General features: G+C 43.2%; 6 protein-coding genes and 1 long non-coding RNA gene across 10 annotated transcripts; 4 read left to right on the plus strand and 3 right to left on the minus strand.

Moving 5' to 3' along the window:
• Nucleotides 1-6770: 6770 nt before the first annotated feature.
• On the plus strand, nucleotides 6771-12236 carry EEF1E1 (eukaryotic translation elongation factor 1 epsilon 1). The gene is made up of 4 exons (XM_083519771.1): nucleotides 6771-6927; nucleotides 9162-9362; nucleotides 10819-10914; nucleotides 11621-12236. Exons 1-4 carry the CDS (start codon nucleotides 6817-6819, stop codon nucleotides 11756-11758), a joined length of 546 nt encoding a protein of 181 aa, XP_083375897.1. The 5' UTR covers nucleotides 6771-6816; the 3' UTR covers nucleotides 11759-12236.
• A 5606-nt stretch (nucleotides 12237-17842) lies between these two features.
• Nucleotides 17843-53976, plus strand: BLOC1S5 (biogenesis of lysosomal organelles complex 1 subunit 5). 2 transcript variants are annotated; one of them, XR_014529641.1, is made up of 7 exons: nucleotides 17843-18064; nucleotides 21424-21506; nucleotides 23776-23905; nucleotides 25056-25114; nucleotides 29223-29415; nucleotides 45730-45907; nucleotides 52562-53976. XR_014529641.1 is itself a non-coding variant. In XM_083519764.1 (6 exons), exons 1-5 carry the CDS (start codon nucleotides 17944-17946, stop codon nucleotides 29397-29399), a joined length of 570 nt encoding a protein of 189 aa, XP_083375890.1. In that variant the 5' UTR covers nucleotides 17844-17943; the 3' UTR covers nucleotides 29400-29415; nucleotides 30047-33813. The 2 variants fall into 2 exon arrangements, 1 of the variants encoding a protein (XP_083375890.1); XM_083519764.1 differs by lacking the exons at nucleotides 45730-45907; nucleotides 52562-53976 and adding an exon at nucleotides 30047-33813 and having other exon boundaries at nucleotides 17844-18064.
• Nucleotides 53977-57692: 3716 nt separating this feature from the next.
• On the plus strand, nucleotides 57693-84724 carry TXNDC5 (thioredoxin domain containing 5). The gene is made up of 10 exons (XM_083519500.1): nucleotides 57693-58141; nucleotides 62406-62555; nucleotides 65063-65168; nucleotides 66072-66168; nucleotides 67930-68045; nucleotides 72908-72994; nucleotides 74307-74450; nucleotides 75691-75773; nucleotides 79971-80100; nucleotides 83134-84724. Exons 1-10 carry the CDS (start codon nucleotides 57933-57935, stop codon nucleotides 83254-83256), a joined length of 1245 nt encoding a protein of 414 aa, XP_083375626.1. The 5' UTR covers nucleotides 57693-57932; the 3' UTR covers nucleotides 83257-84724.
• BMP6 (bone morphogenetic protein 6) lies at nucleotides 83944-171126 on the minus strand. Its single transcript, XM_083519441.1, has 7 exons — nucleotides 169280-171126; nucleotides 106748-106940; nucleotides 94546-94694; nucleotides 92695-92892; nucleotides 88614-88690; nucleotides 87366-87476; nucleotides 83944-85985 (listed from the first exon to the last, which is right to left on the minus strand). The coding sequence occupies exons 1-7, from the start codon at nucleotides 169950-169952 to the stop codon at nucleotides 85836-85838; spliced, it is 1551 nt and encodes a 516-aa protein (XP_083375567.1). The 5' UTR covers nucleotides 169953-171126; the 3' UTR covers nucleotides 83944-85835.
• Nucleotides 171127-171314: 188 nt separating this feature from the next.
• Nucleotides 171315-173309, plus strand: LOC310714534. The gene is made up of 2 exons (XR_014529877.1): nucleotides 171315-171734; nucleotides 172200-173309. It is a non-coding gene; the product is annotated as an uncharacterized lncRNA (long non-coding RNA).
• A 4838-nt stretch (nucleotides 173310-178147) lies between these two features.
• Nucleotides 178148-203287, minus strand: LOC310714302 (enoyl-CoA hydratase EchA19-like). The gene is made up of 6 exons (XM_083519674.1): nucleotides 202742-203287; nucleotides 198530-198697; nucleotides 194494-194591; nucleotides 192335-192479; nucleotides 189545-189694; nucleotides 178148-179172 (listed from the first exon to the last, which is right to left on the minus strand). The coding sequence occupies exons 1-6, from the start codon at nucleotides 202872-202874 to the stop codon at nucleotides 178949-178951; spliced, it is 918 nt and encodes a 305-aa protein (XP_083375800.1). The 5' UTR covers nucleotides 202875-203287; the 3' UTR covers nucleotides 178148-178948.
• Nucleotides 203288-209114: 5827 nt separating this feature from the next.
• DSP (desmoplakin) lies at nucleotides 209115-257131 on the minus strand. 3 transcript variants are annotated; one of them, XM_083518914.1, is made up of 24 exons: nucleotides 256143-257131; nucleotides 240441-240543; nucleotides 238359-238507; nucleotides 237390-237561; nucleotides 234892-235020; nucleotides 233630-233680; nucleotides 232738-232899; nucleotides 232089-232193; nucleotides 231535-231630; nucleotides 230680-230805; nucleotides 229935-230087; nucleotides 229054-229208; nucleotides 228002-228128; nucleotides 227358-227574; nucleotides 225826-226037; nucleotides 224811-224977; nucleotides 224041-224179; nucleotides 223487-223680; nucleotides 222277-222439; nucleotides 221847-221930; nucleotides 220367-220474; nucleotides 219058-219156; nucleotides 215077-217371; nucleotides 209115-213013 (listed from the first exon to the last, which is right to left on the minus strand). In XM_083518914.1, the coding sequence occupies exons 1-24, from the start codon at nucleotides 256358-256360 to the stop codon at nucleotides 209807-209809; spliced, it is 8631 nt and encodes a 2876-aa protein (XP_083375040.1). In that variant the 5' UTR covers nucleotides 256361-257131; the 3' UTR covers nucleotides 209115-209806. The 3 variants fall into 3 exon arrangements, with proteins under 3 accessions (XP_083375040.1, XP_083375042.1, XP_083375041.1); XM_083518916.1 differs by having other exon boundaries at nucleotides 216874-217371; nucleotides 256143-257122; XM_083518915.1 differs by having other exon boundaries at nucleotides 216406-217371; nucleotides 256143-257122.
• Between the last annotated feature and the right edge of the window lie 16586 nt (nucleotides 257132-273717).

Raw genomic sequence — 273717 nt, forward strand, 5'->3', positions numbered from 1 at the left:
TGCTCACTAGTAAGCATATTTAGGACTGCATTGGAAGCTGACTTGCACCAAGTCAAACCATTTGTCTATCCAGCTCACTACTGTACTACTGGCAGCAGTTTTCTGGGTATTCAGGCAAGTTTTCGGACTGCACCCTTAAGCTCTGAATTCATAACCTTTGTGGACCTCCTTGTTCATAAGCCATTGTTTGCATAATCTGCCGAACCACCATTTCATGGCAAAAGAAAGGAAATAGTAGCAAAGGAACAAACTGCTATATACTTCCCTTCAGTTGATCCTCAAATAAGCCATTCTGCGCAATGCAAGGCTCTCAAGAAATAAAGGATTTTCTTCGCCTTGTGCTTCCCTTTTCAGTTTGCCATGCAGTATCACATTCTGTCCCCAAAATGCATCATACTGTATGCATATGCTGATGTCAATAGAGATGTTTTCCTTGGCTGCGGTTAATGTCAGCTTGGAAAAAGAGCTCTGACAAGCAGACACAGTCTTAAATTCATAGAGAGAGACACAAATTCAGTTGTCCTTATGCAAGCTGATAGATTAAATATAGATTTGCACATAGCGATCATGTCCACTATGATGTTTTTCGGTTTGAGAGAGTTGTTGTGCTAGGAGGTTATATAACAACTAGCATGGGCCAAAATCTTGAGCTTTTTTTTTTAAAACCGTCCTGTCTCTGTGGAAAAATAAAATTACTTTGATAATCCAAACTGCTCTTTAGCAATTTACAAAAACTCCTGTTGTATCCTGCAACTGTAAATTACGAAAAGCAACATCGTAAATAGAGCTCCCATGAGACTGCGTTGGACTTGGGCCTGGGAGATGAGGGCTGAAAGCCATATATTGCAGCTCAATCTGGAAACTAATCAAAAGACGACAGACATTTTTTACCCCAGTTTGGTATGATGGTATCGTTCATACAAATATACAATACCTTTCCAGATCCTCACCACCATTGACAATTATGGCTGGTGTAGATAGACAACATACCCTCCAATATCCCACTGATCAAAACTGGGAAGCTCATTTTTTGGTCCTGAGCTTTTGCGGGCAAACCAATATGGAACTCATTCTTCAAGTGTTATTTTTCTAGAAAAGAAGGTGCTGGAACTCTCCATGAACACCTCCCTTGTTCTCATATAATGGAAGTGGCACCCACCTAAGAGATGTCAAAACTGAGTTCCAGTGAGTTCTGGCTGGGGGGGGGGAGGCCCTGGCTACAGCCTATATGGTTGTGAAGTGAACCAAGGGAGAAACCAGCCAACACAGGTTGACGACCTGGTTCATTCTACACATGGATCGGATGCAATGATAATAGTGTGTCTTTCTGATCCCCTAAAATCTAGGGCTATAAAGAGGTCGCTTAAATGGATTTTGAAGCAGAACGAATCACTTGGGCAAACAAAACTAAGGCAAAACTTAAGGCAGAACCTAATCACTCTGCTGGTATCCTGAAAGCCATCCTCAAGCAGTCCTCACTGTAGTGGTCACATGAAGCCTATCACATGAAGAAAACTGGCACACTTTAGGGTTAGAGCATGAGCTGTGAGGGGACACGGGTGGCGCTGTGGGTTAAACCACAGAGCCTAGGGCTTGCCGATCAGACGGTCGGCGGTTCGAATCTCCGCGATGGGGTGTGCTCCCGTTGCTCGGTCCCTGCTCCTGCCAACCTAGCAGTTCGAAAGCACATCAAAGTGCAAGTAGATAAATAGGGACCGCTCCGGCGGGAAAGTAAATGGCGTTTCCGTGTGCTGCTCTGGTTCGCCAGAAGTGGCTTAGTCATGCTGGCCACATGACCCGGAAGCTGTACGCCGGCTCCCTCAGCCAATAAAGCGAGATGAGCACCGCAACCCCAGAGTCGGTCATGACTGGACCTAATGGTCAGGGGTCCCTTTACCTTTACCTATGAGCAGGAAGTCCACGCCCATGCGCTCAGTGGCCTTGGGCAGGTCCCTTTCCTTCCCTCTACCCTGCTGCGGCGGTGGCCCTACTTACAAGGATGCTATAAGGAAAACTTAAATATCGAGCACCTCTGAATTCTATGTAACACTTATAAATTATTGTTATTAAATTAAAGCCTAATGGGGGCAGGGAGACCAGTGTATTAGAGAATGGGTGCTAGTATTGCATGTCCAGGCAACCCCCCATTTTAAGGGGCAGCGTTGAGGTCACCCCTCTTCCTGGGGCGAATTCTGAACATTGGAAAGACATTCTGTTGCAAAAATTTCACGACAAGCTGCCATCATCTCCCGTGGGGCAAATCCAGGAGCCTCCTTGCTGCTGAAGATGTGCCAATGGACCCTGCCTCAGGTGCTGACAGCACTTCTTTAACACATCCTTGTCTCTAGCACAAGTCTCGTTCACAACAACAGCTGCTACTGATCGAGCTGCTTGCTGGTTAGAAGTCTCTCCCTCCCTCTCTCTTGGCTAAAAGGCTTTCGGAAGCTTCATAGACTGGTTTCCTATGTGGACCGTTTGCTAGTATGCAGTGCACATTCAAGATGCCTTGATCTCAGGATAAGGATCTCAGGTAAGACAAAACTGGAAGTGAAAGACGTCTTGTCATCTGGCAGGCCCTTCCTTTCAACATTGCGGATTAGATTGGGCTTGAATTTATTTGCTGCCTTTCCACAAAGGGAATCATGTTGAAGGTGGCTCACAAGGTAAACAAGGGGCAATAAAAGCAATTTTAAAAAAGCAGTAAGCATGTATGTATATCAGCAATATACATAAAAATCAAATAATTTATTAAAATAAATAATCATTAAACAAAAATGTTGTTCTAGAACGGCAGGTCCTTAGGAACCTCAATGATTCAGTCAGTTCAAGCAAAAACTGCAGTCTTTTTCACACACACACCCAAGTTTGAAGTCCACATGAAAGTGAGCAACAGCAATATCTCTGTGTTTAATTGTATGGAGGTTGAGGCTGCAATAACACAGATTTAACCTAACACAAGCCTCATCCACAATGAAAAGCTTGAGTAAATATGCAGAGGGGAACAACCACAACATTGTTTTTAAAACGTGGAGGTTTGTTGGCTGGAGAGCAGAAGCGAGAGATGCAAATTATTCTGGGTGGGCATTATAAACATTGGGATTGTGGAAAAAATAAATTAATAATAACAAATAAAAGGGAGGATGGAATGGGACTGTGTGTATCCAACTGCTACGGGCCCTTTATTAAGCTGATTTCTAGCCCCTTCTGTGCAAACTTGAATTCACCTTTAACTATAGTAATAGAGATTAAATATGGTACAAATTCAGCATGAACATGGGAGAATCAGCCTGGGCTATAATGTCTGGAAGTCGGCACCAGCTGTTAATTACATTTTTATTCCCCACTTCCATCTTATCCTGTGAGGTGGGTTAGGCTGAGAGTGTACAATTCATGCTCTTTCCCACTGCCAAATCCAGCATTTTATTTATATATCTGGTTGCTTTGGCTCCCTGCAAAGACTGAAATGCTGGTTATAAATCACTACTAAGATGCTTTTTAGGAATCTCTGATCCAGAAATAAATTGCATTCTCCATGCACACCTCTCTGTGGAAAATACAACACAGAGTAGAATGCACAATCACAGCAAGATAAAATGAAGATTTCCTTCTATAGGGGGACTTGAACTCATCCCAATGGCAAAGGTTCAAGGGTTGTATTAGCAACAGGAAAAAGATTTGCCCTAATGTATTAGTTTCGAAAGACTTTCCTTTCATATGCCATCCAACTTTGTATTCTTGATTTATAATTAAATCTCCAATACCCAGTGCAAACCGAAAGCGCATGCAGGCAATATCTAGCTGCATTGTTTAGCTTTGGCCTTAATTGGCGAAGGCTTCTGCAATGTTTGAGACTCAAAGCTACATTGACAAAAAATTATGGTACAGCTAACAGCAAGATGACACACTCAAAAATTCGCTGGCAAGCAAGGCTCATTTTAACAGATCCTACAGTGACATCCATAAAGCTGTCAGGCTTTCTCCGAAGGACAGTCATATCCGCTTCATGTTTCATGCGCCAAATTAATTGTTTCTGACGTTTAATTTATAACCTAAGGTACTTTCAAGTTAAAACTTGACTATGATAACAGTGGATTAGAGTTGCGCTCTGTTTGACAGAATAGATATTTCAAGTTCTTTCCACTGAGACTGTGGGTCCTGACATGGGTGTGTGTTGCACGCGCATGAACCCATATAGCAAGCATGCTCACAGAACACGGATCCCTCTAAGCAAAGTGGAACTGCACCATCGCCCTCCCTCTCCAAGGCATGTTGCCATCGCCATGCTTTAATCATGAAGCTCCATCTACTGGAACAAAGGAGAAATGCACACCAGAAAAAGCTCAGGTGCATGCCTGCATTGTTTTGCAGTCCAAAGAGAGCATGCTTTTAACATGAATAGGTGGAAATCCAAGAAATAAGTCGTCTACATTGCAATATACATCATGCTGAGCAAAATGTCAAATGCACTATTTACTGGGGGACTGCATGATACTGACATGACAAGCAGGATTATTCACAAAAGATAGCTACATGGCAGTCAGTGGAGAATTTGACACTGACTTCAGGAGCACTGGCATTTAGATACAGATATAGATATATAGATATAGATGATATAGATATAGAGATAGAGATAGAGATAGAGATAGATGAGATAGATATCGATATAGATATTTCCACTTATAAAGATTTCCTATGTAAACAGCAAAAAAAAAAAAGGGCCCTAGAAATATTAGGTGTATTTAAATGACTAATCAGCAGGTCTGTTAGATGCTAAGCTCCAAATATTTTTGAAATTCAAAAGAAAGATCTGCTACACAATATATGATCATGTTTTGATGGTGGCAGAATAGCAGGAAATTGTGCTGGACTGCAATGTTCTTTTGGCATTTGGTACCAGAATATGGGGTCATGGGGCATTCATGTAAAAACTCACATTATCAGTCAAGGCTGCAAAAGAATTTGATTAAACTGGATTGCACATGGTTTTTGTGTACTTCAATGATGATGATGATGATAAATGATGATAATAATAATAATAATAATTTATTCCCCATGAGGTTCTAGGGTGTATTACAGTGTAAAAATAGTGTTAAAATCATCTAAAATAATTTATATTAACAAACCTACAATATAACCAATAGCTCATCATGTCTTTTTGGAAGACAAGTTGGGATTGTTGCATCTGAACAGGGTCAGCACTCACTCCTTGACCTAGGTGGAATCTACACACATATAAAAAACGCTGTGAAAATGCTTTTTTAAAAAAACATTTTGAAAAATAAATTGAATTTTGCACAGCTCACTGTCGCCATCTAGTTTCACATTTGTGTATTGCATTTTACAACACATTTAAAGCATTTTATTTGCAGCTGTGTAGCTGAGTCCCTAGTTCACATCATCACAGTAAACCCCAGCCCAAGTGAGAGCAGCAAGCCACAATCACTGTCCTAGTGTTACATCTGAACCAGGGATCATGGTTTGTTTTGCTCAAGCAAACGCCAATTGATATTGAGCAATTGAACAATGAGTAAACCTTGGCTTCACATTGTAGTCTGTTTGGATCAAAAAGGACATTTACAAGGGAGAAGCATAGGCGTAGTTGGTATTTATGTTAGGAGGGCAGGATTTATGTTGGGTGGGGGGCAGAACTGAGCTATTTGTGAGGCGATTGGTCAGTTGGTATTTTTTCTTTTTACTTACTTGGTGGGGGGGGGGCAGCTGCCTCCCTGGCTACACCCATGGTCCAGAGGGTATGCAAATTTAATAAAACAGAACAAAGCACTCCGTGATCCTCGGATGGAGGTATAGAAACTTAACAAACAAACAAACAAACAAACAATAAACAGTCTATAAGTTGAAGAATCATTAATACACATGTGGTGGCTATGCAAGCTTGCAAAGAAATTTTGGGGAATGGTTTACAAGGAATTTTTAAAAAAGAAGTTTAGATTCACCTTCCGTAAGATGCTAGAAGCCTTCCTATTAGCAAAAATAGGGGAAGATTCCAAAGAAAGTTGAAAATCTCTTCCTTTATGCAACAGCGGCCACAAAGAGTAGCCTATACAAAGTATTGGAAGGAGGAGGCAACTCTGACCAAAGAACAATGGTTACATAAACTAATAGAATTTGCAGAACTGGTAAGCTTAACGGCCAAAATAATAAATGGACAAAAAATAAGGAGCGGGAGAGTATTTAAGAAGAGACGGTATCATGATTCATTTCCAGGAGGGATGAACTTGACTACTTACTAGCAGTGGACAAGACAAATGAATAGAGAGGAAGGGGTGGAAATTTATTTGGGGATGCAGCGATCCAAAGAATATGAAACAGAATGTCAGTGAAAGAGAAGATTGGGACAGTCTACTCACTGACTGGGCACGTAAATCCATGCCTATAAATGTGTGCAACTTTAAAAACGAAAACAAGCAAGCAATCTTCTGAGGACGAGGAGGAGAAAGGTCTTATGGCATAATCCAGTCCCTTCGTGCATCTCCTTCCATTGAAGGAGATCTGGCAGCCTCTCGCTGGAGAGATGCAGGCTGCGTTTGCTGCCCCGGCACCACGCGACTGCGATGGATCCTGCTTGGAACCCTTGCAGGCTGGGCTATCAAGGGGCGCGCGCGTGCCCTCTCGCGCATGCGCGCCAACGCGCCGGCCACCTTGCCCACGTCAGTCCTTCCCAGGCGTCTTCTCCGATTCGGCCGGGAAGGGAGACACGCCTCGCGAGGGGCGGGACTAAACAAGCCTCCCCCAATCGCGGCGCAGGCCGCTCGGCTGAGAGCGCCCCGCCCCCTTCTTCTTCCCTTTCGCCGAAAGATGGCGGCCGCCGTCGTGGGGCCTGGCCCGGCCGCCGAGGAGCTGAGCCTGCTGGAGAAGTCCCTGGGCTTGAAGAAGGGGAACAAGTACAGCGGGCAAGGAGAGCGGAAGGTGAAGAGGGACTGGGGGTGCCGGGGAGGGGAAAGGGGGCTGGCGGTTAATGGAGGGAGGGAGGAGCTGGCTGCCTTCGCCAGGCAGACCGACCGAGGCGCGTTTGAATGGAGATTCTCCTCAGAATTGGCTTGGAAGGGGGATCCCCAAAGCTCATCTAGTCCAGCCCCCTCTGACAGATAGTACTATGAACTGGGCTGGTGCCAGGATGTTTTGCAGCTCTCTAGGCAAAGCTAACTGCTTGCACAAAATAATAATAATTGCTAACTTCGCAGGTGTCTCGTGGGGGGGGGCACGGACGACGACCCGAAAAGTATAACGCTTGAAACCGCTAAATTAGCAAGAATAAATAACCCGACGATACACACACACACACACACACAATTTTTATTTATTTTTCCATTTAATAATATAAATTCACATCGTTCTTATCCACTTTACCTCCCTGGCTCTTTAAATCTTACTGACTTCCTTCCCTCCCGGCTCATGGCTTTCAAAATTAACCTTTACTGTATATATCATTGCAATTTGCACGTTTTCCAATTCTAATTACACTCATTACAAAATGGCTCAAATTTTAAATAAATATAGAAAGGTAGAAAATTTCTCATTACAAGTCTTCAGGCAATCCTGCTGATGATGTTAATTGCTTACAATAATCTTTCAGATATCGTATAAATTTACTCCAGTCCTTTTGGGAATACTTGATCATGCTGATTTCAGATTTTTCCTGTCAGCTTTGCCTGTTCTGCAAAGTTAACCCGACAATATTTGATTGCCTTTCTCAAATGCGAAAAAAACGCTAAGGCACACAAATCCTTTTGAATAATCTGTGAGCCTCTAAGGTCCCTCTGGGGGCTGCGCCCTAGCTAGTCTCATGATAACACAGGCGCTGTTTATTAGCAGTTTATTTTGGGGCTGTGATTTGCACTCACCCCACTGAGCGTGATGGCACTTGCTTTCTGCCCGGACGTGCACGAGGTTGCGCTGGAAATGTTGTCAGAGGCTCTGCCCGCTCTCCCGTTGCCATTCATTTTAAATAAAAACTAATCTATACGATCTTAAATCTATGCATGAGCACCAATGGATGACTTCTCATGCACCTTACTCTTAACTGCTTCCTTCTCTTCACTGGGGCATAAAAAAACAACAACATATGTTTCTGTTGTATGGCTAGGCCTTAAGAAAACGTCTCAGCTTCTGATGTTACAACTTTGGAAATGAAACATTGGTTTTGGGCTGTGTCTGTGGATTGATGCTCTCCAGGTTGGCTTCTTTGGAAAAGGGAGTGAACGGGTGTGGGTTATTGATACACATTCATCAGAACTGAGTACTGCAGTTAACAATTCCATTGAAGGGGGTGTGTTTAAAATGTCAGAACACTCTTCTTATATTGGATAAAATGTGGTCTTTTGTGAACCCTTCTCCAAAATATGTTAGGTTGTTTTTAATAGATTATTTCAAACTTTCATGTGCATACTGAAATGGTTCTTTCTGGGCAACCCTTAACCATGTGGTGGTGCTGGATGTATATGAACTTGAACATGGTTCTTGCTGATAACCCATGGATGCTCCTAAAACTATAATAAGTAACAATAATAATTTTATTATTTATACACTGCCCATCTGGCTGGGTTTCCCCAGCCACTCTGGGTGGCTCCCAACAGAATATTACAAACACGATAAAACATCAAACATTAAAAACTTCCCTAAACAGGGCTGCCTTCAGAAGTCTTCTGAAAGTCAGATACAGTAGTTGTTTATTTCCTTGACATCTGATGGGAGGGCGTTCCACAGGGCAGGTGCCACTACCAAGAAGGCTCTCTGCCTGGTTCCCTATTACTTATTTTGTAGGGAATCCATAGCTGAAATACTCCATATTGGACCCACTTGTATTTGAAATATTATGAAGCAAGGCTTTGGTTCCCCTTGGTGTTATTTCTCTGTTCAGTTTTTCAGCTTTCTTTGTGTGGGTGTGTTCTGCTCAAAATCATAAAAACAAAAACCATGTGTAGAGCCTTATAAAACTGCATTTCTTCCTGTAATCACTTGAGTCTACTCTTAATTCATTTATTTTTAAATGGGATTAATTTCCAAGAAATTTAGTTGGATTTTGATTTCACACAAGGTAGCTTTTCTTTTATAAAATGGAGTTTGACAAGATGCCTTGTAGCAGAAGTTCAGATATTGTTCTACATCTGAATAACTGAATTGGCTTGAATTCCTTCTCTTAGACTCCTGTACTACAGATGAACAATGGCCCCAGTCTGACAGGACTGACAACTATAGCCATCCATCTAGTAAAACAAGCAAAGAAGGAACAGCTGCTTGGGAGCACCACAGAAGAGAAAGCAATAGTTCAGCAGTGGTTAGAATACAGAGTAACGCAAGTAGATAAACAGTCCAGTAAAGAAGATATTCGACTAATTTTGAAGGTAAGAGTAACAATTTCTCACACTGTAAGTTTGGATCTCAAGGTAGCATAATTGCTGGGCTGTTTCCAATTAAGTTTTACTCAGAGTAGACCCACTGAAATTAGCCGTGTGCTTTTTTTTTGCAATATGAACTGAATTTAACAAGTGGCAGTTCATATATAATATCTCTTAAGGTATTCATGGTAGTTGACTATCCCATTGAAATCAATGGGATTTAAATGTGCGTAGCTTCGGCTGCACAATGCTCTGTGCTTAGTACCAAATTTTCAGTCTGATTTTACAGTTGTTCTAATTTTTAGTTATTGGATTGTGTGACTTTCCTCTTGAAAAGAGCTGTCATTCCCTGGTAACCAGTGGAGGCTGCCCAGTGGAACCAGGAGACAGACCAACAATAGGTAGGGCCAGAGTCAATAGCAGCCGGAGCCAACTAGTTCTGGTTGTGTCCCCATCCTCCTCTTTGCTGAATTCTGCAAAGGTAGCACTGAGACGAGAAGGAAGCTGACAGCCAAGGCCACCACCTGAACTCATTGTAAAGAAGGAAGGAGGCAGGTGGGGACTGGTGGAGAGCAGTCTGAACTTGTTGAGGCAGTGCCCCATTAGCCCTTATGGATCATCCTCCACTACTTTTCTTCTATCCTTAGTTCACAGCAACTACCGTATTTTTAATCCTATAGGACGCACTTTTTCCCCTCCAAAAATGAAGGGGAAATGTGTGTGCGTCCTATGGGGCGAATGCAGGCTTCAGGAAGCTATCCGCAAGCCCGGTGGGAGTTCCTGCGGGCTCGCAAGGCTTGCGGGCAGCAGCCCAAAGCACGGGGTGCGCTGCACAGCGCGCCCCGGGCTTCGGTTCCCTGACCTGTTTTGGAGGCTGGCGGTGGGGAGAAGCGCGCTTCTCTCCACCGCCAGCTCCACAAGCTTGGGGGACAGTGGGGAGGCGAAATGCCGCCTTCCCGCTGTCCCCCAACCTGGTCTGAAGGCTGGCGGCAGGGAGAAGCGCACTTCTCCCCACCGCCAGCTGCACAAGCTCCGGGGACAGCGGGGAGGCGCGGCGTGCCTTCCCGCTGTCCCCCGACCTGGTCTGAAGAGAGACATTTCCTGGGGGGGAAATATTTTTTTTTCTTTATCCCCCCCCCCCAAAAAAACTACGTGCGTCCTATGGGTATTCTGAGTAAGGATACATTATTCCTATATATTATAAGGAACTGTTGGGAGAGGAATGGAACAACAATTTTCACTCTGTATTTTCAGTCCCAATCTGCTTTAGCACCCTGAGTCAGCACTGAGCAGAGTGGAAGAACTGGTTGAGGAATTGGGAGGCTTGCCCAGACTGCATATTCAATTACTCTGTAGTGATTATGCATACATATAAGCCTATCAGTCGTGGTGACAGTATGTGGAAGAGTGTATTTTAAGTATTTCTTTTTTTCTGAAGTGCATTCATTTTGTTTCTTTCTAGGACCTGAATTCATACCTTGAAGACAAAGTCTATATTACAGGACACAATTTTACTTTAGCAGATATTTTGCTGTACTATGGACTGCACCACATCATAGTGAGTACAAGCTTGTTACAGCTTTGGTTGGGAGATGCCTTTCTCTTTTCAAAATTTGATTTCCGTTCCTCTGTCAATAGTAACTTCAGAAGAAAAGGGTCATAACATTTCAAGGGATTTTCCATTATGTTAGTGTAGAATAGAAAAACGTTTGGTGTTTTCCAGACTGTATTTCCATAATATCAAGGTTATCTGTATCTTATACATCTGGAGCATGAAAGCACGAATTGGGGTTCTTCCCTCCATCTCTAATACTTCAGGGTGGAATGGGGGCAAAGGACCAGTCCAAAGTCATCCATCTGGAAGTTTGCTCCCGCCCCCCTTAACCTTTGAAAATGCTGTTTCCATATTTTGCAGCTATTACATCAGCAAATAGAACAATAAGCACAGAATAAATTGTATTATTTGAATATTGGGGGTGGCAAAGTTAACGTAACTAACATATCTTGGGTTAGGCCAAGTTTATGTGATAGCAGAACAGATGAAACCAGAACAATAAAAGAACTCATGGTTGTTTTTTTGTTGCATAGGACAGAGGATTGGATCATGATGGTAAACTAGTGAAGAATCTTGTTTAGTATGAAATCAAATGAATAAGCCATACTTCCACAATTCAAATTTTGAGACCTGATTTAACAGGTTAATGGACACTATATATTGCTGTTAATCATAATATGTGAAACTTACTTTTTCTTCCATTATTTAGGCCGACCTTACAGTGCAGGAGAAGGAGAAATACCTTAACGTCTCTCGTTGGTTTAATCATATTCAGCATTATCCAGGTATCCGGCAACATCTGTCTAGCATAGTCTTCATCAAGAACAGACTCTATAATACACATTAAGTGCTGTGTTAGGATTTCCTAGGAAGTGAAAAACATCCTTGAATGGCTAATGTTCAAGCCTTGGTTTCTGCCATTTCCATATGTGAAGCTGAACAGTTGGTGCCTAAGGTAATAAAGTTGCATTGAGTAGCTGTCTAGAAGTACGGACTTCATTAACACAGTTGTTTTGGCAAATTTCAACAAGTGAAATGTGAATCAAGCTCCTTAAAGTAGAACATTTATTTTAACCATACAGATACATAGGAACTTAGCTTTTATCGTATGGAAAAGTATAGAACTTTTACTGCAATATGTCAGCTGTGCTATTGGTCTGAATTGTATCATGCATAGTACTCCCTTGTATTTTTCTCCTATGAATGTTTACACTTGTTTTGTAAAAAGTTAACTATGAAAAAATATATTGTGCCAATAATTTTGAAGCAGAAGCCAAATGTATTGGTAGCAAATCATATTTATGTGATAAATTATTTTAAAAGCCCTTGTTTTTATTATTTATTTCTAAGGGTTGGGGAAGATAGAAATTGATACAAAATATTAAAGTATCAAGGGTGAATGGAATAAGAAACTAATCTTTTAAAAAGAAAACTCATACTATCTTAGTTCCACAGAAACTTCTTAATTATATTTCCTGCTATTTTCAGGCTCCTGCCTTTTGCGCCTTATTATTTTCAGGCAGCAACTTATGCCCAGTGCAAACAAATGTCGGTGGTCCTCTCTCTAGTTTAGGCACATTCTGTGTTCAGTAAGAGGAGCTGGTGTTTATATATTACAGAATATTTAGGAATTTTTGACCTGCAGAATGGTTTGCAGGCATTTGTTAATAAACACATCTCTGTTGGTAACCTGACTGGTACCGGAATAGGAAGGTACCCAGAAACTCCATGTGCATCATTCCTGACCTCCTCAAGAAGGGTAATATACACAGTGGGTTGCATCAAACTGCTTGAATGGAACAGACTTTATCTCCTGCCATTCTAACAGGTGGAGGCCAACTGTATCATTTTGCAGAAGCTGCTACATACATAGTGTCCATCATTATATAGTAGATAGTGTGAGACCCACCACTCTATCCCTTTCTTAGCTGCTATTATTGTTTTATTTAGAAGCATTGCATTGGCCGCCCCATTTTAAGTAACAACAAATATTCTGCTTTGCTTTTATGAGAGAGCACCCCCCCCCATAGTTGGATAGAATAAAGAGCATTAACCTAACCTGGGGCTTTAAATCACTGTTCATGTTTGATGAGAAATGTATTTATTTATTCCTCAATGTTATCCTTGCTATGCACACCGGGATGAAATGATTTTCAATCCATTGTCAGGTGATTTCCCACACCAGTAATTTCCCACACCTTGTAATGGGTTCAGACATGTGGCAATCTGTCTTGGTTCCGTCTGGTATGAAACGCTTTGTTTTAAAGTGGCAGAAGAATAAGAATCTTCCTATGCACAGCAAGGGATATGGCAGTGCCATGGAAAAGTACAAAATTCAAAGAGTGATCTCGAGGTGTCCTATGAAAGTACCATTTATATATTTACGTACTGTTGGGTAAATCACTGCCTTTCAGCCTAACCTAACTCTCAGAGTTGTTCTGGAGATTAAATGAGGGAGAGAACTATGTGACCATCTTGAGCTCCTTTGGGGGAAAAGGTGTGTGTGGGGGGGAAATATAATAAACTTAAATATGCATTTATAGCCATGCAGTCTCAAAACAGGTTAGCTACTATTACCGTTAGTAAGATAATACTATTTCTTTGACTTAAGCAGTACGGATACAACTTTGCCCTAGACCATCACTCATAAGAGTTAAGTCATCAGAAAACAAAAGATTGGGAAGAAAAGTTTTAAAAGGTTTTTGCCTGCAGGTAGGAAAGCTGCTATCTCTTATCTTTTCTAGTGATAGTTTCCATTAAATTTATAGGGATCTATTATCCTGCTTTAAACTGTCCTTACTCTGGACTGGCCATATTTCACTTTTTATCTTTTTTTGTCATAGAATTAAATACATATTCAATCCTATCTCATTTACATTTTTAAAAATAAAAGAAAAACTGCCTCCCCTGTTTTTATGGACTTTTAACCATCAATCTAAAACTTGTAGAAATGTGGCAGTTTAATAGATTGGTGGCTTTTTAACTTTTGCCCTTTGGAGAGCAATATTTCTTCTCGGCATCCATAATTAGACAAGCCTGCTGTTCTCCATTATCAGAACACTCCATTTCATATATCCTCCCTACACTTTAAACACTTTTCTGTGCATTAGGAACCATAGTGCTATACTTCTGATGTAGTGAAATGAAATTATGTCCTTTCGCTTTCAAATAAATCTGTTGTATGCTTTTTGAATATACAGATTCTTTCACACACTCTCACGTACACAACCTTCGCATTCTAGCATTCCGTGTCATGTGTGGTGGATTTATATCATTAGCTATAGCCCCCAAGCTTTAGAGAAATGTAGAAAGAAGTTAAAGATTGGAGAGGGAGCTTGATTTTGTAGTGATTGCTTGTTACCGCTTTGCCTAGCGTTTCTTCAGGCGTAACTTTTATTTCCTGTATGGGTAGTGACTGTAATCATTTCAGCTGCTGCTGAAGAGAGCCTGGCTCAATCCTTCACTCCCCATAAAAAAAAGGGGGAGGTTGGTAATTTTTTATTGTGGTTGCATCTTAAGGATTCCCCCTTTTCCATTCCTGTGTTACCTTGGCCCCCTTTAGGAAGATATGGAACCATTAAACTTTCCATTTTATTGGATGAACTAAATCTCTTTCAGCTTTTTCCAGTCTCATGATCTAAGGTGACAGCTCGTCGGTGATGTCTATTCCACTTCAAAGAGGCAGGTAGCCTAGGGCCAGCCAGCTGTATTGTGGATTCCGTGGATTTGGCTTGCTGTTCCTGCTGGGTGTCATCTGTCTTCTTAGTCTTGCAGTGGATAATTTTTGTGCTCCCCCTAACATCATCTGCCTGAGCAGTTCCTGCCTGGCAGGCCTGTCTGTCCAGGTTGAGCATCAAATATGGTAACCGTATGACTAATCTGACAAGGCAACTACTCCAAAGAGTGCAGCCCCAGGCCTGCTCTGACCAGGATCATCATCACAGCCCACAAACTTCCAACAATCACGACCACGGTCTCAGTCTTCCATCACAGATGCTGCCCATGGACTTATTCTGCTCACGCAATCTATGTCTCCCTTTCTGCTCACCCCCCCCAACCCCTCTCTTAAAGGCTGTCATTCCAAATCTTTGTGTGTCGTGAGAAGTCTGCCTCAACAGGTTTGGGTTTCCCTGCCTGTTGCCAGCATTTGACTCAAACACCGCCACTTGGATGAAACAATCCTTTAGTGGATTATCATTGCTAGACAGCCTGTGGGAAAAATGACAGGACTCGGCATGTTAATCCGAAGATTTTACAATCCAGAAAGCCGTTAACACTAATCATAAATGGCAAGATGATCCCTAAAAGAGAAAGCGGGTTCCCTAGCAAGGCAAAAGTGACACAATTTGTTTAGTAAATCTTCCCCAAAACTCTATATGATGACTACATATGTTGATTTTCATGCTCAGAGCCATAAATATTCCCAGAGCTTTATGACTTGATGACTCTATCGTATGAACTGACAGGTACAGGATCTGCAAACGCTGCCTTTTTATAACTACTGCCTGCTTTCCTTTCCATTAGAAAGAAAAAACCGCTTCAGTGACTAAACTGTGACAAAATTATGTGAGCATACAATGCAAAAAAGCAACAACCTGAATTGTGCACCTGTGCACCAGACCCTATTTTATGAAAGCAAAATTTGTGGCTTTGAAGGCCACCTGTTACAAAACTGGCTGCCATTCAGCTCAGTTCTGTAATTCATACATTGCATTTCCCCCCACTGCATAGAAATATCTCTATAGAACAAGGCATTTAGACTATCGTGTATGAAATGTAGCCTGCATGTTTGGCTGTATGACTGCAGGAGTCATACACTTGTGCCAAAATAGCTGTTTCGCTATCAGAAACATGTGCTCTTTCCTGTAGGAAAAATTATCTCTGTGCAAGGGGTAGGGAAACAGATATGAGACACCTCGACATCTGACAATTGGTTGCAAGGTGAAAGTCCTGTCTTTGGATATGAACTGGTGCTAAAGTCTTATTTGGTGACTGGAGCAGATAGGAAGGAAATTCTCAAAGCAACACCTGGAAAATTATTGACACTATATTATTGATCAACAACATTATGAATAACCCAGTGGATAGTGCTGTGACAAAAGCACACTACAGAATAGCCGTAGTTGTGGGCAAGTAGCCAATACCACCTGCCTACCACTCCCCTCCAAAGCCTGTTTTTGCTAAATCACTTCACAGCTGACTCTAGTGTACCTTTCTGACAGCTGCCTTTACACCTTGGTGCTCCCTCTATGGAGGGATAAACATGGGTATAATACAGCTTACAGGGGCCTTCTGTGCAGTTCATGCAAGTGTCCAAGACAACACCAGCCCCAGATTTCCTTGCTTCCTATTGCACTGCCCTCACCATCAGAATTTCACTACCCACAACCTAAAGAGATGCTATCTACATAAACCATGCTTCCTCTGTACAGCTCATTGGGTTAGGTGAAAGGGAAGTTGGTGCAATATTGGTGTTTGTGTGTACAGTGGAGGCTCGGGTTGCGAACGTGATCCATGCGGGAGGCACGTTCGCAACCCACAGTGCTGCGTCTGCACACACGCGGGTTGCGATTTGGTGCTTCTGCGCTGTAACCCATTCCGGTACGTCCGGGTTCGGCGCGGTGCACAACCTGAAAACGCACAACCTGAAGCGTCTGTAACCCGAGGTATGGCTGTACAGTATTTGGCTTTTTCTACAGCTGTTCTTGATGCTTTCTCTTTATGGTTCTGGTTTCCCGGTGTGCCTGAGGAAAGATGGAGAAGGAGGTGGCTAGGCAATCAGTCTACACCTTAAATGTTTTGAGCGACAATCAAAACAATCAACAATACTTTTTATTTTATGACATGTTTTTACCATCTATCGAGGGCAGATTCACACCATACATTCAGAGGGCACTCAGAGCACATTTAAAGCACATGAATTACCACAAATCATTCTAGAACCCTATAGTTTTCCCCACACAGACCTACAATTTCCAGTACTCCTAATAAACTACAGTTCCCAGGGTTCTCTGGGAGAAGTTGCACATTGTAAATGGGCAATGTGCATTGAGTTTAAAACCCTCTTAAAACACTTTCAAACCGCTTTAAAAAAAACTGGTAAAAATTTAAAATACAAAAACAAGCCACGTGCACTATCACCCATCAACAAAGGCTGGGACCCCTGACCATTAGGTCCAGTCGTGGCCGACTCTGGGGTTGCGGCGCTCATCTCACTTTATTGGCTGAGGGAGCCAGCGTACAGCTTCCGGGTCATGTGGCCAGCAGGACTAAGCCGCTTCTGGCGAACCAGAGCAGCGCACGGAAACGCTGTTTACCTTCCCGCCAGAGCGGTACCTATTTATCTACTTGCACTTTGACATGCTTTCGAACTGCTAGGTTGGCAGGAGCAGGGACCGAGCAATGGGAGCTCACCCCGTTACAGGGATTCAAACCGCCAAACTTCTGATCGGCAAGTCCTAGGCTCTGTGGTTTAACCCACAGCGCCACCCGCGTCCTAAGGATTACCAGGGGGTATATCGCATTGAGGTCAGTGCCACTTCTGAGTAGACAGGGTTAGGATTGCACTGTCAGGCATCCAAACAGTTAGAAAACTTGCATTTAAAAAATGAAAAATAGAGCTCCTCCAAATTAAAAGCAGCATTTTTACATTATAAAGTTGGGGAGGAGATAAATTAGTACAAGAATGTAAAAGTAAAAAAATAAGAACACGCTCACACACAAACACAAAGGGATCTAGCTATCTTATTCCAGCTGGAGGCTGCTTTCTTCTTAACTCTTTAACACTAACCATCATGACAGCATTGAACGAGCATATAGGCTTGGGTGACGTCATAGCGATCGACCCCCCCCCTTCCCGCACTCGGGCTGCGAACTTCCCCGCAAAACGAAAGCGCCTCCTTGCGCATGCGCTGAACTCGCAAGGCTTCCCCGCCCTGCTCTCACACACACTACGGCAGCTGCGCATGCGCTGTCCAAGCATTGAGCCCAAAGTCATCCCCGCCGCGGCGGTTGCTCGCAGTAAGGAACGAGATGAACGGTGGGGGTCCCGTGACCCTCAGCCCAAGTAAAACTGGAGAGCCGCCCCTGTCCGGCGGCGCTAGTAAGAAGCGAGGCTCGCTGGGGGCGTCGTCCTCACATCCTATATTAAAGGGTAAGAAGGGCTCGGATTTTTAACCCTCACTGAGAGAATAACAAACGCGGGTGGTGCGCATGCGCAGCATCGGTTTCTCAGTCTCAAAAGAAGTTTCCTAGGGCGCATGCGCGACATAGGTTCTCAAGTGGGAAAGGCGCCTCCTGGAGCGCATGCGTGAAAGTGTCCTGTTTGAATGGGCTTCTCTAGTTCAGGCGGTTGTTGCAAAGGTAACATTTACAAACGTGCCCGGAATGGAAAGGGGCGCTAGAGCTGGGGAAATTGGATAACTCGTGAGGAACTCGTGAAACCGAGTTCCGCGGTGCTTTTTAAAGAAGTGTGTAAATGGGATTGCAGACTCCAAAAAAATGGCCATGGGCGTGTAACTTGCATAACATTTGATAATTTGGATCCTAGGTAAGGTATGCATCTCACTGTGAAAAAATTCTGTGGAAGAGTTTTATTTGAAGAGGAGATCTACTCTGTTAGTATGAAGAGTGGAAACAAATAAGAGCATATTCATAAGAAACTCCTTATCTGCTCTCTTCCAGATAATCATTGAGAGAATATACTTTTAAATGGGTTGCTGCCCACCCTTTTTGAAAAGGTTACCAAAAGTTGAGTATAAAATAAGAGTGATATACCAGGGATGGGAATCTCATTCAGCCTGAGAGGAGATTTTAACGTGGACAGTTTTCCAAGGGCCACATTCCGGGGGTGGGTGGAACAAATGACAAAACAAATGAAACAAAACAGGCCAGCATACATGGTGGCAAGCCAGCAGAGATTCATCTGCCTGACTTTTAAGAGTAACTAGCAAGTCATGGCCGTGTATTTTCTAAATTCTTCCAGTTCTAACAGTGTTAAGCACCTAACAGCAACAATAGCCAACCATTGTGCCTCGTTCTTAGGTTGCAATACTATGCCTGAGAGTAAGTCCCATTGAACTTCCTTTTGAGTATCCAGCGGTATTTGTACTGCAAGGTATTCCATTTTCTTTAAACGTTTAAAAGTTGCCAAGTGTTTGACTCTCCATGGATTTGGAAGGCCTTGCTGCAAAGCCAGACCTGGAACAGCTCACTGCCCTGGAACCTCCAGCACTTTTCTGGCCTGAGAACAGGGCATACTTTGGTAATATGGCGCTCTGAGCGAGGACAAAATTTGGCAACACCCCCTGCCCGGATAAATATAGGTTTTATTGATAATTTTGTTGGCATCTGTCTGCCTCGGGAGACAATAGAGGAGTGCAGCTTTGGGGGGGGGGGTCAAACTGTTGGAAGGTTGCAGCACCTGCTGTGACTGATATGGGAAAGACATGCTTTGTTGCAGCTGGGGCAGATGCATAGCTGTCAACGTTTCCCTTTTTTAAAGGGAAATTCCCTTATTCCGAATAGGATCCCTCGCAAGAAAAGGAGAAAGTTGACAGCTATGGGCAGATGAAGGCGTCTGGTTGTGCTGCTGCAGATGCACCACGGCATTTCTTCTCTCTGCACTGCTCCCAGAGGTCATTCCTGGAGGTGGCAAAGGAAAGGGAATGAAACTTAGACAGGTGGGATACCTTTCAAATGCCATGCAGATCATTCCACTTTTTACTGTGCTTCCCAGTGCTGTGTAATGCAGACTCATATTATTAACAAGGGACTTTTGGCATGGTATTCTATACAGTGTGCTGCTTGAGCAGCAATTGAGTGGTGGGGGTAGGATTAGTATAGTGCTGCCTTGCAAATAAGGAGCTGTAATGTGGATTCAGCCATAGTCAGAACAATGTTTGGGTACAATATTCCCTGCAAATCTTTCCTTAAGATTTTGCATGTAAAAGTCCACAAAAATTGTTACTCCTTGTTACATGCCTGATTTCAGATCTTTGGAAATTGCTTAGAGATTAGCGCTGGGATCCTCTAATTGCTCTGAAAAATTCCTAACAATCCAGTCCTATGCTAGGTTATACATGGGTTTAAAGGTAAAGGGACTCCTGACCATTAGGTCCAGTTGTGACCGACTCTGGGGTTGCGGCACTCATCTCACTTTATTGGCCAAGGGAGCCGGCGTACAGCTTCCGGGTCATGTGGCCAGCATGACTAAGCCGCTTCCGGCGAACCAGAGCAGCGCATAGAAACGCCGTTTACCTTCCCGCCAGAGCAATACCTATTTATCTACTTGCACTTTGACGTGCTTTTGAACTGCTAGGTTGGCAGGAGCAAGGACCGAGCAACGGGAGCTCACCCCGTCATGGGGATTCAAACTGCCAACCTTCTGATCGGCAAGTCCTAGGCTCTGTGGTTTAACCCACAGCGCCACCTGCGTCCCTATACATGGGTTTAGGTACAACTAATTCTACATAGATCAGGTTTTTAAAATCCCAAAAGTTATGATTGAACTGCAAGACCTTTCAGCTTGGAGAGTGGTGGCAAATGTTGAGAGGCTTGACAATGTCAATGATGGAAAGGGTACAGACTGAGCATAAAAACCCCAATGAGCTGAATAATAATGAAGTTAGTAAAGCCTCTTTTATTTCTTTAAAAATGTGCTACTCCAACTATTTTATAAAACATTAGAAAAATTTTCATTAATCTCTGTGTACAAGCTTTAAAATGCTCAGTTATTTCTGTTGGATATTATTCTGTCTACAGTTCTAATTGCCTTTTTTTTTCTTTAGGAAGCAAAGTACAACAATGTTGCAAAGTTATGTGCCTATCCTTTCATAATTAAAAGGCCCTTTACATGTATGGCTGCCTCCTCTGTTAGCCAAGGGGACGGCATTTTAAGGGTGATACAGCCCAGGCTTCGTATACAGTGGTACCTCGGGTTAAGTACTTAATTCGTTCCAGAGGTCCGTTCTTAACCTGAAACTGTTCTTAACCTGAAGTACCACTTTAGCTAATGGGGCCTCCTGCTGCTGCCGTGCCGCCGGAGCACGATTTCTGTTCTCATCCTGAAGCAAAGTTCTTAACCTGAGGTACTATTTCTGGGTTAGCGAAGTCTGTAACCTGAAGCGTATGTAACCCGAGGTACCACTGTAATTCATTGGCTGTTTTACTGCATTCAAACTTGGAACTAGACCTGGGCGATATATCCATAGATCACCCAGGACTGATATTAGGGGCAGACCGTGATGATGAATATTATTTCACTATAAGGCAGCAAGTCTAGCAAAACTATTTCATCATCATCCTGAAGGCTGTTCCCTCCATGTAGCTAATGGAAAAAGAGTGAAAAAGATAAAGTACAATAGAAAGGAAGAAGTGGCCTGCCAAAAGAGGAGATGGAATTTGGGGGTTGGAAGAGAGGGAATATCGGAGAGACCATGATTTCTTGCAGGTCCCTGATAATGCATACATGTTTTTATTTATCATGAACATGTCTCGTTACTTTTCTTATAGATGTTGGAGAAATATATTCCAGACTTTTGGATCACAGACCGGTTATTCAAGGAGAAATTCGTTATTTCATTAAAGAATTTGAAGTAGGTTTGATATTCTATATTTTGAAATAATGTACCGGTATCTTGTAAATGGGGGAGGGATAGTTCTAAAGTACAGTCATCTTAAGATTTCAGAGAAATGTTTCATGAATGGCTGTTAATCTTTTTTATAAATAATATACTCATCATTCTGACAAGTAAATATTTTTATAAATTACAACAGTTATTCAATCATCATGTTAACATTTCATACTCCCGACTCCTTCCCCCTCTTTCTGTGGTTCTTTACATTTCTTTCCATCTTCTTGCATGCTCCAAATTATCTCAACATATTCTGTTATATATTCTTGTATATATCTCATATGTATATTGAAACTGCAGGTTTTTACATTCATCCTGTCAGTGTCTTAATCTGTTTACAGTTTGTTTGTAAATACTCAATAAACCATTGCAATTCCTTAAAAAAATATTGTTATCTTGATTTCTTGTTCTTCCAGTAAGTTTTGCCATTTCTGCATAGTCCTTAACTTCTGTATCCATTCCTCTCTCATCAGGACCTCTTCTTTTTTTCCATTTTTGGGCAAATAACATTCTTGCAGCTGTGGTTGCATACATAAATAAATTTCTATACTGTTTAGGTAGTTCTGATCCTATAATTCCTGAAAGAAAAGCTTCTGGTTTTTTAAATAAATGTTAGCTTAAACATCTTTTTAAGTAAACTTTAACCTTATTACAAGACCACCACAAAAGAAATAAGGTACTGTACCTTCTTTCTCTTTCTCCAACACATATTTGATTTGGATTTATACATTACTGCCAATCTACTAGGTGTTAGGTACTATCTATATAGCATTTTCATATAGCTTTCTCTTAAACTATAACCTGCTGTAAATTTTATATCCACATTCCATAAATATTCCCATCCATTTCTATATTATTACCAATATCTCTTGCCCAATATACCATTGAAGATTTCTTATTTCTTTCAGATTTTCCACAACTCTGCCTCCTACATTTATTCCATTAATGCAGGGTTTTTCTTGTTTCTTCTTTATTTTCCAAGCCAATAATTTCCCTGACTTGTTCAAATTGTTTCTGCTTTAAATATTTAATTTCCCACTCTATTTTCTGGTTTATTATCATTGAAGATTGTATTTGCAACATCTTGATATCCTGTTTCATTATCTCTTTTCGAGGGGAATTTATTCATTCTTTTCCTTTCCTTTTTATTTCTTGTAAATTTTCTTGTTTTTTCTGCCCTCTTATCTTTCTTTCATATGCACTTTTTTGACAAGTAAATATGGAACAGATTATCTGCAGCTTTTGGATGTTTGCATTGCTCATGACTCTGTCTCTTGAAAATGCCAGCTGTTGACATTTGGGGACCAGATCTTTAAAACCATGAAAATCATAATTTGGCAGTGTTTCAAAGCATCTAAAACTTGTAGTTTCATTTACCACCACAAAGACTATTGGTGTGATTTTTCTTTGTTTTTTTACTTTTTAATAAAATATCAGATTGTACGGCTTCTGGCCTTACTGTTTATCTGCCCTTTAAGATCCACCCAGAAGGAAAGACACACCTCTCCTTGTCTCTTGCCACTGTCTTTAATACTGTCACTGCTGCTGTTTCTAATAGAAGAAACTACCACATTAGTTTTCTCTCTCCATGTTTTCATGAAGGAACAAATGATAGCAGTAGCAGGAAAAGGCCAGCAGGGGAGGAGAAGGAACTGGTACAAATAAATAGGCATTTGAGAGCATTCATGGGGAATCTCCTTCCCATACCTGCAACATTTAAAATTATCCCAAGGAAATAATACTAAGTTCTTGATTTTCATAACCTGTCTGAAAAATGAAAGCATCTTTTAAAATTACCTATAATGTAATCAAACCTATATTTTCCCATATTAACTAGATACCTTTGGGGTTTTCTTGTTTTTAAATGTTGAATATATTTTCCACAAGATGGCAGCAAAACTTCAAGCTGAATGGCCAGAGTAGAGGTGTGTGTGGACCCTGAATTTAGTGATAGCTTCCAGTTGGTTTCTGTTAAGAATTGTTGATGAAATGAGCAAAAGCAAAACTTTGGGTATATTTTTCGTTTTTGAAAAATAAGGTGTGTTAATAATGAGGTTGTGCTCCATAAACGTTTAGAAGCATTAAGTGAGAAAGTTCTAGATATTCTGTACTGTTTAAAAACATTTTTAAAGGGGGGGGTCCATTTACTAACTTCAAGGTAGCATCTAAATAACAGCAAATGAACCTTGTGGAATATATAGAATTTCCCTCTTTTTAACTTTCTCAATAGGAAAAGCGTGGTTTCCGAGAAGTGCGGGTTCTTGAAAACTTGAAGAACACAACTTTTGAGACAAATGACCAAACTCTGCCAAAGTGTGAACAAATGATGCAGGGGAACCTAAATGAAGCTCTCGGGAGATGTAAGCTAGAAATTATTGGTTTTCTTCTACGCCTTTTACAAAGTGCTTGGATTCTTAGACAGACACTAAACAGCTCCACATAAAGTTGGAGTCTTTATGTAAAGTAGCCATCAGGTGGCCCTTTTATTCGCACCATTATGGGCTATATTCAAAAGGAGATAAAGACGTGAGTATTTTCATCCTGAGCTTTCCCTGATGTTTTAATTGTAGAGGGAAACTGCTATTTAGTTTTATAAGCACTTTGCCTTTTCAGCAGTAGGAGATACTACCATGAAAAGAAGTCTCTGACTTTACAAATTGTCCTCCCTATCCCCTCCTTGTTATGGCTGTTAACACTTCCATTTCCTGTAAAAACAACAACAACATCCCATTCTGAGCAAGGCTAGCAATGGGTGGGCATGTCAAATGATGCATGAATTCGGTGCATCATAGTTAGGCCTGCATGGCTCTAAAGCAGCAAGATGGGATCTGGGAGGAACCATCCAACACACGCACACACACACACACACACACACACACACACACACACATCCCATGGTATGGTTGAAAGGTACACTACCTTACTGAAGCTAAGCAGTCTGGATCTGGTTAGTGTTTGGATGGGTGACCACCTGGGAACCATGTGTATGCCACCCTGGGTCCCATAATGGAAAGAAAGCAGGATATAAATGTAGGAAAATAAAAACCACTGTATGAAGTTGCAAGAGTAAGAGGGCTGGAGATATACACAGGCAGCAAAACTTGGGAGATAATTCTATTCCTCTTTAGCCATCTATTTATAAGTTATCATGTTTAAAGCAGAAAATAGTTGCGGATATTACAGTTTTACATAGTGTTTTTCAGCATCCTGCATAGATCTAAATGTCTCAATGACTAGCAGAAAAAGTGTTATGCAACTTAAGTGAATATTTAAATTAATAGAATATGTGTAGGCACAGAATTTAGACTACCTTGATTCAAAAATCTCAGTGGCTTTTAAAGTTTACCCATGTCAAAAGGCATCCTGACAAGGGCATCCTGACTGGAACTAGATCACAGTATGGTTAAGATCCACAGCTTCTCTGTGCAGTGAGATTAAATAACTCTTGTCAGAAATGTGTCTCTTAAGATGAGAATGGCCAATGAAACAATTGTAACCTATACATTTCAGTACAGGTAGCCAATGAAATGATCAACAGACTCCAGGGGAGAGAGCAGGAAGAAAGAAAGGTAAGGATTGATAAACTAGTTAAGAACTAATGCCGGGTCTAACCTGCAAGGTATTCTGGTGATAGTCTACGTAGTTTTTATGTAGTTTTTTCCTTGCACCAAAACACTGTATGGTTTCAGAATAATTGTTCTGCGCCTTCAATCTTTCCTTCTCTACTTTTTCCTTCCCTACACCTACAGCAAGTTAGGTTTTGCTATGGTAAATGGGATTTTGTGGTTTCTTTTGTTCATTTGTTTGTTTGTTCTTACTATCTCAACAGCAAGTGTTCCGCTGCTGAGTCTTTACTTTATATTATAATACTGCATTCAACACAGCATATAAGCCAGCGAGGAAACAACTAGCTGTGAACCAATTAATGAATGCTTTAGCATATGCTTAGTAGTGGATGCCTTACGGTTAAATACAATATTTTTGTCCAGGTACATACCGGCTTTCTTGTCACTGAAAAAGCATGCTAACACACAAGGGGAGCTATGCTACCTCTGCCCCAACCACCATTCTGCCTTTCAGCTTGTTAAGGGCTACTCAGTGAAGAAAAGGAACCTCTTGTATTTGTGGAGGCTCCCCCCACCCTCGCATTCTGGACCTTGAGGTTTTCTTGGGCTCCAAAAGTTTCAGAGAGCCTCCGTGACCACAAGAGACTCACTTTTTCTCTAGGTCACCCTATCTAAGGTGGAAGGAGACAGCAATGGGGGGAGCTAGCACCCTAGTCCCCACATCCTCCTCGCACGTGTAACACACTTTCCAGATGACTGAAGGGTGCTACTATTAATCCATAAACTTCAGCAACATGTTGACTTCGCCACTTTGTAACGGCTATTTAGGAGTACAGTGGTACCTCTGGTTGCAAACGGGATCCGTTCCGGAGGCCTGTTCACAACGTGAAAAGAGCACAACCCACAGTGGCGCGTCTGCACATGTGTGGGTTGCGATTCACCACTTCTGCGCATGCGCATGGTGTCACTTTGCGCGTCTGCGCGAGAGGCAAAACCCAGAAGTAACCCTTTCCGGTACTTCCGGGTCGCCGCAGGACGTAACCTGAAAGAACGTAACATGAAGCAGACGTAACATGAGGTATGACTGTAATGCCAATCCATAGTTTGCATTCTGCAGACTTCTGATATGTTGCATGTGTTGAAACTGATGATCCCTGAGACTGCCTGTGGCGTTCGTATGGAGCCCCCGGTTGTTTCACGGACTATTGACCCGTAAACCACTAATCTGCCACCAACCAGGTTCTGTCCGATAAAACACTTAGTCTCAGTCGGGTTCTCAAGTTAACAACAAAGATTTTAGTTTATTGCAAACACAACTAAACTTTAAATGCATTTGAAACACTGTTACCCTTTACCCTCTTAGTCTTATTGTATCCTGTCTCTAACTCACTCTAACTCTTCTACCTCCCCTCACACAAGAACCAATTGCACTAACTGTCTCTCTATTTTCAACTGCATTTTCCCAACTGTCTAAACCTCTGGCTAAGCCTTTTAAAAACAGGTAGGCTCCGCCTCTGGGCTTTTCTATTGGTCTACCTATTAACCCTTTCTCTCCCCCTGTACAGACATTTCCAAAAGAACGGGCAAACGCCACACTGCCAAACGGTAATGTGCAAGAAATTTGCAGATTCCTGCAGTGCCTTCAGTAAAACAAAAGTTGGTTCTAGAAGCTCACTTTCCTTCAGAATAGCTGCAAAAAATGTAGAAAGAGGTTGAGGAGAGCCGCCATTAGTAAGTCTTCAAGAAGCACTATAAAAATAACGGAGTTACTAGATCCTCTTCCACTTTCTCGGTATGTGGAAAGTTTTTCTTAGAATTTCCTTCACAGCTTGAGAAAGGGGAAAGAGATGGTTAAAGAAACCCAAATCCCTATTTTTCGTGGAACAAAAAATATCCAACAGAATGGAAATGTAAATCTTTCCTGCTTAGTTGAAAACACTGAACATATTATGAATACAGCTTATTGAAATGGAAGTGTTTCATACTTGTGGATGTTATTTAATGAAAGGCCATATTATAAGAACATGTGACTCACTGGAATCTCTCACATGGCTGCACATTGCTTGTTTGTAATACAGATATTCTAAAACCTCAGGATTAGGAAAAACTGTGCAAGAAGTTAATTCTCCATGTTAGTTCTGTACTTCACTATTATAGGCAACCTGTTCAGCTCTTTAGGCTGTAATAGAGCTGCATTGTAAGATGGCTGCAGCTACAGTCAATGTTTCTATTTGTATATGAAAATGATGGATAACAGTTAAATGATATCAGACGTAATATGGAGGTAAAATTCTCAATTTATTCAACTTGGCTAAAATATTGGGAGTCTACCACAGGTACACACATTCCCTCCCCTTCGCTTACACACAAATTCTTTCCTTTAGCCATGATGCATCTGCACCAATGTATACCTTTACCCACTTCAAGCGCTGGCATCAGCCACTAGTTTGAACCTAACCACAGTTATTAAAGTTAATATTGGTGCAGATATAATACAGTACCATGGTAAGAAAGCTCCAAAGAGGTGGTTTCAGGTAGGGCTAGGCAATGTATTGATATGTAATCTCGGTTGGAAGTCCATGTGGTGATATCAATTTCATAGTTTTTGACCTGGCAATATATCGCAAATCATGATGTGCATGTGTGTGCTATGCAAAAACCACAATGTGGGGGGAAACGAGAAGCCAGCCAATGCCTCTACATAGCCCCATCCTTATTTCAGACATGATTGCAGACACTTTCTGTCAATACATGTGGTAGCAATTTATTCATATATCTGTTAGATTTAGCATGGTGACGGCTGTGTGAAGACTATAGGAGATCCGCAGCCAGGAAGATTTATAATGTTTGTGTATAATGTTCAGAAATAGTGCAATAGTGAGGCGTTAGTATTGGCTGGGGTAAATGTATGTTGAACATAATGCCCCAAACCATAGAATTGACCATATTCTTATGCCAGTCTTATCTTGTATCACTTTATGCCTTAATTGGAAAGGACTGCTGAAAAATTCTTTAGAACCAGCTTTAGTTTGCTCACCAGATTTCCCTTCCAGCCTTTGCACCATCCTGGGAAAGCTGAAAATTATTATTTTTTAACTGATGGCTTTCCCCAGTTTATGTGCGTCATTGGGCAGCTTAATTCTACATGAACAAGACAGTCCTGTGTCCTGGCTACACTTCACATTTCTTAAGATGGAGGGCGACAAATACTAAATACAAGGTTCCTGTGATAGAGGGTCACTTTTTATTTTTTAAAGGAGCATATCAAAATCAGTGGTTCATACATTTTGCTGAAGTTAGCTATCAGAACTGGATAAGAGAGGTTATTAAATGGAGTTTGCACTGCTTATTAAACTTTCAAGTTAAATATTGAGTGTTGCCAGTCCAGAGTATAGCCAAGCACTTACTGTGTCTGGGTATTTATGTTAAAACAAAAACAAAGTGTCTGATAGAATGATTTTAAAAAGACAGATTTTGCTTTGTTCATTTACTTAAATTTTCCTTGTTCTGCAACCGTACCCAATGCAATTTGTCCGCAGCACTGTAGAATAGGCAACAACCATTTTGCACAGGGGTTACGTTCCTGACCCTCCCATGTGTTGGCAGAGTACGTGGAAGCCCCTTTCACCCCCTGCCCCCTTTTCCAACCACTTCTGGGTTACGGCGATGTGTGCATGCACAGTCACACATTAGTTAGTTGTTGCCTGTACACAATTGCACATACTACAGGGAAAGCGCTAGAAACAGTACCATCCAATTTACAAATAGCAGCAGTGTAAGAAAAAAGGCAATAACGAAGGGGAAGCCACAAATTAGATTTAGCAGATAGCAAATAGCAATTGCGGTGAGGAGGGGATAAATCAGAATGAAAGCAAGCCGCAGCAGGGAGAAACTGAAGCAAAAGCATGGTTGGGCAGTTGTTTTCTCACCCATGATGGTGGCAAAGTATAAGGGCCCCTGTTATAGTGAAAGCTGGTTTCCATTCTTGCCTTGTTAACAGTGACACCAGGTCTGCCCTGTAAACTACTTGTCATCTTTTTTGTTATATTTTTGTACCACCAAACCTAAACTGCATGGATGTTTTCTTTTGTAACGTCCTTTTCCTTCTCAGCTTCAGACTGAGAAGCTAATGGCTGGTGAAACACGACGCAGAGCTCTGTGGGAGGAGTTTGTGAAGGAGCAGCAGAACGCAAAAGCAGTCGTGGACGAAGAGCACATCAAAGCAATGGAGCGCCTCAGAGAGCAATATGACACAATGGAAAAAGACCTCGCCAAACACACTCTCTAAGAAACTCGCGTGCTCAGTAAGACTCCTCCTCATTTGCAGTATTGCTTTTCTTCTTATTCCAGCATCTTCCAATTTCAGGGTTACCAAGGAAGTACCAGAATTCAAATAGCATAGCAGGAATAACAAGGAATTGGGGAGGGAGGGGCTCTATAACGACTGTAATTATTATTTGGCACTGATACTGGTGGCATTCAGATGATCAAGCCTTTGCTTAATAAGCCAGGATATTCACAAGCTCAGTGCCTTCACACACACTCCCTTTGCTCCCCATTTCCTTTCAGTGGAGAAACAAACCAGGAAGCCACAGTTAAGCATAACTTCCTGTTGTGTCTGAACTGGGAAACCATGCTTAATAGCTCCCAAATAAGTGAGAATTTGTAAGCCAACTTTAACTCCATGGACATGGTTTATTGTGGCCTGGCTTCCTTGGAAGCCATTAACCATAGTTTCCTGGTCCAGACATAGCTGGAAGTTTATGGTTAACTGAAATTTCCTGGCTTGTTTCCCAACTCATGAAGGGAGGAGTGAAGGGGCGCTATACAGGTACATGGAACATAAACTGGAGTTACTAAACTAAGATAGGATTTGATTGTCTGAGGCAGGTATTTATGTTAAGTGTTATTTTTTTAAAAAAATTCTTCATACAGGGAATTCAAATGAGCTCTTTCACAATTATACCTTGGCTTTCAGAACAAGGAAGATGGTGAAAATTTAATCTGAGAAATCATCCAAAGCTACAAAGTTATGGAAGTACAATGCCCTGAGTTTTATGGACAGACTTTTTGCTAGAAAGCTCACCACAAAGAAATCTGAAAGATCTCTCAGAAGAACTGAGATTCATTTTTTAAAAAAATGAATAGAATAGCAAGAATGGGTGACAACCTGAGATTTTCAAAAGTATTATTCCTCCTGTTATCCAGCATTATAGGGGACAACTACTACTTTTTTGAGCACTGCATGTGAGCAACTTTTGCTCGAGATGAACAACCTCACATATCAGTTTGTGTTCTTACAAGGAGATGGCATTATGGAGCATGATGAGCTCCTGTCTTCACTGTGATTAATCTGCATTAAGTATTAGAATAATGGAGGGAAAGCTCCTTGATTAGTCCTTTGTAACCTAACTTTCAAAGAATTCATTAATAACAGGATGAAAGCCAAGGCAGGCTAAGTGAGGAACAGGAAGATCAAGTGTTATTTTAACAGCTAGGCAGTGCATAAAATAGGAACATGTAAAACAAAATTACTCATTATCTGTGTTGCAACTGCAGATGGCCAACAATGGTTGCCTGTGTGAATGTATGGCTTAGTGTCAAGGCTCCATCCTGGCAGCCTGTTGATAATGTGATTAAAGTGAGCAGAGGAGATGGAATAAGTATTTGTGATTTCTTTCAATAACACTGAACTTCTGCCAAGCTGCTCTATCCACTACCGTAGGGCTGACAGCTTCATCAATCATCATCAGGTACCTGGGCTGAAAAGAGCACTTGCCAGCAACTGAGGCATGCTGGAATGTTGTGAATTCTCTTGTGGATTGGGGGTGGGGGCAAGAGGGGAAATGGATGACTTTAAAGCATTTCACACGCTGCGAAGGGGGCAGGGAGAACCTCTAACAAAATTGATGCAAAGCAGTTTTTCAGATGTCTGTGAACTCACTGATGTGGTGAAGTAAATTAAGAATCTGCATGGCTTTATTATAGAATTGAATTTGAGGCAGTTCAGAAGGTCGCTCTTGGTTTTTAACTCTGTGTTGGTCTTCAGAGCAAATGCCAAGTTTTTGTAACTCGGATATTGGTATGGTTTTTTAAAATAATAATTTCTTCTGTTGAAGTTAACTTAAGGTATGACACCACCTGTGTGACCCTTTCATGGGTTTTATAGCTCTGAGGCAGGGATCAAAGGAAATGCCTAGCGCTGTGCACATCTGGGCTGCTAGTCTCTCATTGCTGCTAGTCTCTCATTGTCTGGAAATGGCTGCCTTACATCTCGGCTTTACAATTCTCTAACCCCCAGAGCCTCCTTTTCCTTCCACTCCTTGTCTGCTAAAAGCTCACAGCCCCTCTTGTGCCTAATTTGAGTGTTTCCCTTCTCCTACTTTCCTCTTGACCCCTTCCACTGCTCATTGCTTTTCACCAGGGGTCAGCAAACTTTTTCAGCAGGGAGGGCTGGTCCACTGTGTCCCACAAACCTTGTGGGGGGCCAGACTATATTTTGAAAAATAATAATGAATGAATTCCTATGCCCCACAAATAACCCTGAGGTGCATTTTAAATAAAAGCACACATTCTATTCATGTAAAAACGCCAGCAGGCCTCACAAATAACCCAGAGATTCATTTTAAATAAAAGGGCACATGTAAAAACACGCTGATTCCTGGACCATCCACGGGCCGGATTTAGAAGGCAATTGGGCCGGATCCGGTCCCCGGTCCTTAGTTTGCTTATCCATGCTTTTCATTGTTGATTTCACCCCTTTGCCTTCTCCATCCTGCCTCCTTCAGCCACTCTAATTATTAACCATCCAGTTTCCTTACCTGCATAGTACTTTCATATTTCGTGTCAGTAATATACACCAGGGGTTGGAGGACAGTGAGTTCAAATCTTGAGTTTCCCCCTCACTCCTGCCCTGGGCACTTTGACAGGTAGGTGTGGTTGCCCACCCATCAATATCCTGACATTACCATGACATCAGATGACCTCCCCCCCCCCCTTTGCATGCCCAAGTTGGATTCAAATCACACCTGCAAAAAAACTCAGCTGAACCTACTTTTTGGCATGGATCAGTTGTACTTTAGAGTTCCTGGGTAGATGAAGGTCACATTTTAAAAGCGCCATATAAAAGCCCTGCTTTCAAGGAACAACTGGAGGGCACTTTAATGCTCCCTATTGTTCCTTGGCAGCTGCAAATTTACCTGACATCATATATAAAAGCAGGTATATATGGTGTGCCCAAGGTGTGCCCAATTAGGACCCCTTCCAAGCATAATTTATTCCACGGATTGGAGGGTCTCCATGCCTGATACATGCATTTTCCCAACCTAAATCAATGATATATGCATTTTTTTCTACCTACGTCATATTCCTGCTTCTTGCAAGAAAAAAAAAAGTTACTCCATCCATGGTTGTTCTTTAGGAACCTCGTTCATTTCATTAGTCATTTGTTACAATCGTGTTTGCTATTAATTTGCTGTTTCATTTGTTTCCTTCCCTCCCCCTGTTACTCTCAATGGGAGTCCAAGCTGCTTTTCTTCTGCCTGTAAGTGCTGTGTTCTCTGTCCAATTGGCATTGAATTTTCAGACATTCTGCTACCCCTCCAAGGGATCAGACCTGCCAAATTGCAGACAAATAGGAAAAAGGGCCCCCATTGTTAGGCTATGTCTATGTCTGTCTAAAGTGGCATTTATTTTTAGTCCAGGTCCTGGACACTTAATAGCTGCTCACATACAGCAAACTAATTCCTCCACTCCCAGTGAATATTAAGGCTCTAGGAACCAATGAACAAGCCTAGGGACACTCCATGTACTCCAGGAAATAAGCTGTACAGTTTGGGGCTTGTGATGAGATTTTAGTTTGCTTTATGTGAGCAACAATTGACTTTGACTGAAAACAGATTTAACTAAGAGCTGCTCATTTGCTTTTTTCACCCTTCCCTCCTTAGGTAACCTCCACCAGCATGTATTCCGAGTTTAGAGAAAAACAAAAATAAATGAGCAACAAATTAATATGTGCCAATTTGGAATTCATTTGGCATTTATCTTGTATTTCAATTTTTAATCAGTTGCCAAAATGAGTCCGTTTTTTCTAGCTTATGCTGCCTTGGCCTTTGTGCTCCCTGCTTCATGTCTTTCAAACTTCCTAGAACCTCTTCTCATCATTCCCCTTAGTCTGCCCATACCAGAAATAAAGTTCATCCTGTCTCTAAAGGCATTTTGTCCAAGAATAGCCAAAACAGTCTTTCACTTCCCTCGCAAAAGCCAGACAGTTTTTGAAAATTCTGTTGTCTGCATTTTCGTCCCCTCAGTACTTAAAATGGTTGTGGACATTCAGCGGCAGCACAGCAGCTCAGCCAACCATTGGCAGAGATTTTAACTGCCATGAGATCTCACAGCACATTACAATATGTATGTGCAAACTGGCAAGAGTTCTTATGCCGGCAACATCTTTGGTAGCAGCAGTCATGTTAAAATGTTAGGATGAAGAGGCCAATGTTATGTATTGAAGTTCTCACCCTGGGCCACCAGTTTTCACTCAGGTCCATATATGCAAATAAGGGATTGAAACTGATGTTCAGGGATTGGATAGTTACAGAAAGTGTTATAGTTGTGTTCTAGTGGAGCTCTATATAAGCAGGCTGGCTGAACCCTTCAGTTCAGTTCTGTCTTGGCCTGTGAATAAACAAGAGCTGTTTGAAGAATCGCTTTGTCGTCTGATATGTTCACCCACAACTTAACAGCCATCATTTAAAATGGGTCAAAATTGACCACCCATGGTTGGTAGAATTTTCAAAGGAACCTAACAGACAAGGTTCTCTGTCCTCATTTCTTAGTGTTAACACAGGTTCTTTGAACTCAGTACCTGATATAACTTCAAAGAGTGTTTGATACTGCACCCTAAAATATACATAGCAGGGTTGATTTGATTTAAATCAAATCGATTTAAATCACGATTTAAATCACTAGTCAGTAAGACTTGATTTAATTTTTTATTTTATTTTTACAGAAAGACATTCTTGCTGGTATAATCTTAGTATTTACAACCATATGAAGGTTTCGTTTTTGGAATAATCAATTTTCAGAGTAGTTTTTACAGTTATATCAAAAATTTCTGATTTGGTTATACTATTAGAAATACATTGACAGATAATTATGAAATCATTGTGAGGTTTAATAGGTTAACTGTTTATATTTGGACAACTTTTCTGCTGTACTTTATTGGAAGGAGAAAAATAATCATTTCCTTAATAACAATTTAAACAATTTATTTAACTAAACCAATAACATTGTAGCATATGTATCCATGTTTGTTAACTGATGTGGTTAAACAATATTTTTTTAAAAAAACCCAACAACCTTAGACTGAGTTTTTAGCACACATGAAATACTTAAAGCAAATCCTTATTTCCTGATGAAAAGCCTTTGGACTATAATGTAACTTAAATAGAAAACTATCTTCATAATGATTTTTCCTCCAAAAGCATTTTATTTAAAAAATCCAATTTATATAAAAACAATCCAATTCACATTTAAAAAACTGATTTTTTTAATTTAAAAAATCATTGATTTCTATCCACCCTGATACATAGTTTGATTCCTAAAATCATTTAGACACAAGTAGGCAATATTAACACTTGCAAAACAGATTCATTCATAGGACTTGTGTTGGCTGCTTCTGCTTTAATTACAACTAGTACAGATATGTAACCTATTTTGGTGATAGGTATTTTGATCTTATATTTTGTTTTCAAGGAAAGAGACTTTAAACATTGCTGGGATTTATCCCTGCTCCACCACAGATTTGCTATTAGGCTTTGGGCACATCTCTGTCTCAGCTTTAGTTTCTTATCCAAAATTTATAGAGGTGACAGGTCTACCTATCTTTCAAGATTATTGTAAAGGCAAACAAGTTTTTTTTGTTTGTTTTAATAAACTAGTATCATTCTTTTTTACATAATATTTACCTTATGTAGGCGTTTAAAAAACGCAAATAGAATACACATGCTGACATTTTTAAAACTCAGCTGTACAGATCTTTGATAAATAAGTATTAAGCATTTTATATAAATGATCTCTTGCCTTTATTGAAGTATTGGTATACTACAAATATAAAAGTGTATGTGAGTTGCGTGAAAGCTCACAGAAGCTGATAAACATTCATAACAACCTTTTATACTGGTTCCAGGGTTATTGCAAAATTCATGCTTAACTAAAGTCCTCAAGAAGGTTGGATGAAACACTGTATCGTAGCTTATATGGAAGTTACTGCCCCTGAATGCCGTGAATTGTCTGCTCACATGTTACACTGTTTAGATAAGTAGACTGTTAACATTTACTGAAAAAAGAGAAATGAAAGAGGAGAAAATATGTGAATGAGCTCTTCTGCCAGCAAATATGAATCAAGGGCAATAAGCATTATATGTTATACACATCATTCTTCATTTGTGCTCTATTTGCTGTCGATACAGATACTTTGTGCTAGACAAATACAGAATACAACAATTTGGGATATGGATTGGCACACAGTTATAATTCAGTGTTATAGCTAACAAGTGGAACCTGTAGCAAAATAGAGTGCTGCTCTGTTTTGTCCAACCAGCCATGCCACAATATTCCATTTCTTCTCCCCTGGTTTTAAGTTTTCCACCCCTTGAAACTCAGCATTCAGTGGTCAAAACTCTCAAAGTTTTGTCCCATCCCCCTATTATTATTCATAAGATGTTGGGATTTCCCAGGACCATGTTTGTTTTTCAGTGGTCCTGTTTCACCATCACTCCCCTCTGCATTTGCTGTGGGAGGGAGTGATGCGTCTACTGGGCAAATGACCCTAGATGAACCATGTCCTTGTATTCTGTCAATAAAATCTGGTATTTCATTGTGACTTTTACTGGCAATGTAAAGGAAGCTGTTTCTTGTTTTCTTATTGTTTGCTCAACACTTTTATGCAAAAACAGGAAAAATTATGAAGAAAACAGACTGTGATCAGTCTGCTTGTGAAAACCTCTCAGCCTGCTGACATACCGTATTTTTCGCTCTATAACACGCACCCCACCATAGCACGCACGTAGTTTTTAGAGGAGGAAAATCCGTAGGCATGCCACCTGTAGGCATTTCCTCCATAACACACACAGACATTTCCCCTTACTTTCTAGGAGGAAAAAAGTGAGTGTTATGGTGCAAAAAATACGGTAGTAGTCAGTCACTTGATATCATTGTTATATGATTTGTTGCTCACCAGCAGGTGTCAGTATGAGCATTGAAGCTACTATGCACATCTGAGATGTACTTATCTGCATTCACACCAGTTCTAACATCCCAGCCTTCAAACATTACTTAGAAGCAGTGCTTCTCTTCTAGGAAATGAAAAAGGTGTAGGTACCCCAGGAAAAAAGCACTGCTTAGAAGGAAGTCCCATTTCAGCTTCCTTTTAAGGACATCTTTATACCATTTTTTGGTGTTTTTTTGTCTTGAAGTAGAATCATAGAGTTGGAAGAGACCACAAGGGCCATCGAGTCCAACCCCCTGCCAAGCAGGAAACACCATCAGAGCACTCCTGACATATGGTTGTCAAGCCTCTGCTTAAAGACCTCCAAAGAAGGAGACTCCACCACACTCCTTGGCAGCAAATTCCACTGTCAAACAGCTCTTACTGTCAGGAAGTTCTTCCTAATGTTTAGGTGGAATCTTCTTTCTTGTAGTTTGGATCCATTGCTCCGTGTCCGCGTCTCTGGAGCAGCAGAAAACAACCTTTCTCCCTCCTCTATATGACATCCTTTTATATATTTGAACATGGCTATCATATAACCCCTTAAAAGTAATCTAGGATAAGGTTAAGTTTGCCTGTTGTTGCTAACTTTAGTCTTCAGTTATTTGGGGATATTGTGCAGCCTGCTTTCTTGACCTTGAATGAGAGACCCTAGAGAAGCAACATGTGAAGAAAGAAGGGATTCTGCTTACTAAAACCAGCATAAAGAACCAGAACTCAAGTGTCTTTGATGGTATGGATTGGTAGCCTCTGGCCAGTGAAGAATGTCACTGAGAGGGGATTTGCTTGTTTGTACATCTGACTGTTACTCTACATAGAGCAATCACTCACCTACAGTCTGAAGTGGTAAAGTCTGTGGACTTTGCCAACTGGCTCCTCCTCCTTACTCTACATGAGCTGTTCTCAAATAATTGTTTTCCTTGTCCCTTTCCTACAATATCTGTTTTCATTCCTACATTGTTTGCAATGGAAGGCTCGGTAAAATATGTGTTCCCCATCTTTCAATATCTGTTTTTCAGTCAGGGATCTGTGAGCATCCTTAAGGGCTCTGGGAAAAAAAAACCCAAAAAATTGCAGTTGCGGAGAAGCTGCAATTCTCTGCCAACTTATTTGGGAGTGGGTCTTAGTGAAACCAATGGGACTTCCTTCTGGATAAAAATGTATAGGAGCAGGATGTTAAGTGGTCATCATTTGTTCACAGGACCACAGGAGACTAGGGTTAGACACATCACACAGTCTATTTCACTTTAACCCACATTTAAGATTCTACCAATTCATCACTAAAGAATGCTGCTTGCTTCTTGAGGGGGATTCACTGATCGCTTAGACCTGCTTCTGCAACATTGAGAAAATAATGCAGGAGTTTGGTTACTATTCCTCTTTGACATGCGCCGCATATTCATGCACTGTTCTCGCAATGACTCCTGTCACAGGGCCAGATCATCCAGTTTCTAATCTGGAAAAAAAAAACTTTGGGTTGTATTCAGTCAAGTTATCCCATTAGCAGAAGGATTTCCACTTGTGCAGCAGACATTCCCCTACTTCTATCCCACCCCTCAAGTATGTTCTGAGAGTTCCCCCAACCCTCCAAAGCAGTTGGGGGGGCAACAGGTAGAGGAGAAGAAGGGGAAGTTCTATTGCACTAGCAGAAGTTCTTGGATTGATGGGAAGACTTTATTGGATACAGTCCTACATATACAGTGGAACCTCAGGTTACATACGCTTCAGGTTACATACACTTAAGGTTACAGACTCTGCTAACCCAGAAATAGTACCTCGGGTTAAGAACTTTGCTTCAGGATGAGAACAGAAATCACACGGTGGCAGCGGGAGGCCCCATTAGCTAAAGTGGTGCTTCAGTGTTAAGAACACTTTCAGGTTAAGAACGGACTTCCAGAATGAATTAAGTACTTAACCCGAGGTACCACTGTAGTGGATCAATAAGCTTCACTGAGTGCATGGCATAATGATTTATGTGTGGAATGGAGAAATGGAGCTGGGTGTTAGCACCGCAGTATCATACTGTACCAGAAAGTAAGGCAATGCTGGCATGGCAAAGAGCTGCAGTGTGGGCTCTTTCCATGTGACTTGGGGCTCCTCACATTATCTGGTACAGGAAGAATTCAGTAGCCCCTGTACCACAAGAATAACATCACAAGACTGAGCGAAATCAGTTTTCTGATTTAGATGACCAGCTGGCATGCCATACAAAGTTACCCAGCTAGAATTGAGTTGTTGAACTATAATGGTCCTAATGTCCCTACTGAAATTATTTTCCTTTGAACTACCCATGAAAACGATTTTGCACAATTGTCATTCTTATTACTCATAATGTCTTGTTTGTTAGGATCACATAGAAAAGTTCTGATTTGTCCCAGAGGCACGTTCTGGTTGTAGCTGATATCCCATTGTATAAACGACCTTTTTTAGTTTAATATAATAGGTTTTGTTTTTGGGGTGCTTTTTCTTTTCTTTTTTTTCCTGTTGCTTGCATGCCGTCTGAAATACTTTCAGCCGCATGAACAATTTGTCTGGGACAAAGTCTTATCTACAGAAAGTCTGATTCAGCTTCAGAGACTTAAGACTACATGGTCTTGTTGTGTTTGTTTCTTTTTTAAAAAAGAATACATATATGTATGTGCGCCTTGTTAAAAAACATTGCTGCCCCCATCTAGGAACAATACAACACTCACATCATTTCCTGAAAAACGTGTAGAGTTGGAAGGCAATTATCTACTTACCAAACAAGCTAAAACAACAGTTCCTGATATTCTTCTGAAATATTTCAACTTCCCAAGAATCCGGAAAAAATAGTTCCATGAGATGGTGCTATGAACGAAGGTATGACATTTCAGTTTCCTTCGCTTGGAATTTGACATCTCAGGGCAATAGATTACTGTGTATTTGGCACTGGTGAGGGAGGAGATATCAAGTGAGGTGTGGGCAGAGTGACTGTAAATGACACGTTATTTTTCTTCTGTACAGGAACAATGAACCGTTTGTATATGTTTCTCTCTTACAGTCACAGGCATATAGCTTCTTTCTTGGTGGCCTTTGAGCAACATCATCTGAACTGCCAGCAAGAGAAACAGGAACCACATGATGAAATAGTTCAGTAGCAATAGACACCCATCTTTTGTTTGTATCTCCACAAAGTAAGGGACACGGGTGGCGCTGTGGGTTAAACCACAGAGCCTAGGACTTGCCGATCAGAAGGTCAGCAGTTTGAATCCCCGCGACGGGGTGAGCTCCCGTTGCTCGGTCCCTGCTCCTGCCAACCTAGTAGTTCAAAAGCACGTCAAGTGCAAGTAGATAAATAGGTACCGCTCCGGCGGGAAGGTAAACAGTGTTTCCGTGCGCTGCTCTGGTTTGCCAGAAGCGGCTTGGTCATACTGGCCACATGACCCGGAAGCTGTACGCCAGCTCCCTCTGCCAATAAAGCAAGATGAGCACCGCAACCCCAGAGTCGGCCAAGACTGGACCTAATGGTCAGGGGTCCCTTTACTTTTACTTTACCATAAAGTAAAATTACTAAATAAACTGTAAACTGAATATAGTGGGAAATAATTTGGGGAGACAACATTAAGAAGACAGATGGTTTTCTTTATGTTTCCTTTCAAGCAGTTCAACAGCATTCCCTTTGTGATATTATAAATGTGGCCCTCCATCAGTGGTTGGGGTGGTCATGGGTGATGGGAATTGTGACAGGCCCAAAATTGTTGGATTACAAGTTCCTCAGCCTTGTTACAAAGTAAAATAGGACAGCATGGTATAAATACTGCTTTTACAGTCTCACATATGGCGTGTATTCTCAGTCTTTAGAAATCATTAGCTATTAATTGAAACTGCAATAGTATTTTGAGTGACGCTCTTCTACAATGGACATTCAAAGGGCATGCAAGGGTGATTTGCAAAGACGTCTGCTTCAAGCTCAGCTTCTCTGTTTCCTTATTAACAACTTCCTTTTTGTATCTGTGGAACATGCCCTTGCTAGACTGACATCCAAGAAAATGAGAAGGTCAGATTAGTTTACTGGTTACAGTATTTGGTTTTTGTGGGTTGCGTTGCTGAGTTTTGCTTAACGCTTTGTTTGCAGGCCATGTGCAGCTCTAGAACTTGCCACTGTAGTTGGCACCACTTGGTCCTTTTGGCTGGCAGATTCCTGGTAGAGAGTTAGGCAAATGAAGTCTGAAAGAGTGAACACCTTGTTTGCTGCAGATGGTTTTTTAAGGTCATGTTTGACTCATTAGCGTTGCTTCAAACCTTTTGCTTTTCCTACATGGAAAGCACTTCAATATGGGACATGGGTGGCCAGTCTTTGGCACGGGCGCCCCCACAAGTAGCAATAATTTAAAATATTCAGAGTATTTATTAATAGAGCAGTCTTTTTATTGAACAGTACTGTTCCTCACCCTTTTATTAATACCAACTTCCTGGTTAGCTCGGGTGGAGAAGTTTCCATTGAATTATTTACAATGGCTTTAAAAAAAACCATTTACAGTTACGTTATCTACACACTAGATAATAATCTTGGTAATAAAATAATTGCTTTCCACTATTCTGCACTTCAACCATGATAGTCTTCTTTTCCAAATTTTTGCAGTGCCCTCCAATCCTCATAAACCCTTTTGCAAACTAACGAAATATTTTTGTTGTTGTTTATCCAAATATTTAAGCACTCCCACCAGTCTAACCTCATGCAAAATCCATTAGTAAACATTGGAGACACTACCAGCCTTACTGCAGGCCAGCAACTGCAAACTTTCTAGCTTCAATGAACCCTTTCCACACTGATTTCTTTGCCAAGGAAAAACTACACATTGGTCATATTATCTATCTATAACTATATAACATGCATCATTTTGCCATAGGCACTTTGCATGTTGCAGAGGATTCAGAGGCGTATTTGGGGATGCACAATCAGTTCATACTCCGCCTCACCATTGCTCCACTTTGGACTGCACCCAATATTGTTCTGTGGCTGCATGTTTTGGGGGTGTGACTGCTAATGGTGGGCTGTTTCACAGAAGCCTTTCCATCATTACTGGTCTCCTCAATGAAGGACCCTTGACAAGCTTCCAAGAGCCCTAGGACACAGGTTGAGAACTACTGCTATAAACATTTGAGAGGCGAGGAATACTCCTTAATTAACTGTGTTTAAACCCAATTAACTTCCACTTTTCCTCTGCCTAGAAAGCAGGGGTCCAAGTGGTTTTCTGTTTGTCCCCATGCTTTCAAGGCATGGGCCCAAGCAGTTTTGTCTTTGCCCCGCTGCTTTGACCTAGAAAACCCACTCTTTAGTGCTAAATGGGAGCAAATGTCAATCCAGAGAAAACTCAGTTGACATTTGCTCCAATTCAGCAGTAAATGGCAGGAAGGCGGTGAGGCAAGTCAAAGAATACTCCATTTCCAGCCTTCCCCTTTAGAGTCTTCCATTATCATGCAAAAGAAGTGAACAGATCTTTTTCATTTCCTTTAAAAGAACTCAGCTGTTCAAGCTCTGATTTAGGACATGCTGAAAGAAAACACAGGCGGAGGCAGTCAGAGTAAATGAGGAATGTCAGGACTCAGAAGGCTACGTTGTTTAGCCTGAAGGGCAGTTGGAAACTGAAGTGAATGAAGCCAGGTTAAAGGCCTGGATCAATAAGCGCTTACGGTAAGATGTCCCAAGAGTGAGCACACAAAGACGGCTGTAGTACTCTCAGCCATTTTCTTGCCCATACCAATATCATGCCTTCTGGCGAAATAGGAAGCCAACCACAGTCATGAACCAAAGGTGTCCTAAAGGAGGTTTCATATTCTCCCAGGGCAGAGGCTGCAGTTGTAGCCCCTGCCAACGGCTTGCGTTCAAACCCAGCCGTAAAGGCAGAAAAAGGAAAGGCTCAAGAACACCCCAGCCCACCTAGGTGCAATTAAACTAAATAACTGAAACAAGTTGGCTGCTGCTGGCACTTTTGGTGCCCTGGGGAGTTTTCTGTTTTGGAGCCTCAATTGCGGTAACGTGTAGGACGCACAAGACAGAGGAACCAGCCAACCGGATGGGCCTGCTGTCCGCTAATTGGGCTCAGTCTGCTCCCATGTCCGGCCACCGGACGACAGGCGCAGCAGCCCCCGTCGAGCAGAGCCTCCTTGAAATTGTCGCCACCAAATGAACCACTGACCTTAACTGAAGGAGCCACATATATCTTGGGCAAGGGAGAAACTAAAATTAAAAGGGTATTTTTTGTTTTTCCACCCCTGCCTTCCTTCTCCCCCATCGTTCCAGAGTTTGTCATCCTATCACACCTATCAACAGTGCCAGCCTCGAGACATTTTAGCACCTTGCGTTGAGTGCCAAAACCCCCCTGAAATGACATGCTATCCCCCTGCATACTTGAAAAGCTGCCATTCTTTCCCCCTACCCTCAATAAAACTCACAGAATCTGAGCTGAATTGATTCAATTCAGGGTAGAGGAGAAGCTAGAAAAAAAGAGCCCACAGCAATATTGTAATTGAGGTGATATTAGACTTACTTTGCGCTCCCCCTCCACACGCCCTCTTTAGGTGGTGATGGGTATTACTTCACTTATTTCAAAACATGGCGGCAAGCCAACCTTGCCCCTCTTGCTCCTGAGTTGGGGCCCTGGACTTTTGCCCCAGAATACTACTCTGATGGGACTACTGGCCCATGGTCATCCCCTCCACACTTCCAAATTAATGAAGAATAGAGTCCCATAGTTAGCACAGAAGAAACAGACTGTATGTCTGTGTAAATTGCTGTGAGTATGAGGCTCAGCAGTTTAGCAGCAGGTTTGCCACCACCTTTTATTGCTTGGGGTGTGTGGGGTATGTTGGTGGCATTTCTTTATAAAGACAGGAGGTGGCAGGGGTTGATTAAAAAACTTAGATGAAAATGATGCATCTGGCCGATCAAGCAACTTTGTTTTTTTAAAAAAGTATTGTTAATTGTTTTTTATGCAAGAGCATGCAGAAGCATAGAGTGGCAAGCATCATCTTGGAGGAGGGCAAATGCCAAGTCTCTCATGCACGAGGGAATGCCTCTTCTAAAATGGTGCCTGCTGTCACTGGCATGTGCACAATGTATAATCTATAAACAACGAATCATTTTGTCTCCAGGCGGACTATTTTATCCGAATGCATCTTGTTTGCAGGTTCTGTGGGTAGATCTGTTCATTGACTGGAATTAATTCACAATCGACCTATTAGTATTTCCTTAGTTGAGTGACGACGGTCCTGCCACTTGTGAGGAGTGTTTAAAGAGCACTACAAGATAATAAAGTAAGGAGGACATTTACAGCCCTATAAATTCAGAGAATGGGCGTGGATCCAAAGAATCATAAACTAGTTCTGTGAGCCCAAGGAGGTTTTAGTCTTGTTTTTCTTGAACATCAGCCCACTCACCTCTGCTGCATGGCAAACCTAAGACACACATCATGCAGTTCTTCATTTTTCTTCTAATTTTTTTTGGGGGGGGGTAAATAAGTGGATGGTGCGTGTATCTCTGTTTGCCCACATGAAAATCCAGATTCCTTTAAAAAGCAAAAAATGTTATCAGGGTTGCATAAGCCCCACAGCAACACCCTTCATTTCAAGAAGGTGGGTCTTTGTAAAATCATCATCATCTTCTTCTTCCCTATTCTGGACCTCATAGCTCAGGACTTGCTACTCCCTTAAAAGGGCAAAGAGAAGATCATGAAACACTGTAAGACAGCATGGCCATTCTCATCCCAATTTGTATCATGATCATGGCAGAACCACATTCCACACAGCAGTTGTAATATGTTTGCAGCATCTAAGTGAAGAATAGTGGACTGCTGAGAAAAATAGATATCCCCGCAATGGAAGCACTACCGTAAAAGAAAGATATTTTGAGATTGTACAACGAATGAGCAACAGCTGTGCATTTGTTGCATGGAAAAATGGGTTTGTGGAAAGGCCTTAAGATTGTATAGAAGATCCTTCTCAAGAAATGAATGCAAAAACAGTTCAGAATCTTAACTCAGAAGGACTGAGTATTTTTATACCCATTATCTAACTACACAAAAATACTCTCCCACCAGGCGTCCTAAACTTGGTCCTGAATGCTAACAGGTCTCTGAGCAAAGAAATGAGATCAGAGCCATCTATCTGAGGTAGGGTTCAGAGAGGTTTTGCCTTGCTGGGCAAAAAGCATAGGCTTTTGAAGCAGTTGGGATTTTGACTACAGGCTGCCAATTTGGGGTTTTGAGGTGCTGGTGTTACTTTTGGGATCAGCACTGCCCATTTGTATTACTGTTTCTATACTCCTCTAGGACCTGTTTTGCCTGTAAATGAATTATGGAAACAGCACACATTTCCAATGTTCTGTCCTTGAAAGGAAGCTTACAATTAACCACTTCTCGGGCAAATGGGGAAATAACCAATCACACAGCAGTTTCTCAGTTTGGCCTATTCAGTAGTTGGTATATTTAAAAAAGTAAAGTGATTTTTAAAATGAAATATTTGCTTGATCTACATGGGTTGTTATATATGCATTGGCTGCTGTTTCTACAACAGCATGCTGTCAGAATAGCAAAAGTCAACCAAATACCACATGCTAGCACACAGTCACTGGTTGGCATCCTCAGTTTTCTATTTCAGCATATGAAAAAAATTTGAATTATGTTGAATATGCATACAACATAAACCTCATGGTTAACAGCCCCCAATGTATCTGTTAAACCAGCAAATAGCACGTCAAAAAGGAAAGGTGCCAACACACAGCTCTGACAGGTGCCAGTCTTGATATAGAATTTCTCCATTGTTTGCCATTTGTCAACAGCATGAGTCATGATGCTGGAACCAATATGAAAAATAGTGGCCAGGTTCATGAAGAATTCAAGAGAGTGTTCCAGTTTATAAGGTCAAACAGTTTTGCAAGATTGACAGAGAGAGAACAGGTCTTGGAGGTTTTCTTCCAATGTTGATCTTTGGGTGATATCCTGTGCTTTGAGGACTTGATGACAGCAGCCTTGGCTTGGGTGCAAAGTTCAAGCTAGCATCTTCAGACTGACACAGTGCTGAGCAATGTAACTTTAATGTCACATAGCATCCGATCCTCAAATGATACAGTGACTAAGGAGACAATGAGTAGCCTGAGTAGTTTTGCAGCTTGTCTTTTCTAGTGTTCGTTGAATGGAGGCAGGACTACTCAGATATATCATGGAGATTCAAAGATTGGCAGAACAGCTCAATCACTCTTGGCTTTCCCTTTTCTTGTGAGAGTTTATGCCTTCGTCACAGCAAGATACACCAATATGTAGATGGGAATGTTTAAATTGTTTGTTCCAGTATTTCCTTAGTTAATAGATTGTCCCCTCTTTCATAATACCAGAATGTCAGTGAAGCTGAATGCTGGGAGATCCAGGACAGACAAAAGGAAGTCGTTCTTCACACAGTGCATACTTAAAACTATGGAATTTGCTCCTGCAAGATGCGGTGATAGCCACTAATTTGGATGACTTGAAAAGTGGATTAGACCAAAGCCATGGAGAATACCATTATATTGACTGGTACAGTGGTACCTCGCAAGACGAATGCCTCGCAAGACGAATGCCTCGCAAGACAAAAGAGTTTTCCGTTTTTTGAGTCGTTCCGCAAGACGAATTTCCCTATGGGCTTGCTTCGCAAGACGAAACGTCTTGCGAGTTCTTGCGAGTTTGTTTCCTTTTTCTTAAAGCTGCTAAGCTGTTAATAGCCGCTAAGCCGCTAATAGCCATGCTTCGCAAGACGAAAAAACCGCAAGACATAGAGACTCGCAGAACGGATTAATTTCGTCTTGCGAGGCACCACTGTACTAGTCACAATGTCTTTATATTATTACCTCTATATTGGAGGCAGTATGAATACCAGCTACTAGGGAAGGCAAATGGGAGACTGCTATTGCGTGTGTCCTGCGTTAGGTTTCCCATAGGTATCCAGTTAGAGAGAACATGATGCTGAATTGTATGGGCCTTTGGCCTGAATCAGGAGGGCTCACCATACATTCTTTAAAATGGTACTCACCTCTAGTATAATAATTGACTATAAAATTAAGATGCATAAAAGGCTTACTAGACTCCCATCTTAAATTTATATTATGATGCTAACAAAAACCTTTTATTTTTTTAAAACGATCAGGTTTAGAAGATGGGTGACATGATAGAAATCTGTAATATATTATGTGTTATATTTTCAGTTGTGATTTGATCTCTGGTAACTGAAAAGGGCACATGTAGGTGGAAATCATTAAGCTATGTTTGAAATCAGATGTTGGTTAAAGTTCTTCTGTCACTGAAAAACCTTGAAATGAAGTAGGTTTTAGGAAACCCCTGACCTCCTTCTTGAAGGTTTCTTACAGGAAGCACTTTTGTTCCCCTAACAACACACACTCACACAGGATAACTTTGTGCCATCAGGATGCAAGTGTCTAAACCTGTGAAGCTATTATTGTAGGTGATTGTGTACATTTTTTACAGAGTGAATGTGGCCATGCATAAGGAGGTTAGATGTTACTGTCCATAAACTAGTATTTGGAGAACGTCCCAAGACCAAAGATACTGGCCATCCTTGGTGTAGAGCAGGGATGGGGCCCTCCAGATATTGTTGGGATACAACTCCCATCATTCCTTACCATTGGTTCTGCTGGCTGGGGCTGATGGAAGTTGAGGTCCAACAATAGCTGGAAGGCCTCAGGTTTCCCCATCTCTGCTGTAGAGCAACGACTGGCATTAAACAATGGTAAAAATATTAAATGGGCATTCCTGAGCTCCACCACCCCCATCCATGAAAATGCTTAAAATATTTTCTGTGCTATGTAAGTAATACATCAACACTGAGGCTGATTAAAATTTGATAACCATTGACCTCCCCACTCCATTGTTAGGAAGACTGTGAAGCAAGATAAAAAACAGTGTCACAGCTATGAGGACAAACAGCATAGCATCCAATAAACTATTTTATGTACATATTTTGTTAAGACTGGTTCCCATTTCCTTGTTTGTTAATGAGTTGACTCATCCAGATTTTCAAAAGCCTAGTTTCCAACACCAGTGAGATAGGTTTGAATTTCTGCCAAGTGGGATTGGAGGCAGAGATAACAGTCAGCAACAACAATAGTCTTCCTTGGTCCATTTGCCAAAAACAATTGGCAGAAAAGGCTTGCCTTCTAACTTATCACTCAGTGCGGTGAGGGCTCTGGAGTTCTGGAAGAACACAGATAACTTGTAGGATACAAGGAAGAGGCAGGCTCACACAAGGGACCATTCTTACCTGAGTTTCCACGTCTCACCATTAAAGTTGTTTATTTATGTTTGCAAATGTGTACCCTGGACTATCCTCATTCTAGGATCTTAACAACCCTCTGTGCCAGTAGTAGGCTATGAATGATCCCATAGGCCAGTGTTTCCCAAACGTTTTTGGGCAACGGCACACCTGTTTACCGGGAAAAAATCTCGCGGCACACCACCATTAAAGCCCCGCCCCGTGACGTCAGCGCGCAGCGTCACGCCGGGAGGGACGCACAAAAGTGAAAGTTTTTTCCCTTCCCCTTGCCGGGGTGGGAGGAGGCAGCAGAGCGAGGGATTGAGGGACGGCGGCAGCTGAGGCGGCGGCGGCTGTTGTGGTGGTGGCGGCAATAGCGGGCGGAGGAGGAGCCGTCGCCGGGAGTTGCTGCTGCTGCTGTTGCTGCTGCTGCCCGGACATGCCAGCCTCCTCCTCCTCCGCTGTCTCGCGCTCCTCCCTTTTGCGCGCGCTGCCCCGCCGCTCGGCACCAGCACCGCGGAGCCGCCCCCGGCTCGACGCGGATCCTCGCCGCCGCCGCCTCTCGCCGCCCGACTCGCCCGCCTCCCTCCCACGGCACACCAGCCGGTGTCTCACGGCACACTAGTGTGCCGGGGAACACCGGTTTGGAAACACTGCCATAGGCTGCATTGGGATTGCCAGAGTCTTTCTCCAGGGTGGGGAAATCCTTTGACTGACCAGCCTGCTAGTATGTGGCTGCACAGTAACAATCCAGACAAATATCTTGGTAAGCAAGATGCAACCCATTCGATCAGAGATGAGGAACTTGTGGTCCTCCAGGTGTTTTTTGGACTTCAGTGCCTCCAGGGCTGATGGGAATTGGAGTCCAACAACATCTGGAGGACCACTGATTCATTGCCTTCTCTTTTCAATTGAATTTTTTGAAGTGTTTTGTCAAAACAAAATTCAACCAAATGTTTTCTTATCTACCCCCCACCCTCATTTCCCTCTGTTCCCATGGGAATCCCTTCCCTTGCACAAATTCTGTTTACTGTTTCATCCCTCCACTGTGCTGATCTTACTCCCTACTCCCTGGACAAGGGACCACCTAGTCTAGCATCCTGTTTTCACAGTGGCCAACCTGATGCCTGTGCGAAGCCAGCAAGCAGAACCCAAGTGCAACAGCACTTTCTGACAGATTTGCATGAAATGCGCACATGCTACAGTTCAGAAAGACTAGGTGACCTGTGTGCCTGCTCAGTCCACTGCCAAGGCCTCTGTGTTCTCTCTTCTTATGGTTCGTCTTTAAAACGAACTTGGATCTGGATATATGGCAACCCAAACCATTTGCCCAGTTCCTCTCTGAAATTAGTCTCTGCCCCCAAAACTAAAACCTTGAGCCACCAACCTTGAGTCACCCTTTGCATTTCTACAGGGTTAAGACAGAAGATTATAGAACAAGTTCAAATATCAAAAAGCAAACACTAAGAGAATAGGCACTGGGAGTGTTTTCTGGAGTGCGGTCCTTTTTCAGAACACAGATCGAGGCTTCTAAACACACACAGTGCGATCCTAAACATGTCCACTCAGAAGTAAGTAAGTGGGAGTTACTCACATGTAAGTAAGTTTTGCACTGCAACCATCTTGAATGCAGTGAGGCAGGGCTCTCACAAATATATTCATAGGGTTATACTATAAAAAAATTTTATCTCAGAGGCATGGGGAGCATGGAGTTTATATTTTGTTTTTTTAACTTGGTTTGCTTTAATTTAGTTTACAAATGTTTGCTTTTGAAATTTTATTCCTTTTTACAAGCTGTTTTGAGCTGCCATATTGTAGCAAGAACGATGGGGTATAAATGGAAAAACTAAATTTAGACCAGTAGTAAAAAAAAATGTCAGTGGATTGGTGGTCTGGAAAAACCATCTGATTGGTTATTACTGTCTTGGCAGAGACCTGCTCTGCAGTCCTCTGAGTTTTGAATGGCTGTGTCTAATACTGAAAACGATGTTGTTGTCTTCAGATCTACTGTGATGGGTTTTTGGGGGTTTTTTAATCCCTGGGGTTTCTGGCAGTGTTATTGTCACTTATTTTTGTGTGCGAGGCACTTTCAAATTACAGGTGGAAAACATGTAGCCTCTTTCCACAATAACTTATGGCGTATTGCTAAAAGAAGCATCACAAGTGGAAGAACAAAGCAGCATACTAGGATGGCAGATAAAAGAAATACAATCATCATGTGGTTTATCACTATGTGGTCCACAATGGTTTTTCTATATTCAGTAATTGTCACAAAAGCAGTCATATATTTTCCAGTGTGCATTGCTCTCAGCACCAGAAAACACAACCATCAATAGTTATGCTGTGGTGCAGAGTCCTTGTTAACATATTCCAAATTAAAAGATGCATATTCTAACTTTTCACCTATTATAACAGGGGCAGGCTACCTTTTTAACCCTGGAGGGGGCCACATTCCCTTCTAAGCAACTTTCCGAGGTGCAGTGGATGGGGCTGGAGGCAAAATTGGGCGACTAATGTAAATTTTACCCTCTTTTGTAGGAGAGTTTCTCCACACACATCTCTAGACTTGTCTAGCTCAGAGGACATCCCTCCAATACATGCAGCCGTGCCATAGGAATCCGCAGTTACAGAATAGGGCACTGGCCCTTTAAAAGAACAGAGGGAGCAGGGCCAATAGGAGGATCAGGTCAACCAGCCTTCATAGAAGCTTAGAAGGTTTCAGCATGTTGCTGAAGCAACAGCTCTTCCTGTGTGAGTCTTGGCCAGCTCTGAGTACAGTGAGCTCTCCAGGGTACTGACTGACAGGCTACCTTGTGCTGGTTGAGATCTGGCAGTGCTGTTGGGGTCATGACCTCTGTCCAATTGATCAAGGTCCTGTGTTAACCTGGCCTCGCCAAGCAGGACAGAGCTTAAATCTGCCAAATGGTTAAAAACATACTTAGCTCAAATAAAGATTGTTTGGGTGTGTTGTATATTTGGTGCTATTTTATATATCTGAGTTTATTGTTCTTATTAAACTCAGTGTCATTTGTGATTAGTACAATTGGTTATACAGTGGTGCCTCAGGTTACATACGCTTCAGCTTACAGACTCTGCTAACCTAGAAATAGTGCTTCAGGTTAAGAACTTTGCTTCAGGATGAGAACAGAAATCGTGCTCTGGCGGCGCAGCGGCAGCAGGAGGCCCCATTAGCTAAAGTGGTGCTTCAGGTTAAGAACAGTTTCAGGTTAAGAACAGACCTCCGGAACAAATTAAGTACTTAACCCGAGGTACCACTGTATTAGTGTAACTGGTTATATATTAACTTTATTGCTGTGGTTTTACATTGATATCTGGCCCTCAGAACGATTCCTCCTCAGGCTACACTCATCACGAACCCTGCTCTGCACACTCAAGTGTTTTTGCCTCGCTCCACAATATCCATGGCAATGTCTCTTGCCTGCATGGATAAAAGAAGGAAAGATGTAAAGTAAGTACGTACATGGAAAACTCTTACTTTTCTGTGTCTTGGAAATAATAGCCTGTGCAAAAAGTTAGAGACACTTCAGTTGCCCTGTCAAATTTTTGCCTTCCCCTCCCTGCCCACCACTGGCATGAAGACCAAGATGGTTCATCCTGAGGGGATGTGGCCCTCATAGACTGAAATGATTCGCCACTCTGGATGTGATTGTACATGCTGGAAGATGCCTTGAGAGGGTTTCCCCTAAAAAAAACAGCATACAAATATTTTAAATCAAGCACTATCTGCTAATGTTAAAGAATCCTTTCATGTGATCTCATTGTTCCAATCGTGTGTTTTCTGAATACTAAGGCAGGTTTGGGGTTTAAAGCTGTCACTTCAGTAAATTTATTATTTTGTTGGTACATTTAGTAGATTTATAACAAGCGTTTTTGCCCACCACAGACATTACACTCCAAATACTTAATCACTTTGAACGAGCTGATCCTGGAACTCACCTCCCGTTATTTATAGCAAATTGTGGCTTACTGTGCAATCAGCAATCCTGTTAAGTCAAAGTACTTGGATTTAAAATGATTAAGATCTATGAAAGGGCTAAATGTCACAAATATGCATTCCATTTACAAGGCTGAAGTAACACTATACAGTCCTTGGATTATTCTTTTTATAGACCAATTTTCTTTCTTCCTCCAAAGGCTAATCAGATCAAATGTCTGCTTTTACAGTTTGTCTTCCACTGTTGTGAAGAGGACACTTGTTATTGTACAGCTCCCATTAATTTTAATGACAAGAACTGTGCAAGAGAATGTGCTATTTGTCAACTAGTGCAGCCAATTTTAGTGGTAGTATGTATACTACCGTTATCTTCAGTTTAAGTGTTTGACATAAGAGCCCTTGGGACTGCAAACCTGAACTCAGCGGGACTCACTTCTGAGTAGACATGCACACGATTGCATTGCAAGTCAACTGCATATATTCAGGAACCAGTATCAGAATACCAATCTAGAGCAAAGCTATCGGCCGCCCAGCCACTTTAGGAGGACTAGGAAGCAGCATAGTATTTCTACCTCCCCCTGTTCTTGATTCAGATATTTCCCAGGCTCTCAACTAGTTCCCAGCATGGCCTTCCAACTGTCTGGGGGCCTTTATATGAGCTTAATGGGTTAGTACAGCTTCCACTCCTGGACATTTTGCTGGTAACTAAGGGCCTTCTAGTGCTGCATTTTCTTGGCAGCAGGCCAACAGGCAATGCGGATGCCAGTGCAAACATCCCACATAGACATCTTGTTAGCCACTGTGGAAACAGAATGCTGGGTTAGATAGGGATTTGGCCTGGTCCAAAAGCAGTCTTCGTATGACCCAATGTTTTTAATGGGAGAGAACCGCAACAAGTGTGTTGTGTTTTTTAACAGCAGCAGCAACGTACCTATGACACAGAAAATTTGTTTTCTTCTTGCATTGCAAGCATTAGGCCCATCGGAGTTGTAAAGAAAAATATGCACCAGAGATTTCTCATTAAGAGAGTCAAGCTTCCAGCTCTGCTGTTGCATCCTCACCCCAGCACAGCACCGTGCAGCGACTGATCCACAGGATTCGTGGGACCAAGCTGTTTCCGAAAGAAGAAAATGTCCTACCCACTCTTCCATCTGTGCAATAGCCTAGCAGAACTCATTACGCTGGCTCTACTGCAGGCACATTTACTTAATGGAATCTGGCCCTCAGTTAATAGCTTAATGGAAATGTCAACTGTGTGTGGCAGTTGTAAAAATGGCAAATTCCTTGCTAGGGATTATTGGGAATCAGAAATAAAAAATCCAGTGCTGTAACGCCCTTACACAAACCTATGCTTTGGATGCATTCGGAACACCGTGTGCATTTTTTGGTTAGCCCATCTCAGAAAAGATGTCATAGAAAAATTACTTTTGAAAACAACAAAGTGATGAAGGGGTTGGTGCACATTCCCTGCATGAAAAGGCTAAAGGGTTTTAGCTTAGGAAAGGACAATTAATGGGGAATATGATATAGATTTACCCAATTATGTGGAGAGTGGATAGAGGTTTTTCGTCCATTCCCGTAATACTGTAACTTGTGGTCACCCAAGGGAGCTGGCAGGCAGTAGATTCAGGACAGATAAAATAGAAGATTTCTTCATACACATCATTTATGGAATTCACTGCCACAAAATGTGATAACCATTGACTGAGATGGTTTTAAAAAGGGATAAGACAAATTCATGGAGGATCGATCTATTAATGGCTAATGTCTGCGCTAGCTAAGTGGAGGCTGGATAAGCCTGGAAGTCTATTGACTGAAGTGCTAATGTCATGGCCTCAGAACTTTGCAGGACATATCCTATGTTACAGAGAAGCCTGGGATATTCCACCAATACCCACATTCCAAGCAGAGTGAATAGATCTGTGTCATAGTTTTCACAGGACAAACTACTAGTTCAAAAGAAAACAAAAGAGTTCTGTTGACTGTCAACAACCTCTAGCTTAAGAAAAAATGGCTAGAGCAGAGATGATCATATCTCAAAAAGTTATGAAAGTAACCAAGCAGCATTTTTTCATTTGTTTTACACTTCCCCATGTTGAATGGTTTCTTTAAATGTAAAGGTTCATCACTGTTCCACTCGATGTGTATGTCTTTAAGGGGCCAGAGCAAGATAACGAGACCCAGCTTTACAGCTGTGAAACATAGCAGGTGCTGCTGAGTTGTATTGATTAAGCAGTGTTGGTAATTGGGTGTAGTATATAAGGAGCAGCACCTAGCTCTCCCATTACCCTGGGGGATGGGTTGGTAGTTGGGTCATGTTTGTTTGTTAATGTATTTAGTGTAAAAGGAGTTTTTGGTTTTTTAATTAAAACCTTGTTTAAGTTATTTTTGAGTCCCTTTTTAATGCATGGTCTCCCCAGCAAGCTCTCTGCAGCGCTACCAGACTGCAAATAGCCAACACCCCAAAGTTGGTTCAATGAGAGATGATCTCTTTCAAGATAGGAAACCAACAGAACAGCACCTTGAGCCAATTCCGCCCAAGCAGCTAGTGAAGGGAAGTAACTGTTAAAACTGGTCTCTGAAACTGCATAATCAGGGTGGTCAGGAATCCACCGGGTGGTGGTGAATAGCTAATAATAGACCTGTGGAAGTTGCAGGTTCTTCTGTGCAAAGTAGAATTAGTATGCAGTGTTTCTTTTTTTAAGGAACTGTGCTATTCCTGCACAACTGAAGCCCCCAGTTAAAATACCTAGAACTCCATTGCTCTCTTGCCCATCCATGTACATGGCTGACAGGAACCAAGGGGGGAAATATTATGAGGCGCCTGTCACCATGCAGCTGTTCTTGTAAGCTTACCTGGTCTACTGGATTGTTGAAGACCTGAGAGGATGGTGGTGACGACGATACAATCCATCAATATACACAGTACTTTCATAAGAACATAAGAGCTTTGCTGGATCAAACCCAACATTTGTTGAGTCCAGCATTCTGTTCTCACAGTGACCTACCTGGTGCCTATAGAAAGCCAAGTAGGATATGGGTACTCTGCCAGCACAACATAACTGAAACACACAAAGCCCTGCCTCTGGGAGCTGACCAGCTAAATTCAAAGGATGGGGAAGGGAGAAGCTTGGGTAATGAGATGGATACGAGCAAATGCAATTGTCAGTACTTAACACAGCTTTGTTTCAGTTGAGTGGTAGACTTCACAGGAATGGAGTGTTTTGAGGAGGGGTTTTAAAGGAGGAAAGATGGCACACGTAGTTATTCTGGACGAGTTTCAAGCATTGGAAGCACTAGACTAGATAAGACATGGGGATCAGGTTACTTTTTAGATGGCTAAGATGCAGCAGTGGGGGGGTCATGCAGGGATGGGCAGCTTTGGGTCTTTTTTCAGTGCAGGAATGAGGGACAGAATCTGCAGGAATGCCAGGTCAGAGCCTTCTTGCTCTGGCAAGTGAATGAAATGCTAACAAGGCTTTCAACATGAGTTCAGTGGAATTAGTCTTAGGAAACAGGACTGATCCTAATAAAGTTTGTTTCAAGCTGCTCTTTGATACCTCTGTGCATAATAATAAACCAACACATCTGCCAACATCTTTGGACTCCCTTTGGGGGCATGGCTATGGAAGCTGCAGCAATGAGCTCCTGAAGTTCAAGGTTTGGCTAGACAGCAATTAGCGGAGGCAGTATCTCCACCCAAACACACTCTGAGTCGAGGGCAAAAAGTAGAGTAGGGGTACAAAGAAGATTGACCTAGCCATTCTTAGGATTGTAAAACTGTTCTGGAGTGGGGCAGGGAAGCAAAAAAGTATCCACTTGTTACGAGATTGTACTTTCTGACTGCTCTTACCATCTCTTAAACTGTCATACTGCATAATGTTTTGTGGGTGGCAAAATTATGTCATTTTATTCAACAGCTTGTAGAAGTTTCCACTCCCAGCCCTACATGAGAGGTACAAATCATTGAAGTAATTGGGATAGACGCTTACAGATGGCAGAATCACTTTTTCCCTCTCCAATGAGATTATAATATCCTTCCTAACCAATGACAATTGGGCTGTCATGAAAATTACATCACATTATCTCTCTGGAGAGACCAGCATTTCAGTCAGACAGCTGTCAAAATAAATAAAAAACTACTATATTTGGGAGACTCGAAGAATCTGTGTCCTTTTGAAGACTCTCTGAACTGTAGGACAAATTAATAGCAAAATCTCAATTGAAATTGTTCATTCATTTGGCTTGTTATACGTCAGCTGTCTAACAAATGTTACATTAACATTGGCAGTATTTGTTAAGAGTGTTGTTGTTTGTGTGTGTGTGTGTGTGTGTGTGTGTGTCAAAGTTAGGCCTGTGGCAAATAGCGGTTCCCTTGATTCAACTAACTGGTGCATTTCTCTGTTACAAAGTCAGCTCTGGTTACAGGTTTTGCCTAGCTATTTATCCTTCGCTATAAAACAGGCTAGATGAGTGTCATGAAAGCCCAGCTCAGCTTTTAGGTATGATAGACGCAGGAACACAAAGCCCTGTGTCCACTAGGTCCCTTTCTAATTTGTCCTAAACTTACATTCTACATATGGTACTCCCCAAATTTATATCTATCTTTGTTAACATAGTGATTAGCTGTGCAATGCCTTTATGACACGGTTAGGTCCTCTTGTGTCATCAAGCTAGGAATGGAAGAATAATACAAGAGCAAAAACCCCTGTTCTCGAAGAAGAAGAAGAAGAAGAAGAAGAAGAAGAAGAAGAAGAAGAGGAGGAGGAGGAGTTGTTTGGATTTGATATCCCGCCTTTCACTCCCTTTAAGGAGTCTCAAAGCGGCTAACATTCTCCTTTCCCTTCCTCCCCCACAACAAACACTCTGTGAGGTGAGTGGGGCTGAGACTTCAAAGAAGTGTGACTGGCCCAAGGTCACCCAGCAGCTGCATGTGGAGGAGCGGAGACGCGAACCCGGTTCCCCAGATTACGAGACTACCACTCCTAACCACTACACCACACTGGCTCTCTAGTAGTCAACCAGATGCCTGTGGGAATTCTGCAAGCAATAGTACTCTCTCTGCGTGTGAATCCCACTACTGTATTGCTATTCAAAGGCACGTGGCTCAGGTTCACCTCTGCTTCCAATACTGGATGCGAGTGATTAAGTTCTTTAGTGTTAAAGAACACACACCTTGCAACAATTGCAATCTTGTGATTGATTATGCGAGGCAGGGCTTACCTGTGCGCGCACACCTTTCAATATTATATTAAATTGGCTCCTATGCCTGGGAACAACCCCCCTCCCCTACTACTTCGTGTGGTCTAGGCATGTCTAGAATAATAATAATAATTTATTATTTATACCCCGCCCATCTGGCTGGGCCTCCCCAGCCAGTCTGGGCGGCTTACATAAAACCAAAAATACAGTAAAATCACACGTTAAAAACTTCCCTGAACAGGGCAATTGCGTTGTAAAGAAGTACCCCTAGTTAAAGCTATGGCTTTCCCAGTAGTGATGTATGGAAGTGAGAGCTGGACCATAAAGAAGGCTGATCGCCGAAGAATTGATGCTTTTGAATTATGGTGCTGGAGGAGACTCTTGAGAGGCCCATGGACTGCAAGAAGATCAAACGTATCCATTCTTAAGGAAATCAGCCCTGAGTGCTCACTGGAAGGACAGATCGTGAAGCTGAGGCTCCAATACTTTGGCCACCTCATGAGAAGAGAAGACTCCCTGGAAAAGACCCTGATGTGTGGGAAAGATGGAGGGCACAAGGAGAAGGGGAAGACAGAGGACGAGATGGTTTGGCAGTGTTCTGGAAGCTACCAGCATGAGTTTGACCAAACAGTGGGAGGCAGGAGTGCCTGGCGTGCTCTTGGTCCATGGGGTCACGAAGAGGCGGATACGATTAAACAACAGTTCCTTAAGAGCGCTATTCCTCATTAGAGACCTCAGAGCGGGATGCACGTGCACGTACTTAAGGCGACTAAGTTGATTGAAACGCGCTGCCCAACAGCAGCGGCCCTGAAGGGGGGTCCCCTCCTCCTCCTCGTCCGCTCCCCTGAGCCCCCGAACCGCTTCTCTTTCGAAACTTAAGGGGCAGCTTCCTCCCAGGCGCAGCTTTACGCCGAGCCGCGAGGGGAAAAGAAGCGCGCTTCGGCGTCGCCGGCCTTTCCCTGCCGGCCCCTCCCCGTCGCCCTTTGACTCCTCCGAGGCAGGCGGAGCGGGGGCGGAGGCTGAGGAGACGCCGCCCTCGCAGCGCGAGCAGCAGCAGGCGGGGTTGCCCGGGAGGGGAGACGTGGCCCGGGCCGGCTTCTTTCTTCTTTCCTCGCTCTCTTTCCGTTTGCACCGCCGCTATGGCCGCCTCCTCCTCCTTCCACCCCCACTCCACGGCCTGCCTGGCCCTGCTGCTCGGCTGCCTCTCCTTAGGCGCGGGTCCCGCTCGGGCCGAGGGGACGGAGGCGGGCGGCGAGGCGGACCCCCACGCGCGGCACCTCTACAGCGCCGAGATGCTCCGCCATGGCGCCCAGAGCGCGCCGCACTTCGTCATGTTCTTCGCCCCGTGGTGAGCGGCGGCGGCGGCGGCGGCCTGGGGAAAGGGAAGGGGGTGGGCGCGCGCCCAGGTCTGCTCCTCCCGCTGACGTGGCGGGCCGGAGGGGCTGTTGGGCGGGGGTCCAGCCGGCTGGGGTGGGGGGCGGCGGAGGCTCCTCCTCCTCCTCCATCATCCTCCACCCGCTGCCTCCCCAAATGCGCACACGCGTCCAAAGGGGTCTTTTAAAAAGTCTCCACGAAGGCTTGGGTATTTGTGGAGAAGTTGGTGGGATCTCGCAGCAGCAGCAGCCCCCTTTTTAGTAACAGCTGCGTCTTCCTGCACGACAGCGGGTTGGACTAGATGACCCCCTGGATCCCTTCCGGCTCTACAGTCTTATGATTCTGTTAATCTAGCTGTGCAGCCTCTGCGCCCTATTCCTGGGTGCGGTTGGGGAGAGAGCAGGTGCTCTACCACCTCAGGGGCAGGAAACCCGCAAGGAGGTTTTCTTTCCCTGCAGAAGGAGCTGCTGCAGCCTGCCCCCACTTGTGACTTTTACCCTCTGTCCCCAGAGAGAGTTTAATGGCATTACCGTAAGCCGCCCTTCGCCCGTGGGACCCGGCAGGGTATAAATACTAGCCATGTTGGTACCTGTCTTGAGGCAGTGTGGCTCTGAAAGTGGGTCGTTGGGGTGGATGGGCAAGTCAGGAGAGGGCTATCAGCGCTCAGGTCTTGCTTTTGGGCTTCCCACAGGCAGCTGGTTGGTAAGAAGAACAGGATGTTGAGACGAGGTGGGCAGGGCTCTTAGGTTGCTAAATGAAGAAGTTCATGGGGGCAAGTTATGTCGGATCGATTGGTAGCTGTAATGCCCGAAGTAGCTCATCACTTATCTGTGCGTGCATTTTAAGTGCAGGTGTGTTCACGCGATGGCCGGCACAGAAGTCGGGTAACTGCGCACACAAATGAGCTATGCATGTGAGCAGTGTACATTCTGGAGTGGAGGCACGCAGAAGATTGCAGAGACAACTTCTGTGAATAGAAAAATGGCAACTTCAGGGTTGCAGATTTGTTCACACATTGCTAGCCTACAGAAAGTTTTAGTATTTTGCCTACATTATTTTTTTAAAAAAGCTTTGCTGTTTTTCAAGTGTCTTAAAAAAGAAACTGAAAAAATATGTATCTGGCCTAACGTTAAATAGAGAGTAAAGGGAAAACTAATGGAGGGAAGAATTTGTGTCTTTTATACTTTTTTTGTTCAAATTTTCATAGGTATACAAAGGACCCATAGAAAAATCATTTCCATTGTTGCAGATAAGTCTGTCATTGCTGGATGACATTCACAGGTCCTAACTGACCAAAGACAAAGCAAAAAATACACACACACATCCTGGAATCTAAACAAAACAGCAGGACAAAGCATGTTAACCTTTTCCCCCTCTCCTCCCCTCCTTTAATTTGAGCCTAGCTCTACTAGAATTCGGGCCAGAACTTGTTTTACTGGTAGGTCTCAGACCAGCTCTATCATTAATAAAATGCCATTTTTTAACTCACTGAAAATTCATAAGCGGTGTTGCATAGGCCTCAAATAAAGCCCATGCAAAAGTGGTTTCCAAGCTATTTTCTCTTAAGGCAGCTGAGGCTTCTGCAGTAAATGCAAACAGCTAATTAAGAATTCACATCTTTCCTAGGTCTGTGCCTCAGGGCAAAGAAAAAGGTAAATAGAAAGAGCTCCTTCTGAGACAGAGTCTATATGCACAGATAATCTTGCTCTGAGATGTTAATATAGGAAGTGTTGATTTGTACAGAGCTCCTGGCAAGGCAAAGCAGGAGACGTCTGGCATCACCCAACCATCTTAATAATTGAGAAGTCTTCAATCAGCACTGAACTGACTTTAAATTTTTATTTTTAAAGGGGTAGACTCCTAGTAGGAATTGTGCTGCAGATCAGGAGCTTAGTCACCACTTGGGTTACGTGGGGGGCAAGTTCAAGTAGCTAGCAATGGCCTAGTCAGGTTGCCCCCTTTAGCTCCAGTAGTATCTCTGGTCTCCTGTGTGTCCCCACTTCAAATGTGAGTTTATAGCTGGAAAGATAAACGGGGAAAACATGAAACATTAGCCCAGGCTTTCTCCTGGTGTTCCCACCCCTGCCCCCTTCATCCAAATGAGGACTATGTTGAGTCCTCAGGTTAAGTACTTAATTCGTTCCGGAGGTCCATACTTAACCTGAAACTGTTCTTAACCTGAAGCACCACTTTAGCTAATAGGGCCACCTGCTGCCGCCGCGCCACCGGAGCACAATTTCTGCTCTCATCCTGAAGCAAAGTTCTTAACCTGAAGCACTATTTCTGGGTTAGCGGAGTCTGTAACCTGAAGCGTATGTAACCTGAGGTACCACTGTAATCCAGAGGTTTTCAATTCCTCTTTCTGCAATACAAATAGGCGTCTTCTGTGGGTGTCTTCACATATACAGCTCATTGTTATAAAGGCAGAACTTGAGCATTTCTTCTGCCTTGAGACGTGCAATCTGGGTTTCCCCACCTTCATAACAGGGAAATGTCCCTTTTAACATGGGAAACCAGGGAGTTGTTGGACTTCCAAGTCCTATCAGCCCCAGCTATCATAGCCAGTGGTCAAGGATGCTAGGAGTTTGAGTTCAGCAACACCTGGAAGGCCACAGGTGTTGCACACCTGCATTATGTGTTATACTTGAATGAAAAGATTCACTATCCTTTGTCTTTCTCCACACATGCCTTGTGGTAGCCAGAGGGACACTTGGTGGGGTGGGGGTGGAATTTCCCTATGTGTGCAAGTGATCCCGTACTTGTTGTAACATTTGCAAATAGTCATTATGTGACACACATACTCACACACACCCCAGTCATTGAGTTCATGGTCTTCCCTCGTTTTCCAAGATGCTTCTGGGTACACATCTAGGTCTGTGACCATAATTAATCAATTCATTCAAGCTGGCTTGCTAGAGGGTAAATCATAATGTGAGCTTTGGCCTTTGCAAAATTGCTCTGAAGGGGACAAATGAACCCTGGGAAAGGAATGAGTGGCCCATACATCTCTCTAATGCACAATACAGTAATGCCAGACTTGTGTGGTCTTGCACCAATCAGTGTGGAAGTAAAACAGGCCGACTATAAATAAAAGGATGATTTCTGCACACTTGGGGAAAGCCTTTGAAAATGGATACTACTTTGTAAAATAAAAAGAAATGTTGGGAAGCCCTAAAGCAGCTCAATTTTGACTTCTAGGACCTGTGGAATGTTGACAGTATTGGTTTAAAAAAATAGAAGAAAATGGAGGGAGATGGAATTGGTCTGCTTGAGCTCCTAACCACTTATAGATATCCTGGATCAAGGTCAGGGTGACACATATTGTGAGGTTAAAGAAAAGTGCCTTTCCTACACTACATTGGGAGGTTTTACAGAGTATACCTGATGCTTCTTGTCCAGTGATGGCTTCCTCAACCTCTGCCCTCCAGATGTTTTGACACTACAATTCCTAGCATCCATGACCACTGGTCCTGCTAGCTAGGGATCATGGGAGTTGTAGGCCAGAAACATCTGGAGGGCCGAGGTTGAGGAAGCCTGGTCTTGATTGAACTTCACATCAACTTGATGATTTGATTTTCTTCAACATTCACACTGTTTGCTGTTGCAATGCATTCTTATTCAAAGCAGCATTATTATGTTTGGGATCCAAAGAAGTACTTTAGACACATAAGTAACTAACTAATGTCAGAACAAATGCTTAAAACTGCTGAGTGTTTGTCAAAAGTAATTATTAATAATAGTAGTAATGGTAAATGTTTGAGGCACATTAGTTGCTAGATACAGTGGTTTCAGACTTGGCACATTTTGGGAGTCCTTTCCATTGTATCAAGTTTTGTGCAGGAAAACTGCTGGCTGTCTCTCATGGAATTCTTACAAGATGCTGAGGTTTCTGGGATGTTCTAGGCTATATATCATTTCTCATCACTGTTAACTCACATGAACTAAGATTGCATCAAGTACACTCCCTTGGTGGCACCCCATCAGTAACAGGAGATGAGAAATCTTTTAGAGAATCTTTCCGGCCATTATTGAAAATACCTATAAGCTTCCAAGGAACCTGAGTGTTTCGCCAGAAGACGGTTTGAAAAACATCAACTGAAACCTGAAATCGGACCAAAGCCCAGCTCCCGGGCTTCTGTGTGGTTGAACATGGAGATTCTAAACCATATGCAGATGATTTCAGTATTCCCTGTAACAAAGGAAAATGAATTCATTAATCATCTTCTTTTTTACCCCAGGTGTGGGCACTGCCAGCGCCTGCAGCCAACATGGAATGATCTTGCAGACAAGTACAACAGCATGGAAGATCCACAGGTCTATGTCGTCAAAGTGGACTGCACTGCGGATACGCCACTGTGTTCTGAGTATAGTGTCAGAGGGTACCCAACGTACGTTTAAAGTCGCATTAACGTTGCATCCGTTAATTGTTCTGCGTATCTCCCTTTAGGCCCATGCCAGCATGAGGGGGGCAGTTGCTTTTGAGTGCTTATAGTGTAGCATTGTGGTGAAATGCTAAATGTCAGCAGGCTCGTCTTTTTTGCAAAGTGCATGGAATGTACTGTATTGTGTATTATACATTAGATTCTGTTTCTGGGAAGGACCAGAATCCTCTTTTCCCCTGTTTTGTGAACAGACCTTCTACCTAGCAGCAGCCCATGTAGCAATCACAGTCATTGTTTTAAAAAAGCCCTCTTAATATTGTTGCTTTGTTTTCTTAAATTAATATCCTGCCTTTGTTCTGTTAGGGAACTCAAGGCAGCATTTATGAGGTTCTTGGGAAATCTTCCATCTAGGCACTTAGGCTAGGTGATAATATCAATATATCATCCAAAACTGGTTTGATGTCCATATCGTGACATCAGTTTCATAATTTTTGACCCTGGCAATATATCTTGAATCATGATGTGTCTCTCTCTGTGTGTGTCTGTGTCTGTGTGCTATTCAAAAATCACTATGTGGGGAACACTGAAGTCAGCCAGTGCTTCTCTCGATTCCTGCAGCCCTTGTTAACTCTGCTGGCTCAGCTCTCAGCTGCCTCATTCAGGGGACAGCGAACCACAAGAGCAGGCAATGGCAAAAATCATGATGCAGGGAAAACCGTGAAGCCAGAAAATGCCTCTCCTAGGCACTGCCCAGACCTGCTTAGCTTCAGCATGGTTGGTGGACTGTACCATGGGATTATGTACATACATATTTGCGCAAGGAAATAAAAGCAATGGGCTGTATTCAACTAGCTTCTGCTCAGAGTAGACCCATTGAAATTAATAAACCTACGTTAGCCATGCTCATTAACTTCAGTGGATCTAGACTGAGGAGTACTAGCACTGAAAACCTTCCAATATTCTGTTTGTTTCCTCCTTGCTCCTCTTGGGTTTCAATGAAAAGTGCAGTGAGCACACCCATATGTTTGCCTGTGCATGGATAAGAGGAACAGCTGTGCAAATGTGCCAAGGTGATGCAAAGGTCTTATAGCTAGCAGAAGGTGGTTGAATTGCTCCAGTAGGTTGGGGTGAGAGGACCACACCTCATCTGGGATAGTAATTACTGAGCATTTCCTTTTCCAAGGCCTGTGTTCATTTGCTAAACCAGGAAGAACCTAATTGACGACACCCTGGAAGCTTCTTGGCAAGGGTAGCCTGTTAGATGATTCTGCAGATATAGCCTCTCTTTGATGAGCTCTTCCCTGCTGTGGGGCGTGTATACCCACAGCCTGGGCAGGCTGAAGTTGCATGAGGTCGGCAGGTTCTTGATTTCGTACTTGCTGTGAATTATCCAACGCTTTATTGGCAGACGGCAGGTAACCAGGACTCCTCACTCAACGTGTATGGGCAGATAGTGATGGGCCTCTGGCCTAAGTTTCTTAACATTTTTTTCACTTTAGATTTCTTAATATGCTGATATAAAATGTTTCATAAGAAGACAGGTGTAACATTCAGCAGTAGTCATAATGGGCTCTTTACTTGTAGTGTGAGAACCTAGCCTTGCAGTTGGGCTTGTAATACATATCTTGCAAGTTTAAACAGGCGATTGGCTCTGTCCCTTTATGTTTTAGGCATGCTGTCCTCAAATATATACGTGTGTATATAAGCAGAGTTTATATTAGTAAAAGCGGGTGGCGCTGTGGTCTAAACCACTGAGCCTCTTGGGCTTGCTGATCAGAAGGTCAGCGGTTTGAATTCCCGTGACGGGGTGAGCTCCCGTTGCTCCGTCCCAGCTCCTGCCAACCTTGCAATTCGAAAGCATGCCAAAAAAGTGCAAGTAGATAAATAGGTACCGCTCCAGCGGGAAGGTAAACAGCGTTTCCGTGCACTGCTCTGGTTTGCCAGAAGCGGCTTAGTCATGCTGGCCACATGACCCAGAAAAACTGTCTGTGGACAAATGCTGGCTCCCTCAGCCTGTAAAGCGAGATGAGCACCGCAACCCCAGAGTCATCCGCAACTGGACTTAACTGTCAGGCGTCCTTTACCTTTTTTTGCCCTTGACATTACCAAGAAAGAGCAATACAAGCAATTTTAAAGCAGTTGCAGAACTGCTCCATGAATTGTTTGAGTGGAGGTGCAAATATGCTAGTGACGTCACAGGCGCTAATCTATAGTTTGTTTTGGGTACAAAAGGTGGTACTGTTACGTTTTCACGGCAGTGAAAGGGCATTCAAACTATCTGCATCACAGTTAGATTTGAAGCTGTCTTCAGTTTTTGCAGAGAAATTGTAACCTTGGAAAGCCTAATGCCATGCTACTGAAATCAACACAACTTTGAAAAATTAGGATTAAAGAGACCACCCTGAGGAAGGTTCTCTGAGCTGGGACATGACGGGAAAAGTACAGTCGTTTTCAGAATGTTTCGACATCGCATGACCTTTAAAACATTTGCATTTGTTGTCTTGCATTTGCAGCCTGAAACTGCTTAGACCAGGTCAAGAAGCTGCAAAATACCAGGGACCTAGAGACTTTCAGTCACTGGAGAACTGGATGCTGAAGACACTAAAAGAAGAACCTGCTGTAAGTGATCAAAGAGTACTTCTTTCAGGAGACACAAAATAAAATGCCATTCAAATGGTTTTTTATTTGTTTTTAAAAGAGTGCAAATACAGCATATCAGTTACTGAATTATAAGGGGAGCCCATAGAAGACCAGAAGGCCATACGTTTTGCATTTCCCCCCTTAGATAATGTGTTAGAAAATAAAGAAGGGATGCGATGTGGCTAAAATTGGACAAGATGAAGGTCTGGGGCCTTGTGTTATCCTACCTCTTCCTCTAATAATTTGAGCTGGGCAGTGATGAACAGCCATCAATAATGACCATGTTTTTAAAAACCAATGCCGTTCACATTGAAGGGAAATGGTAGCTGAATGTGGGTATTATTATTTTTTTATCCTTCATTCCTACACTGAACCAAATGCAAGCTCTCCTGGTTAGGTGTGGGCTAAGGAAGTAAACTGGTTGAACTTGGAGCTCTACACACACACACAAACAAACACACTCTCGCTCACTCACTCACCCTGCAGCCCCACAACATGCCCTCAGTGCTGCTGCTTCTGCTGCCAGCATTGCTTTGTTTTTTTCTTGAAATTTGGCTGCCTCTCATTTGTTGCTCTAGGAAAATAAAATTTATTGATCTGCGGACATAACATACATTGTGTGTGGGGGGGGGAATAATTCCATGCAAGAAGTAGTTACATTTGGATGGATTGCATGAGTTTTGTTACGAATGTGTATACAGCACGTTAGCTTATAGGTGTATGCTTTTATCTGAAAATGCGAACGAGTGTTGTCATGTTTGCAGTTGTGAGTATAACCACAAACTTATACTTGCGGTTTCATTATGCATGCAGCTATATAACCAGCTGTGTCTGTCTTGAGATACAATAGCGTTGTTAATGTAATTTTCCTTTGTATGATAGGAGAAGGAGTCTGAACCAGAGTCTCCCAAAGACCCGGAATCGAAGCAGGGTCTATACGAGCTCACATCAGCTAATTTCAAAACGCATGTTGCAGAAGGTAACTTGATAGTTATCGCTGCAAATCCTTCCTTTTTTTTAAAAAAAATGTTCTTTATATTTAATAAAGTTATGTAACAGTGGTACAGTGTCCCATAATGAATAGGCTATCTAATGAATCTGTGTAGCAGAAATGAGATTTCATCTTGAGAGTTCCTGGGTCACAGCTCAAGCATTGCTAATGACACTTGCCATGTTTTGAACGTTCATATCCCAAGTTTTGAAGCCAAGTTACAAATCAACCTCATGCCCTCTGCATGTAGCCACTACAACAACTCATTTCACGTAGGCAAGTGAACAAAGGACAGCTCAGTTGGTAGAGCATGAGATTCTTAATCTTGGGGCCATGTGTTTGATCCCCACATTGGGCAAAAAGATCCCTGCATTGCAGGGGGGGTTGGACTAGATGACCCTCGTAGTCCCTTCCAACTCTACAATTCTGTGTTTCTATGAAATCAGGAAGGTTTCAGTTAATGGTTTCAGAGCAAGCCTGAAACCGTGGTTGGATGTTGGCATCATGCCCTGCATTGTTCCAAAGCTATAAACCATAGTTTCCCAGTTCGGATGCAACTGAAGACTTCCTGACTAGTTCACTGGTTTGTGTGAAGGGGAAAGCGAAGAGGCTGTGAGCAGCCAGGTCCTCCTGGCAAGCTTTCTATAGGTATCTGGTTGGCGCCTACTTTCAGCTTACTAAGATGAACTGTAATCCTCAGAACTCGGCTGTTAACCTGTTAAAACCCAGGACCTGATGCTTGCCAACCTACGTCCAGGGCAGGTGGAGATTGCTCTGAGCCTTCTTCAGACCCAGTGAGACCAGTGGTTCAAGGAAAGGCCTTTTCCCATCCTTGTTGTTCTGGCACCTCCAACAAACTTTCTCCACTGAGAACTCCAAAAGGCCATCTGATAACCTTTCACCTGCTGATAACCTCGAGGCTTGCAAGACTCAGAGGAGATGACGTTTTAGAGGAAACATTTTGGAATCAAGATGCTTTAGTAGCCTTGTGTCATGGGTGGCGCTGTGGTCTACACCACTGAGCCTCTTGGGCTTGCCGGTCAGAAGATTGGTGGTTCGAATCCCCGCGACGGAGTGAGCTCCCGTTGCTCTGTCCCAGCTCCTGCCAACCTAGCAGTTCAAAAGCATGGCAGTGCAAGTAGATAAATAGGTACCACTGGCGGGAAAGTGAATGGCGTTTCCATGCGTTCTGGCTTCTGTCACGGTGTTCCGTTGCACCAGAAGCAGTTCAGTCCTGCTGGCCACATGACCCAGAAAGCTGTCTGTGGACAAACGCCAGCTCCCTCAGCCTGAAAGTGAGATGAGCACCACAACCCCATAATCACCTTTGACTGGACTTAACCTTCCAGGTGTCCTTTACCTTTTACCTTTAGTAGCCTTGTGTAAAAAAAGGAAAGTGCTGCATGAAGTTTTTGACTACAGTGTAGTAGAGAGGGGATTGGGGAAGAAGGTCAGGCAAGGTTACCTTGCTTATCTTACCAAGGTTTCTAAGTGGTTATGCTTGGGGACGTATGGAGGAAGTGACTGGGAGCTACAGGTGGGAGCGAGCCCCCTGTTTCACACAGGGCAGCTGTGTGATGCTGGGATCAGGATCCTCACCTCTTGAGAATGGAAACCCAGTCATGGCAAAGAGTAGCAGTACACCTTCAAGTCTTGTTTGTCTGCATAAAGACAGACACTTAATCACTGCTGAAATGAGTGAACTGAGCCCTGTTTATTTACATACGCCTTGTTTTGTTTTGTTTTTAGGCAATCACTTTATCAAATTCTTTGCCCCCTGGTGTGGCCACTGCAAGGCCCTGGCGCCAACTTGGGAGCAGTTGGCCCAGCACCTTGAAAATTCGGGGACTGCCAAGATCGGCAAGGTAGGCTTCGTTTACAAGGCCTTAAATTGAACATTATGTACTTGGACAGTAACATCTATGATGGGAGAACGCTGTTTGCTCCATTAACCCGCAATTAACTTCATTTACTCTGCGGTATAATACCCCTGGCAGTCCATTTGCACACCTTGGTTTTTTTTTAAAAAATTCTGGTGCCTTGCTTGTTTTGCTGGAACCTGCCCACAAAATATTTATCTTACCTGTGTGTATGTCACACGGCAGCTTACTAATGTAAAACCTTTGTACCCGGCCTTTCCACATTTAAAAAAACCCCATAAAAATAAAAATCAGGACAGTTAACAGCAAAATCAGACAAATTATCTGTTACAGAAACAGTAAGTAGCAAACTGCTTACACGGGAGGGATTCTTACTCTTTGTGGGCAAGTGAATGAGTGGTTAATAGGAATATAGCCATACCAGGGCCTTGTTATTTTAAAGAAGGAAAAGGCAGGGTCCCTACAGCTTACTTTTATGATGATGGAGCCCTTCTTTCCATCTTCAGGCAGATGTGTGTGGGTGTTGGAACAACTTCAGCTAACTATAAAAACAGGAGTGTAGTCATATTGTTAGCTTTCTGGTGGAAAAGATTGCTCTCCCAGCCTGAAATGTTCAACTGGGTGCATGGTTAATAGTTTAGACGAAATAAAGTATTCGGGGTCTGTTGGGAGACAAACTACACATGACATTGGAAGGAAAGTCTGATACTTATTTTGTGTTTTTTTATTTAAAAAATCAATATTTTCATTTTGTTTTTCCTAACTGAGAGCAGGTTTGGAAGGGGGCAAATAAATGCTTGTTGAAAACCAACACAGACAAGTGTTCTGCCTGCCATCAAAAATATCGAGTAACACCAAGCCTGTTACACTTTAAACCCACTGAAATCAATTGGATCTAAACTTGCTGAAACAACATGTCTTCATTGATTTCAATGAAGCTACAAAGTGTAACGGATTTTGGATGTAATCCTAACCCCGTTTACCTGGGAATAGGCCCCATTGAGTTCCATTGGACTTACTTCTGGGTAAAGTCCTGGGTAGGATTGTGCTGTTTGTCTGGATCCAGGCCATTGTGCGAAGTGTTTGCAATTTTGCTTTTCAAGGGTGTTTGGACTGCTGTTCTCTGACGTCTCCATTTCCCCACCCCTTATTTCACGCTGGTTAGCTGGTAGTGTTGCTCTCAGTGCTGGCCCTACTGCATATTGCCCTCGTCATCCTAATTTAGTTCTTTGCCATGTTGTTGTTGGTTCGCCTTGATTCTCATTCTCATTTACTTTCCTGCAGCTATCGAATAAGCCACACTGCTTGGTTTCTTCCTCTGAATTTTCTCTCTCTCCTCTTGCTCTTCAGTCTCTCCAGTTGACCGCTGCCTTGGATGTTCTTCCTTAAGTCATTCACTAGCATTTCTCACTCCTCCCACCTTGAAGGTTGCAGTGGCAAGTCATCTGTTCTCAGCTTCTTGCTTGCTCCAGATTCTTGATTTCCCCTCTTCTAATTCTTCCTCTTGTTTCCAACATAAGAAGAGCTTGCTGGATCAGGCCAATGGCCCATTTAGTCCAGAATCCTGTTCTTATAATTGTCAACCAGATGCCCGTGATAAACCCACAAGCAGAATTTGAGCACAAGAGCACTCTCCCCTCCCGTGGTTTCCAGCAACAGAGGCAGAGCATTGCCATCATTAGTAGTCTTTGATGTCCTCCCTGAATTTGCCTAATCCTCTTTTAAAGCCATCTAAGGTTGGTGGCCACCACTGCCTCCTGTGGCAGTGAGTTCCATAGTTTAATTGTGTGTGTTCTTTTCACTGCTCCTTTTAATTTGTGGGCTGCTGTGATTTATCACCATCCTGTTCATCCACATCTGACTTTTGAGTACAGTACTGGCTTACTTTCCTCCTTTCTTCCCTTCCAATTCTTATTCCTGTTGGTTTCGCTTTACAAATTAACCCTCATTCTGATAAATTTGCTCGGCATTTTCTCTGCCTTCAAGATTCCCTCCTTCTGCCACTCTCACTTCTCGCATCTCCCATCCATTCTGCTGTTTGCATCTTAGACCTTGTCTAATCATTCCCTACGAATGGCTATGAATGCCATTGCTTATACCGCCAAAGCAACGCCACCCATGCACAGCTTTTGATGAGGAAAGGCAGGCAAACAAGGGGTTTCAATAAATACATAAATCACCCTGCAATAGCTGCAGGTTTAGGGAAACCCTAAAAGGGGACTAACAGCTTACATTTGTTGCTTAGTAGGCAACAAATGCTGACTGATGGGAGAAAACTGAGTGAGACGAGGGAACAGAGTGGAAGAGGGCCTGGCTGACTGAATGGAGCAGTGAACAGGAGCTGCTCTTGCTGCAACGTTTACCCCAGGCATAGGCAAACTCCAGCCCTCCAGATGTTTGGGACTACAATTCTCATCATCCCTGACCACTGGTCCTGTTAGACAGGGATGATGGGAATTGTAGCCCCAAACTTCTGGAGGGCTGGAGTTTGCCTATGCCTGGTTTACCCCATGCCCCTTAGCCTTTCTTCTCTTGCTTCTCATGCTCCTTTTGCTTCTGGGTCAGAGCTCCTGGATGCCCCTGAGCCAAATTTGACTTGATTAGTATCGGGTTTGCTACTTCATGCTCATCATTATCCTTCTCCTCTGCTGTCCCTTCATCAGTTTCCTGTAATAATTTTGTCCAACAGCTTATTGATTTGTGCTCTTCATTCTTCATTACTTCTTCTGGCTGTATTCTTCATCATCATTATTATTATCATCACTATTTTTTACCCCTCTTCTCTGCTTTCATTTCCTGCTGTTGCTTTTCTTCTTCCTTCAGTCCTTTTGACCCAGTTCCCCCTCTTCCTTATTTCCTTCCTTTTTTCCACAGCAAATACTCCATCTGTTCTTTCCTCTCTAATTCTATTTATACGATCTGAAGAGAAACCAGAGTATCGTATAAATCTTGTTCTGTTTTCAGCCTTTACCTTTCTTCTCACCATTCCCTGTTGTGCTTTAAACTTGCTATGTCTTCTTCCAATGTCCCCAGAGCCTATTTGAGGGCAGGACAGGAGGGGGGAGCCCAGTTGCACAAGTGCCCTGTTGCTTCCACTGATAGGACTTGTTAGGTAAACCCTGCCCCGTGGTTCCCCTTTTTTATTTTAAAAATAAAACCCCTCACCTCCTTTCCATTTCTATCTTTCTTTTGTTATCCAAAGTACTTGAACAACAGCACCCAGGTTTTCTTTTTACAACAGTTCCTTTTCCAGGCTGGTATTCAACATCTGCATTCTATTGAGACGGCCCTATATAAAATCCCCTTGCTCTCATTGATCTTGCCTCATGTTTTGATACAGTTGATCCCTCTCTGCTCCTTAGTCCTCGGCGTTATTTGGGGGTTTGTTGATAACTCTCCTTTCTTGGCTTCCCTCCCATCGTGACCTGTCCTTTTAAAGCTTCCTTTAATGGCACTCTTCTTTCTCAGTTTCCTCTCTGAACTGGTGTCTGCTGAGCTCAGTCCTTAGATCCTTTCCTTGGCATTGACTCTTGCTCTTGAAATTCTTACACGGTGCCGTCCAACTCTGCCTTTCTCTTCCTTTCTTTCTCGCTGTGTTCCTTTCTCTCTCTTCCCCCTTACAAAAAAAAACATCTCAAGAGCCTTGCTGGGGCAGCCTGAGTGTTCATTAGCCCAGCAGCCCTGTTTCCAAGGGAGACCAGCCAGGTGCCTTGAGGAAACCTAAAGCTGGCCATGAAGGCAAGGACCCTCCCCTGTTTTGTGCTTCCAGCACCTGCTTTTCAGAGCCAATACTGCCTCCTAACACCAGTCTGTCTAATGCTTCCAACTGTCTTCTGCTGGGATGTTGGATCATTATCGCAAACACTGTATGCAAAGGATGGAATTTGTCATGTTTCCCCTTAAATCACCTTTCCCCTTCTCTTTCTCTTTCAGTCAGCAACTTCACTCTTCAGTCTTCTCAGCAAGTTAAGAGGCTGGGCATTGTCTTTGATCCTTCTTTCTCTTGCTTGGCTCACATTACTGCTCTAGCTGAGGTCTGTCGCTTCTCTCTTTTATAATACTTTTTTTAAAAAAGCACCACACACACACACACACACACACACACACACACACCCCTTCTGATCAATTGGTTCTACCTAAGCCCTTATGCTCTCCCTTTTACGTTGCAAGGGTTATTGTAATGCTTCCCTCACCAATCTCCCCACTTAAAACTCTTCTCTCCATTCCCAGATCTTCTGCTCATTTAACTTTTTGTTTGGTTGTGTTTCAGTCATGTTACACCTCTGTATATTTCTCTTCTGTGTTTTTATCTTCACTGGCGTCGTCTATTGGCCCCCATTTTGCGTCTCTTCACATTTCTACTCCTGCTTTCTCTCTGTTTTCCTCCTGGGTCCTTCAATTCATTGAACCTATTAAGCTGTCCATTCTAGCTATGCACTTTGTCTCTCTTACAGCTTCTAAGGCATGGAACTCCTTCCCCGTTACATATATGACCTCCTATGTTTTCTTGCATTCCCCTCCCCCAAATTTATTTCCTTTGATTATATTTTTCAGGTTTTATTATCACGCCTTTTACTTTGTTTTAGTTTATAGCATGCTTTCATCTCTTCGTCCCAGGTCCTTTCTTCTTTCGTTCCATGGTTTTTTAGATGCAACCCCATGTGCCATGCCCGGTATGCTTAGCTGCTTTATATAAGTAATCATGGTGACACCCTTCAGCAGTTGTCTTTTTTTTTTTTTGCACAGCAGCGAGAGTTAAATATTTCAGCACACCTGCTGACAGCTTATACGTTTACTTTGTGAAATTCACAATGGCCTTTTTACTTGATACTTGTGTGGTGTTTCAGGTGGATTGCACACAACATAATGAAGTCTGCTCGGAAAACCAAGTGCGCGGTTACCCAACCCTACTTTGGTTCAGAGGAGGAGAGAAGGTGAGGTTATTACGAAGCTTGCCCCCTTTATTCAGTTTCCTAGGTTTACCTGATGGGATCGGTTACGTCACTTTCAGGCCTGCCCTGGAATGGACTGTGAAAGCCCGGTGGTGTAGTTTGTGAAACTGAATCTTTATGTAGCCACAGGTCATAGGAGCTGTGAAATGCCGAGTAGAACAAACATGTCGTTTTATACACACACACAAATATAATGCAGACACACACATATAAAATACCTCCAGCTTCCACTACTGAGCTCCCGTTTTCACAGAGGTGTAAACCATCATGTATGTTGCCTTTGGACAAGGCTGAAAAGGAGAATCTGCTCCAGTCAGTGGGGCATTGAGTCCTTGTGGATCTTCTTCCTCACCGGGGTCGGGTGGGGTGGGGTGACGGAGGGCATGCATGAGTATCAGGGGAAATAATAATTACCTTGCTCCCGGAATGTGTGCTTTGGTTTCAGAGCACTTGCCTTAATTCCTGGCCCTTCCTGTTCAGTTATTGCTCGCTTGAAGGGGTGATACAAGTTTTAAAAGGAGCTGAAGGCAAAGGGCCTTCTTGGTAGTGGCGCCTGCCCTGTGGAACGCCCTCCTGCAGATGTCAAGGAAATAAACAACTATCTGACTTTTAGGAGACATCTGAAGACAGCCCTGTTTAGGGAAGTTTTTAATGTTTGATGTTTTATCGTGTTTTTAATATTTTGTTGGGAGCCGCCCAGAGTGACTGGAGAAACCCAACCAGATGGGCGGGGTATAAATATTATTATTATTATTATTATTATTATTATTATTATTATTGCATGGATCGTGCCTTTAGCGCTCCCCCGGTAGTTGCACAGCTCCTTTCAAGTTCCCTCTTGTTTAGGGCCTCCTATACTCTAAAAGCTCCTCACACCTTTTAGAATCCTGCTAACTCAGGGTTCTAGACAGGTGTGAAATTTCCAGAAATTTTGAAGCTGCTTTTTCCTCACAGGGTGGTTTTGTTTTGTTTTGTTTTGTTTTTTGTGGACGGGTAGGTGGAAACCTTTGGAAAAAATAGGGAAGATGCAAAGTTTTATATTCTTTTTAAAAGGAACTCTTAACTTACTGAAACTCTCACTCTGTTACTCAAGATGCATTAAGATTTGCAAGGATCTCTTTCTTGGCAAAAAGCAAAAAACTTCAGCTGTGGAATTCAATAAACCAAGCTAATGAATTGGTAGGATGATATAGATATGTAGCAATGAGTGCTTAAACGTGAACATCTTCAAATGGGGATTCAAGAAAGGTTTGCTAAACTAAATGATTCACATGTTGTCATTGTTGTTTTGTAGGTTGACCAATATAAAGGAAAGAGAGATTTGGACTCTTTGAAAGAATATGTAGAATCCCAGCTAAAAGACGCCAAAGAAGCCTCAGGAGATGCTAAACCTACAGAAGCACCGTCACCACCTGGAGAAGCAACTCCAGAAGAAGAGGTAAGTCCTAAATCAGGGGTCAGCAAACTTTTTCAGCAGGGCGTCAGTCCACTGTCCCTCAGACCTTGTGGGGGGCTGGACTATATTTTGAAACTAATAATAATAAATGAACGAATTCATATGCCCCACAAATAACCCAGAGATGCCATTTAAATAAAAGGGCACATTCAACTCATGTAAAAACACAATGATTCCCGGACCGTCTGCAGGCTGGATTGAGAAGGCAATCGGGCCACATCCGGCCCCCAGGCCTTAGGTTGCCTACCCATGTCCTAAATAATACCTCTTAAATGTTTTCCCCGAACTCTAAAAATTATTCTTGCGATTTTGCTGTCATGCCTCCACTAGGGTTCTGGTTATAACACTTGATCAGAATTTGCAATAAAGCTGTTGTTGCTTTTTAAAAAGTGTGCGTTGACTGCTGCCAGGGAGCTGTGCATTCATGTAAACGTGCACAAACATACGTACATATGTCGCTATACTGTGTATATCAGGTTCGTTTCTGAATAAAATGGTTCCTGGCCTCTCATCCTTTTGTGTTTAAAGATAATATATGGATAGATAATATATGTAGCTGAATAGAAAGGTGTTCCCTTCCTATTGGATGGTATATGTTACATTTCCTGTAGCCTCTTTCTCACTTAAGTCACCATCCTTGTGACATCACAGTTTGTTGCCAGGACAGAGGTAGTCATGATCAGATTCTGCCCTGTTTTGGGTTGGCACAGCAAGAAGGCAGGGAGCAAATGGAGGGGGACGATGGGACTACAATAAAACAGGAGGTGCAGAACAAGAAATTTGAATCCAGAAAATTAAAATGATAGTGATGTCCATTTAGGCTGCAGTACTCATATGAGGGATTTTCAAGGAGTGCTTGTGCAGATTGCTTTTAATTAGCTCCTCAGTGACTGTAGCTGCATATGTGTCTCTGAGTGCCACCCTTTTCCCCCTTCTAATGGCTCTCACCTGATGGTAGATGAACTGCAGGGAAAACAATTGGCCTGGCCCAGCAAGGGTGCTTTGTGGAGGGGAAAGCCAACTCAGGGTGTATTGAAAAGCCTCATGTATTGGGTGGAGGCTGGGAAATCTCCACACTGTGGCATTTGTCATATGATGTGTGGCATGGCTTCCTCTATGCACCCCTTTTTCTTAATACAACATCATAGCAGTGGAGAGAGACTTGTATCACTTCCAAGTATGTTTGAAGCCGCTTGACTTTCACCTCCCTTTCCTTTGACAGGGCAAAGTCCTTTCCCTCTCTGAAAAAGACTTTGATAAAGAAGTGTCTCAGGGGATCACCTTCATTAAGTTCTACGCTCCGTGGTAAGTTTTCTGCATGAGGATTTTATTGATTACTAGATCAACAAATGAAGTGAACAGATAAATGTTTTCAACAGAGAAAACATTTGGGATTGCAGGTATTTGAAATTTTTGTTTCTGTGCTGTTGCTGCTGCTGTTCTCCTCGCTTACTTATTTCCACCTTTAGAGTCGGATAATTGTGACCTTATTTACCTGTTGGTAGCATTTATCCAGAAGTGAAAACTAGTTTCCATCTGGGAGCGATTCTTTGCCTCCTTGTCTTGTTAGAGATGAGCTGGAGGTACCCCTGGCAGACCGTTAATTTGCTGGCTGTTTAGAGTCTACATGCTAAATCAGGCCTAGCAAACTGCATGAAGAGGTCCGCCTACCCCTGTCAGATTAGCCAATGGCAGCACCTTTACCTGTTGCAGAAGGGCTTCTTCTCTTTCTTTCATTCTGCAACTGCTGGGAGGTCTTACCGGTCAGGAAAGAGAAAGGACTTTGCGCCTAACAATGGTGGTGCGCAAGAGGATATCTTCTTTATTGCACTGCTGTGCTGCGAAGATCCTCCCCTCTTGCAGTTGCACAGGAATACACTCTCTCTGCTCTTCAGAGATGGCTCCCTGAAATGCAGGGAAAGCACTGTTTCCACTGGATAGGGCAGAGATAGTCCTCTCCTGCTAGCTCAGTGTTGCAGTGGTCAGAGAAATGGCTGTCTCAGCACTGTAGTGATTGCAAGACAAGAAGTTGTTTTCCTCCCTTTCCTCTCTACAATACGATAATCTTTATTGTCATTGTCCCATATAGAACAACGAAATTGAAAAAATCTACATCAGACATTCAGAATCCAACAAGTCTGCTATCTCTGCTATCCCAGCCTGGTTAACCCCCTAAAAATTCTGATAACCCATAATTAAATACAATATACTCCCATAGAGACTACTGTGCTATGCTGTGGTGGAGAGGAAAGTTCTACTTTCCTTGCCCCTCTTCCCCTTCTACTTTTCTACTTTGATTCTCAAATCTTTAAAAATACATTTTACACGTGCCCAAATCCTGCTGAGATTGTCCTCTTAATGTACTTGTTCCCAGGCCTTTGCGTTGGATGTATTTGATTTCAGGCCATAACAGTCTCAAGATTTTGCATGTATGACATTTTGTACGTCTTGCTTTATAACATACAATCTTGCCTAAAAGAATTCTGCTGTTCATGCTACATAGAACCCCAGGTTTAAGCATGTTTTATTTGAGGGGAGGGGTATCAGATCTGATTTATTTGCCATAGGTACACAATCGGTACAATGAGGTTGGGGTCTGGTTCACATACGTGTAAGTCAGTTTATGAAAGTATGACTTGTTTATATTGAAAAACATTGAGTTGGCTCCTCAACTGATTTCACCCAGTCTAAGAATGACACAGTCAAGAACCAACCCGTTCTGTCTGATGGACTAAAGCTCAGTTGATAGAGTTATACCCCACTTCTCCACTCACATCACAGCAAACAAAATTGCCAGGCAAAAGTTATGTTAGATCGGTGGTGACTTACTGACAGATGTGTGCTTGCTGTAGTCATTGCGTGATAAATATGGTGTGTGGATCGGCCCAGAGACTGGCTGAAGACCACCTAGTGACTTGATGGCCAAGCATGGATGTGAAAATTTATTTAACTATGGAAGTGGTTCGGTTCTTGATCTCATGCAGTGCTAGCTCCACCATACTGTTCTGTGGTGTCTTTGCTGGCTCCTGGAGTCTTCCCGTCTTCTTATCTTATGCTATTGCTGATAGTAGGGAAACCTGGAGTTTGGGAAAGTTGTTAGCAATATGACACGTAGGTTGTCCCTATGCAATTCACCCACCAAGCCTGCCACTTAGCAGGTGGCACTTAGATGAATGGCATTAGGGGAAACTGGTCTGGTCTTAATTATTTACAGGTGAGAAGGATACACGTGAAAGAGAGGAGATACCTGTAGAATTCACTGAGCTCTTCTGCAAATCTTAGAGCAGAGCTGCATTCCAAATATAGCTTCCATTCTCTCCTGACTTCATTCTAAAAAGAGCCATGCCACAAGGATGCTAAATATCCAAAAGTGAGGGCTGCGTTAAAGATATTCTAAATGCCACCTGACCAAATCCACTCTCATTTGGCAACAAGTTGTTTCCATGAAAAGCTTCAGCTCAGGCTAATGTTTACTACACAAATAGCCAGTAGCCTATTCCTGGCCAGCTAAATTGTGTACACAATTATAGTTCCAGTAACAAGAAGCCGAAAGCACCAGCCTGAAGATGACGAGTGAGACCTCGTCGAAACGTCGCCTAGACACCCCAACTCTTACACGGGAAGACACCCGAAGACACCAAAACCTGCAATTATAGTTCATTGTATACAAATTGACCTTTTTCTCTTGCATGTCAGCTGTTTTATGTTTGGCTAAGCAACCGCTAGTTCTCTGAGGTCTCCTTTTGCCCTTTACTTTGTTTTAAGTAAATATTAACATTAAACTGAACGACAAGTAAAAAGCCCATCTCATCTTAATAGTTTTCAGTACATATGGTCAGTAGCCCTCTTAATACACACCCTGCATATAGTAAGAGACCTTAAAAATGATTCCTTTTGTTTCCTAAGGCAGGGAGCAGGTTTTTAATATTTTTATAAGCAGCGCCTTGAATCAGCTACTGACTGGGAAAGTAGTGCAGAACTTAATGTCACAGCAGTGATAGATCAAAAATTGATTTATGTGCATAGGCTTGATGGCTGCCAGTTTGCTAACATCTACTTTATAATAAGAGGGATAGTATATTCATGCACCAAGTTGGTTTGCAGGTTAATTCCAGTGCAGCTTACTGTGGACATGCTGTGGCCACAATTTAGTAAATGTTTAGACTCTTTGCAGTGGAGCATCAGTGGCGCATCAAAGTGCTTCGCTTGTGACTGGGTTGCATGCCATGTTGTTGCATAACACTGGGTGTTCCGCGGGAAGCAGGTCTGTTGCAAAACACAATCCTGCATCTGCCCCTATGCAAATGCGACTGGAACATTAGATGGGCATTTGGATTGGCAGAAAACATTAACCATCCCAGTACTTGCCTGGTTACTCTGCTGCATCTTAAGATAATTCTGTTGCTTGCCAGGTAAGTTATGGGATTCAGGGAGGAAATTAGCAAACCAGCAACGTCCTCATATATAACCTCACAATATTTGGACCCTCTTTGGTTTATGGAGGCAGTTTTTAAATTTATGAATCTGTTACAACAAGAACGGACCAGCAACAGAGGAATGAATATTAGGTTTTTCTGGCGAGGTAACTTAAAGGGTTGGGGCACTAGCTGTGCTAGAGTTATGATTTTGAAATAGACCTACTTCTAGAATAGCAAAGCCACTCCTACTCTTCCTCTAAAAAATAGCACCACCTTTTTTGAGCTAGCGGGAGAAGTGATGGGTAGTAGCATATTTTAAATTTTAGCCTCACTGTTGTGTAAACAACACGTCAGAGGTGGAAACCTTGCTTTATTGCTTTCTGAGTTTTAGGTAAGCTGGAGGGCTGTGGCGTGAGGACATTTTGCTTCACTGATTTCAGCTAGAACCTACTTAGCAATAGGTGGGTTTAGGGCTGTGACTTCAGAATTTTTTGCTCAAATGGTACGTTATTTCCTAATTTGATGATTATGAGACATCATTTCCCCAACTTTAAGGAAACCTAGGTTGTTAGAGGAGGGCACATTTACAGAAAAAGATGAATTATCAGTGGGGTTTCCCCCCCTTAAATTGGTAGCTAAAATTAAGTTTATTGCTGTCTCCGTCCCTTTCACAAAGCACTTGGAAAGCAGTAGAGTCTCGTGCTTCTCTTCAAGGAGACCTGCACCCTCCTAAGGAATGAGGAGGGCAGGGACTCTTCCTGACCTTTTGCCGAGCCTTGCCTCATCAAATGTGGGACAAAGTGTTATTTGTAATTTTTGGATGAACTAGTGCTGCCTAAGAATGGTTGAAGTAGATACAACTGAATGTTTTTTGGTGTTGTATGGCTAGTGAAAATGATCCAATGTCTCATGGTTTTTCTTAATTTGTGCTTTTTATTTGAGATTCTGGCTTGAAAAGTATTGTTTCGTACTTTAAAAATGTTACTTAAAAGAAACAAACCTCTGTTATATATTGAAAGCTACATGGGGATTTTTTATTTATTTAAAAAATGATATATGCTTTCATGCTAATCCCTCCCCCCAGGTGCGGTCATTGTAAAAACCTGGCTCCCACTTGGGAGAATCTCTCAAAAAAGAACTTTCCAGGACCAGTAGATGTCAAGATAGCAGAAGTCGACTGCACCATGGAACGCAATGTCTGCAATAGATTTTCCGTAAGTATGGAAGCTAGATGACTTTATACTGTGTTTCTGCTTAATTGTTGAAATTGCAAGTGTGTGGCTGCTTGGTTTACAGTTAACTTTCCAAAGTACCGCATTTTTTGCTCTATAAGACTCACTTTTCCCCTCCTAAAAAGTAAGGGGAAATGTGTGTGCGTCTTATGGAGCGAATGCAGGCTGCGCAGCTATCCCAGAAGCCAGAACAGCAAGAGGGATTGCTGCTTTCACTGCACAGCGATCCCTCTTGCTGTTCTGGCTTCTGAGATTCAGAATCCCCCCCCCCCTTGTTTTCCTCCTCCAAAAACTAGGTGCGTCTTGTGGTCTGGTGCGTCTTATAGAGCGAAAAATACGGTGATTAGTGTCTGCTACAGGGAAGAATGTGTACAGAATCTTTTCACTATGGCTTGTGTAGACGTGAGCTAAAGCTGAGGAGTTTCTACATAATGTGCTTTTTGTACCTGCTTAACCGCACTGACTATGTGTGGTCAGATGTGGTTCTGAAACTACAGTGGTACCTCCGGTTGCAGACAGGGTCTGTTCCGGAGGTGCGGTCGGATCCCAAGGTTTTCGCAACCTGAGGACTGCTGCTGCGCATGAAGCAAAACCCGGGTTTGCCACTTTCGCATCCCGAAGTTTACGTAACCAGAGGGTTACATAACCGGAGGTACTACTGTACTGAATTTAGGGTGTGGCTGTGGGGACGCTTTGAAAATGGAGGAGGTCATCTCCAAAGCTCCACTGCACATACAGAGTTCTCAGTGTAGCCTTCATCATGACCAAGCTCCTTGAATACATTTCATTCTGACCGTGCTTGACCAGAAACCTTTTCCTAATTAAACTACCGTATTTTCCGCCCCATAGGAGGCACCTAATTTTTTTTTTGGGGGGGGGGATAAAGGAAAAAAAAAATTCCCCTCCCCAGGCATGGGGCAGGCGCGGGGGAAGCCCGAGCTTCCCCCGACCCCAGCCCACAATCTGCAAGCCTAGGGAGCTGCGCCGGTCTCCCCAGGCTTGCGGAGAGGTGCGCAAAGCCCGGGGGCGCTCTTCAGCGCGCACCAGGCTTCGGAATGCAGGCAGCTCTGCGCTACCCTCCGGAGCCCCGCGCGGCTTCACGCCGAGATCTGGAGGGTGGCGCGGAGCTGCAAGAAGCGCTGGAGCGCAGGCAGCTCCGTGCCACCCTCCAGAGCTTCGCGCCGGGATCGGGAGGGTGGCGCGGAGCTGCAGGAAGCCCGGGAAAGCCTGCATTCACCCCATAGGACGCACACACATTTCCCCTTCATTTTTGGAGGGGGAAAAGTGTGTCCTATAGGGTGAAAAATACGGTACATACTGATGGGGACTACTTTTCTGGCAGGGCTGGGGGAGTTGCATGCATTCTCTGTATGTTAAAGGTATTTCCTCTCTCCTGGCTATCTCCAGCTGTTGTTTAACTTCAACTTAAAGCACCTTGCAATCCAGTTGTGTTGCTGAGAGATGAGGAGGAGGGAATCAAATCAGTCCTGATGAGAGGTTTGTGGGAAGGGAAGCAGTAAGCAACAAGGAAGGGGGAGCCTTCCTGCTGTATGGAGATACCTGCCGCCTCTTGCTGCTTTTTTCTTTTCACAAATCTCTGACAGCTCCATGCACCAGGAGCTTCCTCCTGCTGGAGGAGGGAGGAGACTCTTGGGCCACATGCACACTACACATTTAAACCAGCACTGGCACTGAATTGGGACCCAGATTATGGATGCCCAGCAGCGTCTGGGCCTGGGAGGCCCCTCCCCCGGGGCCTTAAGACGCAACTTCCACGGGCCCCGTGAGGCTGGGTGCCAAGTACCCATAATTTTTTTGTGGGTGCCTGGGCCCCCAGGCATTGGTGCCAGGGTAAACCAGTATGATAACCTTAACGGCTTCCCCCAAAGAATTCTGGGAGCTGCACTTTATTTAAGGGGCTGAGAGCTGTTAGGAGATCCCTATTCCCCTCACAGAGCTACAATTCCCAGAGTTCTCTGTGAATAGGGATGGAGTGTTACGCCACACAGGGGAATAGGGGTCTCCTAACAACTCTCAGCATCTTCCCAGAATTCTTTGGCGGAAGCTGTTAAAGGTTTGTAGTGGTTTAAATGTATATACCGTATTTTTCGCACCATAGGGCGCACCGGACCATAGGGCGCACCCAGTTTTTAGGGGGGGGGAAATCAAGGAAAAAAATATCCCCCCCCCCCAGCCCCAAAGAGCAGCGTACAGGCTGCACACAACCTCTCCCTGCCAGAGGGGTTGCGTGCAGCTATGGAAGAAGGCAAGGCAGCGAGCGGGATGGATCCCGCTCGCTGTTTTGGCTTCCCCTTTAGCCCCGTGCAGCCTCTCCTTGCCGGGAGAGGCTGCGTGGGGCTAAAGAAGCCATAGCCCCATGCAGCCTCTCCTTGCCGGAGGGGTTGCGCGTGGCTATGGCACAAGCCTGCATTCGCTCTATAGGACGCACACACATTTCCCCTCAATTTTTGGAGAGGAAAAACTGCGTCCAATAGAGCGAAAAATACGGTATATAGTGTGGCCTCTGACGAAGCTTGAAAACAGAAGGAAGAGAATAAAGCCCAATTTAATACTCCTCAGCAATACGAGCAGTTCTTGAGGCGCTTTAAGCTAAAGGTGGAGAATGTTTGAAGAGAGAGATTATCGTAATTTACAGAACAATTGGCATAAGCGTACCTTCCACTCAGGAGATTAAGCAACCCCAACTACCCACTCTGTCTTATTACAGGTCTTGTGTTAATTTGCTCATGTTATGAACATGGGGCCACCTGTTGAAACTCCCTTCCATCCAGCAGTGACGTAATATATATAACAGATTGTTTTAAATTCTCAGCTTTTCTAAAGAGGAAGTACAGGTTGGCAAGGATGATGTGTAGACACCACACACAAAAAAAGATTCTAAGCAGTGCCATGCCCACTATAAACTGGCCATATGCAAGAGCCTTTTACTTTTAAGTCGGGACATACAGGATTGCAGTTGCTTTCTCACCTACATTCTTTTCTCTCCTTATGAAGGTTCGTGGCTACCCAACACTGATGCTTTTCCGTGGTGGGGAAAAAGTCACTGAGCACACTGGAGCCAGAGATCTTGAAACACTGCACAACTTTGTCCTGGGGCAAGCAAAGGATGAACTGTAGAAAACACGTCTGTTTGGGTACTCCTCCTCAAGCTGTGTCTGTCCAGTAAACAAGGGAGTTGAATCAAGGTGTGCTGGTACCAGATTTCCAATAGTGGTCATTTGGGAAACTGAATGTACTAAAATGTGGTATCCCTGTGTGTGTTTGTTTCCTCTGAAGCCCTACTGTGCTGAGCTTAAGGGAAGCTTACAACAAGCAATCATAGTTCAAATTGGAAACAGTTTTCATTATTAGTTGTGTTAATGAACTTCCATTTTGTCCTGGTAGTCAGTTGCCTTTTTGTATCTAAAACCAGTAAGGAAAGGTTAAAACTAAGGGGGCCTGGTAGATGATGGCAGTTTACACAAGTTACAAACTTACTACATGCAAAACTGCACATTGTAAACCTTATTTCTGGCAAATCAGTGCTTTTTAAATGTCTCATCAATAGAAACGGCAAAGAAAACAAACACACACACTTTGGAAAGATGCCCCTGACCACTGCTGTCATTTTGTGTTCTCTCATCATGAGGGATGTACAACAAAAAGCAATGGTACTATGTGTGCCTGCATTTATTATTGAACCATGCCATTTGTCAGGTAGTTTTTGACAGCTCAAAGACACAATAGTTCGGTTCAGCCATTTGCAAAGAGATTTGGCTCCTTTTGTGCAGACCCAGATCATGACCGGCCATCCCTTTTTTAAAAAAAAATAATAAATTTTTAAAATTCTTTTAAAACCTAGAGATGGGTTATTTTTGTTACTTCAGGGGCTGTAGTTTATTAATCATGGTTAAACAGCCTCTTTCCAGGTAATATAAACAAAGGAACAAAACCTACCTATAAGTTTTTCCAGGTGGTCTTTCATTCTGAGTAGCTTCTCTCCAGCCATTCCCCCTCCTTTCCAGTTTGACATTCAATATGACAGACGTAAAGCCAAAGAATTTCTAGTGCAGGTACTGATAGACACTTAAACTACAGCAGCAAACTAGATGCTGGGGAAAAAAATCTGGTTTATATATAAACATTTATTGCCATTTTATTGGGGGAGTTTTCAGGTATGTACATAGACTAGATGTTTTCTCTGTAGAAAGATGCTGTTGCCATTTGTTTGTTGCAGATGGAGCAATGCAACTTTCATTAGCCATATCTACATTTCTAATTTTTGTACTGTACTTTTGCCCTTCCTATTGAAGGCCAGGAAATGTGTCCAGCACAAATTTGGGGGTGGGGGGATGTAGAGTCGGGGGGTACATAACAGATAGGAAGAATGGAAAGGGCTAATTGAGATATGGCAGATGTATCAGATCAACACACATGTTTCTGCCTTAAAGGGAGCCTTTATTCAACATGGTGACTTTTAAAAACCTAATGAAGCACAATCTCATGAGCAGGCTGAACTGCAAGTCATGACTCCTGTAAAAATCAAGTGGTACAATTGTTTACACACACAGTTTCTGAATAAATCTTTTTTTTTTACAAAAAAAAATCTTGGTCTTGCTAATAGTACATCAAAATTACTCTATCTGACAGTTGCAATAAATTATCATTTTCATTTATTTACAAGAGCAAAGTAGTCAAAGGGAAGTGCACTTTTCCTTGCCTTGGGGAAGCCTTTCTCTTACATTAGAAATAAGTATTGTATATACATTTTAAATTCATGTTTTTCAGAAGTGAGAGGTGCAAGTTTATTCCTGACCAACCAGATCACAATCTGAAGAGTGCTTTTTAATTGGGTCAGTGAGACTGAGTAACTTGCCACCTGCCAGTTCTCCTGCATGGTCTGCCCTACAACCTCTACCCCCCCCCCTTCCCACACACCTCTTTTTCCTCTTTAGTCAGGCTTTCAAAAGGAGGGGAGGGATAAAAACTAGCAAGAGGGAGAGCTGTGGAATGTAAGCATAGAAATTGCCTTTAGAACAAATGTACAAGCTTCTTCCTGTTAGCCTGATGGGACAATTTAACCTCTAGAACACTTCCTTTTGCAATAGCTATAGGGGCACATTGCCAGTTATGTCCCTGTTGAAGGGCAAGGGACAAAACTTGCTTTTAACACAGTGTGTGTTGCAGAAACCTAAGTGCAGCAGTTCATACAAGACACTTACCTTGCCGATCAACTTTCTCACCTACAGTTTGCAGGCCTTTAAAGTTAAGCAAGGAGAGCTTGGTTTGGCTACATTTAAGAATGGAGATTTTTGCCTTGAATGGTGCATTTCATTTCTTAGCTACAGCCTCTGGTTTTTTCCTTGTGGACATCGCCACCAAGATTTGGCAGGTGCCTGCTTAGAGAAACGGAATTGAAGATTGAAACAGCGCGCAGGTTTTTGTCTGTACCTTTGCTGCTTCAGCCATGGTCCATACTTTATAATCCTCTTTGGTGTACTTAGAAATTAGAAGAACCAAAGGCTACCATTGTGCAAATACTTTAAAAGGACAAGTAGCATTGGAGTCCCCTGCTTCTGCTTAAAAACAAACAGCAACCAAAAAAATCCTCCTTAAGGCACAAATACAGTCTTAGAAGCTTCAGGTTTTTCCCTTTGAGGCACTGGATGGAAGTTATTTAGAATGGCGCACCAGATCTTTCTGAAGAGAACTTTTTGTCAGTGACATCCACAAGCTCTTACCACCATGTTCCTGTATTTTTTCAAAATGACGTTGGAATTGTCGTCGAAGTAGAGAACTGATATTGCGTTCAGCTTCGTAGGGGCACAACATGGCTTAGGAACGTTCTCTGGATTCATTAGGTGAACCTGTTTTAAGTAAATTGACAAACATATTTGTAACTTCAGGCCAACTTGTTAATCTATCACATTTCTGAGCCTGACTCCAAGCAGCTTGGGGCAGTGTCTAGCTCTTTTTTATCTCCATGGCCAACTCTGTGCCCTAAAGATTAGACTTCTCAATGTATTGTTCAATTACCGTATTTTTCACTATAAAGGACGCAGTTTTTCCCCTCCAAAAATTAAGGGGAAATGTGTGTGCGTCCTATGGAGCGAATGCAGGCTCCTTGGCTTCAGCAATAGCAACACAAAGCCTCCGAAGCGCAGAAGGAGCGCTCCCTCCACGCTCCTTGGCTTCGCGTTGCTTTTGCTGAAGCCTGGAGAGCGAGAGGGGTCGGTGCGCACCAACCCCTCTCGCTCTCCAGGCTTCAGGGATAGCTGCCTGAAGCCTTCGGAGCTCTGCGCGAGTTCCCACTGCGCTCCAGAGGCTTCAGGTTCCTTTTGCTGAAGCCGGGAGAGCAAGACTCTCCTGGCTTCAGGAGAGAGGGAGAGCTGCACAGCGCCCCTTCAGCCAAGCGGGAGGAAAAATGGAAGGGGCTCTGTTTCTCCTGCCGCTTCGCTGAAGGGGCGCTGAGCAGAGAGGGGGAGAATTTTTTTTCCTTGTTCTCCCCCTCTAAAACACGTTGCGTCCTATAGTCAGGTGCGTCCTATAGAGTGAAAAGTGCAGTAATCCTCCTTATCCCTTTGTTTCATGGTAGATTTCCACTGATGCCAATGGCAACTTCCCTGCAACCTAGGGAAGGTTAAGCAGTTTTTCTTGGCATTGTGGTAGGGCAAGGAAATATTAAATCCCCCCACATGCAACATGATCCTAGTTGCCTCCTACCTGTTAGAGATAAATATTTATTGGGAGTTGGAAGTGGCATTTATAAGCATCAAAGGTGTACTGTGCCCATAAGCTGCATGAAGGCAGTATTTTGAAAAGTGAAATTACATTGTATGTCAAAGGTCTCTTTAAAAACTCTGCCTCCTCTCACCAGCATGAGAATCCCAGATCAAATTCCAACTCAGCCAAGTGTATTAGACTAAAGCAGCTGCTCTCAGCTCATTAAAGGAAAGGTTGGATAGAAAAGGTTAATGGGGCTAATTTCTAATCCTGGAGTTGCTTTCCTCTCCCATCCTGCAAGTGCAATTCCTTGGTCATCCTCACTCACCCAAGGCCCAACCAAAAAATGCTGGATGAATTGCTCACCCCCACAACCCAGTCTTACAATGTGCCACCGATATGAAAGAGACAAATTGGAGCTTCTCTACTCCTCAAAACCACCATGTTAGTGGGAGGCAGGGAGGAAACCAGGCAGGGCGAACTGTTTTACAGCATCTGTGAGCTAAGCCAAGGCCTCTACTTACCAAAGTCTGCACAATGGCATGATTGGTGGCGTTCATATGAGCATTGAGTGGGAAAGAACATTCTCCATCGCAGTAGTTTGCCGGATAGCCCTTGGGTGCAATTATCCAGTCCTTTATAAGAATAATATTACATCTATGAAGCATAACTATTGCAAATGCATACAGGTTGGTCCAGTTCATTGCTTATCAGAACCCTCCCTGTGTCAAACTACCGTCTTACCACTTCCTTATACACAAGCTTCTTATGTCCTGGCTTCAGTATTCAAGTATTGGCTGTAGGTACAGAGTATTATAAATATCTATGGAGCATGTTTCAATGCCCTGTTTAATTCTCTCTACCCCTCCTACACATATGTTCATTATCTGCCAGCACCTTCCCCATGTGTAGAGAGCCAAAAGCAGACATAAACCAGAACATACTCGTAAAATGTTTACCTGACATTATTTTTTATAATAAAAGTCTACAGTTACAGTAGCTGGTTAATACACACTAAACCATGGTTGTGGTGGGTTATACACTTGGTTTAGCTCATGATGCAACACATTACGCTTCAACCCCCTTTTTAAAGGTGTTTCAGGGTATGGGCAATCTGGGCTTGCACAAAATTGTGTGCAAATCTACTGATGCTTCCAAGTGTTTTAAAGAGTTGGAACCATTTAACATGTGAAACCAGTGACAGTCAACCACTGGTTGATACTAGCATGTAAAAAAAACCCACATTTTTAGCAAGAACCATGCAGCACTTATAAGCTGTGTTCAAAAAAGCCTTATGACTGGACTAGCCAACACACATCATGTTAAACATTAGACCATAATTATGTACATTAGAAGACACATGGGTGCAATAGAGCAAAGAGGATAGAAGAAAGAGATCTCATTCTCCATGACAGCTATAGTGATTTTGGCTGCTAAAGTTAAAGGAACCAGCAACATAAGCCACATAAATAGAAACATTTTTTTAAAAAAGGTAATTTAAAATGGTGGAAGCCATCTTTAGTGACAGTTGTGTGAAGCTTAAAAACACTGATGGTGAGCCTATGGAACTGTGCTCTACATACTAAAATGTGATTATCTACTTAAAGTTGAATACAAAATAAACATCTGAAAAAAGGTAACTCAATGGAAGTAGACCTTTAACCCACTTTCTTCCAAGATATGCTAACACAGAACTCAGCCTGGTGGGAAAAAATCTAGTGTTCTGAGCATTGTTTTCAGAGCATGTTTATGGACATAGAAACATTACATACCTGCCATCCCAAGTCTTGGAAGCTAACATAAAGTTCATGCTTTCTGCAAGCTGTTTTTAGGTCACTGCTGTTGTAATCTATGAGCAAGTATAAAGGGGGAACCAACATATTAAAAACCGTATCACCATAATGTGACAGAGACATTTTGTGGCTTTAAAGCCTAATGCAGATCCAAAGCAAAATTCTCTCTCACTTAGCAAACTGCTATTTGAAATTAAACGAACATGCACAAGGTTTTTGCCAGCACCAACCTGGCCACAGGGGTTTACATCATATAGGGTGCAGTGCTTCAGTTATCACAACCTAAGTCGTGATAGTGCCAGCATCCTCATTACTACTAGTCGGATGCTTACAAAATTTTGTTGCAGCCTCTTGACACCTGTAATCTGCAAGGCTGCAGATGTAGAGGCCCTTTGTTAACTGACTCAGTGCCACCAGACCGCAGAGAGGAGGACATGGGCAGCTTTCTAGATACCATCTTCCTATTGAAGTTGTTTGCAATTCCTCAGGGTCTCGAAGGAAACTTCTTTTTTTAAAAATCCAGTATTTACTTAAAGGGAAAAGTACAATGCTAAAAGCACATAAAGCAATCATAGAATCCAGCTGGGGCACAGTGTTTTGGCATCCCTCTGCCTCAAAATAAACCTAACCTAGAAACCACAAGAGATTGGGAGTTGTTTTAAAAAGAGAACAGTGTAAGCGCTTGGGGAGTGTTTCTTTTAAAAAAAAAAAATTAAATCTTAAGAATTTCAATTTCAGATCTTCAGATTGTCTCTACTTGACTCACAAATTTAATTAACTTGGCAAAAGATGGTTAGCTAGTATAAGAATGCACTCCCCATCACTAGAAGTTTTTAGACAAGCCTTCAAATCAAGGCCACTTGTGCTTGACCAAAAGTGGAAAGCATTGTTAAATGCCTGCTTCTTGTTCTTCCAGTCCAACCAGCAGCTGGAAAACAATCAGGAGAATCGTGCGGTGCAGTTTCAGGCCACATTTTACAGTGGTGTTTTGGATAACAACTTCCACCATCCACACCCAACACTCGTCCACATTAAAACAACAACAAGGAAAACAACTCATATATATATAAAAGCAGCAATTAGGCAGCAAGTTGTAGCAGAAAGAAAAATAAAGGCTGGAAATGAGCAAAAATTGGGTTGGTAACTATCAGCCTAGAAATCAGCATTTTTACATTTTGCACTGTTAACAAAGCACTGCAGACCCCTGTACTCAGCACTGGAATTCATTTGTGCAAAAGACAGGATTGAGCACTGTATTGGTACCTAATAATTTTTTATGTGGTTGGTTCTGAACTAGTTTTTAACTTTAGTTTCAATATCAGTTAATGGGAAAGTTTAAATTTGCATAAAAACTAAATATTTAAAGTTTACACAAATATAAATAGGTGCCATTCCTCCTCCTCCCCCTCCCCCCACCGCAGTCCAAGATGTGGGGAGCACCTTGGAGCGAATGACCCTCGAAACTTAACCACAAGAAAGGTTTGTTCTAATGTGAAGTTTGGCATTTTCGTGGGCTGGACTTAAAATTTTTAAAAGCTTCTCTCCACTGAAAGTAGGTAAGCTATATTTACTGGAGCTAATCCTTCCAAAACACATGAACTGCTCCTAATGAGCCCATTCACCAGATTCCACAATGTAATTAATATCCAGGATACATCAACATTGTTTTGAAAGAGATCTCCTTTTCTCAGGGTTTGTTTTAGCAGGCGATTGTTTTGAGGGATACAGCTGTTGTAAACTGATTAACCCACTTAACATAAAGGAGTCAGCTTAGGAGAGATAATGAAATGCCTTGCTTCAGTATACTCTCATATGCTGTACTTTGACAGTATACACAAAGAAGCAAGTTGCATGCAACTTTAGACGCCTGTTCCTGCTGGGCCTTCTTTCCCAAGTTCTCTGGCCAATGGTGGAGAAAAACTTGCGTCACTTTCAAATTCCTCTAATGGAAACCACAGAGGGCCGCTGAAGGTTTTGGAATGGGCACAAGGCCTTAATATCCTGAGGTGTGTGATCGTACCATGGCATTATCAGTTCACCAGCAGTTTGCAGTTAACTCAAAAGGAATCTGTGCTGCCTCGGACATCTCCAACACAAGATGTCAGTCAAGTTACAGTTCTGTCATAAAACCCTGCACTGATATACACATTGACTGAACATCTTTTACACCAATGCTTTGAGAAAGGAGTAGGCATCCATACTGAGAGCACGAATCTATGGCTATAGTTACTGAATAAGCAAACTGACCTGCGCTGTCAGATAACGGAAACAAAAAAAAAAAATTCCTTCCAGTAGCATCTTAGAGACCAACTAAGTTTGTTATTGGTATGAGCTTTTGTGTGCATGCACACTTCTTCAGATACCACTTCTTCTTTCTCAAAGCATTGGTGTAAAAGATGTTCAGTCAACGTGTATATCAGTCCAGAATTTTATGACAGAACTGAACTTGACTTCATACTACTTCATACCAATAACAAACTTAGTTGGTCTCCAAGGTGCTACTGGAAGGAATTGTTTTATTTTGTTTCAACTACGGCAGACCAACACGGCTACATACCTGTTGTCAGATAACCGGTTGCAAAGGTATACCAAACAGCCGTTTGTGTAGCATATGCAGTTGAATCAAGGCCAATGCTTAAATAAGCCATTGCAGCAAAGGAAACTTAACTGTCTTAAAAGCATAACAATTCACTGTTGTGTGTGTAGGAGTGGCACAGGGCTTTTTCGTTGTTGTTGCCTTAGACAAATTAAAATTCTGTGCCCGCTCTCAATGATCCACTGAGTAGTGTTAACAATAGCACAATAAATAACTGAGTAGGATGTTTTTACTGCCTGCCACTTCTTTATTTCCTCCCCGTTACAAATGAGTTGGAGCTCAACTGCTGTGACCTCAGCTAAAGGAAGCTCCTCTGACAGTGGGCTAGGTTTAAAACAAGGCACTCCTAAGCCGTCCCTGGGTATCTCCTCTGAACAGTTCAGACAGCAGCTCATTCTCTCTTCCCAAGACAATTGCATAAGTGAAGCAGGTTTGCACCCTGGACAAATGCTTAGTTTGCCACTTTGGGCCTGGACTTGTATACATGGCTTATTACTTACTTGTCAAGTGGAATAGCATTAAACAGTCATTAAGGTAAAGGGGCCCCTGACCATTAGGTCCAGTCGTGGCTGACTCTGGGGTTGTGGTGCTCATCTCGCTTTATTGGCCGAGGGAGCAGGCATACAGCTTCCAGGTCATGTGGCCAGCATGACTAAGCCGCTTCTGGCGAACCAGAGCAGCGCACGGAAACGCCGTTTACCTTTCCGCCGGAGCGGTACGTATTTATCTACTTGCACTTTGACGTGCTTTCGAACTGCTAGGTTGGCAGAAGCAGGGACCAAGCAACAGGCGCTCACCCCGTCACGGGGATTCGAACCGCCGACCTTCTGATCGGCAAGTCCTAGGCTCTGTGGTTTAACCCACAGCGCCACCCGCGTCCCTCAAACAATCATTACTAGGCAGGTAATTAAAATGTGTTTTTAAGGCATTTGTTTAGAAGGACAGTAAGTTCTGGACTTTAAGGACAACAGAAAATGAGCTGACTGAAAGACATTCAGCAATGCTTGGTTTGTTTTTTGTAGATCAGAGCAGATACTAAAATAATAACAACAACAAAAGCAATTAAGCAAACAATTTTTCAGTTTTTCACACGTTTCAGTTTTTTATCACAAGGCTGCAGGATAAGTTTGGTCAGCTACCTCACCCTGCCTAATGGTAGGGCTCCTCTATCAACTTTGCCTTGGATAAACCACCATGATTTTGAGTGATATCCCACTCTACACAAACTTGCAGAACAATGAGTTCCTGCTATCTAGGGAACAGATCCTCCCTTGGAGGGTCATCTAAACTTTTGTGACCATGAGAAAGAAAGAAAAAAGAAGAAGAAATGAAACACTCGAACGATGAGAGATGAATTCGAAGCAGCTTCTGAATGTAAAGTGCTTGGGAAACGATAGCTGAAAAATAGTATTTTTCCCCCCTTTTCATTTTCACATAATCCAGGAGGCAATGAAAAGAGGTTACCTGTGATACTGGATACCCTGGAAACATCTTGAGGCTGGGTAGAGCGGTTTCGACTCTGTTCCCTCCGCCTGTTGGAGGCTGACCTAGCCGTCCGAACGTGAACCTCACTCACTTTGAAAAAAGCCACCATGAAAGGCTGTTTGTCATAAGGGCCATCCCGACCTATTAGTCCTGCTTCTCTAGGGTTTATACCGAGACCTATAAATTAAAAAAAAAAGTGGTGTGTCATATAAAGAGCACAGTGTTTCTGAATAGCTCTTTTGAGCAACGCAGCTGCTTTCCTACAACTAATGTTCTTCTGACCCCCCTCTTTAGTTTCCCCCCCTCTCCTCCTCCTCTATAGCTGATATCATAGGATACTCTAATTTTCAGTGAAACTTCACAAGCTTCTTTAAGGCTTCAAAGGCCACAAGTATACACAAGTGCTGTAAGGGGTACTTCACTCTGCTAATTTGCAAATTTAGGAGGAAATGAGTGGACAATATTAAGGAACAGGTCGGGGTTATGTGTACTCCATATAAAAAATAATGACAACTCTGGGACCTGGGCAAAAATGGCAAATTAATCAAATTCAACAAAAATTATTTTATCTCACAGCTCTTCTTATCTCGTAGCGTTTATTCTGGAGGGTTTATTATTTTGAACCATCTGTTCTAATTGCTTTAGCAATGGGGATGAGCAATGATCCTTCTCCACTCTCCAATTACCGGGCTTCAGGAAGCAATTGTGAGCCAGACTAGATGCTGAGTATAAGGCAGCTTTGCATAGGAACCAAATCCTAGGGGCTGGTGTCCCTTTCCACGCCCAAATGAAACATTTGAGCCCCCCCCCCCCCAGTTAATGGGGCAAGGTGTTATGTATTCAGTGGTCTGTGTTTGCCTGAGCTTGAGTCTGAACTAAGGATTCTGAGCTTCTGTGTTCTGTTTCGATACATGGTGTTCAATCACAGAACGTTTCAGGATTAGGGCCTCTGCCATTGGCCCTTGAACTCTGAGTCTTGATTCGCAGCTTGGAAGTTTAGACAGCCAATCACGGTGGGAGTGGGAGTGTGGCCCAGGCTTTCAGGAATGTATATAAGCAGTTGCTTTGCCCCTGTTTCCCAGTTATGTAGTTCAATAAAGGTTCTTGCTGTTATCGCTGTGTCTTGCCTCATGGCAACCCACCTACACTTCACAGGGCTTACCCACCCCCCACTTCCAATATTTGATTCAAGTTGGTACCCTTGCAGCTTCATATGCTCTATTGAATTCCACCAGAAAGTGAAATATATTCTGTCAATCTCTGGGGCTCCAGTGGCCCCAAATTATCTGTGGCATGTTGCAAAAGGGAAGCATGAGAGGAGAACTCCTAAAAACTTAGCACAAGTTCCTCTCCGTAGCTGCATCAGGAAAAGAGGTTGAAACACCGAGGGAATGTTTTGCACTGTGGCATTTCATCAGCAGACGAGTAAACAGAAGGCCTCTTGGTCCAGTTGAAAGATACACAAAAATTGAGTTGAAATTGAGGAGTTCACATCACCCTCCCAGAAGACACTTCCACAGCCCCACACAGAGACCTGTGGGTATTATTTATATTTAAGAAAAACCTTGCTGTAAGCACCTTCCCCAACCCCCCGCATCCAGAAGTCAGGCATTCCCAAAATTTCACAGCCACAGACATAGGGCATGCAGCCTAGAGAGAGCAGCTTTCCAATATGTGCAGTTGGATCCACAGCCCGGCCATCACATCACAGCTGTGTGCTTGGCTACATTAGCCAGATCATCACATCACAGCTGAACACTATAAACAGAGCTTCCAATTAATGACTAGGACATTGGCCAGATGTTTAAAGTATGTTGGCCTGTTACCTACCATCCCTGGTCACCACGCTCATCTGGAGTCCCAAGTTATGCTGAGGGTTTATCACCCACATGTTGCTGGTGGCAGTGATGTCAAACTCCAGCCAGCCTTCTTCGGAGGCCCATACTGCTCTGGTGTCCAGCAAAAACAGATCTGAATCTCTGAAGAAGAAGAAAGGAGAGGGAAGGAGGGAGGAGCAGAGAGAGCATTTTACTATTATTCTGGTCCAAATTTCCCATTTCTTCTTCGCTAGCAGGAGGCAATGTTAGAAACACTTCTCAGCTGTCACTATAAATTTAAATACAGCCTTAAATCCTGATTTTACATGCATTCAACCGTTCCCTGCACAATCATCATCATCATCATATTATTAATATGCCACCCATCAAACGAAAGAAGTATCCAGTCTCTTCTTAATTCGTTTCCTCATTCTCTGACTTCCTCTACACCAAGCCATGGGCCTTATTGGGCCTGCCAGCCCTCTTAAGTTGTCCCACAAGGCTGTTTGGGGAAACCATACACACCTGGCCAATCACCTGATGTAATCAGATGCCAGGCATGGGACAGTTAAAAGGATCTCTGATCCCCAAACTAAGCACCACAGACCTGTGCTTTCCTGCCCCCCCCCCTACCAATACACCACCATACAAAACTCAGTGGGAACCACTGAGAGAGAACTGAACCATTTGCAGAACTGAACAACACTTGCATATTCCAGCCTGTTGCTTGCTCTTCAGGAGTTTGAAATGTGTGTTTGCAGAGGGAAACATATTTGGAACTGAGGAGGTTATGATTTATTTTTTTTAACAAAGCATAGAAATGGCACATGGAAAAAGTGTTACGCTCACACACACAAGCAAATTCTCCTCGCCAGATCAAGGAGCAATCACACTTTTGTTACGTGTGTGTGTTTTGGTTTAGAAATGTGAAGCTAAGCCCTACAATGAAGACAATGACCCTAGTTTAAGAGCCACTCTGCAAAATGACGAAATGTTTATACGAAGGGGCGATAAGGGAATCTCTGAAATGGAGGGAACATTTTTTCCTCATGGGAAGATAGAACTTGATAAAAACTTTTTTTTTTTTTACCCAAAGTCATCGTTTCTACGTCCATTCACAGAAGCATACAGCTTATCAGGAGCAATGTGTCAATGGCCTGACACATCAATCTGTTGTTTGAGTCTGTTAGCCCAAATTCAGTGGACTTACATGAAGGCATTGGGAAATCCTATGCGTACAGGAATGCCACAACCTGTCCCACTAATATTTACGGTTTTCAAACATTAATTCGCACAAAATGTGTTATTCCCTGTTCACTGGCTTACCACTAAAAGCCAGATGGATTAAATTAACATTTAAATCACCAATGGAGATGACTCATAGAAATCTTCACACAGCAAAGTCCGTTCTGCACTTTGAACCACCTTTCAGCAGCTCTGAATATTTAGACCTTAAGTTCGAAACTCCACCACTTTAGCCACAAGAGCAGCTGCTATGTATTTACAAAGTGACTGAAAGCTCTGCCTTTTCAAGTCAGGTGCAGATGCACAGTTTCCAAGCTGATTTCCAAAAAAGCAAACAGGTCCCTGAGGGACTCGCGGTAAACTTTCTTAAGTACACTGACTCCTTCCCAATTCAGGTGTAAATACACACATTCTGCAAGCTGGTCCCCAAGCAGAAACACAACCCCCACCCCCGAGACCCACACCTGTTTGTTTGCAGTAGAATACAAACTAGAGGAGAAACCGGACCACACATACTCTAAAAACTATGCAGCTCTTTTCTGAAACAGCTGGCAGCATGCTGTGTTTTTCATGCCCAATTTCCACTCCTCATGACGACCTGGCCTAACCTTTCTTCATCACCTGCAATACAGAAGAATTGTCCTCTTGCTAAGAAAGATCCATCCATTCATAGAACCTTGTCTTGGTTCCTCCTCAAAAAATAATCCTAAGAACTGTAATTTTACCCCTCAAAGAGCTTCAGTCTCCAGCACCCTTAAACTACAGTTCCCAGGATTCTTTAGGGGAAGCCATCTAATTTAAACATATTGTGCTGAGGTGACATGTTTAGACCCCAAGGGTCATCGAGACCAACCCCCTGCAACGCCGGAGTCTTTGGCCCAACATGGGACTCAAATCCACAACCATGAGATTTAAGAGCCTTAAATCTGAGCCATCTCCATTCACAAAGAAACACAATTCAGATTTCGCTCGCCAGGAGCTGTTCGCAGCATATACATGTTCACGTCCCCTTCCCATGCAATCTTAGCCTAACCTGCTTTACAGGGTTGTTGTAGCAATAAGAGTGTGCCACTAGCCTTCCCCAATTTATTATATTGGAGTAGAAGAGACATCTCATTAACGACTGGAGAAACGCCAAAGAACGTTGGATATCCGCTTGGGAGGTTTCTGACGCAGTATTAATTCAGCAAGGAGCCAGGAGTGAAACCAAAAGTAGACTGACCAGCTAGCTGAATCAAATTACCGTATTTTTTGCTCTATAAGACTTACTTTTTCCCTCCTAAAAAGTAAGGGGAAATGTGTGTGCATCTTATGGAGTGAATGCTGGCTGCGCAGCTATCCCAGAAGCCAGAAAAGGAAGAGGGATTGCTGCTTTCACTGCGCAGCGATCCCTCTTGCTGTTCTGGCTTCTGAGATTCAGAATATTTTTTTTCTTGTTTTCCTCCTCCAAAAACTAGGTGCGTCCTGTGGTCTGGTGCGTCTTATAGAGCAAAAAATACAGTATATTGCTACGGGGGGCGGGGGGGGTAAACCTCTAACATTTTACTCTTTGATAGTTGTACTTCCAGTTTACTTGGTACCCCCCCCTGCCGCCGCCCCCCGCCTGGGAAAAGCTAATGTTTGAATAGCAGCTGGTTAAGGAACAACATTGGGCAGACACCACAATTTGATTTTATCTGGACTGTTTGTCGATATGGCAGCTACCTGCAGTGGAAGTCTCCTGGACTGATTCAGCAGAAACACCAGTTTGTGAAGAGAGGATGTGCATTTACAGAGGGGAATCCTGGACTACAGATTTGGACTATAAAGAAGAAGCGTAAAGACATAAAATCCACACAGAAACATTTTATTTGGACTTAAACTCACTTGCAGAATGAATGCAGAGGCTGTTGAAAATAATGAAGGATTAACATCAGAATGTATTAAGGGAATTATTGTAATACTTCGAAATGCAGTAGAACTATGAGATGATTAGGATTCCCTCCGATCTCAAAGCATGGGAAGCCAGCTAAAAAATAATAATTTATAATTAGGCATAATATTGGGATTGTTTGATTATTGGATAATTTGGATAATTCTCAATATATAAATTGGTTTGATTGGAAAATTTTAATACAGTGGTACCTTGGGTTAAGTACTTAACTCGTTCCGGAGGTCCGTTCTTAACCTGAAACTGTTCTTAACCTGAAGCACCACTTTAGCTAATGGGGCCTCCTGCTGCTGCTGCGCTGCCGCCGCATGATTTCTGTTATCATCCTGAAGCAAAGTTCTTAACCCGAGGTACTATTTCTGGGTTAGCGGAGTCTATGACCTCAAGTATATGTAACCTGAAGCGTATGTAACCCGAGGTACCACTGTAATGTGTGTGTGCGCGCGCGTGTGTGTGTGTGTGTGTGTGTGTGTGTGTGACTAGCCCAGTGTCATCTGCTGAGCTCCATGGTTGACTCAGGATGTGAACCAGATCTCTTCAGTCCTAGCCTGGCCATTTTAATGCTGCTATACTACTCAATTAAAGAGAATATGGGAGCACAGCTTCTTGGGTACTGCCTACACATGTATGTTTATGTATGTATGCATTTGTGTGTGTACACACAATACACACACTGTTTTTACTCCTCAGTAAACCCCTTCAAGAATAAATAAGGTCATCAAACACATGAGCTAGGAAAAAAAAAAGAAATCAGTGACCAGGACTACCTCAGCAATATGGACTCTGTTGCTGACACAGAAATCATTTATTTCTGGAATTTCTATCCCACAAGGCTCTTGAGAATGGAAAAATTAGCTTCAGCTTTTCAAGGAAGAATGTCCATTTGCTATTTTATAAATATCGCCTCTGAGTTACTATCCTTAAACAGATACATCCTGACACCTATTTAGGGCATTTGCAGGACAAGCACTTTTGCAACTGAAAATGACATTTCCCATGAAATCTAAACATTTTTTTTTTACTATAAAACTAAAACTTCTTTCTTTGGGCAAGAAGCTGGAAGATTTTAATTCATTCTAATCATTTATCTCAGCACCGATTATATTATAGAAATTTACGTAATTGGTGAAGTAGCTCCTGGTTTTGCTTCTATATTACTGAGGCAGCCAGATTAAAATAATTTTTCCTCTCTTCCTTGAGCACACATCACACCATGGAGCACTGCCACAGCAAAACATCAGAGCTATAAAAAGCTATATTTCATATATGCGTGTTTTTTTCTCAACATTGCCTACTTTCCTACACTCTCTATCCAGCCCTTCAGTTATGTATTTTTTCAACCAGGCAGAAATATCCCTGAAAATGCAGTGAGAACAAACAGAACACTTTCTTCAAGCCATTGAATTTCAGACAGGGTCCTCTTATTTTAATTATGGTTCTAAGGACCACAGTTTTTGGCCTGTCTTCAAAGGTCAGCATTACTCAGGTTCTTAACAGGACTATTACACATCAGCAGCCATTTACTGAGCCATTAATTATCCCAAACTCACTAAAAGGTTCTTCATGCCGAACTTCTTTTTTCGTTTGTTTACTATTCTTCAACAACACGTTGACATAGCAGTCTAGACTGAGCACAGTGGTCACCACAGGAAGGATATTTTTTTAAACTTAAGTTATGAGAGTGTTTGTGGGCACAGGCTAACACTCTGCATTTAAATGCAAGCCGTATATATTAGTATATCCTTCCTGCGTTGGGCGAAATCTTTGACCTGCTAATTCCAGCAGCTATGGGCTGCCATGCGCCCAGATTTTCCTGGACGTTTTACCGATTTCAGCGCGGACACTGCTGCCGACTGCGGTATTCTGGATATATCTGGGAAATCCTGGACGTACTGCAACCCTATTTTGGATTGGGAACTCAGGCACTGGTTTGGCTCAATTTCCTGTTGGGATGGGGGGGATTTAATACTGTTGAAGGTAAGGGTAAAGGGACCCCTGACCATTAGGTCCAGTCGTGGCCGACTCTGGAGTTGCGGCGCTCATCTCGCTTTACTGGCCGAGGGAGCCAGCGTACAGCTTCCGGGTCATGTGGCCAGCATGACTAAGCCGCTTCTGGCGAACCAGAGCAGTGCACGGAAACACCGTTTACCTTCCCGTTTACCTATTTATCTACTCTTGCACTTTGACGTGCTTTCGAACTGCTAGGTTGGCAGGAGCTGGGACTTAGCAACGGGAGCTCACCCTGTCGCGGGGATTCGAACCGCTGACCTTCTGATCGGCAACTCCTAGGCTCTGTGGTTTAACCCACAGTGCCATCTGCATCCCCTTAATACCGTTAATCAGCATTTAATATAATACATATAATTATAATTAATATGTGGTGCACTAGAGTAAAGGAATATCAACAGTGGAGTACCACCCCTTTCTTCTATAGTTACTTCTGCAATAACCTATACACAAGCACCAGGCCGCCTTAATAAACAGTTCCTGTGCAAAAAGAGCAAGACAAACACTACCCATTGAGATGGAGTATCTCCCTTTGATCATCATCTCATGCTACAGACTTGTGGTTTTTAATAGACTACTTGTTTGGACAGTGTAGGAGGATTTGAGGGGGGGAGGGGTGAGGAGGGGTGAGTTAACAGGATATTTACCTTTGAAAAAAATAATCAAGCCCAAGGCTTTATATATTTGATCAGCCACAAAGCTTCAGTCCTGTACTTCTGACCTGACACCTCAAGGGGGTAAAGAAAATGTCAAAGTTTCTTTCTATGTTATGTAAACAACCGCTTTCTAAAAATAAATTCCATTTACTTTCCTCTCACTTTAAAGGCCTCCTTCCAAATGAATTACCGTATTTTTTGCACCATAACACTCACTTTTTTCCTCCTAAAAAGTAAGGGGAAATGTCTGTGCGTGTTATGGAGGGAATGCCTACGGGTGGCATGCCTACGAACTTTTCCTCCTCTAAAAACTATGTGCGTGTTATGGTCGGGTGCATGTTATAGAGCGAAAAATACGGTACCTCGTTTCCAGAGAGATCTAGCATTCAGCTGCCATCATTACCACGAACTCAACACCTTTTTTTTTAATCTTCTAGTCACAGGGATACTAGCTTCTTGACAATCATGTCTGGAAAATCTACTTCAAACCTTTGCATTTGATAATGAACCAGATATGACTTTGGAGAGAGAGAGAGAGAGATGGAGCCCCATTTTGGCTGTCTGTCAAGGTAGACCCAGGATCTGCCAGGCTATGGTCACTTCCAAGGAGAGGAGATACCAAAGGCCAACATACTTCCCTTATAATTTGCTACAGATCCTGGCAACTGTTCCAAGTTTCAACCCTCGGTGGCTTGAGAGGGACCATACTTTTGTCTGTAGCCTCACATTCCTACGGTGGTCAGCAGCTTATAGGTGGATCTGTTGTCCCTTAAGGCAAGGATTTGCAGGGTGAATGAGATCTTGAACAGCTGGTGACTGGATTCCCTAGATGAGCCATTCACACAGGTGATCTATATTACTGTTTTCAGGATTTCAGCCCAACCACAGGCCAGTCTTGAGGCTCCTGCATTGTTGCTCTTTCACAGTGTGTAGACCCCATCTGCCTAATTTGGATCAGTGCCTCTCTAGTTGATAAGAGCCAGAGATGCAATATCTTTTGCTTTCCCTCCTCCTAGCCATTCTACCTTCTACATCTCCAGATGTTCCCTCCTCCTAGTCAAACTTCCTTCTACATCTCCAGATTCCTGCATTTTCTATGTGAAACAATTTACACTACCTAATGGCAGGGTTACTATTTGCAGATGCTTCAGAAAACATGGTAGCTCATCCTTTGTTTTTGTTTTTTTTATTCAATTTTCACAAATTTTTTAAACAGACACAAAAACACAAACAAACACAAAAACAAATAACAAGTATAATTTCAAATCCTTATTTTCTTATAACTTATTTCTCCGACTTCCCCATACTTCCCCTTTCTGCATTCCATTTTCAAATTTTGTTTCAGCAAATCCTTACTCTTAGTTTTATCTAATTTATAACCTCCTTTTTTCTTCATCCTTTGGACTCTTTTACGACTGGGGCTTCTAAGTCTGCATTGAGCTTATATCCTTCTGAATGTATACTCTTGCACAACTTCCCACTCAGTTCACTGGGCTGTCACAGGTGTGTTTCCTTTCCTAGCAATTTTACCTTTAATTATTGCCAAATTCAAACAGATTTTTGATGTGGTGCTGACAGGGTTTAGGCACAAGAAGCTGGAAGTTAGCCTTTAATAGTGCTGTGCTCTTCTTTACTAGATTGTTTTCATAATAATAATAATAAAAGTTGTTGTTGTTATTACCTCACCCATCTGGCTGGCTTTCCCCGGTCACTCTGGGCAGCTTCCAGAAGAATATAAAAACATAATACAACATCAAACATTAAAAACTTCCCGATATAGGGCTGCCTTCAGATGTCTTCTAAAAGTTGTGTTGTTCTTTATCTCCTTGACATCTGATGGGAGGGCGTTCCACAGGGAGCATGTTGCCACCGAGAAGTAATTATATTACAGTTTAATTATTTTGAAACTATTTTCTCTTTTAAGTTATAAATATAACAACATTGTAATTTGATACAGTCTTACACATCCTCCAAACTACTCACAACTTTCTGTATCATGGAAAAACTTCCAATATGAGCTTGGCAGGTGTTTGATAAGCCATTATCTGCGCTTACACTGGTGCATTTTCAACAGTCTTCAAGCAAGAAAGATTTTTTTAAAAAAAAACTATATTATTTCAACAAATTCCTGTGCCCTGATTTAAGAACTGTCATTAAATCTGGGAAGAAATAACTCATGGGGAAAGAGGTAAGAGAATGTTGTGGTTTCAACTTAGATGGTTCCTCTTGAAATAAGGTCAAATGTTACCATCATTTTCTTTTACTAGGGTTATTGCCTTCACAAACAATCGAAGAAAAGCTGTGTAATTTTCTCCAAGGGATGCTAAGGTTGGCCAGAAACCTGACCTACCTTACAAGAATATCATTAATCTTTCCATTATGTTTTGTTAACAATGCCAGCGGCTTTCGTAATGATAAAATGTGGTCTGCAATGATGATGTGATTTAAAACCACTACCACAACTTTCCCCCTGTATTATTATTATTTTTAAGAGCCCTAAAAGATAGAAAAGGAAGCTTCATTCTGACTATTCATTAAGACTTTTAAAACCCTCCTTTTTTAAAAAAAGAAAAGATGTGCCTAAATTACATTAGGCTGAATGACTTTTATAATACTGTAACAATTCCACAAGCACCATTTCTACTTTTGTATTACCTTAAATGGTAGCAATAAAATAATGTTCCCCTAAGACACCTTGCTAATTTAAGAAGTACTTTGGGCATGCATTTAAATGACAATACATTCAAAAGTTATATTCAAGTAATTCAAACAACGCAGCAGTTCGTAAAGGTAATGGGTTAGATCAACATTTTGCCCAACTCCATCTGTTTTTGGACTACAATTCCTATCATCCCTGACCACTAGGTCCTGCTAGCTAGGGATGATGGGAGTTGTAGTCCAAAAACAGCTGGAGACCAAAGTTTGGGAAACGCCGGATTAGATGATCTTATCTATTTGCCACTTCCCCATTAGGCAATTCTATCTCTGCAAAATCATTACAAGTCAAGGTTTTGCCTGACAAGCCCCAATCTATATGCAAAATTTAATCTTTTTTATGATACCTCAGAAAATAAATTAAGTATCAAGTACCAATGTGATAAATAAGTAAATACAATTCAAGGGTTCCTGACTCTTGGCCATCTCTACAACATGGCAGAGAAGGGTTTGGCAAAAGAGGTCTCTCTTTTTTTTTAATGTTCCCCAACTTAAATTTTCCTTTGTGTGTAACAAACTGGACACGTTAGGGAAGTGGCCGTGCTACACATGTTCTCTGATGTACTGCTTTGCTACATGCAGGTCATTGTTTATGTGGGAAGATCTGTAGTCTGAATTAGTAAAATCCAGGATTCTACTACCGAAGTCTCCAAAAACTATCGTATGGTTTTAGGTTCAATTCACGCTCACAGCCTCTAATTTTTAAAACTATTGTGAGGCCTGACATAAACAGTCTGGGATTTACCATGTCAATGCTGTATTCACTTTGCCCTCAAACTAAACAAACAAACCCAACTCAAAAGTGCTCATCCTACTTCCAAGCAGACAACAGAGCAATCTCCCTTTGCTTCAGCTTCACGAACTCTATAGATTCATAGTTATTGAAAACCATCTCATCAAATGTTAAGGAACATGACATATTTGCTCACATCATTAGTCTCAAAGAAAAGAATAAGAAGTCTGCAGTTTAAGTAAAAGGCAGCTGTTCACTTTTGGCTTATATGGAACATTTTCTGGAACTCGGTGTCTTAGAAACTGTTGCTGGCTTATGTTCTTTTTTTCTTTTCTTTTAAGTAATTTTGTCCTTCTCTCCACTCTTGAGCCTTAAAAGACTGTTCCCAATAGGAAAGCAATATATTCCAAATGAATCATCAACACAAAAGAAGCAAAAAATTAAGAAAAACATGTTAGCTGCAACTTGTGCAGAAGTTCTCATTTGAAATTAGCAGATAGGGCAGGGAGAATGATAAAGAGATAATAAGGGGACAGAATTGTTCCAAGCAAATTTGGGTCCAAATTATTCAAAGAAGCTACAGTGAATTATTATTTTTTTAAAAACCATGCTTATGAGATCGTGTATGGATTCATACTTTGGGCTTTCCTGGAGATGGTTGCTACTACTGCATGACCCAAGAACAAGTCCCTAAGGTGTGATTCTGGCACCACTGAAGTGAATGGCAAGTCTCCCACTGGCTTCAGAAGAGCCAAGGCTTCTTCCCTGGTGATTGCTGGAGTGTTTGTAAGAGATCTAAAATGCACCCATGATGAGACCAATGCAGAGCACACATTTGAGATCAAACCTGAGTTTATGCATTTGGTCACAATGCCAGTTTTAAAGCCTGACAGTTTCACAGAACTTGCAGTTTGTGGAATTTTCATGAAATAATCTCAGAGTTGGCCCAGCAGGTGTTTAATACCATATATATACAGGGCAATCTTTGTTTTGCGCGGGGGTTCCAACCTCCACGAGCGTCCACAGAGCACACGTAAGCCCAGACCAGCCCCTTTTCGTGACATTCTGGGGCTATTTCCCACAGGTTCAGTGCTGTGGGCTGTGTGCCATTCAGATGCTCCTGAACTGGGAATTGCCTGTATATTAAATAGTGTTGCAATGATGCTTGGAATATCTACACACAGACGACTCTGTTTGGCACAACTTGCAGCTGGGCTTTCATGCCTTCTTAGCTAGCCAAAATGGAAGGGTCCATGGAAGAAAGTGTTAAATTATCCAGTAATCAGAAGAGATCAGGCGCACACCAGTTAGAATGCAATTCTGTTACAAAGCGCGACTGAAAGTTTTTCATGAATTGGAGGGTTTTTTTGTATATAGGGAACCCATAAAAACACAAGGGTATTTCCCCCCTCCATCATACCCTTTCTATACCTATAATTAGATATTACACACACACACACACACACCACAATATGCATGAACTCGGCACTCCTTCCTCCATATGCAAGCAGACTAGCTTCCTCACAACTCGACACACACAGCTTGACACATCTTCAAACTCCTCATCTGCAAGTCCTCCTTCATATTCAGCCCTGTTCAGCCCTTTAACTTACAAAATCTCATTCGTTCACTTTATCAGTACCACCATACACAAGCATATTCATGGTATAATCTAAAGCAATGCAATTGTCCAAGAATGCTACACAGATTCTTATAATGACAGTTCTAATTTAGTTAGAAGTACATAAAACTTTGCTTTCCAAATACCTGGCTTGCTCAGTCTTTATTTTAGGCACCACAGTGCAGCTCCCTGAGCAACTTTCTTCATGCAGTTGTGTTAATGTTGTTCATATCCAATCACTGCTATTGAAATACAAATCATAGATATCAGCTATGGAGCAGCTTCCCTCCAGAGACTCACTGAAATCCCAGCTGGAGCCTATTTCAGAAGCCCCCTAAAACCTCCTTATCTGGGCTGACTCTGAGTGAATGATGGGCTTTGGATTTTTAGCCAGGAGGAGTTTGGAATTTTAGGGTGGTCCTTTTAATTACCTTTATTTAGCCAGGTCCAACCTATTGGGATGGAACATATTAAACAGTACAATCTCTCATGCAACAAAAAATAATATTTAGAATATACTGGACCCCATTACGTTTGTTTAAAAAAGGGGCTATCTAAGGTACGGAGATGCAATAGGAATAATGCTTCTCTGTCCTATATTGAAAGATTTATGGCAGAAGGTAACTGAAACCATCAACAGAACTGTATGGAACCACCTTACATTTATAGAGCAAAATATCCTCTTGAATTATATACCCAGCACATGGAACCTAACAAAAGGACAATATGACTGGACTCTCTGTGCCCTTACCACAGCAAAAAGACTGATACTGATGAATTGGAAAAATAAAAATGCGTCTCCCTTCTACGACTGGATTAAAGACTTATACCAACTCGCAACTTATGAACAACTTGCATATAAACGCAGACTTGCCATGGACAAATTAAATGGTATTTGGAATCCATTGTTACAAATACTGTAATAGGTTAAGATCTGGTGAAGAACAACAACAACCTTGTAAAATATACAATTTTGGGTTTCCCCCCTCCCCTCTTTGTTTTTCCTTCTACATGGGTTTTGTTTCACTCTTTCTCTTTTTCGTTTGCGTCTCGCCATGTTTGGTGCACATATAGTTATGTGCTTTTTGAACTTTCAATAAAGATGTTACAAAAAAAGAGAACCATATTAAACAGTACAATCCTATATACGTCTACTCTGAAGCCAGTCTAAAGAAGTTAAATGGGACTTATTTTCCCAGCCAACTTAAGTGTATCCAGTAAATGATTCCTGCCAACAAAAGGGGTGGAAATTAAGTCACAGTCTCCCTCCCTCCAGGTTTCACAGTTTTAGCACTGAAAGGCACAAACCTGTTCTGATGTTCTTTCAATACTTGATAGATGCTAATCAGAAAGGTTTGGTTTTTAAAGCCTCCGAAAACACAATCCTTGTAGATTCGGAACTCGGCAGCGGTAACAGCCTCTCCTTCTGGAATCCGAGACAAATTAAACTTGAATTCCTTGTGGTGTCGCTGGTAAGGTGTGAACTCCTTGTCATATTCAACTGTTTAAAACAAACAAGACAATTCAATTTAACTGTGATTTCTCCACATTCCCCACTTCTCACTCTATTTTGTTTCGAAAAGTGCCCCAGAAAATGTCCAGGCTTCAAGTATTTCAAATTAAAAAGCAACTGAAATTTCTCAAGAAAGCCTGAATGGAATTGAAGCAAGTGAGATCTTTCATTCACCCATTCAGGGGTGTCTTACCCATAGAGGCTGGTGCCAGGGCGCCATGTTCTGGAGGGCGCCAGGGAAGAGGCAGAGGCTGGATGCGGCACCTCCCGGCATCAGCTTGACACCCTCGTCCGCCTCCCCCATGCCATGCCAAAGCAGCGCCACACCCAGAGCCTCCATCTGCCATGGCCACCACGGCATGAAGCAGCCAGCTGAGCCGGGAGGCGCTGCGGCCAGCCTCTGCCTCTTCCCCGCAGGAGGAGCAGCCCTCCAGCCGCTGCCCGCTTCCTCCAGCCCCGCCAGCAGTGCTGTCCTTCATAAGAAACTCTGGGAAACGGGTGGGGTGGGGTGGCGCCGGAGGGAGCTTTGCACCACGGCACTGGATATGCTTAAGATGGCCCTGCACCCATTCATACTTGACATAGCCACATTTAGTCATTTCATGTCAACAGAGGTAAGAAAAAGTATTTGTTACATTTATTTCTTGACTTTTCCCAAATAACGTGGGAATGCCATGCCATCTGAAATTCCTCTTATTTTTCAGAGATGGAACTACATTAGGCACATCAGAATACAAGACCAGGGCCATATACTCAGACATTTGCATAGAATTTGCTATTGCACCGGCATATCAAACAAGCTTATAACCCAAATCCAGTATAACCCAGTATAACCCAGTGAAAGCTTTGCCATTGAGTTAAGTATCAATAGGTCTTTGATAATGGGGATGCATTACTTATGTGGCAAAATTAATAGGTGTGCTTGAAAAGTATAGCATGAGTAGCTCTTGCTCTCGAAGTTTTACGTATTGTTGGTGGTACTCCCTCCCTGCAACTCTTAAAGCTGTACCAAAACTACACACTCTACTCCTAAAATCAAACAGTTTGAACACTGCTTTTCTGCTAGCAGTTGCAAGAACTATATGCTGGAGGGTAGAGGAATGATAGCTAATTTTGTTTTGTTTTATTATTATTGATATTGTTGTTGTTGTTGCATTTTTCCATTACATCCATTCATTTTTTTCCTGTGCTATTCTAGTTTTTCTTTATCACCTCTTTTAAACATTTAATACAACATCTAATAGAATAGTAATTATCTATTACAACCATAAAACATCTATCATGTGAAGACTTCCCAGCCTATCTTTCCTTGACATCCTAGATTTTCATCTAATTTTGCTGCCATCTGCTTGGTTTATATTCCCTCCCCCCCCCCCCCCGGTACATATCCTTTTACCCTTTTTTAACTGGTATTCATAAATCTATCCCTGCTTATTTATTTAACGCTAATCCACTCTTTTTAAAATATATTTCTAGTAATACCCACTCACTTATTATTATGACCATCATATTGGCTAATTCTGTAAATTCTATTAGTTTGAACTGCCACTGATCTTTTGCCAGGATCGCCCTTTCTTTCCACATTTTCACATATGTTCTTCTTGCCACTGCTGTTGCATAGAAGAATAGGTTTCGTTTGGGATTTTCTGTCCTATTATGGCTAGCAGGAATGCTTATGGTTTGGGGGGAGATTATCACTGGAGCATCTTCTTAAGTTCTTCATGGATCATCCTCCAAAATTCTTTTGCCCTTTTGCACTACCACCACATGTTGGATTAACATGCCTTCTGCATTTATACATTTCCAGCATCAGTTGAATCTTCTTTTGTTTATCTTTCCCAATTTGCTGGGTGTTGGGTACCACCTGAAAACCATCTTTAGTATATTTTCTCTAATTGTATAGCATGCTGAAAATTTAATTGTATTGTTCCATAATTTCTCCCAATCAGCCAGGCTCTATATTATATCCAAATTCCTATTTTTGATCCAGGTTGGTTTCTACAGTGTACCCACCCACCACCTGTCCCATCAAACCAGCTCTCAGGACCAAATAAGATATATTTCTGTATATTCAATGGCTCTTTAGACCTAAATTTTCACAGCAAACCATGTGCAGCCACTTCCAGCACCTCCAAGCAGCTTCACAATATTACAGGAAGAAAAAGAAAGAGACCAAGCTCCGAGTACATCTCATAATCTCATAAGTACTCCTCATTTTTGCTGTTGTTTTTGTGACACTTCTTATGCACAGGCTCTTCAGGATTTCCCCAGAATTATCCTAGAAAAGCCACACATGAACACGGTGGGATGTACTGTACTTTAAGGTGTCCACATTCAGAAATTGGAGAGAACAGGCTGGGATGGATTTGTCCATCCCTAGTTGTTGGAAGTACTCCACTGCAGTCCCTCAAATACTTAAGACTAATCCTGCCAATCATACTTCATTGCTTATCATATCAGGCCATTATTTACCAAGGAAAGCCAAAATCTAAGGCAATGCGTCTTACTGAGCTTGGCTACAACACAGCACAAGATAGCTTAAACCAAGGAGGTAAACTCAATATTATTCTGGGTTTTGCTTTGTCACCCACCATAATGCACTTATAAATTTCATGTTCTCTTCCATTTTCAAACTATTCTCTACAACAAAACACGTTTCAGAAAGCTAACACTGGCTGCAACCCCATACCAATAAACATGTGTACAGTGGTGCAGTTCCCTATGCACTTCTTTCTGTCTAAACACTTTGTTTTGCAAATTTTCTTCTTATTAAAAGATCCGGCTTCTTAGAAACCTTGGCAGACTTGGACAGGCAAAACCCCTTTCTGTTCATTTCCAGGACATAACCAGCTTGCACTGTTCTCATGTTACACTGCAATAAGTGACCTTATTATTGAAAGAACAGACCGTGTGTGCAAAAATGAAAAGCAGCCATGTTAAGGAGAGGGTCCTTTCTCATTGTACCTTCCAGTCTTTCCCCACCAACCTGCAATGTGACTTGGTTCAAGCTGGTCTGAGTGCTAGCTTATGGAAACCAGTACTAAGCTATAACCAAATGTATCTGTGTACACCTCCTAATTTTACAAACCAATGGTATGTAGGGAGGGATGAGGCAATCAAGCAGTGTGGGGCTACGCTTTTCTCAGACATGCTTGGCCAACGTTTTCCTAATGCAGAAGAACATGATGGTGTTCAGTGGCTACTTCTATTAATAAATATGACAAATTATTTCTCAAATTTCCATGATTTCAAAGAATACCTGACACTTGCCTCCAACTGCTGCTGCTATATATACATCTCTCTTTTCTTTGGTATGCCACCTTTCCATAGTGAACACCTTCCAGGTGTTGTTGGGCTACAACTCCCATCACCCCTGACTGGGAACTGTAGTTCAACATCTGGAGGGCGCCATATTGGCTACTCCTTATCTAGCAGCACTTTGATCAGTGGCTAATAACTTTAACATCTACCTGTTGTAATAGCTGATATGCACTAATAGGTGTTTCTAGCTAAGCAGACGTCCATTACAGATATAACTAGCTAAGAGCTTGTGAGTGGACCACAGATTCACATGCTCCCTGTACCTATCAGGGTCTACTGGGAACAAGTTCTTGCCCCGCGTCTTAAGACAGGCTTATGCCACTACTTGAATTAATAACAATCAAGACTAGAATACCCATGTTGGCCTGACCTAGAAGTGCTAGAATCCATTTTATTGTTGCCTTCTGTGACAGGGCTCCTATGTCTCTTACAAACGTACAATAAGCTGAATACAACCACAGCTTTTAACAGTATGGAAATCCAACGCTGGTCAAAGCTACACCTGTCAAATTTCCGCCAGCCAGTTGTCTTGCAAGGCGGGGGAGAGGGAAATGGCAACCCTAATTAGTTAGTACACACCAATGTATCTTTGGAAACAACAACAAAAACGGTGCAATATATAAATGTTATTTCTCTACCTGCCACTTTCCTTCTGGAAATGGTGTTTAGAATTCATTTAATGTTGCAGGTGAAAATGAATTATCAATTCAAGTTGATGACAACAGATACAAATTCAATGATTCTGCCATGTAGTTTACAATGCACAGTAACATCACTGGGAGATTCTACTCCCCGTTCCTGATGATGAGTAGAAAAGCAGGAGGTAATGGTAATTCCAGATCAGCAAATCTGAGATAAATGGTTATGAACCTGAACGTTGCAGGGCAAGCTCTGACCATCTGCACAGAGGGTTTGGTTTTTTTAAAACCCAGTTTCTAAATTCTAGCTCTACACATACGGTTTTAAAATTAATATCCCCTGATGGTTTAGAACATACTTGGAATGCCTCTGTCCATCTGATAAAGAGATTGGATGCTGCAGTTCAGTTGCAGATAGTCTTACTCTTAAAATATGTAGCTTCCATTTCTGCATGAAAACTTGCTGTAATTTTAAACAGGAGGGTGCAAAAGTCAGGGAAACAATACACTGGGAATTAACCAACAATCCTGGGGGGAAAGCTAGTGAAAAAGATTGTTCCAGTGGGAGGGGACAGCAACTGAAATATGAATAAACAAGATCTGAAGAGTCAAAAGAGTTGGCTTAATTCTGACACAGTAGTACAGATGGATAGACCAGCTTAACAAAATATGAGACAGAGGCAAAATCAGTTGTGCACTGAGACCCCAAAACCACACCCTCGTCAGTGAATGAGATATAAGGACACGGGTATTAGGTTAATGTTATTGGGCAAATTTTGGCCACAACTTTATTGGTTACAGAATGTAAGCGGTATTGGCTTAGGCTTGCACCTCTGTTTAAATGGGCCCTGGCCACACCTCCCCAGCTAGTGAATTGGCTGGCTGGGTGATGGCATGGCTGGGAGCCTCTGGGTGACGATGGAATCTGTCCCCCACCCCCGGAGGAGTGTTGGTGGCCACATGGTCCACCGCAACCCCTCCTCACTGTTAAGTGGAGCGGATCTCTTGCCAAGTCATGCCAGGTCTTACTGACACTGAATTCTACCCCCACCCCCATATTTCTATTCAGAACTCAGAAGACTAAACTCAAAAGCTTTTGCATAGGGTATGGATTTGAATAATATCAGTATGCAAAATTAACTGGAGAATGTCAGGTTAGCTTACTGGTGCAGCTAAGCCAGGGCTGGCCCATTCATGAAGCAGAGCCTCTGGATTCCAACAAGATCATACAAGAGCCCCATGACATCGCAAGAGAGTCCCGCAAGATCCCACGACATCTCACCGGAACCTGGAACCTGCAGCAGCAAAACCCCAGTAAGCGGGGCTTCAGTGGGGCTTGCAATGGGGGGAGAGTGGAGGGCGGCGGATAGTGCAGGGCAGCACCTTTTGTCTTGGGCAGCAAAAAGGGATGGGCCATCCCTGAGCTAAGCTACTTGCAGGTGGGACTGCCCAGAAACCATATTCACGTAGATCTGAACAAATACCATAGCAATACAGTAAAGGACACTTGGAACCTTGCGGTAAGAACAAATCATTCATAAGCAAAGCTCTACTAAACCAGACCTAGGGGTTCACCTAGACAGCATCTTAAAAAGCAGAGACATCACCTTGCCAACAAAGGCCCGTATAGTTAAAGCTATGGTTTTCCCAGTAGTGATGTATGGAAGTGAGAGCTGGACCATAAAGAAGGCTGATTGCCAAAGAATTGATGCTTTTGAATTATGGTGCTGGAGGAGACTCTTGAGAGTCCCATGGACTGCAAGAAGATCAAACCTATCCATTCTTAAGGAAATCAGCCCTGAGTGCTCACTGGAAGGACAGATCCTGGCCACCTCATGAGAAGAGAAGACTCCCTGGAAAAGACCCTGATGTTGGGAAAGATGGAGGGCACAAGGAGAAGGGACGACAGAGGACGATATGGTTGGACAGTGTTCTCGAAGCTACCAGCATGAGTTTGACCAAACTGCGGGAGGCAGTGGAAGACAGAAGTGACTGGCGTGCTCTGGTCTAGGGGGTCACGAAGAGTCGGACACGACTAAATGACTAAACAACAACAAAGGGGTTCACCAAGTCCAGTTTCTAACAATGGTCAGTCAGAAGTTTCCCAGGAAAGTTAAAAGCATGTTGGTTGGTTTGATTTTGCTAAGTGAAATGCAATATATTTGTAAAACCTCATTGATGTAGAGCAGATCCATGGCTTTAATACATTATGAAAAGGTCTCTATAAAAAAAAAGGCACTGAGTGCCCACAGTCAGGATTCAACACATGTATCAGCAAACATTTCATAGCTAACACTGCAGGAAACAAACTTATTACAAAATGGAATTTATGTCAACACTAGTCACTGTTAGAAGCATCAGTCCTGAAACGCTCTGGAAACATTCGAAATATGCTTTTGCTGCTGGAGGACAGTGATAATCTACTCTTGGAAAAAGTTTGCTGTATCGTAATTGCACTCTCCCAGAGCATGTTAATATGAAAAGCCCCTCAGGACTGTAAATAATACAAGGCATATCACATTACAAATGTTTCCTATTCAGGCACAAAACACTTATTCTGTAATTTCATACTCACATTTATATTAACAAGATTTGAAATGGAGAACAAAAATTTGAAGCCTCCAACGAGTAGGTGTATAAACAAACAGCCATTTCTGAGCCATTCCAAATCCTTGTGGTTTTTAAATACCCAAGGAAAAATTAGCAGAACAAACTAGTCTAGACCACAGATTTTTTGGCTATTTTATGCTACTTTAATATAATCAAAAAGAATGAACTTCAAGCTTTGATTTTTTTAAAAAACAACAACAACTATATCCATGGAGGTCTGCCTAGGCTTTTAAAAAGGAATTTGGAGAAGAAAATGTGCTTTCCAGTCGTCACCGCTGGGTAAAATCATTTGATTTTCAACATGTCAGCATTCTTCCATTTCTATTCTACTTCTTTGGTCTAGCCTTTCTATCCTAAAATAGTTCATTAGGTTATATTACATAAACTTGCTCTGTTTCTCAAGTTCCAAGGGTATTTAGCATTTAAAAAAGAAAAGGGGGGGGGGAGATACTACAAAGTGGAAAATAAGTTGTTCAACTGGCAGGAAAACAGCTACTTACAAGCAAATTAACTATCCCCAACTACTATATGACTGCTCAGTTAAAAGTAATCTGTTGTGGTTCAGGCTTTGCCAAACCTCTGGAGGTACAGCATTCCAGTGATCAAGAGCTGTGAGCCAAAAAATGTTCTTGATACCTTAAACATTCAGTACAATTAAGTGGAAGGCTCTTCTGAAAAGATTGTAATGGGATGTACATAACAGAGCACTGATACCCATGCTCCTTAGTGCTTCCATGCATTTTGAAGTATTTAAAAACAAGGAAGGCCTCCAGCAAGAGAATGCTTAAGGAATCAGAATGCTATAAATATTCCATTATACATGGAATTCTAATGAGGTACCACCTGTCACCAGGGCGAATTGCCGCCCTGATAACAATCTGCATGGCATGAATAGAGGGAGGTCTTTTCTCATACCTGTATGTCATTGCATGATTTCACAACCCTCCAAAATATGCTATCAGTTATGAACTATACATCGTTAAGAGATAATAGCACAATGAACTCATTTGTGATACTGAGTCTACCAAAGAGGGGAACAAGTCAGCTTCTGAACTTGGGTTTCACCTTCTGGGTTGTTGGAAATGATGCTGAACAAAATAGCTGACATTTTTTAAGAATCCCTGCGTGGAAAACTTTCCCTATATATGAGAGTTATAGAGAACAGATATGAAAGAAATAAAAGAGATTTCAGTCTGAAATCAAACTCTGGACAAAAGTCGCCTCCAGACTGTCAGCATTTTGCAGGAAGGATTCCGAAGCAAACTAGAAATTCAGAATCCCACCATTAAAATGGCTTAAAGCGCTCTGTCACCCGAGCACAACAAATTCACAGAGTCAGGAAAATGATAGGGAAACACACAGAAAAGTGTGGGATGAACAAAGGATTAGCAAGAAGACACATAAAGACTCATTATAGGATAAACTCCCTGCAGACAAACTCATTGAACATCCAACCTCTGTGTAAAGCACTTAACAAGCAAATGCTTGATAATCAGGTCATCAGGAGCAGCTCAAAGCTGTAGGAATCCAGTTCCGCTCTGCCTTAATAGAGGCAGCCCCTACGACAGCGGGAGATCGTTGGCAAAGGAAAAACAAGGATGATTGAGGGTAAATCATCCTTGCAAATTCCCCCCAGAGACAGCGGGAACAGGCTTCACCCACAGTTTGTCTCTGTACCTGGCTCTTCCAGCATGGAATGCAGGGGGCAGGGACGTGCTGAGTGCAAAAGCACTTTGCCTGCTGAAAACCCTCCAATGCCGTCATTAAGAAGCAGAGGTTCTCCCGTTAATTAGAGATTAATTGGACTAAAGTATTGGCACGTGCTAGAAGAGATGAACTGTGGAACAAACCAACTTTAAGGACTTTAAGGTTTGAATTTGAGATAAGACTTGATTTGGTGCAAAAGACGTGGGGGGGAGTTCTATTTTCTACATTTATGATTCGGCAACCCTCCTCTAAATGGTAGTTCAAATTATATTTGTACAAGTGAGGATGGAAGAAATTGGATTATAAATATGGAATATAACATCAAATGGAACTGTGTATGTAAAAAGGGGGGGGAAGGGAGGGAAGCTCTATTTTGCGAAAGGTTTACAATGGAAACTTAGAGGTGAGCCTTCCCCATCCTTAATTATCTATGAAGTGAACTGAATAATGCTAAGAGGACTTAGAATTTAATTGGAAGGATAATTGGTCATATATCTTCAGCTGGAAGGAAGGATTAAAGAAGTTTGGGAGCTGCCAAGGAACTAATGAGGTTCTTTATTGAGTCATCTGCAGTTCGACAGATCGCTCTTCTTCCCAGGCTGAGAGGAAAAATGGTGACAACAGTTTATTTACTGGGGAAAAGCGACTTTTGCAGCTGTTGTTAAAGTTATCAGTGCAAAAACAATGAAGCACAGGACGGAACAATGGAGAAATTTATGGAACAACAATGGGATATCAGCTCCACCCAAGGTATGGTGGATAATAGCAACAATCGGGGAAAAGAAAGACCTCTTACAAGAACAGGAAGAAACTCCATGGGCAGAATAATTGCCACACACAGAAAGAACAAGGATATAGTTCGAGTTCCTCACTTGAAGTTTTATAAATCATTTAATGTGTCAACACGAATAGAAGTTATTAATATTGTAGTTGTTGTTAAAGGGATTATTATTATGACCGGAATGTAATTGAAACTAGTAAGATTCTGGAATGCAGAAATAAAGAAAATAATCAAATCTAGCACGCACGGGGCCACTTTAACTAAATTATATATTTCAGTATTTGAATGACTGGTATTAATAACTGTATTTATAAATTAGCATTGTTATAATGAGGCTATTAGTGGACTGTAATTGAAAACTAATAAATTATTATAAAAATAAATAAAAAAGGAGTAGCTCAAAGCTTCATGTAAGCAGGGGCTTCTCTCCCAACCCCATTTTCGTGTCTAGGAATGCTGTGAACTTGCAACGAGCACCAAGTGAAGCATTCCTTGGCACTAATATAAATGAGGGAGCCCTGACTTGTACAGAGCTTTGTGTTCACACACTAGATCATGGCTTATGAGGCACAACCTTCGCTCAGCAAAGAGGAGACTGACTTACAACATTGATGACTCTTTGGTCAGTGTCAGCGCTAGAAATGCTGTCTTACCAAAACAAGCGTCCTAGAAACTAGAACTAATCTCAGTGCTATTGCTGTGTTTGACTTTGCAAGCCTTTCATTCGATCATAGGTCTTCAACTGGTCCGTTGAGGAACCCTCTACCACATCAAGGTCTGATCTAAAGTGGGTCGCAATAGCAGCACGACCACCATGCAGATATATGCGGTGGGATGAAAAAACAGGTCCAAAAATGCATGTTTGGGTTAAAGCTGGGTCCCAGGTCTGAAGAAGTTGAAGACTACATCTTGCACTACATAACACAGCAGCATGCTACTGGACAGCCTCTCTCAAGCATGGGAGATGTAAATGCAAGCCGTTTCAAGATCTCAAACAAAACTGTATTTTAGAAACTGTATTTGACATTTGAGGTAGTGAGCTGTGAGCAAAGACACTGAGTTTGGGATCAGATTTTTGTGACTACTTGTTTGGAACCGTGGGCTATCAGCTCCAAGGCAATTCCTAGGTCATTTTAAAGAGCCAAGCATAAGCTCTACCTATGCAACATAAAAGCTAGATACCACTAGGGACTTCCGGGTTAGCGCCATCGGTGAATGGCGGAGTTCCTCCGACTGGAGGAACTGGCTCCGTGGAAACTGGGTCTTCCCGCCGCGGCGAAGGTGGGGACCCGCTAGAAATCCCAGGCGGAGGAAGCCTGGGTACGTGGGGTTCGGCAGGGCACCAGGAGCGCCTCCCCTGCTCACGGGGAACCCCATTTCGGGGTTCCGGAATGAAGTGGGGTGAGCGGCGTGGTGCTGCGAACTGATTGCTACTTTCACGGAGTGAAGCCGCACAGCCATTGCCGGAGAGCGTTGACTTTTTCCTGTGGACAATTGGATTTAAAACAAGTACCCGTGAGTAGAAACGGAAAACTGGATCAAGAAATACCTTAATTTGGCACCGAAGCGGGAAGGTTCAAACAGGAAGTCCGCCTTCCGCTTTTTGTACATAGACTGAAGCAAAAACCTTGTAAGCTAAAGTCTGGAAAGTCGTTAAAAAAGTCTAAATTTCCTTCATTTATAACCACTAAAACCCCCTTGGAAGCAGGAGAAAAGGGGGGGGGAATCTTTGTTTAAGCCTGCAGGAGAGGGAGTGAAGAAAGATAAGTTTCCACCGTCTCAAACCTGGGAACGGGGGGTCAGAGACAGAAATTGTTGGAGAGGTTCACTGACTGTGAATAAAATACTTTGACAGATACCTAAAGAAGAGAAACAAACTGATTCCAATGTTGCCTTTTGCATTCTAAAGAAACAAAATATCTGAAAAATGAAAGTAATTTTCCTTTGTTGGACTTGCCTTAAAAAGATGGATACAAATAGAAATTGTCTCCTCTAGAGGGAGCTTGTTAAATTGTTGCTGCAGTCTACTTGAGGACTCTATAGCTGTGAAATTAAGATCGTGGGACCAGTCCTTTTGACCTCGAATAAAAATGAGCTGGGAGGAAGTTTTGGTGCTTGCTTTATGCAAGACAAGTGCTTTGTTGGAACAGATGCATGAGAAGATGGATTTGATGAATGAGAAAACGGATTTGATGACTGTTGTGGTCAATAACTGTGGACAAACAGGGAATATTGATACAGAAACCATTCAGGGACCAACTCAGGAACCTGTATTGATTGGGCAAGTGCAGAAGATAATGGAGGAGGTTATGGTTGCACCTCAAATAATACAAATGGAGAGATCCGAGGCCCTGCAGGAGCATAAGCCGCTGTTTTTGAAGATTGAAGTTGGAGTGGGCCAGGGGGAGTCTGGAGCTGAGGAGGTTCTTAATTTCAGAGGGACTTTAAAATATGCTCTTAAATATTTTTTGGATTACATTGATGACTGTGGGGAGTTGGACTGTGGGGAATGGGCTGGTTTGATGAAGGGAGATGGAGATAATTTTGGGCTGGAACCTCCCAGAGACCTACTCCTCAATGAGAAAGGAAAGAAATTAAGAAAGAGACCAACAAAAGACAAGGAAAAGTGCAGGTATAAACAAGAAGAAGAAGATCTGCAGAAGGGACATGGAAGAGACTTAAGAGCCTCGGACATAAGATTACCAGGTTGATGGACTAGATGGAATGGACAGTAAGGACTGACATGACCTGAGACCAGGAAGAAGAGACGCTGGATGAAGATTGGAAGAAAATTTATAAAGAAATTTTTTTATTTAGGGAATTAGTCTAAAATTAATGAATATTAGGGAAAATGTTGGAATGAAACTATATGGCTTTAGTAGAAATGATATAAGGAGTTATGTATAATTGAGTATTAACTTTCAAGCTCTAAGGTATTTTACGGTAAGATAAGGTTAAATAAATTAAGGCAATTTGAATAACAGAATATGGGGAAAGATGGAAAGGATTTGTTGAGTTAATTAATAGGTTAAATTGTCAAGATAAATTATTCAATAAAAATTGAGAAAGATGGAAAGAATTTGCTGAAATAACTAATTAAACTAGAATACAAAAAGGGAGGTGTGAGGAGGTCAATGAAACAAGCAAATGGAAGTTAAAGATATGTAATATGGGATTTGTGCCTTTTTTATCTTTTTGCTGTATTGTTGTATTGGTTTTTATGCTTTGCTTTTTTTCTTTTCTTCTTTTTCATGTAATGTAGTGTTGTTTCCTATTTTTTCTTTTTTCCCCCTGTAATTCTGAAACTTTTAATAAATATTATTTTTTAAAAAATAAATAAATAAAAGCTAGATACCACTAGACAGGTACTATATCTCCCCAAGAGTCTTCTTGGCCCAGGACAGTAAACTAGAGCTATTTATGCTTCTTACCATAGGAATCTCTGTGGATGGTAACTTCCCTGTTCCCTCCATATTGTGTTTTGAAATGTTGCAGGCTTATTGTTTTATAGGGAAAAGATGGTAACTTGGAGCTTTCAGCAAATGTTTTTACAATTAGCTCAGATTGTGGAATGCCGACGACGTGTATGTTTTCAAATGCTTTCCCCACAATATTACCAGACTCCTTTCATTTAGTCTTCATCACTCTTTCATCGGTGGTTAGCCATGCTTATTAACATGACTCAACAAGGAAATCAACAGCTCGCTGAAATATTCATACACTGTGAACCTTTTTTTAAAAAAAACTGGCCTAACAAACTTACTGATAACTCTTAAACTTGCAACTGTTCTTAAGAAGAGCATTCTATTTCCAAACACCACCTTCAAAACAAGTTTCCAAAGCAGTCAGATATTTCATCTGCCCTAGACCAAACTGATTCAACCACAGCATTAAGAAGATTCTTTGCAAGTAAAACAAATAAACTCTCGTATGCATTTGCAAACTGAAGTTTATCAGTACTGACAAGGATGGTTCACATCCAATATCCCTGCCCAGGTTCTTCTTTTAATGTGTTGATGATATAACTATTTGTCAATACACAAGACTACATAGCCCCGGAATTAATTGCAAAGGTGAGAAGGGCATGTTATTCATTTCCTGAAATCCCAGCTTTTAACACATTCCTCTAAAAACCCACAGTTTCAAAACGCTTCCTTTGCATTTGCACTCCCTGCTTGCTCAACTGCATGATGAAATGTGTTCTATGCATGAGGTTAGCTGGGTACAAAAAAGGAAAGGCACATTTGTATGAGGTCAGCAGCCATATACCAGTTATAGTGAGATGAAGCATTCGACTATCTGTGTGCATGCCCTGTCAGTACTTAATTGGCATATCAGAATCAACCAATTAGAAGCTGGGGAAAACACAAAAGGGAACACCTACTGGTAATGAACAGGGAAGACTTAAGCTGCTCCTCAGATACAGATACAATTACATATGAGTGTGAATTACTACTCCTGTCTCATGTAAATGGAGGAAAAGTGGATTAACAGCTAGATAAAGCTCTAATGCAGCTGTTCTAACAGGCACCCATCAGCCAATACAGGGCAGAGTCAAAGCCTGCTTCCCCTTGCCAATGAATAATCAGGAGTGTACTCTTAAGGTTCCTGATTGGGCATTGGCAGCCATGCACCAAATCTGAACACCAGGTGAGCGACGTGTGGTCTGTGGACCACAGGTTCCCCTCCCATGCTATAAGTGAAGACCAGCTGCATTGCCTTTCTAAGTTGGAAACTTTGCATTGATTCTGAGGACTCAATTCAACACACTGATGTTTTGCTGAGGACAGCAAAAGACAAGAGGATAACCACTGCCTTGTCAGTTCTAAATTATTCTTTATAAAGGTAAAGGAAAAGGACCCCTGACAATTAAGTCCAGTCGCGAACGACTCTGGGGTTGTGGTGCTCATCTCACTTTAATGGCCGAGGGAGCCGGCGTTTGTCCGCAGACAGTTTTTCCAGGTCATGTGGCCAGCATGACTAAGCTGCTTCTGGTGAAACCAGAGCAGCGCACAGAAACGCCGTTTACCTTTCTGCCAGAGCGGTACCTGCTTATCTACTTGCACTGGCATCCTTTCAAACTGCTAGGTTGGCAGGAGTAGGGACTGAGCAACGGGAGATCACCCCGTCGTGGGGATTCGAGCTGCCGACCTTCCGATCGGCAAGCCCTAGGCTCAGTGGTTTAGACCACAGCGCCACCCGCGTCCCAAATTATTCTTACAATGGCTCAAATCATTGGGTTTTTTGATGCAGGACAGCTATCTTAACCTGATTCGAGAACTTCTCTAGGCTTAACATGCATGACCAAATTGTTTCAGTAATGCTTGTACTTACCACATAATCACCTAGATACCTGAAGCCAAGAGAAATGAAATTTTCATTGCAGGGAACTCTTGGGAGCATCAACCACTCAGGGAATTAGGAGCAGAAAAGCCACTGCCTGAGGCCATATGTTTCTTGTTTTGGATTATCCTTCACAATGATTTTAGGGGGTGGGGGGAAGATTATTCACAAAGCAGAACCATATTTATTTGTGGCATTTTTATCCTGCCCTTCTTCCAAGAAGTTCAGTGAGGCATGGATTGTTCCCTCTCATTTTATCTTCCAGAAAAATCTCATGAGGTAGGTTTGGCTGAGGATGTGTGACTGGCCCAAGGTCCCCCAGTGAGCTTCATGGCTGAGTACAGATTTGCACCCAGGTCTCCCAGCTCATTCTCCAACAATTTAACCAGTACTCTACCTTGGCATCCTGCCATATTTGAAATTCAGACACACTCCCTTCTCAAGTATTTATGGCAGGTAATATTTTAAGAGTGAACACATATTAATAAATTACCTACCCTGAACACATATTAAATAAGCATTAAAACAGAGAATACATGCTTAAAATATATCGCTTTCACCAAGAAATCAGAAAAGTGGCTAGCTGTCTCTCTGTCCGTCCGCCCCCCCCCCAAAAAAAATATATACAGTGGTACCTCGGATTAAGTACTTAATTCATTCCGGAGGTCCGTACTTAACCTGAAACTGTTCTTAACCTGAAGCACCACTTTAGCTAATGGGGCCTCCTGCTGCTGCCGTGCCGCCGGAGCACGATTTCTGTTCTCATCCTGAAGCAAAGTTCTTAACCCGAGGTACTATTAGCGGAGTCTAACCTGACGCGTCTGTAACCTGAAGCGTATGTAACCTGAGGTACCACTGTATACTGAAGTTTTAATAGATATTTGAGTCATTTTCAACAACCCCGTTTCTTCATCTCAATAATCATATCATATTTTACTATAATTCCGAATGATCAAAGCGGGCACTAAAGTTGCCTCACTGTTTGCAATTCCTAACGGAGCTGCAGTGCTGTGAGTTATGTGCCTGTCATTTATCATAGAGGCCACCAGTGAAAAGATTTCTCTTGGTAACTGCCAAGCAGGTGCAGCTGATGTGAAAGGCACACGTGCAGACAATTTAAGGCTGAAGCTGCTCCTCCGAGATTTTTTCCAGATTACATCTCATGTTTGGGTAGAAACTATTTCATCTGATTCAACAAACTAAACCAACGCTTGTAAAGAGTGAGAGAGGAGAGAGAGAGAGGAGATTCTCCACCCCCACCCCAATTCTGATGGAGCTCCTCAAACATTTCTAGAAACCAGACGAGCGCATTAAAAGCAAGCCAAACCTGTGAGAGAAGCGTGAGCTGGCACCAGCTATCTGCACTCCATCTTAGAATACTCTCATCCTGGATCTTAAGTTAACAAGGCCAGAGTCTCTCCTGTCAATACACACACACACACAAAACTCACACTGGCTTCAGGAGAGTCGCCTACGCACAGAAGAGGGTATAATTTAATCCAAAAAGGAAATGATTTCCTATTCACTGAAATTTGTTTCTAATTAAGATCCATGTGGATCCAGACAGGCGTGGTCCATAGCTGCAACATCACTTCTTTCTTGCAGGACTGTCTCTATCAGGTTTCAGTGAGTCAGATGCTAGTTATGAAGAACTTGATTTAAGTGCACAAGTTGTTACAATTCGAGGAGGGAGGAGAAGAATAGGAGGTTATTGAAGCTTTAAGAACAGCAAAACACAGCGGCGCTCACGGCATTTGCAACACGGAAGTGGAGAGGTCATTTTTCCACAATCCATTTTTTTCGTTAATTTATTTAAGGTGATTTATATAGTACCTTTCATAATATTTATCTCAGGGTGGTTTGGAATGCATTTTTTTATTAAAGAAAACAGGACAATGATAAAAGATATAATAAAATAAACATACTGCATAATTAGAACAATGTACAAATTGAACTGGGATGCGGGTGGCGCTGTGTGTTAAACCACTGAGCCTAGGGCTTGCCGATCAGAAGGTCGATGGTTCGAATCCCTGCGACAGGGTGAGCTCCCGTTGCTCAGTCCCTGCTCCTGCCAACCTAGCAGTTCGAAAGCACGTCAAAATGCACGGCGGAAAGGTAAACGGCATTTCCGTGTGTTGCTCTGGTTTGCCAGAAGCGGCTTAGTCATGCTGGCCACATGACCCGCAAGCTGTACGCCGGTTCCCTCGGCCAGTAAAGCGAGATGAGCGCCGCAACCCCAGAGTCGGTCACGACTGGACCTAATGGTCAGGGGTCCCTTTACCTTTACCTTACAAATTGAACTAGCAATCTTTTTTAAAAAATCCTTCATTTCCAGTGCTTTTGATTATAGCATCCTCCTCTGGGTACTAGGGCAAATTATTCTTATTTATTACTACAGGCCAACATTTAATCCAAATCTAAGTGACTGCTTGGATATAATTAGACAGGAAAACTACTTAAGTTGGCAGTCCTATGCCTCCCCCCCAACTCACCCACCTACATGTGGAATTACCTAATCACACACAAATCAGGGTGACGTAGGGACAGCTTCTCCACACTGCTCCTTTGACAATTCTACATGCTTTTTTCGATTCATTCTTTTTCTATTCTCATTTAGACCACGGTCCTCCTGCTTAGACTGGCAACAAAACTTCCCAGGAACAGTGGTTTCTTGACCATGTTGGCAGTTCTCCTTGAAACCGGACAGAGACCATTGATTCCACAGTACACACCATCACCTTCATGGGAATGTGTGGGTACAAACATTTAAAACTAGAGAACTAATTCAGGACATGGCTCCAAGCAACAACAACAACAAAAGATGAATATGTGTCAGAAGAACTTTGCCCCCCGCAAAGTTCCCCCTTCACTAAAAATTTCTAGCCTCCAACCAGTTCTGTTCTGGTAACTCAGTTGCTCAACATCACACATTTTCTAGTGCTGCAAAGGCATGTATGATGTCCTGAGAAAGCTCACGAGATACAGGAAAATTTACTGCCCAGCAGTAGTCATGAGATTCTAGCCACCAGAGCTATAGTATGAATTGTTTTGAACTACACTAAGCCTGCAACCTACACGGGGGTTACATTTCGGGGACCGCGCCTAAAGCCCAAACCATGTATAGTCAAAACAGAATGTGTGCGGTGGCGGGTGGGATTGCCAAAGTTGGACGCTCGCCCCCTTTTAAAAATTATTTTGCTAAGAGCGTAAAGCTAAACATGCACAAGTTAAATGCACATCAGTTACCGGCTGACTGTATAAATCAGGCATGGCCAAACTTGGCCCTCCAGCTGTTTTGGGACTACAACTCCCATCATTCCTAGATAACAGGACCAGTGCTTTAGAACTGCTAGGTTGGCAGGAGCAGGGACTGAGCATCGGGAGCTGACCCTGTTGCAGGGATCCGAACTGCCGACCTTCTGATCAGCAAGCCCAAAAGCAGGCATAGGCAACCTCGGCCCTCAAGATGTTTTGGGACTACAACTCCCATCATCCCTAGCTAACAGGACCAGTGTTCAGGGATGATGGGAATTGTACTCCCAAAACAGCAAGTTTGGTCATGACTGGTATAAATGCTTATTACCAGGGCTGCCATTTAGTGAGGACAGGGAGAAGAAATGTACCCCATGCTCCCCATGTTTCAGACCACACATGATCACTTAGAAGCTCCTAGTTTTCTGGTCAACTTACTGGTTCTATATGCACTGTGCGTGTTCACTGCTGTAAACAATTAAATGGACACCAGGTACTAGGGATATATGGCTCATATGCTCAACAAAAAATGGCTGGCTGGTTATTGTTATTATTCGTCTATTTATTTATACCCTGCCTTTTCCCCTGGCTGGATTCAAGGTTGCTTACAGATTTTAAAAAATCTCTTAAAACTGAAAAAAACTATTATTAGTATTATTATTTTTAAAAAACAATTAAATATTACTAGAATTAAAACTATATACATGTATAAAATCTGTTTAAAACCTACAATTAATTACAATAAAGGTTGATTCCCAAAATCCTGGTGGAACAAGGAAGCCTTCACCTGCCAACAGAAGGTCAACAACAAGGAATGAGCCAAGACTGGAGAGACCTGTCAGGAGTAAGCCTGGACTAATGGTATCAAATAGTATGGGAACAGCCTTATTAGAAAAACTAACCAACGGGAACAAACAGAAGAAGACGCCTTCACCCCGGTTTGGTTCCCATTTATCACATACACAGCCCAACAAGACAAGAAGAAACCGGCGACAGCATACGACTCAATCTGGCTAACCTGATTCAAAAATACACACTCACACCCGCTGACACACAAAAACAATTCTCACTACAGACAACCAACCACACCCAACCTCTCTCACCACCAAGGAAATACAACAAGTGAATAGTAAGAGAACCCGTACAAGTAGCACTGACACAACCCCTCACACACACACTAAGTAGAATAACAGAAGCATAACCACCCCACCCCACCCACCACTCTCCCCCCTACTCCTACTCCTCCTTCCTAATTGTTTAAACCAAATCCTAAACCAAGAACTCATACATTGACCACTAATTATGAAAGATATGTTGTAGATATTTTTCCACATTTATTATGCTATTTTTGTGATATACATATGACATGAGAAAACATGGTATACTTATTTGTGTAACATTATTCTTGTTTATGAAACCCAATTTTAAAAAAAAACAACAACAAGGAGGGAGCCAGTCTGGCTTCTCCAGGGAGGGAGTTCCCGAGTCTGGGAGCAACCACTAAGAAAGCTCTTTCTCACATCCCCACCAAGCATGTTTGTGAGGGTGGTGGGACTGAGAGAAGGGCCTCCCTGAAGATCCCAGGCACGTTCATATGAGAGAATAGTCTTTCAGATAGCTTGGGCCTAAGCCATGTTGACCTGTGTCAACAACCATCACATTCTGAGGTATATAAAACAAACTGAAACAATAAGTGCTGTTATTTAATCCTGAGTACATCCAAAATCGTGGGACGCAGGTGGCACTGTGGGTTAAACCACAGAGCCCAGGACTTGCCAATCAGAAGGTCGGCAGTTCGAATCCCCGCGACGGGGTGAGCTCCCATTGCTCAGTCCCTGCTCCTGCCCACTTAACAGTTCTAAAGCACATCAAAGTGCAAGTAGATAAATAGGTACCGCTCCAGCAGGAAGGTAAACGGCGTTTCCATGTGCTGCTCTGGTTCGCCAGAAGCGGCTTAGTCATGCTGGCTACATGACCCGGAAGCTGTACGCCAGCTCCCTCGGCCAATAAAGCGAGATGAGCGCCGCAACCCAGAGTCGGTCACGACTGGACCTAATGGTCAGGGGTCCCTTTACCTTTACATCCAAAATCTTGGAAGAAGCTTGCCCTCCACGTTGAAATGACACCCTCATCATCACACCAATATGAGAAATAGTGAGCAAACCTCTCAAGTTTCATAGGCACATATATTTTTACCCTTACAAGCCAGAAATCTCTGCGTATTCAATTGTACGCTTCATAAAAGTCTATATATTCCTTAGAGTGTCTTGAACATTTGGGAGCAGCAGTTTGCACATTCAGAATTTTTATAGTTGACACCTAAGGTTTTCTTAACTAATTGGGATGGATACAACCCAACATAAAAAAGGTATTCGGCTATAAATCTGACTTTAATGAGATTTGGAATCAAACTGTTTAGAAAAGGATCTTCCAAGGCAGTATTTAACAAGTTGCAGTGGATTCAAGAGGGAATAATATTTTTCTGTTCCAATTTATATATTTAATTTTAAAAAATAATAATAATAAAAATACTTTTCCAGAAAAAACCTACAGAACACTTTTTATGCTGGTAGGCCAGAAGCAATTCACTGCTAAGTTTTCATACTTGGTATTCTCAGACTAATTCTGTTATGGTTTAAGGCTTGGCCAAAATAACCCCAACTGAAGTAAAATTAAATTGCAAGTTTACATGTGGTAGTATTTTTATAAATTCATGAAAAGTAAATATTGAGGGCTATGGGATGAGAGTGTGCAGAACTGCCGCCGACCAGCTGTCCAGGTTGGGGGAATTCCACAAGTAGAACATTAAAAGCATTTTGTTTTCCAAAACAGGGTTGTGTTTCTCTTTCTTTTCTTTATTTTAAGCGAAGCATTACAAACATCCTGCCAAAATTAAAGAGAAACTTTTAAGTTCCTGCTGTTTGCTTACTGATAAACTAAATGTAGGCATTCAACCATTTGTGCAAACTGTACAGCTTTGATCAAACTGTTCAACAAGTGTTAAGTATTTGTCAAATTAAATGAGCAATATTCTTGGAAACTGGAGATTTTTAATTTTTTTAAGAAACACTGAAAATTTCCTCTTTAAATTAATGTCAGTGGGAGCAGGAGTTTGATGTTTTCGCTTATTCATTCATTATTTCTTCTCTTTTGTCATTGCTTTGGTGGAAATTATTAACAGATAACATTGCTTTAGGGAGTAATTAGAATGGAAGGAGAACTATGGAAGGGGATTAAGCGATATGCTAAATGTCCATCACTAATTAATTAGCAAGAGGTAGGTAAACTGGCAGACAGTAGGTGTATTATATATCACTGTTCAGCCTACCACCTGTTCAGCTTCCTTCATTCATCAGACTACTGCCTACAAAAGGTCCTTGCAACATCAGACAAGTTAGTTTGCAAGGTGCTTCTGTCTCCTTATCTTAATGAAAATCTTCTATATCGCTGCAATGAATAAACCTCTTTCTGGCTACATTTTGAAACCCCACCTATCTATACATTAAAAACCTTGCCTTGATATTACACAATATCATGCTGATGAAGAAACAAAGGAATCTGCCAGGGCTGGCACTACCATTAGTGAGAGTACGGCAGCTGTCTCAGACAGTCAATGCAGGGAGGAGGAGAGAGATATTTGCAGAGAGTTATGTGTGACACTGAGGGACGCAGGTGGCGCTGTAGGTTAAACCACAGAGCCTAGGACTTGCCGATTGGAAGGTCGGCAGTTCAAATCCCAGCGGCGAGGTGAGCTCCCGTTGCTCGGTCCCTGCTCCTGCCAACCTAGCAGTTCGAAAGCACGAAGTGCAAGTAGATAAATAGGTACCGCTCTGGCGGGAAGGTAAACGGCGTTTCTGTGCGCTGCTCTGGTTCGCCAGAAGCGGCTTAGTCATGCTGGCCACATGACCCGGAAGCTGTACGCCGGCTCCCTCAGCCAATAATGCGAGACGAGCGCCACAACACCAGAGTGGGTCACGACTGGACCTAATGGTCAGGAGTCCCTTTACCTTTACCTTATGTGTGACACATGGCCAGCCCTGTGGCCCCTAAGCTAACCTACAACTTTCAGATGTGACCAGAGGATTCTGACGTAATATTCAGCTGCCAGCCACGTTGGCTTCTATATCTGTAATGGGACAGGGGTGATATCAACTTCTCCTTCGCCTCAAGCAGTAAAATGTCTTGGGTTAGCTGCAGGTGACTACCATCAATATCATTTTGTGCTTTGTGTTAACAGTGCCTATGAACTAGAGATTTTTTTGTGGGGGGGAATTCATCTGGTTTACATTTCAATGTGAATCAAATTTGCACTTCTGGAACCAATAAGTGAACCGAACCACACCTCTCATTCAAAGACTTAAATTCTCCAAATTAATGGTGCTTTTCGCCAAACAAAGAATGCATACAAGTATGTGCATATTAATGGGAATTATATGCAGAAAATGCATGTATTTGTGAAGATAATACACAAAACAGCAAAATAGAGAAGTCTAACTCCCCTTCTATTTTCAAAATTGCTCATATTTTGTGGATTCCCCTGCTCCCCACTCTCTTTCTGTTTTACCAATAAAGCTGTCCTTTGCGTGTATATTAGGAAATGGACAGATAATGTAATTAATCATAATATTTACTCACTGTAGCATGTGTTTCATTCCAAGCCACAGAGTTGTATACAAATGCACAGTAAATATTCTAAAACAAGTAGTATTACCTTCAACTTTCATCTTATTCTAAGCTAATTGGATAAACTGGGCAGCTCTTAACAAAAATTCAGAGTTGGCAACTGTGAGCGTTTGTCACACAGAATTTGGGTCACCACTGGTAGGAGAGAAAAAAAACCTATTAGTTGGTTTGAGCACATCTGCTTTTCTGGAATTCTAAGCTGTAAGCTTTCCTGTTTACTGCCTGTTCCTGCTCGAAAACAAGGACAGTTGTTATGTGCATATTGCAAACAACAAATCCAGGCTTCAGCAATAAAACCTCAAAACCAGTGTTTACTTGTTTCACTGTCAGGAAAATAACTCATCTAGATTCTAAATCTTCACTGCCTACCCAGAAGCAGTAGAAACCAGAAATAAAGAGCAATGTCTGAGGGGGATGACATGAGCAGGGCTGCCATTTCTTGCTCAAGGCTTCAATCCTGACCTCGCTTAACCTGGGTGTAAGTACTTGCTTCCGATTGGACATGGTTAGGGTTGGGAGTCCTAGTTGCAAGAAAATTTTGTAGAGAGGACAGGTTAAAATCGTTTTGAAGGCCAACCCACACCATCAGATTGGGGTCCGGTTTTCCCTCTTTGGAGACTGTTCTCCACTGCCAACCCTGAGGTCACAGTAGGCAGGAATACTGCAGTACTGAAGCAGTGATCAGAATGCCCCATTACATGCTCAGTTCTCCATTTTTCAAACATTTCCAATTCTGCACTAAATTGGAACTTGGGGCCACAGTACAGCAAACTTGTGTGTGACCACTTTGCATTTTTTATTTAGGGCAATGGGGTAGAGTCTAGGATAATGTGGCATGTTAGTCTAAGAGTCCATTCTGTAAATTCATTCATTCATTTTTTTAATATTAAAAAAAACCTTACTAAAAGCAACAAATATTTTGTTGCATGTGCTCTCAAGTTATTTCATATGCAGTACTTTGAATAAATATTTGCTCTACTCTGCATTAAGCATCGCCATACTTATGTAGTCATAGTTCTTATTTAAATGTCTAGTTTCCTCTCTAAGCATCCAAAACATCTAACAATAGCGCATAAAAGGAGAAGGAGAAGTTGATATCACCCCTGTCCCATTACAGATATAGAAGCCAACGTGGCTGGCAGCTGAATATTACGTCAGAATCCTCTGGTCACATCTGAAAGTTGTAGGTTAGCTTAGGGGCCACAGGGCTGGCCATGTGTCACACATAAGGTAAAGGTAAAGGGACTCCTGACCATTAGGTCCAGTCGTGACCCACTCTGGTGTTGTGGCGCTCGTCTCGCATTATTGGCTGAGGGAGCCGGCGTACAGCTTCCGGGTCATGTGGCCAGCATGACTAAGCCGCTTCTGGCGAACCAGAGCAGCGCACAGAAACGCCGTTTACCTTCCCGCCAGAGCGGTACCTATTTATCTACTTGCACTTCGTGCTTTCGAACTGCTAGGTTGGCAGGAGCAGGGACCGAGCAACGGGAGCTCACCCCATCGCAGGGATTCGAACCGCCGAGCTTCTGATCGGCAAGTCCTAGGCTCTGTGGTTTAACCCACAGCGCCACCCGCGTCCCTTTAATTCCCCCTCACCCATGCATGGTTCTCCTCCAACTGATGGTGTTCCACAATCTCTCCTCCAAAAATCCAGAGACTCCCTATGCAATAGATGTAGCTCTCCTATTCAGGTTTCCAAAGCACAGGAAAACTACATAGCCAAACAACAGGGAAGGACAGGAGGAAGAGGAAAAAGGAGGAGGAGAATCAAGTGGCCTTGGTGGATGCCAAGGGGGATGTGGAAAGGAGATGTGAAATTCATGGGTGCCATGCTGGGGACCCAATATAGATTACAGCTTCCAAAACCCAGCCAGATGGGCAGGGTATAAATAATAAATTATTATTATGAAAACATCAAAGGAAGGACAAAGTATGCTGAAGGCCGCACTGCCCCCAACCAGATTGTGAACTCTTCTGTAAGTCTGCTGCTAGAAAAGGTGACCTGGGGAGTTTATTTTCAAGTAATTCCTATGCTGCTCTTTGTACAAGTAAGCATGAGAAGCAGTGCAGAATGTGAAAAGACAGTTTTCCCTTTCATGTCCCAGGTGGGAATGTCAAAAAAACATGTGCTAGTCAACTTAATGCTGATTGGCAGCACTGGGACCAGCCTCCTATTCTTCCAGTTATTCTCTGGACCTGTTCCCGACGGAACACTTAAAATATACTGGGGTCACTTGTGTGTGGCCTTATTCCACCACTTTTAGGCTGCCTGGAGTTGGGAGTTGAGTGAACACCAATGAGTGGTCTTCTTTTCCTTAGTTATTATCTAAGGAAAACTCAAAACACTTCCCCCATTTCACCATGTACTAACAATACCCAGTACTTGTATATGCACTGATAAAGCGGTAAATTCCTTATGTGGGATTAACATAAATGCACAATGAACACCGGCGGGTGGCGCTGTGGGTTAAACCACAGAGCCTAAGACTTGCTGATCAGAAGGTCGGCAGTTCAAATCCCCTCGACGGGGTGAGCTCCCGTTGCTCGGTCCCTGCTCCTGACAACGTAGCAGTTCGAAAGCACGTCAAAGTGCAAGTAGATAAATAGGTACCACTCCGGCGGGAAGGTAAACGGCCTATCCGTGCGCTGCTCTGGTTCGCCAGAAGCGGCTTAGTCATGCTGGCCACATGACCCGGAAGCTGTACGCCGGCTCCCTCGGCCAATAAAGCGAGATGAGCGCTGCAACCCCAGAGTCGGTCACGACTGGACCTAATGGTCAGGGGTCCCTTTACCTTACAATGAACACCATAATGCACAATGCATTATTACTTCATTATTTGCCTAGATCCCAGTTTGTTGCTGCTAAAAGGCTTCCTATAGCCAGTCACTGGCAGCGCTGTAATTGGTGTGCCCAATTTTGGGGGGGGGGGCACTGGATAATGAAAAACCATATTAGAAAGAAATTCCAAACTTCAGGAAGAATTTTCTGGCAGTAAGAGCTGTTCAACAATGTAACGGTATCCCTTTGAAGGTTGTGGACTCCCCTTCCTTGGATGTTTTTAAGCAGAATTTGGATGGCCATCTGTCATGGATGCTTTAGTTTAGACTCCGGCATTGCAGGGGGTTGGACTAGATGACCCTTGGGATGCCTCCCAACTCTTCAATTCTACGATTCTATGTTTTAGTTCACACCTGACCAGGAGAGTGCTGATCCGGAAAAAGTTTTGAGAACTCTCAAGACTACTGTGCAGAAACTGCCGTGCTACTCAAAGAACAGATAATATAATTATGTGTGACCCAATTAGCTAAATTCAAGGGTATCTTTTAAACTCGGTTCTGCCTATGAGCTAAAGACTTTGGATCGGAGGACAGGCTAACTTCTAAGGTCTAAGTAGCACAATTTATTTTTCAGTAACTAAGTTACCAAAAACTTGTAGCAAGATTGTATTTATTTTCTGAAGGAGTATCCAAGTTGGCAAAGAGGTCTTTGGAAGTACATATTTCTTCACGTTCTCTTGATCTCAGTGTGTGGAGATTCATTTAACAGCTGTTTTATGTACAAGTGTTTTTTCAGGCACAAACTCCTGCCCCATAAACAGATTAAAAAGGAAAAGGGGGTGGGGTGGGGAGGGTCCAAATCCATTAAAAAAAATCAAAATGGAATTAAAACGAACTGCTACAAATCTTCTCTTCTGCTCTTGTAGAAAGTATGGGCCGTCTTATAAAATGTGTGTTTTCCATAATGCTGAAAGATGCAAAATGCCTAAAGGTTACACTTCCATCTCTCTCTCTCTCTCTCTCTCTCTCTCTCTCTCTGTGTGTGTGTGTGTGTGTGTGTGTGTGTGTGTGATCAATCTCAATCACACACACCAATTAACCTTGTGCTACTATAACAAACTTCTTTTGCTGCCAATTACTCTACATGGCTGAGGAAAGAAGCAAGCTGTACAAGTGTTACACTGTTAGACATTAAGTTTATTTCACTTATACTTTCCAAAACACTTTTGCAAGCACAAATTCTACTGTCATAAACACCCTCTGCACTACAAACATGGGAGGGAAACCTACGTAATGCTCGCTGAGGGCCACCTATTAAGCAATGGAAGGCTGCAACTAATTTTTATACTTATATTTGCATGCGTGGCATAATTTGCATACCATCTGCATGGACATGGTGTATGCCAAGACACATCTGGTTTGTCTGTTGCACTTACTGTGGAATTTATGTTCTGGTATTGTTTAAAATCCTTCAGCTGCCCCTTTAAAAAATGGGCTTAGGAATAGAGACTGTGGAAGCAGGAATGAAAAAGAAACCCAGTAACATCTCAGACTTTTGGGGGACCTTTTCCATGCCAATCCATCTGCTGCAGCGGGTCTGCCAACAAAACCATCTGCGATGGAACTGCAGTGCTTTGCAGAATATTCTGATAGGTGGGCCACTCGCCCACCTGCTTTGTTGAGCTTCCCTGCTACCCTGCGTGAACTGAAAGCAAATCCTAGAACAAGTCTAAAACGCTCCTGTGGTCCCCCCATCAGAGATGGGTCTCAATACTGAAGGCATTTGCTGGCCAAAGCCTAGTCTCTTGCCTCTTCCTTTGCTCCATATTCTTAAAGCCACCACCCAATTTTCTGTGAGCCCCTTTGCTTAGGCTCCCCTCCTCTGCTCCCACCACCACAAAGTTTAAGGTCTTTGTTTTTGTTAACTTGGCTTCTTTAAATGTGCATTCGGTAATTGACCCTCCTTTGTAATTTTTCATTTTGAAAGCTTTAGTTTCCTGTTAATTGTGGTTTTTTGAATGGATAACTATGTTTTACTTCCTTCTATCATGTTTAATCTGGATTCTTTTATTTGATGCTTTGATGTATATTGTAAACTGCTTTGGTATTTTTTCCCTCTTAAAAATATAAAGTGGTATACAAATGAAATGTATTATTATTATTATTATTATTATTATTATTATTATTATTATTATTACTACTACTACTATTCAGGGTTGCATGCCAGCTGTTAGTAACATTAGGTCAGTTCAGATGTACCACCAAACTACTGTTTGTAACTACAAAAATGAATTCTGCGCTCACACACTCACTCCCTCAGCCCTCATGCATTCCAATTTCCCTTCTCACATCCAGTTTAGCATTACATTCAAACAGGGCAAATATGATTTGTTCAAGCCATAACTTGCCAGTTCAGGTGCTAGCAGCAAACTATCATTTTCCATTATTTCAGATCTGAGCACAAATTGGGAGAATTGGGAACATATGAGTGCTTGGTTTGTTCATCTAGTTCCAACCTGTGGTCTGGAATTACAATTCAAATGACCTAACCATATTGATGAACCCCAGGAAAGCTCCCAGAATCCTTGGATCCTTGTAGCAAAGACTACAAAATCACTAGTAGCTTGACTCGGACTTGCAGGCACAAAGGGTGGGGAGCCAGTGGCAGACTGAAGAGGCATCAAGCCTGAGCCAAAAAGAACAGAGTTCCTGAATCTGCAGTCCTTGAACCTGATTTTGTCGAGGGGTTGGCCTTCTCACCTCCAAGGGCACTGAGCCTGCCTGCCAACAAAGGCAACATGACCAGTAACAGACTGGGGAACTGATAAAGAGTGCCAGATTCCAAGGCAGACAGCTCCTTTTTTCAGGATCTCTCCACCCCTGCAGACCAGAAAGGAGTAGTCAGGCCCAGGACACACAAAAGTGCTCAGCTGAGACTGAGCTCTCATTGGAACAACTCTCCTGTTTCCGGGGCTCTGTCCAGGGTCCTGAAAAACTGCCTTTGGTCACCCTTGGTACTAAAATCCTGATCTGTTTCAGACTGTCCTTTCACCTCTTCCAGCGCCTGAACCCTCCCAATCCACCTAAAAGTTCCACTTCACCAGAACTGGACACTGGCAAATATTATTGCATTTTCTTAATCATCCATCAACAGCATCATTTGTTATTTAAGCAAAAGGCTTGAAGAGCGTATAAAGTAAACCTTCAGAATATTAAAACAAAAATTCCATCCAGTTTTTTTTAATTAAAAATGTCATTAAGCTATGATCCTTGCAACACATTACACTCTTGAATATTTTATGTGCTGCAACAGCATATCCAGCTGCTTTTATCCAGTTTTCATAAAAGCATAAAACCATCCATTCTAATTTAGACCAAAGGCCCATCTACTTCAGTATCTTGTTTCCAACAGTGGCCAACCCGACACCTATGAAAAGTCAAGAAACAAGATATGAAGGCAACTCCTGCTGTTGCTTCCTGTTCCTGGAAGCAGTATAAAGCCGTCATCCAGCCAGTGGGTATAGGCCACTATTTGGTGAGATGAGACAGGACCTTCTCTGTTGTAGCAGCCTTCCTTGGGAATTATCTCCCCCAGTAGATGTAGATAGTTTTGAGATTCCACCACAAAGTTAGAACTTAACTTCATCTAATGTCCTTTTTAAGGTTGGCAGCCATCACTACATCTTATGCTAGTGATTTCCATAGTTTAACTATGAGCTATGTGAATGTGCCATGTGGCTTTTGTTTACCCCAAACCTTCCACTATTCAGCTCATACGAGCCAACTCCTAGGGGCTGTGGGGGCTTTGGCCCCCACAATAAAGTATTTGAGGAGGAATGGGCATTCCCATTCAAATAGTGTGTGTGCACTGCGTCATGTGATCAATTATGCAGGGCGGGGCTTACCTAGGACCCCACAATATTTTATTGAAGTTGATCTGCACAGCCCATGAAAAAGGTTGTTCAGAACCACAGTGATTAGCTAAAATGTATGCCATAAATCAGGGAAGGTACCAACCAACCTGAGATGATACAAATGTTCTAATTCGTCAATTAGCTTCCATACACGTAGCTAACTCACTCTGTAGCTTATAACTAACTTTATCTTTAGTATTAATTGTAGTGATTGTAACAGTTGATCTTTTATTGCTACTAATTGTATGGTTCATCTTATTACTGTCATATGATTTGTCCTTCTATAGGACAACCCATGAAATAATCAACAGTGTCTGGGCATAATAGTATAAAGGGCTTTTTCGGCTGCGGCTCCAACCTGGTGGAACGCTCTGTCACAAGAGACAAGGGCCCTGCAGGACTTGACATCTTTCCGCAGGGCCTGCAAGACAGAGCTGTTCCACCAGGCCTTTGGTTAGGGCACAGCCTGACTCCCTCCTTTGGCAATCTTTACAATACTTTAGTTTATGGTTGCCATCCATTTTGATTTTAATTAATTCTTATGATGTTTTATAATGTTGCACTATTTTAGTGTTGTTAGCCGCCCTGAGCCCGGCTTCGGCTGGGGAGGGCGGGATATAAATAAAATTTATTATTATTATTATTATTAGTAAGCCCTGGTTTATCATGACAAGAATGTGACTGTAAAAGCCTTGGGTTAGTTGCCATTTCTGTTTTAGATTAACCACAGTTTGGTGTTATGCTGAACTCAAAATGGTTGTACAGGTTAACTATGGTTTGTTGAAACAAGTCAGTTATATAAACTATGGTTTAAAAACCAGACACTCTGCTTTCATTATTTTGAAAAACATCTGGCTGGTCACCGTTGGAAGCAGAATGATGTACTAAGACTGACACAATCCAACATGGCAATTCTTGTTTTGTTCAGGCTCACAGGAAGTCATTCTGAGCAGTGGTGACACAAACCATTTTCTGTGCTGTGAAATCTTTTCAAATCACCAGAACCCAAGTATTAGTGACATAACTTAATCCTATATGTGCAATATTGAGTTTATTATACAAGGGAGGGTTAGACTGAGAAAAACAGGAAAATGGCTCCTCTGATGTTTTGTTAATAGCATGTACATACAATGCAACTTTGACCACACCCCCTGGTACCCATCACCCACAAACCCATTGCCAAAACACACAAGCAGACAGGACTTGCCTAGACATCACTCATTCAATGCTCCTTATTAATTCTTCCACATCATTACTCATCTGCTCAGGCTCAGCTATTCATCCATTCTGCATTCTTGTGTCTCCTACTCATTTTACTCATCTGTTTACCACTCCTGCCAACTCAAACATATAACACACAGAGAGAGATTTCCCAGTCACCCACCTGGGCTCCAGATCCAAGCTTCTAGGACAATGATGCTCTTGTCCTGGCTGGTCATAGTTTTCCCTTATTCTTATAAGGAAGGGGAACCCTGCTTGTGTTTCTAAGGACAACATCTGTATGGAAGTTTCCTGTGTGGGCAGTTTAGTGTGGTAGTGCACAACTGGGAGGGCAGGAAGCAACCCTGAAAAGGGTCAAGTCTCTTTCCCCTCCAGAGTGACTCTGCACAGAGATCCAAGGAAGTTAGTCATGTAGTTCAGCTGAGCTAGCCCCACAGGCTCCCATTTTAGCGGCACATAATAGGCTGAACTATGACACAGATCTCTGTCCACAAGGCTATGCTGGTGCTGTGCTTCTCCAGGGTGGGTGTTTCACCTGCAGGGGGCACTGTGCTGCCTGAGGCAACTGCTTCACCTCACCTCATGGGTACACCTGGCCTGGCTGCACCTAAATAAAAGAAACCTTTGCTCCCTTGAGTTCACCTCTTCCTTTGAGTCAGCATTTAGAGTTAAGAATAACACAGGTGACTAAACCAGCCTGGCTTCTTAAAACACCGACTTCTGATTTATTGTGCTACCCCAACCTCCCACGCTTACCCACAACTATGTACCCGTTCACAAAAACAGCTGCTTGTTGCTTTTTCTGACACATCCCGACAAAAGAAAGGAATGAAGTTGTGTCTCTAAACATTACATTTCTCTCCCCGAGTTTAAATAATGATGCTGATGACACAGAAAATTATGAAGCAATGCAGGCTTGCTTTTGCTTAAGGGGCACTGGTATGATACGAAAAGGACTCCACTGGTTTCCCCTCTGCGTTAGCATCATTGATTTTATAAGCTTTAAGACACTACGATGGTGCTCATTGTCAATGCAGTAGCAAATGTGACCACGAAGTAGTGGATGTTATGAACAGACAGGGAGTAGAATAGCTTGTCAGCATCCTAATAATCCCAAGTATTGCATGTCCAGATACACATGTCCTCTCAGTCTGTGTCTTACACAAGTACCGTATTGGCCCAAATATAAGCCGCACCCACATATAAGCCGCACCCTTAAAATTCAAGGTAGTAACTCAGATGTAAAATTTAGAACTCCCTAGTGTGTAGGTAACAGTACGTAACTTCCCCCCAAGTGGCGGAGCTTAGTGCTCTGGCACCGGGGGGCGGAGAGCAGGCGGGGGCAGGGCTGGCACGTGTCCCGGGGGTGGGGCGCCCAACTCGGGCGGGCACGGCAGTCACGATGGCACCCACCAGGATCGCACTGCCGGGGGTGATGCGCTCCCCCCGCACTCCTCTTCCTCCACCAGTGCTTCCCCCTCAGCCACTGCTTTGGCATCTGTGTGTATACACATGTGCACGCGCGCACACACACACACACAGAGAGAGAGAGAGAGAGAGAGAGAGAGAGAGAGAGAGAAAGAGAGAGAAAAAGAGAATCGACCATTATTCTACATCTGACTGCAGAAGATGAACCTCAGGATCCTAGCCGTACAAAAAAAAGGGGGGGGAGAAGAGGGCAGATGTGGGGAAGGGAGATAGAGAGGAGATATAACCACCTGCTTTTCAGCTACATCTCACTTTCCCACATATCCCCCCTTCCACAATAAGCTGACCCAGTTTGGGAGTTTCTATCCCTTTCTATATACTGGCGAAAGCATGAAGATCCAAGATAAGCAGGAAGAGGATAAAAGGGAGGTAGAATCATCCATATTTGGTACATAAAGGTAAAAGTAAAGGGACCCCTGACCATTAGGTCCAGTCATGACCGACTCTGGGGCTGCGGTGCTCATCTCGCTTTATTGGCTGAGGGAGCCGGCGTACAGCTTCCGGGGTCATGTGGCCAGCATGACTAAGCCGCTTCTGGTGAACCAGAGCAGCGCACGGAAATGCCGTTTACTTTCCTGCTGAAGTGGTACCTATTTATCTACTTGCACTTTGATGTGCTTTTGAACTGCTAGGTTGACAGGAGCAAGGACCGAGCAATGGGAGCTCACCCCGTCGCGGGGATTCAAACCCCCGACCTTCTGATCGGCAAGTCCTAGGCTCTGTGGTTTAACCCACAGCACCACCCGCGTCCCATTTGGTACATACATGGTTAATAAATAACAGGATCCATAAAAATATGGAACGTCCACACATTTCCCTTTTTCCTTAAATCACCAGCTCCTATCATGTGTGCCCCAAGAGAACTGCTAATGTGCAATGAGAAACGAGCTGAATAATCAAAGGCTCCAAAAGAGGCCTACTTGCCATCTCCATGCATGATTCACTGCTCTGGAAAGTCACAGCAGAATTGCCCTGTTCCGAGAGGTATTTGCCAATGGTGTCTCTGGATTACAGTCTCGGGTTCACCTCTTTCCAATTAGAAGGCATGGCCAGAACATTGACTCATGCAGTAAAACAGGGGGCTGACTCTTCTGAGGGCAGGTCACACTTACCCTTACCTCGGCTGAAAGAAATGCCTTTTTTTTATATACACACAACCTATTTTAATTCAGAAAGTAAGTGTGCCTCAGTTATGGCAAGTTTGGGGACATTCTGACTTAAATAGTTCCATGAAGCCTTGGGCTCCTGTGCCAATGAAATGTGAGGTGGAGTGAATGGACTGAATACTTACACACACACACACACACACACACACACACACACACACACACACCAATAAATATGACACAAATAACCAACCCAACCCAAAGCATCCTTTTACATTTACACAGAATAAGACATCTGGCTGACAGCCGTGTGTGGCCAGCCACATGTACTAACTGCACCAGTAAAAATTATAGAGTTATTCAAACTATTCCAGTTGGGGAAAGCCGCAAGCTGAGACTGGCTCCCATAATGAACTCTGTAAACGTTTGCGGACATTTTGGCCCTTTTCTTGGCAGAGTTCTCCTATTGTGTTGGCTTCCCCACCCCCCTTCTCCTTTGCAGACCTCCAGCATTCTCCAGGAGGAATGCTGGGAGGCCCATAAAAATTCCCAAATAGTCTCAATGGACAAAGTAGTCTTCCACACCCAAGTTTAGTCATGTCATATATATATATATATATATATATATATATATATATATATATACACACACACACATACATACACACACACACACACACACACACACACACACACACTGTCTGTTATTAAAGAATGATGCTGTATGGCAAGAACTGTGTTAAACCGGCATTTAAAATTGCTGTATATTTTTAAATGCCACACAGCAGAGCTTTTGCCCAAGACTCTTCCCCCCTCCTTTTTCCTCAGTCTTGCAGATTACTCAGAAATTCTGGCCCAACAACTGAGAACCGGTGACATACACAGAATAACATAAATGAAAAACGATGAGGACAGAAGCTTCTTATGTCACATGTTAGGTCGAATGTACACAAAACCAGACCTTCATGAAGACCTGCAAATTCTTTTGCTGCAGTCTCCATGGCGAGCACCTGTCCCCACTCCCTCCACTTCTCCCAATGAGAAGTTGACAGCGATGAGATCCTGGCTCCCCATCCAGCAGGACCCATGCAGGAGCATAGGGAGGGCATGACCGCTCCGCTGCCTTCCAAACACTGTGCATCGCTGGCGCTTACCAGAGTGAGAGGTGCAAGGCATGGGGAGCTCAGGGCTGTGCAGTATGGCAAAGCCAATCCAACGCTCTTGCTGTTGCAGCAAGTTCGGTGCACCTTGCACCTCCCCCTGTGAAAAGCACTAGTGATATATTGTGTTTGGCAGCCAGGAGAGCAGCAGTGTCCCACATTGGCTGCTACTGGTCCCAACTCCTTGCATGGGAGTAGGGAGGACAGGAGCATTTCTCTCTCTGTAAGGCTTTGGGTGGGGGACACTAGCAGGTGAAGGATGTTTGTGGATTGCTCTGTCCCTCTCGAGGGCGTAGGTTTAGGACTCCACTGTTACAGTGCAATACTATACATGTTTACTCAGAAGAAAGTACCACTGAGCTTAACAGCACGTACTCACAGGTGACTATAGGACTGCAGCCTGAATCTCTTTCCATTTCTGAGAAACTGACATTTTCATTGGTGAATAAACACCTGAATATTGTTTAACTGGTGGTTGCACTTGCCCACTAAAGAAATATTGGCTGATCAAAAAAAAAAAAAACTAGCGCAGTTATTTTTTATTAATTCTTTCAAGCTGTAAATATTCTGCTAAGCTAGAAAATTTAAATTCTGCATTAGATAAAGAAAGCTTTGCACTGACTGACATTTGGAGTGTTGATGGATGTTGAGTTTACTGGATAGCAATTCTAGAAACATTTGACATCCAGCTCCTTTTTGGGTTCAAAAAATAGAAGCTTGTTATCAAACTCTAATTTTATAGTGTTTATCTATGCTTGGGTAGCATACACATGCCTGGCTGAATTATGTGGTGACAATTGCCTCCAGTGGTGGGGCTTGGCGGTTGGCAAATTAGCACCCTCCAGGCCCCCCCACTTACTTGCCTCAATACTTGCCCAGGGAGCAGCACAACCTCCCTTGAGAGGTTGTGGATTCTCCTTCCTTGGAAGTTTTTAAGCACAGGTTGGGTGGCCATCTGTCATGGATGCTAGAGCTGGGATTGCTGCAATGCAGGAGTTAGACTTGATGACCCTTGGGGTCCCTTCCAGGATTCTCTTTCTCCTCACCTCTGCCTCACATTTAGAAAGGTTCGGGGCAGTCCTTCCTCAGAGCGATGCCTTCTGGGCAAGGTATACTGCAACTTGCATAAATGCATACCCTCCAACATTTCTCTGATGAAAATAGGAACATCCTATAGGGACGTGGGTGGCGCTGTGGGTTAAACCACAGAGCCTAGGACTTGCCGATCAGAAGGCTGGCGGTTCGAATCCTCGCAACGGGGTGAGCTCCCGTTGCTCGGTCCCTAATCCTGCCAACCTAGCAGTTCAAAAGCACGTCAAAGTGCAAGTAAATAGGTACCGCTCCGGCGGGAAGGTAAACGGCATTTCCGTGGGCAGCTCTGGTTCGCCAGAAGCGGCTTAGTCATGCTGGCCACATGACCCGGAAGCTGTATGCCGGCTCTCTCAGCCAGTAAAGCGAGATGAGCGCCGCAACCCCAGAGTCGGCCACGACTGGACCTAATGGTCAGGGATCCCTTTACCTTTACCTATTCCATCATAATAATAACAATTTTATTATTTATACCCCGCCCATCTGACTGGGTTTGCCCCAGCCACTCTGCATGGCTTCCAACATATAAAAAATATAATAAAACATTGAACTTTTTTTTTTAAAAGAAACCTGCCCTACACAGGGCTGCCTTCAGATGTCTTCTCAACGTTGTATAGTTACTTATCTCCTTGGCTCAGAGGGTTGCAAAACTCCACTCACTCCAACATTTCTCCACTGAAAATAGGGACATCCTAAGGAAAAGCGGGACATTCCAGGATCAAATCAGAAACCGGGACAGCTTCTGCAAATCTGGGACTGCCACTGGAAAGCAGGGATACTTGGAGGGTCTGTGTACATTTAAGCAAGAGCTACCAAATATATTGAATATTATTTAGCTATTGGTTCCCAGACTTTTTTGCCTCTGTCTTTATATCCAGTCCAGACCTGGCTTCTCTTAAATCTTATTTTAACACACATGGAGTATTCCAGTTTGTTCCTTGAAATACTTATTTAACAAGAGAACAAGCAATATTCTGCTGGTAAGCTTCTTTTAATAAGGTCATAACAAGAGAAGCATATGAACATCATTTCCTTCCAGGCAGTTGTGTCAGACTTCCCTCCCAGACACCTCAGAAGAGAGTCCATTCATCAGCTGCTCATGGAATAGACCAGAAAACATGAAGGGACATTACCCACAGTTCCATCTCCATGATACAGGTTCATTAGTCTGAATGAGACAGCTGTTACATCACTACATGGTGGGAATATAACATACCTGTCTGGATAACTAATCCTAAAAACATTTTAATAACCCTCCGTTGTGCAAATGTTTCCCAGTTAAATAACAACATGGTTGAGCACGTATGGTTCAATTTGTCAACTTGCTGTGAACTTCACAGGAGTATGTCCATTCCTTGCTGGGGGTAGTTCAGGACAGTGGAGCTATACCAGCATCTGTTAAAACTTGGTGGTTGTTTCCACTCCATTCCAGGGTTTCACGGTGTTAGTACAAAATGTCCCCTTAACCAACATGTTTACTTCCACAATGGAAACCCGCTTAGTGACCACTATCCATTGCAAGTCATGGTGGTACTATAATCTCAAATGCAATCTTCAGAGTGATAAAATTCCTTCTGTATATTGAAAGACCAAGTACTAGCTGAGGACACTGAATCCGAAAGTCAAAATTCAAGCACTGAAGAAGTACCATATAAGTTGAGTACAAAGTATTTTACCTGTTTGTGATTTATTACCGTATTTTTTGCTCTATAAGACTCACTTTTTCCCTCCTAAAAAGTAAGGGGAAGTGTGTGTGCGTCTTATGGAGCGAATGCAGGCTGCGCAGCTATCCCAGAAGCCAGAACAGCAAGAGGGATCACTGCTTTCACTGCACAGCGATCCCTCTTGCTGTTCTGGCTTCTGGGATTCAGAATATTTTTTTTCTTGTTTTCCTCCTCCAAAAACTAGGTGCGTCTTGTGGTCTGGTGCATCTTATAGAGCGAAAAATACGGTGGTTGGTGTTAATTAGCTGGTGTGGTGGCTTACAGTGTTAAAAACAATTTAAAGCAGTCACCATCCTGATAATGTCTGAAAAAAATATTTCTACTTTCTCATTAACTACTCTTTTAAGCAAACAAAGGGACGTGGGTGGCGCTGTGGTCTAAACCACTGAGCCTCTTGGGCAGGCATAGGCAACCCCAGCCCTCCAGATGTTTTGGGACTACAACTCCCATCATCCCTGAACACTGGTCTGGATAGCTAGGGATGATGGGAGTTGTAGTCCCAAAATATCTGGAGGGCCAAGGTTGCCTATGCCTGCTCTTGGGCTTGCTGATCAGAAGGTCGGCGGTTCGGATCCCTGCAACAGGGTGAGCTCCCGTTGCTTGGTCCCAGCTCCTGCCAACCTAGCAGTTCGAAAGCACACCAGTGCAAGTAGATAAATAGGTACTGCTCCGGTGAGAGGGTAAACGGTGTTTCCATGCGCTGCTCTGGTTTCGGTATTCCTTTGCACCAGAAGTGGCTTAGTCATGCTAACCACATGACCCGGAAAAACTGTCTGCGGGCAAACACCAGCTCCCTCGACCTGTAAAGCGAGATGAGCGCCACAACCCCAGAGTTGTCTGCAACTGGACTTAACTGTCAGGGGTCCTTTGCTTAAAAAGGTAAAGGTAAACAAAAAAGAAGAGTCCAGGGGACATTCTCTCTCTTTTTAAATATTAAATGGGATGGGATAAATTAAAGCAGTGCCTCCTGCCACTTAGACCATAGGAACTATTCCTGTTATTAAAAGGGGAGTATAGAAGTTACAGTACAGAACATATACCTTGTGGCAGTGTGGCTCTGTGAACCAACTATCCTCAAGGGTGTCAAAACCTGTCAAATGGGCTGCTGTAAGATAAACTGGTGCTGAAGAAGTTTTACCAATGACTCTCTTCTTGTGTCACTAATCTTGCAATGTGCAGTGGTTTTTAAACCACATAATTGCAAAGATTTAAAGGAACAGTTACCAACTCTCCGCTGGCGTAAATAAATATTGCATCAGGGACATATTAGGAAGGCACCTGCCTTCCAAAAAGGGAGAGCACATATGAGCACAGACCCTTCAAGTGTCCTTATTTTCCAGGGACAGTGCCAGATTTACAGAACCTGTCCCGGTTTCTAATTTGATCCCAGAACATTCCACTTTTCCTTAGGGCGCCCCTATTTTCAGGACGTCCCAATTTTCTTCAGAGAAATGTTGGAGGGTATGGAGTTATACGACCCCCCACAAACCAAGGAGATAAGTAACTACACAACCTTTAGAAGACAAAGCAGCCCTGTATAGGGAAGGGTTTTTTATATATATATAAAACTGTTTGTTATATTATTTTTTTTATATGTTGGAAGCCTCCCAGAGTGGCTAGGGCAACCCTGTTAGATGGGCAGGGTATAAATTATAAAATTATGGAATAGGACGTCCCTATTTCCACTGGGAAAACATTGGACGTTATATGAAGATACATCTGACCAAATGCTTGTAGACCATTTCTCAAAGTTTAGCATTATCAGCTCAACAGCGCTTAACATTCTGGCTGGCTTGTTGCATGAGCTGTTGGGGAATGAGAACGACTTACTCATGTTAATGTTACCCTACAGTGCCATAAATATATGAGCTATATAAACAGAAATGGCCAATCTCAGCCGAAGATCGCCTCTAGTCCTGACGCAGCCTAGTGCGTTACATATTTTTTTCTGCCGTGATCTCACTAGCAACGCATCACCATTTTTACCGCTCTTATTCACCGATTCTACACTCAAGCAGCTGTGTTTGTTTACAGGGCTAGGAACTGACTCAGGATAAATGGCCTTCATCCAGCAGATTTTTGGGGCATTTTCCACTACACTTCACAATATATTGGTCCTTGTAGTCCAATTAGGCATTCGTCACTCGCACTAGTCAGAGACCTCGGTTAAGGAAAGGCTCTCCAACATTATGTGCGGAAGTTTTTTTTATGGCTTCAAAACACACACACACACACTCACAGGCTCGTTAACAATTAACGTAAGGCCTAGCTAACTTACTTTCGGAAAAGCCATTATGGTATTGTCCACACTTGACTTTTTCACCACAGACATAAAGAATGTCATCAGAGTCCATCCTGCAGCCTGCACAGTGCCAGTCTAGTAAAAGTGATGAAATCCAGCAGTATTTTATAGTTTCAGAGTCTGCCAGTATCCTCCACACATATTATAATCCAGCTCAGAAAAGCAAATGCTGAAAGACCATAAACCAAACTTTCACACTGTGACATGTCAGCTCTTTAAAAAGCTTGCCATTTAAAGTCTCCACACGGGTTTGAAGTAGAATCTAGGTAATAAAACATCTAAATTTAAAAAATGAAGGTCAGCTTAAGACAGCCTGTGGGTTGTTGTTTTTTAAAAAAGGTGTGTGTGTACGGTATGTATGTATGTATACAAATACAGACCAAGGTTTGCCAAAAAACCCTGTGCTCAGTCTACTAATTGAAAGGTGTTTTGTTTTTTAAAATAGCAATTTTCATAGCTAATAGCTTTTGAGAGTTATATGCTCTTCTCCAACACACTGTCCACCTGCATTTATCTTCTCACACTAACTTCACCAGATTCTGGCATTTTCATAATAGTGGAGCATGTCTCTTCAAATGGACCTGTTTCATTCATGTATTCTGATAACTTCTTTCAGTACATCTTTCAGAATTACGAGAGTGCAAACATTTTAGCATTTGAGAGATAAGACCTCACAAATTGTGTTTTTTCTTAGTGTGACATATTTAAAGTGGAAACGTGTGTGCGCAAGACATTTTGCAGCTTAAGGGGAAGGACAACATGGACACACAAACACTACCTGGTCCATATACTGTACTCCAAATGCCACCTGAATCTTACTTTACTTACTGGTGACAAGAGAGTCCTTCACTGCACCTGAGACTGTTTAGGTTTCCTAAGACAGTTTAGGGGACCCAGGACAGGCCATATAGTATACATATAGATCTGGCGTCCCCTTGAGAGTGAACAGCAGTTCAGGAGGAACAGCAGGGTTGGGGTCTGCTGATCAGAAAGTCGGCGGTTAGAATGCCCACAACGGGGTGAGCTCCCGTTGCTCTGTCCCAGCTCCTGCCAACCTAGCAGTTCGAAAGCACGTCAATGTACATAAGTAGATAAATAGGTACCACTGTGGCGGGAAGGTAAATGGCATTTCCATGCACTCTGGTTTCTGTCACGGTGTTATGTTGCGCCAGAAGAGGTTTAGTCATGCTGGCCACATGACCCGGAAATCTGTCTGTGGACAAATGCCGGCTCCCTCGACTTGAAAGCGAGATGAGCACCGCAACCCCACAGTCGCCTTTGATTGGACTTAACCATCCAGAGGTTCTTTACCTTTGCCTTTTTACCTCACACCGTCTGTCACCTAACCTAAAGCATTCACATCACTCTACTGAATGGTAGACCAATCTTGTGTACATACTGTTGTGAGATATATAGTGTATGCTCTTGCAAGATTTACAGAATGGCTCAAATCCAAAAGCTGTGAGGTAGGGCTTTATTATATGCAGGCCAATCCACATGCAAAATGACATGACCACGAAGGCTACCGACACAACTAAGGTGAATGGGAAGGCTTGAGTGAACATGACAATTATGTGTACACATCAGAGCTGCCTTTTGCACATGTGGGCTGATAGGATCTGGGCAAAAGTCATTAAAGTCCTTTAAAACGAATTGTGCCAGCCGTTATAGCCTATTAAACCAGCATGGGGCCACTTCCAGTCAGCAGTCATCTCATTCCAGTCCAACAGAAGCCCAATTAATGCAGGAGAATGGCATGATGTTCTCCTTTTTAGAAAAGCATTGCCTCAGCTTTTGGGAAGACTAATGTTGGCATCAGAAATAGCCTTCAATGTTACCAAAGCAACGCAAGAAGTGGACATGCCTCAAAGGCTTCCAAGCCATTGAGGTAACATTTGTAGGTATCCTTCCTGATCACAGCTCCTCATTTCCACGCCACAAATATATTTGCACCTATTACCTACACAAGCACAGAAGACCTGACATATATCAGGAGACTAGCTTATAAACCTTGCAAATGCATTCCTCAGTTGCAATAAATAGGTACTGTACATATATGTAAATTATACCCCTGTGCACCTCCCCAAAATATTTATTTGGAACATCTACACCATCTATTAATCAGGATTTTGATGAATGTGTACACAATAGGTTAAGAAAGGTCTTTCCCAAACGACATGCAAACAGTTGTGCTGCATATTAGTCTTGCAGTTCTGAGTAGTGGTGAGATAATGTCAAGAGATCACAATAAGGCACATGGAGAACGCTGTCAAAGTAATTTATTGTGCTTTTCTGTGTAATTATGTTATGTTGGAGCAGAGTGCTGGAAAAGTTCGTATAATCATTAGCAGAGTGGTGAATGTTTTGATTGTCAGACAGGTTGTATATGATGCAAATATATGACTCAGAAATGATTTCACATAAACATTTTGCTTAACAGTAATCTGACTCATAACCTCCAGCATAGAAAATAACAAGCCTCACAAAACATCTGTGCGCTACAAGTATTCCAAACTTGTAACAAGCCTTAATAAATATTGCACAGCAAAATCGAGTGAAGGGGTGGAGAAGGAAAGGGTGGTTTTCAGCCATTATTCTTGAGAAGGTCTGAGGACCTCAGCTACATCACCAACTTTGTTCCAATCAAATTTAATGTTACTTGAGGGGGGGTGAGGAACTCTGTCTCAAAACACCCCAAGTGTCAGAGGCACCCACTTAAACATATCTGGTGCAACACACAAGCCACACAGGGGAATGTGCCGATTGTTTTCAAAAGTCTGTCCAGGATCTAGCAAAGCATAACGAAACACAGAGCAGTGACTACAATGCGGAACCTGGTCTTCCTCACGGCATCCATGCCACTTCAGGTTTAATGCTACAGTATGAAGTCAGAGGGACGCGGGTGGTGCTGTGGGTAAAACCTCAGTGCCTAGGACCTGCCGATCGTATGGTCAGCGGTTCGAATCCCCGCGGCGGGGTGAGCTCCTGTCTTTTGGTCCCAGTTCCTGCCCACCTAGCAGTTCGAAAGCACCCCTAAGTGCAAGTAGATAAATAGGTACCGCTTTCCGTGTGCTGCGCCGGTGCTGGCTCGCCAGAGCAGCTTCGTCACGCTGACCACGTGACCCGGAAGTGTCTCCGGACAGCGCTGGCCCCCGGCCTCTTAAGTGAAATGGGCACACAACCCTAGAGTCGGACACGACTGGCCCGTATGGGCAGGGGTACCTTTACCTTTTCTTATGAAGTCAGACATGGGTTTAACTACTTCTCAGAATGGAATTGTTAAGTTGTTGCCTTACAAAAAGTAAATGTAACTGTGTAGGCCTATAATAAAGGTAATTTCCCAGATACAGATTTTGCAACTTTACAGAATAAACCCGCAGTTACTAGCCCCTCATAAACCCTAGTCTGCCAGTCCATATACATGTGGCCTGAAAGAAAAAAGAACATTTTGTAAAGTTTCCCTGCCTAGTTGGCCTTAAAGTTATTCTTATTTGCTGCAGGTGACCAGGTGAGCAGCTATTTCCAAGATTTGGATTAAATCCCTCTTTGGATCTGAAAGTATGCTTTCTATGACAACGGCCTACCAGAACTATCTCAAGAGAAGAGATCAATCTTGAATTGTAAAATAACACAACAGGAAATCGAGGTTGCCATCCAGAACATGCAGCTAGGCAAATCTCCAGGCCCTGATGGACTTACCTCCAAGTACTACAGGATGTTAAAGGACTACTTGACACAACCATTAGATGGAGTTGGTCTGGATTGTGTACACACCTGACATTTGTTTTGTAAAAGCCACTCATGGAATTGCTAATTGCGAAGATGTCGTCTTACCTAATTCAGTCTTCAGACTCAATTCTCCTGACCCTTTGCCTTCTCCTTGCCCTTCCTTCTCAAAATATGAGTATGTATTTTTCTTGGGAAATGGGTGGAACTTTTAAGGAGGGCTAAAGAGCTGAAGATGTGGGGGGGGGGGGGACGACAACGACTTAAAACACTAAACATACAACAACAACAACAACCTCTCAGCTTGAACACTGGAGCAGCCCAGTTGATTTTAGCGATGGCTTACTCCACTGTGATGGCTGTGTGTGTGTGTGTTGTTGCTTCATGCTTCCTTTAGATGTGAGCACATCTGTAGGCAAAAGCACATGGCCAGTAGAATAAGTTAGACCATGTGCCTTAATTGGGATGGGAAACTGATGAACAATGGCCATGTTCCCACATTTACCATGCATAAACAGCATACTGGTGCATGAATTACAGGCATTGCCTGTAAGCCATGCAAATTAGAAAGGTTCTAGGTTTATTTTTACAGAGTATAGCAACTTACGCCCTGAAACTAATTTATCCAACCCTCTCTAGTCTGTTGTTGGAGTATACTATTAATGTGGAAGTTTTTCAGCATGCAATGATTTGTAATTTATTTATTTTTAGACACTGGGTAGAATTAAACATTGCACTATGATGAACATTCCAGCTGCACAAGACTTCTGTTTGCCAGATGGAATGATTCCCCCCCCTCTACCCCTCTCTGGCTGTGCTGGGGGCTCTCCTGACTCCGCCCCCCCCACAGCCAGCTTTGGGGGTGTGCAGGGGGAGGGGGGAAGCCCTACTGCACAAGTGGAAGTTCGTGCACATAGCTTCTGCTGAATCCCACCCACTGGATTTGTTTTTGTGCCCCCATAAATGTCGAAGTTCAGTTTTGCTATCATTTATGAGAAAATCCAGATACCTCTCATATTCCAAAACTGAAGAATTTATGATACCAATGAAGAAATCATGCTTTCATCTGCTTCTGCCAGTGTAAACATCATAGTTGTGCCTTGAGATTTTCTCCATCGGGTTTTACTCATTTCTGCAAAATGATCAAGTTTTCCACATTTTCTCCATTCTTTCCCACATTCTGGGCAGACCACACTTCTAACAGGCTTCGGCCAGCTGGTGCAGAAGGATCACACCCATGGGAGTCGGCAGGGGGAGGGGGGGGAGGCAAACACGATCATCGCTAACAAGCGTATCATTCACATCTCCTTTTTATGTCAGGTGAAAGTTGCTTCATTTTTGCTTGCATCAGGTGCATTGCAACCCTCTCTCTATTTCTTACATCTCTTGGAACTGCCTTGCATCCAACTCCAAGACAAAGAACTAAGCCAGCTTTATCTTTCGGTCCTTTAAGTTTCTGAGCATCGCACTCAGTTTCTCTCTCTTTGACATAGCTGTCAAGCGTCCCTTATTTGGCGGGACAGTCCCTTATCCCAGCGCCATGTACCACTGCTATCCCTTATTGATGATGTCCCTTAAATAAGCTACTGAAGGTAATGGGGCCCATACTATGTCCAGCTGTGCTTTGTCAACAACAAATTGTTGCTGTTTTTTTGAGCTGAATATAGTAATTTATTGAGCTATATAGTAATTTATTGAGCTATATAGTAATTTATGGACCTAATAGGTATCTAAAGCCATTTGCACGCAACAAAATATGTATTTTATCCAAGTAATTGTTGATCCCTTATTTTCGAGGCTGCTGGTCCCTTATTTTCAAATCTGTAAGGTGACAGCTATGCTCTTTGAGCCCTTCCCTGGCCAAGGGTCCTCTCTCTCCAAAAGAGTGTTGCTAAGAGTAACTGGAAGACTCAAGCTAACCGATGTTCATTTCTGCAACTTCCTTAAAAGCTAGCGCTTCCAGTCTTCTTTAAGGCAGTGGCTGAAACAGAATCAGTCTGCCAGCGGTCGTATCCTCAAGGTACGTGGAGGTTATGAGTATAATTACAAATGTAAATTATCAGTGGACCTTCCAGCTCATGATACATCTCACTGTGACCTTAGCCTCTTGCGGTAGTGAATGAAATATGAATTATTGACTCAACAATTATGTAAATAATTTGTTAGGAATTTACTCCCCCAAACTCCCATGTCTACCTCTTGGTATTTTGTTTGGCCTGAAGCATCCCTTTGGAATGATCTGAATTAAGACAGGCACTGTACAAAATCTATTCACTACTTTAACCTGAAAGAGAGTCTGCATTATTGTGTTTCCTTGTTATTCCTATTGCACACAGTTATGGCAAAGGACACCAGCCATATTTAAAGCTCCCATGCACATTGCTTACAACTGTGGTCCATGCCTGCTTGTGTAAATAAGAAATGTTGTGAGCACACACCGTACCAACCCACCCATTTTGTAATACTGCTCCAGAAATAAATTGCTAGGTGTTTTATTATTAAATTGGCAATATTTGCAAACTGTGGCTGTTAATTCCAAATTGACTACCATTAGCGTTGCACAGCATATTGCCCGCAAGGCCAACAACAGCTAGACCGCTGGCAGTCAGAACTTTTTTCCAACAAGGACCTTCACTCCCACGAAGAATGAATCTATGCTCAAGGCTGTCAGTCGCAAGACCACCAAGTGTGATTAACAAAAGCCTATAAGGTAAAGGTAAAGGTACCCCTGACCATTAGGTCCAGTTGCAGACGACTCTGGGGTTGCGGCGCTCATCTCGCTTTACTGACCGAGGGAGCCGGCGTTTGTCCGCAGACAGCTTCTGGGTCATGTGGCCAGCATGACTAAGCCACTTCTGGAGAACCAGAGCAGTGCACAGAAACGCCGTTTACCTTCCCACCAGAGTGGTACCTATTTATCTACTTGCACTTGATGTGCTTTCGAACTGCTAGGTTGGCAGGAGCTGGGACCAAACAATGGGAGCTCACCCCGTTGTGGGGATTCGAACTGCCAACCTTCCGATCGGCAAGCCCTAGGCTCTGTGGTTAGAGCACAGCGCCATCCACGTCCCTAACCAGAGCCTATAGCCCTGCTAAAAACAGGGCTCCTGGCTTTGAATATAACTCTGAAGTATCAGTCTTCTCGTCTTAAAAGCATTTCTCCAGAAAGATAGGAACACTGCAACATGGGAACAGCACAGCTACCAGCTTTATCTCTTCTTAGAAAAAGCTTCTAGCTTCCTTGCATTGGATGCCAATTGGTTTCTGGACCAGGTTCAACTGGTGTGGCATACCTCCCACCACTGTTTCCCCGTATGTCCCAAGTCGGGTATTAACGTCAGGCGACGGAGGCCTGTTATGCATCCCTTCTTTTTCCACAGTGACATCTGCATGGGAGCAGAGCAGCGCTCCCTTTGTACCTCCTGCCTACCAGAGCAAATCCTATTGCATTTTTCTGACCAAAACCACCAATTTATGTAGGCATCACATGCTAATGCTGTGTAGATGCCACATCATCTTAGTTGGATGCTGCTGCTACTGCAGACTGTTTAGTTTTATTGGATTGTTATGGCTTTATTTTACGATTGCATGTTGAATCGAGCACTCCTTGGAGCAGAATTGCAAGTAACTTTTTATTAAGTTAATAGTGCTGCCAGGAGACCCACACCCCAGGCACTTGCAGGGCCAGCTACAGATTTTTGTGGACACCCACATAAGAAATCTGCAATGGGTGATGCACCCTTCCAGAAACGTAGCTGCCATTGCCACCCCCCCCAAAAAAAAACATTTTTCAAAATTTTATCTTGCAGATTTCCCGATTGTTTGGAGAGCGGCAGAAAAAGTATAATACGGATCATAGGTGCCAACTCCCTGGGTTCCCGAGCATCCACAAAATTCCCCATGAAGGGGCCAGGCACCCACAAATTTCAGTTTGTGGGCAATGTACGCTGCATGGCACACTTGGCCCTGGGCAACTATTGTCACGGGGCCAAGCTGACACTCCTGATAGGGATCATACCGCAAGGGAAGCAATGAAAGCAATGGATTCACACAGGAGGAGGGGAAAGTGGAGCATTGCACCAAAGGAATTGCTCAGCAGCAGTTGTTGTTGTTGTTTAGTCGTTTAGTCGTGTCCGACTCTTCATGACCCCATAGACGAGAGCACGCCAGGCACTCCTGTCTTCCACTGCCTCCTGCAGTTTGGTCAAACTCATGCTGGTAGCTTCGAGAACACTGTCCAACCATCTTGTCCTCTGTCGTCCCCTTCTCCTTGTGCCCTCCATCTTTCCCAACATCAGGGTCTTTTCCAGGGAGTCTTCTCTTCTCATAAGGTGGCCAAAGTATTGGAGCCTCAGCTTCACGATCTGTCCTTCCAGTGAGTCAGCAGCAGTATCACTATTCCAATCCTATATACTTCTTCCCAGTCAACAGACAGAAGAAGGTATTTGGATCTCCCCTGGATGACAAGGCCCTTCAAACATCCATGTCTCTCTCTTGGGCATGGCTTCTAGATGAGAGATTTTAAAAAAAAATGCAGTTCTGCTCCATTGGGTAAATTAGTAAAGCTAATGACAATTGTGGGTTCATAGAACAAGGCTGTTGAAGACGTGACTTTAAAGAATTTCCTATACGATTTCAAACCCAACCTCCCTGGCATCCACAGGCAATTAACATTTTATCCATTGTAATTTTAGATATGTATAGTTAATGCTGCCCTATTCTATAGTAAGTATTGTTACAAAGCTTTTAACTTGTGTCTCTCCCATTTAAAGTCTCTCCCTTCTAAAAATGCAATTTCCACACTGTTTGTTGTCAGATAAGTGTTTGCAAAATAACCTCACCAAAAAAAAGTATCACAAAAAGGTATATAATTTACAATTTCTAAACAACCTGTGCACCATAGAATGGAAAGCTTTGTCTAAGCTGCTGTTGCAGTCATTAGCAGTACAGTGACGTGACGACTCATAAGTAAGCCCTGTTGTGTTCAGACTTACTCTCAAGCAAATGTGCATAGGATCTAAGTATTTAAAACAAGGATCAAAAGAGCAATATTCCTGTACTTTGAGCCCTCTTTCCTTGTAGTAAAAGGTTGTAGTCTTTCATTTTAACAATCCCAGTAAGCAAAAGAGTATCCAGTTTAAAAATAGGAAATTGCACATCCCTTGTTGAAGAAAATGAAAAAGGCAAAGGAAAGACATTCACTAGAGCTTATTCAGTATGCAATACTGAATGTTGGCATGACATCCATGTTTATGCTTTTCTTGCACTGTTTATAACAATAACTTAAACAAATCATTATCTCTATAGCCACTGCTCATTTGCTTTGAAGTAAAATGAAAGGGTTCCTCCCACTTCAACAATTAAGAAACTGAATATCTGTCTTGCACTGGGAGGTGAAGAATGGTTGGTGGGGTAAGAGAGATTTCCATGACTGCCATGTGGCTAGGCTGGCTTCCCTATTTCCCCTTCCTCAAATCAAGATGTGGGACAAATAAAAGCCTAACAATTTGCTTAATCTCCACCCCCCCAAAAAAGGAATTGTGGAAAAGGCTGAGGAAGAGGGGGTGGAGTGCAGATTGCAGAAAATCTGGTATTCAACCATTACCTTTGAAGTTAAGAATTCTAGTTCTCAGTTAAAACTGGGATTTCCATCACTTTCAAATGTGCTCATGAAACAAAGATTAATGGCAGATTGATTATATATATTCAGTGGTTAGTATGCACAACCACCGGCAATTGTGCACATTTACCAGGCCTCTCCCATGAAGAGAGAATTATGCACATTAACCAGCCAATATACATAACCCTCAACAAATATTGGGGCATCAAGTGAATTTTGTATATTGTCTGGGCAGCATGTGCTTTCTCCAATCAGTCTTTAAGAAACATGCCCCCTTTTCTATTTTTTTCTGTTTATATTATTGTTGTTGTTAAGCAGTGTGCAATCTGTGCTCCCTGGGCTGCTATTGGCCCACCAGCCAAGCAGCAGGAAGAAGTGGATCAAAATAATTTATTTTTAAACAGTTTCTCCAAAGGAGCCCTTTTTTCTTCAGTCCAGCCCCCTTTCCACCAAGAGCCAACCAGTTCAACAGCACAAGGAAGATTGCAAGGAGAGGATTTTTTTATTTTATTTTTAAATAACCTGCCCTCTCCCTCTTACAATGCTGATGGAAATCCCTCCCATTATCTATTAAGCATAGGAAGAATTAACTGGGGCAATTAGAATAAGATCCACTATTTGACTATTGATTCAAAACCCTAAAATGTATTTTATGTAATCGATTTTTTTATTTCTATTCTTTGTATATCGTGTTGTTGTTTTATTGCTATGGCCGATGGCTGATGCAAATAAAGACTCATTCATTCAAAGGAAGAAGCTTAATAGCAGCACAGGCCCAATTATCATGAGAACACTGCAGAGGAGGTACAGTTTATCTAGCTGAGGAGTGGGTTGCTCAGCAGGGAAAAGAGGACTGGAAGAGAAAGCGTGAGAAGTACCTCTGATCCTAATTTTTGGCCCCACTCACTGCTTGCAAATTACCTCCCTCCCTGCCTTTTCACCCTGCATAAAACATTCTCAGCTACACTAACATTTAGGGGAAAACTCTATATTACTGTGTATGTTATAGTTTTCATAAATGGATGTAACGTTTTGCCCACACTTGCTCTCTAGCTGGATGTGGGATTGGAGGCCTTGCCAACAAGTATGAACTGCAGAGACGAGCAATCCCTAAATTCAAGCGCTGTGCTGATGTGCCTCCAGCAATGTTCCCCCTGCCCCCAGTATCTCCATGCTAAAATATAAACATCCCAATATGCCTAAGAAGCCTTGCTCTGTATTCAATTAATCCTTGTTGCCTAATGGGAAAGGTGCCTTTGCTTCAAATAGACGTTATGTCACTCTTTCGCCGTTGGGTAAACAGAACATCTAACCTCTTTACAAGCAATACCCTCTAAGCAACCATAATATTGAAAATGACAAGATAAGTATTTTTTGCATATGCACCTGTGTGGGGCAGTTCGCTAAAAACATATGCTTTTATGGCTGAGGATTTAAATGACGAAGCAACAGAAAACTGCAAATCATGATTCTTTAATAATGAAATGATTGAAGAATCTTAAACAAATCATTTATTTTGTTTGCTTAAAAAGAATTGAAGGACTGACTCCTAACATACTATGGCAACAAAAAAGCCATAATCATGATAGCCTGGATGATTTTCACAGCTACTCAATCTGTCCAGCATGTTGACTTGCTATATGGTGTTATGAATTTGTGTGTGCCAGACTCCCCTAAATCCCTGGGTCTAGTAGGTTTAATCAAGATTTGGGGTGTTAAATTATATGCCAGGCTTCTAATCCTTGGACCCAGCTTTCCATGTTCAGGAGATCACCTGGGAGATGGGCCGTTAAGAAAACAAAGGAAAGGTAATGAGCCATTAAGAAAGCAAAGGCTCTGTGCTGGATAACAAATGGGTGAGGATCCTTCTCCAGGTCTGAGATAGTTAGAACAAAAGCCAGAGTTAAGAGCTGAGAGTTGACCCTGATGTGAGGGGAAGGGGGGAGTTACAGGCTGGTAAAGACAGCAAGCTGAAAAGCCAGAGCCATGCCTGACTTCTCTTGGAATCCAAGGCTGTGGCTATGGGAGAAGCGAGACTCTCTTGGGGTTGTTGATGCTGTGAACCCCTCCATCGTTGGCTCAGGTTGTATATATGTGTAAATAAACCATATAGTCTAAAGGTACCAAAGTGTCCGATGTGCCTCATTTCCAAAAGGAAATATTTAAGCACCTGGAGCCTTGCACTGCTCAGAGAATGGGGTGGCTTGCAACAATATATTTGTCATCTGGCTGCTCCCCATCAAGTGTAGCAAACTTGACTTTGCTGCTGTCTAATAAAATGCAATTCTAGAACTCTAAGGAATTCTAAAATGTTTGCATAAATAAATAAGTGTGAAGTATCGAATGTTCCAGTACGTATATACTATAAACAAATCTTTGAAAATTCTAGAGGGAAACAGTTACTGATCCGCTGGGCATCAGTATACTACATAGAGCAGTTGCGTTAAATGTGAAGATTAGCATTCTTGCAATGTCACTTAGTCACTATGTAATACATAATTTATTTTTGTTTTTAATCTCTGGCACCAGCAATAGAAACAAGAGATTCTGATTTACTAATATGAGTTTTTTAAAATATATTGCTACTTCTGGGAAACTACTCCTGGCCCTTTTGCACCACCTTGTGAACTTGATACAGTCTAGTGCAGAGGAAGAGCCAGTTGGCATATACTAGGCCAGGAGATTCCTCTACTGCAGGGGTGGCTAAGCTTTGGCCATCCGGATACTGAGGGGGAAAGCTCCTATCACCCCTGCCCATTGGTCATGCTGACCAGGGATGACAGGCATTAAGAGTTCAACATTTAGCCACTACTACACTGGTATTTAGGGACGCGGGTGGCGCTGTGGGTTAAACCACAGAGCCTAGAACTTGCCAATCAGAAGGTCGGTAGTTGTAATCCCCATGATGAGGTGAGCTCCTGTTGTTCGGTCCCTGCTCCTGCCAACCTAGCAGTTCGAAAGCACCTCAAAGTGCAAGTAGATAAATAGGTGCCGCTCCGGCGGGAAGGTAAATGGCGTTTCCGTGCGCTGCTCTGGTTCGCCAGAAGCGGCTTAGTCATGCTGGCCACATGACCCGGAAGCTGTACGCCGGCTCCCTCGGCCAATGAAGTGAGATGAGCACTGCAACCCCAGAGTCGGTCATGACTGGACCTGATGGTCAGGGGTCCCTTTACCTTTTACACTGGTATTTAGGTAGCTCAAAGTGGGAGGCTGTGGAAGTGCGGAACATGGACTGGGGGAAATAAAAGGTATTATACATTCCTGCTTAGATCATAAGTTAGAGAACTTAGCACCTCAGCAGTTTTTGCTTCATGCAACACCCTCAAAGCATTCCAAGTACAGTATTGTGATCTCTTACATGCACCATAAAAAATACTTTTGCATGACCACTTTAAGACTGCATAAAGTGATCATTCAAATATTTAGTACCAAGAACATGCTAAAGCACTGCACGAAGCCAGAAACACAAATTCACAAATTCCTTAGACACCATATCACCATCTATGTAGGAGTCTCCTTTTGATCTGCAATTTCAAAACTACCCTGAAAACATCACTAGCTTTAAAAAAAAAAAAGTACTGCAAGGACTTCCTTTTTCCCCAATTTCAAAGCTGGGTGGTTGTAGTGGAACACATCAAAATGCAGTATTTCAAAAGAAATGACAGGATAGATACAGGATATGGGTTGTGGCTAGCATCATGTGTACTCTGCTTCTCAAACCAGCAGTGGGAGTGTACTGGGTACAGAGTAAACAGGAGTGTGTACACAGGCAGTTACACTAGACCAAAAGAACTATGAACTAGCATGGTGTGTTAAAAGTATGTTGCTTAATTCAGACTTGTACAGTGGTACCTCGGGTTACATGCCCTTCAGGTTACACACTCCGCTAACCCAGAAATAGTGCTTCAGGTTAAGAACTTTGCTTCAGGATAAGAACAGAAATTGTGCTCCGGTGGAACAGTGGCAGCAGGAGGCCACATTAGCTAAAGTGGTGCTTCAGGTTAAGAACAGTTTCAGGTTAAGAACGGACCTCCGGAATGAATTAAGTTCTTAACCTGAGGTACCACTGTATTTCTTTGTAACATATGATTGATAGACTAAGTTCCATCACCATTCTGATTTATGGGTGGGGGGCAAAATATAGGCACCCTGAAATTTTGTCAGTACCATGCGTATTTGGAATATTGGGGTGGGGTGGTCTTTACAAACAGGCCATGCTCTCTACCTTTTCAGAATAGGACAGATAAGCCAATCCTTGCCAAATGCATACTGCCTATTTAAGGCCCAATTCTCAATTTCATGTCATATTGTTCTGCTTCTTTGTAAAGTTTCATTTTTTAAGATAAGAAATGTAGTACAGTGGTACCTCGGGTTACATACGCTTCAGGTTACAGACGCTCCAGGTTACAGACTCCGCTAACCCAGAAATAGTGCTTCAGGTTAAGAACTTTGCTTCAGGATGAGAACACAAATCGTGCTCTGGTGGCGTGGCGGCAGCTGGAGGCCCCATTAGCTAAAGTGGTGCTTCAGGTGAAGAACAGTTTCAGGTTAAGAACGGACCTCCAGAATGAATTAAGTATTTAACCCGAGATACCACAGTACGCTACACTAGGAATAGTAGTGGGGGGGGGGGAGACAGAAGTGAAAGCAGCAATTAACTACATCTGGTTAAAACCTAGTTCCAGTTAAAGAATTGAAATACATCATTGAGGCTTGCAAGCTGGGTGCTAGTGAGAGGTTTCTGGTGTTGATTCATATTTCCTGGTACTTTATCCATGACATGACATGATTCAGAATTCTTCTGCTGTCTGTGTCTGTCTCTCTCTCTCTTGGGAATTATACTTCTCACTGTCCCCCAAAACGAAGACCTTAAACCAGCCTTTCAAAGGGTTTCCCCTGCACCAAGTCATCTACAACACAAACCTCCATTAGTCACTTATGTTACTATAATGGACTACAAAGAAAATAGATTCAAATCTCTTTCAGGTGATTAACTGCCCAGCACAAAGGCTTTTTTAAAAAAATAGTTTTCAGATAAATAAAAAGTGTAGAAAAGCAAAAGGTCCCCAAAAGTAAAATGCAAAATAAGACAATGTAACAGAAAGAGAGCTCATAAACATATTGCCCAGCTTCCATATCTATCAAGGGTGTCAACAAACATCAGATGAATTACAGTGTGCTCAGATGTTCTGAAAAAGAGTCACATATTCCAAACATCCAACAAAACAGGTGGCAAGGATTGTTTTAATTGTTCTGCAGTGGCATATGAAGCAACGTCCCACCATGCAGATTGAAGTAAAGCCCAGCTCTTATTTGCCATGGGTGACTGGACATCTCTAAGCATGGCTTTAACTCACATGCACTTTAAACACGGAACACAAAGGCAAATTAACATACTATCTACCCTCATTCTTACTCCTGGCTGCACAGCCCCAGGCAAGGGGCTGGTAACCAATTGCTGAGCAACAACCTGCAGAGCTCAGTGAAGTGGGAGGCCAGAAGATTAAATGAGGTGTACTCGCCTGGAGGCAGAGTCAGCATGCGAAGTCAGGTCCAGTCCTATGGTCAGGCGAGCGGCAATCCAGGGGTCAGGGAATCCAAGGGTCAAGGGTCAAGACAAGCAGGAAGCAGCAAGGTAGGACTAGAAACAATAAGGATGGTTACCAGCATCTGACTGCTGCTGGAAGCTCTGCTTAAGGCCAAAGCCAGCTGGTTCTCATCAGTGCCTTCTCTCCTGAAGGCTGATCAGCTGCAGGTGGAGTCACTCTGCCTTCTCACCCTTCAGGCTGCTGCTCAGCAGGCGAAGCTAACTCCTGTCCCATGACAATTTGTTGCATTAGCAGAACTGAAGTGACCTCCCTGAGGTACATGGAGGTCCTGGGCTGCTCAGTTTACAGAAAAGGTAAGACCAGGTAGATATCCTTCTCAGTGGTGGCGCCCAACCTGTGGAAAGCCCTTACACCAGATGTCAAAGAAATAAAGAACTATCTGACTTTTAGAAGACTTCTGAAGGCAACCCTGTTTAGGGAAGTTTTTTATGTTTGGTGTTTTTAATATTCTGTTGGGAACCGCCCAGAGTGGCTGAGGAAACCCAGACTGATGGGCGGGGTATAAATATTATTATTATTATTATTATTATATCACAACCATCATGGTTAGTAGCCACTGTTAACTTTATCCTCTAGGAAAGAATATCCTTCATTAAAGGATTTCCTTTATGAAAGATTCAGTCCTTTGAATCTTTCTACAATTCCCCCAGTGAAGTTTGCTTCCCCACAGAATCTGAAATGGAGTAGTTTGCATAACATATAGATGCCTCCACCATCAGCAGAACTAGGTTAGGACACAATGAAACATCTTGCCTGCTTTTAGTGTGTAAATTTGGGGAGGGGTGGTGGGCTTAACATTCCATATAGCAAAATGCAGTCTCTAGTGTTTAGGTTCTTTTGAAGAAACTTATCCAATATCATTTGATGAAATTAATTAACCAGGCTGCTTTTAAAATATGTCTTAGCAAAGTGTTCATTCTGGTTCCCATACTTCTGTTGCCAACTGGGAATGTTTTGAAAATTGATGTAAACATATCATTGGACTAGAACTGAAAACATGAAAAATGTTCAGCAGGGTATTTCAACAGCACAATCATTAAAGAAACCATTTCCTGCATAGTTATCGTAGTTCTACTGCTTAGCTTAATGATCAACATCATTTATCAAAACATCTATTTATATATATAATATATCCACAATGAACTCAACATACCAAAATTCTCTCACGATTTCAGAATTTTATTGTGCATGCTGAAGTTCATTTTCATTATTCCCCCATCTCAAATGGCATAATATTTCAGTTCCAAAAATACTCTTCATATGCCATCATCTTTTTTTAAAAAGAACTATCAACATTTTAATCAAGCCTGCTTTAATACTTTATTCTTCTGTATTCATCTTTCTACTGCATTCCAGCTGTCAGTCAGTATTCCTTAGAGAAGAGAGAAAAGATAATTCTCATCCATTCTGCATTATTCTCTGAGATAAGAATCACAATTGTGCAATGTACTTACATCCAAGTTAAGCACATTCCCTATAGCTGGAAACAATTTTTATGGGCTTTCCCTCATTCTCTGTGTTAATAGACTACCAGAAGGATGAAGTGCATTTATAGCAAGACCATGTACTTACACACATACACAACCTAAACAACTCTGAAGTGCGTGCAGACTGTACAGTCATTTGTGGTCCTGCACCACTTCACATTGACTAAGAAGGACAAGAATGAGATGAGAACACTGAGCATATCCATGCTGTGTAGCCTAGAATTGCAGGAACACTGCAGTCCCCAACACTGCAGCTTAAGACTCAGCTACACAGCTGCAAATAAAACGTTTTAAGTGCAATATACAATGTGATGCTAGATGGCGATGGTGAGCCTTATGGAAAATTCCGTGTATTTTTAAAAACACTTTTTTAAAAAGTATTTTCAGACCGGTTTTTATACGTGTGTAGATTCCACCTGAGTCTTTACAATACCGATGGTTGCAAACATTCATTGTACTCATAGGAGACCATTACACCCAACTATCAAAGGACAATTCGTCTTTTGAAATCGCCTCACCAAAATGCCTACACACAACACAGGGTTCACCAAAGCTTTTCCCTAACCCATGGGCCCCAGATATTTCTGCTAAACCTACGTGTGGCATCTCTTAAAGTATTTGCTTCTGCACAACACAAGTTATTTGTGCTTCTGGTTTGGTTTTGTTTCACTTATCTGCAATATTTAAACTAGCTCTAAGGGTTTAGCCACACTTCCTCTTGTCTTACTGCTTCTCCCCTCCGGGAAAACTGCTCTTCGGTGCTCAATTGAAGCAAATGGCAACTCTGGTTTTCTCCTGCTAAAGAACAGGTTTTCCCTAGAAAAGAAGTAGGCAAGGGGGAAACTGTTCAGACTCGTTATCGGAAAGCATGGGCCAAGCAGACAGTGTGGACAAGCCCTAAGTAACTGCCAGTTTTGGGGGGACGGGGAGCAAGTAGTAAGCTATATTCTCTCTTTCCGGTGATAAATGGTTGAAGAGGAAAATCAGCATGTTCTGTAAGGGCTTTTGTCAGGGAACTGACATCGGAGCTAGAGGCGGAGGAAAGGCTCTCAAATGATGCTGGAGAAGGGCCCAGCAGGGAGAGAGGCAGCTCCGCAGATGGGGAAGCAAATCAGCGCAACACCAGGGATATAGAGGGGCTGATGGGGGAATCGGCGAGAGGGCTCCAGGACTCTTCACCGGACACCAGCGGGGAGAGCACAGGTCCTCCGCTACCCACGCCCACCCTGCGCAGAAGAAGACTTCCGTGCAGAGAGAGTAGGAGGAGACTGGGTGTCAAACAACTTTTATGTTGGAAAAGGTTTAAGAAACGATTCTGCTAGCGACTGAGGCAGCCGCGAAGTGAAGGGCTGCCCAGACTGAAAGGTTTAGCAAGGCAACAAAGCCTGGAGAGGTGGCAACTTACGCACGAGCAACCCATACACATTACAGCTTTAAGTACCTCCCTTTCCTAAATCAGAAAAGGGGCAGCTTTTTTATTTGATTACCGTACAGTTAATGTTTGTGTCTGCACCTAGTGATGCCTTTCATCAGCATATACACCAAGAAGCAACTCTCAAAGGATCAGAGGAATTATGTGCATTTGGGAGGGGTATTTAGGGAACGAGTCGCTAACCTGCGTCCATCCATACACAGGAAAAGACAGACCCTGTTTTCCTAGACGGTATGTCAGACTTTAACCACACAAACTCACAGTCGCTGAAGTTTTTAGTGCTTTTAATATCCAACATAAATTAAGGGACTGGAAAGTATAAAATGCTCTGGAATATGCTGGCACGTGGCTTACCTAGGAAGATAGGACGTCTGGAAAGAGGTCATAATTTTGGTAGTAGAGAATGTGTTTTACATGCTGGAGGTATCAGGTTCAATTCCTGGCATGAAAATGATTTTGGGCAGTATACCTACTTGAAACCTAGGGTGAGGAGAGACATGACTGGGCAAGATGGAACAGTGAACTGATATTGCAGTGGTACCTTGGTTCTCAAACTTAATCTGTTCCGGAAGTCTGTTCCAAAACCAAAGCGTTCGAAAACCAAGATGTGCTTTCCCATAGAAAGTAATGCAAAACGGATTAATCCATTCCAGACTTTTAAAAACAACCCCTAAAACAGCAGTTTAACATGAATTTTACTATCCAACGAAACCATTGATCCATAAAATGAAAGCAACAATCAATGTACTGTACTATAAAATAAATAAGACAGTATTGTAGATGATAAAAATTAAAATTATTATTTTTTCTTACCTGCACTGATGATAGTCATTATTTGGATGGGGGGCTTTTATCCATTTCCGCAGTCACACGATAAATCAGTCAGTAGCTGAACTGGGTTCCACACAGTCACAAAAACAAATTAACCGAAAAAGCCTCAAAAACAAAAACGCAAAATAAATAGCAAGAACTAAAGCGCCAAACTTAATCCATTCCGGAAGTCCATTTGCCTTCCAAAATGTTCAAAAACCAAGGTGCAGCTTTCAATTGGCTGCAGGAGCTTCCTGCACTCAAATGGAAGTTGCGTTGGATGATCGGCTTCCGAAAAACGTTCGCAAACCGGAACACTTACTTGCGGGTTTTTGGTGTTTGGGAACCAAGGCATTTGATTACCAAGGCGTTTGAGAACCAAGGTACTACTGTATTGCTCACACACATTCACACAAACATACACAGAGAAAGAGTCTCTGAGTGACTAGAAGTTTCGCAGGTCCCATAACATCCCTTAAGTTTTACTTCCTTTCAGTGAAAATTCCTGAAGACTGCTGCAGTTTCTGTGATATAAGGTTTTTATTACACACACACACACACACACACACACACACACACACACACACAGGGTAAGATAGAAGGGTCTCAGAGTTATCACTCCAACAGATCCTGTTTCCCATCAGGTCTTTCTTTCAGACTCAGTTTCAAGACTGCATTGCTGTTGTTCTCTCACACACAGACCTTAATGACATCACCTCTAGCCAGGGAAGTGGGGGCAGGAAAAAGAAATGCCCCCTTCTAGAAGCATCTTCAGCTGTTTTGTTTCTCTGGCAGCACACTGCATAACTAAATAGATGGCTAAGTATCGGTAAAGGCCCATTCCACAACAAAAGAGAACATGTCCGACTGATATTAACCATTTTCTGCAGTCCTCTGCTGGCAAACACTAATATTACCATTAGAAAATCCAACAGCTACCAGGCAGCGGCGAGGGGGCGGGATGCGGAGCGTGCCCTCCCATGTGCCACAGTTCAGGGTAGGAGAGGGGCGGGGAAGCTGTTGCTCACTCTCCTCCTGCTCTCCGCAGCTGGGTCAGACACGCACCTCACCACAGCTGAGGATGGCTGCTCTCTGCCGCCAGGTCAGAAGAGCTGCTGCTGTCGGGCGAGAGGTGTGCCGCCCGCTCACCTGCCATTTTGCCACCCTCCTCAGCCATGACACCTGGGGCAGGCTGCACCCACCGCACCCCCCTTCCTACTCCTCTGCTACCAGGGACCCTGAGACGGCATCTAGCGCAACCCCAAACCTGTAGCAGTATAAATCAGCTTCATTTGTTCAAAGAAGCAGAGGTTAATGCTATTGATGGCACTCATCAACCTTCCAAGATAACGCAAGAGTTTAACAAGAGCAATACTATGCAAATTTATTCAGAAGGAAGTCCCACTAAGTTCAATGGATCTTAGTGCTATAAAATTTTAGCCTAAGAGTTGTAGCCAATCTTAGTCTTAGTTAGAAAATAGACGATTGAAATTAAGGTAAGAAAAGGTAAAGGACCCCTGGACGGTTAAGTCCAGTCAAAGGCGACTATGGCGTTGCGGCGCTCATCTCGCGTTCAGGCCGAGGGAGCCGGCGTTTGTCCACAGACACATTTCTGAGTCATGTGGCCAGCAGGACTAAACTGCTTCTGGCACAATGGAACACCGTGACGGAAACCAGAGTGCATGGAAACACCATTTACCTTCCCGCCGCAGTGGTACCTATTTATCTACTTATGTACATTGACGTGCTTTCGAACTGCTAGGTTGGTAGGAGCTGGGACAGAGCAACAGGAGCTCACCCCATCGTGGGTATTCGAACCGCCAACCTTCTGATCAGCAAGCCCAAGAGGCTCAGTGAAATTAAGAGACGTAGATAACTTCCGTTCATTAATTTTAATGGGTTTACTCTGTGTACAACTAAGTTGCATACAACCCTAAGTGTTTCATTACTGCACAGGTGCTTATTCCAGTGAACAAGCCTTTGGGTTTGTTTTCAATATTGGATGGGCATACATGCTCATGACCTAAATGCAATATATGTTTGAAGGAAATAGACCTCTGGTATCATACTTAGAGTCAGCTATCCTAAGCCAGCCAAAGACCTATGGAAACAGTACCATGGTCAGTACCATATATTCATGGAACCTGAACACAGCATTGCAATAGGCATAGACAGTGATCTCTTCCAGATGACCTATTTATTGAGCATGCATTCGGATTTGTCTGCAGGGAGATGCAGTGTCAATCAACTGTTATACCATACTTTCCAGAGCATTTTCTCATCACTTTCCTTACTGCAATAATCAAAATAAAAAAATACATGTGTATCTGAAGAAGTGTGCATGCACACGAAAGCTCATACCAAGAACTAACTTAGTTGGTCTTTAAGGTGCTACTGGAAGGAATTTTTTTTATTTTGACTATGGCAGACCAACACGGCTACCTATCTGTAACTTACTGCAATAAGTTCAATTACTTTGGAAGTGTATTTGTGGCACAAGAACACCAGATTCACTTTAATTGTGTAAGTTGATTCTGCTGGTATGTGACTGAATCCCATCCACAAAAGTAGTGAAAGCCTGGGGGCAGTCAGTGGCTACTTGAGGTGACTAATGAGCAAGGGATGTGCAGCAACGAAACTGTGCAAAGTACATAATGCTATTCAAAGTCCTTATTAGCACAATCCTGAATTAACAATGGCCAATTTAATGGTTGGGCTTTAATGGTTGGAGCGCTCCTCCGTTGTCTCCTAAAACAGATGGGTGCCAACCAAATTAACAATATAACTTCACTGGATTGTAGAAACAAGCCCTTTATTTATGTTGCACCCAATAGGTGTGATTTCATATGCCACAACCACTACTCCATCTAGCCCAGAGCTTACTCTAGTCATCAGCAGCTCTCCAAAGCCTTAAGCTGTGATGTTTCTGGACTTATTTTAATCTTAGACACCAGGGACTGAACCCGGGATCTTCTACATGCAAGTAAATTTCCAATATATGGAATCAGGAAACTTTTGAGGTATTCAAAATATTTGTTTATGTCCCATACAGCTAAAAGCTCCTCTGATATGAGAGGAGGCTTTAATCCCAGGCATAGGCAAACTCGGCCCTCCAGATGTTTTGAGACTACAATTCCCATCATCCCTGACCACTGGTCCTGTTAGCTAGGGATGATGGGAGTTGTAGTCCCAAAACATCTGGAGGACCTAGTTTGCCTATGCCTGCTTTAATCAATTAATATTGATTGTACAGATGGAGAGGTGAAAGGCTCCTGCTGCTTTTGAGTGGTCCATTCATAACTACCAAATTGGCTGTTTGGCCTGCACATCCAAATGTGCTTTTTAGACACTTCCACCCTCCCAAGAGGTGGGTACACACAGAGAGAGACACACATCTACATAAATAGGTACATACATACATGCAGAGAAGCTGGCAATAATTCAGTAAATCGGTGTAGCCCCCCCCCCCATCAAGTAAATACAGTGGTACCTCGGGTTACATACGCTTCACGTTACATACGCTTCAGGTTACTGACTCCATTAACCCAGAAATAGTGCTTCAGGTTAAGAACTTTGCTTCAGGATAAGAACAGAAATCGTGCTCCGGCAGCACAGCGGCAGCAGGAGGCCCCATTAGCTAAAGTGGTGCTTCAGGTTAAGAACAGTTTCAGGTTAAGCACAGACCTCCGGAACGAATTAAGTACTTAACCCGAGGTACCACTGTAAATAAATAAAACCTTGACTAAAAAGTAAAAATCGTAGAAAGATTTTGACAGGTTTTTCTGAGCACCTGGGGCCAAAAGAAAAGTAATTTAAAGCAACTCTTGTTGAGACATTTCATTCCGAATCTGCCAGACAGAGGATGATGACAGATGGGTGTCCTGTTCTCCGCCCCCCTCCCCACTCCACATAAATCCTGGCTGCACCCATGCTCCAGTAGGCTTCGTATGCACCTGCCAACTTCATAAAACGGCATCATGCAAATCATGTCATCTGAACGCAACTCAACTATGCGACTTAAGATTTTGGAGCTCATTTAGCACGTGAACTTGGCGAGGGGCGGCTGCAAGTGGGTGGCACTTTTTTGGCGCGACGATGATAAACCGAGATATGCAACTTTCCAAGAAATCGAGAGAGAGAGAGAGAGAGAGAGAGAGAGAGAGAGAGAGAGAGAGAGGAGAAGCAAGGCGGGGGTAGATAGAGTAAGCGAGAACCATAAATGCACTCCCACAGTGGCGTAGCGTGGGTTGTCAGCACCCGGGGCAAGGCAAGTAATTTGCGCCCCCTAACCCGTGGATTTGCGCCCCCTAACCCATGGATATGCGCCCCCTAACCCTAACCCCCAGATGTTGCGCCCGGTGCGGCCGGCCCCCCCTGCACCCCCCACGCTACGCCACTGCACTCCCACCCCACCCCACGCGCGCACTTCTTGTTTGCACGACAAGTTTCTAGCGCTCACACGCCGCCAGGTGTTAACGAGGGCTCCGCAAAGGCTCCACCCCTTTCCTCCTCCTCCTCACACTCACCCAGGTTGACGAAGCTCATGACCATGTCCGCGTCACTGAGGAAGGCGCTATCCTGCGAGGTGGCCAAGGCTGGGGAGCCGCCGCCGCCGCCGCTGGAGGATCCCGGGTGGTGGCTGAGGAGCGTTTTCCGCTGCAGCGGGTGCGCCGTCGGGGGTTCCCTGCCGCTGGTGCGCTGCTGCTGCTGTTCCTGCGTCCCCTCTTCGTCCTCCTCCTCGCTGGACAGGGTATTGTACAGATCCAGCATGAAGAGCGGCGCCGAGTTCAGCCTGCCCGGAGGGGGCACCCACTGTTGCTGCTGCTGCTGCTGCCTCCGCTGGTGGTGCGCCGGCGGCAGGGGCGCCGCTCCGTGCTCCTCTTGCCGCGCCAAGCCGTGCGCCGGCCGGGGCCGGTGCGGCAAGCCCAGCACCGAGAGGATTTCCTTCTGCATCTCCCGCTTTTCGTGAGACTTGAGGCGCCGGTAGAGGAAGCCCGCCGCCGCCGCCGCCGGGGACGACGCCGAGGAGGTGGAGACTGGCGCCTGGGGCTGCTCTTGGCTTCTGCTCGCGCCCTCGCCGCCGCCGCCCGCCAGCAGCGCCCCCGCGACGGGCGGCAGAGGCAGCGCAGGCGGCGGCGAGCAGCAGCCGCTACTGCACACCAGCGCCCACCACCAAAGCCAGCGCAGCCTCGGAGGCATCGCTCCTCCGCCCGCGCGCCTCGCCTAACCTGCTCGCTGTTTCGCCCTCGCAAGCGCTTCTCGAGCGCGCCCGGAGTCTCCTCGCTTTATCTACCCCCCTCGGGGGGCTTAATTCATTGAAAGGAGACGGGGAGGGTTGGGAGACTCCTTTATAGTCGTTAACCTCATTCCTCTCCCTGGTCAGGTGCGAATTCCCCTCTATATAAAGCGAAGAAAGGCTTGCGGAAGTTCCGCGCCCGCCGAGCGGGTCTCAGTTTCGCCCGGCGTCTGTTTTTTTGCCTCCTCGACGAGCAAAGTGAGAATGGAAAGCAGCGCAGGGGGGGGAGAGCAAAGCCGCCTCGCCCCCGTTTCCCAGAGAAGTTCCCTCGCAATTCGGGCAAGGAAAAGAAGATGCGCTTCTTGACAGAGCTGGGCGAGGGGTGGGAAGGACCCAAAAAGAAGGACCCCGACCTAAAACGCCGAAAGTAAAAAAAAATGGGGAAAAGAAGCGTTCCTCCCACGTCCTTGCTTTCTCCCCAGGAATCAAATTCTTTGCAAAAATAAGAATTAAAAAAGCAAAGCAGCCCAATTCCCAGCCGGGTTCCCTGTCAAATTCGCCTTGCGCGAAAGCCTGAGGGCGCTTTGCAAGGCAATCCCAATTGCGCGCGCTCTCCTCTCGCCAGCTCGGGCAGCCTCGAGTCACTCATGTGAGCGGCGGCAAGTTGCTCGCAGGTACCACGACCCAGCCGAGGGAAGCGCCCGCCTCCTCCTCCCCTTGATGGGCAGCGGAGGCGACGATTAAAGAGGCTCCGGGTCCCTGTCTGTCATGGGCGAAGCCTCTCCTCCCTGGGAGGGGGCGTTCCCTCCCGCAAACTCCAGAGCTCGACTCCTCTGCTCGTTTCCCAGAATAAAATATAGGCGGATAAGGATTAAAACAGAGAAAGGACATTGCCGGAATGGAAACATGCATGTGCAAAGGACGAGGGAGGAATGCGTTTGGTTTTCTTGCTGACCCCGAGCTAAAGAATTAGATTGGTTCTCAAGCGTTTGGCGCGGGCGGAGAAGGAGGGAGTCCCTTCCAGGATAAAATCCAGATGTTTTGGACCATGCGTTTCCTATCATACCTGACTATAGGCTGTTGTTTGAAAAATCTGTAGGGCACCAGCTTGGAGAAAGCTGCAATAAAATAATGCCTTCGACGGAACGTGGGCGAGAAGGTTTTTATTTTATTTTTTCCTAACGAGGTTTCTGCAGGGTATTAAAGTTTGTTAATATTTCTTATGGTGAAAGAGAAGAAAAGGAAGCAGTGGAGGGGAAAGATCGGGGAGGCAAAAGGAGAGAGATAATTTGGAACAGAAGTTAAGTTCTGTGTAGGAATTGGTAGCTTATTCAGATACCATCCCATTCTTGAAGCACAGGCTAATTCTGTGCATGCTTTCCTTTTGTGTACCTCCCTATTCAGTATAATGGCTTAGTTCTGAAGAAACACATGTGGTATTGGCCTAAAATCCGCTAGGCGAACTCCACTGAACAACTCTGTGCAGACTTCCAGATTTCAAAGAGCTATTTAAAGCAAAAAAAACCCCTCTTCTACTGTAGGTGTGGCCATGGAAGCCTCATCCCTTAAACCTAGAAACATAGTGCTGAAGGATACAATCAGGTGCCCTAGCATGGGTTTCTGTAATGGCCTCAAAGAAGGCAGGCACATCTCAGCTACATGCACACCTATGCTTACAGTTTGTCTAATCTCAGGTTCACAAGCAAGTAAAGGGCATTTGGGAGCCTGGAACGTTACCTAGAGCAGTGTTTCCCAACCACTGTTCCGCGGCACACTAGTGTGCCGCGAGATGTTGCCTGGAGGGAGGCGGGCGAGTCGGGCGGTAAGAGGCGGGGCGGCGGCGAGGAGAGGCCGCCCAGCACGGGGCTCTCGCCGTCTGCCTGCCTGGCTGCCTGCGAGCTTGGCAGGCAGCGCCTCCGTCCGCAGCGCCCGCCTCGCGGCTCTCATTCCCTGCCCCTGCCAAAGCTCACCCAGCCAAGCCGCGCTCTCCTTCCTGCCTCGCTTTGCTGCCTCCTCCCCACCCCACCCCCAAAGCTTGGAGGTTCCCCGGCAAGGGGGAGGGAAAAAATTGAAACTTACACTTTCGTGCGTCCCTCCCGGCGTGACGCTGAGCGCTGACGTCACGGGGCTGTAATGGTGGTGTGCCTCGAGATTTTTTTCATCAAACAAGTGTGCCTTTGCCCAAAAAAGGTTGGGAAACACTGACCTAGAGTATTTCCAACCTTTCCAGAACCCACTTTTAATCAAAACAAGCATTTGGGGACCAATTTATTAATATTACTATATATCTGCATGGTCAAATATATATTTTCCTATGTATTTGCACTCTTGAAGCGACCCACCTTGGATCAGGCCATGACCTGCTAGTGGGTCCCACCACCAGCTGAAGACCAGTACTCTGGAGAATATGCAAGGTGGAGTTGGAGTAGCAGCACGGTCCTCTTCATCTCCAGATCATCAGAAGGAAGCCTCCTTGTAACGGCACATACAATATTATAATTTACACCCTATCCATGTGTGCTTATGCCCGTGACTTTTCTGTTATGAAATGAGGGCATATGGAAACCCACCTAGAAACTATTTAGATCAGCCTTATTTGCTTGGCCTTGTGTTTCAGAATGAAGATGTCCACCACATTACAGGCTCAGTTGTCATATCCATTATCAGTTCTTTTCCTGTTATTCCACAGGACAGTAGCTCCTCCTCTTCTTCTTCTTCTTCTTCTTCTTCTTCTTCTTCTTCTTCTTCTTCTTCTTCAGAAAGCAGGTGCCAAGTATAGATATTAAGTTTTAACACCACCCTGAGCTCCTTTGGTAGGAAGAGCGGGACATAAACTTAAAAAAACACACCACTGATGTAAATTAACAAGGTTTTGTAACAAATTCTACCCTTTCTAAAGAAAGAAACTACAAAAAAACCCACCCTAATATAAAACACCTCCTATCTAAAAAGTCCAAACATATGCAAAAGGCACTTTTCACTAGAGAACTGCGTTAGAAAGTCTTGCTTCCACAAAATCTGATCACACTAACTCCATGGAAGCCAGAGAGTTTCACAGGGGTGGGGAACCTGTTGCCCCCCACCCTGATACTACTGGACTACAACTCCGATTATCCTCAGCCATAGACTGTGCTGGCTGGGACTAATAGAACTGGAGTCAAGCAACATCTCAAAGGCCACAGATTTCCCCACCCTTGGTTTAGGATATGAACTTGTCTTCATCCACCACTATTCCTATTCCCTGATACCGTATCAGCTGAGCTAAACACTTATCTGGATCAAGATAGATTCTATTTAAATAAAAAACTTGATAATCACAACTTGAAAAATTCTCTCATCCTTTTTAACAGCGAGTTTCACCTCCTACCCTATGCCATACTTTGTACAAAGGTTCTTACTTGAAGCTGCTTTGGAGTGAATGACTTAGTGAATGCAGCTTTTCAGAATAAATTATCTTAAGTTCAGTGGGTCTTGTTTGGAATTGTCCATTGCAAACAGGGTAACTAACCAGCTGCAACAGATGAAAGCTGCTGGGCTTTTAAAGCAGGGGTTGGAAAAAAATGTGGCCCTCCAGATGGTGGACTCAGACTCCCATAAATACTAGCAAGCATGGTCAGGAATTAAGGAGAGTTGCAATCCAAACAGAATCCGGGAGGGCCCTAAGTTCACCATCCCAAAATGTGCAGCGATGGGACATTCAACATAGCTGCTTCACAGCATAGTGCTACAAGAGAGAAGCTGCATCTGCTGAAATTCCCTCCTCATCTATACAGCTATCGAAAGGCAGAGCAGCCCTGACCTCCTTCAGACGTGGCCGTCCTAACTTTCCAGGTCAGTACACTGACTTACATAGGGGCGGTGACCTAGTGTGTTTTTTTAATGGATCTGTATGGATCTTAAGGATCCAGGTCCATTTGAAAAGGGGTCACAAGAACGGGTACCCTTGCTGGCTGCTGAGCATGTAATGGAAAAAGGAGGTCACAGATGATCAGATGCAAGTTTATATACTCCCATGTTTTTCCTCCTCCCTTCCACGACTTATTTATGGAGGCCTTCAAACCGAAAACAACGTATCTTATTACACAAGGAGAGTGGTTAACAGGAAGTATAATAACCTGTGAGTAACTTTAACAGGAAGTCCATGAACTTAGAACAGGGTGGTTGTTGTTGTTTTTTATAAACTAAGCAGTTAATCTTTGTTCATTCCAAAAGATCCTTTAAGATAACAGGCATAGTTGCTTTTTGTTTTGCCTGACAAACAATCCAAGTTATAAAAAAAGAGAGTGGGGTGCGTATTAAATTTTACATGTTTTAATAAAAACAATACTACTTAGAGCACTACATAATTAAGTGCTGCAAAAAAAACCACCACACAGCCCAATGTATTATCAGCGTTTTTACAACCACACAAAGGCACAGCACTGTTATAGCTCCCGTGTTACAGATGGGGAAAGGCCAGCACTCAGCCTGGGAAACACGGGCTTGTCTAAGGCAAACCGAAACATTACGGCTCAGACAAGATTCTCTCCACCTATAAAAACAGAATTCTTTTTAATGTGCTCACTTTTAAGGTAGGAATGGGGAAACATGGGCGTAGCCAGGATTTATGGGGGGGGCAGGCTTTATGTTAGGGTGCGGAACCTCAGTTATTTAAGTATTTTTACTGATTTTTATTGATTGGTGGGCAGCTACACCCATGTGAGGAACATATGGTCTTCCAGATGTTGCTGGACTACAATTCCCACCATGCATAGCAATGCATGCTAAGGCTGATGGGAGTTGGAGTCCAACCATGTCTGGAGAGCTGCACAGCTACCCCATCCCTGTTTAAATGTAAAGTATTTCACCACTGCAGGACATTAGTAAAGGAAGAGGGAGGAATGTACAGAAAACTCTTCATCTTATTATCTCCCCTCCTACCACCTGCAGGGAACCCAGAGGGATTTTGAGGAGGTCTCCATTGATGCAAAGTTGACACAACAGTCCTAAAAACAAAATCATATTGTGACAGCATTCGCTAGAGATTAGCTATAGGAGAAACAGGGGCTGTAAAATATATAAAGGTAAAGGGACCCCTGACCATTAGGTCCAGTCGTGACCGACTCCGGGATTGCGGCGCTCATCTCACTTTATTGGCTGAGGGAGCCGGCGTACAGCTTCCGGGTCATGTGGCCAGCATGACTAAGCCGCTTCTGGTGAACCAGAGCAGCACACGGAAATGCCATTTACCTTCCCGCTGGAGTGGTACCTATTTATCTACTTGCACTTGACGTGCTTTCAAACTGCTAAATATAAAATATGTAATATGTAAATATGTAAAATATATAGGCTATAACATATTAGCATAACTAAAAATTAATTGCTGCAAGTGAGGTCCCACAACAAAACATCACAAAGGGTAAGAGTCTCTCTCTTCTCCCTCTCTCTACCCATACTTTCTGGTTCTACAGCCTGAGTCACTCCTAGGGTTGACCTGGGAATGTTAACTTTGTTGTTGTCTTTTTACTCTGAAGCCAATGAGAGGTCTCTGGGGAAGAACACAAAACGTCCTCTGAGCTTATGGTACTCAGGCTTACACGACAGCATCTGGGGCAAAAACTGTGGGAGCGTGGTAGGAAACTTGTTCCACATAATACAGCTGATCATTTCAGGGGGGGTTCAAACGCAGTGCACCCCTCTTCTCAGCCAGCTCCTCATTACTTCGGTCACTCAGTCCTCCTCCCTTAACGTTCCCCCCCCTTCCTCCTAGCTGAAAGCTGCCACTGGACTTCCTGCCTGCACACCTCTTTGACCAAGTTCCCCTCCCAAGATGTCAAGGGGGATGGAAGTATCACCATGAGCACAAGGGGATTCAGAAACTGAGCTCTGCAAATATATGCTTGATCATTTGCACCCCAAAGGGCCAGTTCTTTATTTTATTTACAGGGATGCATATCATTTGTTTAACTGCAAGCATTTCCAAGCGGTTCACGTAAAATAAAACCATACAGAATAAAACCATCATGCAACCAAACAGAAACCTGAACACTACCTTAAAATGGCTAGGTAATTTTTGACATGCTCCTGAAGTTCAGCTTGAAGAGCGCCTGTCTAATTTCAGTTGGGAGGGAGTTCCACGGACTTCGGCCCGCAACACTGAATGCACGGCTTCTTCCACTACCAATTGCCTCAGGCTGAATGCTGTACTCCAGCCAAATGACTACTTAGCCAGTGAGGAATGGGCCCTGGATCCTGCTCTCTGCTGCCCAAGTTCCATGGCATCATGAAGGCAGGTTGCATGTCTCAAGGCGGTTTGCTGGCTTTTTCCCAACCAATGTATTGCAGACCTCAAAGAAATCACGCACATAAGTTGGGGCACCTTCTCCCAGCTTTCTCCCTAGTCCCAATTTAACTGGGCACCCTTCAAATTTGCACGGAGCATACCCATTTATTAAGAGGCAGAGCAATATTTACTTAGAGGCAAACCAATATATCTTCAGCCAGACCTTATTTACACTTGCACATTTGGAGAAGTATGACCCTGGGGAGTCAGAGCTCAATATTGCAATGTTTCCATTTGGATTCAGGTCATGTTACTTTAATTTTAAAAAACCAACAACCTCTGGATGCTCTACAACTGTCAAGGAACTAATGAGAGGAAATGTGAATTTATACGTACATATATGTAAAATGAACATTTTTCCATTTGAAATTTTAAAGGTTGGTGTGTTTTTTAAGAGTACAGAAAATTATTCCTTGCTGAACAAAACGTAAAGGTGTTCCATGAGGTCTCAGGCTACAGAATTAAAACACCAATACTATTAAAAGAATGTTTCACCTCCTAATATTTGCTCTCTCTCACTCTCAAACTTTCCTTTCACTGTCCTGTCTTAGAATGTTATGAATGCAGAATACAGAATATCATATTTTCCTACTCATGAAGGACACCTGGTGGCGAACCAGAGTCAGCTTTCTAGAAATGATTCCATACAGGAAAAATGGCAAGTTTGCTTTTGGAATTAGCTCCTTTAAATTCTTGCCCTAAAGCCAAGGTACTGTCTGTGCTAGTAGTCAGAAGGAGTGTCACCTCTTTGTCAGTGATGTGCTGTAAATACACTCATGAAATCATCACCAGAGGAATTTAAGATATAAAAGCATTTATCAGGGAGAAAAAAACCCTAAAACACTGCACTTAAATGTATAATTTATCTGTCACCTTATAATCTCATCTTCCCTCCAAAAAGCTCAGGGTGGTATAATTGAAGTTATTTCATCTACATAAGAACCCAATGATGTAGGGCTGTATTGCAAAAATGTCTTTTTCAAGACCACCTAGTGTCGTTATTGCCTCAGGATTTCAATCTGGCCTTTTGAATGCATAGCCAAACTCTGTTCCCTATCACGAAGATTTCCTCTGGCAGCTTTAATGAGTAGGACAAAGGTTCCCAAACTGCGGTCCATGGACCATCAGTGGACAGCAAACTTCATTCAGGTGACCCGCAGCAAGCCCACATTATATGGCCGTTTTGATTTTTAATTGTATTTTTATTGCTTCTTTTATTTCTTAGGTTGTATTTTATTACATTACCAATTGAACTCTATGTAATTCAATAATTGCAACGGACTTATTCCAATAGAATGGGATTTTTCCCATGGAATAAGACAATATAATACATTGCAAGAAATAAAAGAATCAAGGAAAACAATGAAAAGACATACAGCATCTAGCATTGAATATTGCAAGTCCAACAAGAGGCAGAAAAATATTTTAAGTGGCCGAAACCTTCGGCAATTTTCAAGTTGGGTAGGACTGGTCTATGGCTGAATCTACACATATATTTAAAAATGCTGTGAAAATGCTTTATACACACACACACACACACACTAAATCTAATCTAATCTAATCTATCTATCTATCATCTATCTATCTATCTATCTATCTATCTATCATCTAATTCTAAGCCCACCTGCGCCATCTAGTGTCACATTTATATAATGCACTTAAAACACACTTAAAACGTTATCTTTGCAGCTGTATAGCTGAGTCCTAGGTCCTAGGTAATTAAAGTTGTATAACTCATTCCTGGCCCACATAACAGATACTTGAATCTTTAAAAAGCACACTTGCTGGCATGTACAGCACTGTGGTGCACCCAAGTGCACATATCAAGGCCCTGTGTTTGCACGCTCTTCAACCACTTTAATTTGCCAAGGGGAAGCACCTCCCTAGAGGAGCAAACACAGAAGCTACTGTGTTTGAAAACGATGAGCTTACATACGAGAACAGCAGTGCCCACCTTCGGACTATTAAACTAAAGAGACTTCCAGCGCAATACAGATGTTCTCAGGAAAAAGTAACATTGGAACTTAACTACCAGGCAACTAAGTACAGGATTGCAGCTTCCTTTACTGACTATTTTGGAACCTATTTCCTTAGGGTTTCAGATACACATTAGTGACCAATATTTATTAGGGATCAGTAGTAATTTGTCAACAACAACAACAAATGTAAGTATTTATAGGAAGAAACATTTTTGATGAAAATGAGAGAACTATGTGTGTGTGTGTGTGTGTGTGTGTGTGTGTGTGTGTGTGTGCTCAGAAGCAATAATTAACGCATACTGTCATGGGCACATGTAAAAACACTAATAGAGCAGTCCTATATTTGTCTGCTCTGAATAAATCCTATTGAGTTCAATGGGACTTACTTCCGGGTAAGAATTGCAGAGATTCTGTGACCATTTTAGGCCTTAAATATACAAATAGCTGGCAATTCTTAGCTACATTTACATTTTTGAAAAATATAGCCCACATAAGCATTAGTTCAAGTGTGGATTTTCTATAAAACATTTTTAAAGGCTGCATTTCAGTGTGATATGCATATATACTGCATGTGGCTTTTCTTATTTTGCAAGTGCAACATAGATTTATTTCTATTATAAAGTGGGCGTTCAAAGCGAAGAGCCATTATAGGCAACTGCTACAACTTTGCCCCACCACGCCCATGCCCCAAGCTGAACTTGTTAGCACCAGGAACAGATTCTTCTAATACCACCTTTACTCCAGTGTCGAACTCAAACTGCATGGCTTCTGTGAAGGAAGAGGCATCAAACGCACTATAGTAAGCAGAATTTCTGTCTGCGCGCATGCAGTGCTGGGGAAATGCTGAAATTTGTTCTGCTAATTCAATGGCATGCTGGAGGGCTGGAAGAAAGAAAAGGGAAACACAACCATATATTAAAATTAGGGAAAGTGGGCCACAATAATAATATTTTTATTTATACCTCGCCCTCCCCGGCCAAGACTGAATATAAATACAGTAAAAACATTAAAAACAAACAGCCCCACCCCCAAAAGCAGTTGATTAAAATATAAGTTAGAATACAGTTTAAAATGCAGCTTAAAATGCAGCCTCATTTTAGTGATAGCCTATAGATCAAAAAGCAGAGACATCACCTTGCCAACAAAGGTCCGTATAGTTAAAGCTATGGTTTTCCCAGTAGTGATGTATGGAAGTGAGAGCTGGACCATCAAGAAGGCTGATCACCGAAGAATTGATGCTTTTGAATTATTGTGCTGGAGGAGACTCTTGATAGTCTCATGGACTGCAAGAAGATCAAGCCTATCCATTCTTAAGGAAATCAGCCCTGAGTGTTCACTGGAAGGACAGATCCTGAAGCTGAGACTCCAATACTTTGGCCACCTCATGAGAAGAGAAGACTCCCTGGAAAAGACCCTGATGTTGGGAAAGATTGAGGGCACAAGGAGAAGGGGATGACAGAGGACGAGATGGTTGGACAGTGTTCTCGAAGCTACCAACATGAGTTTGACCAAACTGCGGGAGGAAGTGGAAGACAGGAGTGCCTGGCATGCTCTGGTCCATGGGGTCACAAAGAGTCGGACACGACTAAATGACTAAACAACAAATAGATCAAAGTCATAAGGGGAGAAAACGGCAAATATTCACCAGGGCCAACTATCCATGCTGGTCCTACATGGGCCAGCAAAAAGAGCCGAGGGGAAATTTATATACAAATCCCATATAAGGGGTTCCATCAAAAAAATAAACAAGAGGGGGTTTGAACTGAGTCCAGCCCAAAGGCCAGGTGGAACAGCTCCGTCTTGCAGGCCCTGCGGAAAGATGTCAAATCCTGCAGGGCCCTGATCTCCTGCGGTAGGGCATTCTACCAGGCCGAGGCCAGAGCTGAAAAGGCCCTGGCCCTGGTTGAAGCCAATCTAACGTCCTTGGGGCTCAGGACTTCCAAAGTGTTGTTATTTATGGACCTTAAGGTCATTTCCAAAGCGGAGGAATTGCATTTTCTTACAGGATGTGGCCTGTTCTATATCTAAGTCCCAGCTCTGGGTTTGCCTCCTTTCAAATTGTCAGGGAACTGCCATCGGAGCTAGAGGCGGAGGGAAGGCTCCAGAGGGATGCCGGAGAGGGTCCCAGTAGGGAGAGGGGCAGCCCATTTGCTGGGGAAGGAAATCAGCGTAACACCAGTGGAGAAGGGGGGCAGATGGGGAAATCGGAGAGGAGGCTCCAAGACTCCTCGCCGGAGACCAGCGGAGAGAGTACGGGTCCTCCGCTGCCCACACCCTCCCTGCGCAGAAGGCTTCCACGCAGGGAGACTAGGCGGAGACTAGGCGTCAAGGAATTTTTGTGCTGGAAGAAGTTCAAGAAACGCCCACTGACGGATTCTGCCAGCGACTGAGACAGTCACGATGCTGGAGGCTATTCAGTCAGAAAGGGTTCAACCAGGTAACCTAGCCAGGAGTGGCGGCAACTTACGCACGAGCAACCCCTAAACCCATTACACAAATCTTCTATTATTATTATTATTATTATTATTATTATTATTATTATTATTAAAAATATTTTCTTGCTTTACAAAAGTACACGCTTTGTCTCTTTTTTCAGGTTGTACAGTCTTTTCTACAGATCAGTTACATTTGTTATTAGACATTAGTGTTGAGTACAGTATAAGGTCAGGAAGAAAAGGGAGGGGGGAAATCTTCTATACTTATATACTTATATACTTAAATACAGCAAGCCGGCTTCTCATGAGAGAGTGAATAATTCTCCCAGACTCTAAAGGCAAACCTCTTTGAGGGGTAAGAGCAAAAAGAGGTTCTCATTTTAATTCAGAAGGTAGGTGAACTTCAGCTATCAGTAGTTATGGGAACACTATCATGATCCACTGACCCTGATTTGTTGCTTAACTTACGAGAGGAAAAGCATAATCTTCATGCAAAAATCACAGCGGCAACTTCCATGAGCAGGAAGTCCTGGTGGAGTGGAAGTCCTTGATCATAGAAATTTTTATTGCCATCTCTAATCCCATTGAGACTTTGCTTCAATTATTATTTCCTGTCTACTCTTCGTTCTCATTCTGCTTTGTACCACTTTATTGGTGCAGTGATTCCTATGTATTAATCCAGTAATTCCAAAACAGTGAGTCAAAGCTCACCCATTAGATCACTAATTTCCTGCTCTATATGTGTTATGCTTTTCAGTAAGTTAGATAGACTTTTATGATGTATGTATCATCTTCATTCTTTCCAGACAACTCATTAAAATGAATTCACACATGTTCTACATTTCATGTAATGCCTTCAAGTCAAGACTCTAAGTACTAGCGCTATATTTTTATATATAAACTGCCTTTACATTTCCATAACCTGGAACCTTTCATTTCCTCAAGATAATGCCAGTCTCTAAACACCCTCAATGTAATAGGAATCAATTGCAAAGAGTAAAAGGGAGGGATGAATGCTTGGCTTAGAAGATAATATTCTGCTACCGAGGAAGACACAACAGATGCCAGGAACTTCAGCACAAGACTTTCTGTTTCACAGCTGCCTGCATATCTTTCTGCAAGAACATTTGCTGAACACATTGCAAAACAAAACGGGCTGAAGACAAGTAAACACATTTCAAAGCTGAAGATTCCAAACTGCAAGAAACAGGTCCCACCCCTCTGCTCCATACTGTGACCTCAGTCCAGAGAAGAAGACCAACAGCAATGCATAGTGGTGTTAAGAGGATCAATGTCTCTCTGATAATCTGCTGGAAAGCCTGTGGTCGCAATAAACAAGGCTGTGAAATACAGATCAACTGATCCTGTGATAGCTGAGAAGGAGGACAGCCTAGGAAGAAGATACCATCTCTGGGCAGTACTGGCAGGGCCAAGAACTCTGCATCTATGGAAGAGCATGGGAAGAGCCATCTAAAAACAAAAATTGATGTCTTTGCCCCATTTTATTTCTTTCTTTTTCAAGTGAATGCATATTTTAATGGAAGACATCAAGCTGTGGGTATTTAATGAGAAACAGCAACACCTTGCTAATTCACACAACTAGCAACCGCTCCTTTTCTTTTCCCCAGAAATAGTTTTCCAAAAATATCGCACGGATCTCCCAGATCAAAATCTCTGTGTGTGTGTGAGAGAGAGCGCGTGATGGCTGTAGTGAATAAACACTGATTAATTCAATAACAACATCACTAAGAAACCAATATTGTTTGTTTATATAAACATTTGAAAGCGATTTAAAAACACACATAAAAAAACCTCATACTTAGGATTCTGCACATAATCACAACTTTGTTTGAATATCCATGTCCACGCTTAACCCTGTGTAACTTTATTTGTACTTCCAATACATCCCAATATAGAAATGTACACATATGCGCCAAAAGCTAAGTGTCAAGCTAGATAGCAGTAGTACTGTGTATTTAAATATAGAACTGGCTCAAACATGCAGAAAGACGGGCGTGAGGTGGTGGTCTGATTTTAACCAAGAAGGCAGGGCATGGGTTGGGGAGCTGATAACAATTTTTTACTTCTCCAGAGCCATCTCCTCTAGTGCTTTCCACCCAATTGAAGTTATTATCTTTTTCTGTACTTGGCTGAGAAGCGCTTGGGGAGAGGATTCTGTACTCCTTATCCTTTTACTGTTAAAGTTAGAGTTAGAACTCACCCCTCATCTCCTCCTTCTGTGCGATCAAGTGCCTGAGAAATATTTTCTGTGTCTTTTTTTAAAATAAAAATTTATTAAAGTTTTCACAGTATTACATAATGAAAAAGAAAAAATACAAAATACAAAATAAAAAAACAGTTAAAAATAATTCCATCTTTTCGTCACTTATCTTTCATTTACTTGTTTCCCGGACCTCCTCATACCTCCCTTTTTTGTATTCCAGTTCAATTTATTAGTTCAGCAATTCCTTTCCCTCCTTATTATCCTGATCTTTAATCTTAATATATTGTAGCATTAAATTTTTACCTATTAAAAATCCAATTTTTCCATATTTTTTTATACCATTACAGCTAGAAACCACTTAACTTCAATCAAACATCATTCTAACATTCATTAATTTTGCAATATTTCTGTAAATAGTCTTTAAATTTCTTCCAATGTTCTTCCACCGAGAGAAATATTTTCCGTGTCAACATCTATCATTAAATCTCCAGACATCTGCCATGGGACCCTGTGCGTCACAAAGGATTATGGGAGTGTGTTTTGAGGCGAATGTTGCGTTCTCATGTGCAGTGCACAAATTAGGTCTCGTAGGCCTGGCCATTACCTGATGTGAACTGAATGTGTCCACTTGTCCACTGGCAGCTGCATGAGAGGATAAGGAGTGATGGGAAACCATCTTAAAAAACGGGAAATTTCTCCACTGTTACCTTCTAATTAAGTAATTCCTAATAAGGTTCAGTTGTTAGAACACCCCTGGCCTCTTCTAAAAAGAAATAGTATGTGCTTAAACAAGTGCTAGGCACAATGTAGGAATTATATACAGTGGTACCTCAGGTTAAGTACGTAATTCGTTCTGGAGGTCCGTTCTTAACCTGAAACTATTCTTAACCTGAAGCACCACTTTAGCTAATGGGGCCTCCTGCTGCCGCCGCGCCGCCAGAGCACGATTTCTGTTCTCATCCTGAAGCAAAGTTCTTAACCTGAAGCACTATTTCTGGGTTAGCTGAGTCTGTAACCTGACGCGTATGTAACCTGAAGCGTATGTAACCTAAGGTACCACTGTACTGTATAAAAGGTATGGAATCTTTATCACCTAAAAGAAGATAGTGGGCAAAGGGCAGAGGACATGAAAGGGAAGGGAAAGGAGGACAGGCAGAGAAGACGGCCCTACAGCCAGGGGCAGTGCATCAACGAAACATGAAGGTGCCATTCTGCTACTGCCACCTGTTTACCTGGTCTGCACAGCAGCACCTGCAAAGCAGCAGTGCCACATCCCAACAAGATACTATGCAAGATTTTGACAAGATCTCGTGAGATCTCACGGGAACCTGCTGCTGCTGCTTCACCAGCAAAACAATAAAATGCAGCTAAAACAAAAGACATGCCCCCCAAACAAAAACAGGGGCTCTCATATATTTACCCTTTTTGTCTCAACACATGCCGTCACCAAAATAGAGATAGTGATTTGCCACGGACAAGCAATACAAAATAAAAGAATTTGTTTACTGGAACTATTATTACGCATTACGGAAGGTTCTTCTCCTCCAACGATTGTACAGAGCTTTGTTTAAGTTCTGTAATTGAGCATGCTGTGCTCTAATTTGTGCGCTAATAAAATGGCCACAACACGTTCCTTTATAACAAACTGGAAAACAACCCCAAATTTAAGGATTCTTTAAAAAAACACACCAAAAAACAAGAAACAAAACTTAAGGATCATCTAATTGATAAAGTTATACTTATTAAGGAATAGCTGAAATACATTCTGTAACATTTCGTATCTATCTTGATGAGTAAGGAATTGTGGGACAGACTAAAACCCTATTCAGGCACAGTGAGGACAAGAGTACCAGCTCTGCTCCCCCCCCCCTCCACAAACTTCACCATTATCATGAGGGTGACCTTTTGAAGTGGGGTGGGGCCCTCCTGTACTTCTGGAACACCCCTGGGGTTCTAGAACCTGGATTTTCCAGGATTCTAGAACACACAGGAAGCCTCCACAAATACTGGATCCTCCCTATTTCCGAAGACAGCCTTTTGCAAGTTGGAGAGGAATGAGAACCCAAGTGGGGGGTTAGCAGAACTAAGACACTGGTCCCCGGACTGCCCAGGCCCTTGTGGTTCACTTTTCTACACTTATTTTGGCAATGTCTACAAAGGGCTAGAGAGGAAGTAGCCACACTGTCTTTAGACAACCAAAAAAGAATTAAGTTAACAACCACAGCCTGGGACTCAGATGACTTTTAAAAAGCAAAAAAAAAAAAAAAAAAAAAACCCTTTTATTAAAAATTCTCCCAAAATATGGTTACACTTAGCAAGTTCAAAAGCACAACCAGCTACAGTGTGTACGATGTCAAGTTGTACCCCTGCTTAGTGACTCTGTGTCCAGGCACAGAGCATCTGTTCACCTACCCCCAAACCTCGGGGGTATTTAACTTTTGGGAGCTGGAATAGCAACTTAGGTCAATGTGCAAATATTATTTAGAGTAAATTCTCAAAAGCCTCCCCAAATACAAAAATATGGGCTTTGCCATGGACAAAGCAACGAGAAACAAGAATTCACCTTAGGAAATTCAGGGTACATGCTTAGGTGCAACCTGTCGCCTATGCTATTTTTTATTTCATTTAAAATAATTAATTAATAAGAAGCACTGAATGCAAGTCTGTTCTTGGCCTATGTTGTAATCAAGAACTGTACATACAAATTCTGTCACTAAGAACATGTGGCTTTTTACATGTGGCTTTGAGTTTATTAAAAAGAAAAGTGTTTTGATTTTCAGTACACGCATACCACAATTATAAAAATAAAAAATTCCTTCCAGTAGCACCTTAAAGACCAACTAAGTTAGTTCTTGGTATGAGCTTTCGTGTGCATGCACACTTCTTCAGATACACTGAAGAATACTTCTTCAGATATCTGAAGAAGTGTGCATGCACACGAAAGCTCATACCAAGAACTAACTTAGTTGGTCTTTAAGGTGCTACTGGAAGGAATTTTTTATTTTGACTATGGCAGACCAACACGGCTACCTATCTACCACAATTATAAAGACAGAGAATAGGAGTAATCACAGGATATTACATTTAATAAATTTAAGCCTGAACAAAGCCCTAATTTTGCTTCCTGGTGATTCCAGGAAGCAGACTTTGGAAGGCCCACCATGGCAAAGTACAAAGTCCTATGGCCTTCCAGTTGTTCAACAGCAACTTCCATCATCCCTGACCATCTTCCATGCCGGCTGGGGCTTACAGAAGTTGAAGTTCAACAGATTCCGTATCCTATGGTTTTAGAAAGAAGCTGGCAGACTTCTATTTTCTTGGCAGCCATTCTGTATGCCAACAATTGTTTGTGAAGCCGGCTAAACCAGGTGAGGGTAGCTGATGGGTCTCAAATGCTTGGTGAGTTAGGGGCTTTCCCTGCATGCAAAGACAGGCTCTGGTGATTTGAGCAGACAAGACCAATAGTGGGTCCAATGGTCAAGAAGGCAGTTTCTGTGTGTGCCATAGAGGGAAGTGAGCGGCAGATGGGGCTCGTCAACCTGGGAAAGTAACCCATCTAGGAGAAGGGAAACTCTGATCCTAAACCTCTGCTGCCTTGCCTTGTAGGACCCCTTTGGGAAAAGAAAAGGCTAAGGAGTAAACCCAACCCAAATCCAGAGCAGACTCCCTAAGACAATTGGATGGCGCCTTGTACGGCTCCTTCCGGCAATTCCTTCAGCCAAGTTGGTGCCAAACGTATTGCTCTGTTCTGCTTTGGACCACATGAGCACAGCCGGGGGTGTGGGTGTGGGTGTCTTGTCATCTGGGAAGCCCAGGATCTCCATACACATTGCCCAGGCTTGCATCCCAGAGAGGTCACTTCGTTGCTGCTAATGCAGCAGTTTGACTTCACCCCCAGAGACACATCCCATTGTCTCTCGAGACAGACGGATGCCCAACGCCCCTGCAACTGTTGCAGTAAAGCAATTTCCAGTTATATATGGTGTGTGTTTTACTTACTATTACATTATTATTATTATTATTATTATTATTATTATTATTATTATTATTTTATTTAACATTGTTATGTACCGAGCTGAATCCTAGAACAATAGGATCCATAATGCAGCAGTCTGATTGGTCCGCAGGAGCCACCCAATCCAGCTCCAGGTGGAAGTGAATCAGCGACCTGATTGGCCTGCAGGAGCAGCCAATCAGGCTCCTGGATGAAGTGAATCAGCAATCTGATTGGCCTGCAGGAGCAGCCAATCAGGCTTCTGGAGGAGGTGAATCCGCAACCTGATTGGCTTACAGAAGCAGCCTGCAATTAACCAATCACGTGGGGCCCGTTGTGTAAATAATGTATATATAGCTAGACATTTTGGGGAAAGCTTCATTCATTACTACTATGAGCTGAATAAAGAGGATGAAATTCACACTCGACTCCGAGTATATTTCAAACATACATATATTTATAAAATCCAGAGATGCCACATTTAGTGCATGTCTATGCTTGTCTGATCAAAATGAATTCCCGCTGAGTTCAGCAGGACTTGCTCCCATCCCAGCCCCAGGTAAACCTCACACTCAGTTTCTTGTACTTGAAAACATTTGCTATGTATCTCACAAGTGAAACAGTATGAAAAGACATCTCCAATTAGGTTTGGAAGGGCTGCTAGAGGGAGACAGGTAAATTTTTTTGGGGGGGGGTGTATCTGGTCCACAGGGGGCTCCCACTTGGACATCCCTGGCTGACGGTAAACAAAACAGGGTTTCATTCATGTTTGTCTCAAAAGATACGTCTCCAGATGCCAACCAAAACAGCCATATTTTTAAAAAGGAATCCGGATATCAGGACGCACAGAGCACATGGGCAGAAAGTCTGTGGAGACGTTAGTCACTTCTTGGACCTGAAGAATGGCGGCAGCTTCAGGAGGGATTGAATAACCTACTGTGTTATTAATGATCTCCCTCACCCCACCCCACCACACCATTACACTTCCACGATCAAAATAATCTAAATTTTAACACACCCGCATGCACAGAAAGCCTTAAAAAGAGAGAGAGGGAAACATCTGAATCTGTACCTTTTTTGTTATGGCTAGTTGACTCCTGGCTTATTTCCTTTCTAAAACTCTGCTACAATACGGATGCCTCGCCCCACCAGCAATTTCCAAAGCCTGTTTTGCATTCAGATACGTACATGCTGTCATCGTTTTGTTAACAAGTCGGTGATGGGGTGGGGAGGAGAACAGCAGCCCCACCAGCTTAAGCTGAATCAAAGCAGCTGTTGCTGATCATTTTTTTAAGCCAGCTTCCATGCCAATTCGGAATGAGGTAAAGCTTGATTCAGAAGGGTCTTCCTTTTTCCTTCTGCAGGAAACCTCCGGAGTCTAGTCAAGAGAACTGCTGTGTGCATTTACCTTAACGGAGGTAGTTCCCCCTCAGTGGTCAAAGGTTAGCAGCAGGAATGTGTTTTCGTGATGGGACACACCCTTGTTATTGGAAGAAATGTATTTCCATGTTGTCAAACCCGCGCTCTAAATTAAACAGAAATCAGGGTTCTGCCTTCTGAATGGAATGAAAGTTCGCAAAGAGCTGCCAGTTGCTGGCTACAGAAAGGATGCTATACGTTCACATGCGACATATGTGTTCTACGCGGCTCTGAGAAGGGGGGGAGGGCATCCTGCCTAGCCTCTCCCACCCATCCCATGGGGCAAAGGGGAAAAAATGCTGGAAAGCTAGGCTTCCAAATTGCTTTTTGCCTGCTAGTCTATGGCCAGTAAGAACTTATCTAAAGCAGCCTTTGCAAACCTGGCACCCTCTGAACACTTCAGACTACAACTTCCATCGGCCATGCTGGCTGGGGCTGAGGGGAACTGTAGTCCAAAACTCGTGGGGCGCACCAGCTCAGTGAAGGCTTCACTACAGCAGATGCCAACAGGGCCCTGCAACAAATTAGACCAAGCATCCCCAAACTCAGCCCTCCAGCTGTTTTGGAACTACAACTCCCATCATCCCTAGCTAACAGGACCAGTGGTCAGGGATGATGAGAATTGTAGTCCCAAAACAGCTGGAGAGCCACGTTTAGGGGTGCCTGGATTAGACCTTTGTGCTGCACCAGCCTATTGGTCCAATCCTGACCAAAAGTCATCTCCCCATCTAAAAACATGACTCAGCACAACAAAGGCTGTAGTCTTGCATCCCACTCGGTGCATTTAATTCCATTCAGGTTGAATGAAACTGAAACGCGCAGGGCTCTAGCAGCCCAATAATACATTGGATTTGTCCAATCTTATTTATTTACTTGATTTATACCACACTTTTTCTCCAAGAAGGTACACGTGATTCCAGTGGCGTAGCGTGGGTTGTCAGCACCCGGGGCAAGGCAAGTAATTTGCGCCCCCTAACCTGTGGATTTGCGCCCCCTAATCCTAACCCCCAGATGTTGCGCCCGGTGCGGCCGGCCCCCCCTGCACCCCCCACGCTACGCCACTGCGTGATTCTCCCATTCCCCAGTTTATCCTCACAACAAACTCTGTGAGGTGGGTTATGTTGTGAGACTTTGACTGGTTTTGAACCCAGTTAATAATGACATGCTGCGTAAGACACCTACCTTGGCCACTGGGAACTATTCGATTAGCCAGTCCAAGCTGAAATGCTTCCTGCGCACCAACAGGCCGCCCAGTGAGAATGAGATCCAGCGCACGTGAAAGGCCAATTAGCTTTGGTAGTCTAACAGTGCCACCATCTATCAGCGGAACACCTAAAAAAAACCAAGCCAACAATAGTTAAAGGGGGGAACCTCACTCAAATAACCTTGTTTTAAGCAAACTGGAATGTCTCTGAAACTAGGGTTGCCATGTGTCCTCTTTTTCAAGGACATGTTCATTTTTTCCATGGGTATGCAAAAATGAGAGTTATCAAATGTAAAAGTCGGCAAATGTGTCCTCTTTTTTTGCTCTTCAAAATATGGCAGCCCTAACACATTATACAGGGACGTGGGTGGCGCTGTGGGTTAAACCACTGAGCCTAGGACTTGCTGATCAGAAGGTCGGCAGTTCGAACGGGGTGAGCTCCCGTTGCTCGGTCCCTGCTCCTGCCAACCTAGCAGTTCAAAAGCACGTCAAAGTGCAAGTAGATAAATAGGTACCACTCCGGCGCGAAGGTAAATGGCGTTTCCGTGCGGTGCTCTGGTTCGCCAGAAGCAGCTTAGTCATGCTGGCCACATGACCCAGAAGCTGTATGGCGGCTCCCTCGGCCAATAAAGCGAGATGAGCACCGCAACCCCAGAGTTGGCCATGACTGGACCTAATGGTCAGGGGTCCCTTTACCTTTACCTTTAACACATTATACTCCCATAATCTGGGATAAAGGCATGTATAATCCGCATCTACCATCCAACAGCCTTCTTATCATGAAACACATGGCCAAAAGGTAAGCAATGAGATGTGTCCTACAGAGACTCTGGCTATGTTCACAGTCACAGAAAGCCATAAACCATGGTTTACTGTGCACAAGCCAACAACATCCACTTCATTCCTTCCTGGGGAGAAGCAAATCGTGATATTTGAGCTTAGGGTCATGTGCAAGCCAAGCACCGTGGTTTGATTCACTCCTAGCAAACCACCCTAAGACAAGGTTTGCACTTGGCTTATCAATCATTATCTGTTTGAGCAGACATCATGCGATGCCAAGGATTGTTTCTCCGCAGCAAGAGCAGGGCACAATCAGCCCTTGCACAGCTTCCGGCTTACTCTGATGTGCAAACAACACGGCTACTTCCAACACTCTGAAAATCCAACAAGCGCAGGAGTCAAATGTACTGATATCAATTGTATTGATCCCAGTGCAATTTGAGCAAATGCCTCTTTACCAGGCGACAAAAAGATACATTACCACAATAGGAGTTAGTAGCTCCTTTTGAGTAGCTAAGAAAGTTACAAGAGATGAAAGCAATTTCTGATTCTTTTAAAACTGATTTGCTTGAAACACGTTGTGCTTAATAACATTGGCGTCAATGAACCTGTCTCCCACACCTGTTGAATTTCCATCTTTTCCTGGTCTGCAGTGGTTCCCTTTCCGGGTGTTTTGTACCCTTGGCTGACTTTAGCTAGTGCAAAATGAGTGTAGTGAGCAAGGAAACAGCTGAAGTCAGCAATTTGTCTGAAATGCCAGAGAATAGCGGCCAGAGAGTAAGGACAGGATTCAACTATCCTGAGGGATAGCTCAGTCAATACAGCATGAGACTCTTAAAGTCAGGGTTGTGGGGTTTAGCTCCACGTTGGGCAAAAGATCCTTACATTGCAGGGAATTGGACTAGACTACATGATCCTTATGGTCCCTTCCAATAAGACCCTAATAAGTGGAAGCAAGGGCTTCCACTTCCAACTAATGAGACCCATCAGTGGAAGCCCTGGGCAAGGGCTTTCACTTGTGCAATGGGACTTTCCTCTAACCCCACTCCCCACCTTCTCTGAAATTGGCTCTGGAGGGGCTACGATAAACCCTGGAACAGCGTGTGGGTTGGTGGTGGAGAGGAGACATCGTTCCATCTGGCAAGGCAAAATGCTTTCCCTGATGGAACCACCAGGGCAACACTGCATTCCTCCCTAAATCTCCATGAATCCATTGGGGGGCACTCAGCAAAGTTCTGCTCAGAGTAAACACATTGAAATTAATGAACACGACGTGCGCTGCAAAAATATATTCAATTTGAAGACGAAATGGCTTTGATCTCTCAACTGAGCCAAACTGGCCCAACTATGTATTTACTACATATACTCAGTAAGTCAGCTGTGCAGATCTGCTCACAAGTCTTTAGAGCAGGTATAGTAGACTGTTCAAGTAAAAAAAAATCTCTTTTGGTATTTTATACTTTTATAGCCTATCCTGTTTTCGGTCAGCGCTGTAAGCCTTAAGGTAAAGGTAAAGGGACCCCTGACCATTAGGTCCAGTCGTGACCGACTCTGGGGTTGCAGCGCTCATCTCACTTCATTGGCCGAGGGAGCCGGCGTACAGCTTCTGGGTCATATGGCCAGCATGACTAAGCCGCTTCTGGCGAACCAGAGCAGTGCACAGAAATGCCGTTTACCTTCCCGCCAGAGCGGTACCTATTTATCTACTTGCACTTTGATCTGCTTTTGAACTGCTAGGTTGGCAGGAGCAGGGACCGAGCAACGGGAGCTCACCCCGTCACGGGGATTCGAACCGCTGACCTCCTGATCAGCAAGTCCTAGGCTCTGTGGTTTAACCCACAGCGCCACCCGCGTCCCTGCTGTAAGCCTTAATTAGCAGCTTAATCAACTAATCAGAGGCCATGTGCTGTGCTGACTATAAAGATACAGGGCACACACACTTTTTATACCCATTCAAAACCAAACTCCATGCAATTCACGAAACATACCAAAACGCCTACAGAACACTCCGAAGATGGCGCTTTCTTCTACCACACGCAAGTCAGCCAAGAGGGACAGCTCAAGCCCACCAGCCACTGCATATCCACTCACCGCAGCAATCACTGGCTTAGAAAACTTCATCCGCGAAGGACCCTGTAACAGGTATTGGAATTGTGTTAGAACTATTATTCAATAGGACTAGAATATATTCCAATCAGTATTGATCCAGAGACAATGCATTAATAACATTCACGGTGATGCAGAGCATATAGTCAAAACTAACCTGCGAAGTGTGCCCAGGTTAGCTGGAAATTACAGGGCGTTACCAAGGAAAAAGAAGTTGATTGAGTTTCGCCCGTCCCTTAAGCAAGAGGCTTACTGAGGATCTAGGATACTGACAGCTAGGATTACTGAGGGCAGCCCTTTATGTCCAAGTCTCCAGAAACCAAAAAATATATTCAGGCATTTGTTGATTGTGTCCATGGAGGAGTTGTGTATGCTGCCCTTCTTCCCATGTTGAGGGGGAAGGTCTGACAGGGGCTTGTAAGCATTCGGGTGGAAGTGGTTACAGTCCTTCCTGTAACTGGAAACCATATTCACATGGTGTTCCCAACCACTGGGAGGAGAACATTTGGTCACGTTCGGTTAAAATCCAGCTTCAGAGGAACAAAGAGACACACACAATGACCCCCACAGCCCCTTCACACATTCAGCTAAATAAACACCCAAATGGACTTCTGAGGCATCTCTGGAAGTTAGCGTCCTATACTGTCCATTGGGATTACAGGTGTAGGTAGGCTTTGGCTCAGGCATTATGCATGTAACCTGTATTAGCCTTCTGGCTGAAGGCCAATAATCGAACAGGGTTGTGCCTGGGTTAGGGCCCACCCCCCACAAAGGCCATCATTGGCCTTGTCAGATTCAATTTTTGTCAGATTCAATTGGAGGATCCCAATAGCCAGCCACGAGGGAGAAAATATTTCCCGCATCCCGGGGGAGCCATGCCAGGCCGCAACCACTGCCCACCCAGAATTTGGGTGTTGGTGTTGTTGTTTAGTCGTTTAGTCGTGTCCGGCTCTTCGTGACCCCATGGACCAGAGCACGCCAGGCACTCCTGTCTTCCACTGCCTCCCGCAGTTTGGTCAAACTCATGCTGGTAGCTTCGAGCACACTATCCAACCATCTCGTCCTCTGTCGTCCCCTTCTCCTTGTGCCCTCAATCTTTCCCAACATCAGGGTCTTTTCCAGGGAGTCTTCTTTTCTCATGAGGTGGCCAAAGTATTGGAGTCTCAGCTTCAGGATCTGTCCTTCCAGTGAGCACTCAGGGCTGATTTCCTTAAGAATGGAGAGGTTTGATCTTCTTGCAGTCCATGGGACTCTCAAGAGTCTCCTCCAGCACCATAATTCAAAAGCATCAATTCTTCGGCGATCAGCCTTCTTTATGGTCCAGCTCTCACTTCCATACATCACTACTAGAATTTGGGTAAGCAACCCTTATCATGACAGGGCTTTTGAACGTATTTCAAAACTAACAGAAACCCATACTTCATGGCACCTCTTCCCACATCTTTTTCATCTTCTCTGAAGTCATTTAAGAATATAATCCTGATGAATCAGTTCAAAGTGGCTAAGCCAGATGTTCCCATCAGCCCCAGGCTGTGTGGCCAATGGTCAGGGGAGTTGTAGTCAAACCACATGTGGAGGGTCATGAGTTACTCAGTCTTGTCTATCGAGCCCAGTGATAATGAAGGAAACACAATGTGTTGTGTGACTCATGAGCAAGCAAGAAGCAGCACCGCAAATTAATGCTGATGTAGGATGGATCACGGCTTTCGCATCCACACTGCATAATTTACCTCTGCTTCCATAGGCACCACAACTGCACACTCAAACACCTAGTTCACATTATATAAAACACAGGACAGTGTGCTTGATTCCCACGTTTGCTGGGAGCAGACAACTTACAACTTTTCTTTTGGGAAAACAATCCCATTTGGTTTGAGTTACTTTCTGAGAAGGGAAGATTCCTCTTTTCTCTCCCGCTTTTTTTTAATGTCTGTAACTTTTAACTGAAAAGCGCTGTGGTTTCCATAGCGAAACAAAACACTACCATGGAAAAGGGCATCAGTTTTTCAGAAAATCGTCAGGATTTCCCTCCGGAACATACCATGGGGCCAGGCGTTTGGGTGACATCTTGTTCCAATTTGATAGAGGCTGGGGCATGCGCCAACTCCTTCAAATCATAACCAGCACAAAAATTGCCACCTAAAAGACACACACATAGAAGAAGAAACACACACACAAAAGTTTAGATTATGGAATGAAGAAAAAAGTTTGGTTTCTGTTCAGCCTTTTTTATTGTTTGGCTAGGCTCTTGGTTATTTGAGCCATTCTAGATGCTCTTCAATGGGATAGAGGCATTTTCATGGATTGGCGGAGTTGGAAGCAACCTTTGAGATCCTCCAAGATCTGCAGAGCGGGATGAAACTACAGCATCCTTGACATATGCCCATCTAGTCTCCATGTACTAGAGCAAACCACCGCGCAAGGCAGCCTTTCCCACGGTCTAACAGCTCCTACCATCAGGAAGTTTCTGCTAATGCTTAGGCAAAAGCTGATTCCCTGCAATTTCCCCTCATTGGTTCTAGACCTGCTTTATGGAACCACAGAAAATAAGTCCACTCCATCTTCTGCATGTTAGCTCTTCAGCTATTTGAAGACCACTATTACGTCCCCCACTTACTCTTATCTTCCCTAGGCTAAACACACTGGGTGGTAAAACTAAGTTTTAGTCAGAACAGACCTACTGAAATAATTGTGTCCATTAATTTCAATGGGTCTCCTCTGAGTAACAAGTAGATGAATACCACCCATGGTGCTTTTTCAACAGTCTCTCATGGGACTATGTTTCTGATGAACTCTGACTATCCTGGTTGACCCCCGCTGGGTGCACTTCAGTTTGGTGATTTCCTTCTTAAAACGTGGTGTCCATAATTGGATACAATACTCCAGATGCAGTCTGATCAAGTAAAAAGGGTAAGGACCCCTGGATGGCTAAGTCCAGTCAAAGGCGACTATAGGGTTCCAGCGCTCATCTCGCTTTCAGGCCGAGGGAGCCGGTGTTTGTCCACAGACAGCTTTCTGGGTCATGTGGCCAGCATCACCAAACCGCTTCTGGCACAACAGGATGGAAACCAGAGTGCATGGAAATGCCATTTACCTTCCCGCCGCAGCAGTACCTATTTATCTGCACTGGTGTGCTTTCGAACTGCTAGGAACAGAGCAACGACCTCCGTCGCGGAGATTCGAACTGCTGACCTTCCAATTGGCAAGCCCAAGAGGTTCAGTGGTTTAAATCATAGTGCCACCTGCATCAGATCCAGTCTGACCAAATGCAGTATAGAGTGGAACTATTACTTCTCATAATTTGGACACAATGTGCCTGTTAATGCAGTCTAAAATTGCTTTTGCCCTTTTTTGCTGGTTGGTCTGCAGCTTGTGATCAACTAAATTAAACTTTGCAGGCCAAATCAACCAGCTTCTTCTTCTTCTTTATTAAAGTTGTATACCGCCCTATACCCGTAGGTCTCAGGGCAGTTCACAACACAAAGTTACAGTATACAAAGCACAGAATTAAAATAATCAAAATTGCTTTTCATCCTGAATCTTAAATTAGAACAGCCAAAACCTGAAATTGGGGTGGGGGGACGTAAGTGTATCAAATTCACTCCCTTTTAGAAAGGCATTTTAATAACTTCCAGTACAAAAACCTAACAAGGGCACATCATTCCCCCCTGCCCCTGAAGAAGCATTTTAACCACAGCCAAGAATTTCATTCAAAGGGTTCCTGATGGCCAGCACATCCTCCACGTCATCAGCAAAACCGTGTCTCCCTACTCTTCCTCTACCGCAGAGGCAGCTAATTCAAGCCTTTTCTTGTGTGGCGGGGGAACCATGACTTCTTGTGTGCGTTGGAAGCAGAAGAAAGAGCTGCTGTTGACTGTACCACCATGATGGAAACCAAAGCACGAGTGGCCGCAGTATTTACTTTAAGATCCAGCTCTGCAACTGTGCAGTGAGGGGAGGAGGGGAATCACTCGCTTGCTGAGCCCAGCACATTAAAGGCCACAAAGCAGGCATCACCCAGATATGAGCTTAACAGATGGGACCACTGTTCTCGGCTCAAGTCCCAACACTATAATTTTCTCAATCAAATTGATGGTCTAAAAATAACCTTATGTATACACATCCTTGGGGGACAAAGCCCTTAAAAAAACATAAATATACATAAATCTTTCTTGTTTTAAAGTTTCCAACTGTAATCTCTATCCTTTCCCCTCAAGACTACCAATAATGCAGCTGCTTCTGATTCCGCTAAATACTGTTTTTCTTTATCTCAGCAAAGTAAATATTGTAATTATAGAGCAGAATTGTTAAGTAGACCATCTACTGAGGAAGGAGAGATGAGGAAGAGAAAACCAGGGCTCTGTTTTGCTTTTCTCTGAAAGCTTGTCATGCTGTCATGCTGATAGCTGCAACTATCACTCGCTTACCGTATTTAAATGTGTGATTCATTATCACATATCACAATGGCCAATTTTCTATAGGTTGTGCCGAGTGGGTTTCCCATTTCAGTTTTTTGGTTCAAAGAACTGCTTTCAGAAGGCCTGGAAAAATTTAAGCCTCACTGCAAATAACCACTCCTCCCATTAAGCACATTCATTTTTTTTTGTGCCCGTTTGTGGCCATTGCCATTGCCAGCTCTGTTTTCCTTGGTTAAAAACTTAACTTATCCTTCACAATGTGATTCTAGCCAATCAGGGTTCATGTTATGAATGAGATGACATCGTGGTTGTGTTCGCACATCGCGGGAAGCCATGGTTAAACCATGAACACGCAGACTGCTCCCACTTCACTCCTCTCCACTAAAGCAAATGGGAGCTACAAACCACAATGCTTGGCTTAGTGCTACATCCAAACTGGGGATCATGGTTTGTTTCTCTGCAAACAAACCACAATCAGAAGCCAAGGTTTGTTCCATGCTTATCAACCATGGTTTCCTGGAAATGAAGAAAACCACAACCTGCAGCTCAGATGGAACGCTAAGCCAAGGATCATGGTTGCTCCTACTCACTACCAGGGAAAAACGAAGTGGGAGTAGTCTACACGTTCGCCGTAAATCACGAACCATAGTTTACTATGAAGTGGAAACACAATCCCTAACTATTACATACCTGGCACCATCCTTGACACAGAGCAAAAGGAAGCCTGAAACTTCAACGTGAGCCTTACCTGAAGTAAGGCACATACAAGTCATTTTGTAGGCATGTATGAGTTCTGGTTGCTGACGGAAGTATCCCGAGCCACGGCAGATAACTTATTTTAAGGCTTTTATGACACACACACACCCTTCATACCTTTTGCATCAGTTTGCTCTTGTGTCTATTCAAAATTCGGTTTTAAAGGTACAGTAGGCCTGCAATTTGTGCGGGGGTTATGTTCCTTGGATTGTGCTAAAAGTCAAAGCCACGTCTAGTCAAAGCCCATTGGGTTCAATGGCTGGTGGGATTGCCAAGGTTATTTTCCCCAGAACCCTGCCCACTTTTCATTTATTTATTTCTTTTGCTATGTGCCTAAAGCTGAAAGTTCACAAATTAAATGTGTGGAAGTTGTGGGCTTACTGTATATGCAAAACATTGGACACTGGATGGAAAGGGGCTGCGTTTCGAATGAGAGCATGACTCTCATTCGAAACCCAGCCCCCCAATCCCTGCAGAGCCATTCATGGGATTCCAGGGTCTCTGCTCTTCTGGAGAACTGAAGAGGCGGCAGAGGTTGCTGTAGCTTTAAGAAATATGATTTATTCACATATTTACATCTGAGTTTGGAGGAAGGGAGACCAGATCCTACAGCATGGTCATCTCAAGAGGCACTTGTTTCCCCACAGCAGTGCAGCACTGGAGAGAGACAGGCATCTTTCCCAGCCTGCCTTCAGCCAGCCTGCCCCAAGATGGATCTCCGCCTTTATGTTCTCCCCCTACCAAGCACACCTTGCTAAAGACACTCTTTACCTGTCACCTCACACCCAGTTACACCCAGTTTCTGGGCAGGGGGAAAGGACAGTTCTCTTGCATTGCCAATGGCCCTGAATGGCCATTGCATAGGCTCAGGAATGGCCCAGGAATACAGTATAAAGGCCTCACCCAACCCATGAAGCACAGCCACAGTCAACGTGCTGTTCTCTTCAAACGATCTGAAGGCCTCCACCAGCAATCCTGCAGTCTCCTGGTTCACAGCATTCCTGGCTTCCGGCCTGTTGATTCCAATTGTCATTATGGTCCCTCGGATTTCAGTAATTACATTCCTTCTTCCTGAGAAAACAGAACAGGTCAAACAGAAACCCTGGTGTGTGGTTATTAATTCTTTCTTTTCCTTTTTAGAGTCACCCATTAATATAGTAAACTACATTTTGGAAGACTGGCTGAAGGGGTTGACACGTGAAACGGTTACTAGGTAAAGCTAATACTATATCACGTTTAGAATGTCATCATGAACACAACTAACACTATGGGCTGGATTCAATCTGTTTGCGGCTTGTCGTTCCCTGTCCACTCCCTTAAAAAAAGACAATAGCCAGAGACAGTGTTCATCATCAGGCTTGGATACAAAGAATAAAATTAAGACACTGGGCATTTCCTGGAAATTAATAATAATGAACAGCTGGGTTTTTTTATTTTAAAAATGGGCTGAAGCACAGCAAGAAATAACTGAACTGAGAAGGAATGTCTTAGGTTGAAAAATGTTTTAGAGGAATCATTTTAAAACTTTGTTCTCGACCCAAACTGTTAGCCCCCAGATTCCAAATTCCTCGCTTTTCTTGCTATGAATCTCTTTTTTTCAGCCCACGAACTCCAAAATTTTGGGAGCTGAGCAATGTTGCCTTAATTACACTGAAGGCAAAGCAACCGGTCTCACTTTCACACCTCTTTTTGATGTCCAAAGTGGAACTTGGGTGCATGCCCCCTGCAGCAAGACGTGCATGCTTCCAACATGAACAGCCTGAGCATCTCACAAACAAGGGTGGGGGGAGCACAAATTCCACTTTAAATCAACAAAGGACCAGAAACAGCTCAAATAAGCCATGCATTTCGTTTCCAGTACATATGAGGCAGCGGAGTTATTTTAATTTAGTACTCCAGATAGAAATCTCTGTCTAATGGACCACAATGGTTCTCCATTGTAAGAGCTGTTCAACAGTGGAACGGTCTCCCTCAGGAGGCTGTGAACTCTCCTTCCTTGAAGGCTTTTAAGCAGAAGCTGGATGGCCATCTGTCATGGGTGCTTTAGCAGAGATTCCTGCATTTCAGGCGGCTAGACTAGACGATCCTTGGGGTCCCTTCCAACTCTACAATTCTATCATTCTATGATTCCATGATTACAAATCTTGGGCAATGGCTCTCCAAACAAGTGTTTCATAACATTCAAAAGCTGGTTTCCATCCAAAGTATAGTAAAGGTAAAGAGACCCTTGACCATTAGGTCCAGTTGTAACAGACTCTGGGATTGCGGCGCTCATCTCGCTTTACTGGCCGATGAAGCCGGCGTACAGCTTCTGGGTCATGTGGCCAGCATGACTAAGCCGCTTCTGGCAAACCAGAGCAGCACACGGAAACGCCGTTTACCTTCCCACTGGAGTGGTACCTATTTATCTACTTGCACTTTGACATGCTTTCGAACTGCTTGGTGGGTAGGAGCAGGGACCGAGCAATGGGAGCTCACCCCGTCACGGGGATTCAAACCGGCGACCTTCTGATCAGCAAGTCCTAGACTCTGTGGTTTAACCCACAGTGCTACTTATGCAAATAACAAATTCTTTGTTGCTTCCTCCCCTTGGGGAGGAAATTCGGGGAAATTAGGTAGAGGCAATTAACTCATATTTTCCATTCCCCTGTCCCACACCTTCCCCAAAGTCCCTCCCCAACTCTCAGGAGAATCCAAGAACTCCGGTGGAAAGTTCTCCCTGAGCTAGGCCTGCTTTGAATGCATGTACTACAACCCCTTGTTTTTACTGAAATATCCACAATACAAATTAACTAACATTGGAGTTATTATAAATTATTAAAATGGAAAATAGATGCTCAGTTTTTTAATGAGTCATCTCCCAATATCAGTAACCCTAAGGAAGGCAGAGCTTGCTCTTACATTACTGACCTTAGCTAATTATGAGTAGACTTGCCATATGTCAGGAAAATCCCCAACATCTCCTGGTTTTCGAGTATAGAAATGGTGTCAGAGGGGAATATTGCAGAATCAGCAAAATAATGTCAGGGAAAACCCAGATGTATGGCAACACGATGAAAAAAGCAACAGAAACAGCTCCAAAAGCTTAAAACCACTATTTTGGGGGATGGTTTCCCCCCAGAAACCTCAACAACTTTGCGGGTGTCAGGAATTTTACTTTTTGAAATATGGCAACCCTAATTATGAGACACTTCTTTCTCCTTTAAAGAACAAAGAGAATTAATTCATGTGATGAGTATTTTAAAACCAGTTGTTATTTTCATGCTTACAAACATAATTTGTAACACTGCAAGTAGCATAACTAAATTCATTTCATTGTCTTGTTTTAAACAGCCAGGGTAAGCAAGTTTTTAATGGCATATTTCTCTGCTGATGTTAACATAACGCTCACGAGCCGGCTTATAATTGGTCTCAGCATGCACAATAGGTACTACTACCACATGAATTGGTAAGAAAGACCACCAGAAAATAAAATATTTTTTCAAAAACCAGGAGGCTACAGTATGAAGGGTCTTTAGTAATGCTTAGTTACTCCTGAAATGCCTTTCATTTAAATGTAGGCACAAGGTGGCTTGATGGATCAAAGTCTATGTGTATCACAGCTGTTTACTTGGCCTACTCAAACGTGAAGGACTTCAGTCTCTGAACAAGTTCCTTCTCACTGCCCACGAGAGCATGCTTAATCAAAGCACAATTAAAGCCACTTTGCACCCTGTGAAATTACATCCACCATGTATTGGCAAAGTGTGCCATCTTTTATTGGACTGCCTATACAGTCTGCAAGGAGGCACAGTCAGCTCTAGGATGTCTATACCTAGTCTAGTTTACCTCGTTTCATATTTTTAAAAAGGAAGGGGAAAGTGACCCAATTTTTGATGAAGCCATGAGAATGTTGGCTTTCACATTTCATGCTTCTAGGCCTCAAGGTTACGGGCAAAAATCTTTGGTCACCCAATGAGCTTTCTAGCTGGGCAAGGGTCCAAACTTAACATTCTAACCCTAATGTGGATTTTCATATCAGAAGGCTCCTTGGTTCAGATCCCCAAAGAGCCACAAACTCACTACATGGCCTGAGCACGGGAACCTCTTAGCCTAACTGGAGGTCTGCCACATCCTAACTCCCTCATCTCTGCCAATCTAGGGTTAGGATTGTGTCCTTAGTTATTCATGACAGCAATAAAGGGTGCCATCTTTTTTCCTGGCAGTACTGCACCTAATTCCAAGCACTTGAAAGAGCACCATTTCCCATATCGAACTGAGGTCAGCAAATGAGGCACTCCTAATCGTCCCTGTGTTGGAGGAGATCCAACACATGGGGCACAGGGAAGGGCCATTTCTGTGGTGGCTCCACACCCATGGAGCTCCCTGCCCACTGAGGTCCATCCTACTACTTGACACCATTATTTCGGACAACAACAAACATTGCACGTCCTTAGGTGGCGGGTGGATGAATTTACTTTTAATTGATCCTATAACTAGGTAGCTAGATAGTTTTAATCCTATTAATGTTTACTTGTTTTTAATGAGTGGTTCCCCTGATGTTTGCAGCAGTTATTTTATCAGCAAGCCACCTGGAGTCTCCGTCAGAGAAAAAGATGGGGTATAAACAAATATGCAACAACAACGACTTTGATGAGTGTTCCCATCTTGCACTGCTCGTATTTCTGATGTTGCTTTCTTCTCTTGTTGGAATTTTAATCTGGTCCAGTTGCCATTAAGTTTAATTAGCTTTGTTTCTGTATGCCAACAGTGACTGTAAGGTTAAGGGGTGTGTGTATATATATTCAAATAAATAGATGCATTTAAAAACCACAGCCTTGTGCTGCATACAAGTCGAAAATCAGAAGGACTTCTGCCAAGCCAGCAGCTGATGGGGGGGGGGGATTGGGGGACTCGAACTGCTGAATTTCTGCTTGGCGCATTTTCCTTTCCTTTCTGCAGCGCTGGAGCTTGACCTGCAGGCGTCGCCGCGCGGCTGCAGAATAAAAAACCTAGCCCGGCCCACCAGGGCGCCGAGGAGGCTCGCTTTTGCGCCGAAACGAAAAAGTTACGCGCGCCCCCGTGCTTTCCAAAGGGCTCTTCGTCTTCGCTCGCCAAAACCGGAGAACTACTAACCTTCTCCGGGCGGCTCTCCGGCACTCGAGCTGGCCGAGCTCGCCTGCATAACGACGGCGGGGGTCCCCGCGGCTGCTCTCGGACTCCGGAGGCCTCGGCTGAGGAGAGGCGCGCACAGGAGCCGCTGGGCCATTTCTCCAGGGCGCGCAGTTGGAAAGGTCAGCGGGGCTCCAGTGACGGCAGGGCTCAACGGCGCCCGCTATGGCGTCGAAGCGGAATGAGCGTTGTTTACTCGGCCCCGAAGTCCAACTGGGATGGCACCGCGGAGCTGCTGTCAGCCCCTTTATTTGCACAAAGAAAGCCTCTCCTCCTGCTTTGCATACGTGGCTGGGGACCATGAAGCCTACTTGGGAAGAGAGGAAAGCCATACCCTTCAACATTTCTCTCATGAAAATAGGGGTGTCCTATTATTCCGTTGTTGCTGCTGCTTTACTCTTTGTCCTCTGCCCACTTTGGGTGGCTTCCAACACATATAAAAACATAATAAAAAAAGTAAACATTACAAAAACTTTCCTACCCAGGGCTGCATTCAGATGCCTCAGGGGGTCGGATAACTCCATACCCTCCAACATTTCTCCGATGAAAATAGGGGTGTCCTATTCCGTTGCTGCTGAAATAAATATTTAATTGCCTCCCCAAGGGCCCCCCTCCTCAGGAGAAGGACCAGGGCCCCGGAAGGAGCGCAAGTGAAGGCTCTGTACCGGTCGGGAAGAGACAGAGACCACACCAGGATTGGAAAAAGCAAAGCCTGATCTTTATTGAAAGAACAGAAAAAAATAACACAAAAAACTGTTGCAACAGGGTCCCCGCTCACGCAATGACACGGAGTCAGAGACCCTGAACAAAGGGACTGCCTTGATTCTTATACCTTTTGATTTTCATTCAGATCAATAGCAAGGAGGTGGGGGGAAGCGATATGAGGGGTGTGAAGAGTGGATTAACATAAGGTAAACAGGATGTTGAAAGAGTTTCTGGAGGTGTCAATTTGCTGAAGGGCTCAGGTGGTATGTGTCAATCTTCGTGTTATTTAATTTTGGATCTGCTTAAAATGGCTTTTCCTTTATCTACAGGAAAACCTCCGCAACTGCTGATAATCAGCATGCAGGTGTGAGGCTGGATGTTTGAGAAGATGTTCAGGAAATGACTTAAATGTTAATGTGAAATCCTATTCTGCATTGCTATCAATTCGGGTGATAGCCTGATGTTTGCATACTTTTTGGAAAATAGGATTGCTTTATTTTGAGCTCATATCTGTGTGTATTCATGGTATGGTTTGCAGACCCAGTAGGAGGCAGTGTGGTGGATTGAGTTTTGGCAGCCTTTTGGATACAATATTGAGTCAAGTATATACATTTTGAAATATTTAGATTGTTACATTATTTAAAAACTACATTTTGGATACATTCAGAAAAGTACAGCATACATTATTTAAAAACTACATTTTGGATACATTCAATACTTTTTAAAAGGATAGCTTCATGGAGAAAGAGGTACACAGGAATGGCAACAGGCACGCTACGTTAAGATGATGCATTAAAAAGGCACACATTATATTACATTCAAAAAGACACAGTAAGATGGCATCTTCCCAACAATGCGTTCTTTAAGGCACAGTTTATTATTATTGTGGGACTTTGGGGTAGGATGATATCATTAGGATCATTTTACCTTTATTCCCCTCTCTGACCCTGATTCTCTTATGACACTGCTGCTGCTGCTGCTGTTTTCCTCTTTATCCCCTGCCAACCTGACTGGATTGCCCCAGCCACTCTGGGCAGCTTCCAACATATATAAAAACAGAATATATAAAAAAGTAAACTTTCCCTATCCAGGGCTGCCTTCAGATGGCTCAGGGGTGGGATAACTCCATACCCTCCAACATTTCTCCAGTGAAAACAAGGACGTACTAAGGAAAAGCAGGACGTTCAAATCAGAAACCGGGGAAGCTTCTGTAAATTCCGGACTGTCCCTGGAAAAAAGGGACACTTGGAGGCTCTGCCATGTGGAAATCTGCTTCTCTGTTCCCAAAGGCAACGACGGGATACACCCTTCCCTTGGTTTCCCAACCATCGCCTAGGCCTCCATAGTTTTAGGGCTGTGGTGGCAACTAATAGCAAGCAATTCGCCCCTGAGTTGGAAGATCTCAAGAGACTATTTTCTTGCATAAAGGACCCTGACCATTAGGTCCAGTCATGACCGACTCTGGGGTTGCGGCGCTCATCTTGCTTTATTGGCCGAGGGAGCCGGCGTACAGCTTCCAGGTCATGTGGCCAGCATGACTAAGCCACTTCTGGTGAACCAGAGCAGCGAATGGAAATGCTGTTTACCTTCCTGCCGGAGCAGTACCTATCAATAGGAGTATAGCATCTAGATCAAGGGAAGTAATAGTGCCACTGTATTCTGCTCTGGTCAGACCTCACCTGGAGTAATGTGTCCAGTTCTGGGCACCACAGTTCAAGAAGGACACTGACAAACTGGAACGTCTCCAGAGGAGGGCAACCAAAATGGTCAAAGGCCTGGAAACGATGCCTTATGAGGAACGGCTAAGGGAGCTGGGCATGTTTAGCCTGGAGAAGAGGAGGTTAAGGGGTGATATGATAGCCATGTTCAAATATATAAAAGGATGTCACATAGAGGAGGGAGAAAGGTTGTTTTCTGCTGCTCCAGAGAAGCGGACACAGAGCAGTGGATCCAAACTACAAGAAAGAAGATTCCACCTAAACATTAGGAAGAACTTCCTGACAGTAACAGCTGTTCAACAGTGGAATTTGCTGCCAAGGAGTGTGGTGGAGTCTCCTACTTTGGAGGTCTTTAAGCAGAGGCTTGACAACCATATGTCAGGAGTGCTCTGATGGTGTTTCCTGCTTGGCAGGGGGTTGGACTCGATGGCCCTTGTGGTTTCTTCCAACTCTATGATTCTATTCTATGATTCTATTTATCTACTTGCACTTTGACGTGCTTTCAAACTGCTAGGTTGGCAGGAGCTGGGACCGAGCAATGGGAGCTCACCCCGTCGTGGGGATTCGAACCACTGACCTTCTGATCGGCAAGTCCTAGGCTCTGTGGTTTAACCCACAGTGCCACCCACGTCCCATTTTCTTGCATAGGAACCAATAAAACATTTGAGGGAACCAGCCGCCGCCCCCGCCCCCCCGCTGATGGGTACTGCCATTCAAATAATGTGTGTATGTCATGTCATGTGATTATGTGGGGCGGGGCTTACCTGCCCCCTATATATTTTATTCAAGTCAACACCTCTGTTTACTTGGCATGCAGCTGACAGCCCTCAGTGGGTGATCTACTGCCGTTTTATACTCAGTGTTAGCCCAATTGATTCCCGCTCAATGAGACGATAGCACTTTCAAGTCTTGAGTGATGCTTAAATGGCTAGATGGGAAAGTGGGACACAGCTCTGCATTCTTGTAGTGATGCATTACACAACTACTAGGGTGATGATAGAGCAGCAGCCTTGAGAGTCTGTGTAGGGACCAAGTTTGCTAGGGCTTAGTGCAGAAAACCTTAAAGTCTTGAGTTTAGTCAGTGCATGAATGGGGAGCTAGACCTCGCTGCCCTGCCCTCCGATATCTCCACGTGTTGTCTGAAGTAGGCTATTGAGGGGGGCCTCTGTGCATGGAGCTGTACGCAGGAAGGTTGTGATGATGGTGCTGTAGGCACAGCCCTGCTGCTGCAGTTTGAATGTGTGGGCATAACTTCCAGTGAATAATCAAGAGGACCCCTTCACCCTTGATGGGAACAACTAGAAAGATGCTTTTGGATTCCCACCGGTGTCGTTGCAGTCCATCCCTTCTCTTTTTCATTCAGGCGGCACAAGGCACTTGAAAGTGTATGCAGCCTGCTTGTGTAGTTGTGCAGTCCGCAGACTCTTGCTGGTCCTATTCCACAACCTCCTTGAATGTTGCATGGCTGGAATGTGTTCTTGAACTGTGATAATGGACCTCGCGTGTCTGGACGAAGAGATGTGTTGTGTGCACTCAAGAAACCTCTTGTTGTTTGCTTGGCTGGAATGTAGCCCACTAAATGAAGAGACTCCTGTATCTGTGGCTCTGCTCAGTTCTTGCCCAGCCACCACTGGCATGTGGTCCCCATGAGACAATGCAGCCCTTTGGCTAAATGTATGCATGCATCTCACTTGATATCTCTACTCTTGATTATGAGCAGCTGAATATATGAACCAACTCCACTTTAAAAACAACTTGTTAAAGGCAATGTGATATGAAACCTCTATGTCATTGTATCCACACATGCAAGTTATCACTTGATACTGAAGTCGACAAATGATGTGCACGCACACACATTAGCAGAGTATAAGGCATACCCTTATAACGAGTTTAGACTCTTTTAGCAGTGCAGTTCTCATATTATTGCCATCTGAACAGGCACCACTGACATGCTGCATTGGGTTAATATTTGTGAAAAAATAAATGCAGTTACTCTGCAAACAGGGCAAACCCTGTGTTGATTGACTGAACTAATGGGACTTACTGGGCATCCTGGAGCTAAAGGGGCTGATGGAGACAATGCTAAGGACCCCAGAGCTTTTTACTTAACCATTTAAATTATCTATTTCAACTCATGGAACTTTGTGAGATATGGGCAGGAGGAAATGGGAAGAAAAGTGAATGGAGAAAACTAGGTTCAGGCCTCCCTGGACCTGGTAAGATTCCAGAGTTTACGAGGCAAATGTCCAAGTGTGCTACTCCATTTCCCCATTACGTTCACCTTCTGTGAAACTCTGCATCCACTTTAGAATAAAGCAACCAGACCTAACCACAGCTGTTTTTTGCAGGCAGCTGAGCCAACCATTTTGGCCATTGTTTCCCAAAGCATCCTTTGTATATTTGTATACTGGCTGATACGTAGCAGGTCTGTCTTGGGGTATGTAGAGGTGCAACAGTTTCTACACAAAGGCGTATTGTGGCCAAGAATACAGGTTAGTTCTCAATGAGGTAATAAACCGAATGCCTGGTGGCATTCCATACCAAACCTCCAAGGCTGTTGCGAGGATAAAATTAAGGTAACTGTGTTTTATTTATTTCATTTATATCCCACCCTACCAAAGGAGCCAAGGATGATTGCATATGCCATACTTTACTAATGTAAATAAATGGCTGAATATTCTTTCACTTCGCACTCAGAAACAAGGTAGCAGCAAGGATGACCCTGTTCTTCATCCAGATTTCAAGGCTATTCTGCAATTTGGCTGTTCCAAAATTGGCTATTCCACTAGGCTCCCCTGGATACAGTGGTCCTCCAGGTGTTTCTGGACTGTGAGAGGTAAAAGACTATGGCACCCACCCTCTCAGCCTGGATTAGTAAAGGGGTTGCCTATTTATAGAACATTCACTTGGAAAAATTCTGCTGACATGTGTTGGAACACTGCAACATGAGATTATGATAATTTGTAAGTAAAAATGGCAAGTGTCATTTCCCCTCTTTTCTACTATATGCATCCTTCTCTAATTTGCGTATTGTCGAAGTGTGCTGTCTCCCCAAATCACAGGTGTATCCCTATCAGGTATAGATAAGGAACCACTATAAAACAGCCAAGCTAACAAGGGTTCCTGTGCTTTGTTCCCCTGCTCTTTCCAGCAACACTGTTTTTTGAGTAGAAGTTCTTGCATATAGGATGCTTTAAATGGTGGCTACGATATAAGCCACCCATATATTGCTTTTTAGAGAGAAAAGTAATTTGTTCCCATGCTAATCTCACTGATGGTTTGCCAAGGAAGAGAGCTAAAAGTAGAGACACCATAGCTCAGGTGTAGAGCACATGATGTAGCAGGTCCTACATTCAAATCCCTTGTTTTTGAAGTATCAGATGGCAGGTAATGGAGAAGACCTCTGCCTAAGACTCTGGTGATGGAAAAGACACTTCAGCCAGTCAGAGCAGTCAGTATTGGGTTAGATAGAACAAATACTCTGGTCTGATATAAGGCAGCTTCCTATGTTCCTATGATCAAGTAAGTTTTAAATGGATGGATGCAGTTTTCCACATCTGTACTTCAGCATTTAGCAATGGAGGTGTAATCTAGAAAACTGCTCACCAGTTACTTCCGATAGGAAACGAGAAGCAATTTGGAATGTACTTGCCAATGGCTTCCCATCCACTTCCATGGTTTATAGTGATCATATTACCACCATGAATTTAAAGTGCATGTCTAACGCCTAGACTCCTTGACAACCACAGATATTTACAGCTGAGATCTGAAGCAGCCGTTAAATGTGAGACTAAGGGAACCTCCAATTCGTAGTACTCAATATGCAGTCAACTACTGCAGCTAGTTTAGCCACTGCCAAGAATGCATGCAAAACAAACACTTAATGTCAAGATATTTACCACAAAGGAATCAAAGGTGGTTAATTATTTTTTTTATTGCCAGAATAGTAAATGTTACACAGATGGGCCTGCATGGTATTACCCGGGTTACAAGCAAGCAAAAAATGAATAGAAATGTTTGGCCACAGGAAATAAATTCTAATAAATCTGCCCTAATAAAAGCAGTGTGACCAAATGAGAATATAGTATAGCACAATTGGGTATAACATTTGTTGGAGAGGATTTTCAGACCATCACCGTTGTGCAGTGCAACATCCGCATTGATAAAAAAGTGGCTTTAAAAACATCAACACTGATAAAAACAACCAATATGAAGCCTGGGATAATAGTTTGTGGCCATGCATGACTATTTGAAGGGAACAAAAGCAAATGCTAAATACATGAGGAAAGATGCACACCAACATCAGAGAGAACTTGCCTCCTCCATTTACTATGAGAAGTCTGCACCCAAGACATTTAGAAAGCATGCACACATGCATGTGAGTTGTATATATATATACATGTAGGGAGAAGCACAGCATCCCATCCAGAAAGATTTATTTTATTGGCATTTGGGTTTGGCTTCTATTCTGCAGCTTAACTATTTCACCCAAGCAAGTGCTAATATCACCAACAACCAGTTCTTTCTGTTTGTTAAAACAAAGAAGGAATACAGATCCCAGCAGATGCTTCCAGTGCTAAATTCAGATAGGCTAGCTAGCTAATGACTAGCGCCCAAGCGAGCTGCTGCTGCTGATGGTTGTATAGGAATAAGAATACGAGGCATTCGTGTTTGCATCAAAGCTTCCTCTCCTGGATCCACTGCGCGAGCCTGAGCGGGATCCACTGCGTGATCCACTGCGCGAGCCTGGTGCCGAAGAGACATTGTATGGGCTGGAGATGCCTTTGGATGAAACCGAAGAAGCTTCCAGTAACCGAAGCCCAGTTATATCTTCCACCATCGAACGATTCATTGCATCTCTGAAGGAGATTTTCAGCTTTGTTTTGGGACAGGTCAAAATCTTCCCATAGTTGCTGGTGTCTTGTAACCTCTGGGCTGTCCGGCCATCAATCAGCCCTTTTCGAATGGCTTCTTCGGTACTTATTCTCCCACGAACTTCGGGGTCAATGAGACCTCCGGTGATAAACTGAAACTCAAGGAAGCGCTGGCCAGCCTCATAAGGAAGCCACTTTTCCTTCACAGCCTCTGCGGCTGACATTCTGTTTCGGCCCTTGATGCCTTCAAACCCTATGAAGGCTTTATGAGCTGGCTTCAGCCTTGTTGACATCTCATGGTCAATGAGGCCTTGGGCGACTGCTTCCTGAAGGGAAAGCCGCTGTCCTGTGACGGGGCATATTATGCCTCCCGTGCAAGCTTGGGCTTCCAGCAAACGCTGGGCAGTAATGCTGTCAACAATGCCCCGTTGCACGGCTTCTGAAATGGAGATCTTCTCCAAATTTTCTGTGTCAAATATGGCTGCGATTGGACTCGTTTCCTCGAGGGACTCAGAAAAGGAGCCGGAGCCGGAGCCCGAACTGCTCTTTAGCTTGATAGATGAACTCTTGATACTCAGTACCGTAGGAGAACGAATGGACTCGTGTCTGAAAACTTCGTCACCGCCATTCCTGCAAGCAATCATGTCTGCAAACTGAGTGAGGCTTAATGACCCGGAACGGTATTGCTCAAAAAATTTCTTGTCCACAAGGCCTTTGTCAATGGAGTCCTGGATATCATACTGGTGGCCCGTTTTCCTGTCAACAAGCACTACTCTTGTGCTCCCATCTGAACCTGTTATAGTGATTTCTTCCCATTCGCATTCCTGGTCAGAAAGCTCCAGGTAAGTGTCATAGTCTATGAGGCCTTTATTGTACGCTTCCTGGACGGACATTTCCTTATTTGTGTCTGGATCTACGATGACGACCCTGCGCTTCCTGAGGGTGTTTTTTTGCGAAGTCTGCACCACTTTCTTCTTCTCTCTCAGGGGCAGGAGACAGAGCCCACTTCCTTCATCGACTATGCACCTTTCTTTCAACTGCAAGTAGGTCAGGTTTTCTTCTGTGTTGGGGTCAAAAAAGCCTTTGGTATCGTCACTGGGATCAGAGAGAATGTTATTCAGCTCTTTGTCAAAGTAGCCACGTTGGTATGCCGTGCCGACTGGCAACCGATGACTTTCCTTCGGGTCGATGATCCCACCAGTGGCTATCTGGGCCTCCAACAAACGAATCCCGTGGCCTCTCTCAATGAGTTCCTTATTCATTGCTTGGAACAAGGAGATGATGTTTCCTGTTTCTGGATCTTTGTACCCAGTGACTGCTCTTTCAGCAGACAGGAGTTTTTCTTTAAATTCTATTCCAACTAGGCCTCTTTTGTAAGCTTCTTCCACCGTGTGTCGTGAATTGTTCACAGGGTCCACAACAAATCCAGTGGCTGCCTGGGCTTCCAGAAGCTCAAGAGCTGTTCCTGGTCTAACCAAACCTATTTTCATGGCCTGGTAAATGCCAAGCTTCTCTCTGGTGGCCTCGTTATAAATGCCAGCTATGCAGCTGGAGCCCTGGAGGAAATCTTTGATTCGGTCGCTGACTTCTTCAACCGTGATTACTCCACTTTCCAGATCATTTGCCGTCGACTCCCGAATGATGCCAGAGTCTACTAACTCAGAAATGTCAATGGGCTTCCTGATGCCTTGGAATGACATGCTTCTCTTCTGCACGGGAAGGAGGAGCAAACCAGTGTGTGGTTCGATTCTGCATTTCGCCCTCAGCTTCGTGTAACTTATGGCCTTCTTGGTGATCGGGTCAATTAAGTTATTTAAACTCTGAGGTTGGTTCAAGGATCTGACCAGGTCTCGATCAATAAGCCCACGAGCTAAAGCAATGTCTTTCGGCAAGAACACACTGTTGATGGGGTCAACGATTCCTCCCGCAGCCAACTGAGCTTCAAGGAGACGTATCCCGGTCTCCCTGTCGATAAGCTGTTTACTGATGGCTTGTGCCACAGGCACAGTTTTCCCTGAGAAGGGATCTTTAAATCCAGTGATAGCCTTTTCAGCGGTGTAGATTTGCTCCCGGTCATCAAAATCGATCAGATCTCTAGCAACTGCACTGTCCACGCTGAGAAGTTCGTTGCGGTGGGGGTCAATCACACCTCCGGTGGCTGCCTGGGCTTCCAAAAGGAAGACGGTGTTCTCTGGGCTGAGAAGCTGCTTCCGTTTAGCCTCCACCAGGGAATACTTGTCCTTAGGGCTAAGAGAAGCCCCGGCTATAGCCCCAGCTCCTCTGAGATAGGGTTCGAGATCAGCAGCAACTTCCTCCACGGACTTCTGGCCCCTCAGCAGCTTATCCAGGGTGGACTTGTCTATCAGCTGGCATTCGTACAGCTGGACAGCAGTTATTTTTTTCCGCAGGCCATTGAAGAGTAATTTGGAAGGGTCGATGGCAAAGTCATCTTCTGTCTGGGTGACTCTGTTGGCCACATATGGGCGCTGCTTCAGTTTCTCAATTTCCCTTTGCAGCCTCAGGCGCTCAGACTCCATCTCCGACTGGCTCTTTCTGCTTGTCTCTTCCAAGCGGCTGCGGTACCTTTCTTCGATTCTCTTCATCTCTGCCTGCAGCCTCTCAATTTCTATCAGCAAGGCACTCTTCTCCCTCTCGCTCTTATCTCGCTCGGACTCAATCTTCCTGATTGTCTCTTCCTTCCGGGAATACTGGCTCTTCCACTGATTTAAGTCGTTCAGGATTTGCTGCTTCTCATTCTCCAGCCGCATTTTCAAGCGGGATTCTGACTCCAGTGTACCTTTGGCCCGATTCAGCTCTTCCTCCAACCTCAGCAACCTTGCTTTGTCTTGTTCCAAGGTATTAATTTTTATCAGCAGTGCTTCTCGTTCCTGCATAATATGAGTATACTGGGATTTGGATTCTTGGATCCTATGGGATGTCTATGGTTTTTTTTAAAGAAAGAAATAAACAAGGAGAAAATTAGTGCCTCTTCTTAACATCCTATATTCCCTATATTTCAACCTATCCTGCAAGGGGTACTGGGTAACTGTGGCCCTGAGTAATAAATCTGATGTTTTGGATACAGCTGTGGATTTGTTTTATTAATACAGGATAGCACACTGATAGAAATGGGCTAAAAATAATTCTAACAAGAGAGTCTGGGGCATGACCCAGCACATTGGGGTCCTGCCAGTTTCAGTGGAAAGATTAAGCATGTGTTTAACAGCGCAGTCCTATACAAGTCTACTCAGAAGTAAGACCCACAGAATTAAATGGGGATTACTCCCAGGCAAGTGTGCATAGGACTGCAGCCTTGTGCATACAGCACAATCCTATCTCTTCCCTTTGAAATCAACAGGAATTAAAAATACTTAGCTTGGGGTGGATTGTACTGTCAGTGCTTAATATTTTCCCTTTCCCACCTGTACACATATACGACATACAGTCTTAATTTTGACAGCAGTCTAGCAGAAGCTAAGTAATTTGGGATGCCTGCACTTCAGTACTGCCTCTGATAAAATCTTGTGTCTACTGAAAGGGGACCTTCATCTTGCTCTGTTTACAAAACATATGTATCACGACATCAAATCCAGACTGGTCTTACCTGGAGCCGATTTACCCACATTAACAACAACAAAAAACTGATTATTTAATTCCACAATCTGATTCTTCTTTCAAGAAAGCGCTCATTTTGAGACTACAACTAGACTAATGGATAAAGTTCCATCACGTATCTTATGTGATGAATCTGAGTGAATAAAAGTACATAGATAATAATGTGCGTGTGAATTACGGGTGTTGGGGGTGGGGACACAATGAGAGCAAACCGATACCCCACTGAGGAAAATACTGCTTTTGGACCAATCTTGCACTAGCAAACCAATATAGTTCAGCAAACATTGCTTAAGCTAGGCTCTCCATTCATTTCAATGAGTGAATTGATATGAATTGAGGCTGAACTGTAGCAATGCCTGATAGGTTGCTCCTAGTAAACGAAGACAGGGAAACCTAACTATCATTTTACTTGAAAATTATGAGCCCAAGCTACTAGGCAAAATGGGCAGACTCCAACACAGAAGAAAGCACACTTGAGGCAATGTCAATAGGCTTAAGTATGCTCTTCTCTGTGCAGGATTGTGACTCATAGATTTCTTTCTTTTTTTAAGAAAGAAATGAAAGCAGTGACATGTATAGCATGCACACATACAAACACATACAAACACACATATATAATTATGTATAATGTGCATTTTAGACAATATACAGGTACATAAGCAGCAATAAAATGTATACCAAATATACAACACCAGTATAACTATGTATACACTTTTGCATATGTACACTTTTTAAGGTATACATGTATGTATTTATGTATATACATATACTACCCTACAGCAAAATAAAGAATGAGAAGAGCAAAGGAGATAAGGATAAGCTCCAATATGCAACTTCATGAATAACATATTGTATACCCCTCTTTGGGGGTTGAGATGTCAAGAGTAACTGAACTTCAGGGGGTAGCTTCTGTAAGAACAGGTTTTGGAAATATGGCCTGGTCTTCAAAGTCCTGCTCCTTTCTAAGGATGATGAAGAGCTGACCAATTTTCCATAGGAAAAACGCTAAATTCTATTGGAATGAAATATCACCCAAAGATTTTTTTAAGCACCAAAGGTAACAAAAGCAGATGCTAGGTAAGATTTATATCTCCTTTGCAGTAGTCTAGAAGCGACCCAAATCTGGGCCTACAGCTAAGAACATAAGAATAGCCTGTAGGATCAGGCCAATGGCCGATCTAGTCCAGCATTCTGTTCTCACAGTGGCCAATCAAATGCCTGTAAGAGACCTGCACTTAGAAGCCAGTTGGAATTTTTATATCAAATTTTAAAAGGAATCAATTAAAATCAATATACATAAATTTAGGGTCCAATGATTGGTTGGAAATGCATTTGGTGTTGAATTATTTGAGGGACAGTAAAGTTGTGATCAAATATTTGTGAATACCTCCATAGCCTGCTTTTGGAATTTCTCAATTTCCTGTCTCAAATTGTCCCTTTCTTTCTGCAAACCATTTATCAGACCCTGAAGTTCCAGGGTATGCTTGCTGCTTGTCTGTAGTTGACTCTTAAGTTCAATAATTGTGGCATTTTTTTCCTCATCCACTTCACTTCTGCCCCTTCTTAGATCATCATACTCCAATCTCACATTACGCAGCTCTTCCTCTAACATCAAGTGTTCTTTTGTAAGGTTCTCGGTAAGAGACTGAAGCCTTTCAATTTCTATTTTGCACTCATTGAGGCTTTTGCTCTTGTCCTCAACAGCCTTTTGCAAGTGCTCGTTGCGCATGTGAGCTTGCTTTAGATTCTCTTGCTCTTGGACCACCTGGCGGCGCAAGGTTTCGATCTCTGAAGTGTACTTCCTTATCTCCTCCAAGTATCTCTGCTTTTCCCTCATCTGACCATCTAGCACCTCTCTCTGGTGCTTCAAGTCATCTTCACTCCTTTTCTTGACCATCGAGACCTCCTCTATCTGCTGAGTAAGGTTTGTGATCTTGACAGATTGCTCTCTGTAAGACCTCCTCATAGATTCTAACTCTGCTTCCACTTCCTTCCTCTTGGCAGTTTCTTCTCCTATGGCTCTAGCCTGCCTACTAAGCTCCTCCTCCAGCTTGCGTTTCTGCTGCTGCAGCTCTTTCATTGTGCCCTGCAGCCTTGTGCTTTCTTGATCTTTCCCTTTTTTGTCCTGGGCAAGCCTCTCGTATTCGCTTTTTAGCCGCCCCAGTTCCTGCTCTTGGACTTTCAACCTGCTGATGGTCTCTGTGGCGTTGATGTTCACTTTCTCCAAATCGTACTGGACTCTTTGCAATCGGATATTCTCCTCCTCCATAGATTTCCTCTGGTTTGTTTCTGCTTCCAGCAACTTTCTCAGCTTTTCAATCTCTTTGTTTTTGTCCTTAATTGTCCTCCCAGCATCGTCAAGAGACTGCTTGTAACGCATGGTCTCCTCAGAGTATTTCTGGACAGTCTGTTTTAACTCAATCTCAAGCTGCTGCTTCTTTTGCGAGATCTCAGAGCCAATGGCTTTTTGCTGGTGAGCATTTTCTTCCACTTGTCTAAGGTTCTCCGATGTCTGACTTATAGTGTTCTTCAGTCTCCTAATTTCCTCACATAAGCTCCTATTTTCTCTCACAACATTGTCGAGCTGTGCTCGGTAATTACTGGATTCCTCTTCCTTCTGCAGTGTCACCTGATTTATTGTGGTCTTTGTGATATTTATCTCAGTCTCATACTTGTTCTTTAAACTAATAATTTCCTCGTCATAACTGTTCCTTACCTTAGCCAATTCATTCTCAAGTTCCCACCGGCTTTTAGCCTCTTCCTGCAGCTGAATCTTTACTCTTTCAAGCTCCTTGGTTTTGTCCTGGATGGTCAAAGCAGCATCTTCAAGCGCTTGCTTGTACCTCGCGTTGTCTTCGTTGCGCAGATGAATGATCTGTTTCAGCTCCAGCTCGATCTGCTGCTTCTGCTGAGCCACCTCCGAGCCGCAAGCCTTCTGCTGAAGAATATTTTCTTCTGCTCTCCTCCGCTGCTCTGTAGCATCCAAAATGCTGTCATTGAGCCTGATGATCTCATCCTTCAGATCTCTGTTCTCTCTCTGCAGCTTATCGATCTGGGCTCGGAGGTTTTTGGCATCATCTTCTTTCTGGGATGCTATCTGGTGGATGGTGGTCTTCTTAATGTTAATCTCGGTTTCATACTTGTTCTTTATATTACTCATCTCCTCATTAAACTGGTTTCTTACCTTAGCCAGCTCATTCTCATATTCTCTCTTCCGATTCCCCTCGTCCTGGAGAAGCACCCTTAACCTTTCTATCTCGTACTCCTTCTCCTTGATGACTTTCTCAGATTCTATCTTTTGCCAACCAAGGCTTTCTTTCTCATTCTGCCTTGTCTTCTGCAGTTGGTCAAAGTCAGTCTTCTGCTGGTCATATCTGTCCTCCAATAGCTTCCTTTTCCTCTTCTCATCTTCAATCTCATAAGTCAGCCTTGTTATTCTGTCATTCAGATCTTTTATTTGAGCATAGCACTTGTCCAAGTTTTGTTTGGCAGAGCCACCATCCAACTCTGCTTGCCTCTTCATCTCTTCCAAACCCATCAGTTTGGCCTTCAGCTGGGAAATTTCCAACTGGTACTTCTGTAGGTTTTGCTCCAGGAATTTGTGCTTATTGCTGTTATCAGAATTGGCATCTCTGGCTAGTCTCAGCTCTTCTTCCAATAGTTCTATTTTGGTGCTTTTCATCTGCAGATTCAGAAAGCATGAAAGATAAAAATTACCTATCGCAACCTTTTTGACCAACAGCATGCTACTCATTCACACACCCCCCCCAAAAAAATCACCACTCCACAGCTAATTTTAATAAAATGCCTTTTTTGCTGTTTGGTTGTTTTCTTTCATTTTTTTTATAAAAAACTTCACATTCTCTTGTTAACCATAATGGACAAGACTCTTAACATTCTCAACGAGGCCTTTTTAATATTTCATGGTTTTCAGTGCAAAAGTCCTAGTGCACCAGAAAACATTGGATCTGGAGGAATATATGCTACTCTATGTCAAGCTCTGAAAGCAGACTTAAACCAGAGCTCTGGGGTTCATTTTTCTGGTTTTTACACATCTGTTAGCCTAGGAAAACATTTTTAAAGGCATGATATAAAATGTTTCTTGAAATAAAGAAACTCGTTGATCACATATCATGTCTGAACCAATATTGGACCAAATAGAAAACAACTGTACAGAAACCAGGTGTCCACAAACGGGCTACTTTATACAAAAAGGAAAAAGAGGGGAAGGCGCTAATGCTCACAGCGGCCACTAAATACTATTCTCCCTCTTGGATGCCCTGCACGCTGATCTCAATATGTGAAGGAAAATTGGTTCCTTAACGGCAACTGAACATTATTCTGTACATTCTCAGTTTCCTGTTTTTATTGCTTCATGTGTTCAGTGGCCAAGACTGGGCATCCAAAGCCATGCTTAAATTCAGGTTATGCCCTATGTAAAGCTGGTGGCAAAACCAAATTCAGGGGTCCTGAACTTGAGGGAGTGACGACTGAAGCTAAAATGAAAAATCTCATCTACTCAGGGTGGATTTGATTTAAATCAAATTGATTTAAATCACTAGTCAGTAAGACTTGATTTAAATCCTTTTTTTACAGACTCATTCTTGCTGGTATAATCTTAATATTTACAACCAGATGAAGGTTTCATGGAAAACTTAAAACAAATCCTTATTTCCTGATGAATAGCCTTTGGCGTATAATGTAACTTAAATAGAAAATTGTATTTAGAAAGATTTTTTCCTCAAAAGCATTTTATTTTAAAAATCCAATTTAAATAAAAAAATCTGATTAAAATTTTTAAAAATCCGTTTTTTTTTTCATTTAAAAAAAAATATTTTTTAAATCCACCCTGCATCTACTATAACAGGAATAACTAGGAATCAATCTACACAGGCAACAAATCATCTGATAGCAGCTCATTCTAAGCTATTACAACTTCAAACTGCAGATGAGCCCATCACTTGCTTGAAGGATGCCTCATGGGGGAAAAAAGCCTCATGCACCTAAACAACTAACATATCCAGGAAAGCTACTCTAAAATCTTCCTAATATGCCCATTTTTAAATGTGCAGGGAGTGGCATTTATTTACGGGAAGCAGTGTTCAAACAAGGAATCAGCTCTATCTGCAGTCTAAACTGGTCTAGTCCACAAAAAGCTGTATTGTATGAGTCTGCTGAATGCATGCCTCAAATTTAAGACTAAAACAGCTGAACCGTGTATAGCAAGAAAATTTGGTTTCCATTGTAGACGTGTAGCCTTAGAATGTTATTTATTATTGCATGAAGGATTTATTAACAGCATCAAAAATATTTACAAAGCACCCAGGAACCTGACAATTCACAATACATAAAGGAAGAGGGATATTACCTTTAAATCTTCCAAGCTCTTTAACATTTCACTCAAAAACTTGTAATAGTCTCCTGATTTTGTAAGAAGTTCAATGTAACGAGACTGGATCTCAGCAGCCTGCATGGAGAGGGAGGGAAAAGCAATCTATTGTCAACCTATCCCAAATGCTATGTTTCGTCTGCATCAACAGGCTTGGGGTTTTGTGTTGTTATTATTTTAAAATAAAATGCCAGCCTGATCCTAGATTGACTCTGACTTAAGTATAAAGGTAAAGGCAAATGACCCCTGACAGTTAAGTCCAGGTTGCAAACAACTCTGGGGTTGCAGCGCTCATCTCGCTTTACTGGCCGAGGGAGCCAACGTTTGTCCGCAGGCAGTTTTTCCTGGTCATGTGGCCAGCGTGACTAAGCCGCTTCTGGTGAAACCAGAGCAGTGCACGGAAACGCCATTTACCTTCCCGCCGGAGCGGTACCTATTTATCTACTTGCACTTTGACGTGCTTTCGAACTGCTAGGTTGGCAGGAGCTGGGACCGAGCAACGGGAGCTCACCCTGTCACAGGGATTCGAACCGCCGACCTTCCGATCAGCAAGCCCTAGGCTCAGTGGTTTACACCACAGTGCCACCCATGTCCCTGACATAAGTATAAATGAGTTGAAATGGATTTAGAGCTGATCTACAAATAGCGGAGCGTCCCGTGGTGCAGCCCTTTCTAGATTTTACCACTTTAGACTACAGTAGTACCTCGGGTTAAGTACTTAATTCATTCCGGAGGTCTATTCTTAACCTGAAACTGTTCTTAACCTGAAGCACCACTGCCGCGCCGCGGGAGCACGATTTCTATTCTCATTCTGAAGCAAAGTTCTTAACCTGGGGTACTATTTCTGGGTTAGCGGAGTCTGTAACCTGATGTGTATGTAACCTGAAGCATATGTAACCCGAGGTACCACTGTATAAGCCTAGGGGGGAGTGTGTCATGCTTTACTTCATCTCTGTGTTTGAAAAACAACCACCACCCTAAACCACCCTGCCTGCAGAAAAACAGCCAGCAAGGAGGGAAATTAGGCTAGAACACACCAGCTTTTGATCGCAGAGGGGTTCTGACATGTCATATATATACCAAGTAAGCAATTCCCCAATCTGCATTCCAAAACACCACCCCGTGCTTTTCTGGAACACCAGTCTCTCGTGTGGTTTAGCAAACAGGTTCCTGCCTAGTGCTACAACACCACAGATTTCCTTCAGAACTGTGTGCACACCTCCTGACTTGGTTTCACCAAGCAAGAACATTACCAATTATCATGAAAGTGCACTTTATTATCATTTACCTCTTTCAGAATTAGCCCTGAAGGAGACTGGACCATGCTGCGCTTAATGGGGATGTTCAGCAAAGTCTCCAGTCCTGAGCAATAAGCTGCAGCCTGCAGTTCGTAATCCTGCAGAAGAGAAGAAAACACAATTCATTTTGTAAAGACAGCCACCGTATGCCTCCCGACCTGGATTTTCAGAACTGCAGGAAGCCAATAACCTACTCTTTCAACCTTTTGACATCAGCTGAGGACCTGGTTATCTGCCCAGGTTTCTGGTGGAATTTTGGTGCCAGTGTTGATGTTTATTTTAGCTGGCTGGTCGTAAATACCTCCCTTGTTTTTAGTCTCTGTGTGATGTATTAAATTTGCAAGCTGCTCTGGAACTGCATTTGTAATGAAGAGTGTGTTTTAGACAGACAGCTAATAAATAAAACCCCAAATCCTGATTTTAAGACTCAGTATGGTAGAGGGTCAGAAGAGAGAGTAGTTGCTAAAAAGAAGAATAAGAAATGCATTTAAAACCAGACATGCTGGAAGTAAGGTAGAGAAACTTTTTTCCACAACTTGCATTAAAAACTCTTTGAATGAAAGGCAACAAAAAAGGATTGATTGTACAAGCAGATCAATGGGGTTTAAATGACATGTCTTAAACTTCCAAAAATCAGCCCCATGATTAACCCAGACAGGGGTATGACAGAATGATTTGGGAATAAGACCCACTGGTTTTTTCTTTTTCCAATGCTTTCTAGAACAGTGTTTTTCAACCACTGTTCCGCGGCACACTAGTGTGCCGCGAGATGTTGCCTGGTGTGCCGTGGGGAAAATTGAAAAATTCAAAAGATTTTTTTTTTTAAAAAAAAAGTCAAATTTTCGCCCACTAGGCGGGCACCGGACAGTGTCCACCCTATTTTCCATCCGTCCTGGGTGGGGATCAGATCGGATGGGATCAGATGAGATCGGACAGGCGGTCTGCTCTCATCCGATTCCTCATAGAGAGCAGCGGGGCTCTGACATCTCCCTCTCCGCACACAGTGGTGGTGTGCCTCGTGATTTTTTTCATGAAATAAGTGTGCCTTTGCCCAAAAAAGGTTGAAAAACACTGTTCTAGAAGTATGCTCAGTAATGCAATCTGAACAGAACTACTAGAAACACAAAAATAAAAATAAAATCACAAGATAATCCTGTGTGTATTTTCTTTCCCTTGGCGTAGCCACCTCAGCTTGTTGTCAGCATTTGTGCTTTTCCAAATTTGCCCTGGAAGTTTTGGACCAGCCAGACTATCATGGATACACTTGCAGAAGTACAGAGGCTGTCAGTGGGTCTGTATCTTGTAAACTTTGGTTTGCCCAGGAACTGAGCCTATTGTGCTGAGAAATGTGAGTGTGTGAAGAGTAAGAAGGATTGAGTCTAGGATTAAGAAGAGAGAAGGGAGCCTTGCAGGATTAAGCTCTTGTAGGAAAAGATATATTCTTAGGGGAATGTTCAAAAATAACAGTACCTTGATTGCAGCTGAGCACACCTCTGCATTCTTCATCACATCTTCCACTCTGTCTCGCTTGCTTGTTATTTCAGCATGTAAGTTCTGCAAAAAACAACAACCCCACAATATTAATTTTATCAGATTTCTAGCCGTCAAGTCTTCTTTTGGTTCAGGAGAATGGCAACACTTGTCAATCACTCCACTGATGATACTATATCTCTCATGGTGATCCCAAGAGACAATTGTGGTGACAAAGATGTATAAAGCAAGCTTAGCTGAGGTGGGATTTGAAATCAGGACATCAAGCTCATAACTTGCACCCTTAATCATTATTACATTAGCAGGGATTCTGACACAAACTCCTAATACTTCGCCGAATCTAAGTTGGTTTCACTTCAGCCAAATTACTTAGGGGAAACACTTTGCAACACTGAGTGCAAGACAATACCTTTTGCTCCTGCAGATATCTCATGACAGTGCTAACATCTCCCAACTTCATGGCTTCAATAGTTTCCTGCCGGCGCCTGGCATCACAAATCCATTTATTCAGAGCCTGGTAAAGATCCCGATAGGTTTTCAGCTGCTTCGCCTGTTTTTCTAAATCCCAGGTCCTGTAAGACAAAGTAGCAACACATGAAGCTGCCTTAAACTAATTCACATCACTAGTCTATGCAGCCCAGTGCTGCCCACTATGATTGAAAGCAATCTTCCAGATGTGAGATAGAGGTCTTTGCAAGCAGAATTAATCCTAGGACCACTACACAAAGCATATGGCCTCCTAAGAACAGAAAGAGATCCACTTTGCTACTTCAAAAAGCTCCAAGTTAATGCACGCATCATGCAATATCTGCAAAATCTGCATACCATGCAACAGTTGCAATATAGATTGACATATGCCAACATAAAAGCCTTCTGCTTTAAAAGCCACCAGTCAGTAGTGGGTAGCGCAGTGAAGCAATGGCACTCAGCTGACCTCCCACCAGCTGAATTGCTGCTGCTTACCGGGAGGGAGAATGTGAAGGGTGAAGTTGCAGGGAGGTCAGAATTGTGCAAACACACTGGCAGAGCCAATCTAGCGCTCCTGTCAGTGTGTTTGCTCCACACTGACCTGCATTCTACCTCAACCCCTCTCCTTTCCCGTAAACAGTGGCAACTCAGTTGCTGGAAGGTCAGGGAAGTGTTACCTCCTCCAACATTCTGTGTGACATTCCATTCTAAACATAACATATAAACTGGAATCTTCATAGAAATAGCTGTAGTTTCCTAGGGAAGGACGTTTTCAGCTACTACGATCTCAAGTCAAACACTTATCAGTTCAGTCTAGAAATGACTTGGTGTTATGTATGAACCCAGCCCAGCAGCTTAACTTTGGCTTATTAAGTATGGTTAAAAGTTGCTTGTCAACCAAGGTCTGTAGCTGGTTGACAAACCATACCTAATGTTATCCTGGACTTCCTTAACTATGGCTAAAGAGCTGGCACAGTCCCAAAGCTACAGAGTTATGAGTCTAGAGCAGCAAAAAGGCAAACCACTCTCAGGAACTAGAAAGTCAAGTTTTAAACATGTGTTTTTTTGCCAGATGCATCAATGTGTGCACGAGGTCTACAGCTTACTGAACACCTGGTTTGAAGTTTACTCTTTAGAAATCACAAACAAACCTGTCATCAATCTGCTTATCCACCCTTTGCCAACGGTCTGTGAGGTGCCCGACTTTTTCAGTGAACTTTCCAAGATCTAAATCGTGGAGAGGATACGACTGGCAAGACTGCGAGTGGACCTGGTGAGCCCGCTGCAGCTCTGCCTCCATGGTACTAAGCAGCGACTTCTTCATACTAAGGTCTCCTTTCATTTTCTGGGGAAAAAATAAGCAACAGAATAATCTATCTTCGGTATCCCAGATCTCGCCAGAAAGTAAACACAACCACAGCATAATCCAGACAGCTGCAAGAAAGGGCAGAATAGGTTGCATATGATCAAACTTAACATATCTGGAAATATTTAGAGAACGCAAACAATCATAAACTGGATTATTTTTTCATAGGAAATAGAATGTGTTAATTTATGGAAGCAAGACCAAATTATGACTCGTAATATACAAATATATTATAACATTAAGCTTCCCCCCCCCCCCATGTTTAAAAACAGCACAAAGTCTTTAAGTAACCAATTCATGGCTCAATCTCTGATATATACATAAAACCCTCTCTCTTACCTTCAGGCAGGCTCGATAAGCTTCCACTTTATCTGGGTCCAAAGACAGAGTATCCTCTTCTGTAAGTCTGACTTCGAACACTCGGATCACATCTTCTGTTTGGAGAATTGCCTGGAGCAGGGACCTCAGCGCATTCAAGCTGTAGCAAAACAATGCCATCAGAAAGTCATATGCAGGGTTGGGAAAAGATCGTTTGCTTTCAGTCTCTTTTCTCTCCACCCCTCATTGCTCAGGAGTAAGTGCCACTGGACACAGCAGAACTTAATTCTGAGTACTAGGCATAGCATCGCTCTATGAAGTTGGTTTTGGTCGCCAGTCGATTCTAAGGAAATTTGAGCCTGCACGCAAACTGTTCCACATGCAAACTGAGGAATATGTATAGAAAACGAAACTGGACGCCTTCATCTGCCCCAACTGCAATAAAACATGTCCCTCTCCTATCAGTTTCCACAACTACAGCAGGCATTGTTATGGTTTGACTTCACCCCAATGGCACACTTTCCCATCTTCTCTCGAGATGGATGGATGTCAACAACAGTATAGAAAACTAGGCATCTGCATAAATGACGCTGCTTTGTACAGCTTATTTTGCTGAAGAAGTTGGACCTCCTTGGTTAGAGTTACCTTAGTTTAAAATATTAACAGTTACGGGTGTATGTTGGATTGAAATCCTTAAAACATGCAGCTGATTAAATAAAAGCACTAATCACTAAAAAATAACCACAAAGCACACCTATAATATGGACAACCATGCTTGTCTGTTTCCTTACCTGTCCAAATAACCAGCAGAGACCCCATTAATATTTTCCAGTTTCTGAAACAAGGTACTTATTTCAGACTGCAAATAGAGATACTTTTCAGAGCCTCTGAACCTGGGGAGATAATCTTTCTGCCCATTGAGAGCGACCGCTATTGCCTGAGAATCGTTTTGTATACCCTAAGAGAGAGAGAGAAAGAGAGAGAAATGTTATTTACTCTCACACACTTCTTAAGATCACATTAACAACCTGCAATTGACGTATCATCTATCTTGCCCCACAGAACGTGTGTTTCAGCTAATGTTAAGAAAATAAAAGGACTGAAAGAGATGTTCAGACACTTTTCTCTTTGGTATGCAATCCCATAATAAGCAACTTCTAGTACAAATCCCCCAAAACTTTCTACTATCCTTCCAAGCTCTCTGCTCACACATATTGTTCAGGGACCAGATCCACCAGCTGTGAAAGATGGCCATCTTTGCAAGCTAAGAAATTCTGATTGTATGACATAAATGCGTACTTTTAAAAAGTCTGCCAGAAAGAGTTGTTAGGACCAAAAGGAGCAGGGTCTTTTCAGTGGTGGCCCTGACTGATATTAAATGTGCTGCGCTGCTTATAAACAAGTGGAGTTGATGGGTGTTTTATTGTGATAATGTGTCCATCTAGCTCAGTATTTTCTAGTGACGGGCAACTGCCCTCCAGGTCTCAGGCAGATCTCTCGTGTCATGTATTAGCTGATCCTTGGCTCTCTACCACTGAGCTACGGTCTCTCTCCTAGTAGCTGCTATAATACTTGCTCTAGTGTAGATAGACGTCCTCTCATGACCTCACTGCACAACAGATTGGCCACAAATGCCACCAGTGTTATTATACTAGTGGTATCAATTCATCTTGGCACTGCTGGTGCTTCTTAAGAATATGAAGAGTAGAGAAAGACGGAATCAAGAGGATTCAGGATAGTTGGGCTTCATTCAGTCTGAACCACACACAATCATGCTATGCCTGTCCAGTGCAAATCAACACGTACCTCTAATTCATTGATTCTGACGGACAAATTCTGGGAGGCCCCTTGGTCTGGCTGAAGGATGGTTCTCTGCGCCATGCGGAGCTCACAGTTCTCGATCTGGCGACGAAGCTTCTGGAGTTCCATAAGCATCCAGGCTTCGTGCTTCTCTAGCTCCTGCTTCTGATTCTGGACTTGCTGGGATGAGCCCAGGTGAGTGACTTCAGTTGTCACGACTGGTTTAAAAAAGAAAAGAAAAGAAAAAAAGGGAAAACAACCAGTGGGTCAGTTTTCGGTTTTTGAAAAATTAACCCCTGTGAATCGAGGTGGTGTGACGTCATGTCAAACAATGCGCTGTGGATAGGGAACTACTTGTATGCACTGCTAAATAAGTCTGCCTTCATTTCTCCTGCCCCATCACCTGGCAAAAGAACATGCAAGCGATTGGGCGTGTGCCAGGTGAGGTTCTAGATCGGGGTCAGCAAACTTTTTCAGCAGGGGGCCGGTCCACTGTCCCTCAGACCTTGTGGGGCGCCAGACTATATTTTTTGGGGGGGGGGGTGAACGAATTCCTATGCCCCACAAATAACCCAGAGATTTTAAATATAAGGACACATTCTCATGTAAAAACATGCTGATTCCCGGACCATCCGTGGGCCGGATTTAGAAGGCGATTGGGCCAGATCCGGCCCCCGGGCCTTAGTTTGCCTACCCATGTTCTAGATCAGCAGTTCTCAACCTGTGGGTCCCCAGATGTTGTTGGACTACAACTCCCATCATCCCTGAGCTCTGGCCTTGCTAGCTAGGGGTGATGGGAGTTGTAGTTCAACAACATCTGGGGACCCACATGTTGAGAAAGGCTGTTCTAGGTGATTAAAATGTGCTTGCCTATAGCGGTCAGCACCCAATTACCTACACACAGACTTCAAGTGTGCTATTATTTGGTTAAGTGTACCCATGGAGCCTTTTGGTGAAGCGGAGGCCTGCCTATGAGGAAGCTATGGGGAAGGGCTATGGTTCAGTGGTGAATCACATGCTTTGTGTACAAAAGAACCCAGGTTCAATCGCTGGCATCTCCAGATAAGGCTGGAGGAGAACAGTATCAGAAACCGTGGGGTTCCTGCCAGTCAGCGCAGACCATACTGAGCTAGATTTGAAGCTCCCAGAGCAGCTTACATAAACTCAGTAATGAACAAGGCAGCTCCAGCCCTCAGTCTAAAAGGCATGACACAAAAGGAAGAAGCGGTGAGGAGGGAAGAGGACAACAAGCAAACTCAGGCACCACGGACTAATTGTCTGTCAAGTTACTATGTGTCAGGCTGAATGCAGCTCACCAAGTACCTGTAGGCCCAGCATGTATTTGACATTCCTGTATTTCTGCAGTCCCAGACATGGAAGAGGGACACACAATTGACTGCAACCTTGGTGAATTGCATGCATGGTTGGTGGGCTGCATTTGGCTCAGGGGGACGCAAGTTGTGCAAGCCTCCAAGGTGAAGCACGACTACACCCTGCAACAGACGGTGCGGTTTCTACCACTCTTGTGGAAAGCTGACCTTGATTTGGTTGCTGCGGACGCTGCTGGTGTTGGCCTGGCAGCTGGATGACCAATGTTTGGTAGTGCTTCTGAGCATCGGAGAACTGAGTCTGGATTTTCCTCTTATCCTCATCTGCGAACATCTCCGAGCCCTGGCTGTTCCTGATGAATTCTTGATAATGAATCTCCAGGTCAGCTATTACTCTCTGGTAATCTTCTCTGCGCATGGTCTTCAGCTGAAATGAAGAGGCAGAAACAGTTTAAGGAAAAGCAGCCAAAGAAAGCTGATGCAATCCTCCGGAATTATGACTACAGAAGAGGGGTATTCTGGAGAGTTATTTATATTTGTAGGATTAACAATGACAAAATGAGCTAACCGTGGTTTACGTTAGAATGAAGAGCCTACGGTTGCAGGCAATGGAATGAGCCAATAAAAGGAAACAGGGAGAGTCTTGGTCAGCAAAAGCAAGATTCGACTGCAGAATTGCCAGTCACGTTATCAGTACAAACAAGGCTTGAGAAAAGGCAGGCAGCCCCTGTAAAGTCTAGAATGCATATACCCAAGTCTTCTTATATATGTGCTCAAAAGTTAGGAAAAGCGCACATTTGCGAAGACTATGACAGCTCCTGGTCAAACTTTATAGAAGTCATTTCAACACCCACCTTAGCAATAGTCAAAGCCTTTATCTTCTCAATGTCAATCATGCAGTAATGCCAAGACACCAGGCTTTTCATGTTGATGTAGAGTTGATTCCAGAGAGCCATAATGGCCTCATAGTATTGCTCAATCCTAAGGGGCAATGAATGTGTTAACTCAGGTTCGAAAAGCAACATCAGTGTCTCCTAGTCAACCAGAAGACGAGCATCCTGAGCAGAAAAGGGCTCAAAACCCCAAATACGAAAATGCAAATGTTTTCAATATAAATGTGGACTTTTTTCAATGCAGCACATTGAGAGCTAGAAGTCTGCTCCCTGTGCAATGATTCCTAAACTAGGTGCTGCAGGGCTAAAGTGTATTGGATACATATTGGATACATTATATATATCCAATATGTATCCAACACACTATGTATCCAATATATATTGGATACATTCAACTAATGATGTGACCTCATTTAACCCAAAAGAATACATAAATAAATATGAAAGAACCCTATTCATATTTAGCCTGTACTGAATAACCACAAATTAAAATGAATCTGAATTAAATTAAACCAATTTTTTTTGTTTCCAGTCAGAATTAGCTTTGCCTAGAATCTGGGAGAAAGGCTGCAAAATGGGCTCTTGAGGGGTGGGGAAAGCCCACCCTCTAGAAAGGTTTCTTGTTGCAACACAATGGAGACTGACCTTCTATAGCAGGGATGGAGAACTTCTGGTCCTCCAGATGTTCTTGAACACTCATTCCCATCACCCAACATGGCAAATGCTCCTGGATGATGGGAGTTGGAGTCCCACAACACCTAGAGGTTCCCCTTTCCCTATAGACTTGCTCACAGCCAGCACTTCCCACTCAAAACACAAAATTAAATTTTTGCTCGCTGCCCTTGAGTTCCGTAAATAATATATAGATAGGTGCACAGAGTCCACCCAGTCACAGTGTTATACGCAACTGGGCCCTTTTCTGACCCAATCAAAGGTACACAACATACAGAGCCAGGGAAGAACTCACACTTTTTTCCCAAGCAATATGGCTTCAGGTTTTATAAATAACTCACTTGGTCGCCAGATCCACAGCTAATGGATTAGGGGGAGGGATAATGAGACTGACAGATGGCACCAGCATATCGACTCCTCCTGGCCCAGTCACATGCCACTTGCTACGTTCGCTGTTGTCTTTCAAAATGCACTCGTCTCCTTTGCGCATGGTTTTCTATGGAAAAGACAGGGAAAAAACAACTGTAGGCATTAACACACTGGGACAACGCAAATACTTATGATATAGTTTTCAGTTGATGTAATTAGTTGGAATCCTCCCTAAGACTAGACAACTTTTAGTCATAGTACTGAATACACATATAAAAAAGGCTTGGATACCCAGAGGCCAAGATGTACGGGATTGAAGCTTGCATGCATTCCTATTAACATGCAACTTTTTATATATGTATGCATAAAATAACCTCATGTAAAAATTGTTAGGCTAAACTACTGCAATACGCTGGGGTTGACCTCTGTGCCCAGCGGATGCAGAACACCGTAATCTACCATTTGATAGGTCAATCACAGGGTGTTCTCTGTAGTGCTTAGAACACATCATACTTCATTCAAGCATGCAGTTTCTCCAACCTTCAGGAATGGCATAGTCCTACGAGGGCTATACCAAGCAATAGATTTGAATGGAGTTCAAATGCATCTTTGGAAACATTTGAAGACATTTCTACCTGAGCACCTGCTTAGCAGCTGCAGTAAAAAAGAAACTAGAACAGATTATTTATCATCCAATACATTTGGTCCATTTTAAGCAGATTTTAGCTGAAGCTACACAGTAGCCTGCCTCAGGTACTTGGGATGGGATTGCCAATAAATCTAAAATATATACGATCAACGATTGATTGATTGATTGATTGATTGAGTAATTAATCAATAGCATGATTCTTACCAGATCTTGTTTGTAGTCACACAGAGCCTTGAGAATGATTGGCTTATTGCTCTTGTAATCAGGGTTCCGTGGCTTTAGCTGGACAATCTTCTTAGACTTATTCACCAAATTTTGCACTTGTCTCTTGTATTCCAAAATTTTCTCTCGCTCACTCTAGAAAGACAGAGAAAGTTTGTCATGGCAAAAAATACTTATAAACAAGGAACCGCATTCACTAACACAGACCTGCATTTGCTATCGGTCAAATCCAGATTCTCTTCAAATTTAAGACAAGTATCTGGGTAGACTTCAGTGGTAACAGTTTGAGAAAATCAGAGTTTATATTTTAGAGTTCTATAAAGTCTTAAGAGTTATAAACTCTAAAATTAGGGGTTCTGCAATCAATAACAGAGGAAAAGAAAACTAAAAAATCCATCTGAAGTTCTGTTTGAGTACATAAAATGCTGCAGCAGTCCCAAATATATGAAGTATAATATACTCGGTGAAATAGACCAAAGGAGCAGCTGCTCATTTTTAATCACATCAGTGTGACAAGAAAGCCTGGAAATTGCAATTTCCCCCAGACCTTCTCCTTAACACCTCTCATTTTCCTCACCCAATGGCTTCAAACAGCCACAATGAGATTTAATGTCGCCTGTCTTTCAAACACAGTATCTTTCATATACAAGGAAATCTGCCCTTATGGGCTTAGTCCTACTGAAGTTGAAAGAAGCTGTGGGATCTCAAAACAAAGTGGCAACCATACCTCCAACTCTTTGATCTGCTCCAATAGAACTTGCAGGGACATATTCTTATCACAGATGAACTTCTTTCTGATGGAATCCTGTAGATTCTTCAAATAGCTCTCAGTTGACTGGGCTTCCTCAAAAAACTATGCATGAAAAGCAAACAGACATATGATTGTCTTTATCTAATCACACTAGTGGGGCATAGTGGTTAGAGTGTCGTACTAGCACTTGAGAGACCAGGACTCAAATCTCTACTCAGTCATGAAGGTCACTGGTTGACTTTGGACCAATCACTTTCTCTTAGTCTAACTTAACTCACAGTGTTTGTTGTGGGGATAAAATGAAGTGGGGAAAACCCTCTATGCTGCCTTGAGCTCCTTGGAGAAAAAGCCAGAACACAAATGTTGTAAAATAAATTAAAGGTGTGAAGTGTACATTTTGTACAGAATGATAACAGTGGGCCCTGAATGAGATTTGTATTGTAGGATCCAACAGACTTTTAAGCGATTAGTAATGCTGAACTCGTAAAATCTACACTGGACTAACAGACATTAATAGGAAATGCAGCACTTGAACATATGAATACAATCCCCTTTCAAGAGCATGGATATATGAAGAATAAATGAAGGAAACTAAACTAAAGACAGCCTATTACCTTCAATCCAATTTCGGATGCTTTATTTAGCAAGCCTTCCTTACTACAAGCTAAACTCACAACCTGCCGTTTCTTACTTACTAAAAGTTGGAGTGCAAGATACTGCATGTTTGTGAATCCTCTCCCCCCTCCCCCCAAAAAATTATACAACCAAACATAGAGTTTAAATGCTGTTGCTTGGGATTCAACTTCTAATATCCGTTATGACTGCACACACCTGAAAGTATGCTGCATTCTCCTTGAGATGAACATCAATGCACTTGGTGATCTGGAGAATCCAGCTCCACTGAGTTTGCAGTGTATCCATGTAGGCCTATATATTTAAAGAGTAAATAAATCACAGTTCATCCTCCATTCATTCATTTCTTTTACCTAGCTAGCAAGGACACCTCTCAAAACTTCCTAAAACCGCTTTGGAGGGAGGAAGAGACGATAAACAGGACTTGGCTTAAAGGAACTGGACTTGCTTAAAGGAAAACCTACAGGAAAACTTGGCCCTCCACTTGAAACACCAAAAGTGGCCCATCACTAAGCGCAGTTGTAAACCAGGGTTATAAAACGGTCACTCACACAACCAGAGCAGCCAGTCTTTGATCAGCATGCAGGTCGTCCTGCATTGTTTCTAACACTGACTCTTGTTGATCAACCAAGAATTGGTCAGGGTTCAAGGTTCAAGATCTGATTTGCAGTACCTTTCACTTCTGTGGAACCTTTGTATCTCACCCTCCAGAAAAAAGAGCAGAGCAAGAACGTAGGAAGTTTAAGATATACCTCGATTTTGTCTGAGGCAGGATGCTGGTTGACCACCAGTTGGTCACATTCTTGCTTCAACTTGTTGAGTTCTTTCTCCTTAACTTCCAGTTGGCTCATGCGTTTCTGTATACAGAAAAGGAACAAGCATTAAGGCCAACCTTAAAATAAGGAGGACAGCAAAAGTTGAATGCATATAAGGTCATATCACCAGCATATAGTAAGGTTAGTGGGTTTGTAACTGAATGAAGCTAGTCAAGCCCATTAATTTCAATGGGACTAATACAATCAAACATATTTATACCGTGGCATAACGTTTATAGGCCTGCAAAACTTCCAGACTTAAATTTGTGCTATATGATAGCAAGAACAGCCTTACTGAACCAAGCACCCAAAAGATCCTTCGTACCATTTTCCTACCACACAAAGTATTATCATCATCACTGATTCATTAATTGCCTTCTGAACAACTGTCTCAAGGAGAATTACACCGAAGATAATTAAAAACAGTTCAAACCCCAGGCCAGCAAATACATTTTTAAAAAAGACTGAAACTGTAATAAGGTAGACAGTCATGGTAAATTTTATTTTATTTATTACATTTATGGTAATGACCTATTTATCCAGCTGGGAAAGCCGGTCGGAACAAAGATGTCTTAGCGTAACTTACAGAGAAGGCCTCCTGCTTCCGGGCAATATCGGTGTTCCTGTCACTCCAGTCGTAGAGAAGCTCCTCCTCCTCACAGTCATTGATCCACATGATTTCTCTGCTAGTGGCCTGGATGATGTTTTGCAGCTGGCGCAACTGATCCATTCTTTCAAAGGAGAATCTCTACAAAACATCAAAGTAATGAGCTTCAGACTTAAGGATCAAAGCTTATTGTGCAAACAAAACTGTGGAACAAAACAGAGGGATCAAGACAGAGCTCTGGAAAGCAAATGGCTACACACCCAACACTCTTTTGCCCCCATTTGGGCTGGGGATACTTTGCACTTTAAAAAAAAGAAAGAGGGGAAATCTGTATTCTGCTCCATGACAACATTTTTTAAAAATGCAAATGCAGTTGTACCTTGGATCTCAAATGACTTGGCTCCCATACAAATCGGCTCTCAAACGACTGAAACCCAGAAGTGAGTGTTCTGGTTTTCCAACATTCTTTTGGGAGCCGAACGTCTGACGCGGCTTCCGATTGGCTGCAGGAGCTTCCTGCAGCCAATCAGAAACCACACTTTGGTTTCCAAACATTTTGGAAGTCGAATGGACTTCCAGAACGGATTCCGTTCAACTTCCAAGATACGACTGTAATGGACATGGGTAAGTTGCCATGCAGAGATACCTAAGCAAATTGCCTACAAGTTTTTAGATGCAACTTTATAATTGAGGATTAATTGTTGAGATAAAAGCTAAGAACGGACAAGTTCCACCGTGTATGGGCTGAACCTGCACTTTTCATCCTCATGGGATCCATAGTTGTCTTCCCTGACTCAAAGGATGCTCCACTGCTAAGAAGGCAAAGCACACATAACAAGGCCTTCGGAAATTAAGTTGCTCTTTAGCTTACCAGAAGATATTCATATTCCTCCTCCAGCTGATGAACAGCAGCCTTCTCACGCTGCGGACAAAAGAATAAAAAGAATAAAGATCTTCTACAGCTTACAAATTTGACCCATTTACCAAGGGGGCCTCTGCAGAAACAAAATTTAAGATGGATGAATTTGTACAGTCAGGTTCCTGAGGAGCCTCTTTACATCACAAATAGCCACAATCAATGACCACATGCCTCAGCAAGAAGGGGCAAGGGAATGCTGGCAACCAAAGGACAAGCAGAAGTGGCAAAGGAGACCGTGTTGGGGCTTGACGCCAACCTGAATGGGAAACACAGCATGCTTTAGATCAGGGATGGGGAACCTGCACCACTCCAGGTGTTGAAGGACTCCAGCTTCCATCATCCCTCACCACTGGCCATGCTGGTTGGAGCTGATGTGACCTGAATTCCAACAACATCTGGAGGGCTGAAGGGTCCCCAACCAAGGAAGTGTCCATAAGATAACAGGCAGAAAGAGTGTAGAAAGGAGTGGGTGTAGATACTTAAGTATTTTGATAGAATACCAAAATGTGCAATGGAGGCCATATAACACCGGTCTTGAAAGACCTACATTGGCTCCCAGTACGTTTCCGAGCACAATTCAAAGTGTTGGTGCTGACCTTTAAAGCCCTAAACGGCCTCGGTCCAGTATACCTGAAGGAGCGTCTCCACCCCCATCGTTCTGCCCGGATGCTGAGGTCTAGCGCCGAGGGCCTTCTGGCGGTTCCCTCATTGCGAGAAGCAAAGCTACAGGGAACCAGGCAGAGGGCCTTCTCGGTAGTGGCGCCCACCCTGTGGAACGCCCTTCCAGCAGATGTCAAAGCGATAAACAACTACCTGACATTCAGAAGACATCTTAAGGCAGCCCTGTTCAGGGAAGTTTTTAACGTGTGATTTTACTGTATTTTTGGTTTTATGGAAGCCGCCCAGAGTGGCTGGGGAGGCCCAGCCAGATGGGCGGGGTATAAATAATAAATTATTATTATTATTATTATACTAGATACATTGCTGCTGACCCAAAGTTAGACTCATTTACAACCATACAAAGTGTGGGGGGGGGGCGAGAGAGAGAGAGAGAGAGAGAATGCTCTTTCATGCACCAATACTTCTGAATAAGCAAAACACAGCAGTGCTAAAACAGGGCTCTTTCAAATATTTCACCAGATGTGAAACCACCGGTTAGCAATTTAAAACAGGCAGTGATGCAAAAAATCAAGGAAGCAGAATCAGTATCTTACCAGGTCGGTTTTGACTTTGTCCAAGTGCCAGCGATAGTCTCCAATGGAATTATGGAATCTCCTGTGGTCGGCAATTTGTTGCTCAATAGCTGCCGCATCAAATCCCCATTTTACTAGCTCCATTTCAGACTGAAAGGAAGAATGAGCATCTTCTTTAGTGGTTTATTTATATAGGTGCCGATGTAAAGCAAAATTAAAACAATGGTGCACAAGCAAAGGTATATAGAGCTGATTTGCAAGGAAGACATGGTTCGGCACCGGGTGGTTATCCTTGCTTGGGATATAGTTGCTTGGGGTTACTATTTCACAGGAGTTGTGCAAATCAGAAAAGACTAAAGCCTTCCCCAATGTCCCCTTCTGCTCCACAAAGCAGGGGAGAAGGTAACAGAATAAAACTACCTTAGGTGCCACAGTAGAACAGGCACCAAAGAACTTCAGAAGGCATCTACAGGTAGCTATAGACCAGCAGGAGCCAAGTTATCATGCCACCTTTTTACAGGGAAGATTGATTTCCACCCAGCCACCCTTTCCAGCCACATTAGTGAAGCAGTCGCCCAAATACTATTAAATTTGTGCACCATGTCTTGTTGCTCTGCAGCCCTAAGCTCCATGCACAGCATGACAGAAAAACGTTTGTATTTTCTAAATGGTAAAGTTAAGAAAGTCTGTAATAATTTGAACTTGAAACTAGCTCTTTCTACACACACACACACACACACACACACACAGTCCTTGCTAGCATGTGTTACCGTTGCTTTTAACATGTGAAAATTAAGATGACCAGCCAATATTTAAGTACTGATAACATGTGAAGTATTAAGTAGTGTGCCCTATCCCGTTCTTTCACATGCCAACTCTTTCAGATTCCCATTTTGCAGACAGTGGACTGAGGAAGGGAGACACTAAGCAGCCTTGGGAGAGCTGAGCTGCATTCCAGAAAATGCTCTGCCCATTCAAATGGTGTAGGATATTTCTCTTCTACCTTCAAAATCAGGTATCAGCTGCTATTTCTTTAAAAGAACTAATTATGATTCAGCACAGCAATAACGCTACCACAGACACCACCCTGAGCCACACCTGTGCTTAAGCGAAGCTGGAATGGCTCCAGCAAGCGAAGCCATTTTAGGCTGTCGGCCATCTGAAAAAAAGAACTTTATTCCTTCTTTTTTTCAGCTCACCGTGAGCCAAAGCCATCAAAGCAGCAGCGAGAATGAACGTTTGTCAATGTGTGTGTGAACGAAAAAGGTGACTCATTTCCAGCTCCCGGCCCCACCAGAGAAACCCAACCCAGGGCCAAAGCCCACGGCTTTCCTATCTCCAAAACGGCAGGGAAGTAAAACAAAACACTTTCAAGAAAACAAAAGCTACCGGCGGGGCTTCCCTACGTATCACATTTCTTTGGCATGCTGTAACTTGGGCTCTGCAGACAGAATGCAAAGCCAGAGAAGGTCAAGGTAAGATAAGAAAGTTGGAAGGCAACTAGGTAAGGAAGCCTATTTACATTGGGCTGACAACACGGCAGGTATTTGGGGAGGGACTTAAAAGGGGGCCCCATCTCCCCTTCTGTACCTGCAGAGTATGTAGCAATAGTGTGATTGTGTGTGTCATCCTCGCCTGCTTCCTGCCCTATGCTGGTGACGTTGCTCTGTTTGGAAAGAGCATTTCACGTTTATGGTAGGTAAACTGTGACCATAGTTGGACTCAGGCACAGCTGAAACGCTGCAAAGGCTTCCTAGGCGGCGGCTGCTGCTATAAGAGGGGTGCCTGTTCCCTTGCAGAACAGGTAGGGAAATTACACTGCCATTCAAATAGTCATCTTAAAGAAGCCACTCCATAAAAATCAACTGCAAACCCCTTTAGCAAATGACTTATTGCCGTATCTGCAGGTCTCTTGTTTTCCTTTCCATTTTCCAGTTTGCCAGCCACATGAGATCTTTCATTCGTTTCTTTTTCTGTCCACCGTATTCTTTTTTTTCTTCAGTTATTGTCTGAACCATTATTTTTCCCCACCCCTTTCTTTATAGGATGACTGTAGCAATGCACTGTGTACATAGAGTTAATCTTTGCTGTGCTTGGATTAATGTTCTGAGCTTGCAATAGGTGCGTCCAGAAGGTTCTAAAACAACACAGACTCAAGAGAAAGGGGCTGGCTTACTTTCCCTTAACTCCTGCTGATATTTTATTTTGAGGCTGGAAAGTGCCGTGCCCAGAAGCAGACAATGTGAAGGGGACTCCCTCTCCGCAGTCCTGTTGCTGTGGCTTACCGGGAGGGACACCTTGGCAGGAGCACTGAATTGTCACTGCGTCTGCACTGCACCAATCTCCCCACCTCACCCTTCCCAGCAAGCCACAGTAACGCCGGCGACGGGAAACCAGGGAGACACCCCTGCCACTCCCTGAATTGTCAGAACAAGAACTGGCTGGTGTGGTGTTGGTGGAGGGGAGAAAAATGCAGTTCCATTTTCTCAACAAAAGCCAGAGCACGAAGCACGCTTTACCTTCTGCTGCCTCATCCAGTTCAGACATTCTGTGGTGCAACGCCTGGTGTATTCGTCCCATCCCGATCCACTCTGGGAGGTAAACGCACCACCTTTGGAGCTAGCCCTACGGGCACGAGGTACACTGATCGCTTTGTAGAGGGCGCGCATCTGCTCTTGAAGCTGAAGCAATCTGAAAGGACAACGAAGGAGAACAATGTCAAGGGGCTATAAGACAAAAGAGATGGAGCAAAGGAGGAGGGCGAATACATTTGCAGGCTCTGAGCCACCATAAGCTTGTAATGAAAAATATGGGATAAAGTCTTCCATTCCCCCCCCCCAGCACTATAAACTTACTGGGTAACATCCAGTAATAGCAATGGTGGAATATGGGGATAATGCACTAGATGCCTGATCCATTAAGATTGTTCGCTGCAGTTTTGTTTTTGTTTAGTTTTTGAAAGACAAATAAATAAGTGCAATGAACATGACATTCCTGGATTGAAAAGAATAAGAATGGAAGGGGGAAATCCATGCTTTGTGTTCCACAGAATGAAATAGTACTAAAAATTCAAGGTACACAGTCTCATTAGATGAGCAAGAGTCCTGGAGAAGGAATAGAATTTTATTATTTATACCTCGCCCATCTGGCTGGGTTTCCCCAGCCACTCTGGGTGGCTTCCAGAACATGAAAAGCACAATAAAACATCAAACATAAAAAATTTCCCAATACAGGTATGCAGCACCACTATTTACTGTAGTACTGAATGGCTTGCCATTTGGTACGCCTGACGAAAAGGACCACTTGAATCCACCAGAGCACATACCTGTACAAACCTCCTCGTATAATTCATGGGCATCTATTTATTGATTCAACACAAGGCAGAGTCAAGCGCCTGGACTATGCTAAGTGTAAACTGAAGTGAGCCCACATATAATAACTAGAAGTCTGTGGGAAAAGGCCAGGAGACAAAAACAGATGGGCGGTACCTTTTCTGGTACAGCTCACAGGGCTGCCCCATTTGCCTCATCTCTCTGATCAGCCCATCGAGGATGTCCATGTGCTCGTTTGCCTGAGCAAAGCAATCTTCCAGCTCTCGGTTCCTGCTAATCTGGATACCATCCCCATACTTCAGCTCCTAAGTGAAAGGAAACAAACAAACAAAATCACCATATTTAGTTCAAAAGCCCCACCACCACCACAAAAATAATGTGATACCAAGAGGCAATGTGTGCAGGATGTTCTAAACTCCGGGGTTTTTTAATGCTGCAAGTTTTCTGTCGGTAATGCACTGAAACCCATGAAACAGCTAATATTTGAAATATATGTGGCGTGTTATTTATCGTTGCTGTTATCCATTATCATTATGACTATGCCTAAACTATACCAGGTACAGAAACAAAAGTGACAAGCGTGGTCTAAAGAAAGATCTGCTAGGTACAATCTCCTGGGAAGCTGTCCTGTGTGAGCCACTCAGGTGCTTGGGAGCTTTTGCCCATTAACTCTTGGTTCATTCCTGCCTTCCTTTCAACACCAGGATGGTAGCATTGCAGGGAAATGCTGTTTGTTAAAGGCCTTGCAACATCTGAGGCCAGGAAGGAGAATGAACAAATTGCACTTGCAGGTTTCATAGCAAGGCTCTCTGTTAAATAAGGTCTCACTACACGCCACTCAAAGGCAGCTTGGCTAAGGCAGAGCTGGACATGAACTCCTTGGAGAATTGAGGCCTATCCAAGTAGAGAGCAATTGGCCAGATGGACAAGTGGCAATCATTCCCCCTGAAGAGTCACCTGCAAGACTGGGTTATGTTTTATATACCAAGTCAATCCCAACCTTATTCCCTGGTAAGTGGCCGCTTGGATGGCCACTTCATTCCTCCTAGATTTGTTTCTGAGATTATGTTCTACCAGCTGAGAGGGCGTTTTCTTAATAGGCGTTTCTGCAAGCAACCTAGAAAGCTGTCCTAGAAACCTAGCTGTCAAAACAGTGAATCCTGAAAAAGAAGAGGCAGAGCACCAGCAGCAGAGGAGCAAGTAAGAAGGCAGACCTCAACATGGAGCTGTGATTCTGTTTATTAAATAGATGTGTGTGTATACAGGAACCAGTAGGCATTAATATGCTCTTTCTTGGGATGAACTGGGGGAGGGTGTAAATAAATGTACATGCTATTATAGTCATGCTGCCTTCTCTCTCTCTCTCTCTTTCTCTCATATTTGGACAGTTAGGTATGTTTTGTACAGGAAGCTGCCTTACACCAAACCATACTGTTTGTCCATCTAGTACAGCACTGCCTAATCTGATATGTATCAGCTCTCAAGGGTCTTTAGCCAAAGTCTTCTACATCTCCTGCTAGCTAATCCCTCGTTACTGGAGAGACCAAGGATTGAACCTAGAACAGCGGTTCTCAACCTATGGTTCCCCAGATGTTGTTGGACTACAACTCCCATCATCCCTGAGCTCTGGCCTTGCTAGCTAGGGGTGATGGGAGTTGTGGTTCAGCAACATCTGGGGACCCACAGGTTGAGAAAGGCTGACCTAGAACCTTTGAGTTTGCAGAGCAGGTGCTGCACCACTAAGCTACAGAACCTCTCTTCCTTCCTTCCTAATAAACCAGGGGTCACCAACATGGGTGCAACAGAACCCTTGAAGCATCTTCTTGGTGCCTACAAAGCCCCTGAGCTCCCTGACCCCCAACTACTCCTTTGATCATAAGATCATACTTTTTCTCCTTAACTGGAGGACGACACTCTTTCTACTCTGGTTAATTCTACTGAATTCTATCTTGGAAAAATGAAACTACGTTTGTGTGCACTTGCTCTCTTTTTCCATCTCACGAGAGTGCAGCTGATCCGGGGGAGCAGGGAAAGAAGTGACTAGAGGGATTGGCACCCACAGAACTTATTCAAAAAAGCCAGAAGTGCACACAAGTCTTAAAAAGCAGGCAACCTCTGTAATAAACTGTTCCACAGCACTTTTTCTGAGGTCTGCGTTCTTGCTTGCTCATTCAGAATGGGGAAACAGCATCTCCCAGGTTAGCATTCATATAGGTTCAGCGATGGAACAAGACTTACAGGCTGCACTATGAGTTCGGCACGCATGAGGCAATCGGAGCAATTTTGCAGAAGGTCTTGAATGGTGTTTTGACGCCTGGACATTGTGCCGGTTCCATTGTGGCTAAGGGAAGGAGAAAGAGAGGCTGAGAATTAATCACACAGATGTAATTAATCATGGATTTTAAATGCATTTCCCAAGGCAAGCAGCACACCTTATTCAAATTAAAGTGTTGTAACCTGTACAGCTTCACAGAGATTCTCCTTGATACACTTGCCCCTCCTGTGTGTGTGTGTGTGTGTGTGTGTGTGTGTGTGTGTGTGTGTGTGTGTCACACAAAAGAGTTACAATGCTGAGTCTGCAGCCTCATAAAAACCACGGTGGGAATGTGAGCTAAGTAAAAAATAAATAAATACTGGCTTGTGGTTACCATTCTGCGAACGAAACAAACACAAGGATGAATGGTGTATGAAACAGACATTCTTAGTCTAGCCTAGAAACACACAGGAAGACCAGGACAGCCGGAATACTCAAGTGCAAAACTGCTCAGTCCATTCTCCCTTCTTACCCATCATTCTGTAAATTCCTCCAGAATTATATATGACACCAGCTGTCTTCCTTCAAATCCCTCCTTCTTCTGTGAAATCTGGACTGAGATCTCATTTCAAATGAAGCCAAAGCACACACCACTGTGTTTGATTTTATACCCATCCCTTGTTATCCTTGGCCAACTCCTCTGTTACCTCCTCTCTGAACTGTCTAAATTTAGGCTAAAAGAACCTTGGGACAGGGGTTCACTTACATTATACTACTAGCATTAAGAGCACTGATGGTGGTGATGATATGGTGATAAATGGTCAAGCTGAAGCCTGTACCTGATATTCTGAACCTGTTATGGATATTTAACCAGACAGAGAATACAGACCTTGCTTTCTCAACCAATCTACAAAACAAGATACTATTCCAGATTCATATATGTGGCATCTTGGTGAGGGTATTGCCAACCAGCTTTTATATAACAGCGCCTAAGGGCCCAGGCATGACAAGGTTTTGTAATAAGAAAGAAGAAAGCCAACACGTAACATAAACTTCTGCCACTACTGAAGTTTTATCCAGAACAGTATTCCCAAGTAAATTGATCCTATAATGAATAATATATTCAGAAACAGTTTGGGAGCTTGAGATTATATACGTCCAAGGAGAAGGGATCAGAGTGGATTCAGAAAGCCTGTTTGGAACCCAATAATGTGGTTCTTTCCATTTGAGCTCAAAACACATTCAGTATAATCAGAGGAATTCCGTACCCAAGACTTAATCTGTCTTTTCAAACACAATGATTCCATTGTGGTAACAGTCCAAGAGAACCATCTTTTGGAATTCTGTATTGTCAACTGGAAGACTGAGCTGGGATAGCTCCGTCAGTAGAGCAGGAGACTCTTAATCTCAGGTTCATGTGTTTGAGCCCCATGCTGGGCAAGAGAATCCTGCACTGCTGCAAGGAGTGGGACTAAATAACTCTTCAATTCTATGATTCTATTACTTTCAAGGCAGAAAAATACATTCTGGAAATCGTGCTTCTAACAGGAAAAGCATAGTAATGTAGTCTGCTTAGAAAATCTCCTTTTATGTAGGTAAAATGTACCAGTACCGTAGAGAAGAGACTACAAGCTTTGGATAACTTGTTTTTAAAAATGTATGCTACCAGGTTGGGAAACCTCTGGCTTGTCTAATGTAGCCCACCAGGCCATTTCCCCCAAACACCCACCAGCTGACGTCACTGATTCTGTCAGCTGATGGGTGGAAGGATAGGGTTTAATCCTTCACTCCTCTGTTCCCAGCAGCGAACAGGATCACAAAGCCTAGACAACAGGATTTCATCTTTGGTCATCAACTGATGAGCAGAGATTAAAGTCCCTTGCCTACTTATTTTAGGGGCAGCAGTTGGGAGATGGGGGCTCCCTCAACTCCCACCCCGCCACTGCTGCAGCCTGCTAATAGGAGAAGAAGAGCAAAGTGCAGGTTGAAACAACCTCCCTGTTAAAGGAAGGGGTGTTCTGCTTCAAAGGCCGCTTTATATATAATATACACAAAGGATAGCTGTGTGAGAGAGGCTGCTTTGCAAGTGTTTGGTCACGCTGCACTCAGCCACAGGTGCAAGCCTGCACTAGTTGTCTATGGGTGAGGTGCTGCAAACTAGGAGCCACACCTCGCTGATGGCATCAGAGCTCTCCCAACAAGCTCAGGCATTTCCCAAATCGAAGCACCTCTATTAAAACAGATACTTTAGTAAACCAACAAACTTCCAAGCTTAATCCAGCTGGCTAAGTGCATTCACTTGTACTGATTATTTTCTGCAGCGTAAGCTAAATTCTATCCTGTGCACTCAGATTCAAGAGCTCTCTCGTAACAACAATAACAATAACAATTTAACAAGTGAATTATTACAGTCAGCATGTGTATTGCTCACCTAGTGACTTCAATGTGATTATGGATTTACATGCAAGTTCATAAAGCAATGAATTAAACATCAAGTGACAACTGGCACATGCAAAACAGCAGTTCAAATGCACAATTATTTTAATATCTGCCAAACTTTGCAGCCTGTAAATGACTTTCTTCGTATGACAGCAAGGGCTGCCCCTCCAAATTTAAAGTAGGCTCTTATGCATGATCAAATGAAGTAAAGAAGTAGGAAAAAAGAAACAGAAATTAAGTGAGGCATGTTCATTAATTTCAACAGGTCTACTCTAACAAGGGTGGATAAAAATCAATGATTTTCTTTTTTTTAAAATCAGATTTTTTTAAAAAAAAAAGTAAATCAGTTTTGATTTAAATTGGATTTTTTAATTTAAATCGGATTTTAAAATAAAAAGCTTTTGGAGGAAAAAATATTTCTAAAGATAGTTTTCTATTTAAGTTACATTATAGTCCAAAGGCTATTCACGAGGAAATAAGGATTTGTTTAAAGTTTTTCATGTGTGCTAAAACTCAGTCTAAGGTTTTGGGTTTTTTTTTAAAAAAAAAATTAACCACATCAGTTAACAAACATGGATACATATGCTACAATGTTATTGTTTTAGTTAAATAAATTGTTTAAATTGTTATTAAGGAAATGATTATTTTTCTCCTTCCAATAAAGTACAGTGGTACCTCAGGTTACAGACACTTCAGGTTACAGACTCCGCTAACCCAGAAATAGTACCTCGGGTTAAGAACTTTGTTTCAGGATGAGAACAAAAATCATGGTCCGGCTGTGCGGTGGCAGCGGGTGGCCCCATTAGCTAAAGTGGGGCTTCAGGTTTAGAACAGTTTCAGGTTAAGAACAGACCTCTGGAACGAATTAAGTTCTTAACCAGAGATACCACTGTACAGCAGAAAATTGTCCAAATATAAACAGTTAACTTATTAAACCTCACAATAATTACATAATTATCTGTCTATATATTTCTAATAGTATAACCAAATCAGAAATTTTTGATATAACTGTAAAAACTACTCTGAAAATTAATTATTCCAAAAATGAAACCTTCATCTGGTTGTAATTATTAAGATTATACCAGCAAGAATGAGTCTTTCTGTAAAAAGATTTGATTTAAATCAAGTCTTACTGACTAGTGATTTAAATCAAGTCTTACTGACTAGTGACTTAAATCGTGATTTAAATCAAATCCACCCTTACTCTGACTACAACTAGCATTGAGTGCAACCCAAAATCATTTTCACGTGCTGTTACACGTGCATATGTGATTCAGCCTTGAACTTGGAAATATTTTTATAGTCATTTTCCCCAAGGCCTGGCTCTTCTACATCAGTTTTGCACTGCAACCATTTCAGCGGAATGACCATTACAGTTACCAGTGGAACTCTAGCATTTACTATGTTGCTGTGGGGGTGGGTATTTTTCAATAAATTTCTCTCATGTGGCAAGTTCCAGATTTAACCACACATAGGTGTGCGTGAATGAAACCTGCGACACAGAGAACTGATACAGCAAAGTCACTACATAAAAAGGGGGGGTGAATCATATGAAAAGAACTGTGTTCTAAGCTACTGTCACAGATGCCAGTGATACTGCTTGCTTTCAGACATAGTAATAAACTAGAGGAAAAAACATTTGAGAGCCCCAGGCTAGCACAGACCTCCCCCGCTTCCTCCTCTGGTACAACCATGAATCGATAGAAGCTTCCACTTGCATTTTTTATTAAACACAATTTGTCATAATGTTCGAATCTGGTTTGCTGAAACACGTCAATTCACATCTTGGGCAACAAAGCTGCCAAGTTTCAACAAACCATAGTTTTGACTGACTGTTTTACGGTTTGGACGAAACACTAAACTGCAGCTAATCAAATACACAAGTGAAAGCTTCTGATCTCCTCTCAGCTGGAAGAGAGAAGAGGGGAGGAGTACATTTATTTGAAGTTCACAGCGGCTTATTTCTGTTGCCACAGTTAGCCATTATTGTACAGTTGTACCTTGGCTCTCAAACAATTTAAGACTCAAACATTTTGGCTCCCGAACACTGCAAACCTTGAAATGAGTGTTCCGGTTTGCAAACATTTTTTGGAAGCCAAACGTCCAACACAGCTTCTGCGGCTTCCGATTGAGTGCAGAAGCTCCTGCAGTCAATCGGAAGCCGCACCTTGGTTTTCAAACGTTTTTGGAAGTTGAACAGACTTCCGGAACGTATTCCATTTGAGAACCAAGGCACGACTGTAATTCGAAAACCATTATGAGTCTGTTGGGTGTGTGGCTGTACACTGTATGTTTCCAGAACTAGCCAGCATAGATTGTAAAAACAAGTATGGACAGCTATAGAAAGAAATAATAATAATAATAATAATAATAATAATAATAATAATAATAATAATAATAATAATAATAATAATTTTTTATTTATACCCCGCCCATCTGGCTCGGCTTCCCCAGCCACTCTGGGCAGCTTCCAAAAGAATATTAAATAAGGTTGGGGAAAGGTGAATAGGTGATGTTTGAGCAACTGCTAGGTTTGACACTTGCACTCAGGCTTCAAAATTAACATTTTGCGCCCAAAGATTCTCCATCTGCGAGCACCTCAAAAAGTCTGGGTGCCAGTTTTTGTGCCTGGCTGGCCCTCAAGGATTACTGAAATGTATGTGCTTTGAAGTCTCAAAGTATATGTTAAGGATAGACAATATGTTAAAGAGTTCAACAATAAAGAGCAGAGTGTTTTGAACACTGAAGTACTTTACCAATATTTTTATTGTAAACACCAAATTTCTGCTAAAAACGCTAACAGTTTCTGCTAAAAATGTGATATTAACAAGGTATCACTTACGTGAATTGTGTACTAGTTCATGCATATCAAAATAATAAATAAAAAGTGTTGCTACCCAACCGCCCCCCTGCCCCCCCCATGGCGACTAGACATTCTGTTTCGGCACCCACAACCCAGGTCCCAGAAGCCCTCTGCCTCCTAGCTTTTCCATGCCAGTTTCTAACACTGCTGCATTGTTGCCGTGCAGGGTGACAGAAAAAGGAACCAAACTCAGAAGCGACATATTCAAGCAGGGTTCCTAAATCTTCCAGATTCTTCTTTTGGAATTGGGTATTGTGGCTTCACCTGTTCAGTGCATGGCATTGTAAGATGCCAGGTGTAAGATGACAGGTGGGTACGGCTCTGTCAAGTCTGCCTTCCAGGCCAAATGGAGAAGATTTCTACGGAGAAACATGGCACCTATGTGACCTCATGTACACAGAGCTCCTGCTGATGCCTTCTCCAGTCTATATGCTTCTCATGCCCATCCTCCCACTTGAAGTAGGCAGAAGAGAAAAAGCAGAGAGGTGGACCCCCAAAGAAGTTTGTGAACCCGCAAAGAAGTACAAGCAGCCACCTATTTTCTCCCATGGAAACGTAAACTCTACCAGCATCCATAATGCACCTTGATGCCACTGTGAGCCATAAAGTGAAGTAGATTGCTCACAATTATTGTTGAGGAAATTGTGATCCCTCCAGCTCAGAAAGCAAGGGCATTCTGGGAAGGACCACCTATATTTGTTGACCCAGCATTCAGATAAGAGACTGGCGTTTACTGGCCCAGAATTCAGGTGAGGGACTGGAAGAAAGCAAAGGAAGCTTTTGATTCATTTTGTGTACATCCCATTTTGTGTACATACAGTTGCTCCACCCTGAGTGGAGTCCGTTTGAGTTTGAGGTAAATTAGAATAAGGACTCCTCTCATTTTTTACGCTTTCACACAAAGGCTAATCAGTAGCTGGCCCTAAATATTATTATTTAGATTGTAAACTCTTAAATGGCTGCCTATGAGCCCTACCCAGACACACACCCTTCCTTGGATGTGGGTGGGGTGGGCAGACAACTCTACACCACCCTAGGTAGAAACCTCAGAGCAGTATTACTTAGGTGGGGCCCCACAAGCAAAACTCTTGACTACTATTAAATCTTAGGAATGGTTAAAAACTACTTTTAAGTGTTGCTTTTAGATAAGCTACTTCTGTGTGTGTGTGTGTGTGTGTGTGTGCGTGCACGTGCATAACAAGAATTAGTTGTGACTTCTTATTGCTCATATTTAAATAATTAAGCAATTCTCCCATGTGAAAAAAGGAACTGTGCTTTCTATTTTCACCTCCCAACCAACCTGTCTGAACAAGCATGGGATTACAATGAAAGGCAGCCTGGATAAAAGAAGTCAGATGCGGGGGGGGGGGGGAGGAATACTGTATGCCATGATTAAATCATTGAAGGACTTTGTACAGTCACTGGTGCATCACTTGGAGATAATGCAGGCAACAGTAACTTCTGACATTAATTACACATGGTAACCCTTAAAGAAATAATGTAGCCTACGAGGCGTAGAGAAAAAGGGAGTTAAGCAGTTATTATGTGCATTAATTTTTCTGTATATTGATGCAACGTATTACCACTGTCTTAAGGTGGGTAAATATATGAGATCAGAGGTACAGAACATTTCAGGAGATGCTCTAATTCCAAAATGAATAGAAAGAGCTGGGGGAAATGCCATGGATCACTGAGGACAGGACTCCTCACTGTCAAGTGTATCATACAATGTGCTCTGTCCCACTGCAGGGCTCTCTAAGGCAGGCACAGGAAAACTCAGCCCTCCAGATGTTTGGGACTACAATTTCCATCAACCCTAGGTAACAGGACCAGTGGTCAGGGATGATGGGAATTGTAGTCCCAAACATCTGGAGGGCCGGAGTTTGCCTATACCTGCTCTAAGGTCTGCCAAGATTCTCTTCTAAAGTACCTGTCAAACACATCTGATTAAAATTTATCTACTGGTGGAGATGTTCTGAAAGAGTCCCAGTTAGCAATTGTTCACACAGCCATGATCCATCACATTCTTCTTATCCTTTTTTAAATCCCAAAGCGACCTTAAACATACACAACTGTGAACTTCACTGCCCCCCAAGATTGGATACTCCCCCACTGAAAAGATTAAACCCCTGTATAAAAATTTCTTGGCATTTACAACTGTGGTTGAATGCAACTTGCACAGAAATGAAAATCAAGTGTAAATCTACACCATTAGTAATCACTATTTTGAAAGAGTTCACACACCCATTCCACATCAGCTGCAGAATGCTGCTATGATTAGGTTTCCACTGGTTTTGTTTCTTAAACTTTTAAAAGGTTAAATGGCACAAATAAGATGGATCCAATGTCTGTCCCTTTCAAAACTAACCCAGGAATGTGCCAAGCAGCCTGTTTGCTTAGTTTTTTTTAATAGGTTGGAGGCTATTTGGATAATTACAAATTTTATACCTTTTATACATTGTTTTTAAAAAATGAAGCAATTAATAAATTGCTCCAATAAATAAATAAATAAGGAAAACCTGTCTCTGCAATCGTAAAGAACTTTGCTTCCTTTTTAAAATGCTAACAACAGCCTGAGGTCACACAAAACACTGCCCATTCTTAGCTTTGGAGAATCATAACAGCAAAACAAAACATTTAATCTTCCCAGGGATTATCCAGTGACGTTATCCCCCACTGTAGTTCCCTGCACTTTCCTAGCATAGTCACTCTCCAGCATTAATTCCCCTGCTTAACCATGGTTCAGCATTACATGCAAACCATCGCTAACTATGGTTCCCAATTCCTTTTTAAGTGTTCGCCATGGTTAGCAACAGTGCGTAAGTAATACTGAATGGTGATTAAAAGGAGGATTATACAAGCCCACAACCTACTTCTGATCCATTTGCCATGGTTAAGAGAGTAGCAGACTAAAAATCTGGGCCCGAATAGGGATTTGAACACAGGACTTCTTTGTGTTGCAGCCTTTCCACTATGACACACTGGCTTCACTCCTTTAGAGCTGTGTACCCCATATCATTTGACTTAAAAGAGAATCATCACAGTTGATGACACAATATCTGGGCATCAAGCTTGCTGCCTCAGCACACCCAACTTTTTGACAATGCTTCATGTGCAGCTCTCCCAGAGTCTGTGGCAAAGAGGCCTCGCCCATTTTTCTAATGAAAGGCTTATCCCTCTTGTAGTTCCTCATGACTAAAGATTCACTGTGTTGCAGCACTCTTTGCTTCTAGTGGGTTTATTTTATTATTATCATTTCTCTCTCCCTCTCTTGAGCTAACCCACCTGCAATAATTAGCTATGTACAATTGAAGAGTACTTGGCAAGCAGATTCTGCTCTCTGCTTTTTATCGTGTGATCATTTCATTAGTCACGGCAAATACAGGACACTCCTAACGCACAACTTGGGATATCGTGATGGGGTGGCAGCCTTCCTTTATTAGCAAAGAAGAGACTTGGTGTATTTATTCACACAGGGCAGGGCTCTGAAAACGGAGACATAGGGAGATCCCAATTTCTTTTTTAAAAAATTAAGCTGCAATTCTGGTCTTTGAATGACTGTTCAGTCTGCTATTCCGACTTGCCTGTGCAAGTTACATCGGAAGGACATTTGCTACAGCAGATTTTGAAGCGGCTGTTATGATCGTTAGTATCAATGCAGCTCCCATACACTTGGAAACTTTATGCAGGCCAACTTTAAAGGAAACAGTTGGGGGGAGTATTGAACAGTGGTAACATGGTGACAGAGAGTGCGAATTGTGAGGCAGGAAATCCCCAGGTAAATATTGCCATGAACTCTCTAGGTAACCTGATGCAAGCTACTTAATAACCTTGACCTCGGTATATGTCACTGGTAGGATTTCTGAAATAACGCATGCAAATTATTCTATAAACCTCTGTACCTCCAAACAGCATAATGGAGAAAACCCCCTGGCTGAAGATGGCCATCCTGTTATAAAAGCACCAGGTAAAGAGATCAAGAAGCTACATGCTGGAATTAGGCTTGAAAATAACCTACTGCTGGTGTCAGTAGACAGATGTTTTCAAGCCTAAATGGGGGTCTGGGGTGGTGAGGAGGGGAAGCTGTGAGAGGGATGTAATGGTTAAGAGTTTGGACTAGAGAGACCCAGGTTCAAATTTCCAGACAGCCAGCAAAACTAATAGGTGACATTAGGCTAGTTACTATCTCTTAGCTAACCTTGCAGGGTTGTAGTTAAGAGAAAATAGGTGAGTACTCTGAACTACATGGGGCAGGGCAGGATTTTTTTTTTTTAAGTAATAAGTACAGAATCATAATATTTTCAGCACAGATGTTTTATCATCATGATTATCCAATGCTCTATCACAGTGGTTCCCAAAGTTTCCCCCCCAACAGAGGCCTGGAAATTGTTGATGGTCTTAGTGGACCTCTTAATTATTACAATGGTGTGTGTCACAAATGTAATGTGCTGTGCCAGATGCTGTACATTTTTTAAAATTGTCTTTTTATTGCTCCTTGCATTTTATTGTATTGCAATTCGCATTTCATAGAATTCTAATTTTAACACCATTAAAATGAATGAAAAATTAAGAAACTGAAGATGTTGCAGAGCAGAGGGGGGAATACAGTTAAAAAACAATACGGACATTGAATGAGGACATGCCACAGACTTCCTCAATGAGGCTTGTGACCCATCAATGATCCATGGACCACAATTTGGGAACCCACACTGCGCTACCACATGGTGCACCATCATTTTACTCTCATTCAGCATCACTGCTGTGGATCCTACATCAAACTGGCTAAAGATCTGAGCAAAATAAATATGTGGACCGCCTGCCCCCCATCAACACAAACCTGTACAAATAGCATAGTGCTGCGGATGTTCGTCGAGTAAATACTTGCAAAGACTGTGTGTTGACAGGAGGCAACCACCACCATGTAGTTACAGAAGCCAACACCACTAGAGCAGGCATAGGCAAACTCGGCCCTCCAGATGATTTGGGACTACAACTCCCATCAGCCCTAGCTAACAGGACCAGTGGTCAGGGATGGTGGGAGTTGTAGTCCCAAAACATCTGGAGGGCCAAGGTTGCCTATGCCTGCGCTAGAGGTCTATAAAGACCTTTGGTTTATCTCAAACCTACTGGGAGTAGCTTTAACCATTGTGCTCTACAGTGTACACAATTCAAAGGGATTGCTGGTTTAAAACAGCGCTAAGAGTGTTATAATTTTTTTTTTAACTGAATTGCAGAAACAGGCTGGCAATTCAGGGCAGCAGTGTAATTCCCTGTCAAATTGAGGTTCCACAGAAACCACCCTCTTCCTCACTTCCCAGGGTTACAGAAGCTGGGAACATTACAGAGACAGCTTGCTCAAGCCCTCAGGGCAGGGAGAGGCTGGCAATGCTACCTGAGCAAGGTACTAGTTAATAAAATGAACAAAGGGCGACAGAATAAGCCTTGGCAGGACAGAGACTCCGCCCCAAAGGTAACTATGCTGAAACTCAGATGGAAGTATCGTCACTTTTGCATTTAAATTTCCATACTTCTCTCTCACTCACACACGGAGAGCAGTATTTCTGTTTGGATGCTGTTCATAAAAAAAGAATAAATGGGCTAAACGCCTTATCCTGAAGACTAATTTCCGAGAAGTGTGCAAAGTTTTGGAAGTTTTTGCAGGCAAAAAGGGAACAAAGAGAAATAAAGTAAAAATGCACTGAATTCTGTGTTTAACAAGTGCTCCTCTGAAATGGTGCATGCTTTTCAGGAAAGTCACTAGTTGTTGGAAGGATAGGAGTTACTGTTTTTACAGCCTTCTATTGCCTAATGCACTTCCTCTGCTACCAGGTTTACTAATCTAATCTGAACTAATTTCAGCAAGGGAACTCATGGGATGAATTCATGGATAAGCTATGCTGTCACTAAAGACAAATGCAAGGTCTCTAGTCCTGGGTCTATCTTGAAACATTCTTCTGAGGTTACACAGGATAGTAATTAAATTGCTGGCAGCTTTTGCTGGGCTGACAAGGGTGTAAATCTGCCATGTAATCAGACTCCAATTTGGGCCCAGATAAGGTTTAACCTGTGAAATACAAGAAAACAAGACATTGCGAAACTTGCAATACTATGTGCAGATCTAACTAGTAAATCACTGATTAACAAACAAGTGGGCAGATCTTTTTGAAACAATACAGAGCCAGCATTCCTTTATGAATTTAGGCACCAAATTATACTCACAAGTAACTCAACTTTCTGTAATAAAAGTTCTGCAAGACGCTAAATTTGTGGAAACCAGCCCTGAACTTAGCCTCCAGTTGTGCAACAGAAAAAGTACAAAATTATATAAATAGTTTAGCATATCTACTTGTACAGCATTTTATACAGGGATTCAAACCAGGGTCATAATGAACCAGGCACATCTATTGCATACCTTCAGTTAGGCTGCAGTCCTAACCATGTCTATTCAGAAACTAGTTCTATTGAATTCAACAGAGCTTATTCCACGGTATGTGGAGTTAGGACTGAAGTCTTATTTATCAACAGGCTTGTATGGTGGCCCTGTTCAGCCACACAAGCACAAAGGAGCTGATATGCAACAGCAGCACACTGGAAAAAATGATGGGACAGCTCAGAGAACCTTCAGTTGTTCAGTCCTACACAAAAGGAAGAGTAATAATGAGATGAAGAACAGTGACTGCTAAAGTCAACCTATACTTATAGAGCCCTGAACTTTTCAACACCCATGTAAGCATCATGGTATTAATTCCAATGGAGAGGAAAAGTTCCTGGAATCCTATGTATGGTTGCCAGGTTTAATTCCTTCAGGGCTCCTGTGCACTTAACAGCTACATGACAGGTAAAAATCCAACAGGTGAAATTCATCAGCCTGGCAAAATATTTAACCTACTGCATTGCTGCCATTTTCCACATTCCACATCCACATGCCCATGATCACAGATTGTAGTGCATATGCTAAATACTATCTTGCCTCTGCATAGCTGCTGCTGAGCAAGCCTGGGGTGGTTGGATGTTCAGATATATAGGGAATCCTAATCATGTTTCCCAAGGTCATTAAGGCTTGCTTTCTAGAAGGGAAGAACTGGGCCCAGAATGCTCCAGAATTGTACCACTAGAACTGGTGCACATACGTTATGTACTTAATGTATGAACTGATTCCACTGAAAAACATTGTGTTTGTGGTGATGTAACATATGAAAGCTCTACCCATGTGTTCATTTGTGAGATTTCATTCACAAGGGCATATCTCCCACTAGATGCTGCTGTTATCAAGAGACAGGCATGATTGCATGAGCATTCTTCAATAGACTGGGAACTTAACCCCATTTATCCTCACTCAGTACTTTTAACTCACTCAGTGAGTACTTTTAAGGCAGATCTCTTTCAACCTCCATTCCCCATCTGTGAAATGGGGATTAACAATTTAGGATGAATTAGATTATGTATCCCAACTTGAAGAAGAGTTTAGGTTTCTAGCCTTAAGCAAATACATTCTGAGTGTATACCACTGAGACAACACTTCTGCTGGAGTTTTTACAAGACCCACAAATGCTGATTCGATTTGCTTCCACGCAAAAATACACAATTGCAACTGTTCTGATGTATGACGTGGTTCAAACTCGATATATTGCACATGAACAATATATGTAAAATCTCCATTATGGTCTTTTCAGCCTCAGGTGAATACTTTATTTCCCCAGGCTTTTCAATCTGAAATATAATTTTAGTCCTTTTCAGATCACTTGCACTGATGTTATCCTCTGCTGCTATAGTCTGTTTTGGATTTGTTGTCACTTTGCATTATTGTATGTTACTGTTTTAATTTTGCTTATAAGCCATGCAGAAAACTTTTTTGTCATTGGGTGGTATATACGGTAAATATTGCAAATAAATAGGTAAAATATATATGAAGCTGCCCTGCTAAGCTGCCTACACCCAATTTCTCGGGGGAATGGGGGGGGGAGAGAGAGAAGCAATATAAACAAAGCAGAAGAAATAAAGTGCCAAGGGTTATGGGGCAGGGTGGGGATGAGAATGGAATGATTCTTCAAACACAGAACACATTAGGGGGACTTGAAAACAAGCCTGCTGTTTTACCAGCTGCCTGTGGATACACGCCCACACAGAAAGTGCAGCCCAAGTTCTGAAAAAGTAAACAGCTGCGTTGCAAGGTGGACTGTGAACTTGTATTTTTATCGTTCATGCCGACAGATCAACTTGTCCTTCGTTTCCTATAGCAGCTTATCTACATTCCTCTGGGAATTTTTACATTCCTAGAACACCACACACCAATGTGGCACCTTTACTGGAATAGCTTCCAGGTGTCATTTTTACTGCGCATTCATGATGATTTGAGCTCATGGTGCTAATCAGAGCAGCCATATGCAACCCGGATTTGTACCTGGGAAAGTTTTGCCATGTCATCCTGCTTCATTTCTAGTACTTATCCAGTAACTTCCTCCCCCCACCTTTTGTGGCACTTTAGCTCCTGCTGAGAGCACTGAAGTGGTAGCATTTGAGCTACTAATCCATGAGTAAAAATAAAAAAAATTCCTTCCAGTAGCACCTTAAAGACCAACTAAGTTAGTTCTTGGTATGAGCTTTTGTGTGCATGCACACTTCTTCAGATACACTGAAGTGTGTATCTGAAAAAGATACACTATCTTCTTCTGTATATTCAGATACACTGAAGTGTGTATCTGAAGAAGATACATTCTTCAGATACACTGAAGTGTGCATGCACACGAAAGCTCATACCAAGAACTAACTTAGTTGGTCTTTAAGGTGCTACTGGAAGGAATTTTTTTATTTTGACTATGGCAGACCAACACGGCTACCTATCTGTAACTAATCCATGAGTAGTGCATGATGATTGTGTCAAGAGCAACAATTCAGTAGTAAAACACGGATCTGGAGGTGTCCATGGTGCAGAGGAAAAGTCCTTTCTGAGCTGTCTAACAAACTACAACCCAGATAGTAAAAAAAAAAAACCTGCTGAAACTCATTAAGCAAAGCAGTTGGCCTTTGTTAAAAGAAAAGGAGGAAGAAATTTCTGCGAACTTGAACTGCAAAACACATTCCTCAGAAGTTGGTAACTTCTAATCTGCAAGTAAAATGTGTGGGACGGTATCAGACTCAGTAAAAAGAGCAATGCTTAGAAGAGCACTCCCATCACAGTTAGTCCACCTCTTCCACAGCTGAACCACACCACTGAAACCACTTTATGAGCCACAGTTAAATGAAAACCAATCAAATGTAAATAATAAAGCAAGACAAAAGAATGTTTCATATGTCAATGTTTTCCTTCTACAGAATGCACTTCCACGTTAGAAATACCACAACCTGCATGTATGAGCACCGTCGAGTCATAAATGTCTACAGCTTCCCACTACATGCATGTTTACTGAACTACACATGTGAAGGACTGCACAATTCACAAGACACTGAGGTCAGTCACTGCTCCCTGATAAATCTGATACGTTTGTTTGGAAAACATTTGTGGCATACCTTTTGGGTGCACTTAAAAGCTTCATAGGAAATGTAATGTGTGAAGTGGTTCACAGGTGCATGTTATCTTGTAAACAGCAGTGCCTTCTGAACAGGAAAACATAACACATTTTTCTTTCTCGGGGCAATAAATCGAAAGTCTTTCTCATGGGAAAGCTAGTGACATTTAATTATCGTTCAGCAGTTGTATCACTTTAAAGAACTGGATAAGGATGAAGACGTTCTCAGCCTCGATTTTTGGCAACTCCCACTCACAAAGGAAGTCTCTTTTACTGCAAAGAATCCTTATCTGGGAAAACTTAGCTGGAACTTATCCAGGAGGTTATCAGCCAAAGGCATGTAAGAGATAAGGACAAGAGCCGCCATGAAACTTTACATTTTCAATGGGGCTGAGGTAACTGGTGGAAACCCCCGAGCATTCCTCCTCCCTACCCCCCACTTGCAAGGAGTTCTCATCAGCCCCTTCTCTCCCCTCCCCCACGCTCTTAAATCCAACAACAAACAGCAACTGAGCCAGACTTCAAAACACAGAACCTGCAGAGAACCAGCAGCAAAAAGTTCTCAACTTCGCCGCGCGCTCACTTTTTTTTAAAGGCCCCCGAGGAAATAGCTTTGCCAATACTCCAAATGCAACCACTATCTTCTCCACCAATCAATTAAGTGCAATGTGGAAAGTGTCGAGGGGCGGCATCAAATAAATTGGTTGGATTTATTCACATTCGGAGAGCTTTGATCACAATCAAGGGTGGGAACCATTCCATAAACCGCTTCGGGTTAGCAACAGCGAGCTACAAACGCGCGCCTTAACGCGTGCGTCTGTTTCCAACTGGAAAATACGAAAATCAGGACGGTAGATCTCTAGACTGTTTCCACTTACGTGTAGCCTTCCGAGCTCATGTCCCCGTAGTTTTTCTGGATGTAATACATCTTATGAGTGTGGGTATGGCTGCTTCCCCCTCCTCCTCCTCCTCCTCCACCTCCGCCGCCGCTCAGCATCGCATGGTTGTTAATATCATAGCGCATATCCGGCCCGGAGTCGGTTCTGACCATCCTCCCCACCGTGTTGATCCTGGGGTGGGATCCGTTGATGCTCATCTTGGCGGCTGGGCTGGCTCAGACTTGGGTGCCTCAGAATCAGAAAAGGAAACCCACACTGATCAGAACAAAAGCATGAACTTCTCTGGAGGGCGAAAGGCTGCTCCCCTCTGGCTCGCTCTCTCTCGTGCGCTTTCTCCCCCTCCCTCCAACGCCCGGCAGCAAGCGGCCTTCGCAAGGCGCAAGTCCTCAAGGAGTTAGTTCCCCAACCCCAAAAGCGACAGAGTCCCCAAAAAAGAGAAAGAGAAAGCGTGCAAAAGTGGTGAGGCAAAATGGAGGTCAAAGGCCGGGGTTGGGCGTTAAAGAGGGGAAGGGGATTTGAAGGGGAAGGGAGGGGTCTAATGAAGAGCAAAGTAGGAACTTTTAAAGTAAAACAGAAAGAAAGAGAGAGAGAGAGAAAGAGGCAGGTGTTGGTGGTGCTGAGCAGCCGCGGCGGCGTCCAGGTGAGGAGGCAGCCGAAGGCGCGGCGCTGCTGGAGATGGTGGCGGCGGGCGGGGACTGGGGAAGAGGAGGAGACCGGCCAGTCCCCTCCCTGCTGGCACCGGAGAGGCCAAGCCGCACCTTGGGGGATGCTTTGCTCAACTTGCAAGCCTGGGCGTGGAGCCGCCGCCGCCCTCCAGCCCTCGCCCGGCGACTGTGGGACACTCATAACAGCGCTGCGTGTCGGGCCGCCCTCCCTCCTGACATCTCTCGCTCCGCCTTTACCTGGGCCCAACCCAGAAGCGAGGGAGCCGACGCCCGGCTCGCTCAGGCGTCCTTAGCGCGCAAGAGGAAAGCAAAGCGCCGAGGCTCGGCTGGCCGCACCCTGGGCGGCGAGGAGCCTGGGGAAAGCGCGCGGAGGGGCTGGGCTGCGCCCGGCAGCTCCGTGGGAGAAAACCTCCCTCTCTCCTGCCGGGTCGGCGTAAGAAGCCAACTCCTAGGGGCCGAATATTCGAGGGGACCGCCCCCCCCACAAAGTTTTTTTTAATTCTATCCTTTTCGAATTTATACATTTCACCGATTTTACAATCCTTTTGACATTTCAAAACTTGACTTCCTTTCCCCGCTTTCTGCGGTTCCTTAAATTTATTTTTCATATCTTCCGCATATCCAAATTAACCTAATTTGTTCATTTATTCATCTTCTTATGAAGCTGCAGGTTATTGCAGTAATCCTGCCAATGTTTTTATCTGTTTACAATTTATCTGTAAACGTTCAATAAACCGCTTCCATTCTTTTATAAAAAGTTTGTAGTCTTGATTTCTTTTCTTCTGGCAAGTTTTGCTATTTCTGCATATTCAATAGGTTTTTGTATCTGAACTTCCTTTGCTGGGACTTCTTTCCATTTGGGGGCAAGTAAGATTCTTGCCAGGGACGCGGGTGGCGCTGTGGGTAAAACCTCAGCGCCTAGGACTTGCCGATCGTCAGGTCGGCGGTTCGAATCCCCGTGGCGGGGTACGCTCCCGTTGCTCAGTCCTAGCGCCTGCTAACCTAGCAGTTTGAAAGCACCCCCGGGTGCAAGTAGATAAATAGGGACCGCTTACTAGCGGGAAGGTAAACGGCGTTTCCGTGTGCTGCGCTGGCTCGCCAGATGCAGCTTGTCATGCTGGCCACGTGACCCGGAAGTGTCTACGGACAGCGCTGGCCCCCGGCCTCTTAAGTGAGATGGGCGCACAACCCTAGAGTCGGACACGACTGGCCCGTACGGGCAGGGGTACCTTTACCTAAGATTCTTGCCACTGTAGTCACATACATGAATATATTTCTATACATTTTAGGTAGTTCTGTCCCTATAATTCCCAAGAGAAAAGCTTCTGGGTTTTTAAAGAATGTTATTTCGAACATCTTTCCATAATATATCATCACAAAGTTGATGAGCATTGCCTTTCAAATGATGTACATGTGCCATGTCATGTGATCAATTGTGTGGGGTGGGGCGTACCTGGCCCCTACCCCAATACTTTATTTGTTACATGTCTATCCAGTCCTTCCTTCCAAAGGAGGGGAATATGTACCTTGACCTTGACCAAATATAATTTACTGTTCCGGATCAGGCAGCTATGGGTCTTGAACCAGCCCTGGTTATTCTAGATGAAATAATGCAGATTACGAGGTTGTGTCTGGGGTATATGTATGGAGTGTGTGATTTGTTTTAAAATAGTATGCTTAACCAGGGATACCCCACCCCCTTTAAAGGTAAAGGGACCCCTGGTCCAGTCATGGCTGACTCTGGGGTTGCAGCGCTCATCTCGCTTTATTGGCCGAGGGAGCCGGCGTACAGCTTCTGGGTCATGTGGCCAGCATGACTAAGCCGCTTTTGGCGAACCAGAGCAGCGCATGGAAATCTTCCCGCCGGAGCGGTACCTATTTATCTACTTACACTTTGACGTGCTTTCGAAATGCTAGGTTGGCAGGAGCAGGGACCGAGCAACGGAAGCTCACCCCGTCGCAGGGATTCGAACCGTCGACTTTCTGATCGGCAAGTCCTAGGCTCTGTGGTTTAACCCACAGCGCCACCCGCGTCCCTCCCACCCCCTTTAGTATGTCCATATTTATGCCTTAAAGTTTGCTTAATTTTTAATAGTAGCAAAAAGAAAAAGTAAAATCACAGTACGAAAAACAATTCGAAAAACAATTACTTCCTATGAACCGATGGACACATTTTCTTATACCAACTATTAAAGATCTCTTAAAGACCTTTAAGGCCAAGTAAGTCTGAGCACACCAAGTTAAAGCCGGGGGGGGGGAGCGCAAAAAAAAGTCATTCTCTGTGGTTGCCGATAATATTGTAACAGATTCACTTTCCTGAGAAGACTGTCAGATTTTTGAACCTTTGTGGAAGAGCCGTTAAACTTTCCTCTTTATACTGGCATCCAAATCCTAGGCTTAATTCTAAGTGAATAATGTTCATTTAATTGGGTAACTGCCTTTGTTGTGTGTGGTTTATTTTGTTTTGTTTTCTGCTGGTGTTGCCTCCCTTGACCCCTTAGGCAAGGACCGTATTAGAAAACTGAATTACTAAAGCACAATGTTCAAGAGGCCTTGCTTCACAATAGAGGTAAAATGACTGCAGAGGTTGAGCGGGTGTTTACAAACAAGGGTTCTTCCAGACTGAACTTTGAATGCTGCCCAGTCCTAACACTTCCACTCTTAAGCTACATACAGAATTGCAGCTGACTTCACATTTCAGCCAGCATAGCAATTCTGTGTGCGTGTTCCATCCTATGTTCTGTCCACCCTGACCATTAGGTCCAGTCGCAGACGACACTGGGGTTGCGGTGCTCATCTCACTTCATTGGCCGAGGGAGCCAGCGTACAGCTTCTGGGTCATGTGGCCAGCATGACTAAGCCGCTTCCGGTGAACCAGAGCAGCCCACGGAAACGCCATTTACCTTCCCACCAGAGCGGTACCTATTTATCTACTTGCACTTTGACGTGCTTTCGAACTGCTAGGTTGGCAGGAGCAGGGACCGAGCAACGGGAGCTCACCCCGTCATGGGGATTCGAACCGCTGACCTTCTGATCGGCAAGTCCTAGGGTCTGTGGTTTAACCCACTGCGCCACCCGTGTCCTGTCCACCCTAGTGAGACATTAACCATTTTGCCTATGGACACTGTTTCATCAGTGTGGCGTTTTTAAAGTCAGTTTTTAAAATGGTCCTAAAATTTAAGCACTATTGCTATTGCATTAGTATTTTAATGATGGTTTTAAATTGTGTGACACTGACTAAAAAGGTAGTAGTTAAGGTGCATCAAAGTGAAGAGCCAAAGGAATCTGGCTATTTGGCATTCTTCCTGGACTCCTTGAAAATAGGTGTAAGGATCAGACTGGTGCTGCAATTTAAAATGCAGAAAGCATGTGCAACTTGCTTTCCTATGACAGACTTCAGCCTGCCTCACTCAAACATCTGAAATTACCGTGGTCAAAATGAGAAGGGATTATTTCTAACTTGAATTTGAGAATAGGGATTACTTCTAATTTGAGTTTGAGAATAGACAAGTCTCATTTTAGAAATTAAATTCCAAATTCCACTTTTGCATCTGTAGATGTGAAATGCCTCTACGGTAATTTGATATGTAAATGAAATGATAATAACATCTTTTAATCAGTGAGCTAATTGCCCACTATGAATACCATGTAGCATCACTTGCATCTGACTAATTACATTTTCAAGTAGGAGTATCAGTAAGAGTACAAAGAAATCAGAGTGTCAGTGTGAAACAAGTTGGCTAAAATGGCTGATAAAGTGTGTGAATGCTGATTATGTAATTTAAATGTTAACACTACAAGCTAAAGCAGACATCATGTAGTTGATCCATTAACCCAAAGACATTAATGGCAGACACTGGGAGAGGGAGGATTCAGTTAGGACGTGGAGCTGGATAAGGGAAGGTTTAACTTTTCGCTCCAAAAAGAGGCAATGCATTACACAAATTTAAATAAAATTTGCATGCACAGATTTATATGGATAGATGCACTTGTAGAACAAATAACTAAAATTCAGATAAAAATACAGTGCATCTCACTACCATGTGGATCACTATAACTAGGTGGCCTGGGTACCTGCCATATGCTGATTGTTAACAGACATCTTCAAGGTGTCCATTTCCCCTTCTTATGGTTCTTTAAATTGGACAGGATGACCCTTCCGATAGAGGGCTGTCCTCTGTAAAGTTGAGCATCCTTTCAGTCACTAACTGCCTTCATATGTGCTTCCATTCTGTTCATTAGTTCATACATTTGCCGCTGGAAGAAGGGGAGCATTGAGAAAGCACAATGGTTGGGGAAATGTGCAATGTTCCCGCCTCACACTCATTTTAAGAGGGGAAATTGCACAAATAGCATTGCACTATTTTCACGAAGACCTCTACTTACATGGGAAGCTATCTTCTACCAGTTCCACAACTACCTCTTGCCCCCTCTTCTATATACCTGTCCTATTCCAGGTTCATTGGTTAGACTAGATTAGACTAGAAAGGTGGCCACCACGGAGAAGGCCCTTTCAGTGGTGGTGCCGCAATTACATAATGTCCTCGGGACTGAAAAATAGTAAATCATACTTTCAATACAACCCTGTTAAACACAACACTGAATTTCAACGGAGGAGACTTAAGGATGTAATCTCTCCCACTGAAATCAAAAGTGGGAGTCAAAAGTGTGTCTTTTTTTAAAGAAGAATCCTGCAATTTCATTACCCGTATTTTTGTTCTAGTAGATGCAGCTGAAATAACTTGTCATTTGTCAGGTTCACAGAGCAGAAGGCGTGTGCATGGCAATGTTTTCATGGTGGTAAGAAAGGCCTAACAACTTTACTAAACAATGCTGATCTTCCTCGCCCAGACCACCTCAGAATAAGTCGTTCTGATCCCCCCCGTGGAAGAAATTTGGGTGTCAGTATCCAAGCCAGATAAGCGAGCAAATTAAGTCTTCATCCAGTCCTTCTACATCTTGAGCATGTTCAGCGAGGTAGTTCTGTCTATAGCTCCTTCCCAAATACGTCATCCTTGACAGAACTATTCTAAGTACTTTGCACAGGATGTCTTCAGTTATGAGTTATTTCGCACAAGACAAAGAGCATTTCAAAAACCTTTATAGGACTGCATGCCTGCTTCCATGAAGCGCCCAGAATGTTTCTCACAGAGGGTGTGGTGAATGAAGTTTCAGTCTTGTCAGACCTGATGGACAGCTCAGCCGAAAAACTTGAAATGCCTAAGCAGTTTTGCTTCAGGTGGAGTAAGGCAGCGCAGCTGGCACCACAGACAATAGACAAGAGTGGATCATGTTACTTGTCTCACACAAGGCTTTTCTGACAGTGAAATAGCAGGCTTAATTACTTGCTGTCCTTGACATTTTCTTGAACAATTCCCTGCATTATAAATGCTGGACTCTGTCAGTCAGTGGGAAAAATTTTTTTAGAAACACTGCGATAAATGCTTGTTAAATCACTGTGGTACAGGCTATAGGCTACTGAGAATTAGACAAGATAAGCTGTGGTCTACCTCATAAAAATGTACAAAACAAAGGAAATTAGGGGAGTTGGAGCCATCACTTGGCCATGTGGCTGTGTGTGTGAAGGAGGCTGTGGGATATTACCATAAATACTGTTTGCGGATCTGACCGATTAGGAGGGAGTGCTTCAGTTCCAGCTTCTGGCAGTGGAAGGAGAAACTTGAAGTAACTTCTCCTTCCACTGAAGCTATGCTTTCTTCCTTCCCTTTGAAGGGGGCTTTCTGAAACCCTCCTTTATTATAAACATTACCTGTACTGGCAGTAATAGTTGGTACAATCCTAAGCATGCTTATTTGGAAGTTAAGACCCACTGTGTTCACTCAGGCTTTCTCCCAAGTATGGGTGCACAGGGCTGTAGCTTTATAAGCTTTGAACTAGAAAGTCCCCCATTCAAAAATCTTCTTTCTGTCAGGACCTTACTTTCTGTTCTTAGACAAGCCATAACTACCTCTTCCGTAAATGGAGGCAGGACCAGAACCACATATTGAAAGCCACTGAGATATCTAGGAGAATGAGCAAAGTCACTCTCCCGCCATCTTTTCCCAACACATGTCATCAGCCAGGATGACCAAAGCGCTTTCAGTGCCATGACTGGGCCTCAAGCCAGACTTGATTACGTCTAGAATTCAGATAAGCACTTTCCTCCAAGCGTGCTTGAAGCTAGACTGCCAGCATCTTGCCCAATGAAGAGATGATCGCCACAGGGCGATAGTAGTTTAGCACTTCTGGGTGCAAAAAAGCCCACTTAAGGAGAGAGTGCACCATTCTGCAGCTATTCTCTTGGTATGGTGTGACCCAACGCACCCTGAGTCCAGTTCCATTTCTGGGCAAGTTCTAACCCTCAGATATATTTACTAAATTGTTTAACAAAGGATGAATTTCTGTGATGTAAAATCTAAAATATAATAATAAATAGACACGCAAGAATATACTGCTGCCATAGGTAGCTGTGTGGCTTTCTCCAGTGGTGCAAAAAAAGTGGTGTCTTGGAGTGGCCCCGATGGAGCAAGGCAGTGACCTAAGAAAATGGTTAACTCCCTTCCACTGTCCAAGCTAGCAGGCTCTGCAAATACTTTAAAGAAAAGAAAGAAAAATAATCTGATCACAGATCTACCACTTGGTGCTTAGTTTGGCCATTTCGTGCATGCATAGGCTCTCCAGATGCTTTTTAGCTGACAGTTTCATTTCACTCTTCTTTCTTCCTGCCTGTACTGGATTCCTGGCAATTCTTGTCTAGGGGGTGGAATTTTCCCATCTATGCACCACCTCTTGCAACACCTATGTGGATCAGAGACTGCAGAGATGGTGCCAACACAACAGGGTGTGTGTGTGTGTGTGTGTGTGTGTGTGTGTGTGTGCAGAATGGTGCTTTCCATTCGGGAAGATCAGTAGGTTTGGAGAAGATGCATGCAATACTGCAAAAAAGTGTACCTAGTGAATAAGAAGAATTGTGAATCAGTCCTGCCTTTTACTCATGCTGGAGCCATAGTGAGAGGTTTCCCTAAGAATACCCAAGGATTGCCAGGCCTAAATCCTTATCTTCATTAACATCAAAGGCATGTGTACACGCCTTCTTTGTGTAGCTTTTAATTAAAGCGAAGTGTGTATGTATGGGAAGGTATGGCCCTATTGCAGGCTAACCAAGTTGTTAGTGGATAGATGTGTAGAAATGATTGCTTTTACAAAGAGGAAAATCTGGATTACTCTACTTTGAGTACTGCTTTGCAAAGTTGGGATCTTCCGATTCCAGGTCGCCACTGGAAAATTAAACAGTGCTGGGGTGCCAACTTGAATAAAAGCTCCACCCTGCACAACTGATCACAAGACATGGCACATGCACACAATTTGAATGGCAATGCCCAGCAACTTGGGGGGTGTCAAATATTTGGGGGGGGGGGTTGAACGGAACTCGGCCCCTAGGAGTTGGCTCCTACGAACAGCGCCCATGACTTGTTTCATAAGAAGTTAAGAAAAGACTTGCTGAATTGAACCAAACATCCATCAGGTTCGGCATTCTGTTTCCGACAGCTGCCAGGCAGATGCCTCTGGAAAGCTCAGAAGCAGGGCATCAAGACAACAGCCTATCTATGTCTTCAGTAAAGTGGGATCAGTTTGTGACAATGTCGTTTTCTCTCTCAGTGTTGTTTGCATTCCCATTTTGGACTGCCTCTGTTTGCAGAGTGCCCAAAAATACACTAGTGACTTTGGACATATTTGTATTTTATTTACAAGTACTGAGCCAGTGCATATGGAGGCAAACAGGCAACAGATCCCCAGTGAGAGGCCCTGTAGCTCAATATGCTTCTCTTTCTGCCAACTCACAATTCCGTCCCTCCGTCCCTCCCTCCCTCTCTCTTATTTTGACAGCATTAACTACTGTTTCCCATCACTCATCTACTGGGTCTCTGCTCCACCCTTACGGGTGAATTGCCTCGTCAGAAAACAACAGTCATTAAGAAATATTAATGTTGTCCAAGACTCTGCCGCCTCCTCCTGGGTGTCACTTGCGGTCTGGCCACTAGCAGAAACAGAGCAACTGACCCATTCACATTAATCAAACAACAAAATCACTGTGTGTTTGTGTGTGTGTGTTCGTTCTACTGGCAGAAATCCACAAAGCTGCTTGTTCAAACATGAACTTGGTATCTTTCGCACAGGCAATTTTCTGTCTGGCACTCAGAACTTTTTTCCAAGAGGTGTGGCTTCTTCTGGAACAAAAAGACTTGGATGAGTCACACCCATTTTAATACTCAAGCTGTGGGTCCTACCCCAAGGAGTGTCAATGCTCCTGTTTTTTCTTCCTTTCTTGCCTCTCACAGGCCTTAACTCTCTTCGGCTAAGAAATCATGCCCAAGACACAAACACTTAAACATATATCCTACGCAGGGCACTGCCCATAGTTTCACTATCCTTCTTGTTGTTCTGGCTGAAAGTGTGAATACTCTCTAAATTTGTTGCTGCCATTGCCCAAAGGGTTTCATTTTAAGATCAAAGAGATGCGCAGCTACAAAGAAGTGTGAGATAACACCTGGTCTTAAGTAACACTGGTCTACCAATTGATCTATGGCATTGCTCCAGTTTTAATTAGACATTGGGTGTGCCTTTTTGTATTGATAAAGCAGCAGGGAGTTTGAACCAACTAAGCCAGAAATGGAATCCTCAGTACAGCCCAAACTTGAGCTTTCAGATCCAAAGCAGCCTTGAAGAGCATCCAAGAAGTCCATGAAGCTACGCCCAAACAAGGGGGAAAAACAACAACACAAGAGGTAGCTTGAGAGTGAGAGGTAAACCGGGGTGGGGGTGGACCTCAGGCCCTCCAGGACTTCCTATCTGACACTCAGGAATAAGGATGGGGAAGAAATCCGATTCAGTTCACATTTAAAGGTGAACTTACCTAATTTGCACTTCCTGAAACAAGTTGCACACTGAATGAAATACATGCATCCTTTGAAATTTGCACATCTCTGAAATTTGCAGTGTAGTTCTCTAGCCAAGTAATGTGTACAAAAAAAGTATATGCTAGTGTAAAGTTTGCGTATAAATGCATATATTAGTGCAGAGCTTTCCCAACTGTGTGTCATGACACATTAGTGTGTTGGCTGCAGTGTGTAGGTGTGTCGCACAAACGCTCCCCGTGTTCCTCTTGGGGCTGGAAAGGGGTTAGTTTAACCTCTGGTTTGCTAGTAAAACTGCATTACGGTGTCGCGAAATGATGCATGACTAAAAAGTGTGTCACCGACATGAAAAGTATGGAAAGCTCTGTATTAGTGGATACACTGTACAAAAATTAATTCTGTTATGGAAAATTGCTTTGCAAACACGTGCGTATTGTGTAACATTGTATACAAACGTGTCTATCATGAGAAATCCACACTGAAATGATATTGAATTTTCATGAGCACTTAAAAAAACCCAGAAGCTTAAGACTGGAAAGATGAGAAACAGAGAAAACCAAGTTGATTTATTTTCCCATCCCTACCCAGGAGTCAGGAGTCTCCCCAGGCCACCTGCCCACGAAAGCCACACCCAACACTTTGCATGGACCCCCCCCCCACCGAGTGCTTTTGCCTGGTAGGAATGTGTACTTGAACCCTGCTTGCTTAGATGGAAGACAGAGAGGGATGTTGTGAGTGTGAAGAAACTAACCTACTTTCCAAAGGTAAAAATTAACAAGATATTGCTCTGCTCACTTTTGCCTCTGGCCCCACTACCACTCGTAGAAGACTGCTCTGAAAGAATGTGTCCCTTCCACTGGAAAAGGTTCTCCACCCATAGGGATCCCGGCACAAATCTGTAAAGTTTACCGAAATACAGTGGTACCTCAGGTTACATACGCTTCAGGTTACAGACTCCGCTAACCCAGAAATATTATCTTGGGTTAAGTACTTTGCTTCAGGATGAGAACAGAAATCGTGATCCGGCGGCGCAGCAGCAGCAGGAGGCCCCCTTAGCTAAAGTGGTGCTTCAGGTTAAGAACAGTTTCAGGTTAAGTACAGACCTCCGGAATGAATTAAGTACTTAACCTGAGGTACCACTGTACTGTGTTAACCAAAGGGACATGGAGAAAAGTCAAATAAAAAAGCTTGAGGAAAAGTATAAAGATGAAAACATCTTTGTTGTCGTTGTTAAAAGGAAAGACACAACCAGCTCCAGACACCCCACTCCTCCCCCCCTAAAAAAAAATCCCCACCAATTTTGGGGAACACAAATTAAAAGGAAGAAATGAGATAACACCAAACAATTAAGCAGGGTGGAGTTGTGAGTGGATCCCCAAATGCCTTGGAGATCAGCCTCTGCAATTAAAAGTGGAAGGTGTGAAAAAGCTAATAAAGGTACAAGCAGAATGGGAGAGGCATGATTTACAGTGACACCAAGGCTCCAGCAAAAATGTGGAGGGTAAATTTATGGGATTAGGCTAAATAGGAGATCACCAAAATAAAATAAAAATTGCTTCCCCCTGAAGGTTTGAGGCAGGGTGTCGCCATCATGACAAAGGTGCGTACATGCTACATACTTTGCAGCAGTGGCGCTTCTGTGAGGGTTGCACTTATTACATTTGCTCATACAGTGGTACCTCGGGTTAAGAGCTTAATTCGTTCCAGAGGTCCGTTCTTAACCTGAAACAGTTCTTAACCCGAAGCACCACTTTAGCTAATGGGGCCTCCCACTGCCGCTGCGCTGCTGCTGCACAATTTCTGTTCTCATCCTGAAGTAAAGTTCTTAACCCGAGGTACTATTTCTGGGTTAGTGGAGTCTGTAACCTGAAGTGTATGTAACCCAAGGTGTAACATGTCATCTTCTCCTCAGGACTGATCTTGGGAAAAACCAGTTCCACATCTTTGGGGCAGAAACCAGCTGTGTATTGTACTCATTGGCCAGAGACCTTTGACGCCATGATGCATGAAGCTTTGATGACCTCAACTCATTCCCCAAAAGCAGGCTGTTTTTTTTACATTGTTCAAAAATGGAAGTCGAATGCACAGTCTTGTTTACTCTGAAGCCATCACATCGTCACTGCTTGTTTGGGAAGAAGGGTACACACAACGCTACAACCCACATCTATCCTGTAATTTCTTTATCAAATACTGTGCTTTGATGCATTTTCCCCCAAACCAGCCTCGATCTAAATTACGGTAAGAAAAATAACACCTTAGGTGCATTTTCAGCCAGTATAGTATGCACATAGCCTTTCAATTGTTGTTGTTGTTGCTAATGTTATAACGATGATATACCCAAACCATTAAATTGCATAAAGGTGCAAGCAGTACTTTGAGAAGTTATCTTTCAGACAACTCCGCCTGAAGGATGGCAGAAGGCTGGATACATATTCATTCTGTCAGTGCTCATAACATTGATAATTATGTCTGCCAAATAATTGTGTAGGCATTAAGAAGCCAGGTTAGCTCCACTGGGGTGAGGGGGACTTCACTGAGTCCTTTCTTTAAGATATGACTGTATGCACACTATATAGTCACCCTTTTCAGCACCAGCAGTTAAAATAAATTTGGTTGCAGCTCAGCATGATCTGCACTTGTGGGAACTGTTCAGAAACACATCCCTCATCCATCACCTGTTGTCTGGTCCAAACACAGATCCTGGCCATGCAATTATGATACTAATGATGTTAGCCGTTCTGAGCCTGGTTTCGGCCGGGGAGGGCAGGATACAAATAAAAGTTTATTAATTATTATTTTTATTATTTCCTGTTTGGTTTACCAGAGAGTAACAGAACCAGGAACGTTCATTCATGAGCTTCAGCCAGTCTAGATTCAGCAGACACTGAGATCAGCATATGTCATTTTATCTGTGCTGACATCATAAAACAAACATTTGCCCTTGATGACAGCATGACTCTCTGTGAGCAACAGAACCTCTAAATAATAAGTGCAAATACAGTTTATGCCCTATGGGTCCAGCTTTGTCCTATATTCCATCAACTGCATTACTCAGAAATGTGCAAGCATATGTGGCTCAGGAGCACAGACAGAGTAAACATGGATGTGCATGATCAATAAATGATTTGCCTCTCATTTCAGGCAGATGCATGCTCTACATTTAAAGCATATTCAACGCACATTTAAAGGGCGTGACTTTCTCCAAAGAATCCTGGGACCTGTAACTTGTTAAGGGCACTACAAATAGTAGTTTTGTGAATGGGGGAACTATAGTTCCCAGGATTATTGGGGGAGGGGGGAGTAATGCACTTTGAATACAGTTTAAATTTATGGTGTGCATCTGCCAATAGGAAGCCAACATAGATAGGGTGACTGTACTTAAGTGTTGCATCAAAAAGAAGGTATCTATTTCTGCTTCTGTACTGGGGATCTCCATGAAAACCAAAAGGGTCTTAATAACAGAGCCTTAAGGATAAAACCACCTGCTTGCAAAGTCCTGACTGGCTTGCCCCGATCCTGTTTTTTGGGTCTGAGCTCAGCTCTAAAGTGTGTACATATTGATTAAAAAAGTGAAATATATCTGAGCACATGTGGCTTCTTTTCCAGCACTACTGTGTAAACACAGCAGCCATTCCACACTGAAAAAGAATAGCTACGCTAGCAGACATCCTTCATTCCAGGAAGACTTGAGCCTTCTTCCCCCATCAGCACCTCTGATTTTGGAAATTAAGCAGCAGGCCCCACCCTAGCCTCAAATTCAACACCGGTAGTACAGCAGCTGCAGTTGGTACAGCTGCTTTTCTTTCCCACTGCCCTTTGGCCCTCTCTGGGGCAGAAGATGTGCCATGAAAGGCTTAAGGGCCAACCACACAAGATGATCAGATATTTGGGAGTTTTCTTTCCCATTTTAAAGCAGCTGTGCTGGATTTTGATCCGAGCAATGATGCCCTTTGCCATTTCCCATATCAAAACCTCCCACTCTGAAATATTTATTTTAAAAATGGGGTGGGTGGAAAATACAGACATGGTATAGGTACCTGCATTCCCCCCTCTGTTTCAGAGCAAATCATGATTTTGGGGAGTGTAATTTACATCAGGGAAATGGGTTAAGTACTCCTCAGAGCCACTTCTTCAGTCAAAACTGAAGCCCCTTGAAGCGGCTTTAAATTAAGCAAATGAAAAACAACATCACTGAAGATCTAATCGTGGATCTTCCATGTCTGGTGAGGTTTGGCCGTCAGGAAATTTTGCTGGAACAGGGTTAAGGGTTCCTCAGTCACTTAGATTAATTTCACACTGAAATTCCACACCTGGATTCACACTGACTTTCCAGAGGTGCTTTCTGAGTTCAGTCAGCCTGCGAGAGCAGCCACACCCCAGGAATGGCTTCGAGTGGCCTGCTATCTTCTGGAGAAGAAAAGGCTAAAGAGTAAAACCTACATAAATCCAGAGTGCCTTGTATGCCTTCTTCCAGCAACTCCTGTAGCCAAGCCAGGATCAAACATATAGCTCTGCTTTCCTTTGGACCACATCAGTGAGGTCAAGAGAGGAGTCTTGTCTCCTGGGCAGCCCAAGACCTCCATACACATTGCCCAGGTTTGCGCCCCTGGGAAGTCACTTTGGTGCTGCTAACACAGTGGTTTGACTTGCCCCCTGGGAGGGCACTCCTTTTTCTCTTGAGATAGATGGATGCTAACAACAAAAAGTCTGTTTATGTTGGTGAGATACTGGGCAAGCAGGATATAAAATTAAGGATTTAATAAAGGACCTTGTATATTGTGACCTGGTATACTGTTCATTCTTTCATGTAATTTAAAGTGAGAGGAATTGCTCGGGAAAGTATGGGGTAGGTAAATGTAAAATTAAACCAATCGGTGCGTGTTCACTTGTACCTTTCATCTTCCTTCTCCCTGAGGGTGTCTGAATAGTCACTCCGACTCATCTTGCAGGTTTCCAAGTTATAGTATGTGTTGATGCTCAGCCTGAAGCAGAGGCAAGGCAGATGATCCCTGCATTCCATAGAGATGTGCCAACTTTTTTGACCACAAGGTACTCCTGTATCCTTAATAGCTGCATCGCAGGGAGACGTTTGATGGCTCCACCTCTGTGGATCACAGTTTGGGAACTCTGCTTTTACATCATAGGAAGCTGGATTCCAACAGGTCAAGCTGTTAGGGTGCAACCCCTACCCCTGGCTGGCAGCGGTGGAGCTTGATGGAGCAGTGCACGCAATGCCACACCTACAGCCCTGGCACTTGTGCGGGTCAAGGCAGACTGTGGAGGGACAGGAAAAAATGCCCTGTTGCTGCACTAACTCCCAGGCTGACACAGTGAGGAGACATGGAACAGACTCACTGTCATTGTAGGATGCTGTCAGGATCTGTCAAGGATCCAGCAAGTCCTTTGGTGCCTGAACTGCCAGCAAGAATGCCACTGGCAGTAGTTTCCCCCCACTGTTAGGGAAGGCTCATTGGGGTGCTCCTTGGTGGCAGGGCTTCCCTACCTATGGTAGAGCTCCCCTGCCACCAAAGGCTTATGGGGCTGGAGAAAACTGAGCAGAGACACCTCCTCTCCATCCAAATCCCTTTGGCACAACAGATCAGGGGTCTGGATTGCTCTGTTATGCCATGTAGTTCAATATTGTCTACTCTCCAGGGTTCCAGGCAGTGTTTTTTCCACATCAAATCACCTTCCCTATCCAGTACTTTTAACAAGATATGGCAAGATAGAACCCAGGACGTTTTGCATGCAAAGTACGTACCCTCCCATGCTCCCCCTTTGTCTTGCTTCATTGCTTCCTGGTTGTTATATGAAGAGCATTGCTCCCATTTCCTCTGCTCATTCTCAATGTGCTCATTCTTAACTATTCCCCAGACCCTGGATTGTGTCTGTCCAATAAACAAGGTTGCTAAAGTTTCATTTATTTTGGGGGGTGATTTATAACCCACTCTTCATTAAAATTAATCCAAGAGTGGAGTACAATATAATGCATTAATAAAAAAGCAATCTTTAAAAAATAAACTCAAACCACAGTGTCAACAATAAATCAAAGTTGCATCGCAGAGCCAGAGAGCGACAAAACATCTCCTCCGGTCAACTTAGCCAAATGCCTCAGTAAATAACAGTAGCTTTTCCAGACAGTTAAAACCCATCAATGTTGGCTTCAACCAAATCAGTGAAGGTGTTACACAACTGGGGTGCCATTGCAGAGAATTCCATCTCACATGTCACCACCATCTGCAAATGCAACACAGTTAAGAGGGAGTCTCCCCTTTATCTCAAGGATGAGGCTGATGTAAAGGGGAGTAGGTGGTGGCAGCCTAGCAAATACCTAGGTCCTAAGCCTTTAGTTGTGCCTTTAGTGGGAGACCAACATGCATAGATTGAATATTCGAGCAAAGTTGTTGGTAGCATGGAGATAAGTGATGGGGAGAGTTTCACCTGCTAATTGTGGGTGTGTTGAGCTGTTGCTAAAAGCAAAAGGGCAGGCCCAAGCGGGGAAACTGCAACCCTCACAGTGTCATTTGTGTGTTCTGTTCAGCACCTGCAAACACTGGTACTGGTAAGAGGCTGGGGAAAGGTGGCACCCGTAGGTGCCTGCTTGCTGATGCTATCACATCTCATCTTTAAAATGAAATCTTCCCAAGGCACTTGGCTCAGGCACTCGGCATTTCAGGTTGGTGAGGTGAGAATCTCATAACCAACTCACATTCAGATGATTTAATGGAGGGGCCCCTGGCAGCAATGATCATACCTGACAACACATATTGTGAGCAGAGCACCCAGCAGGGTTCGGAGGGAAGAAAGATGGGAGAGAAGTTTTTTATATGGTTGACAATAAAATCAAACCATTGGTCCTAATATTCTGTGCTCATGCAAAAGGACCAAAGAACAGTCCCATGGGCACTCTTGCATATTGACCACCAGACATAATAGTACAGAGAACTTATATTTTTTTGAAAATGAAGTGTTTGCAATTAGTTCCATTTTTTGAAAAATGTGTTTAAAAACCCAGGCTTTCTCTGGGCACTAGTGGGAGTAGCTGTAATCCAAATGAGTAATATATATGTCAGTCTGCAAACAGAAAGATGCTTTAGGGATTCCTTTGATGCACCCATGAAGTAGTCTGCTTAATCTCTTCTGCCTCGGCACTGCCTGCTCTCTGTGACCTTTCCTACATAAACACGGGAAAGCCTGAGAATGAGATTAAAACTATAGCCCATTCTAGTTAACGATCTCAAATCAAGACACAGTGGCTACTCAGAAACCTGAAATTTAGGGTGATGGACTGATGTTTCACGGGTTGAATGGGGGATCAGTTTCTGCTGTCAAAATGAAAAATAGGGGTTGGGGAATCAGAGCATGACTGGACCTAGACACAGTTTTCACAGACTGAAAGGAGCAATTAGCTATACAAATAGTTGGCTGGTTTAAAAAAAAAAAACCAAGAAGAGTTTTGTGCCACTTTAAAGACTAAAATATTTATTATGGCTTACGGTAAGTTTTCAGATGCTAGAGTCCACTTTATCTAGACTACCTGCCGGTAAGCCCCACTGAAGACAACTGGGCTTACTCCTGAGTAGGCATATTCAGGACTGCATTGCAGATCTGTTAGTCATTAAGGTGACAGAACACACCCTTTTACTCTCTGCCTTTAGCTTCTTCTAAGCTTTCCTCTTAGGGCTGCTCCATAACATAATTTAAAAAAAACATCCAACACATATTTAAAGCACAAAGACATCTTCCAAAGAATTCTGGGAACTGTAGTTCCCCCTCAGAGAGCAACAATTTCCAGTACCCTTAACAAACTACAGTTCTCAGTTGGTTTTATACATTTTTATTCAAGAAATTTGCCTTCGTCTATGTCAGCAATGAGTTGTGAGTGCTAGCGAAGATAAGAGTCTGGGAATCCAGCCATATTTACAAGGGTTTATTGCCTCTTTGAAGCTATTTACAAAGCAGTTCAAAAGTTCG

The sequence above is a fragment of the Podarcis liolepis genome, assembly GCF_965112155.1.
Source record: "Podarcis liolepis genome assembly, chromosome: 8".
NCBI lineage: Eukaryota > Metazoa > Chordata > Lepidosauria > Squamata > Lacertidae > Podarcis > Podarcis liolepis.

Coding starts and splice junctions, on each gene's coding strand:
- BMP6 (XM_083519441.1), bottom strand. CDS start 169,952: ATGCCTCCGAGGCTGCGCTGGCTTTGGTGGTGGGCGCTGGTGTGCAGT. Junction 94,695..106,747: donor TTGAAAGAACATCAGAACAG/GTTTGTGCCTTT, acceptor CTTCTTCTTCAG/AGATTCAGATCTGTTTTTGC. Junction 92,893..94,545: donor GAGCGTGGTGACCAGGGATG/GTAGGTAACAGG, acceptor TTTAATTTATAG/GTCTCGGTATAAACCCTAGA.
- EEF1E1 (XM_083519771.1), top strand. CDS start 6,817: ATGGCGGCCGCCGTCGTGGGGCCTGGCCCGGCCGCCGAGGAGCTGAGC. Junction 6,928..9,161: donor GCGGGCAAGGAGAGCGGAAG/GTGAAGAGGGAC, acceptor TCCTTCTCTTAG/ACTCCTGTACTACAGATGAA. Junction 9,363..10,818: donor ATATTCGACTAATTTTGAAG/GTAAGAGTAACA, acceptor GTTTCTTTCTAG/GACCTGAATTCATACCTTGA.
- LOC310714302 (XM_083519674.1), bottom strand. CDS start 202,874: ATGGCCCAGCGGCTCCTGTGCGCGCCTCTCCTCAGCCGAGGCCTCCGG. Junction 198,698..202,741: donor CGGAGAGCCGCCCGGAGAAG/GTTAGTAGTTCT, acceptor CTGTTTTCTCAG/GAAGAAGGAATGTAATTACT. Junction 194,592..198,529: donor GGCTGTGCTTCATGGGTTGG/GTGAGGCCTTTA, acceptor TGTGTCTTTTAG/GTGGCAATTTTTGTGCTGGT.
- DSP (XM_083518914.1), bottom strand. CDS start 256,360: ATGAGCATCAACGGATCCCACCCCAGGATCAACACGGTGGGGAGGATG. Junction 232,194..232,737: donor GGAAGCAGGAGGCCTTCTCT/GTAAGTTACGCT, acceptor TTCTGTATACAG/AAACGCATGAGCCAACTGGA. Junction 224,180..224,810: donor TCTGCTGGTTATTTGGACAG/GTAAGGAAACAG, acceptor GTTTTGCTACAG/CTTGAATGCGCTGAGGTCCC.
- TXNDC5 (XM_083519500.1), top strand. CDS start 57,933: ATGGCCGCCTCCTCCTCCTTCCACCCCCACTCCACGGCCTGCCTGGCC. Junction 65,169..66,071: donor CACTAAAAGAAGAACCTGCT/GTAAGTGATCAA, acceptor TTTGTATGATAG/GAGAAGGAGTCTGAACCAGA. Junction 74,451..75,690: donor AAGCAACTCCAGAAGAAGAG/GTAAGTCCTAAA, acceptor TTCCTTTGACAG/GGCAAAGTCCTTTCCCTCTC.
- BLOC1S5 (XM_083519764.1), top strand. CDS start 17,944: ATGAACGGTGGGGGTCCCGTGACCCTCAGCCCAAGTAAAACTGGAGAG. Junction 18,065..21,423: donor CTCACATCCTATATTAAAGG/GTAAGAAGGGCT, acceptor CTTTTCTTATAG/ATGTTGGAGAAATATATTCC. Junction 21,507..23,775: donor ATTTCATTAAAGAATTTGAA/GTAGGTTTGATA, acceptor CTTTCTCAATAG/GAAAAGCGTGGTTTCCGAGA.